This window comes from Hippopotamus amphibius, chromosome 10 (genome assembly GCF_030028045.1).
Source record: "Hippopotamus amphibius kiboko isolate mHipAmp2 chromosome 10, mHipAmp2.hap2, whole genome shotgun sequence".
Classification (NCBI taxonomy): Eukaryota; Metazoa; Chordata; class Mammalia; order Artiodactyla; family Hippopotamidae; genus Hippopotamus; species Hippopotamus amphibius.
Window position 1 is genome coordinate 95,832,163 of NC_080195.1, and position 288,358 is coordinate 96,120,520.

General features: G+C 33.4%; 1 protein-coding gene across 1 annotated transcript; it reads left to right on the plus strand.

The window, feature by feature from the left end:
* The first annotated feature begins 62,113 nt into the window (after positions 1-62,113).
* Positions 62,114-228,774, plus strand: LOC130829880 (sentrin-specific protease 5-like). The gene is given in 2 exon segments (XM_057696428.1): positions 62,114-63,656; positions 228,587-228,774. Coding segments are annotated over 2 exon segments (1,680 nt in total). The 5' UTR covers positions 62,114-62,164.
* Positions 228,775-288,358: the final 59,584 nt, after the last annotated feature.

Consider the following 288,358-nt stretch of genomic DNA (forward strand, 5'->3'; position numbering starts at 1 on the left):
AAGAGAATGAAATAATGCCATTTGCAGCAACATAGATGGACCTAGAGATTATCTTACTAAGTGAAATAAGTCAGACAAATACAAATATCATGATATCATTTATATGTGGAATCTTAAGGAAAAATGATACAAATAAACGTGTTTAGTTATGAAACAGAAAGAGACTCACAGACTCCAAAAACAAACTTATGGTTACCGAATGGGAAATGTGGGGGAGGGATAAATTAGGAGTTCGTGATTAACATATACACACTATTATACATAATATAGATAATCAACAAGGACTTACTGTATTGCACAGGGAGCTCTAATCAATACTCTGTAATTAACTATATGGGAAATGATCTGAAAATGATACATGTATACATATAACTGAATCATTTAGCTGTACACCTAAAACTAACACAACACTGTAAATCAACTATACTGCAATATAAAATAAAAATTAAATTGTAAAAATTTCAAATGTTAGAAAAAAACTAAAAAATAAACAAAATTTAAAAAAGAAAAAAAGACAGTGCCTGGGCCAGAAGAGGTCTTCAGCTCCACTCCTGGGGCTCAGGTAATCAGAAAACTTCTTTCCATTCTGTGAGATTCCCAAAAGGCAAAAACTATGTATTTTTGGTATAGGATATATTATTTCTATTTCTAATCTGTTATTTAAGCATTAATAATGATACTTCCTTGCCCTTTTAACCTCTAGTTTAGCATCAGTTGACTCCTGCATGAAGTAAGACACTGAAATTTTGATGGAAGTTACTCCCTTCCTTCCACCCCAAGTACTTTAAGTGTTATGCACTCTGTTTAAAAGCCTATTGTTCTTTTGCATGACTTTTTAGAATAAAAATATCATTTCATATTTTAATTCCTCATATCTATGAAAAATGTTGAAAGGCAGTAAAATCAATAGATTTTTAATTGTGCTGCCCGACTGTCCTCCAGAGGTGCTTTATTAACATTTCTCAAATAATTAAATGAGCAAATTTCACCAAGAAAATAATCTTTTATCACATTCAAAGGGCCTAGGAAAAATTTCCTCCTTAACTCCTTTTTAGGTAAATGGAAATAACTTCAGTATCATCTAGCTTATACTTTCAATTCTAAATCCCCTATCTAATTTATTCACAAATATTAATCTCTGAAGTATTTATTTTAAGCTCTAGTCCTATTTTTGGCAGAAAATTTCATTCCATATATTTTATGATGTGAACATTTAATGATTATGATATTGGTTACTTCAAATCGATTCACCATGACTTATTTCATTACATTATTTAATGTGGTAAGGGAAAAGTGGTCTTAAGCTGTGTTATTTAAGACTATATAACTATGAAACAGTGATACTGTTTTAAATGATACTATTTTCCTTATACAATTTTGAAATAATATTTATCAATGAAAAGAAAAACATGCTGACTATAATTTAAAAATTAATCACTTTCATACAGAATAATCATTTATATATCAAATATCAAGGATAGTGCTAAATAACTGTATATGATGATTCTGGTGCAGTTCTCTCAAATCAGTGAGTTTGGTTTTATAAACAGTAAATATATACACTAACAGAGCATTTGCTTATGTTCCATAAAATTTATTTAATGAATAAATCACCAAAATATGCAGCTTGATTCTTAACTAACTTTATATCATTGAAAACCATATGAAAGTAAATAAGGCAGTAGAGGACAGAGAGATATTGACATGCATCCCACCAACAGATCGGATTTTTTCTTCATATTTCTCTCCTTTTCTCCTCATTCAATAACCAAGTATTGATAGATGTCCCAACTAAGTAGTTCTCAAATTTTGTCCAATTCTTTATCCCCACTATCAATGTTCTAAATCAGGACTTTGCCATGTTTGCTCAATTGCACGTAACAATTCACCACAGCCAGCTCATTTCATTATTTACACCACTACCGTATTTATCATATTATTAAGAATTTATACTATTATGTATAAAATAAATAAGCTACAAGAACATATTGTGAAGCACACAGAATATAGCCAATACTTCAGGATAATTATAAATGGAGTATTATAACCTTTACAAATTGTGAATCACTAGGTTATACACCTGTAACTTACATAATAGTGTATATCAAATATATTTCAAAAATACAAGTGTGTGTATATGTGTGTGACTATATAATACATTCATAAATGCACATGAATATATAATATGTGTGTATATGCCATCCTTCAGTATTTCCACACAGCCTGTAGGTATAAAACAAAATATCTTTGTATGTTATACAAGACCCTTCATAATTCAACACAAATTTGTCATTGGCGATTCTCCAATAAAACCCATCTTTCTACTAATATCATTATATTTAGACAATAAGCATTTTATAAGCATTTATAATTCTGTACTTTATTTCCTTTTCCTTTCCGGAATATCCTCTACAAATCATAACATATCAGAAAATCTTGCACATAAGGTTTAAGCTCAAAAATTTCCATTTCTCTATCTCTTGTCCTTCTGCCTTTTCCCAAGCAAATTGGGTTATTTTTTCTCTCTGTTCCTAGAGCTCCATCTATATACTTGTCATATCAACTGACAATATCTTTAAGTATAAATACTGTATGTATATTTGTTTCTGTGTGTTTATTTTTATCTCTGTACATAGCTATAAGCTTCTGTTCTTCAGTTTAAATTTTGACTCTGTATTCCCAACCTCTTCATAATGAGAATATAAAAGAATAATTTCATGTGTTTACATGTTTAACAAAAAAACTCATTATGATATCCTCAAAAGATTCTGTAAAAATAAAAGAATGCATGTGAAGTTATAATATTAACTTTAAGAAATCATGTTAACAATTTATCTTCTCTATATATGTAAAACATATGGACAATAATTTCAAATTCACTTATTCTGCTACCCTATTAAATTGGTCTCAGAAGGAAGGCTTCATTGGTAGTAGAAAGAGAAAATATTTATTCAGGGCATACTGTTTAAGGATTAACTGCTTTGCATACAGGTGAGGTCAGAAGGTTCCCCCAAGAAAACCAGTCTGCTTTCTCATATTCATCACTGGGCTTATGTTATGAATGACATGTGCTATGGTAACAAGTTCTAGATTCTTATTTTATTCAACAGTAACACTCAGTGAGCATTCATTAGTAAAGCATCCTGTTGGAATTCTAAAGAGTGAAGTATGTAATTACATTGGCAAACATGGCTAAAAATCATACAATTAACTATTTAAAAAATAGATTGTTTTATTGCATCAGAGTTCTACTAAAGATGAGAAAATAAACAAAGGTGGGAACACCTATTTATAGGACTTACAAAACCACTTGAATTTTGTTGATGAGCATTTATTCCATTCAATAAATACTTGCTTTGTTACATAAACTCAGCCAAATTAGACTGCTGGAAATTCTAAAAAAAAAAATACAAAATCTGAAAAATAATTCATTTAATCAAGAAGCTACAGAAAATTTTGTGAATGAGTATTACATGCAACCAATTCTAATGCAGTGTGGCTTTGTTTCTCTAAATACATATACACACACATAAATTGACACACAGAAAGGCAACCTTGTTGGAGCATACAAATGGGAATAAAAAGCAAATAAACTCTTGTTTTACACTGGATACTAAACAAATACCATTATATAATGTGTAAAAGCCCATCACAAACTCCTCTTTGGGTTTTCAGTGATAACAGACTTAGCAAAATATGACATTGAAATTTTGCCCTAAAATGTTTGTGCATTCTCTCTCTCTCTGTCTCTCTAATCACAATTCAGAACCTACCAGTATACTAGTCTGACCTGTGTGACATTTAGGTTTCAGTTTGAATTTCTAATCCAGTGCAGTTTGTTTTGGCACTGCCTCCATTTCTAGTATGGCCCTCAGCAGAGAATATGAATATGTAATTTGCCAAATAAAACTTTAATAAGCATTCACAAGATTTTAAACATCTTCTCATCATAAATCAATTTTATATGTCTAAAGCATTAGATGCAGTCTTACTCTGCTCTACCATGTCCAAAGAAAATAATGAATTCTTCATTTGTTACTTTCTTCCTGAATACCTGTAGAGAAACTTTATTCAAATCCCTTACTGTTTTCAGCTATCAGGTTGTCTAAGAATACTCACAATTTCTTCACTTCTGATAATTAAAAAAATCCTGAAGCATTTCAAAGCTGCAAAAAGTTTAGGTTCATCTTGTGTTGAATTCACCCAATTTGGGGACTTCCTTTGGAAGATAGCAAAATGTATGTTTAATATGCTACAACAGTATTCCTTTGTCTTCCCCAGGTGACTAAGACAGAAACAGAACAACCTATAAAGACTGAGTGGTGTTTTTGTTGGTGGTGGTGGTGGTGGTTTTTCGTTTGTTTGTTTTGGCCGCACCTCACATCATGAGGGATCTTAAGTTCCCTGACCAGGGATCCAATCAGTGCCCCCTGCAGGGGAAGCATGTAGTCCTAACCATTGGACCCTCGTGGAATTCCCCAAGACACTGAGCATTTTTAAAAAGCATTGTAGACTTTTTTTTTTCTAGAGTCTACACACACACACACACACACACACCAGTCAGTGTCATTTAACTGATCTAACTCTAAAAAGGTCAGGTTACTCTATATTTTTTGGACATATCCAACCCCTTGTAATTTTGGAGGAATTATTTAAGCTTTTGCAAAGAGTTATATACCTCTATGAAGCTTTTCTCACAATAGAGATAGCCATTTTTTTTCTTCTGCAAAATTTTAGTATATTTGTTTGTGCATATGTTAAGTATAACATGTAGTGCATACCAATTTTTGGTAAATGTATAAGACTATAAACTTCTGGAAGATAGTATATTTTCTTATTTACCACTGTATACTTCTTTTCAGCACAATGCCTGGCACAAATCTGATAGGTATTCATAATACCTTTGTTGAAATGACAGATTTATAAGTTCCAGTTGTTTAGCTATTTGAACTGGTCTACTATGTATTTACTAAGCAGTGTACAAAATAATAAACACATATAATATCATCAAAGCCTACTGTGCTGCTAAGATGTAATCACTGAAGATGTCATCACACGTAAGATGAATCCATTGAGGTACAGAAATGTTACTTGTTGCTCCCTGTTCACGCAAGAAACACACACACACACACACACACACACACACACACACAGATATTGAAAGAATTCGTTACTTTCACTAAAAATGTAACATTAAGCAAAAACAGAACAACTACATTATTGAAACCTTGTAATTAATGAATAAGGTACTCATTCACTAAAGTTGGGTGATACTATTTGGAATTATTTTAATTGATTTATGTAAAAAGTATCATCTAAACACTGACCAAGATTCCTTATTTATCTGCAAGTTCAAATATGAATGTGTAAATATAACTTCAAAATATTACTTAATCTTATCCAATTAAAGATTATTTAATGAGAAAAGCACTAGAGACAGTTTGGGTTTGGGTAAGAAGTTGGGCTCAAAAACATTCACTGTAAGAAAAATGAAGTCACCCTGAATGTTCCAGATATGCTCTACAATTTAATATTATGACACTAAAAATGATGTCTAGAAGATTATATACTCTAAGGGGGACTTGTAACTGTTAACTTTATGTGTCAACTTGAGCCACAGTGTTCCAGTGCTAGGTCAAACATTTTTGGGGTGTTTCTGTGAAGGCATTTTTTGGATGAGATGAGAATTTCAGTCAATGGACTCTGAATAAAGTAATTTATCCTCCATAATATGGGTGGGCCTCCTCATCCAATCAGTTTAAAGAATTAACTTCCCAGACTAAGAAAGAATTCTGCCAGCAGACTACCTTCAGACAATAGCTCTTCAACAGATCTCTAGTCTTCTGGTCTACCCTGCAGGTTTTAGACTTACCAAACCATCACAATCATGAACCAATTATTTAAAATAAATCTACTGTCTATATACTCGTCATTTTGGTTCTATTTCTCTGGAAAACCTTCACTAGTACAGGGACTTAGGAGTAACCTGATTACATCTGTAAACTCAGCTGCCAGAAAATTATAGTACAACTGTGTTCCAAAAAAGAGACTACATCTGATATTACCTTAATGCTTGCTAACTTCTTAACTGGTATCATTGCCAGGTTTGTCATTATTTCATCAGGTCTTGGTGAAATTTGACCAAATACACTATAAAATATATTAGAGACATATAAAAGTATTTGGGTAAATATATAGAAGCATTTTAAACTCAAGTACACATAGAATTACACACAGAATCAAACCAGTATAGATTACTAACTGTTAAATTTATGGTCTTATTGCACATATGAGTTGATGCCTCCTATATTGATTAATAATAACTTATCATTAATATGCAAGATAATGTGTAGCTTTTATTGAGTATTAATTGTGTACCAGTCCTTAAGCTATGCATTTTACATTCACTTTTTTAGTACTGAAACTCTATGAGGTAAATACTATTGGTAACATACATGAGAGGAACAGGCTGAGACATGGAAAATAAGTATTTTAGACTTACAGTAAGTGACCAGACTGGGAAGTAAACCAAAGTCTGTCTTACTCCAGAAAACCAGAGCCAGAGGGCTCAACCCCTTGGCTAACAGCCTATCCTAAACTGATCATAGTAAATGGTTCCTTAATAATCATTCAGCATCATCAGTTCATGTAAATCCTCAGCTCAATTGAATTCATCTGGACATATTTAACTACCATTTTAATTTTCAATTATACTAGAATATTCATTATTCAAATTTACTACTACATATGTTCCTCAAACTTTGCCATGTTCTAGCACATGATATCAGAGTCTTTGATTTTCAAGGATTTAAAATTTTAGCTCATTCTTATAAAAAGCATAGACACAAAATCCTGTTTGATGCTTTATTTTGGATAAAACCTAATCTGTGTGTTTTACCAAATACATTTTACTATTGATTGATTTGAAAAATTGTACTGTGTGAAGGTTAAGGGCATGATTTTTGGAGTCAGAATATTTGGGAACAAATCTTAGTCCCTCCACTGTCTAGCTGTGTGAACTAAGTCAAATCACTCAAATTGCTGGCTCTCAGCTCCTCCAAGTGGAAAAATAGGATAGTAAAAGTGTTTGCCTTGAAGGGTTTTGTGGGGTTTGTATAGTTTATACTTGTAAAGCTCTTAAAATACTCATAGCATGGTACAAGGGTTTGGGAGTATTTTAAATAAACATATTATTTCAAATAACAGTTTAACACATATATAAAATAATCAAATGGAATTCTATATTCTAAGGTAAAAATATAAATAGCTTGTAATTTTAAGGTAACATTTCACTCATTACTGTTTTGGCTATTTTGTCTATGTTACAAACTATATCTTATCCTTGGTTCCATTCAGTTTACGATGCTTGCTTAGTCAGCCTTATAAACCAACTCTAATTCCAGGCAGAGATTCAGCCATCCATTATGTTAGCTCTGTTATTTGGGATCAGTGGTTAATGGATTTCTGATGTAGATGGAAGTTTTTGTGTAACTGAGATATCATTTTGACAGATGCAGTCACAATAGCTTTAACTGATGTTCTTTCAAGGCTGAGGTTCAGCTGAAGCATTTCAGAAGCAATGCACGGTACCTAGCAGTCTAGATTACTCTGTACGATACACATTTTTTGTTTTTTGAATTTTGTTTCAAGGCTTTTAACAAGCTTTAAAAATGATAAAAAACCAAAATTCTTGTTAACTAAACATAATGGTTTTAATGGACAGTTTGCAAGGACTAGACATCCTCAGTACAATGAAATGCTGTCTTTGATGTAATTTTCATTAGTTTGAATTCAAAGTTATTAAATTCAGTGTCTTTTTTAAAAATGAACCCCTGCTATTTCATTTATAGCATCATATGTTCTGAGTAAAATGTGCTAAAAAATATAATTTTATTTGAAATCTAATTTTTTTCTATTAAACTATTGCTATTATCACAGTAATATTAAGGTATCATGTAATTATGTTTAGGAAACAAGAACATTATATGTTTTCATCATTTTCTTCATTAATAAAAGAGTGAACAAAATTGTAAAATTCCCTTAAAAAATTTTATCCTACCTTAAGTAGTCAAAATGTCAACTTATAGTTCAAATTAGGTCAATCTAACATTTTTATTGTACATTGAAAAGAAGCAATATGAGTATGTGTGTGTTGATAATTAAGTAGCACAACATATTTTCAGATAAGTGAAATCAAAAGAAAAAGTTACATATAATATAATGTTATAGAAAGCAAATAAAATTAAAAATATAATGCTCTCAATAGAGTTCATACTTGTAAGTTCAAACATTTATAAATGAAGTAGAATGTTGTATGGATTTTGTATTTAAATGAATATATTTCTGCCAATAGCAGGAAATAAAATAATTCAGTGTTTCATTTCTGCTTTTTGTTTCCAGAGAGGGAAAATTGATGATTCTGGAAAGAGAGGGTCAAGTAGACACTGTCCTTACTCAGGAGTGAGGATAGTTCACCTGCTGTAAGAGGAAGAAAGTTAGAGAATATATGGGTAAAAACAAAGTAGATCACAAAATTTGGTAGAGGGAGCACATGAAAATTCTCTGTAATTGCTTCCATTTTTCAGTGAAATAAAAAGGCAGGTTTATTAGCTGAGAATAAGAAATGGAGAGCCGGTATTGGGAAACTAAGAAGAGAAAGTATAAAACAGTAAGTAGAGCAGAATATGAATTGACTGGGGTGGCAGAAAAATAATAATTCAGTTTTTTCTAAGTGTTCCCTTCCTCAAACTCACTTGAAATATTTGATGGAAATAGAGATTCTTCTGAAGACTTTGATTTCATGTGTAAGTTTGCCCAGGAATCTCTTTTGAAGGGATCACAGTCAATGGTAAGATTATCCAAAATTAGGAAACCATATTTAAATAATTATTAAGGATGTTTTATGCAAGTGGTACACTAGATAATACAAGAATTCAAAAAATAAAGAATAGTTTTTTTATGCTACATACAGAAAATATGACCCTTAAATATATATTAACAAATGTCATTTTGAATAAAAACTAACTGTAATCTGAAGCCTTCAGCTGTAACTGATGAATATGACATACTACTATGTAAAGAATTCAGAGGAGGAAACATGACACTATGGATAGATGAATAAGTGGTCACAGAAGGAAGGAATAAAGCCTCAATGCAGGCTTGAAGTTTTTCTGTTGTTTTTTAAATCAGAAAACTGATCAATTGAGAGGAAGGACAGGGATGCATTATATGTAGGGGATCACATCAATGATAGCAAGGAGGGAAGGATGCAAGGTATCTGTAGAGAATAATAGGTCTGCTGAAGCAGTTTTCTTATAATCAATAATAGGACATGAGAAAAAAGTTTTAGAGTACTTTTATACACTGGGTATACATTAATTGCTTATAATATGCAAAGCACAAAGAATAAAGAGGAGAAAATGAAAAATTTTAAATTCCATCCTCAAGGAACTCATAATTTTGCGTAGTAACAGGCAATTAAGCTATGGAGTGATTTGTGTTACAGGTAGGTAAAGCAAGGCATTCTATAGGAGAACATAAAGAATGATCATCTATATACAGAGATGAGGGCTAAGAGGGAGATTGGTGAGGCAGGGTTTAGGGAAGGCTTTCCTGATGTCTAAATTGGAAGAGGAGATGATAATCTACAATAGCATGTGGATGTGTGTGTGTGTGTGTGTTTGCATATATGTTCATGTGCACATCTGTGAGTACTGGATCAGATTGGGCTTTCTAAGTAAAGTAAGCTCAACTCAATCCAATGGTACTATAAGGACATGACCATATTTATGTTTCAAAACCTGTCAGTCTGACTGATATATTAAGTAATGAAATGAAAAAGTCAAATCTAGAAAGAAAACAAAAAATAAAGAAGCTAATAGAAACAGTAGAAAGAGTGTTGAAGTAATCCAAGAAAACATTTTCAACAATTGTTTGTTGAATAACAATTGCTTAAAGTATTTTTTTATGTACAGGAATAGAGACAACATAGTTGTTACCTTGATACCTGTTAAAGGGCAAATACTGAGACTAAAACATGGAAAAATAAGTTAACAAAATGTACAGATAGTAGCAATTATTATAAATGGGATGTACAATGACTGGAAATGAGTAACTTTAGTAACAAAGGCCCCTCAGTGGAGGTAGATGATAAGCTGATTAAGCAGAACAGGTCCACCATGAAAAGATCCAGAAGGGTTTCATCAGCAGTGGGGGAGAAAGTATTAAATCAGAACACGTCGGGTGTTTGAGTAACAACAATAAAAAGTCAGTATGTCTGAATATAAAGTAAGTAAAGGGAAGAGTGTGAGTTTAGAAAGTTAGACATCATGATTGTGATTATAAGTAATTATACCAGAAATGAGCAAAAATAGATCTATTAATCATTTAAAGAGGAGAATACATCAATCATATCTTGCAAATAATTTGGAGCCTTTGGAAGGTAATTAGGTTTAGATGAGGTCATGAGGTTGGAGTCTTCATGATGGTATTAGCATTCTTATAAAAGAATATTCTCTCTCCCTCCTCCTCTATCATGTGTGCAGAGACAAGCTCAAAGAAAGCTGGCCTTCTGCAGGCCCAAAAGCGTTGTCAACATAACCAGATCATACTGGCACCGAATCTCAGAATTCAAGCCTCCAGAACTATCAGAAACATATTTTTATTGTTCAAGCTATTCAATCTAGAGTATTTTGTTATAGCAGCCTGAGAAGGCAGAGACATGAATTATTTCAGCTTTCTGTGAGCTTTAAATCTCCCAATCCGCTCCTCTTTGTAATTTTTTGACAAATAGTTTGTTGTTAATCTTTTTGCTCTTCTATACCCAATATGTCATTTTTCTCTGTCTTTAATAGTATTTTTGTTAACATTTATTTTCTCCAATTTGATTTGATATTGCCTTAGCAGAGTTCTCTTTAGGTGTGTTCTGGTTTGGATTCATCGAGCTTTTAGACTTTTGAGTTAGTAACTTTTTATCAAATTGTAATACACACACACACACACTTGTAAATTTTTTTAGCCTCCCTCTCTTACTTCTCCCTCTTGAGACTCCCATTACTCATTTTTAAGGCTGCTTGGCAACGTATCACAGATCACTAATTTCTCCATTTCTGTCTTTCTGCCCTTAATTTTGGGTTGCTTTTATTACTATATCTTCAGGTTCACTGATATTTTTATCTACAGTGTCTAATCTCCTATCACTTGCATCAAGTGACATTTTGAATTTAGATACTGTACTTTTAATCACTTAGTGTTTTCTCTGAGTTTTAATTTTTGTATTACTCCTTTTCTGTTCATGTTTCCTCTTCTTGAACATAAGAAGTATTATATTTAGAATAGTTCCTCTAAAGTCCTTTTTTGTTAATTCTATCATCTTGATCATTTCTTAATCTGGCCTAGTTTTTTTTTTTTTTTTACATGTATGTGCGTCATAATTTTCTACTGTTTGAACTCCTGGCAACTCTAAATTGTTTATCAAATTTCATGTTGTCGGATGCTGGGTTTTGTGCTAGATTAATGTTTTATGTTTAATTATATGCAGTTAAATTACTTGGAAACAAGTGGGTCATTTTAAGTTGTAGATTTTTTTAATTAACAAACTATCTCTTAGAACAGTTTTAGGCTCACAAAATTTTATTGGATATACAATATAGATTAATAATTTGTAATAATTTCTCATTATTTTCTGCATACATTTTTAGAGAACAATAATCCCATTTAAAGGGATAATCAAAAGAAAAATTTCTTCTTACAAAAAAATCTAGTCAATCCTAAACAATTGAGTCCTCACTCTTCCATTCTCAAATACTACTAATGAAAATTCTTTTAAAGGTAAATAAAAGAGTATTAAGACAAATACTTTGGAACACCCAAAAGTTGTTGACATAGACTATAAACTTATCAATAATAGGTAAACAATATTAGATAGCAATCTAATTCTAAGTTAGCAGAATCTGGAGAAAACATTCCATACTTTCAAATTTTCCTTTAGAGTTACCAGGAAGCTTTAGAAATTATTTCTGTTGCTACTGTCTCCCAATATTTATTTAGTCCTTTTGAAAATGATCACTGTAATGTATAATGATAGACTAGTAAGTAAAGATACATGTTAAAAGTGTCTCCAATTTTCTTCCATTTCTCTTGACATTTATACTTTATTATCAACTAATTAGAAAAAAATGCTCTTAAAATAAAATTAAATCACCATTTTAAGCCTAATAAAGTTTCAGGACAAAAATCAAATATTTCTAAGATTAGATCATTAGATGACTTAACTTAGACCTGTGAATTTTATCTATATTTGATCATAATAAGAAAAAATATTTTACACTGAAACCATATATGTCATGCATGCCTACGATATAGATGTAGATATAATTTGAAAGAAAATATTTAAGAAACATTAGGTAGAAAAAGATCCAAAATCTCTGGGACACTACAAAAGTAGTTCTATGAGGAGAGTTTAGCAATACAGGCTTACCTCAGGAAACAAGAAAAATCTCAAATACACCACCTAATCTTGCACATAAAGAAACTAGAAAAAGAAGAAACAAAGTCCAAAGTTACAAGGGAATAAAATCATAAAGAACAGAAATAAATGAAACAGAGAATAAAGAGAATGGGAAAGATAAATTTAAGACTGGCTCTTTGAAAAGAAACAAAATTGAGAAAACTTTAGCTTCAAGAAAAAAAGGAGGGGACCCACATAAAAAAAATCAGAAACAAAGGATATGTTACAACTGACACCACAGAGATACAAAAGGTCATAAGAGATTTCTAGGAACCTGTATATGTCAATAAAACAGACAACTGAGAAGAAATAGACAAATTCCTAGAAATGTATATTCTCCCAAGACTGAATCAGGAAGAACGAGAAAATATAAAGAGTAATTACCGATAATGAAATTGAATCAGTAATTAAAAACAAAAAACAAACAAACAAAAACCTCCCAATAAACAAAGGTCCAGGGCCATATGGCTTCACAGGTAAATTCTACCAAATATTTAAAGACAAGTTAACATCTATTCTTCTCAAACGATCCCAAAAAATTTCAGAGGATGGAATGTTTCTGAACTCATTCTAAGGTGCCAGCATCACCGTGATAATAAAACCCAACAAAGAAACCGTAAAATAAGAAATGTATAGGCCAGTATCACTGATAAACCTAGATGTAAAAATCTTCAACAAAATATTACTAAACCAAATTCAACAAAACATTAAAAGGATTATACACCACAACCAAATAGGATTTATCCCAGGGATTTAAAAATGGTTTAATATCCACAAATCAATCAATGTGATACACCATACTAACAAATTGAAGAATAAAAACTATGATCATCTCAGTAGACCCAGAAAAACTTTTGAGACAATTCAACATTCATTTCTGATAAAAACTCTGAACAAAGTGGTCACAGAGGGAACATACCCCATCAAATAAAGCCCATATATGACAAGCCTACAGCTAACATCATACCAAAGGTGAAAAGCTGAAAAAATTTCTCTATGATCAGGAACAAGACAAGAATGTCCCCTCTTGCCACTTTTATTCAACATAGTATTGGTAGTCCTAGCCATAGCAACCAGAAAATAAAAATAAATAAAAGGAATCCCAACTGGAAAGGAAGAAGTAAAAATGCGATTGTTTGCAGACAACATAATACTGTATATAGAAGATACTAAAGATGCCACAAAAAAATGAAGCTAGTGATTTAATTCAGTACAATTTTGGAATACACAATTAATATAGAGAAATCTGTTGCATTTTTATACCCTAACAATGAATTATCAGAAAGAGAAATTAAGAATACAACCCATTTACAACTGCATCAAAAAGGATAAAATACCTAGGAATAAATCTAAGGAGATAAAAGATGTGTACTTAGAAAACTGTAAGATGTGGATGAAACAAACTGAAGAAGATACAAATAAATGGAAAGTTATCCTGTGCTCATAGACTGGAAGAATTAATATTATTAAAATAATCATGCATAAGGCAATCTACAGTTTCAATGCAATACCTATTAAGTTACCAATGGCATTTTTCACAGAACTAGAACAAATAATGCTATAATTTGTATGGAAACACAAAGACCCAGAATAGTCAAAACAATTAGGAAGAATTAAGCTGGAAATATTGTGCGCTCTGATTTCAAACTATATTTCAAAAGCTACAGTATCAAAACAGTATGGTACTGACACAAAAACAGATACACATAGGTCAATGGAACAGAACAGATAACCCATTAATAATCCCATGGTTACATGATCAATTAATCTATAACAAAGGAGGCAAGAATGTACGTGGGGAAAAGACAGCCTCTTCAGAGCCACAGATACAGAGAACAAATGGGTGGTTGCTACAGGGGAGGAGTATGGCGAGGGGGGTGGAAAGAAACAGGTGAAGGAGATAAAAAGGAGAAAATTTTCAGTTACAAAATAAATGATTCATGGATATAAAATATAAATTGTGGGAAATATGGTCAATAATATTGTAGTATCTTTGTGTGTTGACAGGTAGTAAAGACATTATGGTGATACTTTTTGTAATGTTTAGAAGTATCAACTCACTATATTGTGCACCAGGAACTAACATAGTGTTGTAGGTCAACTATACTTAAAAATAAACTCAGAGAGGAGATCAGATTTGTGGTTATGGGAGGTGGGAGGGGGAATTGGATGAAGGTGGTCACAAGGTACAAACTTCCAAGTTGTAAAATAAATATTATAAGTGTAAAATATGATAAATATAATTAACACTGTTGTATGTTGCATATGAAAGTTGAGAGTAAATCCTAAGTGTTCTCATCATGAGGAAAAATATTATTTGTCCTTTTTCTTTTCTTCTGCATCTATATGAGATGATGGATGTTCATTAAACTCATTGCGATAATCATTTCATAAAGTATGCAAGTCAATTTATGCTGTATACTTTAAACTTATACAGTGCTCTATGTAAATTATATATCAATAAAACTGGAGGAAAGAATAATCAATACCTACACTTTAAGCAACACACACTATTTTTTATTCTATTCAATTACAGTCTATTCTATTTTATATGTATTTTAAAAATAGAGATTGTAACTCATTAAATTGCCTTCATGATCCAATAATAGGTTATTACCTGCATTATGAAAATCATTATTTTATGCAGTCCTCTGAAACTGGATATACCAATGCAAAGCCACTTTGAGCCACCCTTATTGGTGAATGGATGTAATAATTACTAAATATTATATTACTCTTATTAAGTTTGAGGTATACTTCCATGCAAACTTCACATATAACTTCTCACAATAAATTCTAAAAAGAAGGCACTTTGTAGAGCTATGTTTGACTCTGGAGTTTTTAAATAGTCCATTTCCAGATTCAGGGACCTTCTCTTATTTACTGCCTTTCAGAGCTTTGTAATAATTTTTTTTAATGACAAATATTATTGATCTAAAAAAAGTGCATATAAAAACAGAGCAGAAAAGAAAATCAGATTTTCTTCATCAGCATGTCTGGCATATAGTTTGAGCATCAAGCAATGGATTGTTATAATTGAAAACTAACAATTCTCCAGGGAGTGATTGTATTTTATTTTGAACACAGGTGAACATAAAAATTATAGTTTTATAAAGTGATAACTTGCATAAATGATTTAAAGAAGGCATGGAAGATTGATTTCATGGGCATTTACCTGGCAAGCAGATGTCATGTAACCATATCAGAAATGCCTAAAATTATGGTCACATTGAATTATGTGAGCAGCCTTGTCAGCAATTAAATGGACATTATGAATAGATTAAAGGAATGTAGTGTTTCCAGAATTGGTACTGCAATTACATTCTTTACTCACCCAAGTAACTATATTTTGCCAAATAGAATGAGAAAGTCATTTTCACAGTTTGTCATGAGTTTTTAAATATAAGTAAAGGCATTTTACATATTTTTTCTTCACCTGGAATATGCTTTAGAGAACCTAGGATTGTCCGCTGAAGGACAGCTATTCCTCTGTTGCACTGTCACACTTTCCCAGGCATTCTGGGGACTACCTGGGACTACCTCTCTCATCTCACTTTAGCTTTACCTAGCCTCCCAAACCACACACCACTCTCAGTCAGGGTTCCTGCAAGACTAGAGCAAAGCATTCTCTAGAAAAGCAGTACAAAAACGATGTCTGTATTCTGTTTTAAAGTTACAGATGTCATCCAATTTAACCTTAAAAATAGTCCTGTGACTGAGGTGTTATCAACACTTTAGAGAAGTGGTGTGGGGAATCCTTTGACTGATGCTCCAATTTGTTGTACTATTTATTTTCTCTAGAAGAACTTAGGAGATTTTTAGGGTCACTTTTCCTGAAAAGCATTATAGTCCTCAAACACAACTGACAAAGAGGAAAGCTAATCAATTAAACCTGTAGTACAAACAATCAGAAATATATGGCTGAATTAATGCACTGGCTAGCTAAGATGAAAGCACAACATTCCCCTCAGTATTGCAAATAGTTTGAAAAGTTTTTCTATGTTGGACACCATCAACACTTGTTTCAGAAATCTAATTTGTAGTATCAACGCCTCACATTACATAAAGGAAACATAACATGTTTCCTTCCTTTACATTTTACATTTTAGTGTTTAAATGTAGCCTTAATCAGACACTTTTCTTTACTATGTTAGTGCTATTTAAATTATGAGGATATATGCTAAGAAACAAATGTAAGACTGTACAACGAAAACAAAACTTTGTGACAGGTCTGTTCTCACATCTTAACACAGGGGAGAACAGAATCTATTTTCTGCTTCAAAATTTGTTGCTTGCATACAGTCTTAAGATTATTTAAACATAAAATTTTTAAGAGAAAAGAGACATAATAAATGTTGTCAAATGCTCCCCAAAACACATTAAAATATCATTATATGTATATATTTTTCTCATATCAATAAACTCATATTCATTTCCTAGGATCTTATTACTGGAGTATTATTAAAAAATACAATTGTCTCCCTTCATAAATTTGAAATAATTTTACACTAAATTATAAGAAAAGATGAAATGCTAGCACACAGTAGAGTATATAGTATAGTATGTAGTTGATATAGTATATAGTTATACTGTAAAACAAAGTTTGTTTTTAGAAAAATAAGACTTAGAATCCCAATATATTAATTGTCAAATCTACTTTGTAATGGTTGATTGACATGTGAGATACACAAAGTTATAAAGGATATAAACATCATTCATTAAAACAAGTTTAACTGACATAAACAGAGTTCTTAAAATGTCTCTAATATCCTGATATATACTCACCACTCTTGCATTAAGTTAATTTTGCTTTCTGTTGTTGAATGCAGTTATGCTTTTTCTCACTAATTCTGAAACAAGTATGCCATAGATTTTTGTGTTTATATTTTGTTTTAAAAAAGGCTTATCATGGGAACTTTCTTTTCTTTCATGCCTACCCTTCAATATTGAGTCTATTTTCTAAATTCATAGATCTTGTTAGATTGACTTTAACTAATTTAAATGCATTTTTTAAGATCTTTAATTAGAAGAAACATAGTAAATTCTGATAAATTTTGTAAAGTGCCATGCTTTGAGGGCTCATAACTTTGTGGTTATAAGTTTTGGACATAATATATATTATATATTTTAATATCTTTCTTCAGGTTTAATAAAGCTCATGTAAACCAACTCATATTCAAGTTTATGACTAAGAAAGATTACTTGATAAGAGTACAACAGTTCCTAAGGTAGACTTTATAATCAATGTCAAAAGTATGAATGAACCTGAACAATTAAATTGAATGTTTCTGATTTAAATAATATTGCTTATTTTTTATCTAAATAAATCACATTGTATAGTTATCCATATGGTCTTAATGCTTTACTCAACATGTTATAAAATTTAATGTCTATTTTTTAAATTCATTGTGACAACCAGTTATTAACTTTTATTAATATATAGTCAGAATGTGATACCAGCAATATGATGAAATAGAAAGCTCTGGACTACCTTTCATTCCATGGACATGCCAATTCAACAATAATATGCAGATCAATTCACTTTGTGAGAAATTCAGAAACTGCTTGAGAGATTCCTGCATCCTAGGGAAGCACAAAGCCAGCCACATGGAAGCCAGTAGGAAAATGTGAATGCCATTTGCTGTAATCCCTTCCTCTGGCACCATGCCAAGTTTTTCCCTTGGGAGGGAAGGAGAAAATTGGATCATATGTCCAACATTCTGCTTTTTCTGGGAGTGATTTTCTATATGTGATTTCAGTTGTTATCAGTTTAAAGCAGACTGCTATAATTATATGATATTTTATATAAGCCCCATAGTAACCAAAAGAAAATACCCAAGGAAGATAACATAAAAGAAGATGAGAAAGGAGTCAAAGGATATCACTACAAAAACCAACAAAACAAAACAAAAAGCAAATGAAGACAGCAAGAGAATGAGGTAAAAAGAGCTACAACACAGAGAGAAAATGAACAAAATGGCAACATCAGTTCCTTCCCTATCAATAATTACTTTAAAAAGAAATGGATTAAACTCCTCAGTCAAAAGACAAGGTGACTGAATGGATTAAAAACAACCCTAAGGGACTTTCCTGGCAGTCCAGTAGTGCTTCCACTGCAGGGGCATGGATTTGATCCCTAGTTAGGGAACTAAGATCCCATGGCCAAAAAAAAATTAAAATAAGAACAACTCTATGATGTCTACAAGACATTCACTTTAGATTTAAAGACACCTATAGGCTGAAAGTGAAGGGACAGAAAAAAGATATTCCACACAAATGTTAACCAAAAGAGAGCAAGGGTGGATATACTTATAAGAGACAAAATAGACTTCAAGTCAAAAACTGTCAAAAGAGACAAATGTCTTTATATAATGATAGAAGAGTCCACACCAGGAGGAAATATTTATAAGCATATGCACCCAACATCACAGAGCTTAAATACATAAAGCAAACATTGCCAGAACTGAAGGGAGAAACAGACATTAACACAATAGTAGGAGATATTGATACCTGACTTTCAGTAATAGATAGAATGTTGAAACAGAAAATTTATAAGGACACAGTGGACTTGAACAATAACACATATTAAAAAAAACCTAACAGACATATACAGAACATTCCACCAAAATAGAATACACATTCCTCTCAAGTGAACATAAAACATTCTCCAGGAGAAATCACATTAGGTCATAAAATAATTACTTAAAAAATTAAGAAGATTGAAATCATATCAAGTATCTTTGCTGACCAGAACGGAATGAAACTAGAAATCAAATGCAGGGGAAAACTGGAAAATTCACATATGTGGAAATTAAATAGCAAACTCCTGAATAACAAATGGGTCAAAATGGAAATTAGAAAATATCTTGGGATAAATGAAAACAAAAACAAGACATAACAGAAACTGATGGGATGCAACAAACTGAACTAAGAAAGTAGTTTATTGTGACTAATGTCTTCATTAATTTTTTTAAATATATCTCAAACAATTTAATTTTACACTTTAAGGAGGTAGAAGAAAGAAGAAGAAATTAAGGGCAAACTTAGCAGAAGAAAGGATACAATAAAGATTAAAGCAGAAATAAAATAGAGAACAAAAATAGAAAAAAAAATCAATAGAACTAGTTTTTTTGTTTGTTTGTTTTGGAAAATAAAACTGACAGACCCTTAGCTAGAGTCATTAAGAAAAAAAAAAAGACAACTCAAAATCAGTAATGAAAGATGAGAAACTACAACTGATAACACAGAAATACCAAGCATCAAAAGAGAATACAATGATTATTCACCCCAAAAATGGAAAACCTGTAAGAAATGGATAAGTTCCTAGAAACATACACCCTACCAAGACTAAATTATGAAGAAATGGAAGATTTGAATAGACCTACAATAGTATGGAGATTGAATCAGTAATCAAAAACTCCCCCAACAAAGAAAAGTCCAGGAGGACTGGATGGTTTCACAGGGGAATTTTACCAGATATTTAAAGAACTAAGGCCAGTACTTCTCAATTCTTTCAAAAAAGAAGAAAGAATACTTCCAAAATCATTTTACAAGACCACCATTAACCAGTTACTAAAGCCAGGCAAGTACACTACAAGAAAACGTCAGGCTAATAACATGATAAATACAGATGCAAAAATCCCCAGCACAATACTAGCAAACTGAATTCAACATCACATTAAGAGTATCATGCACCATGGCCAAGTGGGATTTATCCTTGGGATGCTAAGCTGGTTTAGCATTTGCAAATTAACTGTTATATGTGGTACATATAACATACACTAAATTAACAGAATAAGGGATAAAAATCATATCCTCAAACATCTCAATAGATGCAGAAAAGTCATTTAACAAAATTCTACATCCTTTCATGAAAAAAAAAGAAAAAAACTTCAACTACTAGGTATATGATTGTACCTCAACAAAATAAATATCAAAAGCCCACAGCTAACATCATATCCAATGGCAAAAACCTTAAAGCTTTTCCTCTAAGATTAGAAACAAGACAAAGATGCCCATTTTCACCACCTCTATTCATTATAGTACGAGAAGTACTAGCAAGGGCTTTTAGGTAAAGAAAAATAAATAAAATTCATCCAAATTATAAAGGAAGAAGCTAAATTATCTGTTAGCAGATGACATTATTTTATATATAGAAAATTCAAAGAAGCTACAGATAAACATTTTAGAGCTTATCAACAAACTCAGTATCAGTTGCAGGATACAAAATCAGCATACAAAAATAAGAGGAATTTCTATACACTAACAATGAAACTATCTGAAAAGGAAATTAAGAAAGCTATCCCATTTATAATAGCATAAAAAGAACAAAATAATTAGGAATACACCCAATCAAGGATGTGAAAAATTTGTACACTGAAAACCACAAAATATGAATGAAAGAAATTATCAAAATATATCTGCACTCCCATGTTCATTGCAACATTATTCACAATAGCCAAGACACAGAAACAATCTAAGGATCAATGGATGAATGCAGAAAGAAATGTGGTACAGATACACAAGGGAATATTATTCAGCCATAAAAAGGAAGGAAACCCTGCCATTTGAGTCAATAATGTATAGACCTTGAATGTAAATGCCAAGTGAAATGAGTTATACAGAGAATAACAAACATGGTATGATTTCACCTACATGTGGAATCTAAAAGAGCTGAACTCATAGAAATAGTGCAGAATGACAGTTGCTAGGGGCTAGCTATTCAAGAGTATAAAGTTTCAATTATGCAGCATGATTAAGTTCTACAAATCCACTGTACAACATGGTGCCTATAATTAACAATACTGAAAATGTGCAATTAAATAACAGTTGAGGTAGATTCATGTTAAGTATTCTTACCATACACACAATAGATATAGTCAGAGACATTCAAATGCCTCCTCAATTTTCCCTACCTGCACAAATGAAAAATAAATGTTATTTTAAAATAATGCATTAGAATGTTATCATTAAATAATACCATTTAGATGAAATATAAGACTACTCTGGTTCAACCTATTTTAAAGATACACACAATACAAAGTGTTCACAGTAATTATTGAGACAAATAAATGATATTCATGCCATGGAATTATTAGATTACTAAAAGGGATCATGACTACACTGTGTTAAAGGTCAATTATAGCACCGGGGTGGTTGTACTAAATTTATGTCAAGCTGTAACAGGCAATCAGGAAGGTCAAACTTGATGAGGACTGGCACAGAGAGAGATTAGCAGTGACATTTCAAATGGGCTTGATTCCAACCTCTCTCTTTTCTAAGTTCAATGTTCTTAAGAACTTGCATAAACAAGTTAGGATAATAAATACAATTTGTATACTGTAAGAATATGCCTTAACAGCCATATATTCAATGTATCCCATCTTATTTTTATATTACAGCAAGCAGTATTTCTCAGATTTGATGAAGACTAAATTAGCTTGATAAACATTGAAATAAATTTATCCTTATGAAGAAAATAGGGTATTTTAATAGATAGAAAGAAATAATAAATTTAATGAGTCCTAAGCTGTATCCATCTCCCAAATATGATGATTTTCATTAAAAATATTTGAGATGATATGACTATTACACATTATACACTCTCACATATTACATCATAACAAATATTTTAAAATAAATTCTAAATCATGAACACATTTTCCCCACCATTTAAAATTCTTCAAGCCACTAAACTCTGGCAAGATCTATACACACTAGAATGATAATACCTAGGATATTAGATAGACAGCTGTACAAACCACTTATGACTGAAGTGTGGCCAGAGTATCAGTATGTTAAAAAGTTCACAAGTGATTTTCATATGTCACCAAATGTGAGAATCAGCACTCTGTAGCAATATAGAAATCATCATAAGGAACCCAGAATAAGCAGATACCAACTTTTCTTAAGAATTACTCTTCTAATCATTTATGCATTCAAAGTGAGATTGAGGGTTTAATACAAATATAAATGTGTGCAAAATCACTATGCATCTATCTCCACTTTCCACAATAAATGTGTTATAGTAAACTTATGTCATATTGAGAGGGAGTAGAATGATCCACAGAACATGAGGTCAGTCTGTGAAGATTTCTTGAGCTATACGAAAGTAACTCTTTTTTTCACAGACACAGGTTATATCTTGATAAAGAGAAAGTGAGAAGCAGATGTTGAAGAAGACTCACTGATATATTAAACGACTTGGTAGTTTAGCAACAATTTGTCAAATTGTCAGATCTCCCACTGTTACAGTTTACAACTAAAGGTTCCTAAAGTTCTAGAGAGGTCATGGTTTTGGGCACAGTGTGCGTCACTGCATGACATGAGTGCCAATTTCACAATTTCGAAAGGAGAAGCAAATGTGGGTAAAATAACTTTCTTCCCTCATTTCTTTCTCAAAATACTACTTTGGGTTTAATGTATGTATGCATGTATGGATGAATGTATTATTAACTCCATGATATTGGTTGGCTCCTATTAGCAAGGACATGCTAGAATTATAACAGAATATATAACTACCTATTCTATCATCCAACCAGCCTATGGTTTACACTGTTTTAAAAAGTATCAATACAATTGTTCTGTGGTCCTTTTTCTCCAACTCACTGTGACAAATTTCAAAAAGATTTAGAGTTACAGGTCCCAATGCTTGCATAATTAACCTTACTCTCATGCCAGAACAAAGATTATATTTAGTATGTATAGATCAAATATAGCACAATGAGTAGAGACCTAGAAAAAAATACTCTTCATGTATTTTCTTTTTTCCTTAAAAAAAAAGTCAACTGCTCTCTATATGTAGAATTTGCATAATGTTTCAGAGATACTTTTATTTTAATCAATAAAGATAGATTTGTTTTATTTTCATCTGTGTTCATTTATTAAATCAGCACTTATGATTTTTTTGTATTTTAATACTGTAACTACAAAATTTATGTTAATCATGAAGAAATAATGCAACATTTACCTCTTTGTTTATGAAGCACAGGATTCTACCAAGATGTGCATTGAAACGTATCACTAATTTTTTAAATTCTCTAACACTCGGGTATTTATATAATTAATGTTATATTTATAAACAGATGTTAAAACTGTAATTTCATTGTCATTCTACTTCTGTGTATGTATTCTGATTGTTGATTAGTATTCCATGAGTCCACTGGTGTTCTCTGATATGCATTATAATCTTCTCAGAAAGGGATCCTGTGTTTGTGTCTCTATCTGTACAGCAGCCAGACTCACAACAAGAGTACAGTGTCCTCACCACTCTCTTACTTTCTGTCATCTTTCCTTGCCCAGTTTGTTTTCTATTCTCTGTGTTAGACTCATATTTTCAATGGCTTAGTAATATTTCTACCTAAGGATTTTCCAGAGTGAGACTATTTCAGATGAGAGAGACAGAAAGGGCAAAAATGATAAGTTTTGGGGTTATAAATCTAGAAATTTTACAGCTGATTATATAGGGGTGGATATTCAGAGGAGTGCTCCAGAAATAATCACTTCCATGTTGGATCTATAAATAATTGTAAAGTTGGTGACACTATTGAGACAGGGAAAAGTCAAAAAAAAAAAAAAAAAGCATATTTACCAGGAAAAGACACACGTTCTGTTTAAAAATAATGGTGCATTAGTCTACCTCCTTACTTTACAAGTAAGTTGAACATACAAAGATCATTTTTTTTTCCTTTGCTATATAATAGAAAGTTTTGAACACTCTGTTCAATGACTATTATATCACTTTTTACAGGAACTGTATCATAAAATGTTTTCTATGAAAATATTTACTTTAAAACATTTATGTCTCAAAATTGTATATATTGGCATTAGGTTATTTTTCAAATTCGCTGTGACATGAATACTCAAACGTTTAATTTCACATTAATATACATTATTTTACATTGAATTGTGAACATTTTGAATAAATACTAAGCATGATAAATGAATTATTCAGAAAGTGGGGCATAGGAGAAGATGTGAATAACCAAATTATATTCCTTCTAACAACTATCATGTGGCATGCTTTAAATTAATTTTTGCCATAAGTCCAATTTATCCTGAGCAGATATCTAGACTTTGCGATGAAAATGCAATACTTTATTTAAAAAAATGTTGCTTTTGGAACACAGGTAAAATTTTTCTTGGTATTTGTTAAATGCATTCAAACCATTTATTTATATAATCCTTTTCAATTAATATGATTCTAGGTCAAACAGAAGGAGCAGATGTGTCAATTATCAATGTTAATATTTATTAGAATGCCCGTACTAGCTTAACTGACTTCCATGACAACTACGACTATGCCCATAATTAGCTATGTTTCATTTAAATTCTGTACTTTATGTGATGATGTCTATAATTGCTTATCTGAGGTTATCACATATTTGCCAACCCTGAGGGTAAATACCCTCAAAATACTGGTCTTTTGCAATGAAAAGAGATATTTGTAATATTTCAATGAATGATAAAGTTTTAAAATTAGACATTTAAGTAGTTAGCATAAAATATAAAGTATTTACATTTTAAACAATAAGAAGCATCCCTCATAAAAAGTTAGATAATATTTTATTATAAATGTTTAGGTATATATATGTGCATGTATACATATATATGTATGTAAGTCTATCTGTATATATGTGTGCATATGTATATATGTGCATATATGAGTGTTTGTGTGTATCGGTATACATATATGTAGGTGTATGTACATATACATACATATGCAGGGATTTTTTTTTCCTTTAAGTGACTTTTTCTGAAAATACAAGATACATTTATTTACATACTGGAATTCTGACATTCCAGGCTAGTCTTCATCAATATGTTAATCTTGCAATTTTTTCTCTCCTTTACCTCAATGAGAAGGTGGCAAAAAGTAAAAACAGGCCAAAGTTTTGAACAGATATTTTGCTAAGATAATAATACACAAGTGGCCAATAAGCAATAAAAAAGTATTTGTCATCAGTTATCTGGAAAATACAAAGAATAACAAAAAGATATAGATGTATGCCCAAATAAAAATGGCCAATATTAAAAATTCCTACAATAAGAATGTTATGATTACCAATATGTATTTCAACTGAAACTTCCATAAACTGTTGACAGGAGTCTAAAATGGTACAATCACTTTGGAAAACTCTATGGAAATGTTTTATAAAATTTAATGGATACTTTGCAGTCTATCCATATGATAGAATACTACACAGAAAACAAACAAACAGGTTTAAACTACTGATACCTACAACAGTTTTTATGACTATGAGAAAATAATGTGGTAAATGAAAAAAGTCAGAAGGGAGTGTATATGTAATTCTAGAATAGGAAACACAAATATTTACCAACAGAAAACAGTTTAGGGTTTGCCTGAGTCTGGATCAGTGTTTGTGATTAACTGCAAATAGGCATAAGGAGATATTTTGAAGTGTCCATGAAGTTGTATTCATTTGTCAACTAATTTACTGTATGCCTAAAATGTGTGCAGTTTTAATATAAAGTATTATCTCAACTAGTCATTTTTAAAAATACATAAGATATAGTTAGTTTATATTTACAATAGCCAAGGCATGGAAGCAACCTAAATGTTCATCAGCAGATGAATGGATAAAGAAGATGAGGTACATATATACAATGGAATATTACTCAATGATTAAAAAGAATGAAATAATGCCATTTGCAGCAATGTGGATGGACCTGGAGATTATCATACTAAGTGAAGTAAGTCAGACAGACAAAGGCAAATATATGATATCACTTCTATGCAGAATCTAAAAAAAAAAATGATACAAATGAACTTATTTACAAAACAGAAACAGACTCATAGACTTTGAGAATGAACTTATGGTTACCAGTGAGGAAGAGTAGGGAAAAGGGACAGATTGGGAGTTTGGGATTGACATGTACACACTGCTATATTTAAAACAGATAACCAATAAGGACCTACTCTCTAGCACAGGGAACTCTGCTCAATACTATGTAATAACCTGAATGGGAAAAGAATTTGGAAAAGAATTTGAAAAAGAATTGAAAAAGAATAGATACATGTATATATATAAATAAATCACTTTGCTGTACACCTGAAACTAACACAACATCGTTAATCAACTATGCTCCAATATAAGATAAAAGTTTAAAAAAATATATAGTTAGCTTAGCAAAAGAGTCATTGCAGTTATAATCAGTCCTGTTAATATAAGGATCATACTTGAGCAGGGTGAGCTCCTTTTCCAATGACTATTCTCCCTACAAATAGGAAGAGCACCATGTGAACTTGAAGATCACATCTACCAGCCAAAGAGAGAGGCCAGGAACAGATCCTCCCCTCATCACATTCAAAAGGAACTCATTCTGCCAGTACCTTAATTTCAGATTTATAGTCTCTAGAATTGTGAAATGAGGTATTTCTGTTAAGTTACTCAGTGTAAATTAGTGTAAATTACTTTGTTACAGCAGCTCCAGCAATCTAATACACTTACGTAACATAAAAAAAATATATGAAAAAAGAAAACACACTACATGCTTAATAGTGAGAGAATGAATGCTTCTTTGTTAAGACTCAGAACAAGACTAGGATGCCCTCCTCTGTCACCTATCACTGCTACTTTCAAAAAATTTTGAGAAGTGTAGTTAGGTCAGTAGCGAAAGAAAATTGATACTCTGACTTGAAAGGAAAGAAAAAACCTTAATTGTTCATAAACCACATGTCTACTTAGAAAAGTCCTATATCTACACAAGAACTGCTGGAACTATTAAGCAAGTTTAATAAGATCATAAGACACATGACCTATGTACAAAAAGGGGCTGCTTTCCTACATACCAACAATGAACAACTGAAATGGGAAATTAAGAACACAATACCACTTGTAATAGCACCAAAGAAAGTACTTAGGCGTAAATTGACAAAACATGTAGAATCTGCATACAGAAAACTAGAGAATACACATGAAATAAAGAAGGTTTAAATCATTGGAGATATTCTGTTTTCATTAAGGAAAGGACTCAGCATTAAGATTCCAATCATTCCCTATTTTATCTATTGATTCAATGCAATCTCAACCAAAACCCCAGGAAGTTTTCTGGAATACTGGCAAACTGTTTCTAAAATTTAGATGGAGGGGCAAAGGTGCTAGGATAGCTAAAGCAAAAGAAAAATAAGCTTTTAAAAAATCACCTAAAAAAGAAAATCAAAGTGAATGGGCTTACATAACCTGATTTCAATAAAGTTACAGTAATCAATAGACTGGTATTAGCAAAAGAAGAGACATAAATCAACACAAATAAGACAGCAAAAAATAGATCAACAAAAATAAAATGGATTGACTTTTGACCAAGGTACAAAAAAAATTCACTGTACAAAGACAGTCATTTTTATAAACAATACTAGAAAATTTTGATGTCCATATGTGAAAAAATAAGAAAAAATCTTAATATGTTCATCTTACACAAAAATTAACTCAAACTGGATTACAGTCCTAAAGGTAAATTCAAAACTATAAAATTTCTACAAAATTATAAGAGAAAATGTGTAATTTTGTGTCCAGTTATGAGTTTTTAGATATAACACCATATTTACAATCTGAAAAGAAAAAAGGTAATTGGAAACTAAAGCTTTTTGCTCTGTGAGAGAGACTGTTACAAAAATGAAAAGGCAAGTCACCAAATTAGTAGAAAATAACTGCAGATTATACAATAAAGGAATCACATGCAGGATAAACAAATAACACAATTTAACAAAAGAAAGCAAATAAATTTTAAAATGAGCTAAAAATTGAACTCACACAAGTAAGAGAAGACATACAGATGGCACATAAGCATATGAATAGATGCTCCACATCAACTGACTTGCAAATAAAATGCAAATTAAAACCATAAGGAGATACCACTTAATACTTATCAGAGTGGCTAAAATTCAAAGAACTGACAATTTCAAAGGCTAGCAAATATGCACACTATCAGCACATTTCTTCATTGCTAGGAGAATGCAAAATGGTGCAGCCACTTTAGAAAACTTTGGCAGTTTCTAACAATGTTAAACAGACTTATCATACAATCCATCAGCTGAGCTTCTAAGTATTTACCACATAATTAAAAAATGCTTGTGCACACAAAACCTGCCTATGAATAGTTACAGCATTTCTTTCGTGATTCCTAAAAATGGGAAGCAACTAACCGGTCCTGCAATAGATAAATGAATAAACAAACTGCACTTCATCCATATAATGAAAAACTATGCAGCAATAAAAAATGAATGAGCCATTAATTCAAAGAATAACATGGATGAAACTTAAGTGTATCTGATAAGTGAAAGAAGGCAGAGAGAAAAGGCTTCATACTTTATGAACCCATTTGTGTGTGACTTTAAATAGGTAAAATAATAGGAATGGAAAACAGATCAGTGGTTGCCATGGAAATGGCAAGAAGGTAATGTTTGACTAGGAGAAATAAAGGGGATATTTTAGGGTGGTGAAACTAATTTGCATTGTTCATGGATTTTGTATTTGCAAATTCATCTGGTTGCTAAAATTTATCTGCAACCCCAAAATGAACACTCAAAGCACTTTCAAGGTCACTGGCAGACATACAATGATAAAAAATTTGAGTCACCAACACACATATTCCCAGCTATCAAACAAGGCTCAGCTCTGCCTTTTTATTTCAGTACTCATACTATAAACAACTACCTTCTTTGTTGTCTATTTAATGCCATGTTCTTTATGTCGTGCTTTTTTGTGTGTGATTTCACTGTTTAACATGGCCGCCAAATGAGGGGCTGAAGTGCCGTCTAGCATTCCTAAGGAAAAAAGGCTGTGATGTACCTTACTGAGAAAAGAAAATATATGTATTAGAAAAGCTTCATCGAGGTATTACTTTACAGAGCCATTGGTTGTGAGTTCAATGTTAGTGAATCATATACTCTCTCTCTCTCTCTCTCTCTCTCTATATATATATATATATATATATAGTCTCTATGAATAGAAACACACACTTGAAAAGGTTATGTATTGATTGGTTGAGGAAAACTATTGTGACCAGAATAACATAGGAACATCACCCATTATTTCTCCTAGGAATAATGGTCCAGTATTCAAAAATACAATGTTCAAAGGGACTTTATAGAATGTAACTACTGTGAATAAAAAGAATGGGCTGTATATGAAACTGTAGTATGCACACATAATGCTAAGTATTTGTCAAAACCCATAAAACATTCAGCATATTTTAAAAATTGACTAGGATGTAAGAGGATCTCAGAATGGAATGCAGACTGTACAATATAATCTAACTGTCCTACAAATACATGACATAACTTCATTGAAGGAAATGGGGAAAAATGTGCTGACCTAACTTTGGAGTAACTTTGGGGAACACTCTTTGTTTTAATGGGACTAAAGACAAAAGGAACTGTACATATTATATACTAATTGGTAAAAAATCTTTTCTCATAGTAATAAGTTGAAGCAATTCTGAAAAGTCTGTGCATATATTTAGTAGGATTGAAAAAATATGTGAATGGTGGGAGCTAGTTTCATCAATTTGAGAGGTCAATTACAGGCAAGCAATGTGGGAAGGCTAGAACAATCCATGTGATACTGGATTAGATTCAATGACATCAGTATATTTCCTATCTTTATTTTTTGCCTTTGTAAAAAAAAATATAATTACTTAATATGTGCAAGTCACTTTCCTTTATGAAAATGGCAGGTGTACTCATTTTTATTTTGCTCAGTCTTGCTAGCATTTTATCACTTTTATTAGCATTTATAAAGAACCAAACAGGCTTTGCTGATTTGGTCTACTGTACATTTATCTCCTATTTCATTAATTTCAGTTCATATCTTTATTATGCAATAACTTCTAATTTCTTTGGTGTTAAATTGCTGTTCTTTTTAGTTTCTTAGGATGCATGTATACATGATTGATTATGGCCTTTATTCTTTTCTCACACATGCTTTTACGTGATAAATTTCTCTGAGCATGGTTTTAGCTTTATCCCATAAGTTTTTATACTGTAGTAAGATTTCCATTTTCATTATCTTTCATTCCAAAACACTTTCTAATTTCCAGTCTGATGTCTCTGACTCATGGATTACTTTGAACAGGGTTGCTAAACAGATAAAAAATTAGGGACTTTTTCAATATTTATGTGCATTGTGTTTTAAAAAAAATCAACTGTGGACACAACATATGTTTAATAATCTTTGCCATCAACTTGTATGTAAGGTCAGTTGTATGAGTAATTCTCAGTTAATCTGTGTTAAAAATTGATAAATTTTGTGTTTTTAGTGTATTAGCCCATGTTTCTTTATAAATTTCTGGATAAAGGAGTAAAACTTTTCTATGCAGTTGTATACAAACTGTTTTTGAGGCCTAGTAAGAAACAGAGATAAAAAGGAATATATCATATAATTTGCACTGATGTTTATACCACTCTGAAAATGTTATTTTTCAGGATCTTTAAAAATGTTCCTGGTTATATAGTAATCTTTCAAAAGTTAAACGCAACCCATAGTTTATGATGATTTACAAAAAAAAAAAAAAATTGGCTCTTTTAAGCAGATTTATTCTCCTATATTGCTAAACTCAGTTTTTTTTTTCCTTTGTGGATATCTTTTTCAATATGCTTATATTATTGCTATATTTTATTGAATATAAATCAGCAATAAATTCCATCTTGAATCTTTATTATTGATCTTCCTAGTAAATATCAAATCATCAAGGGTAAAAAAAAGTACATTATATGAAATATGCTAAGTTCAGTTTTCATAATATATTTTTTAAAGCAAACTTCACAATGTTGCATCATTGATGAAACCATTGTGAATGATGGTTAGATATGAATCAGAATTATTTTCCATAATACACTTATCTGTTAATTTAATATTGAATCATTTATAAATAGAATAACAATCACTGGTTATATAAAAGGGCAACAGAAAAATATAGAAGCTTATTTTCCAAATCAAATCTGCTAAATAACTTCAGATGATATAAAAGTTAATTTTACTGCCTTAATCTAATCCATTTAGTTAAATCTCTTAATTAAATAGGAACAGATTTTTAAAAATCTTTTTTTAATGTTCAGAGGTATTTTTACAATTTAAAATATCATGAAAAAGTTATAATAAAATTGTCAAGAAATAACTGAGTCATAAAATCAAATGGTGTTAAAGTAACTGTCTTTTAGTAAGCATTCAAAGATGCCATTGGACATGATGTGGTTGGAAAATATTAAAGACTTTTCATTAAAAATAGGTTAATTATCAATGACCCATACAACCTTTCACTCAAAAAAACTTAACACTCTAGAAAGGCCAAGCTATAAATCTGGTAGCTGGAAACAATGAGTTAAGAATCTCTCTTCACAGGTTCATGAAGTAGACCAGTGGGACTTCCAAATTTAGTGATCACTTGGAACAAATTATGAGTGATGTGTTTATTTGTATTGTTTTAATGGAAAAATTATTCATCCTCATTGTCAAATCCTTTAGAAGGGTACTAAGGGTGAATCCATTTGAAAACAGAGGTGTTTTCTATTCCATTAAACCAACTAAAGGTAACTGTTTTGCTACGTTGATGGAGTATCACTAGCTTCCTCTTAAAAAGTCAGGGAAAGGACTTAAAACGTAATCCATTTACATTAGAATACAGTAAGACTGATAGGTCCTATCCTGTTTGCTTTGACTGTATCAAAGTTGATTTAATATTATACTTAAATTTCTATTTCTGCTTTTTATCATCTAATATTACTTTATTCCCTCATTGTTACATTTATCTTTTTATTCTTGTAATGAATTACACATTTAACTTACTTCTCTTTAGTTTTTAATGCACCTCAAATCTGTAGGTAGTAGACAATATGTTTGCATTAATCCACAGCAAAATTCCTGACCCCTCCATCTTACATTTTCTCTGGAAAATGAGTCTTTGTCTGTGGAAAGAATGTGGAACTGGGCAGTAACCAAGTTTCTGGAATGATCATAGTTGATGTGAATATACTGGGATTGGGGACACTGTCTCTCTCTCTCTCTCTCTCTCTCTCAAAAATTGTATTCCCTATGTCTGTTAATTATAAAAGTGATTAAAATGGTAATGATGAGTAATAATGTAAACCATTGTTACTAAACTATAGTAATTTGAGAAAAGTCTTTAATTTTTGTGCTTCAGTTTTCCTGTCTCAACAGTGATAATTCTATGAAGTGGATCTTGTTATTAGATGGAATTGTGAGAGAAGCCCTTGCAAGTTTCTTGGAATAATGGAATCACCCAATTACCTTTTCATTCTTTTCCCTGCTTGTATTCTACTCCTGACCCCAAACTCCCTTGATGTCCATACTCTATACAGAAGCCAGGGTTATTGCTCTAAAAGTCAAGCAGTTTTTGTATCTTTCCTGTACAAACCCTGTAATTAGGACACATCTTACTCAGAGTGTAAGTACAAATTCTTACATTGGCCACAAGCTGTTAGACAATCTTGCCCCTGTTCATGCTGGGATCCATCAGCTACCACTTCCCACCTTACAACATCCCCCAGCCACACTATCTTCTGGCTGATATTCAAACCTTTTCTTTCCTTGGAATCCTTTGCTAACTATTCTCTAAACCTGCAACTGGTTTCCCCACACATCTTGTGTCAAGTCCCTTTCCAACTTTGTTCAAATGTCCCCTTCAAAAGATAAGGCTGACCCTGGTGATCCTTTTTAAAATGGAAATGAGCCTTCCAAACTCTTTATTCTCTGCTTTTTAAATACAAGCAGTCCTACCTATCATATTGTATAATTCACTTGTGTATTACAGTTAGACTTTTCTGTCCTTTTCTGTCCTCTAGAATATGAACACCATGAGGCAGACACATGTTTGACTATTTGGTTTGCTAATACACTTCATGATCCTAATGTGGCTCCATGATTAGAACAGACACTCTATCAGAACAGACATTCATTCTCTACATATAGAATGAATGAATGAATGAATGTCAATGCAGCTTAAGAGCAAGAAGATCAGGGTTCAGTAGTGCCACAGGAAACATCAGGTACATGCAGGTAAAGTTCTTTTGGGGCCACGTGTTTAACAAAAAGACATGTATGACTTCAAGAAAAAAACTGACTCAATGGAAAGGGGAAGCCTTAGCTCATTAAGCTGTATTTAATGTCTTTCAGAACTAATGAAACTGTTTTCATCTATGGCACTCGTATGACACAAATACAACTATGACCAGAATTTTAGACCATTTCTGAAAATCATTTGAAGTGAAACAGTAGTACATTCAAAAGCATGTGTATATGAGCCACAATCACTCTGTGAGCAAATATCCTGAGAAACTGACACAAAATATTTTAGCTTTATAACAAGATGAAACATTAAAAACAGAAAATAATTTAGAACACAAGCTATGTCTTATGATGAATATCAGTTGGGAATTTCAAATGCCCACCCTTTAACCTAGATGGCCATTTCACAAAGCATTAAGACTTCAGTGAGCTCTGCTCTAAACTATAAAGTACTGGCATCTCTTGTTTTATAAATAAATGATTTATTGCAGACTGAATACATTCATCACTGTTTGAAATTAGATATCTGTAAAATAAATTATATAATGCTAAAGGATTCATATTTAATTAAAAATACAAGGAAGGGTTAATTTCCAGTTTTTTTTTTCAATGTTTAACTTCTTATTTTTGGTTTCACTGCTAATGTTTCCTTATGCCATCATATTTTGTTTATCAAAGGAAGGTAAAGTTTCTGTAGACTCAACAGGTACTGACAAAGGATTTAATTACTGCTGCAATCAGGATTGATTTAATTTCATTAAAATGAGCATTGATTGTCATCAGTGTTATAATTAGGACAGTTCTCAAAATGGACTCAGACTCAAATATTTCCTTTGTTTATCTGCCCTATACTTATATATGTAAACTTATAAAATTAGACAAATTAAAATATAAAACAGTAAGTACTTATTTCCACAGAGATTTTTATAATCTTTATCCTACAGTAAATAGCAGATTGTTAAAAAAAAAATTCAAAGGAGTTATAAGATTTTCTTAAAAGAAGTTGACCAATAACTAATTTGCCTAAATGAGGTAAGAAACAACAGATTGCCACCTCTATGTAAACCAGGGAATCATTACATTAGCAGTAACAGTTTTTGTTGTTTTGAATTGGATAATAGTGATTGATAGAAGCTATAGGCCTGGGAATTAAGTTCAAAATTTCCTATCAGAAAAGCAAATTTCTATCAATCATGTCCTGACTGTACAATTTTATATATGATAGGACAAGAATAAGCTACGTTATAAAAGATCAAAAATACATCTAAACCAGCAGGATTAAGAGGTAGATAACTCAACTCCCTGTCTACTTCCCAGACTTTTTCTGCTCCTTAAATTAGCAGGAGATAAAGAAAAATTCTGTTTACTAGTAGGAAATATAAAAATATAAGAAATATAAATAAAAATACTGTATTTTGGCTCCATCTAACCCACTTCTCTATTCCTGACATTTTATCTGAGGGAGATTTGTTTTTAAATTTGGCAATACCTTTCCAGATACCATTATATCTGATTATAGGTATGGCTCCAATAAATCTAACTTTCTTTCAAGTATCAGTTATGAATTGTAACAGTTCCTGTGCTTTGTTGCCAAATATTTTCTTCCTTCCTACTCAATGTTATTTTACCATTTATTACTAGAGTGAGTCAAAAATTATCCACACTCCAGTTATATTAAAACTTCTGTTGGCCGCACTGTCTTATCAGCGCTTTCCATTCAAGGCTACTGTCTCCCCAGTCACTGCTGTGCAGCTGTGAATGTGTTACATCAGTTCATTTGTAACTGCGGTGTGAGCAAAAATGGATGCCCCATTTGTGATCTGCACAAAACAAGAGCAGCATGTAGTGATTCATTTTTTGTAGTCTGAGGGCATACCTGGTGCCGTTATTTATCGAAGACCTTGTACACAGTATGGAGAAAGGGTTTTGAAGAAGTCTGTATGAATAGATAGAGAAGTTCAAAGAAGGCTGAACAAGTGTTAGCCATCAAGAAAGAGCTGGATTCACTTCTGACGAAGAAGTAAAGACAGTGGTGTATTTGTGGCTCGCAGCATAGCCTAAAACATTTTTTAATGAGGGAATATGAAAGCTTGTTGACAGATGGACAAAGTGTATTGAAAAGCAAGGAGATTATGTTGAAAAATGATGTATTTGTCTTTTCTAAAAGTTAATTAAAATAAATGCTACAGCCAGAGTGCGGATCATTTTTGACTCACCCTTGTACTTTATACTTGCTTGGTCCATATGACTAGTTTAGGCTAATTAACTGTAAAAAGCAGTGGTGTGAGTCACTGCCAGACAGAATTTAGTTGCTAATAGAAAAGCCAAGTGAGATGTCTTTCCCTCTGCCACAGTGACGGAAAAATGTCAACTTACTGGCTCCTCAACAGCCTGGATTCCTAGAGTGAGGAGATGTGGATTGTAGCCCCTAGTTTGTCTGAAATGGATAATGTTAACACAAATGAGAAGTTAATCCTTGTTGTTTAAGGTCACTTTAGTTCTAGGATTATATTCTTACCTCTGTAACCAAATATGATACTTCAAATAATTTAAGTCTTTGAAGGGGACCACCTATCATTCTAAGCACAGTTAATACATTGGTGTACATGAACTTCATGCCACAGTGGTTAAGGCCATTAACACAAACAAGATACATCTAATTTCAATGATATATAAGCACTATGAAGTAATTAGAAAATGGTAATAATAAGGAAAAAGTAAAGGAGGTATCTGCAATAGTGACATTTGAACTAGAAGACAAAAAACAATATGAAAATATGGAGAAAGTGAATTTTAGATATAAGAAAACAATATGCTACAATGGAAATTATCATGGTAACTTGAGGAGAAAGAACAAAGTTCTATATGGCTGAGGATGCAAGAGAGAAGTATAAAGTTAGACTGAAGAGAAAGATGGAACCAGTTGGGTATAAGACCATGTACAATACGGGAAAATGTTTGCAACAGAAATTTATTGGAAAGTCGCAATGAGCAGGAAAGTGGCCTAATTTCACCTACATTTTGAGGAGATTAAATGCTGCATTGTAGAAAACTAACTTTGGTCAGGCATAAATGGAAGGAAGAAGAGTGTTAGGTCCCTCCAGCAAAGGGCAATGTGTAAGAGGCTGTTGACACTGAATAGCTTTGTATGATGAGAAGCAGTTAAAAAAAAAAAAAGCAGGAGCAGGGGGAAGAGTTTGAGCTCTGACCGGAGGGATAAGTGTTGTTAGACAGAAGAAGAATTAATCCTAGGGTACTGGCCTGAGCAAATGTGCACATGGTGAAATAATTTTGGAGAATAGGAAGTAAGGTGGGAATTTATTATTTTTATAATAAACATGATGAACATGTTCTTTATTCTAAAAATTATGTTCTTTAAACTTTAATAATAGAGATAGAAATTTTCAGAGCAAGAAAAATGGCATAACTTTTCTTCTTCAAAGAACACACCAGAGATATTACATAGCAGAATTTATAAAAAGTCTGTCTCAAGAACATCCATCCTTCCAGAACATGTCTTTAATATACTAAGGACTGACACAAAAGCAGCATCTAGGTGCATCAATATGATAAACATAAATGAATTCAAATATACACCATTAAGGTTAATGTTAAAATACAATAGCAATATTAACATTAAAGAATATGTTCAATATTACTAATAATTACTAATTAAATACTTGAAGCCAAGTTTTTCTGACTACTTTTATATGTATTCTCCTATCCATCTCAACTCCACTATTAGGCAGGGATAATTAGCTTCATATGGCAATTGAGAAAATGCCATCAGATATTTTTAAATGACTTGCTACGTAAGTTGGTGGCAGATATACTATAAAAATTCAGAAATGATGTCTAAACTAGTAAGTTTAGTTGCATAGCACATTGTAGTTTACTAAGGTTTCTTCCATGGAATATCACCACACATTGGAGAACAGGAGGCAAAGTCAAAAGAAAAGAAAGATGAGCCCTATTTATCACAAAAATATCCCATTTAATTTCTTATTTGTACACAAAATTGTACAGGTACCACTGTTCCAGAAAATAAATAGATATCAAAATCTCAGAGGAAAAAGAAAATGACCAGAAACATATCATGACAGATGAAGGTGTTTTTAGAGGATATTCAACAATGTTATACTTAACATTTCTATTCTAGTGAAATCAGACATGAAATAACCAAAAATAACTCTAAATTTTGATTTTTATTTGAGTGGCAATATGTTAGCAAGGGGAATGTGGACATAATAAATTATTTAAACTTACTTATATTTGGGTGGAGGAAGAAGAAGCCTTTGTATGATGGAAAACAAGAGGATGAAATTGTTTCCCATCTATTTCTAATTCCATTAGACAGAGGATTTGGAGACTTTCCCAATTCCAAATTCTTTAAAACTCTTTCTAAGTCTTGCTTTGCTGAATAACAGTTCAATATATCTGAAGCCCTTAATATACCATTATCCACGATAAGTATATTTGCAAGTAACAGCAATACTGTTCACAGTATTCAAGAAATCAGGTACCAGAAAAAAGCAATATCATGGCGCCAAAAGTCTATCCGACATCTAATATTTTTATTTTTGTAAGCAGACGATGTTTTTGTCAAGCTTAGTTAAAATTCAGTTATCAGTTACTACCAAAGAGTTCTAATTAAAATGAAATAAAACAGACAAGCATTTTTATTTCCAGTAAGGAAAAATATTTTGTCCAGGAAGTCAAGTGTGTTGTCACTAACTTCTAGAAGTTAACATTAAATATATAATAGTAAATAAATGTATTGAAATAAAAGTTCGACTGTGTAACCTTGCATTCTGATGAGCCAAAAGATCACGTGTTTAACCATGACGCACTGTGAATAATCTTTGTTAATGATGTGTTGGGTAGTCAAAGCTATTTATTTCTTTTCTGTGAGGATATCCCATTGTTCCAATCATTCCTGATTCAGAATATCAATCACTGTCCAACTAAACCGCAATGGCAGCACTACTAGAAATAAAGTGACAGTATGTGTGCCTAGTATGTTACTTGGGTCAATTTACCTTAAATTTCATTCAAGCCAATGATTCAAGTTTCAAAGTTTTCAATCTGGTAAAACTACCACATATGGTTCTTTAAATTGCCATTATAAGCCTTAAAATCAGATTGTAATTTAGGAAAAAAGGCCTTCTGATGATTTGAGATTTTATTGAATCTGCAGATCAATAAAATGAAAACTAAGGGCTTTCTAAAAAACTAATTAACTATCTTTTAATGCTTGAACATGGTATATTTCATTAGATTCTTTAATTTTCACAGAAAATTTTTTCCAATGTGCATTACATTTTCTTATTTGACACAGCAATTAAGTCCACCATGATCAGAGAATATGCTGTATGACAGCAATTTATTTGGTCATAGGCTGGGTATGAAAAATAATTTTAGTAAGTGAAGGAAGAGTTTTCTGCAGGTTTTCAATGCAGTGTTCAAAATATGTAAATTCATTAATAAAGACAGTTCATTAATCATGCATTCAAATACTAGATATCATTAATATATTTTTCTGCCTGATTTATCAGTCGCTGAAAAAGTTTGGTTAAAATTTTCAATTCTGTGTGTTGATTTTCAGATTTCCCTTTTTAATACTGCCAATTACCTTTGTTTTACAGAATCCAAACCTATATTATTTGGATTATATAAATTTAGGAGTGGGATTCTGTTGATTGAAACTTAAATCACCCCCCAAAATATATGTATTCTTAAGATTTATTTTGTTATTAATAGAGTGACAGAACCTTCCATTCATTATTATTTATAATACCGAACTTCACAAAACATTTTTGCTCCTTTTGATATACGTTCTTATAGGATTCCTTGTAACCAGTGTACAGCTAGTGAGTCTATGTTTGTCTCATTTGGAAATCTTTGACTTAAAACTATCTTTAGTTAAGTTTAGATACTCAAAAAAGATGGAAGTACAGTAAAGAGTTGCTGTTGGCTCTTACTGGTTCCCCTCATGCTAACATTGTGCATTCATTAAAGAAATGGCTGAAAATCCAGCTCACTGAGGAAAATCTCTTCCCTTAGTTCCTCTACATATTGTTTCTTCCACAGCCCACAATGTCTTAAAAAATATGACATATTTCAGTGTTTCTACTTATTTCTAGTTACCAAAGAAGGAACTGTAGCCTCATACCACCTACAACACCCTATTAGAAAACAAAATGTATTCACATTTAAACTGACTGAGGTTCAAAGACCCTTCCAATAATCTATTAGTTAATTTGCAGTTTAAGGGAAAACATCTTAGATTCTTGTGAACTGTTTCCCAAAGTAATATATAATAATTCAAATGACACATTATTTTATATGATTAAGTACTATTAACATTATTCTTCACAAAGACACCAACTGACTTTTTCTTAGTTGGTATATATTGAAGCATTGTTTCCAACTGTGTGAGTAGGTATACGTGTACTTATTTTCCCAGTCTTTACTAGGTTTGCCAAATAATCAATGCTTGGATATGAAACATGGATTAACAAGGAAAGAAGTGCTTTTGTAACTAATAAACCAACCAACCTCACATAGTTTCTATAGAAATCACAAGTAGGCTTCTTTGTAAGTAAATTATTGCTAATTTAACAAAACTTCTTGGGTTATGAATATCCTATACACACTTAATCCCTCCCACATCTTCTTCAGTTTCTTCCAGATGTTTGAAATTCCAAAGAAAAGGCTTGTTTATTTAGATTCAACATATTATAGTTTTAATGTGAGCATACCACATAAGATAGAAAACAAGCCATTATGGAAGAGATTTTGTTTGTGGGGACAAGATGAAAAACCTTGGTGTGCTGGTAAGACTAGACAAGAGGACAAAGAGGAAAAGTTTGAAAGCAATGAGAAAGGAGAATTTCTCCTTGTAGTAAGAGATTGGAGGCTCAAAAGCAGACCTTTCTCATTGTCCAAAGTGATAGCAACCAGGGTCTCATTGGCTAACTCATCTGTAACTAGCTAAATTTCCAACAGTTCTAAAAGACTTAAGATGCTTGAGATGATAGATGCAAGACATTAAAAAGAAATCCAAAGCACAGAGATAAGTGAAATCTTTCCTGCCAATGATTTTAGGATAAAGTGGAAATAGCTTTATTACAAGCACAAAAATATGGTGCAGAATCAAATTTGTTTAGTGTTACTGAGGTCTCTTGAAGTGTTGAAGTATGCTGCAGTGAGTGAATTTGCTGAATTCAGGTAGCATTAATCATGAAAAGGGGTGGAGGAATAAAGAGAAATTGGCAATGCAAAAGATCCCTAACCTAAAATTTTTGGTAACTCTTCTTGAGATCACCTTGTATTGTATTTCTCCTTTCTTAATTGGTGTACTGTTATCATTATTAACTATACTAAACCTTTTCTTTTTTTAATTTCAGAATTTGTAGTTTGTAAGGATTTTCACACGTGGAAACTTTCTACTCCAAATTATTATATTTCAAAAATTTAAATGGACCGTATGTCTCTATAAACAGATTTAGTAGCTAAATCACTGTCACTTTAAAGGATGACTTTTGATATTCCTTAATGCCAATTACCAAGTCATTTGCTTTCTCAGCTGGCTTTCGTTTTTCTGTTAAATCACAACTAGTTGTGCCACCCTGTGATCTCCTCATTAACACTTGAGACACATATAATTAGCACATTATTTATTGCTTTTATCTAATTGCCTATTCAAAAAGATTAACACTTTATATATTTTGTTGTAATAATCAAAGATTAAGCATGTCTCTTTAAACTTTCTTTAGGATATCAGCTTATCTGGGGGCAAGTAATATACCAAATGTGATTTGTGCCTGTAGGAAATTTACCAGGATCTGCTTCATACAAAAATATACTTGGTAAAATTTTGATATGTACATCTAGGTATATAATATACATAGATACACAAACAGATATATATATATATATGTATATCTATGTATATGTTAGTTATACATCTATCTCTCTACACAGATGTAGATAACCTCCTTTACAAAATTTTCTTCAATAACTTAGCTTCGTATGGCTTCATATTACAAAGAAAATTGCTAAGAAAAGGTAAAATTTGTAGAAGTTTGCATGTATCTAGCGCTCAAATATTTATAACTAATATTGTCAAATAATAGGGTCTATTTTCTATGCCCATTTGACAGAAGATGCTTTGTTTAGACATTAATACATATGGATAATCCTCTGAACTAGCTGTTCTGTCAAACACACTTTCATAAACACTTGAAAGTTTTTGTTAGGAGTTAAGCATACTTTCAATTTATATAAAATAAAAAGGGTGAGTCAAAAATTACCCTCACACCAGTTACATTAAAACTTCTATAAATTCTACAGCCAGAGTGTACTTAATTTTTGACTTATTCTCATATAACTGTCTCATTTTACACAAACTCAAGGTAATACATACAATAATGTTTTAATTATTACTATATGAACTTTTTATTTATCTAATATTGATACTAAGGCAGTATCCCTTCTGTATTATGGATATTTTCCCATTAAGAATTTGTTATTTTTTAATAGAAAAAGTCATTTAAAATTTGGCTTCTATAAGTTTTGCAAAGAACAGGTCTATATAAACATAGGAGCATAAGAAAAGACAATCTGCCAAATGATTAACAGGTGTTTCAATTTAGAGACAGATTTAAAAGAATGGACACGATATAGACAATTTTGTTTCAATGAAAAAGGGTGTTTTTATTTTCTTGGTTCTTTTCGCACTTTCTTGGAATAGCTGTTAAAATAGATTGACTTCAGTTCTCTTTCCAGCTACCCTCAATCCACAGGGTCAAGGGAACAAAAAAAGAAAGATTTTAAAAAAGAAGAAAAATAAGGAATTAGCAGGTCTGTATTTTTAAATAGTAAGAATTTTCTAAGAAAAAAAATTTTGCTTCCATCTAACTAAAACAGTGGACTTAGATATCTATTCTATTCAATAATAGCGCTCAAGGATCATGGCTATGAAGTACTCATCTTTGTTTCCAGCAGCAAATACATCATCTGGCATATTTAAATTCCATGAATTTTCATATGACATTACTTAGAGGCCAAATCCAAAAGCTTCGTGTGTGTGTGTGTGTGTGTGTGTGTGTGTGTGTGTGTGTGTGTGTGTGTTAGAGAGGGGAAGAGATGCAGAGAGATGGGGAGAGGGGAGGGGAGAGAGAGAGGACAGTTTTGTTTCCAGAAGTAGTGATATGAACCTCACTCACTGTGACATAATTACCTTCTATGTGCTCCTCACTAGCTGAAAGATTTTAGTATCCATAAACCCTCACACTGTATTTGACATATTAAGATACTATTAATTTTATTATATTTTAGACATTATCTTCCTTACATGACTTTGCATCTACTTTTTCAATTGATCCTGTCATTTTTAATGTCAACAATTATAATCTTAAGTTATTTTAGTCTGCCCTCCTCTGAAAATATATTTTACCTAGATTAATTGAATATAAATTAACATTAAACATAAATTGTACCTTATGTTTTGCAATGGAAACAAGAGTCTTTACCTTATCTACTGTCTCCTCTAAATCTTAAACTGGCTCATAGTAACATGTGCACCTAAACAACTTGTCAACTTACGTGTCTTCTGTGAAAAGATTGACAATATCAGTAGTGACAGGTTCTGAAGAACCCTTATAATATTCTAACAGCCATGTAAGACAGAAATCTAGTGAGCAGGTGGTAAGACACAACAACTGTTAAATGTGCATTTTAAACTCATTAAGAACATCAAGGATGGCGGGGGGAGTCAAGAGAAAACTTATAGATGCTAAACAAAAGTAAAAGACTATCAGGTATAACTCTTCTCAAAGGCCAAAACTATTTATTGTATTATAGAAATATTTTTGCTATACTCAAAGAGATCATGTTGTCAAGTCATTTTAAGATGTATTATTCATAAAATAATATTATCTAATTATCCCACTAAAATACATACAGTATAATTTAATATGTTCATTATAAGTGGCATCTGTAGCTTTCACAATTCATTTATTCAAAAACACTGAGGTTAGTCAATTCTCCATTTTATTTTAATTCAAAGCAGCCATTATTAAAATAATTGTGGCATTGATTACCTATACAATACCGGTAAGTCATACAATAGCATTGTCATTACAGGTTAATTCAAGTTGTTGAAATTTTTCATAAAGTGGTTTTTCACACAATAACGGTAATTACCACTAAGTATTAAGGTTAAAGTTGTTTAGGATAAAACTCACTAAGATTGTATGGAACAAGTTAATTCCATATTCTATATCATAATTCCCTTAAATGAGGATACTAATTTTTATGATATGATTCTTATGAGTATTAGATGGAAATGCATGCAGATAGCTTAGAATGAGTGGCAAAAAGTAAGAGTAAAAATATTGGTAAAAGAAACTAACGTGCTGGTTAGCTAAAGTACATATTTAAAGTCGTCCTCAGATTCTCTACCTGTAAATTAGCTAACTAGGTACTTAATGCACAAAATCTATTCTTGAATAATTGCATTTTACCTTAAATGTTCATTTGTCTTTATTTTTATATATGTGAATTTTGATTTTATTCAATACTTACAACACATGAATTCTTGCCTAACTTAAATACTGTGATGCTACTTCAAAAACTGAATTAAAGTCTGTTATTTGATACTATATGTGTCCTTGACATATTCTTATCGCCTCAAAAATTTTTTTTGGCCTGTGCTTTAGACATTATTATTCAAATTTTACTTTGAAACAATTTCATACTTACTAAAAAAATGTTACAAGAATAACAAAAAGAGCTCTCATATACCCCTAACTTTGAGAACCCACTCAAGTTCAAGTTGCCCCAGCAGTGTCTGCAGTAAAACGTACTGTATTCAGTTATGTTTTTTCAGCTCCTTTAATCGTGAACAGTTCTTCTGTCTTCGACCTCCATGACCACAGCATTTCTAACCACTGCAGACCTGCCACTGTAAAATATTCCTCAATTTGGATTTGTTTGATGTCTCCTGGTGACTTAGTCCAAGGCACACACTTCAGGCAGTTAGGTCACAGGAGTCATCCTGTTCCTCCCAATGTGTCACATTGTGTGGCACATAATGTTAACTAGTTCCATTTCTCATGTTGTTAAATTTAAGATTGATAATATTTTTCAGATTTCTCCATTGTCCAGTTATTTTTCCTCCCATTTTTTCCCACATTTTTAAGACTTTATTATTTTAGAGCAGTTTTAAGTTTACAAGAAAATTGAGAGGGAAGTACAGATATTTAAAATGTAAACCCTGCCCCCACAATGCATGGCCTCCTCCATTATCAACATCACTCACCATAAGGTTTTGCTTTGTTTTGCTTTGTTTTTAACCAAGGATGAACCTATATTAACACATCATATTCACCCAAAATATACAGTCTCCCTTAGGGCTCACTCTTGGTGTTATACATTCTACAAGTTTGGACAAATGTATAATGATATACATATGTATCATTAGAATATCATACACAGTATTTTCATGGCCCTAAAAAATTCTGTGCTCTACCTATTAATCTCTACCTCTCTTACCTCCCCTTCCCTCTCTGGCAACCACCAATCCATTTACCACCTCCATAGTACCTTTTCAGAATGACTTATAGTTGGAATTATGCAGAGTTCATCCTTTTCAGATTGACTTCTTTCACTTATGTCTTCTCACAGCTTGGTAGCTCATTTTTCAGTACTGAATTATTCCATTGTCTGAATGTACCACAGTTTATCTTTTCACCTACTGAAGTGAGTATTGGTGCTTCCAAGTTGTGGCGATTATGAACAAAACTATTGTAAATATTCATGGGCAGGTTAGTGTGTGGACAGAAATTTTTAAATCCTTTAGGTAATAATGAGGAGCCAGATTACAGGATCATATAATATCATGTTTAGTTTTATAAGAAACCACCAAACTGTCTTCCAGAGTGGCTGTACCAGTTTGCATTCCCACGAGCAATGAATGAGAGCTCCTGTTGGTCCACATCCTTCCCAACATTTGGTGTTGTCAGTGGTCTTGATTTGGGCCATTCTAATAGGTGTGTGGTAGTATCTCATCACTGTTTTAATTTGTGTTTCCCTGATGACTTATGATGTGGAGCATCTTTGGCCCATTTTTTAATTGAGCTGGTTTCTTACTCTTGACATTTACGATAACAGGCCTTTATCAGATGTGTCTTTTGCAAATATTTTCTCTCAGTCTGTGGCTGGTCTTCTAATGCTCTTGATATCTTCTTTTTCAGAAGAGAAGTTATGAACTTTAATGAGGTCCAGTTTCTCAATTTTTTATTTCATGGATCATGCCTTTGCTGGTATGTCTAAAAAGTCATCACCAAACACAAGGTCATGTAGATTTTCTCCTCTGTTATCTTCTAGGAATTTTATAGCTTTGCATTGTAAGGTTAAGTCTGTGATCAATTTTGACTTCATTTTTGTGAAGGGCATGAATTCTAGCCTAATAAAACTTGTGCTAATACATGTTAATTGCAGTCTATTCTAAAATTTGTTAGTGTCATTTTAATGGAGATAATTCAATATAAAATTAAATATTTATGATTATTCTTATAGAGAGAAAAATTCAAAAACTATAATACACCAATTAAAATAATATCTATGTAATGATTTTTACAGAATGATATAGAGCTATCAGTTATACTTTCTTCTAACACACAAAGGTATCCATGATGCATGGTCAGATGTATAATTATTTCATGAAACAGGTAGTGTAAAATCTTTTTTGTAAATGTATATACATGGGTAGCAAAGTAAAAGTTCGGAATGATGTGTATCTATGGATTTAAAGATATAGTTCTACATAATTCTGTAATCATAATTTTCTTGACACATTATTCGACTTTATTTAAAGTGAACACTGGTCTCCTGCAGCTAAAGATTCAGGGAATATCTATGGATTTTATAGATAATGCCAGCAGGGTTTTAGAGGAGAATTTCTTTCAGTTATTCCTAGACTGTAACACAACACATCTAGGAATGTCTCAGCTCTGGTGGGGTGTTTTAGAAAGTTGTCTCTTTCTACTGCAAATGCCTCTGACTTTTTCACTCACAGGAAACAAATGACTGAAAGTCTTGGAGGCTCAAGAGAAATGAAGTATGAAGTAACAAAAGAAAAAAAGTAGTAATACAGGTTTACTACAAAAAGTTTTGTACATAAACAAGGTATAATCTTTTTTTTTAAATAATGCATACCTGAAGATAGTTTAATTTCTGAAAGATGTTGATTACTGTATATGTCTTTGTTTTTACATTCCTCAGTTTAATGCAATTGTGCATACTATTATTTTTCAGACTAAGAAACTAATTTATCACACTATCACAAATAACTAACAATTCTTGAACACAGTGTTTAAAGTTTGCCAATACACACGGACAAATATATACGTGTATACAGGTATATATGTACACATATACACTTATACACACAAATAAAAGACTAGAGGAGTTAATTATTACTTACAAGTAACTGAAATTTCAACCTTTTGCTCAAATAATGGGGTTAATAAAAACAAATCATTTCCATGGAGGAAGAAAGAGATATTGAGGCATGATAAATAAGACAGGACAAGGATAGCTGCATAATCTGTGCCCAGTTATTCACATTTAGTACACCCCTTCACCATCTGTGTGGAGGCTAATACAGGGTGAGAAATCTTTTGGCTACTCTGTAAATAGTATCCTTAGGGAAATCTTTTAAGAGTAAAGAGATGTCAAGCTAAGAAAACAGCCATGATCTTTAAGATTTTTAAGAACATCCAAAACTTTCCTTGGAGAAAGCACATAGTCTAAGATGAAACAGATGGAAGAGACTGGCCTGTAGTAGTGGTAGTTGCTCCAGTTAATGTGTGCTTAAGTTGATTTAAGCAAAGGTGATAACATAAATCTATTTCCATGTCTAAAAATGCTCTGAGTTTCTTCACAGAATGTCAGACTGGGGTTAAACTTGAAGAAATACAGTTTTGTCTAATTCTTATTCTTTTACCCCTTGGGAGAATAAGGATCACAGATTTAAATTATAGTCTCTCTGTTTAGGGAAAGATAATTAAAATCTATAATTCCTAAGTCCAATTCAACACTCTTTTCAAAACACCTGTGTAAATGGTTTTGTCTTTCCAATTCTGCCCGAGTTAACTGCCTGACAAATTGTATGTTCAACATAGGGGAAGTGCATATAAGAAATCTATCTGAAGAGGTAACTTTCTCCTTTATCTATCCCATTTTAAAGAAAAACAACAACACAACAACTTCCCTGAAGAACGACTTCCCTTTTTAGCCTTTAAATCATTCGGGCTTAGTGAAATGGATTCAGTATTTTACTCCCAATATAAACTGCATAATCTTTTTCATCTCTGTTTTACTCCTCATTGCCCAAATGTAATTGATGAAAATAAAATTAGTTCAGCAGATTTTTATTCAGATTATTGAAGCTGCAAACATTGATTCCTGAACTAACAGTACTTGTTATAATAATGATACAGATAAAGATCAGCATCATTAGATTATGGAGTACAATTGCCCAAATATTCTTAGAAAAAAATAAATTGAAAGTGATTATTAAGACTGTCCTCACCACAGTTTCTTGAAAACACAGAATATCTATTGCAAACTTGGATACAAACCATTACTCTGATATTAAACAATTTTAGTCTAAATGTTTATAGTTTAATACAATTATTATCTCATTACACAGGATGTTTATTTTATGTAGTATACAGTTCAACTCCTTTTCTATTTCAAAAATGGAACATAAATTAGAACTTCAATAGACAAAATGTATACTAAATTAAAAGGAATTAAATCTTTCAATATGTGAAAGCTAATTTGATAAAGGTTTTTATGATGCTATCTGTTAAAATAACTAAAATAATCAAAATAACTAAAATAACTAGCCTCATCACAGATTCAAGTCAGTTCAGAAAGCACTGACTAGGAATGAAGCACTTTAAAATATCAGCATGTTTGCTGCAATCAGCAATGGATCCTTTGATGTATTAATTGTCTCTAAGAAAAAAAATCCTAATTTAGTTGAGGCACTAAATTATGAAGGTACTGAACAGAAATAAGAACATTGTATTATAGTATTCTTACACTCAGGGACATTGCTGTAATCTGTGGCATACTTAAAATGAATTTTTACAAGCAGTCAGTCATTAAGTTATTTTAATTTTCCATCTCAAATGAAAGAGCAAAAGCTCTGTAGCAGATGTATTGTGTGACTATCAAAAGTCTAAATCTTCAAAACTGCCTGAGGGATTTTTTTGCATAAATGGTCTTTGAAAATTAACACAAAAATGAAACTATTGCTTCGCGTACCTGTTTACACATTTTGTTGAATAGAAAGTGGTATCTTATTTCAAGTATGACTGGTGTTATGGATTAAATTGTGTCCCCCAAGAAAAGATATGTTGAAGTCCTAACCCCTAGTGTCACAGATGGTGACCTTATAGGATCACACAAGTGTCATCAGTTAAGTTCAGATGACGTCCTGTTGGAGTAGAGGGGGACTTTACCCCAATATGACCAATGTGTCCTTATAAGAAGATGGCAGGTGAAGAGACACACACGAGGAGGGTACTATATGACAACAAAGGCAGAGACTGGAGTTAGGCAGCTTCAAGTCAAGAAATGCCATAGATTTCCTGCAAAACTCCAGAAACCAGTGAGAGGCAGGGAATGATTCCACTTCAGGGCTCAGAGGGATCATGGCCATAATGACATCTTGATTCTGGACATCTAGCCTCCAAAACTGTAACACAATAAATGTTTACACATTTAATCCACCCACTTTGTAATGGGGCCCTAGGAAACTAATAAAACTGATATTTTAAAGCCCTCAAAGAGACTCTGAAATTTAAAAAAGAAAAATGATTCCAAACAATCATCAATAAAAAATATACAAAATGCACAAGAATAGAAATATTTACCTGGATGCTTTTATATGTGCATTTGTCAGCAATAAATACATTTGTTTGCTGTTTTCCTTGGGTAAGCATTCATACTAGGTATCTGCCCAATGAGTAGCCCATGCATTTAGACCCTTCAGTCCTACATAACTACTTATGTAAAACTGAAAGTGAAGTAAGCATATTGCTATAGAAGTGGTTTGCAATTCTTCTACAGAGATGCTTGTAATCAAGCTGGCATTGCTATTGTAGAGTATACCTAGCTTGTACGTATGCTGTTGCAATAACAGTTAACTTCAAAAGTCCCTTGTTTACATCACTACTCCAGATCTCTCTCCTAAAGACTTATAAAATCAGTTGTGTAACCAGTATCTTAAGTTGGATGTCTAGTAGATTCCTCAAAGTCTAATGAATCTCTCAAAGTCATGACCAAAACAAGATCTCCACACTTTCCTGACACCTCTTCACCATGCCAGAATAGATTATGGCATCTTTGCTCTTCCTCCTGCTCAGGTCATGAGAGCATAAAGGGGTTTTCCTTTACTTCTGCTACTTTCTAACTTCACATGTTCACATTACTTATCCTATTAAAAAATACTATTGGCTCACTTTGAAAATGTTATGCAAAATCCATTTGCTTCTGCAATTAGTACAATCCACCAATATTTATCCATGGAATACCATGATATTCTTGTAATTGGTCTCTCTACTTCTTCCTTAGCCCCATTTTTATTCTCAACATAACCACTACAGTGAGACTTTAAAATGTAAGGCACGGACTTCTGAGTCTAGGGAAGATTTCAGGGACACATTTCTGTTTGTCCCCATTAATTAAAAATATAAACCCTGGAAATAACACAAGAGAGAAGCAAAGAACTCTTCTGAAAGCTGGAGAAAAAAAGAAGAAGAGTTAGAATGCCCATCACCAAAAAGTCTACAAATAATAAATGCTAGAGAAGGTGTAGAGAAAAGGGAAGCCTCCAACACTGCTGAGTGGAATGTAAATTGGTGCAGCCACTATGAAGAACAGTATGGAGGTTCCTTAAAAAAATAAAAATTGAGTTACCATATGATCCAACAATCCCACTCCTGGGCATATACCAAGTGAAAATTAATTCAAAAAGACACATGCACCCTAGTGTTCATAGCAGCACTATTTATAATAGCCAAGACATGGGAACAACCTAGATGGCCATAAACAGCTGGGTAAAGAATATGTGGTGTACACACACACACACACACACACATACACACACACACACACACACACACACACACACACACACAATGGAATATTACTCAGCCATAAAAAAGAGTGAAATAATGCCATTTGCAGCAACATGGATGGACCTAGAGAGTATCATACTATGTGAAGCAAGTCAGACAGAGAAAGACAACTATCATATGATATCACTTATATGTGGAATCTTAAAAAGTGATACAAATGCATTTATTTACAAAACAAACTCACAGAGATAGAAAGCAAACTTATGGTTACCAAAGGGGGAAAGTGGGGGGAGGGATAAATTAGGAATTTGGGATTAACAGGTTCACACTACTATATATAAAATAAACAACAGGGTCCTACTCTATAGAACAGGGGACTATATTCAATCTCTCTCCTAATAACCTATAGTGGAAAAGAATCTGAAAAATAATACACACACACACACACCTCCCAGGAATGGAAGAAGGGTACCTTACAACCAGAGGCTCAGCATTTCCTGACTACCAACTTATCAACAGAAAGTGGCCTAGTTCATTTCTCTCTCAGAATGAAGGAGAGTCAAGTCTGCATAAGGAAAGGAAACCAATTAAAATGACGCCTACAAAATAAGTGGTCAAGTGAAGAACTCTCCTATTAACTAAGCTTAGAACTTCCCTCCTCAATCTAGAAGCACCAAATGATTGGGTGCACCTTCAGCACAAGTGCCCAGCCTGGGAGGCACTTCTCTGCAGGCTGAAGACTCCCTTCCTCTGGCACAGGCATTCAGACTGAGGAAGCTACATCTGTCTTCTGGGGCAGTGCCAGCAGAGACTAGTGAACAGTGGAAGCTCAGTAGCAGGAGATAAACAAGCAGACCAAAATGGTATCACACGTCTGTAAAAATAAGTGTCATTAGAACCAGGGCTCACAAAAGTAGGCTAGGACCTGCATGCTTAACCTAAATAGGTCTACTTCCCAGCAAACAGAACAGATAAACAGAGGGTCCTAACATGAGAGCCAAAATATCAAGAACACAAAAAGATTACCTGTTATACCAAGGACCAAGAAAGTAACAACTTAAATGAGAAAAGATAATCAGGTGAGCCTGGCACCAAGAAAAATTAAATACTGCAATTATATGACAAAGATTTTTAAAGCAACCATGATAGAGGTAAATCAACAAGGAATTACAAATTACCTTGAAACCAATGTGGGAAAAAGTCATCAAAAATACAAGTTATAGAAGAGAATCAAATGGAAATTATAGAAAAAAACTCATCAAAATTGATCGTATTCATGATCACAAAATAATCCTCAGCAAATTTAAAGCAAGTAAAATCATACAGAGAATGCGGAGTGATTCCCTTATGGTTAGAGAACATAAACTAGCAAACAATAAACAGGAAATCTCTATATACTTGGAAATTATGCAACCCATGTATAAATGAAGAAGTCTCAAAGGGAATTAAAGAAAAAATACCTAGAGTTAAATGAAACTATGTAGGATACAGCTAAACACTACTGATAACACTGGCTACATTAAAATAAGATCAGAAATGAACAATCTAGGATTTACAGCAAAAAAAATAAACGTAAAACCAGCAGAAAGAACACAAAATCAGGAATCAATAATATAGAAAGCAGTAAAACAATAGATAACAAGCAAAAATTTGCTTCTTCTAAAACAAACTCGAAACAAAATTGATGAAATTCTAAAAAGAATGGCAAGAACAAAGGGAGATGATACAAATAATATTACAGATGAAGCAGGAAACATCACTACAAATATTTCAGTGGTTACTATGATAATAAGGGCATGCTACTAATAATTTTACCCACATAATTCAACAATGATGAAGAAATAGACTGATTTTTCAAAAACCATGCAACTAAAACCTAACCATGATAAAATAGAAATAGTGCTATAATCACTTAAGAAATTGAATTTGTAATTTAAAAGTTTCCCCCAAAAGAAAACTCAAGGTCCATGTGATTTCACTGAAGAATTCTTCCAAACATTTAAATAATTAACACCAACTTTACACAATTACTCTTGAAGGAAAAAAACAAGGGATAATTTCCAGGTTATTTTATGAGGCCAGTGGTACCCTGATAGCAAGATCAGCCTAAAATAGTACTCAAAAGAAAACTGTACTCCATTATTTCTCATACACTAAGGCACAGAAATCCAACAAATCTTAAAAAACTGCATCCAACAAAGTATAAAAATAATTATATACCATAACTAATTAGGATTTACTGCAGATATGCAAGGATGGCCCAACTGTGAAAATAAATCAACGTAATCTACCATATCAAGAGCCTAAAGAAGAAAAATTGTATGACTGTACAAAATGACAGAACAGGAATTTGACAAAAACCAATATCCATTTCTACACAAACTCTCAGCAATCTAGGAATAGAGGGGAACCACATCAAACTGAGAAAGAATATATTTTTTAAAGTATATAATTAAATCTAACATTATACTTAATGGTGAAAAATTAAATGCTTTCCAGCTAAGATCGGGGAAAAAAGGCAAGCTTGTCTCATTTCCCCTTTCTTATTTAACATAGTGCTGGAATTTCCAGTCAATCAACTAAACAAGAAAATGAAATAAAAGCCATACAAATGGAAAAGGAGAAAATAATGCTATCCCTATTTGAAGATGCCATGATTGCATCGTGCCTCAAGGAGTCTACAAAACAATCTCCTAGAACTAATAAGTGAATTCAGCAATGTTGCAATATATATGATCAGCACAATTATGTCATTTTCATTTCTATATCATCACAATGATCGTGTGGAAATCATAATTAAGAGCACAATACCATCTACAACTGCTCTAATGAAAATGAAATCCTTAGGTATACACTTAACACATGTATAAGATTTATATTCTGTGGACTACAAAATGCTGATGAAAGAAATAAACATGAAAATAGATAGAGACATATCACATTAATGAATTGGAATATTTCACAAAGAAAAGATGTCAATCCTCCCAAAACTCACTAATAAGTTTAATGAACTCCTAACAAAATCCCAGCAAGTTTTTGCAGACATAGGCAAGTTCACTCTATGATTTATAAGAAAAGGCAAAAAAAACTATAGCTAAAACAATATTGAAAAAGAACAAAGAAGGAAGAATCAGTCTACCTGATATAAAGTATACTGTATAGCTATAATAATCAAGACAGTGCCATGTTGATAGGGGGACAGACACATAGATCACATGCATGAAACAGAAAAAAGGGCTCAGAAATAGACCTACACCCAACTGATTTTTGTCAAAGTTGCAAAGTGATTCCATGGGGGTAAGGACAAAGGACAGCCTTTGCAAGACTGTGCCAGAGCAACTGAACATCCAAAACTTTAAAAAAAAAAAAAAAACTGTGGCTTAAATCTCATGTCTTACATAAAAGTCAACTCAAAATATATCATGTCAAATAGACTTGAATGCAAAATTGTAGAAGTTTTAGAAAAAATATAGGAGAAAAATGTTTGAGATCAAGAGCTATGTAAAGCATTCCAGACATGATACCAGAGTGCTCTATATACAAAAGCAAAATATTGGTAAATTAGGCATGATTCAAATTAAAGAATGTTCACTCTGCCAAGGTCTCTGTGAAAAAAGATGAGAAGAAAAGCTAAGACTGGGATAAATTATTCACAAACCTCTATCTAACAAAGAACTGGTAACTAGATGGGACTTCCCAGGTGGTGCAGTGGGTAAGAATCTGCCTGCCAATGCAGGGGACATGGGTTTGATCCTGCCACCGGAAGATACCACATGCCATGGAGCAACAAAGCCCGTGCACCACAACTATTGAGCCTGCGCTCTAGAAATCGTGAGCCACAACTATTTAGTCCATGTGCCACAACTACTGAAGCCCACGTGCCTAGAGCCCATGCTCTGCAACAAGAGAAGCCACCATAATGAGAAGCCCGTGCACCACAATGAAGAGTAGCCCCCACTTGCCGCAACTACAGAAAGCCCGTGTGCAGCAACAAAGACCCAACACAGCCAATAAAATAAATAAATTAATAAATTAAAATAAAAAGAACTGGTAACTAGAATGGATAAAGAACTCTCTAAACTCAAGGAAACAAAGCAATTGTTAATGTGCCAAAGAAATGAACAGATATTTCACTGCAGAGGATATACAGATGGCAAATGAGGATAATAAACTATATCTAACATCACTAGTTTTAGGGGAATACAAATTAAAACCAAAAGGAGATGTCACTCTACAGGAATCATAATGACTAAAATTAAAAAATAGTGAGTAGACAGCAGCATCAATCAGTATCAGCAGTATTTCATCTTGTGGAACTGAAAACCAGTCACAGAAAGACAGAGAAAATGAAAAAGCAGAGGACTTTGTACCATATGAAGGGACAGGATAAAGCCCCAGAAAAACAACTACATGAAGAGGAGATAGGCACCCTTACAGAAAAATAATTCAGAATAATGATGGTGAAGATGATCCAGGACCTTGAAAAAAGACTGAATGCAAAGATCAAAAAGTTTACCAAACACCTAGAAGAAATAAAAAGCAAACAAACAGAGATATGCAACACAATAACTGACATGAAAAATACACTAGAAGGAACCAAGAGCAGATTAACTGAGGCAGAAGGGCGAATAAGTGACCTGGAAGACGGACTGGTGATAATCACTGATGCAGAAAATAATAAGGGAAAAAGAATGAAAAGAACTGAAGACAGACTAAGAGACCTCTGGGACAATGTTAAATGCACCAACATTCGCATTATAGGGGTCCCAGAAGGAGATGAGAGAGAGAAAGGACCTGAGAAGATATTGGAAGAGATTATAGTTGAAAACTTCCCTAACATGGGAAAGAAAATAGCTACCCAAGTCCAGGAAGTGCAGACAGTCCCAGGCAGGATAAACGCAAGGAGAAACATGCCAAGACATATGGTAGTCAAATTGACAGAAATTAAAGACAGAGAAATGTTATTAAAAGCAACAAGGGAAAAACGACAAATAACATACAAGGGAACCCCCATGGGGTTTACAGCTGATTTCTCAGCAGAAACTCTGCAAGCCAGAAGGGAGTGGCACGATATAGTTCAAGTGATGAAAGGGAAGAACCTACAACCAGGAATACTCTATCCAGCAAGGATCTCTTTCAGATTCGATGGACAAATCAAAAGCTTTACAGACAAGCAACAGCTAAGAGAATTCAGCACCAAATGAGACCTACAACAAATGCTAAAGGAAGTTCTCCAAGCAGGAAACATAAAAGAAGAAAAGGACCTACAAAAACAAAAACAAAACAGTTAAGAAAATGGTAATAGGAACTTACATATCAATAATTACCTTGAATGTAAATGGACTAAATGCACCAACCAAAAGACACAGACTGGCTGAATGGATACAAAAACAAGACCCTTATATATGCTGTCTACAAGAGACCCACTTCAGACCTAGGGACACATACAGACTGAAAGTGAGGGGATGGAAAAAGATATTCCATGCAAATGAAAATCAAAAGAAAGCTGGAGTAGCAACAGTCATATCAGATAAAATAGACTTTATGATAAAAAAATGTTACAAGAGACAAAAAAGGACATTACATAAAGATCGAGGGATCCATCCAAGAAGAGGAGATAACAATTATAAATATATATGCATCCAATATAGGAGCCCCTCAATACATAAGGCAAATGCTAACAACTATGAAAGAGGAAATGCAAGGCAGAAATAGAGACACAGATGGAGAGAACAAACACATGGACACCAAGTGGGGAAAGAGGGGAGGGTTGGGGGAGGATGAATTGGGAGATTGGGATACCAAATTGTACACTCTAAATATATGCTGTTTATTGTCTGTTAACTGTATCTCAATAAAAGTTCTTGAAAATAAAAAAAAATAAAAAAAAAAACAGTGAGACTACCAAATACTGGTGAGGTTGCGGAAAAATTGGGCCCATTTCATATTGCTGGTGGGCATATCAACTGTACAATCACTGCAGAAAATATTTTGGCAGTTTATTGTCAGCCTAAATATGCAGATACCATATGATTCAACAATTGTACACTTTGGCATTTATCCCAGAACAATAAAAACATATGTTCACATAAAAACCTGCACAAGATCATTCACAGAAGCTTTACTCATAATCGCTAAAAACTTGAATCAACACAGTTGTCCTTCAAAGGATTAATGGTTAAGTAAACTGTGGTGCTATAACTATTACTCAGCAATGAAAGGGAATAAACTATGGATACACACAACAAATTGGAGGAAATTATTCTGAGTGAAAAGTCAAACTCAAATATGTAATTACACATTGCCTCATTTCACTTATATAACATTCTTGAAATGACAGATTTTTAGGAATATTGAAGAGATTAGTACTTGCCATAGTTTAAGGACAAGGGCAGCACTAGAAATCCTTGTACATGCTCTGTATTTGACTATATAGAGTCAATATCCTAGTTGTGACATTGGAGTTTTGCAAGATTTCACCATAATGGAAAAGTGGGTAAAAGATACATGGTCTCTCACTGTATTATTTCTTACAACCTCGTGTGACTATACAGTTATCTCAAAAATTAATTAAAATATTAAAGGCAGAAAAAAATCATTCCTTGGCTTAAAGCTCCACAGTGAGTACCTATTTTAGAGAGAAGAAGCAAATGTTCTCACAATGGCCACAACACACTATGCTTTAACTCCATGTTACTTTATTGACAATTTTCCCAAAAGTCAGGTTTTGTATAAATTCCATTCAATTACTTAGGGAGATTTCAGCACTCCTAAAGGCCTATTTATAGCTAAACATAATATTTTTTTTCATTATTTATTTTAAAATATATTTATTTTACCGAATATTTAAAACATGCAGTGTTCCCAGGAACTATACAAAGTTTGCCTTATAGTATTTTCTTTTTCAGAAATGTATTGTTTGCAACAGATAAGAGTGACCTAGATTTTTTACACAGTATTATTTTCCTGTAAATATGTCAAAAATCTACAAATCAGTATTTTCAATATGCAACCATATTCAGAGTCTAGGAAAATATGTCAGAAAATTCTGGAAGTTTATTCTCCATGATTATAAGTTCATTTTGTTTGCTAAACAGAGGACCCATATTTTTTATTTTTTATTTATTTTTTATTTTTTTAAGCTCCTTGGAGCTTTTAGAATATACCTGCTTTACACTGTTGTCCCAGTTTTTGCTGTACAACAAAGTGAATCAGCTGTATTTATACATATATACCCATATCCCCTTCCTCCCACGACTCCTTCCCATCCTCCCTATCCCAGCCCTCTAAGTCATCACCCATCATCGAGTTGATCTCCCTGTGTTATGCAGCAACTTCCCACTAGCTATCTATTTAACATTTGGTAGTGTATATATGTCAATGCTACATATAATTTATCAAATGAATCCACATTTTTGAGTAAAGGAGCTGCTATGGTGTAACTCCGACATAAACTAGGTCTGCTGTAGTCAAACTGAATCATACCGTCATGCTCATTCTAAGGTTGTATGATTTGGTTTCTGTCTGACACTCCAGCTAATGTCATGCCATAGTCCCATTTACTTTCCAGGCACCAGGTACATTAGCTCTCTTTTAGTCTCTTGAATACATCAGATTTGTGCAGAGATTTTCTAGATCCTTATGCATCCCATTGCAACTTCCTGGCCACTCTGGAAGTTGAACTGTCCTTGCAACCTCAAATGATGGTACATGGCCCAGACTAAGTGCAAGGGATGCATTTCCAGGTTGTTCATAAAGCCATAGCAGACCATCAGTATTCATGGGGGATTCGTTCCAGGATCCCTGTGGTAATCCACAGACGCTTGAATCTCTTACATAAAACGGTGTAGTATTTACACATAGCCTATGCACATCCTCCCATATGCTTTAAGTCACCTCTAGATTACTTCTAAAACCTAATAAAATGCTATGTTAAATAGGTTCTGGAGCATGGGCAATTCAATTTTTGCTTTTTGGAACTTTCTGGATATTTTCTCCTGAATATTTGCGATCCCCGGTTGGCTGAATCCTCAGACGCAAAACCGACAGATACAGAGGGTCGACTGTACTTGTGTGATATCCTCCATAATCTCCATCTTTGCTCCTTTGTTCTTCAGATAGATAAATGCAGAATTCCCACAAATGACTCAGAGATCCTTTTTAAGCAAACATCACTCAAAAGAGCTAAGAAAGCACTTTGCCCATTTCAGGACCTCCTCCTTTGCCACGTTATTTTTTTTGAAAGTCTCTCAGCTGCTACTTGTCGACTACTTACTCCATTTTGGGTGTTGGCTCAAAAGTCACATGGGCAAGAAGGCCTTCCTTTACTCTTATAGAACATTGGTTATGTAGTCTTATCATACTTCAAATTTTCCTTCACAGGGCCTATCAAATATATTTATTTGTATAGTGAGTTTTTTTTTTCTTCCTTTCCTTCCATCCATGTAGACTATTTGAAATAACTGTAATTAAAAACTTTTTTAAAACAGTTTTAGTCTTTTAGGTCTAGGACACATTTAGCTATTCTTTCTTTTTTTTTCTTTTTTAGATTTCCCAGCATATTTATTTTCATATAATTTCAATTTTTTAACACGTTAATGTGTTATCTATTCTATTTTTTCTTAAACAGACAATAAACAGCATATATTTAGAGTGTACAATTTGGTATCTCAATCTCCCAATTCATCCTCCCCCAACCCTCCCCTCTTTCCCCACTTGGTGTCCATGTGTTTGTTCTCTCCATCTGTGTCTCTATTTCTGCCTTGCATTTCCTCTTTCATAGTTGTTAGCATTTGCCTTATGTATTGAGGGGCTCCTATATTGGATGCATATATATTTATAATTGTTATCTCCTCTTCTTGGATGGATCCCTCGATCTTTATGTAATGTCCTTTTTTGTCTCTTGTAACATTTTTTTATCATAAAGTCTATTTTATCTGATATGACTGTTGCTACTCCAGCTTTCTTTTGATTTTCATTTGCATGGAATATCTTTTTCCATCCCCTCACTTTCAGTCTGTATGTGTCCCTAGGTCTGAAGTGGGTCTCTTGTAGACAGCATATATAAGGGTCTTGTTTTTGTATCCATTCAGCCAGTCTGTGTCTTTTGGTTGGTGCATTTAGTCCATTTACATTCAAGGTAATTATTGATATGTAAGTTCCTATTACCATTTTCTTAACTGTTTTGTTTTTGTTTTTGTAGGTCCTTTTCTTCTTTTATGTTTCCTGCTTGGAGAACTTCCTTTAGCATTTGTTGTAGGTCTCATTTGGTGCTGAATTCTCTTAGCTGTTGCTTGTCTGTAAAGCTTTTGATTTGTCCATCGAATCTGAAAGAGATCCTTGCTGGATAGAGTATTCCTGGTTGTAGGTTCTTCCCTTTCATCACTTGAACTATATCGTGCCACTCCCTTCTGGCTTGCAGAGTTTCTGCTGAGAAATCAGCTGTAAACCCCATGGGGGTTCCCTTGTATGTTATTTGTCGTTTTTCCCTTGTTGCTTTTAATAACATTTCTCTGTCTTTAATTTCTGTCAATTTGACTACCATATGTCTTGGCATGTTTCTCCTTGCGTTTATCCTGCCTGGGACTGTCTGCACTTCCTGGACTTGGGTAGCTATTTTCTTTCCCATGTTAGGGAAGTTTTCAACTATAATCTCTTCCAATATCTTCTCAGGTCCTTTCTCTCTCTCATCTCCTTCTGGGACCCCTATAATGCGAATGTTGGTGCATTTAACATTGTCCCAGAGGTCTCTTAGTCTGTCTTCAGTTCTTTTCATTCTTTTTCCCTTATTATTTTCTGCATCAGTGATTATCACCAGTCCGTCTTCCAGGTCACTTATTCGCCCTTCTGCCTCAGTTAATCTGCTCTTGGTTCCTTCTAGTGTATTTTTCATGTCAGTTATTGTGTTGCATATCTCTGTTTGTTTGCTTTTTATTTCTTCTAGGTGTTTGGTAAACTTTTTGATCTTTGCATTCAGTCTTTTTTCAAGGTCCTGGATCATCTTCACCATCATTATTCTGAATTATTTTTCTGTAAGGGTGCCTATCTCCTCTTCATGTAGTTGTTTTTCTGGGGCTTTATCCTGTCCCTTCATATGGTACAAAGTCCTCTGCTTTTTCATTTTCTCTGTCTTTCTGTGACTGGTTTTCAGTTCCACAAGATGAAATACTGCTGATACTGCTTGATACTGCTGTCTGCCCTCTTGTGGAGGAAGCTATCTAGGAGGCTCCTGCCTGCTTCCTGATGGGAGGGACTGATGGTGGGTAGGGCTGGGTGGGTGGAGCTCAGTAAGACTTTAATCCAATATAGTGGACAGAGCTCAGTAAAACTTTAATCTGCTTGTCTGATAATGGGTGTGGCTGTGTTCCCACCTTGTTCTTTATTTGGCCAGAGGCTACCTAGCACTGGAGCTTACAAGCTCTTTGGTGTGGCTAATGGTGGACTCTGGGAGGGTTCATGACAATGAGCACTTCCCTGAACCCCTGCTGCCAGTGCCCCTGTCTCCTTGGTGAGCCACAGCTGCCCCCCACTTCTGCAGGCAACCCTCCAACACCAGCAGGTAGGTCTGGTTCAGTCTCCTATGGGGTCACTGCTCCTTCCCCCTGGGTCCTGGTGAGCACACTTTTTTGTGTGCCCTGTAAGAGTGGAGTCTCCATTTCCCCCAGTCCTGTGGAGGTCCTGCAATCCAATCCCGCTGGCTTCCAAAGTCAGATTCTCTGGGGATTCCTCCTCCTGTTGCTGGATCCCCAGGTTGGGAAGCCTGATGTGGGGCTCAGAACCCTCACTTTAGTGGGTTGACTTCTGCAGTATAACTGTTCTCCAGTTTGTGAGTCACCCACCCAGCATTTATGGGATTTGATTTTAACGCGATTGTGCCCCTCCTACCTTCTCATTTCATCTTCTCCTTTGTCTCTTGATGTGGGATGTCTTTTTTGATGAGTTCCAGGGTCTTTCTGTTGATGATTGTTCAGCAATTAGTTGTAATTCCAGTGGTCTTGCAAGAGGGAGTGAGCATATGTCCTCCTACTCCTCCATCTTAATCCTATCTCTATAGTGAGTTTTTAAAATATGTGTATGGTCACAAGAATGCACACCTCGGTGCACCCGTTGGAAGCGCAGGGGAGGCGGGCCACGCCCCCGGCGCCAGGCCCTCGCTCGCTCCCCGCCCCCTGCGCGCAGGCGGGGCAGGGCCGGAAGGGCAGAGGCGGTGACACCGTAAGGGAGCGCTGGCGCCTTGGCTCCAGGGGAAGCGCGCCGCCGGCCGTGGCCGCTGAGAGCAGGCCGGTTGTCTGTTGGCTGGCGGGCCTTTCCCTAACGCTGGCGGAGGCGGGGCCGCAGGGCGAGCTGCCGCAGGCTCTGGACCCACGGCGGGGCGGGTGCCGGCAGCGAGGGACGCGGGTGCCGGCAGCGAGGGACGCAGCTGCATTCAGATCTCATTATGCATCAGAAAAATGAAAAAGCAGAGGAAAATTCTATGGAGGAAAGGAATCCACTTAGCCTTTTCTGAGAAATGGAATACTGGATTTGGAGGCTTTAAGAAGTTCTACTTTCACCAACACTTGTGCATTCTGAAAGCCAAGTTAGGAAGACCAGGTACTTGGAGCAGGCATTTGAGGCATTTCCAGTGCAGAAAGAAGGCCCTTCAAATCCAGAAAACGTGGATCCAGGATGAACCCCTTTTTGCTAAGACGAAGTCCAGTGTGGCTGTTCAGAATCTTAGTACTTTGTCCTCTAAAGTGAGAAGAAAGGACATTTCCTCCTCAAGGACCTTCCTGAAACTCCAAGCAGAGAAATTGCTGTCATCAGCAAAGAACTCTGGTCATGAATACTCTGGAGAGAAAAGTCTCTTGAAGGCAGCCTCAGACTTACCAGAAAATAGTGTTTTAAGTCAGGCCAGTGGTCACAGACCTAGGACGGAGCCACAAGCTTCAGATCTTCCTATGAAGCTCCATGGGGAGAGTCCAGGTGAGAGTGGCACAGTTGTGGTCACCTTGAGCAACCATAAGAGAAAGCGCTTTTGTTATGGCTGCGGCCAAGGGCTGGAGCACCACAGGAGTGGGGGACCCCTGATTCCAGAAAAGTTCCACCTTAATCAACATAGAAGAATAAAAGTATCTCCTCATATGATGTATGAGAAACTATCCATGATTAGATTTCGGTACAGGATTCTCAGATCCCAGGACTTCAGAACAAAAAGCAAAGTTTGCAAGCTAAAATAAGGCCAGCGAAGCTGGGTGCAGGTCACTGGGGACCATCAAGAGACCCTTAGGGAGGACGGTGAGGGTGGCGGTTGCAGCCCCTTCCCTTCCCCAGAACCTAAAGACCCTTCTTGTCGGCATCAACCGTACCTTCCAGATGTGGAGAGCAGTGCTGTGCTGAAGGGAAGGAGGTCCCACATGCCTGATGGCCACACTAAGGGAAGCCCTCTCTTGGGCAAGGAGCGTAGTTTAGATGAAGCATTCCCTGACCGACAGAATGGCAGTGCCACACACACCTGGGACCAGTCACCCTGTTCCTCTCCTAAGTGGGCATGTACAGAGCTGATTCATGACATCCCCTTACCAGAACATCCTTCTAGTAACATGTGTATCTTGGAAACAGAGAGAGAAGTTATGGCTCTGGGTCGGGAGAATCGGACAAGCGCTGTCAGTGATGACAGAGTAGAACTGTCAGTGTCTGGGGCAGATCAGTCTGTGAGTAGTGTCGGTGGGCCTGTGTCCGAAGAGACTGTTCAGAGTGAGAGCTCATGCCAGATGGATAAGGATGGATCTTTCAAGCAGAACATTCTTAGTTCTAAGTTGCTGGACCACCCTTACTGTAAAAGTCCACTGGAGGCTCCTCTGACGTGCAGTGGACTCAAACTAGAAAATCAAGTGGGAGGTGGGAAGAACAGTCAAAAAGCCTCTCCAGTGGATGATGAGCAGCTGTCGATCTGCCTTTCTGGTATGCACTCTTCCTTTATTCTCCCCCAGTCTCCACACCTGCTGCCCATTATCTTTTCTAGGAGAGCCCTATTTTGTCTTTCCACACATGGATTTCCCTTTAAGCAATTAGACATTCTTCTTTTATATTGCTGTAGTATATAGATGTTCCATTGTTTATTTAGTTTTTGATTGATGGACACTTGTGTTGCTTCTAGTTGTTTTCATTTATAAATGATGGTGCAGTGGAATTACTTCTTTATAGTTTTATGGTTGTTTCTATAAGTTAAATTCCTAGTAGTAGAAATGATGGTGAAAGAATACTTACACTTAAAATTTTAAGAGAATTGTTAAATTGCCCTCTAAAAAGTTAAACCAGTTTGCACTTGTTAAAGTTTGCCAGTCTCATAGATCACATAAGAGTTCTTTGTTTTAATTTGCCTTTTAAAGTTTAAAGTTTGAACATCTTTTTCAAAAAAAAAAAAAAGAATGCACACCTCATAAAATATGATTAATTTTGCACTCGATATTTTCCCAATAGTATCAGATAGGTGGTGAGGTAGGCAATAGACATTGTCTCACCACCATTTTATATTTGATGTAGCAAACAGGGTCATCTGTACATGAGAAGTTTGAGTGTGAGAGATAAAGAGAAATATGATGATGCAGAACCACTAAAAAACAAAGCAAAGCAAAACCCACTTTTGTTGACTAAGGGGAAGTACAGACAATCCCACTAAGGAAAACCATTGATTTAAGTAACAATAAACAAGGTATTATATTTTTCTTAAGCAGTATTTAATGACAGATGAAAAACATATTTATGCAGGTGGTTTGGTTTATCAAAGATCAACAATCTGTATGCAGGAAATTTTTTTTAAAAAATTCAGAATTGTAGGAGACTAGTTCAAGCAACAGTCTGGATCTTCAGGTAACATTAGAGAAGTTAAATGTAGGCATACTCAGGAAATATTGTGAAATACAGTGAACATTTAAATAAAGTGAGTCACACCAATTTTTTCATTTCCTAGTGCACTTAAAAAACTACAATATCGTGTAAAAATAACTTGTGTGCAAAAGCATTATGTCTAAAAGTCAATGTACATACATTAATTACAAATAATGTTGTTGGAAAATGGTGCCAACAGACTTACTCAAGGAGGAGTTACCACAATCCTTCAATTTGTAAAAACCACAATAACTGCAAAGCACAATAAAGTGAAGCACAATAAAATGAGGTCTGCCTGGACCACAGATTAAAATGATTGGAGGTCTCAATATAGAAGTAGAGGGGATGTATCTAGGGAGGGATAAGGCTTAATATGGCTGTAGAAACTACAATAATTAAGTATAGCATTTCATAGTCAGTGGTTTTATTAAAATACATACATTCAAAGATATGTAGAACAGATTTGATTATAAAAAGAAGAGTGAATTGCTATACAGAAATTTAAAACAAAACCAATAACTGTTTTCACCAGAAATAGGAAAGCATTTGGTATGGTATAGAATTGATACTATTTTTTTCAAATGAGTATATATTGATAAGATTTCATATTTTTCAATATTCATAAAGCCATACACAAATTTCTGCTACTGTGATAATGAAAAAAGAGAAGCAGAAGGCTGGTATTCACAGAAATCAAATTGTTGAGAGTGTTAAAGCTCTAAGGGCTCCTACAGATTGTGAAGTCCGCCCTTCCCCATTATGTACACCTGGAAATGGAGGTTTAGTAAACTTGTGACCATCCTAGGTTGCAAAGCATTCTGTGCCAAGGCCAGTCTTCTTCAATTACATATTATCTACTTATTATCTAAGTAAACCAAATAACTTAGTGATTACATCTGGATTACCTTCAAAAATGCATGCTATTTAAGAAACATAAATAAAATCTAAGTGTATATTTAAATGCTTTCATACTCAATATTTATATATGTAAATAATGAAGTCAGATAAGTTTGATATAAAATATATTTAACATTATTTCATATAAAAATTAAATTTTATGAATAATACAAGTAGGAGATTATAACAAAAATATATCTAGGTATTGAAAAGGCATATGCTATTCCTGATGAATATGGCAATAATAATAATATGGATCTAATAAGAGGAAAAGTGAAACACAAATCCACTGGATCTTTCTCCTACCTGCAAGAATTAAAATGGAATTCAAACTTATGATCAGTATGTCTTTAGCTTCCTATCTGATATTTTGAAAACCATGAGTAATTATGATTCATATTCTGTCATACTTTATTTCTTTTTCATGCTAGTATATATTCAGTCACTTAGGTGATTATCATTAGGAAAAAAATGAGCCATTAATATTAAAGGAATATGAATTTGGGAAATGACAATTAACACTTTTACATTGACCTGTTTGTTATTCTTTTGCTTAGCAGAATGCATTAAAACACCAGAATTGTGCTTATTTACATAAATCTACAAGTCTAGTTGTAGCACTTTAAGTATCAATGGATTCATGATAAGTATCTTAGAAAATCCCATCTGTTATAAAATATGTGACCTTATTAATTCAGAAAATGTCAATTAGAAATAGTGTTATAAATAGAAATGTACTAGGAATCAGACATTTGATTTTCTCTGCAAAGAAAATCATTAACAGTACAGGCTTAATGGAATTTGTGAAGAAAGCTTACAACTTTGGTAATTATTAATACTGATTACATTAAAACGTATATGGGAAATATTGGGTAGTTTTATACATATAATCAATGAACTTCATCAGTCAAATTTACATTCAGTTGAAGACAAAAGTGCTCTGTAAGAATCATTATAAATTAGTACTTAACACTTAATTGAAATGAACACATTGAAACTCAAATTTCATTTTCAGAAAATAAGCTTAACTATCACGGATCACTTGGTTTGCTGTTCACTCTCCATTTTACTTCTAACACACTTCTGAAAACTTACTCTACAAGCAAAAACAGATCAGACTGTCACTCAGTTTTTCTGATTTAACACTCACCACCACCAATTAACCAATTGGCTTTAGTATTAAAAATTTGGTTTAGGAAAAATATGAACTCAAGGAACAATCACCCTTAAGTCTAATTCTCTTGTTTCTACAGTTTATACTTTCCTCACTCAAGGCTTATGGTCATCACTCAGTTTCCTTAAATAGGGTCTCTGCTGCTCATTTAGCATGCATAAGAATGTTCCTCCCAAAGTCTCCTAATCACAATCTGTGCTTACATTGGGGAGATCCTGCAAGAGGAGGTTTATCTGATAAAGCTTTTATGATAGACTTTTAGAAACAGAAGAAAGATTTATAGGACAGTAGAATACATTTCACCAGTTAGTGACATATCCATTTTCTATTCTACAGTAGCTACACTTACTTGCAACAATAAAGCTCAAGAGAGGATTAATTCACTCTAATGATAGGTATAATAATGGACACTGGAGTTCTTGTATTGTGGGCAGAGAGCTCAACATTATCACCCTCATGTACAGTGTCATCTCTACCAAGCCATACCTTCTTGGCTATACTTAGACCACGTATAAAATCTAGGGCCTCTGCAGTTACCAGAACTTCCCATTGTATAATTTCAGCTGATAAAGCAATGTTTATTTGTACAATTGGTGCTTGAATAAGCCATACATAGTACAACTACGGCTTCAATGATGGCAATAAAATTTGAGAGGCATCACCACAAAACCTGAAAATATTGGGAAAACACAGGAAGTGAAGAGGTTCAGCTTGCAGTCCGGACACAGAAACAAGGTTAGTATGAATCTTGCTCCTTCTACTTAGGTTTTCCGGGCCTTAGATTTTCCATCTGTACTATGAAGATATGTTTTTGATTATCTCCAAGACATTTTCAAATAAAAATCACACATTTTATGCTTTAGAGCAGTGACTTTTAGACACATTATTTATCATTTCACACAGTGGTATTTACCAGTGTAAGTGATTTAGCTATCCAATTGAAAGTTTCCAAATCAAAAACCAACTCTACTGATTGGAAGATATGGCAGAGAGTAAACTAGACATTTTTCATTAGATAATAAGTATTTTAGGCTTGATGATGTATTTCTTGTTTTAATACCTGTAATATTGGCCATAACATCTTTCAGAAAACCTCAGATGAACTTTTTTGGCCAACCCAATGTATGTACAGTATTTCCCACATTAGTTTAAGCACCTACAGGTGTTCTGCATTTTAATATTCTTCCAATCGGGATTACAAGTGATGTATCTTTTAGAGTTATACATCTTAAGTTTATTTCTCATTGAGTAACAAGTCAAATCACATTTTACAAACAGTGAGGTGAACACTGGAACAGTTTTTAGCTGGTTAATTGTAGCTCATACCTTGCACTGACATCTGAGAATGAGAAGAATAGGCTGCCTTACAAATAGGACTGCTTATTGATTTTGCAAAGGTTGGAACAGAAGAAGCTGTACTCTTTTCTGTTACTGTAACAAGCCGTACCTGCCTGTATTGATTACTTACTCTTCAGTGTTACAGTAAATTACTATTGTGCAAACATAATGATGCTGAACATTTGTAGCCCAGATGATAGGGTAATGTTTAAACACAGTGCAGCCTGTTCTTTGTAGATTTACTAATAACCTCTTTAATCATTTCTGTTCAAAATACCACGGATTCTGAAGCAAAAACCAGCCTAATGATACAACTAATATATGGAGCGTAACATTTAATCATTTACAAGTAAATCACATCAATTATTTTTCCATCCTTTATACAGTGGGCCAAATTTTTTTCCTAATACTGTTCCTAATAAACCTAAAATAAATTCATAGAAACTTTCATTCTATTCTGCTCTTTTGTTCTTAAACCAAAGTTGGCCAAGGTACTTGTTTCTATTTTATAATATGGATTATATGTTTGAAGAATATTTTCCTATCAAGAGTATCAATATTTCAAAAATAAGTACACTTAAAGATCCAGCAACCCATATATATTGCAACGAAGTGTCACCTGAAATAAGCTAAATATAAGGGATATGGGAAGATTATCATGAAAGTTATTATATTATTGTAACAAAATGTATTTTGTTTTCAAAATATTCCTCCTTCAAAAATACACCAGTATCTCATCTATTATATGAATTGAGTTAGTTCAAATAAAAGTTATTATTGAGTCATCCTATTATATTTTTCTTGTAGATATGAAATACAGCTGAGAAAGACTTGAGTAAAATAAAAAATATTTAATAAAACAGAGCCTGTAAACACTGAAAGCAAATTTTTAAAATGAAAAAAAAATGGTATAAAGTATTTTAAAAATTGAAATTCTTAGCAAAAGTATTCATTTCTATAAAAATAAACTCTAGCTCATTTTTTTCTAGAAGGTGTAGTCACTAGAATTAGGGCTGTTTTTCATTGTTTATTTTATGTTTGTATTCTATTGAATGAAATCATTTAGAACCAAAATAATGACTATTGTTTCAGTATCATCATCCCCTTGAAAACTAAAAAAATCAGGTTTAGTTATATTAACCTGGCACCACCACCAAGACCACCACCACCACCAACAAAAATTTTTGAATCAGATTCATTGTCGTCAGTCTTACATTCATTCTTTCAAAATATTAATATGTTGAAAACCCTTTAACAGAAATATTAAGGTAAGGATCTACAGGGACAAACAAAAATAATTAATAGGAATATATTTAATTAAGTTTGTCTGGAGAATTCAGACAAGACTTCCAAGATGAGGTGATACTTAAGTGAAAAAGCACAAGAAATATGAGCTTATCAGTGGTTTGATTTCTATATTAGTCTAAGTGTTTGATCCCTTCAAAGTCCATACAGAGTGATTTTTAAATGATGGCTTTTGTGCAAAGACTTCATAAGTCAATAGAAAGAGTTGCATGTATATAATCTGTTTTAATATTTCTTAATGTATGCTTGATATATTTAAAATTAATTTTGTATGAAATCTGTATAACACAATCATGAATACTGAACATACGACGTGCATAAAAGCATTCTTAACAATACATGTGAATTTGTTTTTTAAATTTTACACTTTGTGATATTTGTCTAAAACTTTTCTTCTGAAATATTAGTTTACATGATATTCAGCCATATGTCTAACATGGAAAATTATTGAACTTTGTTGTGTAAGTCCTTTAACAGTATTTCCACTTTACACTGACAATAAGAGCATGTTGATATTACCATATTCCATTGATTTTTTTAATTAAATCTTGTTTTTTAGAGCAGTTTTAGGTTCACAGCGTAACTGAGCATAAAGTTCAGAGTTCTCATAAACCCGTCTCCACACATACACAGCCTCCCCTACTAGCAATTGTTTTTATCACTTTATAAAATATTTAATGGCTTAAAAATTATTTTTTAACTGTATTTTCCTCAATGACTTGAGAAATATGTAATTAGAATTCTAACACTAAACAATGCCTATGCCCTATATATAAATAAAATTTGCAAAGTTGGGTGATTATTTATAGCCAAGGTAAAGGTACTTAATTCATTCGGATAGCTTTACCTAGATAAAATATCAAAATACATGAACCATTATTTTTCATTAAAGAAAATTTGCATATGTATTCATAATTTGATGGTTTTGTCATTTTTTTTTACTGTATGTATCTTTTCACACTTGCATCTTCTTGAGAAATTCAAATGTGTATAATCTGTAGCATTTTTATATTGCTAAGAACCAAATATAAAATTCATTTCCCAGAGGTTTTTATTTATCTGTTAAATGGTAAGTAAATTTAATATTTGTATGCAATTAGAAATTGTATGTAATTAGAATTCTAACACTAAACAAAGCCTATTAAAATTTAAACTAAAAACTATCTGCAAAGCATTCACTTTCTGTCAAATCTGCACTCTTTGCTTGACACCTATACAGTACCCTCCCTATATTAATTTTGGAATTAGGGATTTGTAGTAATCTGCAAATTTTTAAAGTATAATTCATCCCATTCTTAACAGTTAATCTTTATTTTGAACACTGTTTTAACTGATACCCTTCCCAACAACTTTTTAAAACACTCAGATTTCATCCTTCATAAAATAGTGAATGCTTTATTGTTACCTTCACATATCTGTGGTCATAACATTCACTACCTCAGTTCCCATTCACACCTCAACTCACTGCGATCTCATTCCACTTACCAGATTTCCAATCTTTATTTGAATTTTAAGCAGATGCTCCACAGTGAGCATACTTTTCATTTTCAAATTTTTGGTTTTCATGTTAATGAAAACAACTTTTGTTGATGGAGCTTTTTAGGGTTACAGTGTAACGTATATGAATCCAGTCTGACAAAATGTACATTTAATTGACCACATAATGTCTTACGACACCATAGAAGTAGGGTGGACTATACCTACTGCTTAACTTTAAGAAGAAAGCCTACATAAATGTTTGTTACATAAGCCATAGCCCATGGTTACTCTATATTTGTTTGACTTTCCAATTTAGCTCTTTCTGTGCATCAAGATAATGAACCAATAAGAGAGTCAGCAAGGCTTTTGTGTCTACATTTTAATGGTGTTGGCAGAGGGATAACAAAGTGTTCCTTCTCTGCATGAGCATTTTATTTTCAGTTAAATTTCCTAGCTTTGTTTCCCTAGAAACAGGTAAGGATGCTGTTTGTCAACTAAGTTACTAAGCAACACTGCTTATGTTAAAATGACTGCTTAATTGAAGGCTGACTTAAACAAGGGGACAATAAATACTTGATAGGGAGCCCTATTGTGAGGTTCCTCTGAGTGTGGAGACTCATAATTGGGCTTGTACCTTGTAGGGTCCATGAAAGGTCTATGGAGTTGGTACAAAAGCTTATGGCTCCTGTGGAATGTGAGGCTTTTAATCAAGGAAGGTTTTCACACCTGTAGATTGTATATTTTCTCTCCTTCCTAACTGAACTGTTACCTGGGTGAAAGAGTTCACCAGGGCTGTATGGGTTTACATGAACTGCTGCAAGACTCCTACTGAGAGGAACACCTACTGAGGTCCTACATCCTTTTGATTAGACTAGTACAACTGAAATATTGATTCAATTTCCAGATGCTCCAATATTTCCAGATTCTCAGCATCTATGTAATTTTCATCCAATAGTTTTCCCTATGTGTATATTTGTATGCCAAATTTTCAAGTTATGAAAAATATTAACTATAGCAGGGCTAACATATTTACACTCACATAGTAATAATGACAACTATTATGATATAGGGGATTTATTGAGAAGGCTCTAATATGACAACAATTTTTCATGCAAATTCTGAATTGAAGCCTAGACAAGGTAGGAGAGGAGATAGGAAATCTTATATCTTTCATCATATTATATGGATTAACAGCCTATACTATGATTTATATGTTTGACAGAAATGGAATCAAATTTTAATTTTCAAAGCATAAATGTTGAAAATATACTTAATAACTTGAAGATTTTATATAAAATACACATAATTTGCCATATGGTTATTTTCATATGTGCTTTACTAAGTATATGATTCATTCAGTAGTCATTTATTTTTCTCCCTTATTTTAAATTATAATTATAAATTATAATACATAATTATAATATGCATAACATATGCACAAAATCAAATATTTAGAACATGTTTGATAATGTCAGAGGTAACCAAAATCTCAGGCAATAAAATAGTCACACAATATTATAAACTGAGCATAAATTTGCCTACTTTTAAACATGGAGACAATCCAATGTTGCTCTAATTATAAATTAAACTTATTTTCAAAGTTTAAAATTATTGAAAATGCAAATGCCCTTTATAGCAATTTCAACTTCAATATTTAAGATATATTTTATTAAACCTTCTCCCACAATTTTTTCATTTTGTTTCTCTTATTTGCCTTCAGTCATTTTTGTAAATTTTCATTAACACTTGTTTACTCTAAGCTTATAGACTACATCTCTGAGAAATATCCATAAGTATGTCTATGTTTAATTTTGAGTATTTAACTCACGGTGAATTAAGATAAATACTTGACAAGCATCTGGGTTGCTTGAACAATTGTTTCTATCCTCTTAGTGAATGTTTATGTAATTACCTTTTTGATATTATCATAACTGTCTTATGTTACCTGCCCACGAGTTCTGAGATTTGTTTAATTCATTAATTACTTTGTGCAGAGAGAACATATCGGACTTCTGAAATGCAACCAAAGAAGTAGCAAGTATAGTAGATTTCAGGTACAATATTTTAGAATAGCCAATGGTTTCTCACTACCAGAACAATGTAATTCATTCCATCACAAAATGAGGATCTAAGAAAAGTTATCAATCATACTAGCTGGTAAACTTTTAGTGCAGAGAATAAAGAATTGGACTTAAATTCCTTAAAGTAATAAGCATAGATTTCACGATTTTTCTTAAGAGCAAACTTTTCAATCTAATATATGAAGACAAATGAGTAATAGAATTGGCAGAGAATATTCCTGGACAGGGAAGTTTGCAAATAAATATCTTCCAATCTGCCTGAATGTGAATTAAATGAATACATTCAAGAGCAACTTACATCGTTAGTGATAATTATAGTGGGCTGTAATGTATTTAATATATCATAACCTAGTTTGTATTTTGGCTTTCCCACACTTTTAGTATCAGTTTAAACACTCTTCAAAAAAATGTACTTTCTCCTTGAGCTATGTGTAGTGGTAATAACAGTAATAGGTCTAGATACATAAACAGAAAATTACTGAGAATTTAACCAGACATTCAAAATAATTGTTGCAAATAGCTTAAAAAAAAATGAGACTGAGATGATCATCAAAAGATGAATGCTCCAATAGTCTCTCATTCTGAACATTTTTTTCAAAGTATGATTATGAAGCTAAGTATTCAAGTTACCAGAATCAAGTCTTTAAAAAAAAACTTAGAAGTGTAAGCAGAAATCACCAGGAACTTTAATAAATGTGTTATGATCAAATGTACTGGTTAATTTTATGTGTCAACTTGACTGGGTATGCTTGTGAAAGTGTTTCTGGAAGAAATTAACATTTCAATTCTTAGACTAAGTAAAGAAGATCCACTCTTATCAATGTGAGCAGTCATCATATTGGTTGAGGGAGAGTAGAGAACAAAAAAGTGCAGAAAGGGGAAATTCTCTCTTTCTGGGACCCATTTCCTCCACGCTCAGCCTTACCCGGGCTCCCCTTCCCCCCATTCTTAGTTGTCAGGCCTTCAACCTTGGACTTCAGCCTTGGGAGTTCCAGCATCAACTCCTCACTGTCTCTGCAGCCATCTGACTCAAGCTGAATTACACCACCAGCTTTCTTGGGTCTCCAGCTTACAGATACTAGATTGTGGGACATCTCAGCCTCCATGAACCAGTTCCCTTAATAAATCCCTTCTCATTTATCTATATAAGGAGCCTACTGGTTCTGTTTCTCTCAAGTACTTTCAACTACATCAGTCATCCAGTGTTATTCTAATCTAGTTTCTAAATTGAAATGCAGAGACCAAAGAGTACTTCTGTATTTGTCTTTCGGCACATCTGAAGCTTCCTCTTTGTATCCTAAAGAACAAGATGATAAAACAAACTGGTTGATAGTACTGTAGAGCAGTATGATGTTTAGTTAAACAAGGCATACCGATTAATAATGAACTGAATGGAGACCTTCATTATGTGGTACAGGTTTCTATACTTGGTGATATAATTTTCTAAAATATTTTCTAAAATATTTTTAATATCATAATTTTTGTAAGTATCCTTTTTGATTGTTTTCAGAACAAAAGAGAAAATAGATGATTAGTTAAATCAATAGTTCTCAAAGTGTGGTCTTATTAGTCTTTCATGGCCCTAAGACTCTTCGGTGGGTCTAAAAGTTCAAAACTATATACATAATAAAACTGGGACATTCTTAACCTTTTTGCTCTCATTCATTAGTGTCAGTGAACATTTCCAGAGACTGAAATAATATGTGATGAAATGCAAATGCTTTTGCTAATCCAGATTTCTTATATTAAGCATTAAATAAAGGAGATTTGAAAAATGTAGAGAAACTACTATTCTCAATTCTTTTATTTTCAAAAATACAGCCATCTTCAGGGAGAAAAATGTTATCTATGTTGACAAGAAATAGGCTTATTATTTAAATCAATTAAAAATCAATACTTAATTATTAGTTTTAATTTCTAATTTAGTAAGTATTGCCAGAGAAAATCTACATAAACAAGACCCATCAGGATCCTCAATATTTAATTATTCTTGTTCTTGAGAAACCAACAGTTTATGCAAAGAAAATGTTTGAGAACAAATGACTTAAATCATGAGTTAAAATTTATAATTCAGTAATATCACTAAGAATAATAGCAAAATATCATAAACGCCTAAAGTCTCATACATATAGAAGATCAGAAGAAGTGACACTATACCCATGCCAGGTATGATTATAAGATTACATGTTTAGGGACTTCCCTGACCGTCCAGTGGTTAGGACTTTGCCTTTCAATGCAGGGGGTGTGGGTTCGATCCCTGGTCAGGGAGCTAAGATCCCATATGCCTCACAGTCAAGGAACCAAAACATTAAAACAGAAGCAATATTTCACAAATTAAATAAAGACTTTAGAAATGGTTCATGTCAAAAAAATCTTAAAAAAAAAAAAAAGATTACATGTTTAAACAGATAATTTCTGTCAAGATCCAAGGCATCCATGACTGGAATTTAAGTAAATAACAGTTTGCTTGAACTCCAAATATATCTGAAATATTACATACCATTAGAGTGTCATTTCTGAATTATTTTGGGCCTCACACATTTTAGGTAAGGTAATGCTTTAGAGAATTTGTATTAGTCATCTATGATTGCATTAACAAAATATCACAAAATTAGCATCTTATAAAAATACACATTTATGATGTCACAGCTTTATGAGTCAAGAATCTGGGCACAGCTTAGCTGCATCCTCTGCATTGGCCTCTCACAAGCTGCAATGAGTTTGTCATCCAGGGCTGGACTCCGAACTGAAAGTTTGGTCTGGGAAAAGATCCACTTCTTAAGTTTATATATCTGCTGACTGAATTCAGTTCTTAAAGACTACTGGACTGTTGGCCTCAGTTTCTGACTCTTGGCTGTGGACTACCCTTGTCAAGTGGGTCTCTCTGAATCAGCCACTTGCTTCATCAAACTGTGGTAGCCAAGAAAGCAACAGGGAGTCTTAGAAAGACATGTCATAATTTTCAGTCTAACGCTTTCCCGATTGAGCTATTTCAGCCACCTTACAAGTCACAGTCTTATGTAACTCAGTCACAGATATGAGATCTCACCCATCTTGCCATATTTTATGGCTTAGGAGCAAATCACCAGTATGGCCAACCCAGGTCACTGCAGCAGGAGGAGAGCACACAAGTGTGTGGATACCCAGAGACAGGGATCACTAAAGCCAATTTAAGTGAACCTAGTATTACCTGACTAAATTCCCAAGCACAGAAAAAAAAAAAAAAAGTCCATTTATTATTAAAAAAAAAAACATGTTTTCACTCATGCATGCATTTTCTGATCAATTTTGTGATAAGCTCAATTTATGGTGTGACTTAGAATGAAAAGAAAACCATGCAATTACCTTCTATTCTAAATAAATCTGAATTTCTTAGATGACAGATAATAAGCAAATATTATCCTTTAGCAATTCTAATAACTTGCTACTGGTACACTAAGCAATGGTAAATCAAGTTTACTAAGGTCATTGCTAAGGTGACACTAGAATTAAATCTTGGGAACATCAGTGAGATAAACAGGCTGCTTTGAGAAATAAAGACTGTCATGTAAAGGGACTAGCAGAAGCAGATTCACAGGATGAAATACCTTGAAACCTTCTGGAAAATGCATTAAGAGACGGGTTTTAAAAGTTAGAAAAGGGTCAGATCATGAAGAATGTGTCTGCTAATAGAAGTCATTTAATCTTTTCACCTGAAACTTATTGAAAAATATTTCTAATTATGATAAGTTGTACTTTCAAAATGTAATCCATCAATTAATGATAATATTTAGGGATATCATGCTGGAATTAATAGTGTGAAATGATTTGGGGAATTTAGATTATTATCAGCAGAAAATTAAGAGGTCTACTATAATTATCCAAGTGAGAAGTTTTGAAGATTTGAAGAAAGATACACTATCAGAAAACAGGAAAAGGATCACATAAGATAGGTATTCACAGAGTGGGCTCTGTTCATTGATAACTTTTTGAGGGGGTGACAGAACAGTGCAGACATTCCTCTTCCCTCAACCCCAGAGTTAATATAACTGCAATTTATGTGTGGATTTCATTAAAATCTGACTTTATAGGTCCAGAGTAGGTCTCCATTTCTAATAAGCTCCCAGGGGATCATTATGCCGCTGCTTCTTAAACCATATTTTAAGTAATACAAGACTAAGTTACTAAAGATTTTATGATTGGAAATGGCAGGAGAGATCAAGACAGAGCAAGTAGCATACATACCCACTTACCCGCACACCCTCATGGATCTAAAGAGAAGAATAAAAGTAGCTAAGGAGATGGACTAAATCACCATAACAAAAACCACGGCTGGTAGTGATTCATAAAATTAAGGTATGTGTATCTGGAGAGGAAGATTCTCAGAGTGGTCTTACCAGTCATAGAATGATTTTAAGGTAAATTTAGTGATGTGCAGTATATTTGACTACTTCTTTTGGTTCATGAAATTTAACTTCTCATTAATCTCCACAACTGAAAAGGACCAGCTTAATGTTGGGAGGGATATAGGAAGGAATGAAACAATGTATGTGACAAATGGCAATTACACTTTTGATGAATACTGTTCTAACTTGTTTCCTCATTTTCTAGAAAGCGGGATGCAAATAAAACTCCAAAAAGAACAGTGAAGATGGAAAAAATATAAAGGAAAGATTTAAACTTTATCCATTGAGGAGAATGGAAAAGAAAAGGTTGACTGAAAATAATAAAAAATGTTCCTAGAAAGAACTGACAAGTACTGTACATTTGAGCTGTGGATTCAACTTGTAGTAGCACCAGTTTACGCAGCTGTTTAAGCTTTTTCCCCTTTTAGAACAAATGCTTTTTCTCTTTTCTAACCCTATATTCCTTCTTTTCTTGAGGAGCAGTATTCTTTTCACTGTGGTAACTGTACTTTCTTCCTACTCCAAACATATTTCCTATATGATCTGCTAATTTCTGATTTAACTCTGTTTATTGGGGATAGTTGATTAGATGTGGGATACTTGACTGGGTGTGGAAGTCTTTTCCTGGAAACTTCTAAGCTGAAGCAGAGATTGCCTATTATTCTATGTTGGGACTTCTAATATGTAAAATTTGGAGCACTGAGTCCCATCATTTGACAAATTTGGCTGGAAATGAGAACATAGCCAATATACAAAGAAGAGCAAGCATACTAGATCATATATATATATATATATGATCTAATACATATATGGATTAGAGTGAATTTATATACAACTTAGAGATTCTTGTTCTAAATGACTCTGCCATTCTCTGGCTTTCCTAACCTCCAAGATTTTTGATCATCAGATGTTCCACAAGCACTGCAAGCACATAATCACACCTACCTCTTGGAGTCTATACCAGGACTGGTAAGAATTTTCTTTTGCAGTAAAAATGGTATGACAAATTTAATCCCAAAATAACATTATTCACAATAAAATGCAAAATAATATATCTTCCATTTCTTTCCTTTTCTGAATTTTGTCATAGGCACTACTCTATAAGGTTTAATAAAGTTCATTTTTATGTCAACCAAACTGTATTGATTCAGTTCAGCTTCATGGGTTGCATTGAAGTACTGCTCACCCTCAAAGAATGCTAATCAAGTAATTCCATGACATCTATATAACCTTGTGGTAAAAGCAACCAGTGTAAAGGTGGGTGAATTACAGTCTATTTGATGGTTGATTTACTCTACAGCTGTCTCCAGCAATGAAATATAGCAACTAGGAATTAAAGGTTGGGTGGTTTTCAAACAGATTAGAAGTTATACAGTGAAGAGGGTAGACCCCTGGGGGAACACTAAGAATAAATTGGGTTATTTAAAAACTTTTGATTTTGTCAGGATCTGGTTTACATTTGGATTTGCTTCTTGACTAAAATAAGAAGTTGGACATACACATTTGTCTTTCTTCGCTAACCTACTTAGAATCACTGAGAAGTATTTCATCAAAGCTATTGCAGAAAAGGTTAATAGTTAAAAATCTTTACTAATATAAAAGAAAAATAGGATATGCTTAACATCAGGTGAGAGCCAATGTCTACATGGACCACTCCCACCAAATAGCACCACTTAGGCATTGTTCATATACCCCTGGGTGTATATTTACTTTGAATATTTACTGAAGGGAATTTAGTTTCGTATTTTTGAAAGTGGATAATATTGCCATATTATTCTAAAAAGAGACAAGCTTCCTTTACCTGCTGGTCAAGTTTAGAAAATTCAACAGTGGTATAATTTTCTGACATGTTTCTACAGTGATACGTAACCATGAAAAAGGCACCATAATGATATCCAACCAATACTTTTAGACATATTGTTTTCCTTATGAACCTTCAGTAGCAATTTATACCTTTAGGAAATTGACAACTGCCTGCTTAATGTTCATGCTGATCATAAACACTTTTTTATGATAAAGATATTTAAACATTATTCAATTTAAAATCTGATATTTCCAATTCTTATGAATCAAAATATTGGTTTGGAATATCTCTTAAAATGTAATATGGAATTAAATAATTCAACCATATATAGAACAATGAGGTCATGTATAGTTGTTTTATTATGCAAAGAAAAAGGGAATTTAATAGTAATTAATCTAAAAATAGTTTTCTTCTCAAAGGTCACTTTAAAATCACTATTAATATTGTTTCTATAAAGGTCATCATTATATACATGGAGTAACTAAGAATTTATTGACAATTTTGATGAAACATATACAAAAGGCAAGTTTAAACAATTTACATGATTTAAAAATTGAGGAAAATTCAACTTTTAATAACTTTGCAATTCTATCAAGTATCTAAAAACATAATATTATGTATAAAGCACATATCGGTAGCAGGACTTCTCTCCTGGTGCAGTGGTTAAGGATCTGCCTGTCAATGCAGGGGACACAGGTTCCAGCCCTGGTCTGGGAAGATCCCACATACTGCGGAGCAATGGAGTCCGTGCACCACAACTACTGAGCCTGCGTTCTAGAGCCCATGAGCCACAACTACTGAGCCCATGCACCGGAACTAGCATGTCTCTAGAGCCTGTGCTCCACAAGAGAAGTCACCACACTGAGAAGCCCGCGCAGCGCGAAGAAGAGTAGCCTCTGCGCACCGCAACTACAGAAAGCCCACACACAGTAACAAAGACCCAACGCAGCCAAAAATAAAAATCAATCTTAAAAATTAAAAAAAAAAAAATATGCGTAGTGATATAGCCTTGTTTCATTCTTCAACAAGAAAATTATATATGGAAAAGGAGATGATATATTTAATATTAGCATAAGACAACCTGGTAAATCATTTAGAGATAAAGAAATAAAGGATATTTTGAATTTTAATTGCACTGTAACTTACAACAGTTTGATATTAGACATGTGTCACTCAGCCTGCCATGTCCTCTCTCTTCCTTGGGTCACATCACCTCTCTCTTTATAGAAAACCACCTAAAATTATTTTCCTTTTCCTTTTCCTATTCTTTACAAAGAAGTGGCTCACAAATGCTTTTATTAACTTATGAAAACTAATTTCCCTCCCTCAGACATCACTGGAATTTATTGTTATACACAATTAGTGATAGTATTTCATGATTGTTCAAATTAGTTTAATGATCCAAAGGTAATTTTTTTGCCAGTAGGTTATCTTTGCCTTTCCATTCAAATTTCAGATTTCAGAATCTCTATTGGCCAATTTGGTTGTGTAAATAAGTGTTTTATTAATAATGCTCCTGATGCAAGATTATGTGCAACTACTTTCTAATTAAAATATAATCTGCATAAATTAAAAATACTCTGACACTGTATAGCACAGGGAACTCTGCCCAATATTATGTAACAACCTAAATGGGAAGAGAATTTGGAAAAGAATAGATGTATTTGCATAACTGAATCACTTTGCTGTACACCTGAAACTAACAAAACATTGTTAATCAACTATACCCCCATAGAAAATAAGAAAAATAAAAGAAAAAAAGTAAAATAAAAATACTCCAACAAAATAATTCTTTTTACCTAATAGTTAAGAACAGATACCTGGCAATATTAATTTGTGTAAACATTTCAGAATCAACGTGTTGATGTGAAACTTTGGTTAATTCAAACAAAAATCCACATTGACAACTTGTGTTGTTTAATTGTTTGGATTAATAAAATAAGAGAATGTGGATACTCATAAAGAACAATTTTATATTCAGCTAAGTTATTTAGGATTATCTCGAAAATGCCACCATAAACAAATTGTGGTTTATCCATGAGAGGATATCCCTCAGAAATTAAAAATGATTAAAATATTGATAAACACAACCATATGATGAATCTCAAAATTCTTATGTGCAGTAAAAAAAATCTATGCAAAAAGAGTACAGGTTGTACTAAAATTCAAACTGACCGATAGTGGCAGAAATCATAGCAGTCATTACCTGAATTACAAGGGGACATGAGGATTTTTGTAGGTGATTGACTATGTCCACTTTGTTGACATTTTGATGCTAGTGATGGTTGTACATGTGTATAGGTATCTAAAAACATATCAAATTTTAAATATATGCAGTATATTGTATTCAAGTGTACACCAATAAAACTAAAAATAACTTACAAAAAAGGGAATGCTATTTAAGAGCAAGCAAAATTTCAGGAAAACAGGAAAACAGGCACAATTCCTTGGGTAGGAAATAACATTTATAGGGATTTATGCGGATTGGTGTGAATGTTCTATTACACAAATAAATTGAGAGATCAAGCTATTTCCATCTACACTTACCCTGGAAATTGTGACAATTATTTTGCAATAACTATCAAAATCTATTTGAAATTAATTTTGACCAATTTGCTTAAAAATCTGTATTTTTACTAGTATAGGTTCATATATTAATTTTTGCATTTCTGATATAACATCCAGTGCATGTAAACCCAATCAAACTGTTATTTCTTTAAAAGTCACATGCATTTTAATTAAAAAACAGGCCATTTATTAACGATTTAAAATTATTTTTTTTTCTTTTTTTCCCCAAGTATTTAACTTTCATGGTTTTTTCCTGTCCGGTAATTTGGTTTGAAAATTGAGCACAGTGTATACTAGTATGCAGCAGCTCTGGATTCTGTCTTTAACTTTTGCTAATCTGCCTAGCTCCCTAGAGGTTTTCTGTGCTTTTATAGTGTTTACCCTTAGCCTGTGATTATATATAGTGCCTTGAACCACTGGGACTACAGGCCACTGCCCCTTCAACTGAGAATGAGTGAGGAGCATATTCAAGGTTGTGTCAAGTTCACAAGTACCCTCAGGCCTTCTATTTTTCACTGGGCTCTGAGCTTTCCCATGAACATGCAAAGTCTGTCAGTAGTCAGAGATTATTTCAACCTCTCTATGGCTCTCACAATTCCAAAATCTACTCTTTCAATGTTCAGCTGTTCTCCAACACCTGAATCTGGCTGGTAAATTTTCACACAAACTGGGGGAGGAGATGGGACAAAGGTGACAAATTTGCCATAATTATCAGAAACAGTAGCAGTTTTTCATGAGTAAATTCTCTACTATTATCCAGTGTACTAAAATAATTGTTTTAAATAATGCACTCCAGTTTTATACCCTTTTTTATAGAGGGTATTATAGATTACCTAATATCATGCCTACATAACCAAAAAACAGAGCCCCATGCAGCTTCATGTATTATAAATATTCCTTTAACTCACTATCAATGTTTAAAATACTCTGCAAAACTGTCAAAATTATACTTGTTCTTTTCAAAAGATCGATCTGCCCAACTATCTCTAACATAGTTTATTATACTTTTTAAATTAATCTGCATCTGGCCCCTGAAGGAAGAAGTGTAATACATTCTGGAAGGACCAATACACAAAGTATCAGAAATATTCAGTCTTTCTGGTGATTGCATGGCTAGAAGGTAATTAGAGACTGGATTCCATCCAAGGTCCTCTGTTGGACATCCTTCAAAGGTTTGCCTTGCTACCATTAAAGCCATGATAATACAGAACAGACAGTGACAAAGGCTTAAATGTCTCCAAATGATTATTTTAAAAGTATTAGCTTGGCAGATAAATTCTATAAACCAAAACACTTCCACAGATATAAAAACTTCAGGTGTTTCTATGGAAGATGACAAAGTGTTTACATTTTTAACAGAATGACTGTGTTGTGAATGAATATATCCTAAAAGAAAGATAAAATGGGAAAAGACATATCTAAGGAAAGTGAACCTATTTTGGTAGTGACAGTGACTTTGTAGTTGAGAAACAATGTCAGAAGAAAACTGTATGTTAATAGTTTATGTGATTTTACTTTCACAATTAAGGTAGATTTCAGAAATAGTTACTGAAAATATATTACTCAATGATTTTGTTTTCAGTAGTAGTTTCACTTGTACTTAATAATTTTATTTTATTTGGATTTACTTTATAAGAAAATAGCTACAGATTTCTACTCTCATCCTAGACTAAGTCATTTCAGTATATATGGTATCTCAAAATGGGCTTAACAAAATGCAAGTTAGTAGTAACAGCACCCACAATCTTTTGCAGATAGACATTTCATAATATTTTATTGTAATATTCTTAAAAAGTATTCATATCTAATGTTAATAACTTAGAAGAGGTAGACAGATATCTAGACCTTGTCTCAAAGCATTCTCCAAGTCCAACTCTTGGCAGATATTCTATTCATATTTTAAAGATGCATTACCATTAATTTTTTAAATGTTTAACTTTTTATATCATTGTATATATTATAATTCAGATAATTATAAATCAATCTGCTTTCTGACTCTTCCACTCACCTTTTCTCTCACTCTTTCCATCTATCTGTCCAGTCATGTCATGTTCTCCTTCTAACAGTGGAATTTTTTTTTTCAAACCAAGTCCATGAAAAAATAAATAATATCCCAACCTTTAGCGACAGTTACAATAATAGAACTGTCCCTATAATAGAAGAATACTAACTAAAATCAGCCCATTAGGACTTTGAGAGAAAGAGTAAATAGTGCTGATTGCCTTATTGTTTCACAATTTAAAAAAAAAAGATTAAAACTGTCAAACAAACTATCATCTTCACTTTTACTAGCAACCTTTGTGGTATTGATTTTGACTAAAGGCCTTTCAAACTGAGAACAGTTAGATTTAGTTGCCCACTTACCCTCTGGAATCCAGGTGTTCTCCCATTACAAATGTTCAGAGAAGTTATTTTAAAAACTAGTTGCTATGTGAAATTATTTTCAAGTGGACATCAACTTCTAGACTTAGGAGGAAGTTCAGATGCCTTAGTGTTGGCCTTGTATTCTCCAAATCTAAAACATTCCTGGCAGATATTCTGTTCATGCTATTAATTCTTTAAAATTGGCAGTGCACAGACTTTCTAATATCCTCTTGTACTGAATAATCATGACAATCACAAATTCCTATCAATATTCATTTCCTGTTTAAAATGCAATTCCTTTGGACTTTTTACATGGCATATGGACACTATGATTCTAATAGTTTCCTTAAAAATGAGAAATCACACTTTAGTTTTCTTTCTTTTAAACTGATTTATAATCTTTACCATTTTTATACACATACATATTTTATAGAAATATCACATAAAATCAAGATGCAATTGTTCCCCGTTTCTTTACCATTTCACGTAGTTTAGTTGCTCCCTAATTTTAAAATACATGGCAAGACTGTACTGAGAAAAATTTTTCACTATCTTTTTAAAAATATTTTTAGGAGATATTATTATCAAGAAGAGTGAAGAGATGGAAATTGATAAAGAGTTGGAAGAAAAAAATGTAAAAGTAATAAAAAAACATTTATCAGGGAAAAAAGTACCTATTCTTTCAAAGTTTTGGTGTTATACAAAAAATAATTGACAATTTTATTCTACCTTTTCCCTATCATAATTTATTATTAGGCAGGAAAATTGGTCAAAAGCAAATTATGAAATTGCTGAGACATCACAGCACAATGGATAATTCAAGACTTTTGAATAAAAATCCATTAGAATTTCTAAAATAGGAAAAATTAATCTACAATGTGTATTACAAAGAAATCATGCATATATAGAGTGAGCTTGTTATTTCTGTAATTTGGGGATACTTTGCTTCATATTCTACATTTCCATACATAAACAGATTTGTTTAAAAAATTTTTTCATTTAGTTTTAATTGTTTTATTTTGTAATTTGACTGAAATCAATAGTGTCAGGGAAAAGGAGAGAGTAAAGCAAACAACACTAAGAAGGTGATGAGGTAGTTTAACCTATAATTTCTTGCTGAAATACCAATGAAAAAGGAATTATCAAAGATTACATATTTACCTCCTACAATTCCACACTCAAGTGATTTTTCTCCCTAAGTGGTGAATTTTTAATCTTAATTTGAATATATGTTATTTTTGGCTACATTTTTTTAAATTATAAATGGTGACATCCAATTTGCAGACAATTAGAAAGTGAATAACTAATTACATTAATGAGTCTAAGCATTATTTGAAATTTTAATTTTAATTTCAATAAAATTATTCTTCAAAATTCTTAAAAATTATACTTCCAATATCTGCTGATATATTCTATTCCATTGCTTTGTACCATAAATAAAATGGAGAGAACAAAAATAAATACAAATCTGTTTTCACCTCCAACTTCCAAATACTAACAGAAGTTTATTCACATTGAAGATTAAAATGTCTCTTAAAAAAAAAAAAAGATGTGGACTACACATTTTACAATGAATTTATTTTAAATGTGAACTTGATAACATACATTTTGCTACCTTTATTTGCCTTTCATTGTTTTTGGAAAGGGAGTAAGTACACTCTATTTAACAACTCAGTGGACTCTTATTAAAGAGACTTCTAAAAATTACATCAAATTAAATCTAACATTCTTTTGTCTCCTTTGAAAAACTGAACTATTGCATTAACCACAAAGTAGAAACTATGTTTTGTTTCTTTTCTTTTGCTTAGAACAGTTTCTCAGATTTCCATAACCAAAACAAACTAATTTCATAAATTCACAGCCAATCAAGGAGTCAATTCAGGTCAGATAGCACTGACTATTAAAGAAGATAAATTAATTCTTCAAGATATTTCAAAGTATTCTAGCTTAAAAGCACTATCCTAAGAGAGGCAAGGGAAAACAGAACTTGGGCTCCCACCAAGGAAGAATATTAATTTCCTCTTAATGATTAATGAATATTCTAATTTTATTGATATTTCATATGTTGTAGATCATGATAAATGTAAGTAGTGTTCTAAATGGGAGAAAGTGATGGAAAAACTGAAACCTGGATCTCTCCACTGGTGCTATGTGTCTAAGATAATGATGATGAAATATACAGATAAGAGCAGAGATAGAAACTAGAATGGCCCTTCGTGGGTTTTTTTCTGTAATTTTATGTTATTCACACTAATCTTAATTTTATTTTTTCTTTTAAATTTTTGAAAATAATTCCAGCAATATTTAGTTAATTACCTGAAAAACTTACTAATGTAAATAGACAACTGCGGTTGGTTTATTCTTTTATTTTTTTATGGTTATATAAAAAACATACATGAGATTTCAAAAAAGTACTGGAAATTCTCAATTGCCAAAAATGAAGTGTTTATATGAATCCAAAGTCGGTGCTAAAGCCAGAGGTGACCATAGGACAACTACCAGGCATAGTGTCACAATGGGAAAATTTTTCATGGTTGTGCTGGAAACAAAATATGAGGCCTAAGTCCAAATTAAAAAGCAGTGGATCCACGCAGACAAAACTTAGGGAAAGACTGGACTGTCTACCAGGAAAAAAAAAAAATCAATAAAGGAAAGAAAAGTGACAGATGCAAAGGAACAGAAAAGTGACACTTGTCACCAGGTTACAGGTGAATTAGAAGGTTTTCTCTGAGAATCCTTAAACAGGAGTGGGCACTCATACGAGTTTAGGGTTAAAGTTCACACTATAGGCACATGCAAGGACCCCAATATGATACATGTGTTTAAAGTGTCCTAGATGGCCCACAACCTATTCAAAAAGCAAACAAAAATTCTCTCTGAAATAGCAGTCCTCAAACACATTTGTTAGATTTTCCCCAGATGAAGTTCAAATAAGCATGTTTAAAAACAAACAAAAAAATCATACCATGAAACATTCAACATTAATACAAGAAATATTATTTGAGCACTAATTATAAGTTCTTCATATACCCAGCTCAAAAGGTTATAAAATTTAACTCCTCCACACATGTAAGAAATTATTCCAATTTAAACTTGTCTAACTTTTGAAAAGGGGAACTCCCAATTTTATATTATTATACTTAGAGTCCAATACAGAACCCCAAAAGTACAAGAAATGAGAAGGACTGGCCAATTTTACTCACTGGCAAAATATTAATATCTAGAATCCAACACTGTACAAAAAAAGTAAAGCATTGCGACCAAGGATTGTTCACTCAAAAATGGAATAATTGTTACTGTAAGATCTCTATTTTTATAATAAAGCCTATTCACAAATTTAAAAGAAATGTACGATTTAAGTAGATACAGAAAAAGTTTCTTGACATTTAATTCCAAGTCATTAAAAAATTTAGCAAACTAGAAATAGAAGAATTTGTATTCACTTGAAGAATCTAGCAATAATCTACAGTACATATCAGGTATACTGTTGAAGTACAGAAGCATTTCCTTAGGCATAAGAAACATTTAAAATGGTAGTTGCTATTCTATTTAACCTTGTACTAGAAGCCTTGAAGAGTTTAGTAATATAACAAAATTATCCATTATTATGCAGAAAAGAATAAGATTAGAAATACTCTTAACACAAAATCAATATTTCATGATACTTCATAGTTTAGAAAATCTAAATTAGTCTGGAAAATGGAATAGCATAGACAAAAAAGGACATTATATAAAGTTCAAGGGACCAATTCAACAATAAAATACAATAATTGCAAATATATATGCACCCAACATAGAAGCACCTAATACATAAAGCAAATATTAAAAAACATAAAAGGAGAAACAGATAGTAACACAGTAATAGTGGGGGATTTGAACATACCACTTATATCAATTTACAGATCATCCAGAAAGAAAAATTAACCTTAAACAATACATTATAACCAGTGTGTGTGTTTGTGTTTGTGTGTACATTCCACCCCAAAGCAACAGAATATCATTCTTTTCAAATGCAAAAGGAATAGTCTCCAGGATAGGTCACATGCTAGTCCACAAAATAAGTCTCAGTTAATTTAATAAAAGTAAAATATTGAGCTTCTTTTCTGACAAGAACCCTGAGCTCAACTTCTCTCATGGGCACACCAAAATTACAGCTATTTACAGAACACCCACTGATGAAAAAGACCTGAATCCACAAGAAAAAATCTTCTACAACTAAAAGTATAAAGAAGGAGCAATATGGACTTCCTAGGTGGCGTAGCGGTAAAGAATCCTCCTGCCAATGCAGGGGACACGGGTTCGAGACCTGCCCTGGGAAGATTCCACATGCCACGGAGCAACTAAGCCCGTGCGCCTAAAAAAAAAAAGGAGCAATAATGAGACACATAGGATGGGTGGAATCATGATATAGTCAAGTCCAATAACTCCAAGTGGGAGACCTACAAACAGGAGAATAATTGCAATTGCAGAGGTTCTCCCCAAGGAGTGAGGGGTCTGAGCCTCACATCAGGCTCCACAGCCTGAGGGTCCTGCATCGGGAAGACAAATCCCAAAAAAATATAGCTTGAAAGGCCAGCAGGGCTTACTTCCAAGAATCCCAATAGGCTGGGGTAATAGACACTCCACTCTTAAAGGGTGCATACAAAATCTCACATATCCTGGGAACCAGAGCAGAAGTAATAATTTGAAAGGAGCCTGGCTCAGACCTATCTGCTGATCCTGGAGAGTCTCCCAGAGAGGCAGAAAGCAGCTGCAGTTCACCCTGGAGACATAGACACTGGTAGTAGCCATTTGGGGGAACCTGTTCTACTGTGTGAACATTGGTGCTGGCGAGCAACATTCCGAAATCTATCTTCTGCTTGTTAGCCTCAGGACACAACCCTGCCCCAACACCCCATAGGCACCAGTGCTGGGACACCTCAGGCCAAGCAATTAACTGTGCAAGCCACACAGCCCCACTCACCAGACAGGCTTTAAGATCCCATGAGTCCACAGCTATCCTTGGACATAGGCCTTCCTGCCAAAGGACCCAGGACCTGACACCACATACCATGAATGCACTTGACATGGGAATCCCAGAGCCCTGCAGCCAGAGAACCTGGAATCCAGCTCCACCCCCAGTAGGCAGGCACCATCACCAGAATCCATGACCTCACCCAACAGGGAGCCTGCTCTAGCCTTGGGACCGGCCTCACTCACCAGCAGGCAAACAACAGCTGCAAGACAACCACAGCCTTGCAGCCTACAGACACACCCAGAAACCAGCAATCTGGCACCCACTAGCAGGCCAACACAAGCTTTAGGAACCCCCAGACATGCAGCCAGCTGTGTCAAGAACCAGCCCCACCCACCTGAGGTCTGAAACCTGCTCCAGGACTTTTGGGCCCTGCCATCAGACCCTAGAACCTGACTGCACCCACCAGTAGGTGAGCATCTGCCCAAGTCTCCTGGACTCTGATTCTACCCATCAGTGAGCCAGCACTAACTCCAGGATCCCCCAGGGTTCCACAGCCAGCTGCCTTGTGACCCAGCCCCAACCATCCAGTGGCTAGTAGCCTCTGCACAAGTCAGGGACTGGCAACTAACTAGACTGGGAGCCAACCATGCCTACCAGACCACCCACAGTAGTCAACCCACCACAACAGAAGGAAACACAGCCCAAATAGGAGACACCCGCTAGAGCATATAGCTCTGGTGACAAGAGGGATGCACTACTGGGATGCATAAGATGTCTCCTACAAAAGGCCTCTTCCTCAGGTTGGGAAATGTAACCAACCTACCACGTACATAGAAATAAAAACAGCAAGTTACACAAAATGAGGCAATAGAGAACACGTTCCAAACAAAGGAACAAGATAAATCCACAGAAGAAGAACCAAATGAGGGATAGACAATCTACTTAAGAGTTCATGGTAATGATCATAAAGGAGATCAAATAAATCAGGAAAAGAATAGATGCACATAGCAAAAAGCTGTAAGTTTTTAAACAAAGACTTAGAAATATAGAGGACAACCAAAAAGAAATGAAAAATTTAAGAACTGAAATGAAAAATATAGTAGATGGAATCAACAGGAGACTAAATGATACAGAGTATTGGATCAGCACACCGGATGATAATAATGGAGATCACTAATGCTGAACCGAAAAAAGAAAAGAAATGAGGATAGTCTAAGAGACCTCTTGGACAACATCAAGTGCACTAATATTTGCATTATTCAGGTCACAGAAAGAGAAGAGAAAAAAAGTTCCAGGAACATATTTGAAGACATATTAGCTGAAAATTTCCCTAACCTTGGAAAGAAAAGTGACATCCAGGTTGAGGAAGCATGAAGAGTCCAAAACAGGATCAACCCAAAAAAGAACATCAAAATGACAAAAAAAAAATAAAAAAATAAAAATAAAGATGAAGAGAGAATATTGAAAACAGCTAGAGAAAAGCAACAAGTTATGTACAAGGGGACTCCCATAAGGCTATCAGCTGTCTTTTCAGAAGAACTTCTGTAAGCCAGAAGGGAGTGGCATGATATATTTGGAGAGATGGAAGGGAAAAACCCATAACCAAGAATACTCTACCTGGCAAGGCTCTCATTCAGATTTGAGGAAGAGATCAAAAGTTTTCCAGACAAGTAAAAGCTAAAAGAGTTCAGCACCACCAAGCCAGCTTCACAAGAAATATTAAAGGAACTTCTAAGCAAAAAAGAAGAGGACACAAGTAGAAATATGAAAATTATAAAAGGAAAAAGTTCATTGGTAAAAGCAAATATACAGTATAGGTAGTAAGCCATCCACACACAAATATAGCAAGAAAGTAAAAAGACATAAGTAGTAAAATTAATCTATATCCATAATAAGCAGTTAAGAGATACACAATTAGATGTAAAATATGATATGAAGGACTGTAATTGTGAGGGGAGGAGAGTACAAATATAGAGTTGCTAAAATGCATTTGAAATTAAGATATCAGCAACTTAAAACAATCATATATATATATATATATGAGAGAGAGAGAGAGACTCTGTATATAAATCTAGGGTAACCACATAACAAAAGTCTATACTAGATACACACACACATAAAAAGAAAAAGGAATCCAAACTTAACACTAAAGAAAATCATTAATCACAAGAGAACAAGATAAGTACAAATCAAATGATCAAAACTAGAATAAGAACATACATATCAATAATTAGTTTAAATCTTAATGGATTAAATATTCCAATCAGAAAATAGTGTGGTTGAATGGATACAAGACAACCCATATACATGCTTCCTACAAGATACTTAACTGCAGATCTAAAAACAGACTGAAAGTGAAGGGATGAAAAAGTATTTCATGTTTAAGTGGAAATTTTTAAAACTCAAGGTAGCAATACTTGTATCAGACAAAATAGACTTAAAAAAAAAAAACTGTTACAAAGAAGGACATTACATAATGATTAAGGGATCAATCCAAGCAGAAGATATAACAACCATAAACATACATGCACCCTATCTATGGACACCTAAATACATAAAGCAAATACTAACAGACATAAAGAAAAAAATCATAGTAACACTTTAATAGTTGAAGTCTTTAACACTCCTCTTAAATCAGTGGACAGATCATCAAAATAGAAAATCAGTAAGGAATCCCTGGCTTTAAATGACACATTAGACAAGTTAGCCTTAATACATATAATTAAAACATTCCATCCAAAAGCAACAGAATACACAGTCTTTTCAAGTGCACAGCATGGAACATTCTCCAGAATAGATCACATGCAAGGCCACAAAATAAGCCTCGGAAAAAGTAAGAAAATATAAATCATTTCAAACACCTTTTCCAACCACAATGCTATGAGACTAGAAATCAACTATAAGGAAAAAAACTGCAAATACCACAAATTCATGGAGGCTAAACATATGCTACTAAATATCCAATGAATCAATGAAGAAACTAAAGAGGAAATCAAAAAATATCCAGAGACAAGTGAAAACAGAAACACACTATTCAAAATCTATGGGATGCAGAAAAAAAAAAAAGGGAAGTTTACCATAACACAAGTTTACCTCAATAATTAAGATAAAAGGTCATATAACCAATCTAACCCTACACCTAAAGGAATTAGAAAACCAATAAACAAATCCCAAAGTTAGTAGAAGGAAATAAAATCAAAGATCAGAACAGGAATAAATAAAATAGAGAATTAAAAAATAGAAAACTACCAATGAAACTTACAGGTAGTTTTCTGAAAAGATAAATGAAATTATCCAAAGAAAAAAAACACTGATTCAAGAAGATATACATATATAGCCACAATCATTGCAGCATTAATTGTAATATCCAATATATGGAAGCAACCTCTGTGTCCATAGATAGATGAATAGATAATGAAGCAGTGGTATATATGCACGTGCACACACACACACACACACATACCTACAATGGAATACTATGCAGTCATAAAAGAATGAAATCTTACCATTTATGGCAGTATGGATGGTTCCAGACTCTTATATTAGGCAAAATAAGTCAGAAAGACAGATACTGTATGATTTCACTTATATGTGGAATCTAAAAACAAATTTAACAAAACAAAAACAGTCATAGATACAGAGAGCAAAGAGGTGTCTGCCAGAGGGGAGAGGGTAGGGAGGTGGGGGCATAAGAGAAATAGGTGAGGGAGATTAAGATGTACAAATGTCACCAGTTATAAAATAATTAAGTCTCGGGTATGAAATAAAAATAGTTGGAGTAGTTGAAGCCTTGTAAAATATTACTTATAATTTGATTATTCCTCCTAAGTATTAGCCTTTCAATTGAATTTTATAAAGTTCCAATCAATTTCTATTTGTGACTATAACTGATTTTATATGCTCCAATTTCTTAGTTGTAATAGGCAAACATTTATATATTTTATCAATGGGAAAAAAGTTCATTTGAAAAATAGGTTTCCTTACAGAAACTCAACATTATAACATGAAAGTATGCATTAATCTATTCAGTGAATACAATTGTGGATTATTATAAAATGCTACTCCATTTTAAAATTTATTTTTAAGAATTTTAATTTATTCTAGGCAACTCAGTATCTTGCACAGGAAAGAAGTGAAAGCTAGATAACCCATATGTGAGTAGGTACGGCTGTGGCTGTACATGAGATGTTCAAACACAAAGTTTTTCTTTATCGATTACAGGAAACATAATATTGACATTATGATATTCAGAGACTATTCATGATTATCACATTAAGAATAACAGATTTTGTATCACCTCATTTTCTTCTCTTCTCAAACTTGCACCAAGAGTGTAGTACAGCCTTAACAATTTTTGTATATTTCCAATGTTCTTCCTTAGAAAACAATATTAGCAAGTACTATCCTATATGTGATGCTATGTATTAAATATTTTACAATGAAGTTATGACTCAATTATTTCTTACAACTTTTACTATATTTTACATCACTTGAGAAAATTTAGTTTTACTAAGTTAATTGTAATAAGGATATATTATTTTATATCAGTTATATTTTCATTTTCTTAGTAACATTATCTTTTCCTGGCACTCTGTCTCCAGAGCTTGCTCATTCCCGTGATCAGGAAACACTGTGTCAACTTTCTCCAGCCAAGTTCAGATCTATATACATTCTAAGTTTTATCTATCTATATCATCATTTTTTTCTCTCTTGAAGAAAGTTATACTATAATCCATTTGAAATGAAGACTTTAAATGGTACATGGTAAGCCATTTATCTTAAGTATGTTTCTAACGTTTATCATCTTCATTTCCCTATGCTTTAGAAATCTGAAGTATTTTTGGACATTATTAAGATTTTTCAAATGTGAATGTATTATACTTTAAACTGATATTATTTCCTCTTGTTTCACATTCAAAAGAAAGTTGCACAATTTTACCTTGCTATTACATTTATATTCTATCTGATGTGTTATGCTGGTTTTTAAAGGACCCTTCGCAAAAATTTTTAAAGTAATTTTAAACATCAGTAAGCATTTAATAGGATATGAAAATAATTATTCACTATACCAACTGCAGAAACATTAAAAAATGTAGAAAAGCAAAAATAAGCATAAATGTTAACCTATTTTTTGCAATCCAACATACAATGTAAAATAATGGAAAAATTTAAGGAACAGTATTGGAAGAATAAAATATATTTTTGTCTAGGATAGTAAAAGAAATAGTACTACTACACAATGTTTCAAAGTTCTTAGTGAGGTAACCAATCAGGTGTTGAATGGAGGAATAGGAAGCATTTCTAGAAAAGGAGAAAAAACACACACAAGCATGGAGAAAACTCATCTGTGTGGAATGACGTGGAAGATATTCTGTTTGCCTCCCCAGATCTTTTATTCTCTTACAGTTCTGAGTCTTTGGAGCCTACAGTGGTAACCCTACTTCTAAATTCTAAAGAGAGTTCTAACAAAGGATCACCTAGGAGGAGCTCATTTGTGGGTCTTAATAAAGGAAAAGGCTATGGCTCTGTCTGCTTCTAGCTTATAGTTCCAAAACCCACCCCTCTCCTTTGTCATTTCAAGCCCAGTGGTCATAATGCTCTGCTCCCTCCCGTGGTTGCAAAGCTGTAGCATGTTTCCTATAGTTTCCTCTCAAGCCTGCTCACACTGTTGTCAATAATTCCTGTAGGAAAATCTCCATTACTTTATTTTAATGAACTATTTGCTTCTACCAGGCTCCTGATGATAAAAGACTATCATTCTACATTTCTGGGATGTAAACTGTTAATAGAATTGGAAAAAGACAAAAGGAATAATTACACAGGGCTCATAGAAGTGAGAATTTCATTTGTCACAACAAAGGGAATTATGAAACCTCTAAAATACTTTGAAACTTGGTCTGATATGGCCCTATTAGCATTTCCCAGGAACACTGAACAACAGGTTCACTACTGTCTCCTGGATGCAAGGAGATCAATATGAAAACAATACCCAGATTTCATGAGGACATGAATTAAAATTATGGCCATGATTGTGGAAAAAGAAATAAGTATAGCATCTATTTCTTAATAAAATTAATCATGTTACATTCAGTTTAACAGTGAGAGTTTTGGAAAAGACCATTGCTACATTATCCGTAGCAGAAGCACTATGAGTATTACTACCAAAGATCAATGAATCTTATTCACAAAATGTATTTTAGGAGATATATTTATCAACACATAAAGCAATAGTGTAATATGCTGTTGAATAACACACAACATGGAATTTGTGATAATCAAACAGATAATGCCTTTTGCTAGTAAGTATTCTTGTAAAATCCCACATGTAGATAAAACACCAGAAAAGTAAATCAAATTCCAATCTCAAACCCACCATTTAATAGTCTTATTATTATTAAAGTCAAGCATTAGCCTCCATGAAAAAACATTCTAAATGTTTTCTTTCAAAAGTATTTCTAGGTAGAAAAATTTCAAAACCTAAAGTGGAATAGACTATCCTTCTCCCATATGAATCTTACAAATATATACAATTTCAAAGTAAAATATATAATATAAAAATTTAAACAAACAATAAATACTCGAGGTCCACTGGCTTATAACCTCTAATAGATCTTAATACTAGACCTTTAATACCAGAATTTCAAGTTTCACCTTCCCCAGATAACTATAAATATTTAGCATGAAGAGGGAGGAATGGGGAAATGAGCCAAGGCAGGTGGGTAACTTCTAGAAGCTGGAAAAGGCAATGAAATGGATTCGTAGGACTCCCAGAAAGGAAAGCAATCCTGCCAATACCTTGATTTTAACCTGATGAGATACATTTCAGACTTTCAACATAAAGGTAATATATTTGTGTGGATTTTGTTTGTTTTATATGTTTTATATTTTAATAGTAGTTTTCAGCTCACAGCAAAGTTAGGAGGAAGGAACGGACTTCCCATATATTCCTTGCCACTATAGCTGCATGGCCTCCCCAGTTGTCAACATTCTCACCAAAGTGGTACCTTTGTTATAGTTAATGAACCTACACTGACACATCACTATTACTCAGTCCATAGTTTACATTACAGTTCACTCTTGGTGCTAAACACTCTAAGCTTTTGGAAAGATGTATAATGACATGTAGCCATTATAGTATTGTACAGATTATTTTCACTGCCCTAAAAACCCACTGTACTCTGCCTATGTATTCCTTCCTACATTTGCCTTATTTAATCCATTATTTGTGGTAATTTGTTACAGTAGAATAGAAAATTAATATGAAATGGAAAAGATGATGATTGTGATCATGATGAGGTGATATTAATGTATGTGATATATTCTAATTGAAATCAGAGTAGACTATGATTTTCTTTAATAACTTCAGATATTTTTCATGTCATGACTTTTTGTCCGACCCTTCATTAAAAAAAAAAACAGCAAAAACATCAATTTTCAATATTATATCTATGTCGTATCTACCAGAATATCCTCAAATATGTTTAGTGTGTGGATGATACCTTGCTACAGATTTTTAGTGATGTAGTTTTTGTTATTGTTCATTTTAAAGATTATCCAGAAAGAGAGAAGTAAATGACTATCCATCTTCACAGATATTAAGGTTATTAATGCATTATAACTTAAAATTTTCTAAAGTACAACACAGGAAATTTATACCAATTTACATTTCCAGCAGCAGTGTACTACTGCCAGATGTTTCATACTTAAGTCAATTAATATATTCATTAACATAATTCTTTTCTGAACTTTGCCAGTTGGGCAAAAAAAAAAAAAAACTTCAAGTACCATTCTTTCATCCCGATTGATGCTGCCCATTTATAACTGCTTATTATTTGAAGACACTTTTTAACTGTTGTCTAAACAATTCAACCCAAGTGAAAAGACTGTAAACACTATATTCAATGCAATTTCTGTTTGAAACATGCAAACTGTAATAGAAAGATATGAAGCACATAAATGACAAAATATTTAATGACTCATTACATGTTTATATTACTTTATTAATGAGAGAAAATACGAAACAAGAAAAATAAAGCAAAATGAGAAAGGTGTTTATATATATGAAAATATATGTGAAAATATATACTTTTGGAGAAACTATAAACTTTCCCCACTTAATGTTAACAAGAGAAGGCCCTTTGTGGGGGTGACAGGATATTCAGAAGTTTATATGAAACATTTAATGTTAATATATTGAAAGTAATGGGGAAAATATTCAACTTACTATTGTCATTATGAATGTAACTCAAACAATTAGTAAATGTTTATAATTATATCAATAATCAGTTCAATAATTTATAAATGCATAAATTTTAAATTTTCAAAAAAGCACCAATATGGGTTTTTAAGTTTGCCATAAAATACATTGAAAATAAAAATTATGGAGTTTATAGATGAAACTCAGCATTAATTTAAGAGTTTATGCCTGGAGAAACCTGACAAACACCACCTCAGCCAATGACAAAGTTCAACATTAAGGATAACTGATGTCATGCTGATAATAAGTACCCTTGACAGAATGTGATAAAATGGCATTTTTGTCTTTATGGTCTTATTCCCCAAAACCCATAACCTCAAACTAAACATGACAAGACATCATGCAAATCTCAATAGAGGGATATTTTATAAAGGGCCTGAACAATACTTCTCAAAACTGTTAATGTTGTGAAAATCAAGGAAAGTATGAGAAATGGTCACAGCTAAGGGGAGTCTAGGAAGACATAATGACTCCATGTAATGCAGTATCCTGGGTGAGATCCTGAGACAGAAAAAGACACTGGATAAAAACTAAAGAAATCTGAATAAAATATGGACTTTGGTTAATGACAAAAAAGAAAAGTTTATGCCTATATCTACATCAATAAAGAGCAAATATCCTTGTATTTCAAGTTGTGTTCTCTAAAATGGCAATATTTGTTTATGATAAATTCAAGTTTTAGCCAAATCTAAGAAAGAAAAATAGTTGATTTTAATCATTAAAAAACATTTATGACAGCAATATAGAATTAACATATTGACAAACTGTAGTACCTCATCTCATATTTATTTTTAGTAAACTACTTAGCAGGCCATGGTATTCTACTGGTCACATATTTTTTTCTACACTAATTCGCTCAATACAAACATGGAAATATTGTTTCATTTAACATTCTTTTCATAAAGTACTATGAAAAATCACAATTATAGAAACCTTTTTCACATGGTTACACAGGATCCATAGAAATCTATAAAAATAAAGCAATTGAGATACAGTCATTAATACTGTAATGATAAACTCTAATTCTCTTAACCTGAAGATTTGTTTTACATTGTGGCTGACAAACAACATATAATGATTATAGTTACTGTTTTCATCCAGGGAGAGATTATTTAATTATGCTACAGTCTACATTTTCACATAAATGAATTAAGAAAGATGTTATGGCCAAATGCACACCATTTCCTATAAGCTGCATAGATAAGTAAATAAATCAAACAATTATTTCCTAATCACACTAGCAACCATGAATAGCTCAAGAAAAGCCAAGCAGAGGTAATCACCACCTTAGGCTAGATATTTAATTTATCATGGTGGCAGTATGAAATGGAAGTCTCTGCAAAGACTCAGTGAAATAGCATATAAAGCATGGCCAGTAATAGTCTAATATGAGTAGAATAATGCAATAAGAAAAATTTAAATGGCACAGTTGAAATATTCAAGAAGAGCTATTGGTGATTATGCATGTATAATATAGTAGTGCAGTGAGTTATTTCTGATACTTTAAATAGAATTATCTGTGCTCACAATAAACATAGCTAGTATGTATGCTTGATGTAACAATACAATTTGATTAAAATTAACTCTACCCTTCAGGCATTGTGCTTTCTTCAAAATCACTTTGGTAAGAATATTGAACAGAATTTAGTTGGGCAAGTTAACAGATAACCAGTACACTCTCCCCATCACATAATATTCCTTATATGAAAAATTGAAAATAAAAATCTGGAAAAATTGGCAAGCATGCTGGAAAAGTTTTATGAGACTTAGTAATATTGCATCATGAGGAAATTTTATTCTAAACAATGGGGGAGGAACTGTATTTAAATATAATGTACAAGCTCACTCATCAAAAAAGTAGAAGATGATATTGAGGATATTTGAGATAATTTTTACCACAAATTTTTGAAGATCCCATGCAAGACAGATTATGAGGATTTGGGTGAATTAAGCTAACTCACATATTTAAGTTTAAGTTTACTAGTAAGGCTGTGATGTAAAAGTAAGTACTCTGCTGCAGTATTCAAACTAAGCCAGAAGAAAAAGTGTGTTATACAGATAAATATAAATAAAATTTTCCTTAAGAGATATACAGAAATTGTGATACTCTCAAGTAATAGCTGTACTTGAGTTCTGACTTATTTCACATCTAATTTAAATGAATACAGACCCACTGTGAAGGCATAGAATGCCTCAAAAATAGTTAAGAAAATAGAAAAAGTATATTCAATTTTTTATATTCCATTAAATGTGAAAATCAGAGACAATTCACTGTGAAATTAACTGTAACAACAACAAAAAAATTGTTCTGAAAAGTTGAGTCATATATTCAATAGGATTCAGGGAGATTTTGTACACGTGAAGCCAGAGCATTTATTTAAAAAGTGACCAAATGAGGAATGATTACACAGAAACACATAAAACCATCTTCTGCTTTCAAATTATAATGGAGATAATGAATAGAAAGTTATCACTGCAACTGATACCACATAAATGCAAAAAAAAAAAAAAATCACAAGAGGTTACTACAGTTATATGCCAACAAAATGGACAATGTAGAAGGACACATTTCTAGAAACATACAGCCTGCCAAGACTAAACCAAGAAGAATCAGACAATTTGAACAGATCAGTAGAAGAGAAATCAAATCTATAATTAAAAAGCCTCCCTACAAATAAAGTCCAGGACCAGATGGCTTCACTGCAGAATTCTACCAAAGATATAAGTAAGTACTTATACCTATTCTTCACAAACTATTCCAAAAAACTCAAGAGGAGGGTACACTTCCAAATTCATTCTATGAAGTCACCATTACCTTGTTATCAGAAGCAGACAAAGACATTACCAAGAAAAATTGCAGGCCAATATCTTTGATTAATATAGATGCAAAAATCCTCAACAAGCAAGCAAGCCAAATTCCAGGGTCACAAACATGCTTCAGAAAGCACATATCAATTTGATACACCACATTAACAAAAGGAAAGACAAAAACCACATGATCATCTCAACACATGCAGAAAAAGCATTTGACAAAATTCAACACCCATTCATGGTAAAAACTCTCATCAAAGTGTGTACTAAGGGAACATCTCTCAACACAGTAAAGGCCATTTACAATAAACCCACAGCCAACATCATACTCCGTGAAAACTTCAGACTTTCCACCTAAGCTCAAGAACAAGACAAGGATACCCACTCTCACTGCTTCTAACATATTATTGGAAGTCCTAGCTGCAGCAATCAGACAAGAAACACAGGTATCTAATTGGAAGGGAAGAAGTAAAACTGTCACTGTTTGCAGATAACAAGATCCAATATATAGACAATTCTAAAGTCTTCACCAAAAAACTATTAGAATAAACAATTTTAGCAATTTTGTAGTGTACAAGATTAACATACAGAAAACTGTAGTGTTTCTATACGTTAATAATAAAATATGAGAAAAAAATCCCGTTTAAAATCATGTCAAAAAAAAAAAAAATACCTGGGCAGAAACTTAACAAAGGAGGTAAAAGACTTATACTCTGAAAACCATAAAATATTAATAAAGGAAACTGAATATGATTCAAAGAAATGGAAATATATCCCATGCTCTTGGGTTGGAAGAATTAATATTTGTAAAATCACCACACTATCCAATTCAATCCACAGATTTACTGCAATTCCTATCAAAACACCCAGGACAATTTTCACAGAACTAGAACAATCCCAAAATTCATATGGAACCACAAGAGACCTCAAATTACCAAAGCAATTCTGAGATTAAAAAAAAAAAAAAAAACAAAAGCAAAAAAAACAAACTAGAGGTATACCGCGCCCCCCCCCCCCCAGACTTCAGACTATTTTACAAAGCTGTGATAATCAACACAGCCTGGTATTGGTACAAAAACAGACACATAGATAAATGGAACAGAATAGAGAGCCCAGAAGTAAATCCACACAGCTACAGTCAATTAATCTAAGAAAAAGGAGGCAAGAAAATACAATGGAGAAGACAGTCTCTTCAACAAGTGGTACTAGGAAAACTAGAAAGCCACATGCAAAACAATGAAATTAAAACATTCCCTCACACCACATACAAAAACAAGCTCAACATGGTTTAAAGACCTAAATGTAAGACATGAAACCATAAAACTCATAGAAGGAAACCTAGGTAAAACACTCCTTGACATAAATCTTAGCAATATTTTCTTGGATCAGTCTCCTAAGGCAAAAGTAACAAAAGGAAAGATAAACTAATGGGATCTAATTAAACTTAAAAGCTTCCACACAGCAAAAGAAACCATCAACAAAATGAAGAGACAACCAATGAAATGGGAAAAATTATTTACAAATGAAGCAACCAACAAGGGGTAAATATCCAAAATATACACAGATCATGCAACTCAATATTTAAAAATCTAATCAAGAAATGGGCAGAAGTCTTAAATAGACATTTTCCAAAGAAGACATACAGATGGCTAAAAGACATATGAAAATTTGCTCAATATGGCTAATTTTTAGAGAAATGCAAATCAAAACCACAATGAGATATCACCTCACACTGATCAGAATGGCTAACATAAAAAAGTCTACAAATAAATGTTGAACAGGATGTGGAGAAAAGGGAACCCTCACACACTATTGGGGGGAATATAAATTGGTGCTGCAGACACTTTGAAAACAGTGTGGGGTTTCCTTAAACTGAATATAGAACTACCATATGATCCTAGAGCACCATTCCTGGGTATATATCCAGAAAAACATAAAAACACTCAGTTGATAAACTACATGCCTCCCAATTTCACATCACTATTTACAGTAGCAAAGATGTGGAAGCAACCCAAGTGTCCATCAACAGACAACTGGATTCAGATGATGTGGTGTACATGCACACACACAATGGAATATTACTCAGCCATAAAAAATTATTGCCACTTGTAGCAACATGGATGGACCTAGAGAATATTATACTTAGTGAAATATGTCAGGCAATGAAAGACATATACTATATGATAGCATTTATATGTGTAATCTAAAACATAATACAAATGAATGTATATATAAAAACTCAAATATAAAAAAACTGGTGATTACCAAAGGGGAGAGGGACGAGGAAGGGAAAAATTGGTGGTATGGAATTAACAAACTACTATATATAAAATAAGCAACAAGGATATACGATATAGCTAGGGAACTATATCCAATATCTTATAATAACCTATAACAGAATATAATCTACAAAAATACTGAATCACTATGCCATACACCTGAAACTAACACAGTATTGTCAAACAACTATACTTCAATTTAAAAAGAATAGTATCTGTGAGATAATGTAAACTTGAAAAATGGAAATTAATTTTTTTATCAATTTTGTGTAAAAAGTATATGATATCCTTAAGTTATGTATAAAATAATTCCTAATTCATTCCTCATATTAATTAATTGGAACAAATTTTTCCCACAGTCTTTCCTCAAGTTTTGCAATATGGAACTTAAAAGATCATCTTTTGCTCTTTTCTTAATAACTGCTTATTTATTTTGCATTTTTGTAATTATGAATTCATTATTCTAAAAGGGGTCTCCAAGTTACTCTGTAGACATCTCATTTTCTTTCTGTTTTCATTTTTTATTTTTGACAGAATGCAACATTCTAAAGTTCTTAATGCCTTTTAGTTGTTTTCTTTGTTTTTACCCCAAGGTCTTAATCAGAACACAGGATCCTCCTGCCTTTGATGATTTTATTCATTTTAGTTATATTTTAAAAGCCTGAAACTGTTTCTTAATAAGATATATTATTGTCAATATAACCAATGCATTAATAGTAGAAGGTATTTTAAAACCTTATCACAAGTCAGACAGACTAAATTAAGAAGCTGGACCAAACCAGTTGATCCAATGTATAAATAAGATTATATAAAAGGAATATAAATAAAACATTTAAAATGATTCAACTTTGCCCTTTTAAAAATTGAATGCTTGTAATATATTACAGACAAAAGCAATATAATGAAAAAAGTACAAAAAACAGTGTCTACACACAACCAAGACATTCAAAAAGAACATTGGATTAGAATCATTACTAGATAGAAGGAAATGTAGCAACATTTACAGAGATGTGAAAAAGTGGTTTAGGTCCTATATATAGGAAAATATATGACAAAACTAGGTAAACTTTCCAAATAAATGACTTGAAGGCCTGTTTCAAAAGGATGAACTATATCCAGAGAAAAGTTTTGAAAAGTACTTTTTAAAAAGATGACAATCATTATAAAATGTGACTGAATTTTCTAAACAGTTCTGAATGCAACAGAATTTTCTAAACAATTCTTTAGAATGTGGTTAACATGAAGTGGTACAAGAATCTGGGCAGTGGACAGATTGGTAGAAGTTTGTATTACTTAATACATGGGTTTGCGAAATTGAAAATCAAACATATTTCAAATAGAAAAAAAACAGAAAATCATATCAAGTTGTATTTTCAGAATATAAACTAGGGTATAATTTTTTAAACCCCATTTTTACTTTGCAGCAAAGAGCAAATTAAAACAATGTGAGATAGCATGTTATATTAAAATCTGGAGGGTATCACGCTAAGTCAGATAGAGAAAAATAAATACCCCATGATCTCTCTTATGTGGAAACTAAATACATACACACATACACACAGGAATACATAAAAGCTCATGGATATAGAGAACAGATTGATGATAACTAGAGGCACAGGGTGGGGACTGAGTTAAATGGGCAAATTATTTTACTTTAAATAAGTTGAAGAAAACAGATGAAAAATAGTTAAAATATTTGCAGAAAATATTGCAAAAGTTCCGGCACTGATGCTAAGAGCATGAAATGATACAGCCATTTTGGAGAGCAGTTTGTCATTATTTAGTAAAGCTTAACTCCACAAATCTTCTCCTGGGAATATACTTCATAAAATTCTAGCATAGTCATGAGAAAGGGCATGTGTGAGAACATTCTTTACAATATTATGTGTGATATTGAATATTTATGTTCTTGCAAGTCTTCTTCTTAAAAAATAGATAAAAAGTGGAATATGCACACCGCATTGTATTATAACTTTCAAAATTAAATTGATTAGTTTTTCTCAGAGCAATTTTGAATGCTCTAAAAAAAAATTAACTAAATGAGAAGCTGAATAACTCAGCACAATTTACCTATATCTATATCTATATTTATATATATCAATCCAGCCTATACACACAAAACCAAAATATAACAATACATATTTATAAAGCTATCACTAGATAAATATGTTTGTGGCAAACCGTATAAAAGCATAAAATAATTATATGAACATGATTGCTATTGGGAAGAAGGTATATTTAGGTTGAAATATATGCATATTGATAGCTACTGATTATAATGCTAAAAACTAATTTTTGTCTGCAGTAATTTTTTAAATAAAATGGCATCATAACTTTTCCTCATTGCAAACTGAGTTTCATCTTGATCTTTTGGGAAAATTCTTTTGGAGGAGAAGGGCAGAATACTTCCAAGTGGGAAAGCCAAAAAAGTTCACATAATGTCTGAACATGGCATCGTATTACTGATGCCTTGTGTGAAGTGGATGTGAATTTCAAAGCTTAAAGGAACATGAAGAAAATAAGTTATTCAAATCCTTGCAGATGAATGCAAAATAAAGATATTTGAAAATTTTAGCAGCTATGAAAAGTGATTGCTGTTGTGAAGCCTGCTGTCTTCTCTTATAACACAGCAATAATGTGTAAATCAAATTGCAACAGAAAATGTATATTATAGTATGTTATCCTAGTTGCTTTTCATGCCAGGTAGATAGGTGGAAAATATATGATAATTACACAGCAAAAGATAAGGTATTTAATCTGCTACAACTATTTATACTGAGCCACTTGCAGAATAAAGACAAATTAATTTTAAAAAACAAGTTAAAAAGAATTGCTTTCAAGATAATAGGCATTCAAGAGATATATTGCCTAAGATATAAATTTGGATAAAATTAACAGATGTGTTATTATTCATTAATAAATATGTTTCTCACATTAGAAAGAAAAGAGATTAGAATAGTCAATTTGGTACTTTAAGCTTAATAGGCTATAAGTGAATATATGGTAAAGTAGTTTCTCCTCACAAGATGGATGTTGCAGGAATGTATTTTGTGTAAAATATGCTAAGATAATGATTATTTTTTCTTTGAAATACATTATAATTTGACAACCAAACTGTTTCAAAACTATTCCAAAAATTGTTTCTTGACAGAAAATAATTTTGATCACATAAACTGTTAGTCTTTAATGCTGATACTACTGAACAACTGTTTGGCATTATGGTCTCAATTTTCGGGTAGCAGATTGATGATTAAAGTAATTACAAAAGTTGGCCATAGCCATTGAGAAAGTTAAAAGATATAAAGTTATATGAGATCAAAATATAATCACAAAAGCAAATTTTCCCTGGGAATAATATAGAATGTCCATTAAGTTGTTCTTGTCAGGTCAGAAATGAAAAATATATCACGCCTTTGATTGACGCCTGCTTAAGCACTTGTGTACTCCCTCACAGCAGCAGATCCCTAGAAAACCTTGACACCTGTTATGACACCTGTTACTATAGGTGCTCGCTCAACCTAAGCTTTCCACTGTGTTCAAGATGCTGATTTTGAACCCAGCTTCCAAAGAAGGAAGGGACAGATTGTTCTCTATGCCCTATAGTTAAGTCTTCACTACCATACTTAACCTGAGGAATTCTAATTTAGCTTGACAGGTTCTCCCTTTGATCCACTTAGGGCATTTTATAGCTGCTTTGGGATACTGGTGCAAAAGGCAAGCCTTCCAAATAAACAGTTCAAGGTCTGACAAAATGCTGTTTGTGAGACTAGGGTTAAGCAAATCATGGGACTGGGAGAGAAGGAAAAATGTAGTGACTATCCTTAGATATCTCAATTGGGAGGGTTCTATGAGACCAAAACTATCTCATACTATGGCTAAGATGTCATTTGTATTATTTGCCTTTATCTCCATGTTGGCATTTGGTTTGATGAAGCAAAAGCAATGGGTGGAGGAGGGGGTGCAAAACTGCCGGTGCCCAAAGTAAGGCAATCACAACAAGTCATGACCTTCAATATTAGATACAGGAAAAAAGAAAATTAAAAAGCCAGTTTCAGTAACAAATGACCTTGACAAAGCAGTAAATATTAATTTTCTTAAGTCAATGCTTTTCAATATTCCATGTGATGAAATGAAAAAATACAAGTGACACACTTCTGCTTCCTACAAATGTACAATAGTTGCATCAAGGAAAAGCACTTTTGGAAAAATAAATGATTATTCAGATTGGGTATTTGGTAGCCATTTTCAAAATCAATGAAGTGAGCCTGCCATTTCAAGGAAAGAAACAAATTTGTTGCCAATAATAACATGTGAGGTTTCAAGTACAGATTAGCATTTTGGAAAACTTGCATCTGCCATCTTAACCTTGACATCGTCTCAACACTTAAAGAATTTTCTGATGACACTGGTTGTGATTAATGAATGTGATCTTGATGTTGTTTAATGAAATATGTCAGCATTTGGAAGAACTGTAGAACCATTAAATAATGTTTTTAATTACAAATGCATAATATTACACAACCATGTATACACAAAATAAGAATTTCACAGAGTGAGATGAATCAATAGTTTTTAAGGAAAGTACAAAATGTTCTGATGTGGCTTTAGGCTCCACATTGCAATTAACACTTAAGAAACTACAACTAGTCAAGTACCGTTATATTAAAATGGAATACTCACAATTAGCTTAACTTCAATTTTTAATAATCCTTCTTTCTCAAGATCATAATTGAGCACATGCTTCAAACAAGTAGCATATTGCAACATTTTGAATGCAGAAGCAGATTATGAAAATCCAGCTGGTTTCTATTATGCTAGCCATTGTATGGTATTACAAATACGTTTAACAGTGCTACTCCACAATAAATTTTCACTGTACAAAATATACCTTCCTAAAACTATGTTGATGAGGTTAATTTTTAAATATTTTTTAATTTCTCAGTTTTCATTTTTAATATGACATGTATTAATAGACATGATTCACATTAAAAGGCACTTTGGAGCCCCAATAATTTTTTTTTGGCTCTTTATTGGAATATAATTGCTTTACACTCTTGTACCAGCTTTTGAGGTACACCAAAGTGAATCAGCTGTATTTAGACATATATCCCCATATCCCCTCCCTCCCACGACTCCCACCCTCCCTGTCCTGGCCCTCTAAGGCATCACCCATCATTGAGTTATCTCCCTTTGTTATACAGCAACTTCCCACTGGCTATTTTACAGTTGTTAGTGTATATATGTCTACGCTACTCTCTCACTTCGTCCCAGCTTCCCCTTCGCCGCCCCACCCCCAACCCTGTGTCCTCCAGTCCATTCTCTGCATCTGTGTCCTTGTTCTTGTGCTGTCACTGGGTTCATTAGTACCATTATTTTAGCTTCTGTATACATGAGTTAGCATATGGTATTTGTTTTTCTCTTTCTGGCTTACTTCACTCTATGACAGATTCTAGGTCTATCCACCTCATTACATATAGCTCCATTTCATTCCTTTCTATGGCTGAGTAATATTCCATTGTATATATGTGCCACATCTTTATCTATTTATCTGTCAATGGGCATTTAGGTTGCTTCCATGTCCTGGCTATTGTAAATAGTGCTGCAGTGAACATTATGGTACATGTTTCTTTTTGGATTATGGTTTTCTCTGGATACATGCCCAGTAGTGGGATTACTGGATCATATGGTAGTTCTATTTTTAGTTTTTTAAGGAACCTCCAAACTGTTTCCCATAGTGGCTGTACAAGCCCCAATAATTTTAAGAGACTAAAGGGTGTTGAGTCAAAAAGCTTGAGAATTGATCTCTTACTACCAGAGTGGTTACAAACCTTTGAGAAAACTGCTTACTATAGGTTTCTAGGTTGATTTGATGCACCAGGCATATTTTCACATTTTAGTGAGTAAAGCTGACTACCTAGTGGGCCTTGCCTTTGCATGCAGATCTTTACCCCTTTATAGTGAGGCCAATTTGTACTGCATTAATAAAATAGGAAATAAATATTAAAAGGTAAGTTTGAGGAGAAATAACATTTTACGGTATTAAACCTTCCCAGACTCCAGTATGTTTCCATATTTCACCCACTAATTTTTGTAATATTCTTCAGTAAGTTTTGTTTTATTAATGTGGATTTTTGTCTTATATACAAGATTGCAGTTATTTTTGCTTACTGAAAATGTTAAAATGCTTCTATTATGGTATGTGGGTGCATGTTATCAGAAAAGAAAATGTTACTTTTGAATAGTTATCTTTAACCATGTCATCAAGATTCTTTATTAATTTTAGTATTTTAGTATTACTGTAATTTTTTTCAATATTCTTCCAGTGTTAGAAGTATTTTGTTGAATTTTCTTATGGTCATTTCAATTTTATTAACTTTATTCCAGTGATTGCATTATCTTGATAATACTCATAAATGATTGCAACAGCAGGTGTCCTTTTCTAATTCCTGATTTTCATAGGCAATTTTTAATGTTTTACAGTTTAGGTTAATAATTACTCAAATATTGTTAAAAGATCTTCCTAACATTTAGTCATTCATTTTATTCCTATCTTATTAAGAACTTATCCAAGAAATATCTGCATTTCTAATGAAACAGGTTGAAATTCTTTAAAATTGGAATGTTCCGGTCTTAAAAGGTAAAAGGATATTATCATCAAATCTCTCCTATGTTTACTCTAACTTTATTCTGACCATTTGTATTTTGATATAATCACCCCTTTCTGAGCCAAAAGCAATTTGAAATAATGTTGGTTACTTTTACTACTGAGTCATTCTTTCATTATAATTTAAATGCTGGTTGTTTGGTATCTATATGTCTTGCTTATTTTTTTCACTATATATTTTTTCACTGTGAAAGGTGTCTATAGATTGTTCAGTCTTTTTTTCTAAAATTTCACCTTGTGTGATAAAAGAAAATATTTTTCTTTTTCTTTCAATTGACTTAATATCCTTTTGCTCATGATTTTACAGGAATGCTTCATCAATTTAAGTCTACATTTTAAATATATAATAGACCTGAGATTCGGTTTTTAATCCAGTTGAAAAACTATTTTAATTTAGATTGTAATTGTGGAGCATTTCATATAATGATGGGTATGTTTTGATGTCCTGATTAATTATTTTAAGATATATAAAGAGTAATTGAGCAAGCAAAATGGAACAAAATACATTTCAGATATAAATTTGAATGTCTGAATTATTTTACCTAGAAGAACAGAAGTGTCAAAAGAAGGCTAAAGTGTAGAGTAGGGTTTTAAGTTGGTAGCTAAGTTGACTTGGAGAAAAATATCACTAGACACCAAGAGCTCAAGAAACTAAGGATTCAAGATAATGGTTTGTTTATCTACATGGACATTAAAGTCTTCCAGGGACAATGAAACAGTGAGTATAGAAACAAAAACTAACAAGTGCCACAAAATAAAGGGGGAATATAGGTGATGGATTTTGAACAGTTAGTGTGGTGAAAGTGACTGTTTAAACATAGAAGTTATTACTGTTTTTTGGATACACTTTTATTGCTATCATGTTGTATTTACAGTCTTTGAAATGTTTTTCACTTCCAATGATTTTACTTCCTATGATTTCACTTCCAATGAATTAGATGGGTTCAATTTATAGTCCCAGAACATAACTACACATTTAATAGAAAAGTTATTTATTGCTTATAGTAATAATTGTCCACACTTTATCCTATTTTGGCCTGAAAATTGCTCTATTTTGTAATCCTTAGTATGCCAAAACGCTACATAACTTGTGGGGTTAATCCAAGTGAAAATGTGAAAACCCCTTGATCCAAAATAAGAATTTCTGACAGTGATAACAGAGCATTAAACCAAGTGTGGCATCCTTTTGATCACAGTGCTCTATACAATGACACAAGTCATGTGCTAGGAAGCCAGCCTGGTTTCAAGACAAATATTTAAGATAATCTACATTGAGTTTTGTTATTTTGATGCTTCAGTTAGTTGTTTGTTTTAAGATACTAATGTTTATGTCCCTAGCACATGCATCTAACCATCACTTCTGCTTAGGGAAAAAGTCACCATGGCAGAAGGATAGAAACAGAAGAAAAGGGAAGAATCTGGGAATTTTACCACTAAACATATGCCATGACTTGAGTTATCACATCTTCTAGTTGTCCAAAATCAGATGAAAACAAAAACAAAAGCACATAAAAAGATGCTTAACATCATTAATTATTAGAGAAATGCAAATAAAAACTACAATGTGGTATCACCTCACACTGGTCAGAATGATCACCATCAAAAAATCTACAAACAATAAATGCTGCAGAGTGTGGAGAAAAGGGAACCCTCCCACACTGTTGGTGGGAATGTAAATTGGTATAGCAACTATGGAAAACAGTATGGAGTTTCCTTAAACTAAAAACAGTGCTACCATATGGCCCATCAATCCCACTCCTGAACATATACCCAGAAAAAAACCATAATTTGAAAGTTTGCATGCCCCCAATGTTCATCGCAACACTATTTACAATAGCCAGGACATGGAAGCAACTTAAATGTCCATTGACAGAGGAATGGATAAAGAAGATGTACCTATATACAATGGAATATTACTCAACCACAAAAAGCAACAATATAGTGCCACTTGCAGAGATGTGGATGGACCCAGAGACTGTCATACAGAGTGAAGTGAAAGAGAAAAATACCGTATAATATTGCTTATATATAGAATCTAGAAAAATGGTACAGATGAACTTATTGGCAAAGAAGAAAAAGAGTCACAGATGTGGAAAACAAACTTATGGTTACCAAGAGGGGAAAAGGGGGGTGGGGCGAGTTGGGAGATTGGGATTGACATATATACACCACTATGTATAAAACAGGTAACTGATCAGAACCTACTGTTTAGTACAGGGAACTCTACTCAATGATCTGTCATGATGTAAATGGGAAGGAAATCTAAAAAAGAGTGGATATCTGTATATGTATAACTGATTCACTTTACAGCAGAAACTAAGACAACATTGTAGAGTAACTAAACGTCAATAAAAAATATAAAAAACAAAAGCAAAACATACTCCAGTGCTAAAAGGGTAAGTGAAAATTGGAGGGGAAAGGAGAGAAAAAGGTTGCCACTGGTGAGTGTCTTTCAGCAGAAAACCTTCTCCCTGATTACTTCAAGTTAGCTTCAAGGGGAATGGCATAAATACAGCAGACAGATTTGGGGAAATAAGCATATAAAAGACCACTGTCACAGCTGCCCTCTGAGGGGCCACACTGTAGCATGAGATTTCTAGACCACAGGGCTGACAAAGTGGTAGAGTCCCCTTTGAGGAATGGAAGAAGTGGAGTGATCCCCAAATTCTTCCATAAGCCTAAGGTAAAACCAAGCAAGAGTGAAGCTTTCCATGCCCATTAATTGGCCTGAGAACTGGATAAGTGAGTATACTGCCTGAAGAAGTCTTGCTTTTCAAAGATGGAAAGCTTCCACTGGCATTGTTTTAACCACTTATTCAGACATCCATTCTTGAAGTAGGGCCTTTAATAGTTATCAGCATGGTGATACCTGAGAAAGACAGAGGGTCTCTAATATCCTACTAGCAGCCACTTCAGGACATATCAAGACATAGGAATAAGTACCTCCTCTCTGATGATGCCACTGACTTGATAAGCCTTAGTGTTTAGAACTAATCCTAGGAAAGAGGTAGGAAAAATGCTTAAAATGGCTGAGTTTTCTGGAGATTTTATAAATACATTTTCTTCCTCCTCGTGTAATTGATGTTCATTAAAGTGTAATAAACTTCCTTTTCCATGTATACTTGAGGTTTTATTTAATAATTTTATTCAGTAAACTAGCATTTGCATTTTTTGTCCACAAAAACCTGTGCTTTAGAAGTAAATTATTATTTATGTCAGTAACAGGAATATATTAATATTTTAAAGACATTTTCAACACCATTCATAAAAAGATTATTTTATTTTTATAAAACTTAATTACTGAATACATTTTAAATTGCTGAGTGTAAATGGTTTATTATGACAAATTGGTAGAGTTATTACTTTGATAAAGTGATTCTATTTTTGAACAATCCAACATGACATATTAGGCAAACATTTTTAACCTCAGGGCAACAAGTTTTCATATTACTTTTTTCATGTTTCACTCTGTTTTGATTCTCTTATGCCAAGGGCAAATAGAACATTTGCTATTTTTATTTGTTTTCTGTTTATCATCTCTATTTTGAAATGCCTCAAAGTTTTAATGTATTGAATTATTGTGTTCTATAATGAATCCAAATTATTAAAATGTTGTGAAGGAAAAATGATTCTATGTAATATATGTTCAAATCATCAAGGTACACTGATTTTCTGATTTGTGCCATAAATTCAGTAGAAGCAGTATATGTCTGTCATGGAATCCATTCGTAATTTTGCATTTGACTATTATGGTTAAAGAATTTATTCCAATCATCCATATTTAATATAGCTATATTACCCATTAATATGTCCATTTATTAATTACAATTATTAATAGTACCTGTATTAGTTTTCTAGAGCTGTCCAAAAAATTGACAATTCGTGGGGCTTAAACAACAGAAATCATCATCTCATAGTTCTAGAGGCTAGAAGTCTGAGATCAATGTGTCTATAGGCTTGGCTTCTTCTGATGACTCTAAGGGAGAATCTGTTTCATGCTTCCCCCTAGCTACTGATGATTTGCTAGAAATTTTTGGTGTTCCTGGGCTTGCAGTAGCCTCATTTAAATCTTCACAAGTCATTCTTGTGTATCTGCCTCTACGGCCGAATTTCCCCTTTTTATAAGGACACTAGTCACACTGGATTGTGGTCTATACTAATGATCTCATCTTAACTGGATTGTTTGCAAAGACACTATTTCCAAACAAGATCACATACACAGGTACCGGGGATTCCAACTTCAGCATACTTTGGGGGGATACCACTCAACCCTTATCAGTTCCTTCAAATACAGTGTGCTTCAGCTATTTAGTTAATAACAGATTTCCAAAAGCTGATCCACTCTAACTTCTCCTCTTTCTGTACAGTTACTGGTTTAACATTATGATTGGAGGTAAAGAAAGAGGTTTTCTTGATTCTTCAACCTAAGCCAGTATCCAAGCCTCGTTTTCAGCATGTATTGCTTTGAGAATTTCAGCATGAGTCTGGTAGTTGTCTTTATTTCCACATTTACTATTTTTGAAGCCCCATAAGAAAGCAGGTGTGATTAATATGTAATTACATTATTTCTGGGGCCCAGCAAAAACATGGTCTAATAATATCTGATTCTTCATCATGGCATTTAACAAGACATTTCTCTTTGAAATTCTTCATCACAGCCCATTAACTTGAAATAACTTCCAAGGTCTGCTGGTTAACTACAGAATTATTCCCATTTCTGACATCAAGAAATCAAATGTCAAGACGTATTTCCTGTGTCAAGTTTAGAGGCAAAGGGCATTACAAATAACATCATCTGTCTTGTTCAGAGACATGGTTCCCAAGGAAAGTATGAGGAACCTGGTTGAAATCAATTAAGACTTAGGTACCTGACATTTCATCAGAGGACTCACACACCTTTCAAGCTGCAGCAATAAGCCTCGAACACACCTGTGAAATGTAGAGTGATGAGTGGGGAGAAAATGGATGAGAAAGCTAAATCATTCTTTCTTTTATCTCTACCTCCTTTTGAATAGAATTTTATTTTAAAAGCCCAGGTCTCAAGAATGGTTAACTGGCATAAACCATATGTTGAAATAAGGAGGCTTGGAATAAACTATCCATAATGATGGACTTGTCAGGACTCTTTCACATTTTAACTTTAATTTAATCCTTTATTTGATTTTATGGGTAGGGCCAAACACTGAGCTTAACAGAAAGGAAACTGCCACTGAGGAGGCCTAGTGAACTTAACCATTTCAGCTTTAATTCTTAATTGGTTCCTGAACTTAGAAAAAAAGTATGAAATGTTCCCCATGCCTGGCAGCTATTCTCCATGAAACAGTCTATATGATCTTGATTTTGACCAAAACTGTGTTCTGCATAAGGTTGTTAGATGCTAAGTTAATCTGTTTAAAAAAAAAACAAAAAAAACTAGCATCTGACAAGGCCTTCTTAGGTAAGGAAAGCTTTTGAAAATAAGTTATGTTAAAGCTATCACCTGAAGGATGAGATGGTGTGACCCAAAGATGGTGGAGAAGTGAAATGCTGCATGCATTGGAATGCAGTCAAGGAGCACGTGATATGTTCAGGAAACCAAGAGTAGCTGAATAACATGAAGGCAAAAGAGAGTGGAGGTTTGGGGCTGCAGAAGAAATTAGTGATTAGGTAATGTTTTGCCTTGATTATGTGTGTTTTAAGCACCGAAGTAGGTAGCAGCTTACTAAAATATATAGGTAAGAAGAGAATCAATTATGAGATGATTGAAGAATTAGAGGGAAAAAAAACATGATTCTGGTATAAACTATAGAAGTGAGAGAGAAGTAGAAAACATGATGATATTCAATAGCTATCTAAGAGACAAGATAACATAGTGGTTAGGACTAGATGCTCTGGAGTTTGACAGTCTTAGGTCTAAACACCATCATCATTGGTTCCTTGCTTCCTTCCTGTTCTCCTTCCAGCAAGTCCAAATAATTTAAAAAGATTGGAATCATACAAAGTAGGTCCTTTAATACAAAGGAATTAAACTGGAAATCAATAACAAGGAAATAAGAAAAAATAGACAAGGTTATTCTTAATATCCAACAGGCCAAAGAGAAATCACAAGCAGGTCAGAAAATACTTTGAAAACAAAACAGTTTTTGGAAACAAAAACATAAACTAAATACTGTGAGATGAAGCTAAAGCACTGCTTAGAGAGAAATGTATAGCTATAAATGACTTTTTAAAAGGAGGAGGGAAGGAGGTGGAGATAGAGATCTCAATTCAACAAACTGAGCTTATAACCTAAGACACAGGGGGAAAACCCTCAGGAAAATACTAGCCAACTGAGTCTAGCAGCATATTCATACATATGTTATACACCGTGACCAGCTGGACTAAGTCACAAGAAAGCAACATTGATTAAACATACAAAAATCAATTGAATGCATCGTATAAATAGCATAAAGGACAAAAAAAAATATTTAATGCAGGAAAAAAAATGTAAAATATCCAACACCTTTCTATAATAAAAACCCCCACAAACAAGGAAAAGAGAGAACTTAGCCTCAAGGGCATTTATAAACACTCATAGCCAACATCATACTTAATGAAGTAAAATTGAGAAATCTTCCCCCTACGATCAGGAACAAATTAAGGATGTTGCTTTTACCTCTTCTATTCAACATCGAGCAGCAGGTTCTAGCCTGAGTAATTAGAAAAGAATGAAAAGACATTTAGATTACAAAAAAAAAAGAAGCAAAACTATACCTATTCGCAGATGGCATGATCTTTTATATTGAGATTCTAAGAATTCTACAAAAAAACTTCTAGAACTGGATGAATGCTGGATTTATAGAACAAAGTAATAAATTGAAAGTCTAGAAATAAATTCTGACATATATGGTCAATTAATGTCATTAAGGCTATCATGACAATTCACTGGTTTTTCCATGTGGAAAAATACTATTTTTTTCTCCATATTGTTGCAGCACAACTGTCTCAACACAACTGGCAACTGAAGTGGTTAAATAATGTTCCTTAGTCTGTCACTATTCAATGGCAGAACTTGTATTCCAGATTCTGTGTCCTTAACTATGGCCTACTGTTTATAGCCTTCCAAAAACCATTGAAGTAAAAAATATTGACATAAAAGCCACCCATTGCCTGAAAGCTGGCAAAGCACATAATCAAATATAATTATTTTAAAATAAAATAACAATATCATCTAGGGTCTATTTCAATAACAATTCAGTCATTTTTCAAGCATTTTTACTCACATTAACTTCACCAAAACATATGTGAATGCCTAATATTTAAAAGTAATACTCATCTAATTTTTTGAAGCTAAAGTGAGAATCCAGAGGCTCTTAGACTTTCCTCTTTCCTATTCTGGTATCTTTGGAATTCATGTAATGTAATATTAAAATAACTGAGAGAAATGACCTCTCAAGGAAAATTGCTTACCCATGATTCATTTAGTTAGATAATTAACTTCAAAATATACTTTATTCCAAGTAAGTATTTGGGATTTGAAGTTTAAATATATCTTGATTAATTACCAAAACAGAACCTAATCAATGTTAAAGCTATCAGATTAGAAGCCATCACATAACTTTCTAATTTCTAGTTGGAGTTTAGTACATTTATAGTATAGAATAGTGTCTGCTCCAAATAAATATACTAACTTCTTTATATTCTTTTATATTAGCTCAGAGCCTAAAATAATTAGTCTCTCCAAAAAATGATCTTGTATTAATTGGTTACCTGATATTTTAGGTAGTATTTAAACAAAGCAAATTTGAAGTGTTCCAAAAACCAAAATTCAATGGAATCATTCTCCTGAGCTCTAATATTAACACCCATATATAAACAGTTACAGGCTATACAAGAAAATGCCGGTCACACAAGAGCATACTATTGTAGTCGATATGATCTTACAGGCCAAGAGAGTTGAAATTGAAAACAATTACAGCCATATAGATAAAAATGTTCACAAGGCATTAAATAAAGAATACGCTATTACTGTATACCATTCTTTACAGCCTCCACAGAGTGTGGAGACCAAGATAAAAAAATACCGACTGTCCCTGCAGGCCTACTGTGCTTTGGGCACTTTTTTTCTTTTCTTTTTTGTGAATTAGTTCATGCAATATCAATCCTGTGAATATATCATTTTCATCTTATATGTAAGACTCTGAGATACACAGAAAACAGCAACATGTACAAGACTATAAAACTGGCCTATTTCATAGCTTAGGTGTGAACCAAGAATTCCAGTTCCAAAGGGGGAAATTTTAATCATTACGCCCCGTTAGGAAACAATGGTACATTAGGAGGCACTGTAAAAGGCAGACGCATCTCATAATACAACGCAGTCCCAATTTTTACGTAATAATAACACAAGTAATTTTATTTTTTTCTTATATATCTCATATATTTCCCATAAGTGAGAGACTGTATATTTCGTTTCTTTTGGTAAGTGAGGCAGGCAGAAGTAAATTCATGTATGCCCCACAGTTACTTTGTGAAAGTAGAAGTGAAAAATTAATGTTTTCATTGTGAATTCAATGTTATTGAACCACATTACCTTAAAGCTCATACCAATTGCTGTTTGGCTCTAAGCACAAGCATGCCATTAAAGAAAGAATATGAGGTGAAAGATTTTATACTTTGTCTTTCCTATTTACATATAACATCTATAAACTCGAACTCTAATTCCAAAGTTCTCTCTCAAATCTTGATTTCGTTTACAACAAAACTTAGATACCAGTGTGTTTTAGGGCTACAGATTTACGGTTACACTGAGGTAAAACCTCAACTCCATGATTAATTATAATTACAAAAATTGTCAGGGAATCTTGTTTTTAAAATAACAGGCATCAGAGTTTGCAACCATCTTTGATCTTTGCAGCAATTTACTAATGAAATCAATAAACTAGAAGAACCTGGATTTTTCCCAAAAAAGTTGTGAATAATTTTAATTGAATTCATTATACTAGCAATACTTCACATTGTTTTCTTTGATGTGTAATTAGCACGTTATTTGTTTACAGATGTCAGGTTAAATGTTAATAAAGCCCGAAGTTTAATGTAACTGTCTTTGTTACTGATTTCAGATAGCTTTAACTCTGATACGAAGACAGATAAAACAGTCTTGAGATGAGGACAAAAAAAAAATGTTAGGGAAAAATAGGCAATAAAAACCACAACAAAAAAGATCTGAGCACAGATTTGTGATAGAATCAAACATTATGGCAATTAAAGTATGAAGTTTCTTTCTATTTCTTAAATAGGGAATTTATTTTCACTTTGTTTGAATTATTTTATCTTAAAGTCAGCCAAGTAGAGAAGTTTTGTGATTTGTATACCTCCCCTTTACTTGGTAATGTTTTAGAAATGTATCTATATTTCCTCAAATTTGAGACACATTTTTTAAATCTATGTGATTTAAATAATCACATAGGGACTTCCCTGGTGGCACAGTGATTAAGAATCCACCTGCTAATGCAGGGGACATGGGTTCGAGCCCTGGTCCGGGAAGATCTCATATGCCGCGGAGCAACAAAGCCTGTGCACCACAGCTACTGAGACTGCACTCTAGTGCCAGCAAGCCACAACTACTGAAGCCCGAGCACCTAGAGCCTATGCTCCACAACAAAAGAACCCACTGCACTGAGAAGCCTGTGTACCGCAATGAAGTGTAGCCCCCTGCTCGCCACAACTAAAGAAAGCCCATGCACAGCAACAAAGACCCAGTGCAGCCACCAATAATAATAATAATCACATAAATTGATTGTGTAAATTCTATTTTTGTAAATTTGGTAGTTTGGTTTTTATATTTTATAAAAATGTATCAACAATATATTCAGTATTCAGTCAAGTTAAATAAAGTAAAAATACTAATTTTCAGTAATAATTTTCTAACTCTTCTCAGCTAGTGTCACTTATCTAAAAACAGCAACATATTTTTGCAAGTCAGATTTTACAACCGAGTTCTCCTAAGTACTTTTCACACTTACTTACAAAGCTTGGGAAGACCACACTCTCCATTTAAGTTAATGCCTTCTGTGAAAAGTTTATTCTATATCAGGGAAAAAAACCCTGCTTCTTCAATCTAGAGGTTTATGCCAATCATAAATGAAAAATTAACTTCTATTAAATTGGTTCTAGACAGGATAAGTTAACTGCAACAGAGTTCAATACATGCAGAAAATGTTAGAAGGAAACCGAAGCTTGAAAATTTTTCTTAATTAAAAAAGGCTCATTAATTTTGAATTGTCAGCACAATAACCTAAATACATCCACCAAATAATGAAGTCATTATCATAAAACTACCTCTAGATCTGGAAATAAATATCATATCAGTAAAACACAAGTCTCCTTCAGTTACTTTTTCCTTCCTGCCCCCAACCATGAATTGAGAATTTCTCTTTCACCTCTATCAAGAATTAAGAAAAACATAGGAATTTCTTAGTTTATTGTTTGTAAAGACAGAGATAAGAGAAATATGCAAGTTAAGAACGTTTGACAGGTATAACAACTAGCACCAGAAGGAACCATGCTAAAGATATTGGTATGTAAAATTACATTAGGGTTAATTCACCATTTTGAGCTAGGAATTATCTTCTATCAGGAATAGATAGCCATTAGAATATGTTTAATTATTAATTTATGTACATGTGTTTCTAGGTGATTTATGGAAAGAAGGGGTCAAAAGATGAGCTATTAAAGATGGTATTAAGAGGGAGAATACTACAACAGCAAAAAAAAAACAACCCAATTATAAATTTGGCAGAAGAACTGAACAGAAATTTTTCTAAAGACATCCATTAATTACCATGGAAATGCAAATCAAAACCACAATGAGGTATCACTTCACAGCTTTAAGAATGGCTATCATCAGAAATACAAGAGATAACTAGTGTAGCCAAGGATGCAGAGCAAAGGACACCCCTGTTCACTGCTTGTGGGAATGTAAATTGGTGCCATCAATATGGGAAACAGCATGGAGGTTCCTCCAAAAATTAAAAGTAGAACTAGAATATGATCCAGCAATCCAACTTCTGGGTCTATACCAAAGGGAAATAAAAACAGACTATCAAAGAGATATCTGCATGCCCAAGTTCATTGCAGCATTATTCACAATAGCCAAGATATGGAAACAGATGTTTGTCAACAGATGAACAGATAAATTGTTAAATACACAATGGAATATTATTAAGCCACAAGAAAAAAAGGAAATCTTGCCATTTGAGACAATATGGATGGTTCTTGAGGTCATTATGCTAAGTGAAATAAGCCAGAAAAAGATAAACACTGCATGGTATCAGTTATAACTGGAATCTTAAAAAAGGTCAGACTCATAAAAACAGTAGAAAGGTGGTTGCTAAGGGCTGGGGGAATAAGGAGAAGTTGGTTAGAGGGTATTAACTTTCAGTTCTAAGATGAATAAGGTGTGAGAATCTAATGTAAAACATAGTGACTGTAGTTGATACTGTATGATTGTAGTTTGCTAAGTGAGTAGAACTTAAATATTCTCAACAACAAAATAGATAAATATGTGAGGTGATAGATGTATTAAAAAGATGAGTGAATCCTTTAACAATTAAAATAGATTTAAGGATGAGAATAAAGCAGTTCAATTTCTAGGAAAACAGAAATTAGCAAATGGAAATTTGGTGAAGAAACAAATATAGAGTGTTCTAAGTTCAATTTAACTGGCAAATACACTGTTATAAATGTCCAATTGTTATCCAATATTCCCCCAAAATTCTTTTAAGGAGAAAGCTTTTCTACACATTTGACCCCTGAACAATGCAGGGGTTAGGGATAGTAGCATTTGAGCAGAAAAATAATTTCCTATATATTAATACTATAATTCAAGTGGTGGTACCATGTTTTTTTGTCAATGGAGATAATGACATGACCAGTCAGGACACTTAAACCTCTTGGACTGCTTTTCAAACTGTGACAGAGGCTAAGCCAAGAGTTGTCAGAGTCATCAATTCCTACCCACTCTGCCAATATGACTCGGAAAAAAATCAGTCTGGATGATGTGTTTCAGGCTCCTAGACGTCTAGGACAGAAGATAAATGCCTTGAGGCCAGTTGTCATATTTGTATTTTCAGTTCTAGTTTAAATTTCTTCCTCTTGAAGAGCTAAGAGATCATGAGAGAGAAAACAATAGATGAAGAACATGACATACATTTCTGGAATAAGTTCCTTAACATTTTTTTTTAATCTCTTATGAAATCTTGGGAGAATGTGTTTCATGGTGAAGACTTACTGGAGAAAGGGAGAAGATAAAGAAGAGGAGCAATGGGTTTGGCAAAAGGAGAATGTCTGCACTGGGAATGAGGTTAGATTAGATGATATGTAAGAGATTCTTCCTTCAAGAGTCAATTTTTTTTTCTGTAAATTTCACACATTTTCAGAACTCAAGGGCAGAAGGGTGAGCAGACAGAGGACCCCTGTTCACTTAGCCCTCTGTGGACAGGAGAGCTAGGCCCTGTTTACTGCTGGTAAGGGCATGGGTTTATGTTCCCGAAGTCCCTTCCCCACTATGGTTCTACCTTCTTAAAATACAAAGGTGTGAATGTCATTGGGTGTCAACTATTGTGAGCTTGGTTGCTCAACTGTCTGCACTTGAAATTTATCTGTTTAGACTGTTGGAAATACCTGGAAATCTTGGCAAGAGCTGAGATCAACTGCAGCCCTGATGTTGGTCACCGTATACCTATGTTAGATGCAAGCTGACCCTTGATTGTATACCTCTTAAAATTATACATATGCACATAATGCATGTGTATTTATGGAACTAATATATTTAAACACTTGAAGTTGAATAAAATTTCTAAAATCTAAGCATATGTCAAAAAAACAAAAAAAAACCTGGATAGTAGTTAAAGTAGTAAAAGCAAATTTTATTTCAGACTACTGCAGTGCAGGAAAAGAGATCTCAGTATAGAACCGGGCTCAATTCTGAATATGACATTAGCAAGTCAAAATTTATAGCAAGAGAACAAGGTGGGGAGGTCACCGGATGGAAAATTATTAAGAGGAAATATCAGGGATATGGGGCATTCTGGCTACACCAATCTGACAGGACTATTTGCTGAAGACAGGCCAGGGTGATGAGGCATGGTAGAGGGCTAGGAACAGAATTAGGTATCTAGGGTGATCAGCTATCAAGGGTAGAGGTAAAAGTGAGGAGGTGGAGATTAAAATTCACTTGCTAAAAGTGAGTTTTACAACAGAGTGCATAAATGGGTCTAGGAGAAGGTTCAGAAGCCTGACTAAAGTTTGGTCAGGTAAAGAAGCTCTATCACATGTTAAAATGAAGCATTTCAAAATGTCTACAGATAAGTTATGAAACAATTTTGTCTAATAATTTCAAGCTCTGATTGTTCTATTTTCAAAATAATTTGAAGAAAATAGTAACCTAACTATAAAATACACATTTAATTATATATTAGTATTATTAAATTTAAAGAAAAATATTAAATTTCTAAGAATTGCAGCAATACTGAAAAAAAGGAGTGTGGATTTATATTTAGAGCTTCATGATTAGGGGTTTAATCATGCATAGAATTAACAGGAATGAAATTTGTTACAAAGTAGTAAGTCCTTTGGCCAATTCCTTCTCCCATAGCATCCATCCACTTGCCAAATTGTGGCTGAGAAATATTACATTAGTCCTTCCATGATGGGTAAGTATTTTAGACAATACTCTTTGCAAGAAAAACAGAAAAACAACCCAAAGCAGCTTAGTGATAGGATACTTTACAGAAATGTTAGATGTGTAGCCAAAGGAAACAAAGGATTTAAATACCAAGTCATATGATGTGAACAAAAAGAGCTGGACGTCAAAGAAGTATTGGCTTCAGTGGTCTCGTTTTCCATCTCTTATCTCTTTTGTATATATCTGACTTTCTTTCCTGCTGCATATGTACATCCTCAATATCTTGGGGAAAATACGAAAGAACAGGTGCCATATTAAATCATTTAATTTCTACCATGACAGAAGGATTTGTTGATATTGTTATTCACAATAAAAATATCCCAATGGGGGAAAAAATCTGTAGGCTTGTTTAATTTAAAACCCACCCAAGGCCTCTAAATTGTGGTAAGCTCTGTAAGCAAATGCTAGCAAAATTTAGGTCCATGTCTGTAGTTTGGAAACTGGTACATCCCATTTACCCTACTTGTTTGGAGCAAAGTGAAGGGCAGTTCTGAGAAGAGAAGTGCTCTAGTCAAAAGGCAACATGAATATCCTCCATAATGGCTCACAGACAGTGTTAAAGCCAACTCATTTCATTTCTGAACAGTTACAAACTTTATAAGAATTAAGTACATTTCATTTGAAGCAAAACCTACCAATTAGTCTTTGTTCTCCATCTGGAGCTATGCCAGGCAATTGTCCATTACAAGGATTACGTCTTCAAACACGTGAAGATATCTTCTACATTATGCACCTTATTTTTTCCTCACCATATTTACACCCCAATATCTTGCTTATTTTCCTCCTCAGTGCACTTTGCCTTAATATTGTAGCCATTAAAATTAACAAAATTAGAACTGAATGAAATCCTCTAGCTATGGAAAGTAAATATGAATTAGAAGAGTGAATCTACTATCTCTGAAATGACACCATTTCTTTTTGCAGCATGAATTCACAATCACCTCTGTAGTCATATCCACTTCCATTCTTAAAGTTGTGTTAAATGAGCACATATCTTCATGCTAAAATATATTCTTTAAATTTCTTATGTGAAATACTATCAAGCCCAGTCTTTATGGCTAATTGGATATATTTTTTCTCAAATGAAGAATTTCATACTTATTGATTTTAATTGTTTGAATCCATTACTCAAATCTTTGAGATTTTTTTATACATTTAGTTTTTAATTTTGTCTTTTTGCCATTTAATCTTTTCCTCTTATCTTTTATTTTCAAATATATGAATAAGAATCATGTGAAGGCACATCTGTGAGTGTGGCTAAGATTTATACTTCAAGTTTACTTTCTGCAATGTAATATTTAAGTGTTACTAGCTTTATTACAATAAATCAAGTGCAACTTTAACTTGATCATATCTGCTATAGCATATTAATCATTTTGAAGTAACCTGTGTAATTAAGATACATTTGTATGTATGTTAACATGCCTCTACATAATTTTTACAAGTGTAACTATTTTGCAATAGTATCTGGTAAAGCTTCACGTATACTTTAATCAATCTTTGCTGGATCTTAGCAATCACTTCGAAGTATATCGTTAACTAATGTATTTCATCATAGACAGATATACATCATACTGAGCTATAATTTATAGAATTTGCTGTGTTCTTCCCTCTGTGGAATGTTTTCCTCTATATTTTAAATAGTTAAGCAATACTCCTTAATATACTACAAAGAGGCATTCTGCAAGCACATATGCATTATTTGATATGCCGGAAGTAGGGTTGATTTTAATTTGGAAACATCACTTAATAGTGAAGTAATCTCTTACTAAATTGAATATTTCCTAAAATCTTAGTTATGATTTTTATGTCATATTCTTCAGATTTCAAATACTTCCGCTTTGTAGGGTAAATGGCATTAACAGTAGTTGAGAATTTTTGTAGTAATATGGCTCTTGTGGATACAGCACATTCTTCTCAGACATTATACTAACAAATTATTTTGTCAAAGCCACTGGCTATCTTTATTTCAGGAATTAATTAAACCTAAATATTTTGTTGTACATAGTATAATCCTAGAAAACTAAAAAAGAATGGCAAGAAAATAAACAATCACTATGAACCATATCAAATAATTTTGATACATGCAATAATTCCTCTTTTAAACTTCTGAGTTCCTGAGCCACTTGCTTTTGCCATGATAAACTTTAGAATTTCTGAATCTTTAAAAGAACTAGGATATCCTAAATTTAATCCTTAGGTGAATGGTCACATTTTTGTGACAATCAGGTTTCATATTTCTACTACCCCTGCTGTCTCAAATTTGGTCCTATATTACATCAACATATAGTTATCGGATGGTTAAAGAGGAAAAAAGGGAGATCAAAAAAATGTAATTGCAAACATACACAAGTCGCATGCACAGACTACTGCATCAAACAAATAAGGTGACAAATAAGGTGACAAATAAGGTACAAATGTCATATTTTTTAAGAAAAATAATGTTATTAGCATCTCGGGAAAATTTTAGAACTTTCTTGGCTGTTCAAAAAATGTCATGGAACCTTTAAAACACTGAAAAGGAAGCACAGTAATGTGGATTACTTCCCCCTTTGTACTGTTTTTTCTTATCTTCCAAAACTTTTTCTCAGTCTTTTTCAAGTTCTTTTGATCACTAATGAGGTTCAGACACTGCTGTAGAACATTTTTACTTGCTAAATTGATTCAGTTTTTAAGTCATCTTTAGAATTCAAATAAAATTTTGCTATTCTGATGAGTCTGGATATATGTTACTCTCTATCAGTAAAACGCATTTATAAATTATGTAAAAGAAAGTACCTGCACTTTATACAACTGCTAAAAGCGCCATTATTAGTAATTTTTTATGCTCATTTTTGTTTCCTTATCTTAAGAAGGGTGTGTTATAATTTTAAATATGCTAGGTTGGTATATATTTAAAAATTTTATGGAGCCAAACATGACCATTTAAGTAAAATCTAGTGATTCTTAAGAAATGGCTCTATTCAAGGTAGGAAAATAATGCATCTCTGCTGAGATGTTATATCTTGTCATAGAATGCCATTGTCATTTACATATTCTGCACACTAAAAATTTGTAACAGATATAGTATAGGAAGATACACAGGCTTTTCAGTCTGAGAGATGTGTCTTCAAATCTTTCTCTGTCATTGATTTCCTCTGGTATAGTTAACAATTTACTTAATTGTAAAATGAAATTGCATCTTGCTCATTAGATTATGAGAATTGAATGAGATGTGTATTAAAAGCTCGGTATTTAGTATGCTTTCAATTTCATGTTTCTTAATATTTCCTAGACAAACCTTTCCCTCTATCTCTCACAGAAGTGGAAATGCATTTTCCTTTCTGTATTAGTTTTCTAGGGTTGCCATAACAAAGCACTAGAAAGTAGGTAGTTTCAAACAACTGAAATTTTTTTCTCTCAAAGTTCTGGAGGCTAGAAGTCTGAAATTAGGTATTGACGGGTCATGCTCCCTCCAAAACCTCTAGGGGAGAATCTGTTTCATGCCCTTCTCTTGGCTTCTGTGTTACTGGCAATCCTTGGCTTTCTTTGGCTTACAGCCATGTTACTCCAACCTTTGTCTCGACATTCACATGGCTATTTTCCCTCTGTGTCTCTGTTTACGTATGTATTCCTTCTTATAATGGCACCAGTCATATTGGATTAAGGTTCATACTAATGACTTCATCTTAACGTGATTACATCTGCAAAGACCATATTTTTAAATAAGGTTACATTCACAGGTACCAAGGATTAGGACAAGATATGTTTAGGAGGCACAGTTCAACCTGTAACACTTTCTACTTCAAGAAACGTAATACCATTCCAGCCAATACTGTAATCTTTCCTTTCCTCAATTTATATATCCTCTGACCTTTGATTTAAAAATCAGGAAAGGCTGCAAACAATTATAGAAATGCTACATTTACCACTGTACTGTCATTTAGAACATTTTTCTGCTTTGTTCATTTCTGAAGTATATGATGTAATCACTATAGACAGAAAAAATCTTTAAAACATGATCTCCATGTAATTAGTATATTAAGCTTCAAAGTATATAAGAGATATTAAACATTATAGAAATGAAAACTCTGGCCCTTTCCATCAGTTGTTGATGGGAAAAATGACAAAAACATTCTTCCTGCTTTTATATACTGTGTCCTTTGAAGCAACAGTGAAGTGAACCATTAAAAAGTAAATCACTCCATTGAACTGAGAAACAGACTCTGATTGGGAAAACTAATGCCTTAGGAAAAAGCAGGTTTTGTAATCTCTGCATTCATGTCTCCTTGTGTCTTTGATGGGTGATGAAAAAAGCTAAATTCTAAACAAAAATGTTTCAGTGACTGCAATATTATTACTTTTTGTTTTGCATATCAAGTTTTAACACCCTACCCCCGATGCCTACTAAATGGAAAGTGACAGGACAATGAGAAAATTAGCCCCATCAAATTTGCCATTTTATAGTTCATTTCCTGATGACAAATGAGATATCTATTTCACAGGCCTTCAATTTACTTGACAAAATAAAAGGGGAAAGATTTGCTCTTGGATCACTCATAAGTTGATTGTTTTCCAAGTGTTCAAACATAAAATTAACCTTACAATAATTCATATTTAATATACTTATCCATTTTGGCTATTTGGTTTGTGTCATGTCACTAATAGAAGTTGCTGTAAGATTCATAGAGGAAAAGGTATCTTTCTGAGGGTTATTTATTAATAAAGCAAAAGAGTCTTCTTGAAATGTGTTGGCTGGGAAAAGTAGACTCATAGCCAAACTTAATTTGAAAGGCAGATAGTGAAGAGGAAAATTAGAAGTTTGCACTCAGCTAGAAATAACTTCATGCTTGCTCTGCTTTTGTAAAATCTGCTTGCTGTGCCAAGATAAGAAAAAGATGACCTTGCAGTCAACTGTAACCTTAAGATGTTTTGATAAGTATGAAATGTTCTGCTCCTGCAAGTTTCTTTTTCAAAACCCCCTGCACGTAACCCATAGCAACTCCTGCGCTCTGTAACTGCCCATAACCTATAGTAACGAGGTAACCAATCAACCAATGCTAACTGTAATCATGCGCACTGACACTTATAAAAGTAAAGCTCACCCTGAGCTTGGGGCCCCAGAACCTTAGAGTGTTAGCTCATCTGGGACCACCAGCTTAATAAACCTGAGTTCTCCAACCCTCTGAGTGTGGTGCTTGGTTTCTCGACAGACCGATTCGATTTCCACAACAATATTACTAGCACATATATTCATGACCAAAGTGTGCAACTTACTTAACCATGGAATCAATAAAATAACTAGAGCAGGTAAAGGGGATTTAGAAGTTCCAAATAGGGCAGGAGCAGGTGAGAATATTAAGGAGGGTAAATAAGATAGATCTGACTGAAGATAAAATCTGAGCAAAGGTATACAGAAGGCTAGGCAGTTGGCCAAAGATCCAAGGCAAGAGCTTTTTGGACAGAATAACCATCTAGAGTTAATGTCCTAGAGCAGGAGTGCCTGCTCCACATGAATGAGAGCAAAGAGACCACAGGAGGAAAAGGAAGGAGGAGAGAAGTAGAGGAGAGTAACAGAAATATCAGGCACAAGGTATGGCAAAGCTTCATGGACCTTTGGCTATTACTTTGCAAAGCCACTGCAGGGTATTGTGTGGGAAAGGACAGCACATAATATTTTCCCTTGCTTAAAGTAGATCATTCTGGTTACTATGATGGGACTAGATTATAGGAAGCAAGGACAAAAAATTAAAAAAAAACAAACAAACCAGAAACTACCAGATGCAATTTAAGTCATCCTTGAAAGTAATGATGGCTGATTGCACTACCAGAGTAGGTGATGAGAAGCAGAAAATTTCTGCTTATATTTAAGACAGGATTGGATGATTTTGTGAGATTAGATGTGGAACCAGAGAGAAAAAAACTGTGTGTGGTGTGGGAGGAGGGAGGGAAAGGAAAAGGGAGCGTCAATAATAATTTTATTCTAGATTTCCAACCTCATCAACTAGAAAAATGGAATTATCAATGGAGAGGGATATGTGTGCATGAGAGCATGTATGTGATTTGGGAGAGGGGTATCTGGACTTCAGTTTGGTGTCAATTAAGTTGAAGATACCTATTTGTCATCCATTTAGAAGCACTAAATGATGTCAGAATGCACTCCTCTTCTCTAACAATATCCTGACCATAGGAGACTCAGACAGGGAAGCACAGGTATAGAAGTATAAGGTGGGACAAGATTAGAAGGCAGAATCAATCTTCATTTCCTACTGCAGGTTGCAAGTCAGTCATTAGTCCAATTTCATGTTGAAAAGAGATACAAAGCTTAAATTGGATAAGAGATGAAAGCTTTGAATTGAAGTGGATTAAGCAGAGGGATCGAGAAGGCAGAGTAGAACATGGAGCTCAACTTCTTGCACAATACATCAAAAATACATCATACATATAAATATGAACCAATCAAAAATAGACAATTCAATTGCTGAGATAAAAGGCAATCTAGAAGCAATGAATAGCTGACTAAATGACACAGAAGAATGAATAAGTTATCCGAAAGATAGAATACTGGAAGTCACCCAATCCGAACAGCAGACAGTAAGACAGATGAAAAATATAATAAAAAACTTATGAAATCTATGGGATAATACACAATGTGACAACCTACACATCACAGAAGTTCCAGAATGAGAATAGATAAGGGCATCAAAAATGTATTTGAAGACATTACGGCTGAAAACTGCCCAAACCTAAAGAAGGAAACATATCCAGGTACAGGAAGCACAGAAGGTCCCAAACAAGATGAACACAAATGGACCCACACTGAGACATATGGTAATTAAAATGGCAAAAGTGAAAAAAAAAAAAAAAAAAAAAGAGAGAAGAGTCTAAAAACAAGAGAAAGAGGTTACAAGGGAAACCCCCATAAGGTTATCAGCTAATTTCTCTATGGGAACCCTGCAAACAGAAGGTAGTAGCATGATATATTCTAAACCTTGAAAGGAAAAAACCCTTCAACCTAGGATACTCTACCAAGCAAGATTATCATTTAGAATAGAAGGAGAGAAAGAATTTCTCAGACAAGCAAAAACTAAAAGAACTCAGCAATACTAAACTTACCCTAGAAGAAATATTGAATGTCTTCTCTACATACAAAAGCAGCAAGAACCTATAGAAAAGGGAAAAATTACAATAGGAAAGGCAAACATATAAAAGGATTGAAGATAATTTATATAAACCAATACATACATTAAAATTAAAAAAAAATGTAAAAGTGATAACTACAAACAGTAAAAAGATAAGCATGAATATGTAAAATAGAACAAAAATCACAAAATGTAGGGCTGTATAAAAACATAGATATTTTAGAATGTGTTTGAACTTGAATGACTATCAGTTTAAAGTAAGTAAATATAGTTATGTGTCAACATGCATGAACTCCATGGTAGTCACAAATCAAAAGCATGCAATACATTCACAAAAACTACAAAGAACAGAAATCAAGCATACTACAAAATAAAATCAAAAAACAAATGGAAAAACAAAAAGAAATGAACAAAGAAGAAGAAAACTGGAAAACAAGGATTTAAATAGCAATAAGTACATACCTATCAATAATTACTTTAAATGTCAACAGACTAAATGCCCAGATCAAAAGACAGACATTGATGAGTTTAGTAAAGTAGCAGGATACAAAATTAATGCACAGAAATCTCTTGCATTCCTATACACTAACAACGGAAGAGCAGAAAGAGAAATTAAGGAAACTCTCCCATTCACCATTGCAACAAAAAGAATAAAATACCTAGGAATAAACCTGCCTAAGGAGGCAAAAGATCTGTATGCAGAAAACTTTAAGACATTGATGAAAGAAATCAAAGATGACATAAACAGATGGAGGGATATACCATGTTCCTGGATTGGAAGAATCAACATCGTGAAAATGACTGTACTACCCAAAGCAATTTACAGATTTAATGCAATCCCGATCAGATTACCAATGGCATTTTTCACAGAACTAGAGCAAGAAATCTTACGATTTGTATGGAAACGCAAAAGACCCCGAATAGCCAAAGCAATCTTGAGAAGGAAAAATGGAGTTGGTGGAATCAGGCTTCCTGACTTCAAACTATACTACAAGGCCATAGTGATCAAGACAGTATGGTACTGGCACAAAAATAGAAAGGAAGATCAATGGAACAGAATAGAGAACTCAGAAGTAAGCCCAAACACATATGGGCACCTTCTCTTTGACAAAGGAGGCACGAGTATACAATGGAAAAAAGACAGCCTCTTCAATAAGTGGTGCTGGGAAAATTGGACAGCAACATGTCAAAGAATGAAATTAGAACACTTCCTAACACCATACACAAAAATAAACTCCAAATGGATTAAAGACCTACATATAAGGCCAGACACTATCAAACTCCTAGAGGAAAACATAGGCAGAACACTCTTTGACATACATCAAAGCAACATCCTTTTTGACCCACCTCCTAGAATCATGGAAATAAAATCAAGAATAAACGAATGGGACCTCATGAAACTTAAAAGCTTTTGCACAGCAAAAGAAACCATAAACAAGACTAAAAGGCAACCCTCAGAATGGGAAAAAATAATTGCCTATGAAACAAGGGACAAAGGATTAACCTCCAAAATATACAAGCAGCTCATGCAGCTTCATACCAAAAAAGCAAATAACCCAATCCACAAATGGGCAGAAGACCTAAATAGACATTTCTCCAAAGAAGACATACAGATGGCCAACAAACACATGAAAAGATGCTCAACATCACTCATCATCAGAGAAATGCAAGTCAAAGCCACAATGAGGTATCACCTCACACCAATCAGAATGGCCATCATCACAAAGTCTGGAAACAACAAATGTTGGAGAGGGTGTGGAGAAAAGGGAACTCTCCTGCACTGTTGGTGGGACTGTAAGTTGGTACAGCCACTATGGAAAACAATTTGGAGGTTCCTTAAAAAACTACAAATAGAACTACCATATGATCCAGTCATCCCACTCCTGGGCATATACCCAAAGAAAACCATAATCCCAAAAGAAACTTGTACCATAATGTTTATTGCAGCACTCTTTACAATAGCCAGGACATGGAAGCAACCTAAATGCCCATCAACAAATGAATGGATACAGAAGATGTGGCATATATATACAATGGAATATTACTCAGCTATAAAAAGGGATGAGATGGAGCTATATGTAATGAGGTGGATAGAACTACAATCTGTCATACAGAGTGAAGTAAGTCAGAAAGAGAAAGACAAATATTGTATGCTAACTCACATATACGGAATCTAAAAATGGTACTGATGAACTCAGTGACAAGAACAGGGAAGCAGATACAGGGAATGGACTGGAGAACTCGAGGTATGGGAGGGGGCGGGGGGGTGAAGGGGAAACTGAGAAGAAGCGGGAGAGTAGTACAGACATATATATACTACCAACTGTAAAATATTCAGTGGGAAGTTGTTGTATAACAAAGGGAGTCCAACTCGAGGATGGAAGATGCCTTAGAGGACTGGGGCAGGGAGGGTGGGAGGGACTCGAGGGGGGGGCGTCAAGGAAGGGAGGGAATATGGGGATATGTGTATAAAAACAGTTGATTGAACCTGGTGTACCCCCCAAAAAAATAAAATAAAATAATAATAATAAAAAAAAAAAAAAGACAGTGGTTGATTGTATAATGAAACAATAATCTGCAATATGCTACCTACAAAAGACTCATTTCAGGGTGAAAGACACAAAGATCCATAGTGAGGGGACAGAAAAAGTTATTTCATGCAATTTGAAATGACAAAATAAACTTTAAAACAAAGGCCATAAAGAAAGACAAAGAAGGGCATTATATAACAAAGAGATCAATATAAGAAGAGGATATTGCACTCACTGACACATGTATCCAATGTAGAAGCACCAAAATATAAAAAGTAAATACTGACAAAGGGAGAAATTGACAATGATACAATAATAGTAGAAGATTTTAACACCACACTCACACCAATGGAGAGATCATCCAGACAGAAAATAAGGCAATGAAGTTTCTAAATAACACAATAAACCAGTTGGACTTAATTGATATCTCCAGGACACTACATCCAAATAAAGTGCAGAATGTACATTCTTTTCAATTGCACATGGAATATTCTCTAGGATAGACCACATACTAAGTCATAAAACAAGCCCCGACAAATTTAAGAGGATAGAAATTTAAATCAAGCATCTTTTCTGACCACAACAGTATGAAACTAGAAATCAACTAGAGAAAGAAAAACTGGAAAAGAATGCAAACATGGAGACTAAACAACATGCTACTAAAAAACCAATAGGTCAATGATGAAATCAAAGAAGATATCAGAAAATACCTTGAGACAATTGAAAGTGAAAACACAACACTACAAAATCTATGGGATGCAGCAAATCAGTTCTAAGAGGGAATTTCATAGTGATACAGGCCTTCCTCAAGAATCAAAAAAAAATCTAAAAAAAAAAACCTAACCTAACACCTAAATGAATTTAAAAAAGAACAAACCCCAAAGTCAGTAGAAAGAAATAAAGATCAGATAGGAAAGAAACAGAGATCAAAAATACAAAATAAAAGATCAATAAAACCAAGAGCTGGTTTTCTGAAAAGATGAAAGAAAATTGACAAACTTCTAGCCAGACTCACCAAGAAAAGGATCCAAATAAAGTAGGAAATCAAAGAAAAGAAATAGAAACCAATACCATAGAAATACAAAAAAAAATCATAAGATAATACCAGTAACAGTTATATGCTAATAAATCATACAACCTATAAAAAAAGGACAAGTTTCTAGAAACATATAGCATGCCAAGACCGAGTCAAAAAGAAACAGGAATTTTGACTAGTTTGATCACTAGAAGTGAAATCGAATGTAATAAAAGAACTCCCTTCAAACCAAAGTTCAGGACAGGGCAGTTTCACTGGAGAATTCTACCTTACACATAAAGAACTTATACCTATCCTATTCAAATCATTCCAAGAAACTGAAGAGAAGGGTATAATCCCAAATCCATTCTATGAGGCCACCATCACCTTGATACCAAAATCAGACAAAGACACTCCAAAAAAAGAAAATTACAGGCCAGTATCTTTGATGAAGATAGATGCCAAAATTCTCAACAAAATATTAGCAATCTGAATCCAGCAATATATAAAAAGGACCATACACCATGATCAAATTGGACTTATTTCAGGGTTACAAGGATGGTTCAACATATGCAAAGCAATGTGATACACCACATTAACAAAATAAAAGACAAAAACCACTTGAACATCTCAATAGATGCAGAAAACCCATTTCACAAAATAATACTTAACATCCATGAATGATAAAAACTATCAAAGTGGGTATAGAGGGGACATATCTCAACATAAAAAAGGCCATTTATTACAAACCCATAGCTAACATAATACTCAGTGGTTAAAAGATGAAAGCCTTCCTGCTACATTCTGGAATAAAGCAAGGACCCCCACTCTCACAGCTTCTATTCAACATAGTATTGGCAGTCCAAGTCACAGGAATAAGCCAAAAAAAGTAGAAATAAAAGGTACTCAAATTAGAAGGGAAGCAGTAAAACTCACTGTATGCAGATTACATGAAACTTTGTACAGAGAACACTAAAGTCTTCCCACAAAAATTATTAGGATAAATGAATTCAGCAAGGTAGCAAGATACAAGTATACTATATCAGAAATCTGTTGCATTTCTATATGTGAACAGTGAAATATCAAAAAGAAAGTAAAACAAAAACAATCCCATTTAAACTTGCATCAAAAAAATAAATAAGTAAACATCTAGGTATAAAATTAATCAAGGAGGTGAAAGCCCTATATGCTGCAAACTATAAAACACTGATAAAAGAAACTATGATTCAAGAAATGGAAAGATACTTTTTTTTAGTTTATATAATATATATACACACATATGAATAAATACAAAAAGAGACAAATAAAGAGATCCACAAATCTCTTTAGAACATATACCTAAAATCTTTTAAGAGCTCTGAGACCTGAGTAAGAGTAGTGCTATTATTGGGTTTGTAACTAGGATTTTAGTCTTTTCTCTTGTCAAGTTTCCTGACATTGGGGAATATATACCTGCTTAGGTTAAGGGTGATCTGTCTGCAGACTAGATTATCTGTCTTGCAATTTCTAGTTTCACTTTAGATTTTAGGGGTATTTTTATTATACCTTTAAGGTATTTTGAGCTTCATGGAAAAATATGATAAAAGGTATGATGTTACTCCTGGCCAAAGAGTCTCTTTAACAGGGATAATACAGGTGCACACCTGCTGAGAATGTTGAAACTAGACCATGTAATGAAGGAAGCTCATCTGATGATAAAGTGTGTGGTTTGCTAAGCTTTCACCCACAGTTTTAATATCAACACACATAGCAATTCTTCCCACCAGACATTTCTTCAATTCAAAATGTCTGGAGAGTATAGAGGAATTCAGATTATTTCATAAAGTTCAACTTAAGTTTGAACTGGCAGAGGCTGGGCTGTGATGACACTGTTCAGGCTAATTGTGAATTTTCCTATTCCCTTTCTACGTGTCAGTCTTTACACAGGGTTCAAGAGGAAAGCATACTGAGGATTAGCCACAGTAACAACCTAAATCCTGCAGAACATTGTCTTTCTGTGATTTTAATTTCAAGAGATGGAATTTCTTTTGAGGAGAGCTGACAGGGCTGGCCCCTGGGATCCTATTAGAAGACTTAGGAGACTATTGCAGTTCACAAACAACTTCAGTCTATATGGAGAAAACAGTTAAAAGGACCGAAGTCAATTAGTGTTTTTTCCATAGAGACTGAAGATAATCAGTAAATTAGGAGAAGAGAAATTATTCTCATTTCAGATAGTGAATGAGTACAGCACCTTGCATGACCTAAGGAGAAAAAACAAAAGGCATGGTCTGCTTAGGGGTCCTTTTAACTTTTCCTAGATACTCTACAATGCTATGTTACCTTGTAGTAGGAAAAGTGAATTTAAAATGAATTAAGGCTAGCAAAAATCAGGTTTAAGATATTTTATGTTTCTTTGTCCAGAAATAGGTGGCAAGATACTAAGACACCAAGTTGTGGAGAAAACTGATTTGCTTTGAACCTTCACTTTATCACCAGCAGGGGGAGACAATGGGGATTAAAGTGTGTAAAAACTGGAGGGAAATTTCAGAAATCACAGATATGTACAAAATGTTAGGCCCAAAAATATTCTAGGTTATGTGCTTTTAAAAACAAAGGCATGAAATTCAAAAAAACTTGATGTCTATCATGGAGGATAAGACTGTAAAAAGTAACATTCTTTCTGATAATCACATAATATTCATGTAATTCTTTAAAATATAGCTCATAAATTTCTAGAGTTTATAGGTCAGATGTTTTCATTATGAACATATAAATACTTAATTTTTTTCTTAAATAAGCAGAGTCAGACTTACATTTTCCTCAGATCTTTGCTTCAGCATGTTTTGGTAGCTAATAAATCTGCAAATATTTGTTTGTTTGCTTTTAGGTCATTGTGTCACAAATAATCATCTACTTTCCATCTATAAATAAGGGCATAATTGCTCAGTATCTGAATAAATAAATCACATTTAGTCCAGGGAATACTGGAAAAGTTGATTTAAGCATCCCAGGTCAGAATGGCCAATAGAATTGTAGAAGGAGGTGTAAGCTGTTTGACTCCAAAACACGATAAAATCTTTTGTGGGATTTGGAGTAAAACTTGTCTCAATTATTTTGGGTTTCGGATATATACTTACAATTTCAAAAGTGACTATTAATGTAATCATAACCTCTAGTGGAATTAAAAACATTACAAACACCTTTCAAACCAATGGCAATTGGTTAATTTTCATTAATTGGACAAGATACAGATCATTTCATTTAGTAAGCCATAAATGAAAAAGTTAATGGGGAAAAAAAAGTATAAACCAGTGAATATGTACTATAAATGAGGAATTATTTCAGTTATATAAACATAAAAATAGTATATTAGACTCTCCCACCCTGATTAAAGAATTTGTTTCAGTACTTGACAGGAAATGCACTATTCAGCTACAGGCATTCCTTATTTTGCACAGAACTATATTAACTGGAGTTTGAACATATTGGGGATATCTGTTCCAAGTTTCAGTTGACATAGTTCTATGCAAAGTAGTACTACTTCTGTATTTTTTATATATAAGCCACTGAAATAAAAAAAAAAAGACATCAATTCTAAAACTAAATGTTTACAAATACATACCTTGCAAATACTTAAACAGTTTTAAAAATGAAAACACAAGTAACAGTACTAATACCATCTAAAATAGTATTTTGACCAAAAGTCACAAGCAGATGGTTTAGAGCCAGACCATTTATAGCATTTATTTGGTAAACACTATAACAGCTAAATAAGCATTCCCTAACATAAGCAAGAAATAATTGACAGATACAGTACCATTTGGTGTTTGTAACATAATGTAAATTAAGTAATCAGTAATTATATACAGAAATTGAGTGAAATTACCAATAAGTTTAAGTTCTATTAGTCAAAATCTACAAAATAGGTACTTTCACCTAACAAAAATTTCAACTGAATTGTCACGTGAAAGACTCATCATCACCTTAAAAATCAAGAAAATTAAACCATACAGGAGTTGAATAATCAAGGTACAATATTATGAAAGGGAAAACAAGTTGATAAAGTTTTAAGTAACAGGGAAAATGTGAATAAATGTGAAATAAGACAAAACAAGATCAGTCCACAATTGTTAAAGAAGAAGACAATTCTTCAAAACCTCTGCAAGTTCTAAGCTTCCTCTCTGCTCAGAACTAAAAATCGTGGAGTTAAATGCATTGAATATTTTAAAATCTAAGAAAATCTTAAAGTAGATATTGTAACTAGTTAAAAATAAGTTATAGAATTCACTAAAATAGAGAGGAGTTTGGTATCAAATTGACAGATAGAAAAGATTAATGCATTACAAAACAACTATACTTTGTATAACAGTAAATCCAATAATGGATTCTTAAATTTAGAAAAAGTCTCTGGAAATATAATTTTTTTCTGATAAATACAATTTATATGTGATCATTACATCAGTTGGGGGACTAAAGGAATGTTCTAAATTTCAAACAGTTAAAGCTTTTTAAATCCCTTTTATTTTGAAGCACTGTTCCTATAAAATGTATTAGACTTCTGATCAATTCTAGTTAGTTCCATGTACCTCTAGCTACACACAAAGTTATCCCTAACCATAGGTCTCAATTCATTTTTATTCCTTTGTTCCCCCTGCTATAGACTGAATGTTTGTGCCCCCTCCTCAGATAATTCATGTGCTGAAACCTAAAAACCTGACCCCCACTGTAATGGTGTGTGGAGGCACAGCCTTTGGGAAGTGATTAGGTCATGATGATGGAGCCCTCATGAATGAAATCAGTGTCCTTAATGAAAGGGACCCCAGAGAGAGCTCATTCATTACATGAGGACACAGAAGAAAGACAACTGGCTGTCTAGAACTAGGAAGCAGGTCCTTCCCACACTGAATGTGCAGGTGCCTTGACGGACTTTCCAGCCTCCAGAATGATGAGAAATAATTTTTTGCTGTTTCTAAGCCGCCCAGTCTCTGGCATTTTGCCACAGCTGTCTGAATGGACTAAAACATGCCCTCCCTCCCCAGTCTAATGATGGCAATCTTGAAGCATCGAGATGAAATAGGAAGGCTACAATCTTGAACTTACCTTTGTGGCAGTGCTGAATATAAATGGCGCTCCGACGTTCAGAAGATTTTAAAATGGCACTTCTACTACTTGAAGTCAGAAAGAAGTAAGCTTTACAAATGCTTTTCATCAAAATTTTTGACACTGTCATTTTTTTATTATTATCAACAGCCAATTTTTTCCTACTCTTTGGATTCTGAAAACAACAGATACTCTCCATATTTTTCAGACTTCAAGTATCTTGACATGCTCTATTGTCTGTCCCTTCAGTTTGCAAATAAACCAATTCTTATTGTCTGAGCTCATCTCTTTCTACTTTAGTTAAAAGCAGTCAGTAATAATCAATCCACATTTCTAATATTGTTTTGCAACCCCATTTTCAAATCAGCAAACTCAATAAAACCTTAGCTGAATACCAAAAGGGATACTTTTACCAAGTACTTTGCTACTGCATAGGATGTAGCTATTAAGATTTATATATTCATATTCTGACAGGAAACAGATCTCTGGATCAGAAAACAGACCGTTTACAGAGCATCATGTGTTGGTTTCCCATGCACGTTTCTCCACAGGGTGACGTGTACCTACATATGCAGTAGTGTTGCACAATAGAAGAAGAACCCCCAAATGATGAGTCAGTTCTCATATACAGTTGCTAGCACAATTGCCCATCTTCCCTTCTGGAAACAGAGACCTTATCTTTTGCTCTGAAAAGGAAGCAAAAATTCTCTAGGAGAGAGAAAAAAAAAATGGCATCACTGGATTTATTATTCTGGGATGTGAGCACATGTTTACAGGGGTGAAGGTTGAGAACAGGGTAAAGATGGTATAGATATGCTCTTTATTGAGGTTTGTCTATTTTCTTTGCTCAGAAGGCCCAGACAACACATAAACATTGAGAAAAACAGGGAGAATTGTCTCCCATGGGACTCTTCATCTTCCCAATATCATCTATCATCCTTCTCAATGACCACTATTCTGACCTCTAAACCGAAGCCTTGAATTTCAGGTTTTATTTATGGCAACAGTCGACTTCAATATATCACTTTCTATTAGTTAAGGGAATAACAGCTGTTCTAACAAAGAAAGTGAGAAAAATCCACAGCTCAACTAAACAGATATTTCTTGTTCATAAAAACTCAAAATACATAGGAATGGGGTAGTACCTCAATTCCATGAAGTATTCAGGCATCCAATAAGATGACAAAGTCTGTCATCTTCACCCCAAGGATTCTAAGGTTTTCATGGATATCAACATAGCAAGGTGTTGGGGGAAAACAAAGAATTGTTTACGGGAGAATATTTGGTGTGGGCATGGAAATAATACACAAGATACCCATACACTAAACAGAAGTCACATCATCATACCTAACCAAAAGACAACTTGGAAAATATTTGAGAATAAGAGGTGGGTTTGCTTAACAACCAGCCAGTCTATGCTGTATTTCTATCTCTGCTTCTACATTGGCCTTATTCTAAGTGATTGTCAACATTATTTCTCACCAAAAATATAAGACCAAACTTCCTAGTGGGTGATTTCTAAGACCCAAGATCTATTTGTTTTTAATTTCAAATTGAGCTAGTTTCATCAAATAGTAAAGCTTTTGACAGATGACGATAATTTTTTTCTACAAAATTAGCCATTCCAATGGAGTGTTTTTGTAGTCTCTCAATTTTTCTAGTTTCTTAATATAATTACCCTCTCAGCAACCTCTAGCTTTCCCTGGAAGCCTAATTTTAAAATATTTTAATGTTTATGTATAAGATTAGTACTACTTTGTATAGTTCTATATCTTTTTTTTCTCTTTCAGTGATATTTTAACATGACTATAAAATGTTTAAATGTACAAAAATAAAATTTTTAAAATCCAGGTACACATATATAGTTAAGAACATAGAAAATGGCTACAAATATAGATATCCCTAGTTTCTCAGTTATTGAACAACCTATACTGAACAGAGAATCAACATATTTTTGTCATTCCCAATACTGTAATTGGAAGACATGATATTATTCAGATGATTAACCCTTAGATTGTTTGAAGAAACGAATTAAGGAGAGAATGGAAGGCAGCTTGGTGACTGTACAGGAAGCTTATCTAAGTTGGTGGCATAGGGACTTTCCTGATGGTCCAATGGTTTAGACTCTGCACTTCCACTTTGGAAGGGCACAGGTTTGGTTCCTGATCTGGGAACTAGGATCCTGCATGCCGCGTGGTGCAGGGGAAAAAAAATTAAGTTGGTGGCATAGATATCCTGTGTTGGGGTGGAAAGTATAGAAAAGTGGTTTGTTCTATCTAGGGATGCTGTCCAGTCCAGCCTAGATGTGCAATCTAGGCAGACACAAGCAGCCCCATCACTCCTGCACCAGCTTCTCTACCCTGCTTTCTAAGGGTCCAAAACAATTTAGTGGAAAATATAAAAGAATAACTGTTAAAAGCTACTAAATATTTTTCTGAATTACAAAACAGCATGTTGGTTCTTATAGTGGAAGTATATACATGCTTATTTGAATTGATGAAAAGTAATACACATTACACCTAAATAAAATGTGGTATTCTGGATAGGATCCTGAAATGGAGGACATTAGACAAAAACTAATGAATTCTGAATAAAATGTATTTCAGTAAATAACTCATGAATATTGGTTTATGATTTGTAACAAGTGTACCATGCTAATATGTGAGTAATAGGGGAAACTGAAGGTAGGATGTATGGAGACTTTGTTATCTTCTCAGTTTCAGTAAATTTAAATCTGTTCTAAAAAATAGTCTTTTTTAAAAATTATACACAAACTATTATACACAGTTGACAAACACCTGCCCATGAATCTCACCCTTGGCCAAAGGTAACATAGCATAATTTTAATATATTATGACCATGACTGATAGTGACAATACTTAGGGTCATCGTCCCCATTGCCACGATAGAAGAAAGTACAACTACCGGTAGGTCACAACTGAGGGCTCCAGCAAGAGTGAAAATACTATCAATACTGACTGGCTAGTGATTCTTTCTACAGATTCTTCCAGTCAAAGAATTTGACTATATCGCCCTGATACTTCGACTGAGAATTACTTGCTGTTTCAAATAGAGTTCTGGGGGATAAAATCAAATTTCAGTATGAGGGAGGAAAACCAGCAAAACTCTAGTGAAAAAAAAAACAAGTTCAGTACGGGAAGCCACATGACTTCACATTTCCCCCCCCTCATCTTTAAGAAGAACAGCTAGTTAAAGCTAGGAGCAAACATCGGAGGCATGTGCAGAAAAACACTGAGGAACTCCCATTAGCACTACCTATCTCACTGCCTGCCTTGATTCCTATGAATAAGCTGTTACAAACACATGTAGCAGAGAGAGCAGGTGTGGGATGGCTGAGTAGGAATACAGTTACAAATATGGGTGTTCAACAGGAAGATATTCTAGGAAAGAAAACTGCACGTTTTTACCAGGGAATGCCTGGTTTCCCTGTTTAAGGTGTCTTTTCTTTGTTCACCCCCAAGTCTGAGCAGTTTGCTTGTTGTGTAACTGCTTAGGCAAAACACATCTATAAAATAATGCTTAACAAGGACTTTATTCTAAAATATATAGTACAAGAAAATTACAGTGGCAGTGGTCATTTTTAGGAACTGTTCAGGTTTATACTTAATCCTCTGGCATCATACTCTGTAGATGCTTCATCCATGACCTATTAGCTTATCCAAGTTCACCAGAAGTTTCTGTTACTATTTATCATTCATGCAAAGGACTTCTACCTTAAGCACTTAGGTCTCTTCCTGAAGATGTCTTTGGTCTAGAGGGACAGACCGGAATTTCAAGGGGAAAATTTAACACCCTCCGTAGTCACCTTAAAAATGAGAGGGGATAAATATTCCAGCAATACTGAGCCTCAATTGCCCATGGCAATTTGCCAGATAGGTTAATGAGTAACCTACCCATTAACTAAAACTTTGTTCCTTTCCTGTCTACCTCTCTCTCATTAGTGCTTACTAAGATTACTAACTAAATAAACACATTGAACCATAATCCTTGCTTCTGGGTCTATATCTTAGATATGTCTGTACTTCTTTAATGGGATAAGAAGCTTTAGACTTTTAAAAATCATTGTGATGTATGCTATAATTCTGAATATAACATTTTATATAGAATTGACTTAAGAATTATATATCGGGAAAAAGAAATCAATACAAAAACTAGGATGACATTGGCAAAGACCTACGAATATTAACTCTATTTTCAAAGGGAGTATCTAGTCCATCTTTAACATATACTAATTCTCCAAATCTAGTATCTTATGTATGACTCTTTGTTTAAACAATTATTCAAGACATATGAAGACAAAAAAGGTTTTAATAAGGATATTTCAAGTTTCTCCACCTTTGAACAGAGGGAAAAACCCGTAAAAATAGTAAATTCAAATGTTATTGGGGTTCTTGTTATATACCTATAGGAAAGCATAGTTTATGGAAACAAATATATTTCTATTGATATCTTATTTGAAGGGTTATACAAAAAACTGAACTAAAGGTAAGGTTATATTAATAGTCAATATTATATTCTTCTATCTTTCTCTATCATCATCAATGATAAGGATTACCCCCTCTATAAAATACTTTTATACTTACCCCACATTTTCAGTTTATATATAGATTTGATATTTGTAACATGAGAAAAATAATCACAGGGAAACTTACAGTGGACGGTATGAAATTAGGTTACAAACAAAAGGAGTAGTAACTTCCATTAAGGATGGGCATTTTCACAAAATCTCTGGAAAACGACACATTTAGGAAGAGATATATACTCATATTCAACAGATTTCACATTGCTGTGTCCAAAGGAAAAAATAAGAACCCAAACATCAAGTAGGTGAAGCAGAGCTGGGGCACAGACTGAACTACCTGGAAGCTGCCTGTAGAGAGTCATTCCTTATACCAATGACAACATAGGAGATGGTTTCTAAGTATCAGCTGAGCAAGAACTGGTTTAATATTATCTGTGTCAGGAAGATGTCAGGAGATATTCATAGGAGAAATTAGGACAAAGAAATGGTAACCTCTTAACTCACCGAATTTTGTGGTGGTTCAAAACAAATAAAACAAAACATCTGAAACTGTTTGCTTCTCGTGTTCTGACTGGTGTAATTAATAAATTGAAGAAGTCAATAACTCAGCTTATTCACTGCTTATGGATGAATGCTAGTTATCAGAAGCAGCAAGAGCTTTCCGGAAAATGGAAATACTGAGAAAAGAACATGCAATATAGGGTTGAGATTGCTGACTATTTTCTCTAGTATTATTCCCCTTTCCCATTGCTGTCTTATACTTTGGAATATTATGAGTTCTGGGACATAAGGACCAAACAGTAATACTGTAAATCAATTCCTCTTATTTCCAGTGATTCCTGGAAAAAAAGAAACAACTCCAAACAAATCTAGTCAACATGCTCAGAAGCAGATAACCTCGTGGACACACAAACAAGTTTATAGCATGAAGTAGAGAGTTCTTATCTATGACACGCTAGTTGGAAGACTAGATAGATTCTATCTAGGTTGCTTATTGTAATTAAACTTGGAATTGAGTTGAAATTCTTGCCTGGATAGAGGATGGGGTCAGTCTCATATGTTGACATGATGAGATAAGATAAAATTATTCCATTACCAAATGGCTTACCCTGTGAAGCAATGTCAGCACATACCTTATTCCAAACTTAAACGTCACAGGTTAAGTCTGAAACCAGGAAGCATCCTAATGCCATAGAGGAAGGAACTTTAAAGCAGAGCTGCACAGGAAGCTCTCAGATTTCGCCAAGCAAAATTTTCACCTGTTGCTTATATCATCATTAAATTTGGCACTGGTTTCAATAAGATCTATAATTCATGTGAGCCTTATTTGACAATTTTTCGTGTGATCTCTAGTTTTAGCAGTTTTTGTTCTGTGAGGATAGGACACTTGGGACTTTATAATTCTTGGTCTAAATGGACATCTTTTAAATATTTGCTGAGAGAAAGATCTGGGTGCTGAAAAATATCTAGGTATTCTTCCAGAAAAATTTTAAATATGATGTTATAAATTAAATAACTAAGATAATATGTAAAGTAAAGCTGTGTTAGAGTAATGAGAGAATAGGACGTGGTGGACTGGTTAAGAAAGGACTCTCTAAAATAGTTATTTGGCTGAAATTCTAAGTTGCATAATTAAGCAATGCATCTTTCTAGCAATAGAGTACTAGGCAGAGAAGAGAGAACTCGTCAGCTGAGGTGGAAATGAGTTTGTTGTGAGTGTTAGAGGCATAAAAATTGCTTGTGTCTTAGATTGAGTTTCCTCAAAAGCAAATGCTAAGACAAAGGCTTGAATTTAATAAGTTTAATTTCAGAAGTGATCCATTGGTCAAGAGTGGAGGCCGGGAAGAGTGAAACAGGCAAGCAGAGAAAGCTAATTCAAGGATGCTAAAGATGATCACTGCTGGGAAAAAATATGGTTCAATCATACTAGGGAGCCTCTCATGAACATGCAAAATGGATCTCAGAAATTTCCACAAAGGAACTCAGAAGAGGCCATTTAATCCAGCAGCACCCATATCTCACTGATCAAGATTCACTCCTATGGATTAACTCCTTCATATTTCTGGGTCTGCAGGTTCTCAGAATGGCCAAGAATTTCCACATGGAAACAGAAGAGAAGCCTGTACGATTTACATGTAGCAACTATTAGGCATGTATTCCAGTTGTACCTGGGTACAGATGGTTGTTGAAGCATGAGTACAAAGGCAGGCTGGGGAAGGATTGGGATAGGATGTAAGAAGTGTTCTACACACTCTATCCTTTCTATTCATCAGCTTAAGTACATGGCTGCGTTAAGTTTGCTACATTCCAGAGCCTTCAAGATAGTGGCTGGCTTCATTATCTGTGAAATACTCAATGTCCACGGTTGAGTGAAACTAGCTTGTTAAAATTGAGTTCAGGGACTTCCCTGGCAGTCCAGTGGTTGAGGCTTCACCTTCCAGTGAAGCGGGTGTGAGTTCCATCCCTGGTCAGGAAGCTAAGATCCCACATGCCTTGAGGGCAAAAAAATAAAACGGGAGCAATATTGTAACAAATTCAATAAAGACTTTAAAAATGGTCCATATAAAAAAATCTTAAAGAAAAAAAAAAACAGGATTCGAAGATCATACTTAATATTCACCTCTCTTCCACCACCCATGTTGGAGTTTTATTACATTTTTCCAGCACTTCAGCATGTCTATATTTCTGGCAAAGTGGGGTGGTTCTGACCTTTTTAATCAAGGAGTTGGCATATTCAATTGCTTTAAACTTATCACCCATCTTGAAGCACCCATGAACACCCCTGGGGGTGCCTGGGAACTGACACATACTTCTTCCTGCCACCATTGTACAGGAACCATCTCAGTATCTTGTGATGATGGTTAAGGCTCTATTTTAACGGTAGAATTTTCTGACTTCCATCTTGAAACAAGGTGATAGATCTCAATTTGCACTATGGCAGCTGTGTTAGATATATGCTCAGCAGCTCTCAATTTTTTGTTCTAGAAGTCAAGTAATACTCTAGTTAGCTCAACATCTATCTCCACATTAGGAATATAATGATCTATTAGTCATGACTATAGATCTTTATGGATAAAGGCACCTGGTTAAATATCTCATTTTGATGTTCTTCAGTCAGTTCCATTGAAATGATCCCCAATGATAATGACCTCTTGACCTCTTCAATTTCAGAATCCATCCCCAGTGGTACTAGGAAGCCCAGTCCCATGGCAAATCTGCTAATGTCAACCTTGACCTAAAGAAGAAAGCCTCAATGAGCTGTTCAGAGATGTCAGTGTCTCCCTTAGCAGTTTATTTTTTACTGTTAGTGAAATAAATAGTCTGAGATTTCTCATGAAACATACTTCAATAGTAGATGACCTGATCTCATATTGGATTCCTTCTGCAGTACTCACCTGAGTCTTTTCACACTGTTCTAAATACTTTATTTCATTCACCATAGATTATCATTTCCAACACTTAAAAAGCAATCCTAAACAGACTTCAGGTGTCCCTGCCAGAACATTTAAACACTGAGTCACAATAGAGTACTCTCATGTCAGTAGTAAGCCATAGTTTCTAGTCCTCATCCAAACCCAACTTCCCAAATACACCCCCCAACATGTACTCCCCAATATTTTTTTAGTGCTTGTGAGATATTTTAGTTGTGTGTATTTGTCTCTCCTCCTGGATAAATTACTGTATTATTTTGCCTTTGCTTGGTTTCACCTGTCCCTACTTACAGATGAGGACACAGTGAGAGAAAAATGCACTCAAATACTGAACAATCCAGCATCAACTTGCAAGACACCCAAACCAGATGAGGCCTCCACTGGAGCTCTAAGTGAGGGAAGGATTTCGTATGGAAGAGGGAGCTGCTTCTTCCAAAGAAGATATTGAAGATAAACATAGAAATTCAAAATCATCAGGCTTCCTCACCCAATTGCCCACACCCTGGGTCTCTGGGTCTTTCTTTTCTTCAAATTTGGTCCCATCTTTGGCACAGGGAGGCCCACGGAGGCTGTTCACTCAATATCCTTTGTAATGCAAAGGATTACAATTTAAAGCCTGTAATTTAAATCCTGGGGCTGATTTTCATCAATGTCTTCTCTGTTCTATATTGATAAAGTGTGCTATATCGTACAAGCCAATGCATCACATTCTATCTGTATCAAGTTCCAATCCACGTTTTACAAAAAACACTTAGTAATTTTAAGGCTACAGTTAGAACCTAATTAGAGAATTATAGAATATCACTCACCTAAACAAAAGGGGCTACTACTATTACTGTTTTAGTGTTACCCTGAAAGAAGAGTCCTGATCAAAGGATTAGGATGCAGGTGGAGCAGGAGTGAGAGGCAAGGAAAGGTGTGATAGCTGTGCAGGGAAGGAGGGAAAACCAACTCAAGGATGAATAAGTAATTTTGTTCTTCACAATGGGGCAACTGAGGCATAACCCCTCTAGGATCCTCTCAGGAGTAATATAAAATATGCTTTAGGGTGGTCCAATAAGGGCTAGAAGAAAGGAATACTTAATTGTAAACATCAGTTCCCACTGGTCACAGGTTATAGCGTAAGTCTAGGATGTGTATGTTATCCCTTTATCATTTATGTAATGCCTGACTTTATCCCTGAAAACTTTCCTTGCTTTGAAATTTGTGCTGTCAGAAATGACTATAGCTACTCCTTTCTTTTGATTGGTGTTAGCATAGTATATTTTTCTCCTTCCAGTTACTTTAAGTCTGTATGTGACTTTAAAGTTGGTTTCTTGTAGGCAACAGAGTTCAGTCTTATTTTCTTAAAAATTCTGAAAAATCTGTCTTAACTGGTATATTTAAACCATTGATGTTTGAAGTAACTACTGACATTGTTGGATTAATATCTACCATATTTGTTACTGTTTCTATTTGTTGCCCTTGTTCTTTGTTCCTTTTTTGTCTTCCACTATTTTCAGCCTTTATAGTTTTAGTTGAGCATTTTATATGATTTGATTTTCTCCCCTTTATTAGCATATCAGTTATACTCTATTTTTAGAGGTTGACCAAGAGTTTGCAATACACATTTCTAGCTAATCCAAGTCTACTTTTGAACATTATACCACATCATAGTAAGTACCTTATATCACAATAATTCTCATTTTTCCTCTTGTCCCTTGTATCACTGCTATCATTTGTTTCATTTACATATAATAGGTATATATTGATATAAACACAGATAAGGTACATACACACATACACATAATTGAATACTGTTGCCATTATTTTGAGCTGTTATCTATTTATATCCATAAAGAAAAATAAGGTGTTTTTTTATCTTCCCTATTCCTCCTTCACTGAACATGATGTACTAAGTAAAAGAAACTGCTCTAAATAGCCCTTTAGCAATGTAATAGTAAGGTGAAGGAAGAGAAAAAGTTCTCTAGTCCTATAATTAGGATTCAGTCTTTGAATAAGACTATGACTGTGAACAGTGAACTTTGTTTCCATTTTTCTCCTTCCTGAGGTGTAACAAGATTGCTGGAGTAGGATAAAGTTGACTATTTCCCTTTCCCCAGGTCAGTCTGTAATAAAACCCCTTTATGTTAATCTCTGGTTAGCTAGTTTCTCCTGAGGGCAAGTCTAGTTAAGAATAGAGGGTTCTGGCATATTTTAACAGTTTTTTCCTATCCTGCTGCTGCATGCAAGAGGGGATTCTCTGCTCATTGCCACAATATTTATTCTGAGAACCCGGTAAACTCCTAGAGATACAATTCACAAAACTGTGTATGCCCCTATGATTGGGTCCCCCTAGAGTTTGTAACTCTTGGTTGTCTGCACCAAGCCCTCAGGAACTCACCAATTAGATTTCTGGTTTTCTATGCCAGCGCTTGTCCCCACAGCTGTTTCTACTCATAACTCTGCTCTGTATTTACCCTGATCTCTTGAATCTTGGTAACATCGGTTTGTCTTCAATCTTTTCCTCTTATGGATTCAGGAAGAGTTTGATTTTTCTCAATGCATTCAGCATTATACTTGTTCTTAGGATGGAATGGTGACTTCCAAGCTTGTTGCATGTGGATCCAGAAATTAGAATTCCAAATGGACTTTAGATTTTATTTGATGTTTTTTTGGGGAAGGCATTTTTGGGGTGACATCAAGGAAAATGATGTAATTTATATTCTTAAAATATGACTCCAGCTGGAGAATAACAAGTGGCAATAAGGAGACCAACAGAAGGAACGTAAGTCATCCAAACAAGAGACTGGCCAGTGGCAGTAGTGGAGGTAGTGAAGATCCACTTCCAGCGTGATGTGAATTTTGGAAGTAGGGCCAACATATGGTGTGGAGAGAAAGTAAGTTCAAAATAGTGACCCTGAGGTTTTTTTTTTCCTCCCTCAATTAACCAAATGGTTTTTGGAGTGATTTACTAGGATGTAGAAGACTGGCAGGCATATGGAAATGCTGAATTTAAATTTTCTTTTTAGGCCTGTGAAGGATGCTTAATTCACTGACATTCAAGTGCAAATGTTAGGTGAAAAGTTGTATACAAAAGTAAAGCTCCAGGAGAAATTGGAGTTTGCTACATGAATTCAAGAAAAGTCAGTAAATAGACCTTCCTTGACATTATCAGAGTTTGATATCACTAGAAAGTAGTGAGTACAGGGAGTAAAGAAAATTTCTGAGAATCTATTCTTGAAGAATCTTAGTATTTATGGATTGGAAAGAAATACTAATAGAAGAATGATAGGAGTCAGTGTATGTGATGGAAAAGCAGAAGACTTCCCTATCTCAGAAATCAAGTAAAGAAAGTGCTTAATGAGGAGGTACCAATCAACTTTTTTGAATATTGTTGAAAGGCACCAAATTTACTGTTAGGATTTTTAAATGACAACATTCACAAGAGTGATTTCAGTAGTTTGGCCTTGATGAATGTTTAATGTTTAATGTAGAGGTTGAGAGAGAATGAGAGAAGAGTCAATAGAGATGGTGAATACACATGTGTGTGTGTCTATGTCTTGCTCACAATACTCCTTTAGTAAATAAGGACAAGTAAATGAGCATTCGCATTATTTTAAATTTTATTAATATGTCATCAAGTTAAGTAGCGATAGAAATGAACCAATGAAGAATTTAAATGTGTTATGGCAGGAGGAATAGGAGATAACTACCAAGACATGGATTAGGCATGATGATATGAGATCCAGGGAACAAACAGGGGAAGTGACTTTACATGTAAGAAAGAGCAATGCCTCCATTGTAACAGAAGGCAAAGAAGGGATGTGTCTACGGATTTGGGTAAACTGGCAAGATCAGGAATTCACTTTTCCTTGTTTCTATAGTCTCAGTAAGATCATGTGAGCTTTGAGTGAGGGGGGAGGTGAGGAAATTTGAGAAGTTCTGATTGGCTATAAGAATTATTCAGGAAATGTAATAATCTTCCAAAACAATCCTGAAGGTTCTTGTCTGTGTTCACAAATTCAAAGTGAGACAAGTCCCAATGAATGTGGCTAATATATGCATGTGTGTGCACTAGTCCCATTCAAATGCAGCCACATAGTTACCAGTTTATAGAGAAATGCATTTATGCAGGTTTGGAGTTTGCTCAGATGAAGGAAAGAAGGCTGAGGTTATCTCAGAGATAGTAATCATATTAATATACCACCAAATCAAGGCTGGGTAATAAGCAGGAGGGGATGGTGAACAGTGGAAAGAAGTGATAGAGTTAATGCAACCAAGTTCAAGAAGAGGCCAAGTTTTGTTCTATTTTTCACAAGTGGGTGAATTAAAATAAATAAGGTGAAAATACAGAAATTGTAATTCATAGAAGATCATGAATCTAAACTTCTGGAGGACTGCAATAACTAGCAATGATAAACACTCAAGTATGACAACACTAGAGTATGGAGTGTAGAAGAAAATTGTATGATTGATGAGGAAAACAAGGAATTGAAAAGCCAGCGTTGATATGGCAGATATGTGAAAGAGCCTTGATGTATTGTAATTCCCATCTTCTTAGTGGCTAAGAAGTGCTCATAGAAAAAAAATAAAAGTATTCATGTTAATACGAACAAGAAGAGATACTGCTTTCTTTAATCTTTGATGTTAGATTTGAAGAGTGAGTATAATTTCATTCTTTAAGAAGTGGAGTCTCTTTTTCCAATGTTTAATGTGATGGTTATGTGATTTTTTTTTTTTTTTTGGCCAATGGGACTCCATCAAATATGATAAAAACAGACTCGGAAGGTGCTTGAGCATTGAAGTTGACTCTATCTTATAGTATTTTTAACTTTTCAACTACCATGTAAAGAAGCCCTGGCTGTCCTCCCAGATGAGAAGGGACACCTGGCCCAGCCCCCTCCAATTTGCCAAGAGCCTGTCAAGTACCAGTCATGTAAATAGTTCATCACAAATCACTGAACTATTAGGTGACCCTGACAGCTGCATAAGCTGCCAGCAGAGAATAGCCAGGTTGGCCCAGTCAAGAAAGACTTCCCAGCCAACCCACAGAACTAGCTAAATACAGGATGACTATTTTAAGCCACTGACATTTTGGATGTAGTTTGTTATACAGCAATATATAATTAATAGAAATATTGCACTTATAATTGTCATTGACCTGGGGAATGAGAGGTGGTGATGGCTGGAAAAAAAGAGTGAAGAAACTATTAAGTGAGACTGGGAAAATGGTGAATCATCTGTTCATGGAGGCTACAGAAAAAAATCAATAAGGAAATTATAGCAAGTTGGAAAAAGGATGACCCATATTATTTTGTAGTAAAACATCTTGCAAAACCATCACCCACTCTAATTGGAAGGTTGAAGCTTATGTGTAATACACACATTGAGCACATCCTTATTTATAAATATGTATGTATACATATATACACACACACACTGTCTGTCTGTGGGGGAAGGATGCAAGTAACTTGTGTCTCTAACACAATAGAAACACATCCAAGACTGCCTTTTAAATATGATTTTTAGATCAAGAGTTTGTACTTCAACCCTAAGGGCAGTATTTTATGAGACTTTTTAGGTCTCTGGGATAAGACTGAGCATGTTTTCCATGTGAGAGAAACAGGAATAAATTACAGCCAGAGGATGGTTGTCATTGACTATCAAATACCCACAGAGTCCTTCCTTTCTATTGATATGAGTAGCAAGAAGAGGTGGGGTGTATTGCTCCAACTCTTGCACCTGGAGTAGCCATATGACTTTCTATGGCAAATTTATTATACTTTAGTAAATGTGATATAAGCAAAGTCTTAACAAGGACTTGTACGCTGAGGATGTCTTCTCTCACAGCGTTTGTAACCAATCACTTTTTGAAGAAACCCAAACTAGCTTGCTGGATTAAAAGAGAAAGTCAGGTGCCTCTGTCACCGCACTCAACAGCCTACAAAAGCCATAGTGTGAATAAGGGCACCCTTGATCATCCAGACATAAACCGCCCCATCATTTGACAATAGCTATACGGGCAAGTCCAGCAGCTTTCAGCTGAGCTCTGACAGAATGATCCAGCAGATTTGCAACTAGGCGCTGATTAACTGGCTAATGTTTACTAAATTTTGGGATGCTTCCATAAGCAGCAAGAGAGAACTAAAATACCTTTTATCTCTAGGAAGCTCTCTGCTGCCAGTCAGCTTTAAAACCACCACCGTATTTAATCCAACAATAATCACAGAAGACTATTCTGATAAAGACTTTTTAATTTGCCACAATCGTACATTTAAAAAAATATAAGATGTAATTATATAAATGTGCAGGTAAGCTTATGAGAAATAAGCTTTCTTTGTAGTATAAGAGAACTTTTTTTTTTAGGAAATTGTTTTAAGTATAGGCTTCTATGATCTGATTATTCACATAATTACAGTTTCATCTGTAGATATTCTTACTACATTCTTATCTCCTTAGTAAAGATAGTTCTTATCCAAGGAAATCATCAATACATTTAAGATTTGTAGCAGCACTAGGTGTCATAATTACAAGGGCTTAAAACCATTTGAAATGATTTAAATGATTATATTCATGACTAATTATCAATATGCATAAGAAAAACATTCATTTGTTGCAAAATATCTACTTAACAGAACAAATGATAATGGAAACAGTACAGACATGTTGCTTCATCATCCAGAGGTTTAAAAATTTAACAGATTCACTAGAACTTACTGATTTAAACACCTAACAATTTGACTTTGAATGGTCAGGGATAATTTATTTCTTCTCCCTTTTTTCAGCACTAATCACAGGATATGTTATCAATTTTCTGTCACTTTCTCTCCCTGGAGGAACTAACATTATTTTGATTTTATATTGAAAATAAAATACTGGAAAATAAAAAATAAATTTTGACTTTCTCTCTAGAAGAATTCAAACATTAGCAACATAATCTTAAACAGAAAAAATTCCCTGTAGAAGACTAAAGCTTAAAGTTGGTCCAGAATCTGTAAACTCTAGAGATGTAGGGGGAAAAAAAAATAAGACTCCAAAATATGCCTTTGTTAAACCATGCATGCAATGCATATTGATTTTTCCTGATTTTAACTAACCACATTATAAATAAGATCTATAAGACAAGTTGTTAAGAGAGACTCTTCCACTACCCTGTCAATTCTACTAAAACTAATCAACCAATTTTATTTACTTATACCTTTAATAAATTAGAGCCCATGCTTTATAAACTTGGCTCAAAATGAAAACTGGGGGAAGAAAAAAAACATTGTTCATATTTTTATCTTCAAACTCTATATACATATTCATCCTGCATAGTATTCTGAGCAATGGAGACAAATTTGACTTTCATAATTGGCCAAGTAAAAAGAGTGAGGAAACTCATAGTGGAAGATGATGATGGGATTTAGTATTGATCAAGGAGTGTTCGTATTGAATAGGAGAGAGGCAAGGCATTCATCTTAGCTAATTGAAATAGAAGTTGAATTAGTAAATAGAAAAGGCCAGGGTAACCCAGACCTTGCCAAAGAAAGGAGACTAAGTAAGAAACCTAGCGTAAGTTAGGAATGATTTATATTCTTTTAATCACAGAAATCAATGACAGTCAAAAGCACCTTATTATTCCTGCTAGTTGGAGATCACTGCCTCAGTCAAAGTTGTAACTGTACATATTCCCATTCCAGTTTCCCTGGTGATAGGAACTTCAAATTATAGTTAGTACAGAATGCATGTGAAATTCAACATTTGGATGTGCAACTCAAATGAATCAGTTATCACCACCTTGGAAGAAGGTGTGTAGAGTGTCCTTGTAGTCCTTTGCCACACAAAACATGAAGCCTGGAAGGGATGGATATGACTAGATACACAGCAGGTGACTGAAGTCTCAATATACAAGAGCTATGTTTTCTGGGTACAGCCAATCTTTCTCATCTCCAGCAAACTTTAATCAGAATCAGTACTGAGTAATAACCATATAGTCTATATTTAACATCTATCACTGAAATCTACTTCCAAATTTCCTGTGGATGGCCTCCAGAAACTAGGGCTGAGAAAGGAGGCACACACTTCAAATCATTTCTTCAAGGATCTACTGAAGCAGGGAGTCAGTTGCTGGATTTGTTCTCTACCTCTGCCATTATCCCAAAGTTGTAAGCCCAGCTGCTAATCAAATTTGAGGAGCAGGCTAGGAGTCCAGTTTCTAAACTCCAAGGCAATTTGCAGTCGATGTGAGCTCTAATTCATATACATTTAAGGCCAAAGATTTCAACTTACAAATTTTAGATCATTTGTTCCCACATATAAATATATGGCAATAGACAGTAATATGTATTGACCTTCCCTTTTAAATGGGAACCCTATTCTCAGCTCCTGCTTAAGTATCCAACCAGTGTTTTCCAAATTGCTGGGGCTTCTCTGTACCACTTAAGCTGGAGCAGCTTTCTGAGACTAGGCAAGTAAAAACAGTTGAAACAGGAATAAATACTCGAATAAAACACCAGAAGTATGTTTTCATTAATCTTCTATTCCTCTTCTAAAACAAGAAATGTGTGTGTGATTCTCCCACTGGACATTGTAACCTAATCTTCCCTATGACCATTCATGATTCCTTGATCTCAGACCTCCTTTCTACAGTCTCCTTTTAAATTATGACACAACCGCATTCACAGGAGTGCAAAATACGGAGGTCAGAAGCCACTTTTAAAGGCACTGCAGAAAGCATGTATGTGATAGTATGGAAAATAGTTGTAACAAAACACACTTAAGTGTCTTACATAACTAAAAAAAAAGACAAGCCTTAATAGATCCCAAGGTAACAAAAATAATTTCTTTAGAAAGCTATAAATTTTAATACAAAGTATGAGAATATCCAAGCCTTAGTGGAAAAAAAAATCTCATACTACAGAAGGACATAACTGTAGGTGGTTTACAGGATCTGTTTTGCAAAACTTTCAGTAATAGTGACAACTTCATGATATTCAACAGCATGGTTCAGCATAAAAGCCAATAATATGATCAATCCATTAACCATAAGAAAAATATCATATGCTGTTTTTAACAGATATAAAAACATTTTGATAAAATATAACAATTTATAATAAAACTCATTCTTTTAAAGGGTATTGAATTAGTAAATGTTTCATTAGTAAACATATTAGTTAAGGTAAAAATTTTTAGGGACTGTCCATTAAACCCAAGAATTCATCCTATCAACATTTTCCTGGAGGTAAAAGCTATTAAATAAGGCACAATAAAGGTCCTCAAAATAGAGGGGAAAAACCAGAATATTTTAAAAATATGATTACCATCATAGTAGATAAAATATATTTAAGAGAGGAACAAGATAAATTTTCTAACATGTAAGGATATTGTCAACTTGGACAAATTAGTGGCATATGCTCACTAGTGATGTAACAATAGAGAAGACTGCCATTCATGATAAAAGGAAACCCTACAAAATATAAAACTTTAAAAAGATCGAGTCTTACAGCAAATAAAACCAAAGTCTATTGCAGTACATAAAGTAACAGTCAGAAATAGAATATATGATGTTTCTGAGTGGGAAGGCCAATAAAGATAAATTATCTAATATCTATAAATTGACCTGTAATTCCAGTTTAACTCCAATAAATCTGACTTCACAATCTAATCATAAAATATATTCTGAAGACTAAGTCTCCTGTAATACCCAAGATAACTTGTTAAAAGAGAATGAAGTACTATTCTCCTATGGGTTATCTAGATTTTTCAATTCTAAAGCAATTGCAAACACTGTGGCATTAACACACAGAGAAATATATAGATGAATAGGTCAGCAAAGAGGACCCAGAAATAAAATGGTGGTGATACAACAATTTGGTATAGCATAAAAGTGGCATTAGATATTGGGTTGAAGATGTAATACACAGAAACTAGTAGTGAGAATAACTTCCTATATAGAAAATTATAATACTTGTATCATACAAAACATCATATGTAGTTAAAGGCTACCAAAAGAATCAAACACAGATACACACAAACTATTAGAAGAGGGTTTGCCTTTCATGAGGTTTTAAAAAGTTGAGAATTCTCACCTATCTTAGTAGCAAATAAATCTCCAGACATACCCTAATAGACATAACCCCCTTTTTTTGAGCCATTGAAGATCTGTGGTCACACATGAAGCTTTAAGAAATATCTAACCTACAGAATAATCTTTTGTAGGTGAGCAAAGGATGTCCATGTTTATATACCCAGTACCAGTTGCTAAGGTTCAAGGTTAAAGAGATGGAGGAGCAAGTGCACCAAACGTGAAGCCTTTTGGTACAAAGAGAAGTCAGATGAACACTTGGCAAACAATGACATGGTGGATCACATTTGATACCACATTCAGTCCAAAATGTGACACACACACACCCCCAACAGGCACCAAGACAGGCACTCACACACACAGGCATGCTGATGGGCACACTGACTGGCACAGTCACCCACACAGGCACCAAGACAGGCACGCACTTGCACACACAGAAACAGACACAATTTTCTCACTGCAATATTTCCCTCATGTGGGAATATTATTAAAGAACTGAGTAAGAGCTGAAAATCATAAAAGATCTCAGTTTCACAATCTCATGATCTTCCAAATTTACAGTTTTGAATTTTTACAGAAGCAAAATATACATTCTTGATTTATATTTGACTTCTCCTTCCAAGAAAGCCCTGGTATCAGACTCCATGAGACTGCTCCTCCTTGTAACTTGAAGACCGTGAACTGCTAGACCTAGAGACTGCTGACTCGTTAAGCCTATGAGATCAGAAGACTTCATGACTGCAAGACAGTGAGTCCTGGAGAATGTGAGCTGTCAGATTTGGAGTCTATGAAGTCATGAGACAATACACCAAGAATGTACAAGTTCATTTATCAACCATTAGGGGGAAATACAACATCTGCCAAATTCTATACTTTAGAGATTCATGCACAAATACAATTGTGCATGTCTGTCAGTTTTTACAGTGGTACAACATCTTATGGTAAATAGCCTCAGAAAGAAAATACAGTAACAAGTCTCCAAATGTAATTGTAAATATTGTGAATGTAAATACAAATCAAATATGTACTTTTCCCTGCTTCAATTATTTTCATCTTGTGACTACACATGTAAATTCTATATCCTTCTCCTTCCCTGAAAATGCCTCATGTGTATGACCCAAAGAGGAGTATCTGAGAACAAAGAACAGATGGAGAAGTAGCTAAGTACCCTCCCTGGAGTGCTCTAATTTTTGTGTGCCAACTCGTATATACTATTTACTTGGTAAAAATTAAATACGATGAGAGGTAGATTTTCTAGGGGTGGAAATGGGAAACACAGTTTTACATTTCATCTAAAACTCTGAATCTGATTCAAGAATACTCTAGTAATTATACCAGAGAAAACTCAACAAGGGGTGGGTGTGGGTGTGTGGGTGTGTGTGTGTGTGTGTATCAGTAGTTATATGGGCACTTACCATTTTTCTTCTTCTGTAACAGTTAGCAACTTAGCCTGCTGTATACACCTTAATAAAGAGCCCCCAAAACCACAGTGGCTTAGGAGCTAGAAATTTTTTCATCATTCAGTATTACAGAAGTGAGCAGTCTAAGGTCAGACCCTACTATCCTCAACTCTTACTTTCCTAGGTGAAAGGAGGTGCAATAGTCAAGACAAGCTTCTTTACAGAATCAACACAGAAGTTGCTCCTATCACTTATCCCTATCCAATAATAATCATGGGCAGAATTTATTGGTATGGCCACCCAAAACTATTTAAGATACTGAAATGTAATTTCTAGTGGCATGGCCTCATGTTCCAAGACATGGAAGCAATGTCCATGGACAGATGAATAAAAAGAATGTGGGGGGGTGTGTATACATATACATACATATATATATATACACACATACAATGGAATATTAGTCAGCCATAAAAAAGGAAATAACGCCATTTGCAGCAAAATGGACAGATCTAGAGATTATCATATTAAGTGAAGTAAGTCAAAGAAAGACAAATATTATATGGTATCATTTATATGTGGAATCATTAAAAAATGATACAAATGAATTTACAAAACAGAAATAGACACACAGACATACAAAACAAACTTATGATTGGTTACCAAAGGGGATGGGGGGCAGGGAAAGAGATGATCAGGATTCTGGGATTAACATATAACACTACTATACATAAAACAGATAAACAGGGACCTACTGCAAAGCACAGGGAACTATACTCACTATTTTGTAATAACCTAAACTGGAAAAGAATCTGAAAAAAATTATACAAACATATGTATAACTGAATAACTTAGCTGCATACTTGAAACTAACACAACATTACCAATTAACTATACCTCAAAATATGACTTGATTCTTAATAAAAATAAAAAAAAGGATTCTGGGTTGAAAGTGTTCTTTTACTAAAATAAAAAGATACTGAAGGACTGTTAGCACTCTCTGATGGAATAAGTTTTATTTATACTTATTTCTATTTTATTTCTGCCCAGATTTATAATATTGAATTCTACCTATTTTTTTCTCCTTCATTTATTGTTTTCTCCTCAGGAAACTTTATGTACGTACTCAATCATCATCAAAAGAACTGCCAGCCTTTGCCAGCAATTAGCTAAGCACACTTAAGTCACCAAAAATTTCTTCAATACCCTTATATAAAAATTCACTTACAAAATATCTTTCCTACATTCACCAAATATCAGCCTGTCATCATACATTGTCGATCTGACCACATTCTAAGCTCTGATTAAGTATCTGTAATATATACATAACTGAGAAGAAATGATATAAGTAAACATTTCTTTTAAAAGTTTTAGTCCAAAATTAGACTTCATTTAATAATATTTTGGAAATTAAAGAATCACATTAAGTCTAATCAAAATAAGCTTTTCTGACTTAATGTGCATCTAAAATATTAGAAATTTTCAGAAATTATTTATCATGTCAAATAAATTTGATGGTGACATGAATTATTAAAGAATGCCAGTTGGGAATCACAGCCTCCTAAATGTTCCATATGTGTGTGTTTACCTCTGTGTCTATGATTTTATTCAAATAAATGAATTTTATATTTATTAGTGAATTGCCTTTTTCAGGAGACCTAAGAGCAAATATTTACAAAATATTTGGTTAAGACAATATTTTATTAAGAAAATTAGATGACTATTTCCAGTTATTTTCATTTTTCAATGGCAGATATCTCCAGGCAAACTAGGGTTACTTTCAATCAATATACTTCTCTATACACAAAAAAAGGAATCGTGAAGAACTGTCACCTCATGATAAGGGTATGGCTATCTAATACTGATATGAAAAACATGCAACTCAACTAAACTTTGTACAATTTAATAACCCCATTCTTTCATATGCTTTTTCTCAATTTAAATATCTATTTTCACACAACACATAAAATCCTCATTGTTTATACACTTAAGTATAATTCTATTTATTATTCAGCTTCAAAAAGATTCTGCCATTTGTGACTACATGAACGAAGCTGAAGGGCATTATGCTAAGTGAAATAAGACAAAGAGAAATGCTGCATGATCTCACTCATATGTGAGTTCTAGCAAATGTCAAATACATAGAAGCAGAGAGTTACCAAGGGCGGGAGGGAGCTGGGGGAGATGGAGAGTTGTGGGTCAAAGGGTACAAAATCGCAGTTATGTAGGATGAATAAATTTAGAGATCTAATGTACAGCATGGTGACTATAGTTAATGATGCTGAATTGTACACTGGGAAATTTGCTAAGAGATCAGATTTCAGGTGCTTTCACCACACACACAAATAATGTGAAGAGATGGATATGTTAATCAGATTGACTGAAGTAATCATCTATGTGTATATATACATGTATCAAAATATTCTGTATACCTTAAACATGTTTAACAAGTTAACGATTTTTTCTCAAAAAGGAATTGTTCAACTAATTAAAAAATGTGAAAAGTTTTTTGATTTTTTTATATTTTATAAATAGTAAGGTATATATAACAGAAGTATTGGTTTGCATAGATTTCTTATTAACTTATTACAGATTCCTTCCCTTTCATTTCTTTTTCCATGGATGTCTGTTTGCTGATCTACTATTAAATTATATCGACCACCGGAAAAAAAAAATTCCCACCACCCACGATGCCCAGAAACCCTTTATCCTCTCTTTGATTTTCAATCTTTATTTCCATTATCACTGTATTACTTCTTCATTTGTAACTCACAATAATATAAAATTCAGAGTTTGATCTATTATGTTTTGTTTAAGCGGAGGATATGTAATATGTACTCAAATATTGAGGGAATGCATAAGTGAACTTGGAGGAAACACCCAAAGTAATCTCAGAACTCTCATTACTAAAAGATGCCTAGATAAACACAGTTCTTCATGGACTGACCATGAAATATTGGTGACTGAAGTGCTGTAACAACAAAACCTGCATAGTACCTAGTTAACTTTATTGTTTGGAAAGAAACAAGTGGTCAACAATAAAATCTTTAATAGAAAGAAAACTGACTTAAATTTATGATGTCAGTCAGAAAAGTGACCTTGGCAATTCTAATAGGTCTGTGCAACCTTTGATAATTTGACATATTCTAAAGCTCTAAAGATAGGAGGGCAACAAACATCTCAAACTATTTTCTATCTCAGTATGGAAAGTTATGTAAACAACTTCCTCCTCAAAGATAATGAAAGTAATAAAGTCAAGATAAAGTTGAAAACATTGAAGGTGAATAAACTGAGGTTATTTAACATAATGTAAATTTGAAGTATCACTCTATCACATATATAAAATATATCCTTTGACATCGTTCATTGTCATCAATAATATTGAGTTGTTTCAGGAATATGTGACTAATTCCTGGTTTGAAGAAATCTACTTTGCCACCCTCATTTTACAGAGGTGAAATGATGATAAGACTTATTAAGGCTTGGAAAAGACACTGTACAATATTAATCAGCATAGCCAAGATATCACTGACAAGTCTATGCCTTAAAATTTTCCTAATTTAAAGAGGATACCCCCAAGCAGTTATGTTCTCTCTACTAGAGGATTTAACAAAACTGCTATCTAGAAGATCATCCAAACCCTGATATACTACTTTGTGGCTGAGGGGTTAAGGGTGGCTGTCCTTCTTTCCCACTTGCTGTCAATGGCTTTGTAAGTTTTCTCTTTGCTCAGTGATTCCCATTCCTCTACCATGTGTGAAAGAGTGAAATTCATTCTGTTGAAAATAAGGGAGCAGTCCCCAAGGAAAATCCCAACAAAAAACAGTAAGGTTTAGTTTAGCAACCCAAGAACACTAAACCATAAACAAGCTAAATACTCATTTTAAATGATTCTTATGAGGCAAAGATAAATACAAAATACTTGAAAAGCATAAATAAAATCATCTAAGGAAAAAAAAAACTAAGTAGATTTGGAAATAACATACAGACTACTTGTGAAAAAATGAACGGGTATTGTAAGTATAATACTAGATACAGCTGAAAAGTTTATTCATGAACCAGGAGTTACATATCTCATTCTTATCAAAAATTAAATACAAATCAGTAACAGTGTATACTCTGATTCTACGTAAGATGTAGTATGCAACAGAACGACATCCTTGTTGAAATTAGAGTATTTTATTTTAAGTATTTAAAAATATAAAGGGATTTCAAGAAGCATTTGGAGCTAGAGAGGCTAAAATTACACAGAAGTTACTAAAGAGAAAGTGATGCGTCCAGGAGGAACATAACATTCACCAAAATTTATATTTTTTTAAATAAATATTATACTTCACTTAATAAATATTCTGAGTAAACTGATTTCAAGACAAGAAACAAGAATTTAAGACCAAAAGCCAAGAAGAAAACTTTAAAAATCATAAGTGATCCAGAGGAAAACAAAAGCAGAATACTCTGATATCAATCACAGCAGTATATTTTTCAATCCATCTCCCAAAGTAATGGAGATAAAAACAAAAACAAACAAATGGGACCTAATTAAATGCAAAAACTTTTGCACAGCAAAGGAAAACCATAAACAAAATGAAAAGACAACTCACTGATTGGGAGAAAATATTTGCAAACGATGTGACCGACAAGGGGTTAGTCTACAAAATTTACAAACAGCTCATGCAGCTTAATATCACCAAAACCATCCAATCAAAAAATGGGCACAAGACCTAAACAGACATTTCTCCAAAGACATATAGAAGGCCAAGAAGCACATGAAAAGATGTTCAACATTGCTAATTATTAGAAAAATGCAAATCAAAACCACGAGATATCTCACACCAGTCAAAATGGCTATCATCAAAAAATCCACAAACAATAAATGCTAGAGAGGGTGTGGAGAGAAGGGAACCCTCCTACACTGTTGATGGGAATGTAATTTGGTACAGCCACTATGGAGAACAGTATGGAGGGTCCTTAAAAAACTAAAAATAGAGCTACCATATGATCCTGCAATCCCACTCTTGGGTGTATATCTTGAGAAAATAATGGTCCAAAAGAACACATGCACCCTAATGTTCATTGCAGCAGTGTTTACAGTAGATATTCAGGTTGCTTCCATATCTTGGCTATCGACAGAGGAATGGATAAAGAAGATGTAAGTACATATATATATATATATATATATATATATATATATATATATATATATATACTGGAATATCACTCAGCCAGTAAAAAGAAAGAAATAATGCCATTTGAAGCAACGTGGATAGACCTAGAGATTATCTCTGACTGAGTGAAGTAAGTCATAGAGAGAAAGAGAAATATCATATGATATTGTTTATGCAATACTTAAAAAGAAATGATACAAATAAACTTATTTACAAAACAGAAACAGACTCACAGAGAACAAACTTATGGTTACTGGGGGCAGCGGGGGCAAGGGGGCGGGTGGAAGTCAGGAGCAAGGTATAGTTAGGGAGCTTGGGATTGACTTGTACACACTGCTCTATTTAAAGAGGATAACAAACAAGGTCCTACTGTATAGCACAGGGAACTCTGCTCAATATTATGTAACAACCTAAATGGGAAAAGAATTTGAAAAAGAATAGATACATGTATATGTATAACTGAATCACCTTGCTGTACATCTGAAACCATCACAACATTATTAATCAAATATACTCCAATATAAATAAAAAAGTGATCCAACTATTGGAATAAGTCTACACATATACACACAACTTCAAAAATTAAAATGGATACATTAAATAAAACAAAGCAGTGGTTCTTAATAGAGGGTGAATTTTTTCCCTTGGGAATATTTGGTAATCGTTATTTTTGATTGTCCTAATTGGGGAAGAGGCATCTATATCATCCACTGATTGGAGGTTACAAATTCTGCTAAATATGTTACAGTGCACAGGAAAACTCTCTCACAACAAAGAATCACTCATCCCCAAATATCATTAATCCTGAAATTGAGAAACCCTGAAATAAAGGAAAAAGGAACAAGAGGAAAGATTGAGAGTTTCATGGTACAATAAAATGAGGCACATGGAAATGGTAAAATTGAAAATAACTTACTTGAAATTAAGAATTTGAGAGCTGAGTTGTCTCAGATGCACTGGAAGAATTAGTGAACTGGAAAAGAGGCCAATAAAATATCCAAATAAGGCAGAGAGATATTTAAGTTTTGACATAAATTAAGGATCATGTTGTCAATTAAAAAAATCCATAAAAGTTTGGGGATTACTTTAACCTATACAGCACTTTTGGAATACTCAAAATTTAACATCATCTAACCCATAAACACTGTATGCCATTCCATTTCATAAAGTCTTCTTTAAGTTTTTCTCATCAGTATTTTCTATTTTTCATTGAAGTCTTACATCTATTATCAAGTCTATTTCTAAACTGTGCTTTTTATGCTATTACAAGAGGATATTTTTAAGTTACATTTTCTAATTGATGTTATTGTATAGGAATGAAATTGATTTTCTGTTAATCTTATTTTGTGAACATTGTATGTTTACTTATTAAATTTACTAGGTTTTTTTTTGTAGATTTCTTAGAGTTTTACTCTTAAATCATGTTATCTGTAAGTAGAGATAGTTTTATTTCACCCACTCTAGTCTTTATGGCTTTTTAAAAAGTCTTGCTTGTGTGTGCTGGCAAGTACTTCTTTGGAAATGATCATCTTTACAAAGGAATAACAGTCTTCTTACACAGGTAAAATATATCAGTGAAGCCATATAGGACTGGAAGTATTTACATACGAAGATTTTTTTAGTGAAGGCTAGTATCTCATTAATAGGTATAAGATTATATAATGTTTGGCTTTGTTATGTTAGAAATGTGTCTTTCCTCTAAATTGTTGAATGTATCAGCTTAATTTTTTATATTTTAAATGTTTTAATGTTTATAGATTTTCTTGATTTTTCATTTTTTACTTCTGAAATTGATAGCTTATATTTCATGTTTCTGGACTAAAATTATATGCACCTGGAAAAACAAATATTCTCCCCCTCATATGATTCTGAATATAAGGAAAATTTTGAGTTCTTGAATATATTAAAAATAATTGTCTGATATGTCTCCTAAATACAACCTCTTGGTCATTCTGTGGTTGGTTTATTCTTCCCATGGGTAACATTTTCATATATTTTGTATGCCTAGTAAATTTTGCTTATGTACTAGATGTTATGTGTAATACACTGAAGATTGTCTAATTGGTATCTTCCTTTAAATAATGTTTATTCTAATGGGCAATTAATTCACATGTCAAACTGATTCCTGAAGGTGGCAACGCCAGAAACTTTTCAGTTCCTTAATCTTCCCAGCTGTTGTTATTAGCTGAGACCTTGGATTCTTTTTCGAAGATACATAATGTGGGGTCTGACCAGCAATTTGAAGGGAGTTTATGAATACATTTTGGAGCTCTCCCTGTATCAATCCTTCTTTCGTGGGATCTCACTTTTAATTTTATCATTCCTCCTTTTGCTCCAAAATTTACCATTTGACTCCTCAAGCAAGTAAGACTGACTTTGATCCTACATACTAAAAGCCATGTGTGAGTTTTACCCAGTGTGTCTCCCTTCTTTCAATATTAACTTCTAGGTTATGAAATATTAATACTGTTCTTAAAATATCTTAATATCTTATCCAGGTTTTATTAATGTTTATTGCAGAAAATTAGTCAAGTAAAAGTTGCTCTCTCATTGCAAGATGAAAAATATCATCTGACTTTTATTTTATACTTTTATTATTTTATAAACATCTGAGAGATATAAGCTTTAAAATTTTCCATCACCTAGGATACGTGTATGTGTATGAATAGCAATGCAGTAAAGGAAATATATAGTGATACTAAGATTACAAGATTATTTTTCTTTTAAAAGACGGTTATATGACACTTTTGAGGGAAAAAAGTAGGAAACAGAGCATCCCTGTGTTATTAAAGATTGTTTTCTGAAATCACAAAATCTGAGTTCAAATATGATTTCTTCATTTTCTGGTATATCACCTGAAGCAAGTCATTGAACTTCTGACTCCAATTTTCATCTCTATAAATGAGGATAATAAATATTTGTCATATTTGACTCATAAGCCATTATGAAGGTCAAATGACATAAGTACAATAAAAGAACTATGTGCATGTAACAATATATTAAAATAAATCTATTGCAATTTTAGTTTTGGCAGTGCTCCCAAATCAATGTGTCAACTCCTCCAAGATTCCAAATTCACCATGACACCACCACACTTGACCTGCAACAAGGTGAATGAAAGTGAGTCTTCTATTACTCTTAACCAGAGAATGTATGAAAGGTCCTCATAAATAGCAGATGCAAGAATTTTACTATGAGTGGACCATGTATGCCCTGCACTCTCTATTAAGGGTGGCTATTGATGGAATGGTTTATCTTCATCTCAAGAAACTGAATCAGACTTTAAGGAGATGAGGTGGAGAATTGTTTGCATCTCTTAAAGACTGGGGGAGGGGGGCGGTAGGAAGGGCACCAAAAATTTCAGCTCATTCTTAATGCTAAATCCAAACACTGTAGATAGAAAAATTATGCCTATGGGAGAATATAAACTGATAGTTCTGTTCCCAAAGTAACTTAACACCCAAGAAATGATCCAAAGCTCTTCTCCCCGCCCCACCCCGCTGCCAAGTACCATGCCTAGGTTTTATGAGAGTTTTGTGAGACAGAGTCTCCATGGGGTTGATTCAGCTACAGCTACTTTGGCCTCCATAACTTCAACAGCAATAGCTCAGAGTGTTCCACTTAAACTGTTACTCCTCAAACTTCCTGTCTTCCTGAGCAAGATTCAAGAAGAAACCACACATCTGAGTGTTCCCAGTGAAATGCATCCCTTGGCCTCCACCTCCAACACTGTAGATGTTAGGGACACCTATGTTCCCCACTGTTTTCAAGGATACTTCCCATAACCAAAAACCCTGTCCATCCCTGTCCAACTTAAAAATATCAAAATCATTTTCTGGATGCCTGTCCCTTGAGTGTATATACATCTTAGGAAACAGCTTCATTCTTCCAGTTGCACGGGCCACAAAACTTAGTCATCCTTGACTCCTTTCTTGTACTCATACCTCATATTTAGTATTCCAGAATATCCTATCAGGCCTACAGTTAGAACATATCTTCTCTCCACTTCTCAATACCATCTTGATTCAACACAACATCTTTATGTAGAATTTTGCCACAGCCACTTAACTGGTTTCACTGTTCTGTCCCCGATCCCCTACCGCCTTTCGTCAAAAACAGTTACAGGAAGGAAACTAAAAAATAATTTAGTTGAGATCACGTGAATACTCTACTTTTCTCAGAGTGAAAATAGCTGACAGCATCCTTTAACAATGGTACTCATATTTGGCTGTACAGTAAGCTAACTGGAGGGTTTAAACCTTTTCAAATGCAAAGCTCCCTCCCTAAAAATATATATATATCAGAATCTTTGGCAGATGTGACCAGTCACTCTTTCTTCCTATGCATCTTGTATGCAATCTGACCCTGGTTACCTCTCTACATCATTTCGCTCAACTGACTCTGCTCCAAGAACACTGGCTTCCTCGATGGGTCTGCAACTCATAGGAACCCATTTTTTTAAGCTCTTTATTGAAGTATAATTGCTTTACACTGTTGTACCAGTTTCTGTTGTACAACAAAGTGAGGTGGATGGACCTAGAGTCTGTCATTGGCCCATTTTAGACTTATATTTTGTTCTCTGTTCCTCTCTTTTCTTTTAATGCAGTATCTCTAGACTCTACAATAGTTTTTTCCTGTCTTCTTAGCTCCCTACTCTCCCATTCTCCAGCTAAGGCAGTCAAAAGTTGGAGCCAGAGAAGGTGTGTTTGGGTGGGGAGGTCCAGACAAGTTAAAGATGAAAGATAACACCCACTTTCAACAGTCTATTTGAACAGACATTTTTTTTATGGGGTTAAGAGGAAAAAATCAAAACCTGAAGTTCATAATTCTGATATTACCCTAAGGTGGACATAATAATTACTAGACTGTTTCTTGGAATGAAGAGGCTGAAGAAAGTTTTATTATCTTTAAATGACAATAAATCTCACAGGGCCTACTATAGATTTCAACCAATGGGTCAGAATTAGATTGCAGGAATGGTTAGAATAGTTGTTTTCTGATCCAAACTACAAGCCCCATTTTAGAAGTAGAATATTTAATAGTTAATATTATAGATGAAGTTATATTTGAACCTCGGGTTAAAAAGAAATAAGCAGACATGATTTCTTTAATTAGCATGTTATAAAAATTTTCACAAAGCTAGTTGTTACCATTTCTTTATAGTGTGCATAAGTATTTACATACTTCTAACATCAACCCAGCTATAACCTAAAGGAGAGAAATTATGTGATTGTGATATAACTATTATCAGACATTTATGAAAAGGGAGGAGAATTTTGAGAAGAGTTGTTTTATTTTTGTTTCCCAAGTAACTTTTTCCTATTTCTGTTTTTTTCTTCTTACCCCCAATTTTTAATTCTCCCTCACAAAATGGTTTCTCAACTTTAATACTGCAAAAGCAGTTCCTGGTGTAAAAGTGATTTCATGGCTAAAGTTCTCAACTGCTAGTAGTTTCTCCTTTCCTGAAGAATGAATTCTATTTCCCCATTTAGCACTTTTCTAGGAAGCAACAGACTGACTTTTTATATCTTAACTGCTGCATGCATAAAGTAATCAAAAGGTTTTTCTGACTGAATGGGAACATTATGCACTTAGTCTCTTTTCCTTACTTCAATGGGATTTTTTAAAATTTCAGTTATACAACAGCCAGGCAACATGACTACTTTTATACTAAGAAAGAATACAGAACAACCCTTCCTACTGTGGCACATAATAATCCCACAAAATATTGATTTAGTAAACTGAGTCATGTATAACTGCGGGAAAAAGCAAGTCAGGACAGTTCTTCCTGTATCTGATTCAGAGAGAAGAATTTGTTTTGACCACTGTGTGTGTGTGTGTGTGTGTGTGTGTGTGTGTGCACGTGCGTGTATGTATAACATGCCCAATGAGCTTTATACCTTTCTCAATTAGCTATTAAGTATGAATTAAAATTGACATTAATGTGCCTCCTGAAGAGCTTTGATAAATTTTAGTTGCCTATGGGCTTTCAGCTCAGCCTGTCTATGACTTTTAAGATAAATGTTCATTATGCTACAGAACCTCACCTCACAGGTCTAGGAAAACACATTACACAGCTGCCAACATGATACTGAGGACACGCTACCCCAACTCCTACTAGTACAGAGAGATACGATGCCCTGCACAGCCTCGTGGCACTTAATGGATCTGAATCTTGTTTCACAGTGGAATCACCATTTCTATCTATATTTAGAGAAGATTAGGGGAAATTTTGGATACATTCTAAATTCTCATATAAAAGTGAGCTAAAGTTTCTTCTTGGCATTGGTCATGATTATTAGAATAGATGATGTTTCCATCATCAACGGACTTCAGGATACAAAGCTGTGATCTCAGCCAATTATATATACATAGAACAGGCCTGGAGCTTGAGATTTCTAGCTGCCTGGGCAGGTTTACACATTTGCATTGCTTCCAGTTTCCATCCTACTGGCAGGTGCATTCCTCCTCGGTTATGCCATTTGGCAGGCAATCATGAATTTATAAATTTAACAGATGTCTCTAATCAAAGCATAAACATTGTATAGTCAAAGATAAGTCTGGGCAAGCTGATCAAGACATGGGGAATATCGAATTTTGCTTTGTCCAAAAAGTATAAATTTTAGTTTTTCCTGTGAGAATTTTGCTTTTCATACTCAGGTAAAAAACTCAAGTGAAATAAATAGAAGATTTATGTATACAGTCATTCAACTGAGAAGTCTATTTCAAAAATTTGAGTGTTCACACTTATAGCCTTCTAGTTTATTTATATTTTTATCAGTGAAATTAATATCTAAAAGTCATTTTACAACCTCATTCCTAATATACTCTGAGGTAGCCACTCTGGAATTAGCTTATTATATCTTTATTCTTACTGTACTTCAGAAAGTTCATGAAGCTAGATTACCACTAGGAAGTGGCTAATTGGAGTGATTAGTTATATTTTTAAAAAGTTATTTTTGTCTAAATTAGGTGAGAATTCTATGTTGATTGGTAATTTAAACACTAATGCCCACATTGAGGCAACTGATCCATGAGCCGAGTGTGGACTGGCTGTTGTGGGAATACTCTCAGTAGTGCTGTCTCCAAATCACTCATACCTGTGCACCCCAACATCTGTCCTTTGATTTATACAATTTTAGATTGTCCATCTGCTGCCTATGCTTAGTCCCCAGCTGGACTGCACTGACATTTCTCTGTGATGAATACTTCAAAATCCCCACTTTGTCACTTCACTTTATTCTTGTGCTATACTTTATTACCTTGTTACTCATTCTATCCCTGCATGAAAATTTAATTCATACATATACCTGCCTCACACATACACACTTCTGCATATCATACAGAAATAGCATACACAAGTATTCAGATAGTTACATATGAACAGATGAATTATATAGTCTATACCAGTTTTAACAGTTTGTTTTAGTTTTATTTAATTCACTTTTGTACCTACCCTTACTGAATCTTAATTCTCAGACATCCCCAACACACACAGAAACGAACACATACAGAGCCCAAAACAAAAAACAGCAAAAGAAACAAATGCCATGTTAACAACCTGCTTGTATTCTATCACAATAATTCCCTGCTGATATCTTATATATATATGTTATTAAAAATATATAATCAGGGCTTCCTAGGTAGCATAGTGGTTAAGAATCCACCTGCCAGTGCAGGGGACATGGGTTAGATCCCTGCTCCAGGAAGATCCCACATGCCACGGAGCAACTAAGCCCTTGCGCCACAACTACTGAGCCCATGTGCTGCAACTACTGAAGCCCACGCACCTAGAGCCTGTGCTCTGCAACAAGAGAAGCCACGATGACGAGGAGCCCGTGTACCAGAATGAAGAGTAGCCCCCACTCACCGCAACGAAAAGAAAGCCTGCACACAGCAAAAAAAAATGACCCAACACAGCCAATAAAATTAATTAGTTAATTTAAACTATATAATACAATCATAAGATCATATATGTTTGACCATGTTAGCATGTAGGATAAGTGGACCTTAGCACTACCATTTTATTGTATAATTTTATTTTTCTGTATTTTTCTATTCTTACCATCAAAAAATACTAACTGAGCACTTGCAATATGGTGAATATCACTCTAGGCATTGTGGACATAAGTAAAAGAGACCCATATAGCTTAAATTAATCAAAAGCTCTGCTCTCTAAATCATAGAAAAATATTCTTTTATTATAAATTTCTTCCTAAACTGTTCCTCTTAGATCAAGAGGAAAACACTTCTTCAGGTAGATTTGCTTCCAAAATATAGCATCTATTTCCAGTTTTGCTTCTCTGAAAGTATAATTTTCAGCTGTTCATACATCTGGCTGGAGACAAAATGAGCAGGTAGAGCTCACTAAATCCTAAAGTATATAGTTATTGCTGCCAGTATTATACTATCATTAGCATATTAATTGCAGGATGGTGGCAAAGGAAATTCAAATGGTTTGGTTTGGCATTAGTCCCAAGAGATTAGATGGTTTGTATTATTTCCTAAGATCTACGTTTCTATATTTTATTCTTATTTTTGTCTCAGTTCCTTAACTCAACTACCAAGAAACTTTATCAAGAAATATTTTTGTCATTCAAAAGAGTATAAAAATCCCTTGTGATATTTGGAGTTCAACTTTAGACTCAAATCCTTGTATATTTAAGTTTCAGACTTTATTGTTGTGCATTCTGTTTTACTACGCCAGATCTTTTCTCTAAAGTCACTGTCAAATGTATACATTAAATAAATAAAAAAAAAATCTAACTTTTTCTTGAAAATCATGGAGCTCTGCTTGAAAATTCAAACATCTTCAGAGCTTCTTTTATGCTATTACAGACTTTTTCCACTACTTTGAGAAGTAAGTTAAATACGGGTCCCTAAAACCACCCTCCTTTTTGAGTGCCCTTCAGTCACTTTGCAATTAATTAAATGAAATAAAAAGGGACCCACCAGTCTAAAAGGAGAAGTGTAGAGCTTAATATAGGGAAAATAAAATAGCTGGAATGATAAACGGGGCTTTGCAGTGGGAAAGAAGAGTTAAATGTTCCTGAAATCAGAGATCAACTTAAACTTCAGAGCTAAAAGGAAATAACTATCATCTCTTGAATACCTACTACATAGCAGACTTGCTAGTTGTTTATACTTAAAGTGTGTGCCTAATTGGTTTTAATATTACCAAAAACCATGGGCTTTAATATATAAATTGTCCACAGGAAGAAAGCTAGATCTTGGACAGCTAGAATCTGAAATTACTTTAAAGCTCAAAAACTGACAAAGTATTACATTCTCCACAACAGTAACTTTACATAGACTTTATAGATTTTATCTAATAAGTGGTAACCTTATACCTAAAGGAATTAGAACAGACAAGACAGAAATCATAAAAACCAGAGCATAAATTATCAAAATAAAGACAAAAAGGGCAAAGACCATTGAAATTAAAAGCTGGTTATTTAAAAAGATAACAAGATTTATAAACCTTTAGTCAGACTCATGAAGAAAATAAGAGGTCCCAAATCAATAAAATCAGAAATGAAAAAGAAGTTACATCTAGTACCACAGAAATACAAACAGTCATAGGAGATTACTATAAACAAGGATATACCAATAGAATGCCAGACCTAGAAGAAATGGACAAATCCCTGGAAATGTATACACTCTCGACTGAACCAGGAAGAAACAGAAAATATGAACAGACCAATTACCAGCAATGGCTTTGAATCAGTAATTTAAAAAACTGCCAACAAACAAAAGTCCAGGTCCAGATGGTTTCACAGAAGAATTATACCAAATATTTAGAGAAGAACTAACCCCTATTCTTTTCAAACTATTCCAAAAAGATGCAGAGGAAGGAGTGCTTCTGAACTCACTCTATGAAATCAGCATTATGGGCCAATAACACTGATGAACATATATGTAAAAATACTCAACGAAATAGCAAACCAAATCTAGCAATACTTTAAAAAGATCATATATCAAGGTCAAGTGAGATATATCCTAGGGATTCAAAATAGTTCAATATCCACAAAAATCAATGTGATACCACATTAACAACTTGAAGAATAAAAATCATATCTCAAATGCAGAAAGAGCTTTTGATAAAATTCAACATTAATTTTTGGTAAAACCTCTCGACAAACTGGGTATAGAGAAAAGATACCTCAACATAATAAAGGCCATATATGATAATCCCACAGCTAACGTCACACTGGATGGTGAAAAGCTGAAAACATTTCCTCTAAGATCAGGAACAAGACAAGGATGCTTGCTCTTGCCATTTTTATTCAACATAACATTGGAAATCCTAGCCTCAGCAATCAGACAAGAAAAATTAAAAATCCAATTGGAAAGTAAAACCATTGTGTTTACTGATGACATGATAGTGTACACAGAAAATCCTTAAGACACCACCAAAAAAGTACTACAGCTCAATGAATAAGGAATAAGTTGCAGGATACAAAGTTAATAAAAAGAAATCTGTTGCATTTCTATACACTAACAATGAACTATTAGATTTTAAAATTAATTACATTTATCATTTCATCAAAAAGAATGCCTAGGAATAAATCTAACTGGGGGTAAAAGATCTGTACTTGGAAAACTGTAAGACACTGATGAAAGAAACTGAAGGTGATGCTAACAGTTGGAAAGATATGTTGTGTTCATAGATTAAAGAAAATTGTTAATTGTTAATTGGCCATACTACCCAAGGCAATTACAGATTTAATGTAATCTGTATCAAAATACCTGTGGCACTTCTCACAAAGTTAGAATAACTCTAAAGTATGTATGCAAACACAAAAGACCATGAATAGTCAAATAAATCTTCAGAAAAAAAATAACAGAGGTGGAGGTATCATGCTCCCTGACTTCAGACTATACTACAAAGCTACAGTAATCAAACCAGTATGGTATCAGCACAAAAACTAACACATAGATCAATTGAACAGGATATAGAGCCCAGAAATAAAGCCATGTACTTATGGTCACAAAAATATTTGATAAAGGAGGCAAGAATACACAATGTGGAGACAACAGTCTCTTCAATGAGTGATGCTAGGAAAAACTAGACAATTCTATGTAAATAAATATAGAACATTTTCTCACACCAAATACAAAAAATAAACTCAAAATGGAATAAAGACCTAAAAGTAAGGCCATAAATCATAAAACTCCTCAAAGAAAACATAGGCAGAGCATTCTTCGACATAAATCATAGCAATATTTTTTCAAACCTATCTCCTAAAGTAAACAAGACAAGAGCCAAAATAAACAAATGGAGCCTAATTAAACTTGAAAGCTTTTGCACAAAGATAACCACAACAAAATAAAAAGACAACCTACTGAATGGGAGAAACTATTTAGAAATGTTATGACTTATAAGGGGTTAATATCCAAAGTATACAAACAACACATATAACTCAATATCAAAAAAAAAATTTTTAGTGGGTAAAAGACACAAATGGACATTCTTCCAAAGAGGACTTGCAGACACCCAACAGGCACATGAAAAGATACTCATGAATCAGAGAAATGTAAATCAAACCCACAATAAGTTATCACCTTATACCTGTCAGAACGGCTATTATCAAGAGTACCACAAATAACAAATGTTGGCAAAGATATGGAGAAAAGGGCACCCTAGTATACTGTTAGTGGGAATGGATATTGGTGCAGCCATACAGGAGACAGTACAGAGGTTCCTCCAAAAGCTAAAAATAGAACTGCCATATGACCCAGTAATTCCATACCAGAGTAAATATTCAAAGAAAACAAAAAAAGTAATTCAAAAAGATACAGGCACCCCAATGTTCACAACAGAAATATTTACAGTGCCCAAGTTATGAAGCAACCTAAGTATTCACCAACAGATGAATTTATAAAGAAGATTTGGTGTATGTATACACATCCATACCCACACCCAGGAATACTACTCAGCCATAAAAAAAGAGTAAAACTTTGCCATTTGCAGCAAGATGGATGGGCCTGGAAGGTATTAATGCTTGGTGAAATAAGTTAGACAGAGAAAGACAAATACTGTATGTTATTAGTTAGATGTGGAATCTAAAAAGTAAAATGAATGAGTATAAGAAAACAGAAACAGACTCAAAGATATAAAGACCAAGTGGTTTCAAGTGGGGAAATGAAAGAGAGGAAAGGCAATGTAGGGGTAGGGGATTAAGAGTTACAAATTATTGTATATAAAATATACATGCTAAAAGCATTTATTGTACAGCATAGCGAATATAGCCAAAGTTTTATAACTTTAAATCAAGTATAATCTACAAAAATTTCAAATCATTGAGTTGTACACTTGACAATATTGTAAAAACAACACTTCAATAATAATAAATATTAAAAACTAAGGAGACTACTTAAAAATAATAGTAACTGGGTATTTGTTGAAAGTAATGTATTATTTCATTATCACCAAAACTCAGCTACATAATTTTAATTGATTTGACTTACAGATAAATCCTCTGAAGAAATACAGCAATAGACATGAAAGTCTGATGGGGACTGAGGTGATTTTAAGACAGCAGATTCAAATAAGAATATGATACTAAAAAATTGCCTATTTCTGTATGATATGAAAATGCTATACTTTTCTGTTGGCATTGTAGTGATAGCTATCAACTACCATTTATACATACATATAAATTCTTATTTTTGCAGTTCTTTTATTGATAGTCAAAATAATTGAACAAACTGAGACAATCAAAAAACTAGTAACCAAAAATGTATACATATTTCCTTTCATTTTCTCAAGTAAAGAGAACCACACTGACTTTCAAAACTCTGTGTAACACAGGGAGATCAACTCGATGATGGGTAATGACTTAGAGGGCCGAGATAGGGAGGATGGGAAGGAGTCATGGGAGGGAGGGGATATCGGGATATATGTATAAATACAGCTGATGCACTTTGGTGTACAGCAAAAACTGGCACAATTGTGTAAAGCAATTATATTCCAATAAAGAGCTTAAAAGAAATCTCACTGATAGAAAACCTCTTACATTAGGTTAATAGATACCTTGCGAAACTGACACATATTTACCATTCAAAGATATAAATATACAAAATTACACAAGACTAAAAGAATGGTGATGTTTTATATTTATCTGAATGTCTATAACCATAACTCTGTTACATTGGTCTTTTTTCTTCTTTTACTATGACCACTATTTTTTCCAAGTCTACCCATCATCCTCATAATTCACATATAAAGTAAGAACTATATTAAGCAAATCTAGGAATCAGTGGATAAAGTTTGGATTTGCACTGTATTTATATGAAGGGATTTAGAATGCAAATAATTATACATATAAAGAGCCATGTTTAGTAGGGCAGACACTAACTTTGTAGCATGCTTTGAAAATTAAGATTATCGGAAGACAGCACAAAAGTTAGACAACATCCCACCTCAATCTATCAGATAATCCCAGCGAACTGATACTAGATCCTATATATTAGACACATAATTTTATAGATCAGTCTGAAATTTCCAGTGGTTGCTCTGGGTATAAACAAATGATAAAGATCAAAACCATCCATTATAAATATGTCTCTAATGATCTGACATGGATCATTGCAATTAGTTCTAAAATATAAACACTGTGAGGAAAAAAAAATGCTATGAGAAATATATTCTTTTATACATAAAGACATTAAGCCAAAGAGAATTTCAGTAACACAATGAAGGTCAAATAGTGTTTGTTGGAGCTTAGTAACAAACCACAAAAAACAATATATAAATAAATTTATATATTAGAAACAGATCTTTAATAAAGTTAGATTATTTATAGAGTAGAAGACCTATAAGAAAAAAAATATAGTGGCTGAAAATTTTCCAAATAAAATAAATAAGATAAACCACATATCAAGTATTCCCCAAATTCCTCAAACAGAAACTTCTCCTTACTCTATCCTGTTTGACATAAACCAAGATACAAAAATTAAAGGTGAAAACCCTGAAAGCAGTATCTTTTATAAAACATACTAAATGGGTATGTACCTAGCAACAGACCTTCAAAATGTATTAAGTGATAATTTAGCAATAATCATTCAAAAACCAGAAGAGAGTTTTAGGTATTTCAAGTCTCTTAGTAATTTAAACAGCAAGTAGGCATAAAAATCAATAAGGTGAGAAAAGACTTGTACAAAACTATCAATAAATTGGTGTTACTGCAATTCATAGAGCATTCCCCTCTTCAACAACAAAGTGTCAATTATTTTCTTAATGAATGATTGCAAGGATTCACAGTACTTCATACCACAGCACTACTGCACTTGAACTTTCTCTGCATTTTCTGTGCGCAAAATAAAATAGCAGAACATGCAAAGATATTAGTGCCTTAAGTAAAAACTTCATTCTTAAAAGGCTAAAAACAGAAAGGAAGAAAGGAAGGGAGGAAGGGGAAAACAAACGAAAGGCTCAAATTTAAAGAGTTAAGAATCCACCCTAAGTGATTGGAAAAATGTAGCAGAACAAATGCAAACAGAATAAGAAATTATAAAAGCAAAAATTATTGAAATTAAATGCTAAAATAGGAATAACATTGAACATTAAAACTTCAAGATGAATATTACATTTCTAAAATTAGGAATAAAATATATATGAATAGGAAATAATATATTCATCTACTGGCATTGTAATGGTTAAATAACACAAGGACTTTAAAATTATAACAGAAATTGAGAATTTTAGAGTCATGGAAAGCTGTTATGCTAGCAAAACTTATCTCAAAATACTGGGAAAACAAAAACAGACTTATTAAAAATTTTCAGTCAATAAAATCTTTTAATAATTTTTCACAAAGAAAACTCTCATCCAGGCCAGTTTCTGTTAATGTACTATCACACATTCACAAAATAATGTCAATTTATTTTAAATTTTTCTAGGGAATATAAAAAGATAACTCTAGACTAATGTATGAACATTAATATTTCATATCAATTTATACTCTAATATAATTTTCTTAGTTTTTCTAAGAAAGTTAAGGTCCAACTGTACACATTGATGTATTTTAAATGATTCTAAATAAATTACAAAAATGAATTCAGCATTTTACAAAAGTAAAAATGTATCAAGACCAAACTGATTTATCCTTTGAATACAGGGCTGTTTTTTAATATTAGAAATCTATATGTAATTTATCACATTAAGAAACAATGATAAAGCATAGTTATCTAAATAGATACTATAAATTTGTTTGATATTGTCTAATATATACTAATAAAAAAAACCTTTGTATACTATGGATGAAAGGAAACATGAAAGGTTTCTAAAAAGCTATTATATGTGTTACTTCATTGTGAAATATTCAAATGACTGCCTTTGTATGTCAAGGAAAAGATAGTGTTCTTAGTTATTCTACTTTGTACTAAAAATTTATATATACTTAGGGGAATTAAAAATGATTTTCCAGGTATAAAGTCATACTTCCCTGCTCCCCACTATCAATAATGGAACAGAATTTGAGATAATGTAGCAGTAAGCTGCATAAAACACATTCACACATATACACACACCACATACTTTATATGGAAAGGCAATTTTCTTTACGTTGGTAACAGGGTGTTAGAAGATGTAGTCCACTAAAATTTAAGCTGGCAATTAAAAATACATAAAAGGAAGAAATCTACAAAATAAATGGGATTCTTGACTGGAGAAAATGAAAATATACTATGTTCTTTGATAAAACAAATCAATATTGTAAAGATATTAAATACTTTCAAGTTTTATCTACAGATGCCTGTCAAAATTCTTACACAATTTTGAGTTAACTTAAAAAGCTAATTCTTCTTAAGAGAACACTGTAATTGTCCATAAAGAAATATTCTGAGGGCCTTCTCTTATCAGCTAAAAAAATAAATAGTATTGAAAATTTAGAGAAATAGAAACAAAGAAAAAACTGAGAAATAGGTCCATATGTACCAAGACATGTATTCAAGCTGACACTGCAGATCGGAGAAAAATAGTGCTTTGATAGTTACACACTTCCAAAAGGATAGGGATCCCTACCTCACTCTGTACGTGAATTAAATGTAGGTTAATTACAGACTGGCATGTGGTATAAATTAAGTTAGTTCTTATTTAACATCCTCATGTTTCACAATCAAATAATTGTATGTTATTTAATTGCTTAGAACTCTGTATCTGGCTGTGTAACTTCTGATTTCTTCCTAGAAGGAGAATTTTTTTCTTTACGTTTATATGAGTGCCTGTATTCTCTTACTTGATCTTGCAAAATTTCAACTTAAAGTTCTCTACTCTTTATGTAATATATCATATTTCCAATTTAAGGAGCTCTTCTGTGTAAATTAGAGAGTAAATATCAAGGATGAATTTCAATCAGTGTAACTTGCTCTTTTGGAGCCAGAAATACATTACCTCACCCTCATGGGTATAAAAGTGGAGGAAAACGTTCACTTCTACCAGCTGAGATCTTCCCTGGGGTCGGACTGATGCCTCTAGAGCAGAGACTTCAGAAACAGCAGGAATTACACCTGGCTGCAGAAGAAAACAGGCAGCCAGCCATGACAACCTCACTCTCCAGTGTGGCTATATCTCAATGCCCACTGAGGAACATAACAGCCACTGAGCATATGGCTACATCAACACTGTCTCCTCTCAGGCTATCATTTTCTCAACCATCCATGATGAGTTCCTTATATTTTTCTCACCTAAACAATGTACAAATATGAAGATCTTGGTAAATAGTGTGTTCAAGAAAGCAAGAAATTATTTCATTTTGCTTAAATGCATCATTTGGTCCAAAACTTTAGGCGTTAAAAGTACAAAACAAATATAGCAGGTTGATAAAAACTTCACATACATAGCTTGATTTTAAATTATTTTGTGAATAATGGTTAGTTATATGATACAAATTGAAGACTTCTGTTGCAAAGTATCCCTTGTCTTTTAGAAATTAAAGTAGCAGTGTATTTGTCTCTGATGATTAGAAAAATACTAGTTTACTGTATCAGTAGGTAAATGATTATATGCATTATTGGTTAGGGTGAGAAAATAGCAGGGTCACAATTTATACACTTTATTCCTGGATTTATGAATCTCTAAAGATGTGTCTTTGGCAGAACTGAATTTGTCATCCACAAAGCTAATACATAGATATTAACTACAATTCTTTTACATATCAAAACTATTGCTAATTATACTTGGCAATGTAAGGTTACTGGAAATGCCAAAAATTAAAACTGGTTTGAAGCTTAATTTTTGAAATTCAGAGTTTGAAACTGATATATTTTCCTAACACCATTTTGATAAAATCAGATTCTAATTGGCCAGCATTCAAATTAGTTATTACTCTATTATCACAGATAACCAGTATTGAATTATTTATTCTATTTTAATTCACATTGCAAGTGAAACACTTTTCAGCTAAAAATGTTTATGAGTTAAAATCTTCAAATAGTAAAGATCACCTCCATTGACCACTATTCCAGTATTAACTAAATAGGCTGTGCATTTTTTCTTCCTAATCTTGTGTGCATATATCAAGTTTAGGGGTAGGTTAATTATTTATTAATTTTGGTGGAAAAACCATCTCCATTGGTTTTACAGTTATGTTTTCTCTAAAAAAGAAATAAATACTATTGCATGAGAAGAATATTTTAGGACATCAGAATGAAACTGAGAACAACTGTTTTCCTCTGATATCTAAAATTATGAGCAAACTAAAAATGAAGCAGTGATAAAATATCACCAATTAAACAAATGAAAGGACATAATCTTATACAGTCAATGCTGTAATAGAATGGGTTTGAACTGCAGGAGTTCACTTAAAGGTTTTTTTTTTTCTCCCCCCATAGTAAATATGACAATATTACACAATACACAATTGGCTGAATCAGCGGATATGGAACCGTGGATGTGGAGAACTGTGCATATGAAGGGCCTACTCTAAGTTATACTTGGATTTTTAACTGCATATAGAGTTGGCACCCTAACCTCAAGTTGTTCTAGGATCAACTGTATAACATCCTTCAAAAATTCAAACAAATGAACAGTTAGTGGGTGATTCAAAGACAAGGAGCACAGAATAGAAAGGCCTCATGCCCCACCACTGCTTAACCCCCAGAAGCTGGACAGGCAGGTCAGCAAGATCCTGAGAATTATTGGTAATGTCCCCAGAATTTGTAACAGTAAAACAGGCTGATTTATCATTTTCTCTCTCAGATCAATAAATAATGGTAATAGCTTTTACAGAGAAACCAGTGAACTGAAGAAATGAACAATACATCTGACTCCAAAGTACATATGGAAAGGATCCATGACCATTCAAGGAATTAAAAAAAAAAAAAAAGTGTAGGTTTCTGGCTGTCACCTTATTAGTTTATTTCAAGAACATTTGGTCAAATTTCAGAAAGAGAACAAAGCCTGAGTTTTCTCATATACCACATTGCCTTCAGTCTTCTTCCTTCATTTATCAATGTTTCAGCTCAATCAACAACAACAACAAAAATAGCAAAAAAAAAAAAAAAAGAATTCTTCAGTTGTCAAATATTTACTACAAAAAGAAGCAAATCAACATCAGATAAAATGCCAAGAAAAACCATCTCATATGAGCAAAATAAAAGAAAAATAACAAATGTTTTTTAAAAGTCAAGTATAGAAGAAAACTCAAGGAAGGAAATTTTCTTGGGGGGGGTGGTTCTTAACTCTTAAAAAAGAAAATAAAAGCATGAATATGGTAAAACAAAACCATAAAGGTGAATATACAAAATAATGAGATGGAAGTAAAACTATAAACTGAAGGAAATGTTTTTAAATGAAACAACATATTTAGAGAAGTAATTAATGTAAAGCCACAATACGAAGAAAAACTACTACTGAATATCAAAACACAGATCTATAGAAAAGGATGGTGAGAATCACAGTAAAAGCAAAAAGAATTTCAAGGACTTCAAAGCAGCTAATTTTAGCAAACAGAAAAAAATCAAATTAATCCAATGCAAAACAGTGAACTATTAGAAACACATGCTTTCAGTTACCTGATGTGAGAATTTTCTTAAAATTAAGTAAAGGAAAATTATTCAAATCAAAGGACATCCTGCTTTGAGACAAAAAAAATTGCAGAACAAAAACTGTATGCAATCACTGAATACTCTTCAGCTTTGCTTTCTTCAGATATTGGATTATCATTTTAAAGTTATTTTAAAATAAGGTAATTAAACACATTTTAAATTTAAAATAGCACCTATACAAGCAGTTAATTTATAAGTAATTAAAAAAAATTAAATGTTTACAACCTTAATGACAATTTCATAACAAGAAACAAAACCTGATAGAATTGCACAGAGAAACAAAGTCCACAAAAAACAGTTGGAGATTTCATTACTTACCTTCAATAAATAATAGCACAAATAGATTAAAATCAGCAAGGATATAGAAAATGTGACTACAAATATCAACCAGCTGGACCTAATTAACACTTTTATAGAACATGCAACTAACAACAGCTCACTACAGATTTATTTCAAATATATACAGAACATTTGCCAAGATAGACTATATTCTGGGTCATAAAACAAGTCCCATGAATATAACATTACTCAAGTCATGCAATTAAACTAAAGATCAGAACAAGAAAGAAATATCTGTGCTCAAATACCTTAAAAGGAAAAGAAGAGTATTTTGTATGAATAAAAATATCCACAAAATAATTGATATTTATGCAGTGCCACTAAAGCAGTAATTGTGGGAATTCATAGCAATAAATAGCCATATTAGAAAGAGGAAGGGTTGCAAATAAATGACTTCAGCTTCTATCTAATAAAATGTAGGAAAAAGGGAAACCAAGAAGTCTGGCTCTTTGTTAAAAAACAATATATGATTTTTTCAGGCCCAACCACAGAAAATTACAAAAGTCTTACCTGACAGTCCTCACTCCTGGGGAAAAGCTACTCATCGCACAGCAGTCTTGGTGCATGCACAACCAGCACGTTGCAGCTTCCGAAAGGCATTGCTTTCAAAGACCCAGGCCGCACTGGTAGGCTGTGTGCTTATATAGAGCTGAATTCCTAGCTCAGGTGTCTCTATTTAGAGGCCTCTTTATCTGGAGTTTTCTGCTGAGGTTGTGCTCAGGAAGCTCTAAGGGAGACCTCTTTACGTGAGGAGAGGGGAAACTTGGAAGATATGTTTCTGTATTCTGACTTGTTACTTATAACTTTTCCACTCCTAGTAACTCCCCCTTCTTCCCCCCCCCACCCCTAATTCCATAAAACTGCAGCAACCTTTTGTTTGGGGCTCTTCAGCAGTGAGATGATCTCCACCTGTGTGCCAATCCACCCATCCCACCTCCAGGGGCTGGGCTGCAAATGGAGGAAGAAGGAACAGGTGTGGAGCAGGGCTTTCTGCAGTTTAGCCTCTCACTTGTACTCCAGAAGTAAGTGAATACATGCCTGACTGTAGCACGCATTTTGGCGTGTTTTAATTAACTACCCTGAAGCTTTGCAGCTGAGTACTCCCCAACTCACTGCTCCTAGCAAAAACAGCATGTTAAACTCCAGGTAGGTAAAAGAAAGTAATAAAAATCAAGGTGGAAATCAAGATAATAGAAACTAGAAAAACAACAGACAACATAAGTGTAACCAAAAGCTGATTCTTTGAAAAGATCACTTAAGTTAATAAACCTCTAAGTAGATTGATAGGAGGAAAGAAAAAAAGAAAAAGGGGAGAGACAGCAAAAATGACCCATGTCTGCAATGAGAGAGGTGCTTTCATTACAGATTATACAGATAACAAAACAATAACAAAGGAAATATTATAAACAACTTTTTTTGCCAATAAATTTGACACCTCATATGACAGGAACAGATTCCTTGAAAAACACAAACTATAAAAGTGACCTCAGAAGAAATATATAACATGACTAGCAGTATGTTTATGAAATGTATTAAATTTGTAGTTAAAATCCTTCTTACAAGGAAACCTCGAGGCCCAGAAGTTCTCACTAGTGCAAGTAGTGAATTTTATCAAACATCAAAAGTAGATATGGCACCAATTCTATACTAACTCCTCCAGAAAATTAAAAAGATAAACATTTCCCAACTCACCCTATGAAGTAGTTATTAACCTGATATTAACCTGAAAGGAATAAAGCTAGGTAAGATTACAGAAAGCAAAAATTTTAAAAAGTTACAGAATAATATTCCTTATGAAAATAGATGCAGAAATTCTGAACATTTTAGCAAATTGACTTCAACAACATAAAAATGACAATGCATCATGATCAAGTGAGGTTTATCCAAGGAATGCAAGGTTGATTACAAAATCAATCCATGTAATTTATGAAATTAACAAAAGAAAAAGTGATCATTTGAAAACTCAAAGCATTTGGCAAAATCCAACATCTATTTCTTATAAAATGTTTTTGCAATTATGAATAGAAAGAACTTCCTCAACATGGTAGACCACTTATCATGGCTCAATAGCTAACACACTCTCAATAGTTAACGGTGATCAAATGAAGGGTTTGTTGAAGGAGGTCAGGGAGAGGACTTGACATCGGATGACCCAAGAACTGGACATGGGCAATCTGAGACTCCTCACCCCTCCCCTGTCCTAGAACGTGTGTTGTGCCCACCTTTCCCACAACAGCAGCCATTTGAAGGACACAACCTTGAGAGGGCAACATGTTGCTGAGACCATTGGGAAGGCTATATGTGAATGAATCCAGTTATGGCCTCTATATAAACTTTTAAGATTCTGGTGGGCAGGGGCAGAGATCTCCTTGTCTTGCAGCTGCCCAAGACAAGCCTCATATGTAAGTTCTCTTGCTTATTAAAGCTGACACTTACCAATCTGGAGTGGTCTGCCTCTTTCTTTGGTCCTTCCTTGCCTTCTGTATACAAGAGCCAATTTCGGCTTTCACCAGGGAACTCCAGAAAATTTTGAACCAACAGTGTTATTGGTAAGTTCAGGAGCAATGATGGTCACTCGCACCACTTCTCTTCAACACTGCACTGGTGATTCTAGCCAGGAAAAAAGGTGGAGGTGGGGAAAGGCAACCGAATTGGAAAGGAAAAGGTAAAACTTTCTTTAAATGTGCACACAAATGTTTTTAAAATATCAGGATTGACAATCTTCAAACATTTTTAAATTTAGTTTTTAATTAGAGATGTCATTATTTAAATATAAAGGCCACTTACATGGTATCAATTATCAATTGATAATTCTAAATCAAATTCATAGGAAAATATTTATAACAAAAGATTACCTTTCAATCTGAGGTTAAAAGGAATAAAGATATGTTTCATTCCAAATATATTTTTAGTATCTACCAAGCACGAATTCTGCATGTGTAAAAGATGAAAAACTTGTTCTAATTTTTTCATATATTTTAAATATTTATATTTTCAATCTAAGGTCAAAAATACTAGTATATAATGTATTAAAATAAAATAATTCCAAATATCCAATGATCTGTACTTTTTTCTATAGTAATATTCTTTACCTACAGCTTTTATTGTAAAGCAGAGTCAGTTTTGAAGCCTATCTGCAACTGAGCAGGACCCTATGGGGCATTCCCAGGACAGACCCTTCCCCCGCATCCTCTGTTGTAGCTTCTCTCTCAAGTACCCAGATAATAGTATCTCATGCATATCTCCTGAGCTTTTCAAATGTGAAAAACCACCACCAAACTTAAGAAATTAACTACTTGATGATCATGAGCACTTAGCCCCCAACCTACCAAAGCCTAATGATTGATAATGTGACACCCTGTGACACCACCCTGTTGACGTCAACCAATCTGAGAATTATGCACAAACTGAGCACGTGCCCTATGACCCTCCCTCCCTCCCTTACTCACCTGGCCTTTAAAAATGCTCTGCTGAAACCCTTTGGGGAGTTTGGGGTTTTTTGGGCATGAGCCACCCATCTCCTTGCATAGCCCTGCAATAAAACTTTCTCTGCTCCAACCTCCAACCTTTCAGTAGCGTTTGGCCTCACTGTGTATCAGGCACACAAACTTGCATTTGGTAGCAGATCAAAGAGGATTATATTTAATATAAGGAATAATATTTTATAATAATACATAACCTTTACATATATTTTCAAATATTATGACCACAGCATGTGATTTGTGTATCATTCTTCAAGGAACAAAAGAGAAAATCTTAAGCTACCTGTTCACTTAACATCCTTGATGTGGATAAACAGCTTTCTTTAAGTTGAATCAAGATATTGACCCAGATATTTATAGTACTGAATGAACCCTGTAGTAAGCAATGCACGGAATTAACTTGGGAATATAATTACTGTTTGACTGAATATCATAAAAGAAGGCATTTTTTAAAATTTGGCTTAAGAACAAGATTATGTTTTCCATGCCGATTGCCTTATTATGAGACTATTCAGAATAATGGCCAGAAATACATACGAAACAATTAATAAAAATAAATAGGGATAAAACCAGCAATATTTTGATATTAATAACTATATAGAAAGCTAATTTCTTTATGTTTGTTCCAATTTCAACTCATTTAGAGATACAGCCTCTACTTGAATAGATTTTGAAGGTTAATGGGTCCATTTTCATACTGGCATTATCTGGTTCTTTCTGATGCCTGGTAACACGCCATCACAACAATGCCAGCTTTTTTTTCCAATAATCATCACCTAATTGCATTGACCAATTTCAACATTTCATTTTTCTTTTCAGACGCATTATAATCTCTGAGCATCTAAGGTTTTTATTTTAGAAGAGTATACCAAAATATAGTAACCCTCATTTGCTGACTTAAAAGACTTCTGATTTTGTGTATATGCCATTTTGTCTGAGGTGAGTAGGAAAAAAAAATGCAGCATCTATTAAGTAAATCATTCTTCATCTGTCTTAAAATTAGCCCATAAATTTGAAAATTTTCTGGCCATTTTATCTTCTTTTCTCATTATAAACTTTGCATAAGTAAAAATGTTGCCTCATATATAATATTAATTAAATATGGACACTTCAGAATAATTCTAATTTTAAGTATTTGGAGAAGATGCAGTCCAGATATATTTAGCTCAACCTTGGGAGTCTCTTTCAAATATTTTCTACATACACAAATGTACTCCTCTCTCTCTCTCTCAGCCTAAGTGCATCTTTGGCCACAGGCAACTTCTTTGGTCCTTATACTGGGTGGACTGAAAGTGCCAGAGAGGAAATTACCCCAGAGATATATACATTAGGGAGGGGAAATAGCTGGTGAATCTATACCCCTGCATCCTCTGCCCAGGAGCCATAATTTTAAGATATATTTTCTTAGTATTCAGCAAGTTCTCACAAATTAAGCCTTATATCCCTAGAAGGGATGTACTCATATGTATATCCTCTGTCAGCTTCCTTCTCCCCCCATCTCACTTCTCTACTTCCCTATCAGACCTATGTTTACTGGGAGATCCTGTAAATATATCACTTGTCTCAAGGTCTGACTTCAGGGAAATCTAAACTAAGTCTGAACTATGTAAAACAATGAATATTCTAGAATGGCATAACTATTATAAATTCATGATACTATTATATTTGAATCTGATTTTAAAATACAAAGTACACATTTTTGAAGCATTTTGTGACCATTCACTTATTCATCTATTCACACAAATTTGTATATAATACACAACACAAAGGAGCATATTAAAAACCCAGTTTGTATATAAAAAAAAAACCTAAACAATCAGGAAGAATAAATCATAAACCACACACATGGCAATATTTCAGACAATTTTTAAAAAAAAACTCTCTTGATCCAGTCTTATTTGTTATTAACTTAGGGTAGGTACTTTTAGAAAGAATTTTTTTTGAGCAATGTGTGTTAAAAAGAGTTGAGATAGTTAAGATTTAATTTCATTGCATAAAAGTAAGACCAATGTCAGCACTGAGTGCAGTGCATGTTGACAAAGGCCCTCCCTTTGACCAAACCTTAGTCAAGCTCCTCTGAGCCTATTCTCTACTAGGCGTCAATGTTGGCCTATAAAAACTATAGACTTCCAGCATTAGGGCTCCACCCTCGTGACCTAATTGCCTCCCAGAGTCTCCACATGCAAATGCTATTACAGTAGGGCTTCAACATATGAATTTTCGAAGGACACACTCAGACCATATAATGCACAATAGCACACTGCTGACCTGAGTTGTAGAACAGATGGGCAAGGACAAAATATATCTTTGAATACATTTGCTTGCACTTGGTAGATAGAAATTGTATGCCAAGTAAAATTGTTACGTGTGTGACGGGGTCTTGATATTCCTCCTAGTGTGCAATAAAGATGAAACCAGGTTGTAAAAAGTTGAAACACTTCAGTACTGTTGGCAAATAATTGTTTCATCAGTCTTCCCTCAAATCCTCTGTTAACCCAGATGCTAAGTCTCTCTTCCAAGACCTCTTGAATTAAAGTTACTAAAGGGTTAAAAATCTTGCAATGCAGAGATTCCAGAAGTCTGCTGTAGCTTTGTATCTGGGATCATACATCTTTTCAGAGCAGTGTGACTGTCCTATACTTACTGTTAAGTAGTTTTCTGTTTTCCCTGAATGAAGCTTTCTTTGTTCTTTTATTTCCTAACTCCTGGAATAACTGTCCATTGAAGACTTTATTTAAATATTTCTTGCAATGAGCAAAGATTTCCTGATAAGTCCATAAAATACTAATTTCCTCCAGATGTCACTAGCCTGTTTCCTGAATCCTATGTTGAGTTGTTAATGGAATCCAGCCCAACATGAAACGTCAGCATATCATGCAGTTTGTTTTCTCGGTTAGAAAACTGTAAATAACAGGAAACCCGATGTTAAAACTCTAGGGTCAAATTTTAATTTGATGAAAAGTTAAGATAAGAAAGAGGAAAGTAGTTAAAGCTGATTTTGGAGATCTTTGATTCCCACTTCCCTCTCTTTTATCTACTTTCAAAGTTTTCTAAACCTCTTGTCCTTATAAGCTATTTGAAAAGACATCAACTTCAGGTAATTTTCTTTCTTTTTTTTTTTCTAAATGTCTCTCATGAGTTGTCTGGTAGCAGCTTACTACTATAGGTTTCCAAGTAATATCTTCATTTTAATAGTTAGTTGTGGAGATGAGAAAGTCCTTTGAACCAACATAAAGTATTAAATATGGAATTCCATGGTCTGAGAGGAAACAATGAAAAAAATGCTTAAAAACTAATTCTTCAATTCTTACACTTAGAAATAAAAAAAGAAAAAGGAATTCCACACAATTCCATGCACAGGCAAAGCATTAAAAATGTCTTCTAAAAGATAATGCCCAGGCTGTGAGGTTTATAGCATCTGATGAATAAGCACAGACCTACAATAAGCCAGCGGATTAAAGTTTCCTGAAGCTTATATACATATAAGATTAGCTAATGGTACTTAAAATGTTGTATTTATTTTATCAATATCTCCTTACATTTTTATGTGGTTTTTCTGTTCTTGTTTTCACAATTTTTAATTATCACAGAAGTTATATTTGGTGGGTTTGGTTTCCTGAATGGCTAGGCAGCAATTTCCTTTTGCTATTATTAGATATTTAATATGTCAATACTTTGCATGAGAAGAAATTACTCAAAAAGATATTTAAAAGCCACCATAAATTACTTCAACATTTTTGATGTTTTCAGTTAAATCTAATTGTGACTTTCAAATTGTAAAGAAAATTCCCCTGAAGTTTTTTAAAATTTGAAATTAAACTCATACAACCCAGCATATTTAGACATTTGTTGATTTCTTAAAATGAAGTGTCCTTTCAAAGTGTAAAGTCAGCAGTGTTTGAAGTTTCAGACATTTTTGTAGTCATTTCAAACATATTGTCGGCCATGTAAAAGGTTATGCTTTGCCCTCAGTCCACGCACACAGATTCTGATTGATGTCAATGGGAACTAAGTGAGAAGTTCGCGGGCACTAAGGTTCGAAACTTTCTGGTTTTTTCAGAATATCTTTGAAGTCTAGTTTCTGTGGAAAAATATAAAGTTTAAAGATTAGGTCTTCGGGGCTTATCCTTATCCAATGAGAACATGTTTAGATTGCCTGTTTTAAATGTACAGTGAGGCTGGAATTCCATAAATGTAATACGCTTATGAAGTACCTGATTACAGGGATAATTTCCATTGAGTTCAATTTCTAGACTTGGAGGTAACAGTGGCAACTTTATCCTGGTAACCTATGTTTTTATATACATTGACTGTGGGTTTGTTTCTGCTGCAGTAGTGAAAGTTATATGTTGCTGTTTGTGTTAATGCTAAAACTAAATTTATTCTTATCGTTAATTTTTATCTGTAAGCATCTTCAACAAAATGAGTGGAATAACCTTTTACAAACCCACTAGAGACGCTGATATTTACTCTACGGCTAAGAACAGATATTACTTTGTAAGAACTCTCTGTTATTAACTGGAGTTTATTTTTACAAATATGGTCAAAAATATTTTAGGCTAAGTTAAGGAAGAATAACTTAAACCCATTTTCCTAAAAATTGGAACTTTGTTGGGCTACAGACTGTGGAGTAAAATTCATATTATTTAGAAATAAGCACAGTTTTATCAAAAAAGAAATTGTTAATGTTACAAAAATTATCTATTTTCCCGTTTCAAAATACAACTTTCACTTTACAAAATCAAATGCTCTAAATTGTGTTTCTTACATAACTATGGTTTTCATTTATAATTAATTTGAGCCTAAAATTCCTGAATCTGTGAGTCTTTTTCTGGAGCAATCTTTGTAATTTTGATATTTGAGACTTATTTGCACAATACAGGCTCAATATTCTTGACAGCTCAGCTAATATGAGCCTGATAATCTATCTTACTGTAACTGCAGGAAAGTGCTGAAGCAGCACTCAAGAATTGTGATTCTTTTTAAAGAAAAGAAAGCAGAGGCAATTCTTCCACTAGGAAATAAAACTTCCTTGCGGTGGGGATTTTAGACTGCCTAGAGTTCAGTATTAAAACAGCTGAACACCAGAGAACAGGAAAAAGGTTAAACAAGGAAAGATATTTTATGCACCACAGAACATCAACTTCTCTGCTCTCTTATACCTTCAACTGGTTAATGATAACTGAGGAACATAATTAGCACATAGACTGCATATCTGAGTTTTTTATTTGATTCTCTACGTGTATTACAAGCTCTGCATCAGTACCATTTTTTGAGGACAGCAGGGAGGGGAGGGGGGAGCTGGGAGGAAGTGAGAGAGTGGCATTCACATACATACACTACCACATGTAAAATAGATAGCTAGTGGGAAGCTACTGCATAACACAGGGAGATCAACTCAATGCTTGGTGATGACCTAGAGGGATGGGATAGGGAGGGTGTAAGGGAGGTTCACGAGGGAGGGGATATATGTATAAATACAGGTGATTTACTTTCGTGTACAGCAGAAACTGGCACAACAGTGTAAAGCAATTACACTCCAATAAAGATCTGAAAAAAAAAAAAAAGAAAGAATTTAAGAAACATAAAAAAAGAATAAAACTTCCCTGTCTTCTGGTTAAAAAAAAAAAAAAAAAAACTCTATAAATTCATATTGTCTGCTACAGATTTGCAGATGACCAGTCTCTCTTCTTTCCCATGCTCCAGTCTCCTCTACCAGACACAGCTCTGGAATACATAACCAGTTTTAACTGACTGAGGAAACTTTGAGTATATCAGCTCCTAAGACCATGAGAATCTATTTTATCACTGTCACAACTCATACAGGCATTCTTCTTTTTCATCTCCGTGTCTAGGCACCAATTGAAACATCTTCAAATTTATATACTTTTCTTCAACCAGATCCATTGACTTCAAACTGTCTTTTGCTTTCTGTTCCACGAACTTTCCCTCAATCAAAGAAATACAATATTCTGGCTATAGTCTTACAATTTAAGGATCACGAGAGGAAACAGAGAGGATGACAAAAAATTTCATCTCAAATAATCCACCCACATGCAAGAAAAGTAATTGACCAACCTCAGACAGAGAGGAAAGACTAACCTCCCAAATTAGTGAGCCAACTTCCAGTCCCATGTTTTGTTACTAACTAGAGTTAAGCTGGGAAGGGAAAATAAATACAAGGAAATTTAAAAAGAATACACAATGAAATTAGGTATCACAAGGAAAAGTAATGAGCACCTCTTGTGATTTGCTACTATTTCATTGTGTTTTTAATTGTCTAAATATAAATTCAATGACACCCCCCACATCAACCCTGTTCCATTTCTATAAAACACACAACCACACATACCAGAGACTATCTTAACAAATGCGGTCTGGCATGGGTTGTCACATAGAGTGAGAATAGTATAAACTGTAACATAATCTGGACCAACATTATTCAAAGCAAGTCAAGTTAGGTTCAAAATATTATAGGATTATGGAAATAAACAAAGACCACAAAAATAAGAACAATCAAAGAGCTTGGCAAAGAATTGAGTCACTTCTATTTTGGCAGAGACTCAAAGGCAGACAGAGTTGTAAAAAACAAAAGAGGTAAGCTTCAGGTATACCCTTATCGGAGGTTTCGGCACAGAGAAGGTTTAGGCAAACTAATTAGAAGAGGGGTATCCTGTGTGATTGGTTAGAGGTACATATTTGGCTTTCTGTCACTGGTCCTAAGTTGGAAACACAGACAAAAATTAGGGAAGCTGTCAGTTATTAATCAAGTCTTGGCCATTTTGTCTTGAACACTGCAGAGGTTACCTGCGCTGGTAACTGGAGACAGCAATATGACTTCCTACAAGTCTGATTTATAGACAACCAGCTCAACCAACTTAATTTCTGGGCTAGTCACTATAGATAACTGGTTAGTTTCTTGGGTTTGTTGCTGCAGATCAAACTTCTAATTTTATACATGGCCTGGCCATTGTCTCTTTGTATATTCAGTCTCTCACTGTATCTGACATTAACGCTTCAAGTCCTATGCATTCCTGATCCTGTAATATTTTTAAGAAATTATTGTCTTTTGAAAAAGAAAGAAGGCTTGTATGGCCAGTCATTCTGCTACTAAATTTGAGATCAGAATTTTTTTATATATAAAAATCTAGCTTTCAGTTTAAAATATTACTAGCAAAAGATGGGCAACCTAGCCTAATGATTAAGCATATGCTCTGGCTCCTGATTGCGACTTGTGATGTGATCTTGGGAAAATCATGTAACATCTATTCCCACAGGTTCTTCATTGGCTAAATGAGGGTGATCAGTACCTAGTTTACAATGTTGCTGTAAAAGGAAAATAAATTAACACATCTAAGCATTCAGAATAATGTATGGCACACTAGAAGTGATATTATTTATAAAGAGAGAGTTTATGACTTAGAGAAATGGACCATAGAAAAGGAGTTAAGAAATTTTTGTTGTAGTGCAGTTGCTAACAATAATTTTATCCCCTGGAAAACAATCACATAAAACTCTCAGTATTGGTTCCACCATACATAAAATAAAAACTCTGAAGTTTCTTATAACCCTAATATTTTAAAGGTCTGAGTTTTTCTTCTTGTGTCTTATTTTGCTTTCAGAGTGCTAGAACAACAAAAAAGAATTGAATCTTAATCACTGATAAAGAGATAGATGTAGCTATAGATAGAGAATATAAATCTTCTTGAAGATCGAGCAAGAACAATTTCTAGGCAGAGCAGAACAAGTCTTAGATATATTTACAAGTGATACACTCACCATATTATCTGATTTCATTTGCCCTAATAATGACAGATAGGCCAGCCGCTCAGATGTGATCTTATCTGAGACACAAACTTAAAAATAAATTTGGTAGCTGAAATTCTCTTTGAGTTTTTGGTAGTTCTTGGCTTTAGCAGTTTTTTAATTAGTCATAAGATAAAAAAGGAAATGAAGAAGCGGTAACTCTAGAGAAATTTGCTTATAAATGGGGCATCACCTGGATAGGAGACAACAGGAATTCTCTAATTTACAAGATAGTCTACAAATCCTTGAAATAAAAGGGACAAGTATAATTATATCTACCATATTTCCACATTAAACAAAACAAATAAAGACAAAAGTAGACCAAGCTGTCTGATGACCTGCCTTCACATGATGGGGGACATTAGTGTATTGCTCTCAAATGCCTCCACTTCTATTTATACGACCATTTTTCACTATCACATTGTGAAAAAGACCTAAAACAACCAGGCTTTAATAAAACATTGGAAGACTTTTTAAGTATAGAAAATGATTTTAATTTTCCCAATAATAATTACATTGACACTTTTAATGTTGCTCTATAAGGGAAAACAAAGGAATTAGATACTGTATTGGAGAAAAATAATATACATTCTAGAAAATAAGGTAAATCCTTCTGCTTTGTACTCTTCAGGTATTTTGAGAGAAACCAGACTTTGGCCACTCTTTGTTCTTAAATATTGATACATTATAACAGCCATTTTCAGAAACATTAAGGATATTTTAGTTGTATTTTAATTGGTTCATTTACAGAAAACATTTATTCTCCAAATATTTAATGTTCACCATAGTACACAGAACTTGCTACATATTTATTTCTTTTTCTAATATAGTTGTTTGCATGCCATTTGTAATTTTTCTCACATTGTTATTGTTCTTTCCTGATTTTGTAGCTTTCAGGCAATCAGACTTCTTAAAAAATGCGACCTAATGAAAATTTGAATATTTGTTTGACAATATTTTTGTTTGCATGTAAATATCTGCTTTTTGGTAACATATGAGGAGTGAAACACATTTTGATTTTATTTGATTTCTTTTTAATTTGCCCATACCTTTGGTTTTGGATGAGTGGTTCCAACTGACACATTTCTCTACAAGTCTTAACTGAATGTGAGAGTAAATAAGAACTTAGTAACCACAAACATAACTTCATTCACTCAAAAATATCTATCTTAAATAGAGCAATGACTTCTATTGTTTCTCTTGACACTGGATACTATACCTCATCTATTTATGCATTACTTCTCTAGAGGCAAATAGGTTTTAAACCATCTCTACTTTCTCAAGGGAAGAAGAATGCAAACTGGCACTTTAGCAGCCTACTTGCTTTTTGTTTTAGTAGTATTTTCTCTTTCTTATTAAAACTTTTTTATCCATCTCTTCTTTTGGTACTTCCTGCCCAATTCTGTAAAATTTCTTATAAATTTCCAAATTTAATAATTAGTAAAATTTAAGAATATACAATAAAATTAAGGGTTAAATTCTTATAAATATATCATAGTTGGGTGTAATTTAGAGAAAAAACTTATGAAATGTCTTTAATAACAACTGCCAAAGTTTTAACTAAACTTCATCAAAAGCTTCTCTTTCATGCATGCAAAGTGACTCAGTTGTTCTGGAGACATCATTTCGTGTTTTCTCTATTACTTGGGCTGACTTTTGCTTTATCAGTAACCTTGATTTGTATTCTTACTTAAGTAAGAAGTGAAAGCTTGGCTTAAAGTTTCACTGGGTAAATCAATGCACCCAGCCATGTGTGTGTATACATATATACAAGTATATATAATATTCAGTTGTGACTTCATTAGCCTATATATCTGTCATCCCATAGGTCATTTAAATTGTTATAGATATTTGTATTATCCTCATGTATCTTTAAACAATTCATATGCTTTTATCCACTGCCTTTAAATGACATCTCAGATGGCAAGAATGTCTCTTCATTAACTTGTATAAGTTTCAATATTCAATAAGTCAACATTTTGGACTAAGCACCTGTAGTATTGATTCATCTATACTCACCCTTATTCTATAGCATTATTAATTTAAAAAATAAGTAAACTGGAACTTACACTTGAAAATACCTCAGCAGAAGGCAAAGGTATCACACATTAAAAATAGGGATGGATATAGCTTGGTTAAATATTTCTATCTAACATTTTAACTTATGTTTTAACTTTTAGTCACAATAGGGAGGCAGATGACCTTTTAAGCTTTGCAATATCATCTAAAAAACAGTGATTTCAAATAAGTTTCATCTGTGATCCTGCCCAGCACAACAATATGGGTAATTTAAAAATTACATCCCATGATAAATCTCCCAGGAATTTTCTCTATTACATTCACTGACATTTCCACAGTGCACAGATGCATTTATAAGAGAACTCTGTACAATAAAATGAATTAGATTAATGGAAGAAAAGAGGAGTCCTAATTCCATACAGGCATATTTTGTTGAATCTATTTCTGTGCAAGTTCTTTTCGACAGAAGAAATTCTTCTTTAAATGTCATGTTAAAAACTATAAAAAACAGACTTTTCCTAATTCTAGTTATGCTCATAAGAATGCTTTCCTCATCTGATCTTTAAAAGCATTTAATGATCAATTGTAGTGCATTAAATGCTATTTGTGGGATATCAAATTTAAGATAAAAATGAGAAAATCACACCAAATCAAAATCTATTTTATTTGTTTTGTACACTACAATGAACACATTCCTCTTTTACTAATAAATACTTTTGTCCAAAGCCATACTTTTTTAGACAGGATATGTAATTATTAAAGAAACAGTTTTCATAGATTCCAAAACTTTTAGATGGGGGAAAACTGAAAATCTCTTATGTAACTTGCCTGTGTTACACAGCTAGTTATGGCAAGATTAATAATAAATTTTATTTAAATTTTTATGTCATTTTATTTTACAGTATTTCCTATGCTTATGAAAAAATAACTTTTTTGCTGATAATTCAATTGCATTTTAAACCTTGTATCCTTTATGACTTAAACTGTTACCCTAAATGGTTTACTCATTTGTTTAATAAAATGTTTTTTCAGTTTTATACAAAAAACAAAAACTGATATAGATATAAACAAATACACACATATAAAATGAGGAACAGTTTCTCACCTTCCAAATCATTAAAATTAGGACATTAATAATACATATGTAATCATGTTGCTTATGACCTATGTGAGCTACTATAATATTCAAAAAACTGACCAATTCATAATAAACAGTCAAGAAATGTTAGCTCTAGGCTTCTTTTTGTTGTTATTGTTCTTGCTGTTGTTTTTTATTACTATTTAATCATTGCAGCTGCTGTTATAGAAAGAGCATTAATTTAGAAATAAGATGACCTTGATCTTAGACATAGCTTAACTGACACTTAATTCTCTGATGTACAAAAACTGCTAAAACTTCTGTAGGAATCAATTTCTCTCACCTATAATATGAAGAAAGTGGATTAGATGACTTTGAACAATGTCTCCTATGATAAGTACTTTTATTTACCATAAGTCATTATTTAAACAATTTTTCTCAGTATTATTTTGAAAGTAGAGACCACCCCATTAGGTACAGTTAAGTTCAATTTCAAAGACATACAAACAACTACAATTTTTTTTTAAATACAAACACTAGATAAATACACTCATAAGTATGTACTATTAAAATCAGAGGCACATTTCATCATGAATATTTTCAGTTGTTTCAAAATTAAAGCAAATAATTTGATAGGCATGTTGAACATAAAAGCAATAGCCCATTTTAAATTATTCTTACGAAATTTGTATCAATAAGACCTCCTGTTTTATATTTAAAAACAAAAGACAAAAACATTCCTAGGAAATAATGTTATATTGTAATTCCCTGGAGCATAATTTGTGTTTAAGTCTGTGTATCTAAAATATGACACATAAAACAACAAGGGAAAAACTATAAATAACATACACGGGAACTCCCATAAAGTTATCAACTGATTTCTCAGCAGAACTCTGCAGGCCAGAAGGGAGTGGCATGATATATTTAAAGTGATGAAAGGAAAGAACCTACAACCAAGAATACTCTACCCAGCAAGGCTCTCATTCAGATTCAATGGAGAAATCAAAATCTTTACTGACAAGCAAAAGTTAAGAGAATTGAGTACCACCAGAGCAGCTTTGCAACAAATGCTAAAGGAACTTCTCTAAGTGGAAAAGAAAAGGTCACAACTAGAAACAAGAAGATTACAAATGGAAAAGCTCACCAGTAAAGGCAAACACATGGTAAGGTAGGAAATCATCCACACACAGATATAATATCAAAATCAGCAATTGTGAGAAGAGGAGAACACAAATTCAGGATATTGAAGATGCATTTGAAATTAAAAGCCCAGCAACTTAAAACAATCCTGTTTATATACAGACTGCTATATGAAAACCTCATAATAACCACAAACAGAAAATTTACAATAGATACATACACAAAAGAGAAAAAGGTACTGAAACACAACACTAAAGTCACTCATCAAATCACAAGAGAAAAGAACAAAAGAGGAAGGGAAGAAAAAAGACCTACAAAACCAAATCCAAAAAAATTAACAAAATAGCAATAAAAACATAAGCATTGATAATTATCTTAAACATAAACAGATTAAATGCTCCAACCAAAAAGCACAGACTGGCTGAATGGATACAAAAACAAGACTCTTAGATATGCTGTCTACAATAGAACTACTTCAGACCTAGCGACACATACAGACTGAAACTGAGGGGATGGGAAAAGGTATTCGGTGCAAATGGAAAGCAAAAGAAAGCTGGAGTAGTATTCATATTAGACAAACTAGACTATAAAATAAAGACTGTTACAAGAAACAAAGAAGGACATTACAAAATGATCAAGGGATCAATCCAAGAAGAAGGTAACAACTGTAAATATATATGCACCCAACATAAGAGCACTTCAATCTATACAGCAAATGCTAACAGCCATAAAGGAAGAAATCAATAATAACACTATAATAGTGGGGGAATTTAACACCCTACGTTCATCAATGGACAGATAATCCAGACAAATAATCAGTAAGGAAACACAGGCCTTCAATGACACTTTACACCAGACAAAGTTAATACACCAGACAGACTTAACTGATATTTATAGAGCATTCCATCAAAAAGAAGCAGAATACACATTCTTCTTATGTGCACATGGAACACTCTCCAGGACTGACCACATGCGGGGCCACAAAGCAAGTCCCAGGAAATTTAAGAAAACTGAAATCAAACCAAGCATCTTTTCAGCCACAATGCTATGAGACTAGAAATCAACTACACGAGAAAAAGAAAAAGAAAAAGAAAAGAAAAAAACAACAACAAAACTTTACAAAACACAAACATATGGAGGCTAAACAATATGCTACTAAAGAATCAACGGATCAATGAAGAAATCAAAAAAAATTTGGAGACAAATGAAATCAAGAGCAGGATCCAAAACTTATGGGATGCAGGAAAAGTAGCTGTAAGAGGGAAGTTTATAGCAATACAATCTTATCTCAGGAAACAAAAACCTCAAATAAACAATCTAACTTTACACCCAAAGCAACTAGAGAAAGAGGAACAGACAAAACCCAAACACTAGATAAATACACTCATAAGTATTAGCAGAAGGAAAGAACTCATAATGATCAAAGAAGAAATAAATGAATTAGAAGTGATGAAAAAAATAGAAAAGATCAATGAAAATAAAAGCTTATTCTTTGAAAAGGTAAATAAAATTGATTAACCTTCAGCCAGACTCATCAAGAAAAAAGGGAGAGGACACAAATCAATAAAACTTGAAAGGAAAAAGCAGAAGTTATATGAATGAATCAAAAGACACTACTATAAGCAACTATATACCAATAAAATGGACAATCTGGAAGAAATGAACAAAATCTTACAAAGGCACAATCTCCCAAGACTGAACCAGGAAGAAATACAAAATAAGAACAGACCAATCACAAGTACGGAAATTGAAAGTGTGATTAAAAAACTCTTAACAAACAAAAGTCCAGGACTAGATTGCTTCAGAAGTGAATTCTGTCAAACATTTAGAGAAGAATTAACATCTATCCTTCAGAAAGTATTCCAAAAATTTTCAAAGGCAGAGATATTCCCACATTCATTCTATGAGGCCACCATCACCCTGATACCAAAACCAGACAAAGATGTAATAAAAAAAAAAAGTAAAGGCCAATATCACTAATGAATATAGATGCAAAAGTCCTCAACAAAATACTAGCTAACAGAATCCAATAGCACAATAAAAAGCCAAGTGGTGTTTATCCTGGAATGCAAGGATTCTTCAATATATGCAAATCAATCAATATGATACATCATATCAAAAAGTTGAAGGATAAAAACCATATGATAATCTCAACAGATGCAGAAAATCTCTTCATAAAATTAAACATCCATCTATGAAAAAGCTCTCCAGAAAATGAGCATTGAAGGAAATTACCTCAACATAATAAAAGCCATATATGAGAAACCAAAAGCCAACACCATTCTAATTGGTGAAAAACTGAAAGCATTCCTTCTAGAACAGGAACAAGATAAGGATGCCCACTCTCGCTACCACTTTTATTCAACATAGTTTTTGAAGTCCTAGCCACGGCAATCAAAGAAAAAAAGGAAATAAAAAGAATACAAATTGGAAAAGAAGAAATAAAACCGTCACTGTTGGCAGATGACATGATACTATACATAAAAAATCCTAAAGATGCTACCAGAAAACTACTAGAGCACAATGAATTTGGTAAAATGACAGTATACAAAATTAATACACAGAAATCTGTTGCATTTCTGTACACTAACAACAAAAGACCCAAAAGAGAATTTAAGGAAACAATTCCACTTACTATCACATCAAAAAGAATAACATACCTAGGAATAAACTACCTAAGGAAACAAACGAACTGTACTCCAAAAACTCTAAGACACTGAGGAAAGAAACTGAAGACAACACAAGCAGATGGAAAGATAGACAATGTTCTCAGATTGGCAGAATCAATACTGTCAAAATGACTATACTACCCAAGGCAATCTACAGATTCAATGAAATCCCTATCAACTTACCAATGGCATTTTTCACAGAACTAGAACAAAAAATATTAAAATTTTTATGAAGATACAAAAGACCCCAAATAGCCAAAGGAATCTTGAAAAAGAAAAACAGAGCTGGAGGAATCAGGGTCCCTGTCTTCAGACTATACTACAAAGTTACAGTCATCAAAACAGTATGGTACTAGCACAAAAACAGAAATATAGATCAATGGAACAGGATAGAAAGCCCCAAAATGAAGCCAGGCACCTACAGTCAATTAATATACGACAAAGGAGGCAAGACTATGCTATGGAGAAAAGACAGTCTCTTTAATAAATGGTGCTAGGAAAACTGAACAGTTACATGTAAAAAAAATGAAATTAGAACACTGTTTACCATTACACACAAAAATACTCTCAAAATGGATTACAGACCTAAATGTAAGACCAGATACTACAAAACTCTTAGAGGAAAACATAGGCAGAAGACTCTCTCACAGAAACATCTGCAATAACCTTTTCAATCCATCACCCAGAGTAATGCAAATAAAAACAAAAATAAACAAATGGGACCTAATTAAACTCAAAAGCTTTTGCACAGCAAAGGAAAACATAAACAAAATAAAAAGATAACCCACAGAATGGGAGAAAATATTTGCAAATGATGCAACTGGCAAAGGATTAGTCTTCAAAATTTACAAATGGCTTATGCAGCTCAATACCATAAAAATACATAACCCAATCAAAAAATGGGCAGAACACCTAAATAAACATTTCTCCAAAGAAGACATTCAGTTGGCCAAGTGGCATATGAAAAGAAGTTCAATATCGCTAATCATTAGAGAAATGCAAATCAAAACTATGAGATATCACCTCACACCAGTCAGAATGGCCATCATCAAAAAATCTACAAAACAATAAATGCTAAAGAGGGTGTGGAGAAAAGGGAACTCTCTTACACTTTTAGTGGGAATGTAAATTGGTACAGCCACTATGGAGAACAGTACGGATAGTCCCTAAAAAAAAAAAAAAAAAAAATAGAGCTACCATGTGATTGAGCAATCCCACTTCTGGGCCTATATCTGGAGAAAACTTGGTTTGAAAGTTTACATGTACCCCAATGTTCATTACAGCAGTGTTTACAATAGCCAAGACATGGAAGCAACCTAAATGTCCATTCACAGAGGAATGGATAAAGAAGATATGGTACATATAAACAATGGAATATTACTCAGCCATCAAAAAGAATAAAATAATGTCATTTGCAGCAACATGGATGGACCTTGAGATTATTAAACTAAGAGAAGTCAGACAAAGATAAATATGTGTATTGCTTATATGCGGAAGCTAAAAAAAAATGATACAAATGAACTTACTTACAAAACAAAAACAGACTCACAGACTTAAAGAACAAACTAATCTTACCAGTGGGGAAGGGTGGGGAGGAGGGATAGACTGGGAGTTTGGGATTGACGTGTACATACTACTATATTTAAAATAGATAATCAACAAGGACTTACTGTATAGCACAGGGAACTCTGCTCAATATTCTGTAATAACCTAAATGGGAAAGAATTTGAAAAAGAATAGATACATGTATATATGAGTCAATATGCTGTACACCTGAAACTAATAAACATTGTTAGTCAACTATACTCCAATATAAAATAAAAATTTAAAAATAAATAAATAGAACCAGTATGGACAGTACAGGAAAAAAATAAATTAAAAAAAAAAAGCAGGACACATAGAACAACTCAAGTCATGTTATTATTTTCAAATATATCTTTCTTCATTCATATTCACTATTTGAATATTTCTAAGTATTTGGAAAGAAAAAAGTCATAAACTTAACATAATAAATCACAACACAATATTTTTGGTAAGTAGAGATACATAGAAGATTTTAAAAAATAAAGTCTACCCCCAGCAGTTTACACATAGTATATGGTGGAAAGCTCTATAGACTGCCTTTGTATAAAATGCTTCAAATTGTAAAAGAGAAAATAATGTCCCTTTACTGCATCTATAGAGAATGTTATATTGCTAGATAGTCCTGTATTTACTTTTCCACAGATACTAAAACATGTGTAATCAAAAATCAAAAATGCTTTGCTTATATCCTACAGGGAATTTTATTCCACCTCACCTATTAAAATTACTCTTGGCCACATTATTGTGTTGATTGGTTCCTACACACTAATAACATTTATAAATTTCTATTGTGTTCACATACTTATTAATATTGAATTATGATAGGGAAATTTCTCTTTCCCCTATTCAGCAGTACAATATAAACTCTTTGGAATTGTTTTTATCTTTTTTTTGCTGTACTCCATGCATGGTCTACATTTTCCCTCTTCACATCAGATAATCTCTTTTCTATTTCTGTCTTATAAACATACATAATGTAATAATGCTTTTTTATCTCTGTCCAATACTTCGACCAAAAACTCAACATTAAATACATAGTCTGGATATTAAAATATGGTTAACGTACCCTGGAAGTTTTAGAAACCCACATTATCAGACAATAATTTTAATGGATTCACAAAGAGATACAATCATATACACAGAAAATCAAATGGAATTTTTTTTTAATTATTGGGTTTTACGCAGTTGTCTATATTCTGAAATTGACCCACACAATTCTAGATTAGGAGTAAAATCAACAAAGAGAAGAATTTTGGGATTAGTTTTTTTGTTCTTTTTTCTTTATTATGAATTAACACAACTGCAGTGCATACCAAAGCATCCCTCAAAAAATCTTGTCTTTCAAGTCAAGATTTCTGGTTGTTTTTCATATGATAATACTTTCTTCCTCAGGAAAAAATATTTCACTATCAAACAGGGAACAGCAAGTCTTGAGCCAAGATGTAATTTATCTAAACATCAATATAGTGGGGAACAAATACATGAGATGTTATCTTTCTTCTTTATACCCTCTATATCAAGATAATTTCCCACTGTTTTGCAATTAGAGAAGCAAAATGTAATTACTGTCATCACTGTCAATCTTGATCAGATTGTATCAATAAAGCTTGAACCTGAAGAGCTGAAAAGTTTTTCCTTGATCTCCAATATTAAGTTTCAGAAAGCAAAATACCAATAGACCTCTTCATCCTTCAACAGTAACTCAAAAAAAGGGATCTTTTAAGTTGTTTTGAAAGAGATTTGAAACTGATATGGATAACATAATATTAATATTCACTACTAGATAGAGAAAAAAGTTAAAGGAAGCATTGAATAAACATTTTCTGCCTCTTACATTTCTGAGGATTACAGTCTTTTCCTTAAAAAATGAAATCAAGAAATAAATTAAGATCTTAGCAAACAGTTAGGATTCTCCCCTGATGCTTAGCCAAATCTAAAATAATCTACTAAATAACTACTACAATATTTTGATTACATTCTATTACATTTCAAGGTTAATTACAACCATGGAAATAATGTTTCCAATAGAAAATTACTCAGAGAAATAGAGACATTAGCTAAATAAGTTGGTCATATTGCTTAATTTTTTCAAATGTTAAAGCCATGCACCTATGTTTCTATAGCACAAGGACTAAAATTTTTAAAATAATAAAAATTTTTTACATAGATAATTAATTCTTACTTTAGCTAGTTCACTAAATTAAGTGCAACACATGGCACTTTATAGTAGTATATTTATATGATAACAAGTACATTTCAAGGTATATGTTTTGTTCCTAGAGCAAGAAATGTAATAATTTAAAGGCTGTGGATATTAAATTTTAGATATTTATTTTTATTCATCCAATACAAAAGTATAATTACTATGCTCATTATATTTATGATTTATTTCAGGGTTATTTCTGAATGAGAAATAAAAGTTTACCCATGTAATTTTCCTTAGATATACAAGTAATATATCAGGAAACAACTGATTATCTTTCAAAATGGTACAGGTCACAGTGATACTGTGAGATCCTAATTGGTGACATGTTAATGCTGTCATGTTCTTTACACCAATAACATCATTTTTCAGTTTTTAAAGTTACCAGGCAAATGAAGAAAAAAAAGAGAAATTTTTTAGGTTACATGACAGCTGTATCCTTCCCTTCCATATTGGAAAAAAAATTTTCTTTTCACATTGAGAGTTACATGTACATCTGTATAGCAATCGTGCACACACTTAGTTGTATACACCAATCTATACAGTATACAATTATCCATAAAGATAGTTTGTTTTTATATTCGTTATTTGATATTCTATGACTTGCCCAGTGGCCTAATAAGACATAGTTTTCATATCACATTTAAACTGTGATTCTGATCAGAAGTAGGTAATTAAGACAATTGAGTAGTCTTAAATGGATGCAAATAACAGATTAATTCCTCTGGTAGCCTTTCTTTATTGTAGGAATATACTTTATGTACCTTTATGTAAGTGTAGACTGTTGTATCTTTTATTTTTCCTTCTAAACCTCTTAATTAAATGCGTTCCTTGGGCTATATTCTTAGTCTTATAGAAAATTCTCTGCAAGTTATCACATTGAACAAATGAGGTTGGAGTATATGCAGTCACGAGACTGTGAAGTTGTAATCAGAAGAAAATTCTACCTTCATATTTAAAACACTTCTCACGCATTTCTGACAAAATTTCAAAACATTATCTGCAGGCCAATTAGTGATTAGGGATGTGTAATATCCATTAAATTTGTAATGTCCATTAAAATATCCCTGGGTATATCACTTAGCTTATATTTTATTTTCTTTAAATTGGAAATATTCAATACTATCATAATCTGTGTATAATCTGTTTAAGATTATATACTATTTGAAAAATGTATCTAATTAACTTGTTTACATGCAACCTAGAAATCTGTGGGTGTCTAATTAACATATTTGCAGCCATAACCTTGTCTGTATTGGCTACAATCTGACAATCTCACTTTGGGCTGTCAATATAAGTCCAGAAAAATAACTGAAAATCATAGACACTGTTAAAAACATATTCTTTATATTCTACTTTGTTTTTGAGTAAATGTGAAACTAAAATAAAGGTATATCAATGATTACAAATTACATTTTGTTGTAAACACATAATTAATTACATTTAACTCTGAAATAAAAAGTTCCTAACAGAAAAAAAAAATGATTGCTATTTATTTCATCTCTATCAGTTTATTTCTCTCTGATATTTTGGTATACCCTCTCAAAACTTTAAATGTGTTTTACAATAATAAAAAAAATAGAGAAAAGGAAAGGAGAAGCATAAAGCACACTCATTCCAAGAAGCTGCTATCCATTATCTAAGTAATTTCTTTTTCCCAGAAAGCTCTTTAAGCTAGGTACCTTTAAATGCCAGTGTTCAGTACTTTTATTTGCTAAAATCAGAGACTGATAGCTAAAATAGAATAAAAGAACTGTAAAAATAGTCGCACTAAGAAAATTGTTTAATTAAGGTAATTTACTTTGGAAATACAATTGAGGTGATGATTGCATTTCCAGTTATTACTTAGCTCTATGTGATTTGAAAGATACAGTTAGATTTATTTTCTTACACTATAAATACAAATTTATACTTACTGAGACTAGCTAACTAGGAAGAACTATAAGACTCATGGCATTCAAATATACATAATAAATTCTGCCAAACATATTAGAAAATACTGACATTGCAAAATACTTTGTACTTTAGTTTAGTGTACACTTACATAACCCAAAAGAAATAAGGTAGGACATAATGAGTTTGTCTGTAGTGTAGGTGCTGGAAGAATTTTTATCTGATGCTGCTGGCACTATCATCAGAAAACAACTTCTGCATATGTCATCTCCTGAAGTTTACATAAAAGAACAGGAATTTAGAAATACGTAAATACCACTGTACACAGAAGAGGATTCTTTCAACTTAGAATTTTTACTAGAAAAATATTGGTACACTATGTAAATAAAAAGTAAAGGGAAAGACTATATGTATTTACGCATGTTCAAGTTATTTAAAATTTAAATTATTAAATGGTGTACTCTAGATATAAACCAGTGTTTATATCAGGAGATTTTGGGTGAAGGTAGATACTCAGTAATTAAGACTTTCTAGGTGTGCCTTTAATTTTGACTATTAAAAATGATGTAGTTAAAAAAACCAAATAATACTGACACACAAATGACAGCTGTATAATTAACAACAGTATTGTGCATGCAGCAGTAAAATGGCCTAAACACTTTTTGATTTCTTCCTTATTTTTTCATGTATTTACTTTTTTTTCTAATTTTTTTCCCAAGAATAGAACAGATAAGAAGTGAACAAAGGTGTCTAAAACACAAGAATATGAAAGGGAATACTGGCCAGAATACCCGAGATGTGTTCATCTCAGTCCTGTCAGTTGAAAAATGGAAACCAATCTAACCCGGGAGGAGAAAGGCAACAGAATAACAATCACTAAACAGTGGAGTATCAATCCCAAATCCTATTTTAATCACACTTAATAATCCAGCATTTACTTGCTCTCACAAGAGCAATATAGGATGACATCAAAAACAACAAATATTTTACTGTATTTATATAACCTTATTTTCACTTATTTCACCTTCACACACATTCAACTGTAGAGACTAGAAAAAAAAGTAATAAAAAGTACACACTGAAGAAATAACATAAATAGTGTGACAAGATTAGTGATAATCAGGATGGAATGGTAAAAGAGCCATTTGAGGACAAATGGCTGAACATATTACATGATATGCAAAGACATCTGCATTTTTGTGCTGAAGAGCAGCACCTCTAGGGCACTGGGTTTCAGTACAGGGATGAGAGTGGTGTTGAAGAAGTAGAGTCTTAGATAAATGACACATAGAAAAGCCTATTAACAAAATTATGAATTAATAAGTGGACACAACATGGTCTAATGGTAAGAAGCTTGTGGGTCGGGCTGATGAATACAGTGGAGAATCATAAGACCCAAAGAGGGGCAAAACGAAAGTTAAAACAATATTAGTGGAGAAAAAGATGGCGGAGAAGTAGAGGGATGTGGAATGCATCCTTCTCCACAGATGCATTGGGAATGCACGGAAGGACGCAGTAATTCCCACAGAGAACCAGCTGAACACCAGCAGACGGTCTCGGACACCAGAAAGGACTGCAAGGAGCCCAACATAACTGGTAGGGAGGCATCTATGACACCTCAAAGAGGGTGAAGGGGCGGAGCTGTGGCAGATGGGAGGGAGTGAGAAACATACGGAGGGTCCGCAGCGCAGCTTAGCGTTCCCGGACCGAGACGTCGATCCACAGCTGAACAGAGGGTCTGGAAGTGGGAGCGAGGGAACTGGAGAGCTGGTTCAGGGTGAGAAACATTGTTGCCAGTAAGGTGACGAACCAAGAGGACAGGAGGGAAGATGTCCGCGGCGAGAAGTGCCCGTCCCTGAGAGCTGCCCGGCCATGATGGCGGCTGAATGCTGCAGGCTCACAGGCAGGGGGAAGGAGCCACACACATAGCCTCTCTCTCTCTTTGGGAACCTCTGCAACAGGCAGTGGAGAGATGCCCTGTGGGCCACCTAAGGCCCTCAGGGATAACAAGGACCCTCAGGCAATCAGGCAGGGCTAGATTAAAACCCCTTGGAACGCTGGCAGCAGGGAGGCTACAGAGAAGAAAAAAAAAAACAAAAAAAAAAACCAAGAGAGGCCCAACTCTGAGACTTTCTGTTTACACCTGAGCCACCAGACACCTGCATCCCTCTGCAACAGGCACCTCCAAGCACGACTGAAACAACAGTGCGCCACTGCTCACTCACTCCCAGGGGAAGAAGCCACTATTGTACCCTCTCCCTCCCCACATACCGATGCTTAAAGACGAACAATAAAGGAACCTCTGCTGGTCACAGAATAATGCAAAAAAACCCAAGGCGAGGAGAAGGACACTAACAGCTGAGACTCAAAGGAAACAGAAATAGTAGTATCAATCCTATTGAACTGGTCCATTCTGGGATCAGTTCTGGATATTCTTTTTTTCTTCTTTCTTTTTTTTTTCCTTTATTAATTACGATCTTAGTCCTAAGGGATCTACAAGTTTTGTAACATAATTTTTTAATGATATTTTTTATTCTGTTTTTATTTTTTTGCCTTTTTATAAACTTCTATATCTAGCTAAGTTTTTGGTATTATGGACAAAATATCTCTCATACTTTCCTTTCATCCCTATCTTTTATACATTTCTATTCCTTTCTTTTTATTTGCATATTTCCAATCACACTACGCTCTTCTGTTCCCCTTTCTTCCAGCCATTTTTAGTTTATTTTATCTTAACATACTTATAAGCAACACTATGGATCTGCTCAGACTCCCTGCTCTACTCTCCAGGTGACGCACCACCTTGGTATTTAATACTAGGTTTTTGTCTTTATCTTAGTTCTTAGTACAATTGTCTAATTACATTCTGAGAATCTCCATTCTGTCTGGTGGTACTCTAGCTCTTTTCAATATTTGATCCTAGCTTACAAAATCTCCCTGGATTAGTGTTTGTATGTGTAATGTGATATTTGTTTGCTGTTTGCTTTTGCTTTTGTCTCTGATTTGTTCTGTTTCAGTTGTCAATTTCTGGTGGGTTTCTCTTTGAATATCTGATAGCACACTGGGGTTCTGTCAGGTCTTTCCAGAGCCTTATGTCCTAATGGATTCAGTAATTGTGTGTCTTATACACATATGTGTTTCCTAGACTTAATATTTGTTTAACCCAACACTTGGACATTAGTCTGAGGCTTGGACAGTCTTCTGTAAACACCTCTATTGCCAGGACAAGCAACCCCAAAAGTTTGCACAGCCATGAGGAAACAAAGAAACACCATGCAGGCAAAGGAGCAGGAAAAAAACCCACAAGACCAAATAAATGAGGAGGAAATAGGAAAAATGCCTGAAAAAGAATTCAGAGTAATGAGAGTAAAAATGATACAAAATCTCGATAACAAAATAGAGAAAGTACAAGAAACAGTTCATAAGAACTCAGAAAAACAAACAGCAATGGATAACAAAATAACTGGAATTAAAAATACTCTAGATGCTATAACCAGCAGAATGACTGAGGCAGAAGAACGAATAAGTGAGTTGCAAGACCGAATGGGGGAAATAAACACCACAGAGCAGGAAAAAGAAAAAAGAATAAAAAGAATAGAAGACAGCCTCAGAGACCTCAGGGATAACATTAAGCATACCAACATTCGAATTATAGGCATCCCAGAAGAAGAAAAAAAGAAAGGGTCTGAGAAAATATTTGAAGAGGTTATAGTGGAAAACTTCCCCAACATGGGAAAGGAAATAATTAACCAAGTCCAAAAACCACAGAGAGTCCAATACAGAATAAACCCAAGGAGAAATACACCAAGGCACATATTAATCAAACTAATGAAAATTAAACACAAAGGAAAAATATTAAAAGCAGCAAGAGAAAAGCAACAAACAACATATAAGGGAAAACCCATAAGGATAACAGCTGACCTTTCTACAGAAACTCTGCAGGCCAGAGGGAATGGCAGGATATACTGAAAGTCCTGAAAGACAGAAACCTACAGCCAAGAATACTCTACCCAGCAAGAATCTCATTCAGATTTGAGGGAGAAATCAAAAGCTTTCCAGACAAGCAAAAGTGAAGAGAATTCAGCACCACCAAACCAGCCTTACAACAAGTGCTAAAGGAACTTCTCTAAGTAGGAAACACAAGAGAAGGAAAACACCTATAAATACAAACCCAAAACAATTAAGAAAATGGTCATTGGAACACATATGTCAATAATCACCTTAAATGTAAATGGATTAAATGTTCCAACGAAAAGACACAGACTGGCTGAATGGATACAAAAACAAGACCCTTCTATATGCTGCCTACAAGAAACCCACTTCAGACCAAGGGATACATATAGACTGAAAGTAAAGGGATGGAAAAAGATATTCCATGCAAATGGAAGTCAAAAGAAAGCTGGAGTAGCAATACTCATATCAGACAAATTAGACTTGAAAGTAAAGACTATTAAAAGAGACAAGGAGGGACACTACATAATGATCAAGGGATCCATTCAAGAAGAATATATCACAATGGTAAATATCTATGCCCCCAACATAGGAGCACCTCAATACATGAGGCAAATGCTAACAGCTATAAAAGGGGACATCGACAGTAACACAATAACAGTGGGAGACTTGAACACCCCACTTACATCAATGGACAGATCACCCAAACAGAAAATAAATAAAGACACACAAGCTTTAAATGATGCATTAGACCATCTCGACTTCATTGATATTTATAGGACAGTCCATCCAAAAACAACAGACTACACTTTCTTCTCAAGTGCACACGGAACATTTTCCAGGATAGAGCACATCTTGGGTCACAAATCAAACTCCAGCAAATTCAAGAAAATTGAAATCATATCAAGCATCTTCTCAGACCACAACGCCATGAGACTAGATATCAATTACAGGAAAAAAACTGCAAAAAATACAAACACATGGAGGCTAAACAATTCACTATTAAACAACCAAGAAATCACTAAAGAAATCAAAGAGGAAATCAAAAAATATCTAGAAACAAATGACAGTGAAAACACAACAACCCAAAACCTATGGGATGCAGCAAAAGCAGTTCTAAGAGGGAAGTTTATAGCAATACAGTCCTACCTTAAGAAACAAGAACAATATCGAATAAACAACCTAACCTTACACCTAAAACAACTAGAGAAAGAAGAACAAAGAAACCCCAAAGTGAGCAGAAGGAAAGAAATCATAAAGATCAGAGCAGAAATAAATGAAAAAGAAAGGAAGGAAGCAATAGCAAAAATTAATAAAACTAAAAGCTGGTTCTTTGAGAAGATTAACAAAATTGATAAACCATTAGCCAGACTCATCAAGAAAAAAAGGGAGAAGATGCAAATCAACAGAATTAGAAATGAAAAAGCAGAAGTAACAACGGACACCTCAGAAATACAAAAGATCATGAGAGACTACTAAAAGCAACTATATGCCAATCAATTGGATAACCTGGAAGAAATGGATACATTCTTAGAAAAATACAATCTTCCAAGACTGAACCAGGAAGAAATAGAAACCATGAACAGACCAATCACAAGTACAGAAATTGAGGCAGTGATTAAAAATCTCCCAACACACAAAAGTCCAGGGCCAGATGGATTCATGGGCGAATTCTATCAAACATTTATAGAAGAGCTAACACCTATCCTTCTCAAACTCTTCCAAAATATTGCAGAAGGCGGAACATTCCCAAACTCATTCTACGAGGCCACCATCACCTTGATTCCAAAACCAGGAAAAGATGTCACAAAAAAAGAAAACTACAGACCAATATCACTGATGAATATAGATGCAAAAATCCTCAACAAAATACTAGCTAACAGACTGCAACAGCACATTAAAAAAATCATACACCATGATCAAGTGGGGTTTATCCCTGGGATGCAAGGATTCTTCAATATACACAAATCAATCAACATGATACATCATATCAATAAATTGAAGGATAAAAACCATATGATTATCTCTATAGATGTAGAAAAAGCTTTTGACAAAGTTCAACATCTATTTATGATAAAAGCTCTCCAGAAAATGGGCATAGAAGGAAATTACCTCAACATAATCAAAGCCATATATGAGAAACCAAAAGCCAACATCATTCTCAATGGGGAAAAACTGAAAGAATTCCTTCTAAGAACAGGAACAAGACAAGGGTGTCCACTCTCACCATTATTATTCAATATAGTTTTGGAAGTTTTAGCCACAGCAATCAGAGAAGAAAAAGAAATCAAAGGAATCCAAATTGGAAAAGAAGAAGTAAAATTGTCACTCTTTGAAGATGACATGATATTATATATAGAAAACCCTAAAGACTCTACCAGAAAACTGCTAGCACTAATTGATGAGTTTAGTAAAGTAGCAGGATACAAAATGAATGCACAGAAATCTCTTGCATTCCTATACACTAACAACAGAAGAGCAGAAAGAGAAATTAAGGAACCTCTCCCATTCACCATTGCAACAAAAAGAATAAAATACCTAGGAATAAACCTACCTAAGAAGGCAAAAGATCTGCATGCAGAAAACTTTAAGACATTGATGAAAGAAATCAAAGATGACACAAACAGATGGAGGGACATACCATGTTCCTGGATTGGAAGACTCAACATCGTGAAAATGTCTGTACTACCCAAAGCAATTTACAGATTCAATGCAATCCCGATCAAATTACCAATGGCATTTTTCACAGAACTAGAGCAAGAAATCTTACGATTTGTATGGAAATGCAAAAGACCCCGAATAGCCAAAGCAATCTTGAGAAGGAAAAATGGAGTTGATGGAATCAGGCTTCCTGACTTCAAACAATATTACAAGGCCACAGTGATCAAGACAGTATAGTACTGGCACAACAACAGAAAGGAAGATCAATGGAATAGAATAGAGAACTCAGAAGTAAGCCCAAACACATACGGGCACCTTATCTTTGACAAAGGAGGCACGAATATACAATGGAAAAAAGACAGCCTCTTCAATAAGTGGTGCTGGGAAAATTGGACAGCAACATGTAACAGAATGAAATTAGAACACTTCCTAACACCATACACAAAAATAAACTCCAAATGGATTCAAGACCTACATGTAAGGCCAGACACTATAAAACTCATAGAGGAAAACATAGGCAGAACACTCTATGACATACATCAAAGCAAGACCCTTTTTGACCCACCTCCTAGAAGCATGGAAATAAAATGAAGAATAAACAAATGGGACCTCATGGAACTCAAAAGCTTTTGCACAGTGAAAGAAACCATAAACAAGACTAGAAGGCAACCCTCAGAATGGGAAAAAATAGTTGCCTATGAAACAATGGACAAAGGATTAACCTCCAAAATATACGAGCAGCTCATGCAGATTAATACCAAAAAAGCAAATAACCCAATCCACAAATGGGCAGAAGACCTAAATAGACATTTCTCCAAACAAGACATACAGTTGGCCAACAAACACATGAAAAGATGCTCAACATCACTCATCATCAGAGAAATGCAAGTCAAAGCCACAATGAGGTATCACCTCACACCGATCAGAATGGCCATCATCACCAAATCTGGAAATCACAAATGTTGGAGAGGGTGTGGAGAAAAGGGAACTCTCCTGCACTGTTGGTTGGAATGTAAGTTGGTACAGCCACTACGGAAAACAATTTGGAGGTTCCTTAAAAAACTACAAATAGAACTACCATATGATCCAGTAATCCCACTCCTGGGCATATACCCAAAGAAAACCATAATCCCAAAAGAAACTTGTACCATAATGTTTATTGCAGCACTATTTACAATAGCCAGGACATGGAAGCAACCGAAATGCCCATCAACAAATGAATGGATAAAGAAGATGTGGCATATATATACAATGGAATATTACTCAGCTATAAAAAGGGATGAGATGGAGCTATATGTAATGAGGTGGATAGACCTAGAGTCTGTCATACAGAGTGAAGTTAGTCAGAAAGAGAAAGACAAGTATTGTATGCTAACTCACATATGCAGAATCTAAAAATGGTACTGATGAACTCAGTGGCAAGAACAAGGATGCAGATGCAGAGGATGGACTGGAGAACTTGAGGTTTGGGAGGGGGCTGGGGTGAAGGGGAAGCTGAGATGAAGCGAGAGAGTAGCACAGACATGTATATAGTACCAACTGTTAAATAGGTAGCCAGTGGGAAGTAGTTGTATAACAAAGGGAGTCCAACTCGAGCATGGAAGATGCCTTAGAGGACTGGGATGGGGAGGGTGGGGGGAACTCGAGGGAGGTTGGGGGGGGAGTAGAGGGAGGAAGGGAATATGGGGATATGTGTATTAAACAGATGATTGAACTTGGTGTACTGCCCCCCCCCAAAAAAAAATATTAGTTACTGATTAATTAGACATGGTAGATGAGGAAGAGAACGAGTCAAATTAGAGCCATATATTTTACAGCCTAGGAGACCTGGAGAAACATATTATCATGATGAAAATTAAGGAGATCGTGATGAGACTCTAGTTTAAAGCACAATGTGATGAGGTCAGTTTCATCCATATTAAACTCAAGTTAATACTGGATAATAAGCATAAAAACAGTCAAAGGAAATTTGAAAAATTGAAGACAGAGCACAGAAAGGAGGTCTGGGGTAGATAAGGAAAATCTTAAGAAGTATATTCAGAAGATAAATGCTGACAAAATCTTGGAAAACATCTGCTTGTGAGAACAGGACCTGAGGGGTATAGAAAAGTAATGGAAATACAGAAAAAAATAAACAAATATACGAAAAGAACAGGTTCCTTAGTATACCTGCACATAGAAGAGCAGAGAATTTCAGAAAGATAATATTTCATTGCTCCAAATCCTCCTGACATGAATGGAAGGGAATAAAAACTCATCAATCCAAAATGTGAATTATACATAATAATACACTGTATGCTAGAAAGAGAGAACAAAGGAAAGTTATATTTACTGTTATGCTAAAATATTCATTTTTAAATTAGCACCGACTGCTTTAAAAAATGCCAACTCCATGTGAAATGTGACATAATATAAACTATTAATAATTCCCTTGAAGAAACCTGAGAAAAGATTCTGTATCATATTTACATTGCATGTCTAAGAAATTGGTGCTCATTCTATTCTTAGCGTCAAATTTCTTTGATTTTTTTTCATGTAAACCACATACACACAGAGTAACTGTTGGTTATTTGTTTGTAAAATACTTCAAATAAAACTTACATTCAAGTAGGTTGATTTGCCTTTAAGTTGTTTTTAATATGTCAATTTCTCCTCTAGTTCTTTATTTTACCTGGAAAATTATTTGCTGAAGAACATTCGTGTGTAGGAAAAATTTAACTTAGCAGGCCTGGTTTGCTCAAACCCTGCACATTCCCCTGAAAGGCCTGTCTTTGCTACTGGCCCTTGCCTGACTTCTGAGAGATGAGCTCTAAGCCCTTGAAATATTTTGCCTGATAACTGTGTTTATTTTTGTCATCTTTGGCCTTTGGGCACAGGGCACCAATTTGACCAGACAGTTTATGCCAATAACTTTATCTATGGTGAAGATGGTGAATGCCTTTCTTTTTTTGCTCTGAGGGCTAGAGTCTAACCATCTGAGGCCAAGCATGCGTAAGTGATTAACTCCTAACAAATACTTTGGACACCCAGACTCAGATCAGGTTTCCTGGTTAAGGACACTTTACACCTGTCACCACATATCATTCCTGGGAGAAATAAGTACATCTGAGCAGTTCCACTGGGAATGGACAATTGGAAGTTTGTGTCTGATTTCCCGCAAACTTTGCCCCATGTGCCTTTTCCCTTTGTTTCTGCATAGTTTAACTGTACTAATACTGTATTTATACCATGAGTATAATAGCTTCTCTGAGTCCTGTGAGTTCTTGTAATAAATCATTGATCCTGAGGGTGCTCTTGGGAAGTCCAAAATGTATCATTTATGCTTTAACTTCCTAGCCTGTCCAGGCTACATGACTAGAGAGGCATAAAGGCTGCCACAGGGAGCATCTGCCTCCCCGAATTGTCCTGAAGCCAAACTCATCACAAGGAGGTTGTCTGTTCAGTTTCAAGATTCAAGTCCTCATGAGAATTAGAAGATCCTGGAGGGGTTGTGCCTACAAGTCCCTTGGACCTCCCCAAATTTGCCTGAACTCTCCTCATGTTGTATTGCCTGATTTGCCTTTGTTAAATCCTTATGTGAGTATGCTCTGAGGAGCACTGTGAATTATTTCAAGTATATGAACCTGAGTAACTTTTATACCTATATTATAAAATGAATGATTAAACCTAATAATAAAGCACTTAAAATAATGGGACTAAGCATTTATGACCTAATATCCATCACATCAACAACTTCATCAAATGAACTTCTCAGAGATCTGATCAGATACAGAAAATCAATATACAATCAATTCTCTTATTAAAATGTTTTCATTTTTAAAGAGGAAAAATTCTAATTAACCTGTGTCTATAATCATTGGCATCAGGAATGGACCAGGATACCTAAGAAATGTCACAGCAATTAAACCCACTGGAAGAAATTCAAAATTTCATTATCATAGCCTTAAACCACATGCATAAAAATAAAACCTTAAAAATCATAAAAGTAAAAAGAACTTGATACAAATTCTTGAATAATTTCATTATCACTAGTGTTTTTCTGACCCAAATTTTCAGCAGTGGTTAAAGAGCACAAGTAGAATCTAGTTATTTATTTATTTTTAAGTTTCTTAATTAGAATTTATTTTTCTAAGATTACCCAAAGCAGCTCTATGTGAAATAGAAAGTAATTAAGGGATTTCTTACTACTGCTGCCCACAGGAGATGAAAGCATCAAAAAATTAATTGAATAATAAATATCACAACAGGGAAACAACATTATTTGAATATCACCATCCTCCTGGCTGGAGTCCCAGAAGCAAGTGAGTTCATGGTTGTCAAAGACTGGAAAGTAAGTCATAGGTTTTCTTTTAATTCTGCATGTAAAGAAAAAAATATATATATATATATATGTATATATATTCTAAAATACCAGTGCTAAGATTTAGCGTATTTTGAAGTCTTATAAATAAGGTGAAAGCAAAACAGCATGATTTGTATTTGTACAGCATTGCTTACATAAAAATTCTGTGTGATATTTTGGAATAATGGCTAAGAGGCCAATTATAACACATATTGCACATATTTTCATAAAACCACGTTATGGCATTTGTTTTCATTGCTTTGCCAGCCCGTCACTATTGTTATTTCTTTAACTGGTCCAAAAAGGATGAGAATGTTTCATAGATCTTATGAAAGGCATACTGTTGTTCAATACTTTCATCAATAAAATAGATGATGTGATAGCATACTAACTTAGTTTGCAGATCCCACTTCTTTTTGAAAACAGAAACTTGAAATATCTGCTTGTAGTTGAGGGTTAGAAATCAATTAGAGATGAACAGACAAGTACTGAGACCAAGACATCAGAGTTAAGTTAGTAGAAATCAATATTGGGGGCACAATCACAGGACCTAGGGAAGATATAGTGAGCTTCCTGCTTCAGGAAAGAAGCACCTTTAGGTATTTGAGAAGAGAAACCACTGCAGATCGAGCTCATCAGAATCTATGGGATCTGAGTCCTGTTCATCTCTGTAAGTATAGCTTTAGCAATTCTTTGTCATCTCACAACCTCCTCAACAAAGCTCACTGTTCAGCCACAAGGGATGACTCCATTCTTGCAAAGGGCTATCATGATCATTCTTTTCCTCACTGCCCTATCATTTTCACTCAGCCTCAGTCACTGCATAAAGTATTGCCAACCGCCCAGATTCATGCTCGTCCTGACACGATCTTTATGTTATAGCCTAGTCTTAGTATTTCAAAAATGTGTTTAGTGACCATCCTTTCACCTTCTCCCATTTGTTCAGATGTCCTTATTCAGTGCTCTTATAATACACGCTAATGCTTGCAATCACAGCATGCACTAAATATTTTTGTATTTGCTTTGCTATAAGTCACTATCTTCAGATTGAAACCTTCCCAAGTGAAGTGGGTGTATTAATTTTATAAACTTTTCTAAAACTAATGTCTAGCACAATGGCTGGTATTAAACAAGTACCCAGTAAGTGTTTATTTTTGAAAATTTTAAATATTTCCACTTTGCTTTATTCGGCCACTTATAGGATTCATTTTACTTTTTCAGAATTTTCTTCCCAAATTATATAATATACAATATACATATTAGTTATTTATGTAATATGTAGTATTACATATGTAATTTATAATAGTATTTCTACATGTCAGATATAGATTTAATAATTTATGAAATATTTATTCTAATTTCCAATTACCCAATATAGCATTAAAATACTATTCTTACAAATTTTCAGATACTGAAATGATTGTAGACTCCTCCAAAATAAAAACAATAAATTATTAGGTTAGTTATATTTTTAGCTACATATTGTCTCCCTTTCCACCTGCTTCATATTTTTTCTACAAGATTTTATACATGATAAATCATTAAAGAGCAACCCACAAAATTTGTAAAAGTGGGAAAACTTTAACAAAACCCTATAAATAACAAATAAATGGTTTCATTAATAATTTTTACCATTTTTTATTTCCTCAGTGACCTAGAGATGCCCAACTAGCGTTTTAAACGTAGAATCTTGAAAATGATCTGTGGGTACAAAGATCACTTTAGAACGAAATCTGAGTCACATAAATCAGCAGATCATCTTGCCAAAATACTGAACCTAAGGAAATTCTTTCCTTTCCCCTAAGGCCCAACCAAAGCAAAAAGAACACTAACTACTAGAAGCAAATAATACAATCTGGGTAAGAATATTCCCCTGTTGATATCTATGCTTGTTTCCTCTTTTAATATTGGATTTCCCTGAGAATTGGTATACTACTATGAGTTTAAAATGCTGACAGCCAAATACTTCTGAAGGATTCCCAAAGTGCTGCTACTCAAGTACAAGTGATCTCTACATTTTAATTCCAAAAACACTCCACGCCGGCACAAAAGAATTTTGTTCAGCCAACTCCTATGGCCCAATGAGGCCCAACACACACATTGGTTAGAAAGCCTCATGATCCTCCCTGAAGCACATTTCTCAAAGAAATTTTAATTGACTAGCAAATGAAATTACTAACTCCGGGATTATTTTGCACAATAGAAATATTACAATTTGATATCAATGAAGCATCAAACAGCTAACCAAGATAGAAACCCCTAAATGAATACATTCTTCTGTTTTATAGCTGTGTGACCATAGCTGTCTACCAGTCAGTGATACAATCTCATGAAATCTGTGGTTGTGCAAATTCATAAGTGTGTCAGGCAAAGATCACTGTCAAGATGTTGATCAACACTGTATGCAGTTATTTTTGTTAAGACTGATACAAAATGCAATATTCAGCAACAAGTATGTGTGCAAACTGCATAACATGGGGTGTATAAAGACATCTTTTTGCTCAAGTTGAAACATGGAGCTGTAAAAGGCATTCTAAAAATCATACTAGAATACACCTAAAAGTCAGAAACGATTAAATAATGAATACCTAGAACCTGAAAGATTGTTGTGAAATGTAGCACATATTTTAGCTTAGGATAATTATCAAGGGTTTTTCTTTAATTAACCATCATTTCAATTTATATTAAAAATACTATACTATCTATGGTTGTTTTGGGAAAAAAAGACAAGGTGCAAGATTTTGAATTTTTCTGACAAAAGGTAAATTCAAAAGAAGTATTCACAGTGTACTTAAACGTTAACTGAACAATCCAGTACTTAGGGAAACCAATCACAGCTTCCTAGATTTAAAGGAACATCAGAGGGCATTCAGTACATATATTTAGTGTAATAAGAATTGCCCGTGCTACATAATTGAAGGCATTTTCTCACAAGATGACCCACCTCAATTGGTGATTTTTCTCGTTACTGCAAAACTGTTCCAACCTTCAGCAGAAAACTGCTTCCACAACTTGTCCCCTTGGTCCTAGTCGTGCTCCGAGAACCGTAGCTCCTTCCTTCTCTTGGGTCAATTCTTTAAATACATGCAGATCTCTGATGGAGGAGGTCATGGAGAGGATGTGATTGCCGGTTGACCCCAGAGCTGGATCGTTTCCGAAGTCCTTAGAACGTTCCCTCTGTCTTCCCTTCCCATACCAGCAGCCAGTTCCAAAGCTGTAGCCTTGAGACACTAAGGTGTTGTTGAAAACCATCTGAATATAGAGCCCAGTTAAGAATTCTGTATAAACTCTTAAGATTCTGACGGACCGGTGCAGAGATCTACTTCAAGGTGCCCCTACCGGAAAAAGCCTTGTATGTAAATTTCCTTGCTTATTAAAACAGCCACTGGCTAATCTGGAGTGGTCTGCCTCTTTCTTCAGTTTCTGCTTGCCCTCCCTGGGGCCAGTTTCAGATTTCATCTGGGGGAATTCCCGAGGTTATGACCCAACAATCTCATTTAATGATTGTAGTTTTCAGGGTTCCCCCGCCCCCGCAACGCTGCAGGTTGTTTCATTCCTCTATATCCAATACAAAGGGTTTTAGGTTTCTAATCTCCTTCATACCTTTATCTGACAACATCCAATTTTTCAAGTTAGCTTCAAAAACAGACACATAGTCAAGATATGATTCCAGAAGTAGAGCTTCAGCAGTTACGAATCCCAGAGTTCTACTACCCACCCGAGACTACCTTGACTTTATGACGGCCACTATATTTGTGAAATGATGCATATTGCAGTGAACTAAAACCCTCGGTAGGCAGTCCTGTACAAGTCATTTGTTTTTGACTGACATATGATACGTAATCTTGATCCATACTAGATTTTAATTGCATTTCTTAGCACCATATCTTTGCCATCAAAACTTTTTAAATCATGGTTCTGACTTTTATTTTATAGAATATCTTTTAGCACACACAACTCCTACGTTTTATTCCATCATTAAAACACATACACACAAAAACAGGTGAATTAAGCATTGCCTGTCAGAAAACTCCTAACTATATTTACACTCAAAGAAAAATCTTTAAAAAGAAAAAAGAAATAACAGAATCAGCCACCTTAAGTTTTTGAACTTTTATTTACCTTTATTTTTTATTAGAACTTATCTTAAGCAATTTCTGAATTAGTAAATTTGCCATGCATTGTTCCCATTTGCATTTTTGAGATTTTCTTGTAAGAGTGTGTGTTACCATCCTGATAACAACTCAGTACATTATTTTAATACTTTAGCTTAATAAATTTATCGACTGAAAACTGGTCAAACAACATACTACAAACTAGGAAGATAAAAACCAGCAAACCAACAAACAAAAACCTTTCTCATTTTCCATCCAATTATTTCCTTGGATGCTTTTTCTATAATAGATGCTTAAGAAATGTTTTCTGAGTGTTTACTTGTTTGTTTAGTGTATTGTTCACTTAGAGTTCATCTACTTGGTATTTGAAAATGGGTTGCAGAAGGCATGATGATGCACAGTTCGGACTTGGTGAAATTCCAATAGTATCTGGTGGATAATTAAATACACTGCCTATAATTAAGCTGAAACTAATATATCCAATGAGTAATTAAAATTTCCCTAACATCACACACAAATGCAATCTTAAGGAAGATATCCGCTCAGTTGTGCTATTTTTACAGGGCTTTTTGTTGTCGTTTTTTTTTTTAGGTATATGGCTTGCACTATTACAAAGAAAATCTGTTACTTTGTGTTTTTAAACCTTGTCACATAAAAATATCAGCAGAGACTATCTCTATTTGCTTTTGAGACCATTTGTATTACTGATAAAAAGGAATACATATTTGGAGAAATTCACTTAGGTGGGATTTAGTTTTTTGAATTAAAATAGCAACAAGATCACGTTATTACAAAATAGGATTGGGGGGATGGAGTTATATTTTAGGATAAAAGTACTTCTGTATGTTTTGAGCAAACAAAGGACAGACACTAGGACTGATTCTTTGAATAGCCTTTTCTTTAGTCATACTCTCTCTTAAAATAGGTTGTTCTTACAAATGAGGCGCATGTCGGTTATTTGTCATGTAAACAGAGGGTCAAAATGTGCTGACATTAATTGGAAAAAAATATGCATGCCTTCTTCCCAGAGATAAATTTATATGTTGTCATTTTCCCAGAATAGCGACCTTAATCATCACCTACAGAAAATATTCTCCTGCTAATTTCAAAAGATATTCAACTTAAGCAGTAACTTATAGTGCTATTTTTAAAACAGACTGTCATTTTTAGACATATTAATCACATTTATTGATTGTAAGAATTCAAGGTGCACTAGGGCAATCTAATGCACCTTGTTAAAATAGGACAAATTAGGATATGGCCTACACATGCCAGACTCTGTGGACATTAGACCGCAGCAATGGATCAGGGCATGGCCTTGACAAAATGGGGCCATGCTGAAAGGCAAAAAGTTAAATATTTAGAGTCAGAATCTGGGAAATGATTTATTAATTGTGTTTAAGCTTAGTAAATATGAAATGTATGTGGTTGTCTGCATACAAGTATATATCATCGAGTTTATAAATTCAACATAAAATTTTCTACTACCAACTTAAATTGACAAAGTTAGAAACATTTGTTATATGATACTTAGTCTATACAACTAATATATATGCATATATTAGTTCTAGGGAATATATAGCTAGACTGGGCCAGCTGTAGACAATAGAATCAAAAAGAGATAGAAAGTTTGTTATCATGTTTATGATGGGACTATGCATAAAGAAAAGCTTAGGCAAAATTACCTGTTTTAAAATTTCTGTAATGATAAGATTTACGATAAAAAGTAATAGTATGCAAACTTATACCCTGACAGTTGTTTTGGTGGCAAGTTAATATAACTGTACTTGTTTTGATCTATATTAATAATGCATAGATTTCTGAATTATTAAAATGTGCAAAGTAAATGTAGTCTTATCTACTTTGAAATTACTGCCTTATGTACCCTTTTCTCTCTATTTGTGAAAAGAACATCATAAGAATATCGAGGCACATGTACATATGGCTAAATTATGTATATTGATCAAATGTATTAACTTTTTCTTGTTTGCTAAATTTAAATGTCATTTACATAAAAAAAACTTCATTCATTATTCCACTGGCCTAATGCTTTCTATCATTACTCACATATATATATGGACTTTTAGATAAATAGTTATATATTTTCACTGTTTTAATTTCAAATTCCTAATTTTAATGCAAAATAATTATATAATATTCTTCTCAGATAAAATACAATACAACACACCACTGAATCCATTATCTAGGGCCATGTACACTGAATTATTTTAAATTTTATTTTTAGAATTTTTTTTGTTGAGGTATTGATATAATTGACACACAATACATTAGTTTTAGTTGTGTGACAGTAATTAGATATTGTAAATGTTGCAAAACGATCACCACAGTCAATCTAGTTAACATCCATCACCATACATAATTACAAATTTTATTTTCTTGTGCTGAGAGCTTTTAAAATTTATTCTCCTGGCAATTTTCAAATATGTAATGCAGTACTGTTAATTATAGTTGCCAAGTTGTACATTATATCCAAATGACATATTTATTTTATAACTGGAAGTTTGTAACTTTGACTCCCTTCACCCATTTTGCCCAGCCCCCCCCCCAACCCCTGCCTCTGGCAACCACCAATAATCTTGAACTATTTTAAGTTATGTATAAAACAATTATTTTGTGAATGTTGTTTTTCTTATTTTTTTCATTTATGTTCTATAAATATGTGAGGATGAGATGCCCAAATCTTCTCATATGGTAGCAATTTTGGCCCCAAATTATCTTACCATTTTGCTTTCTGTGGTATCCAAGGTTGACAATAAAACAGTACTAAACTTTTTACTGAGATGATTAAATACTCCGCTGCTGTACGGAGAAAAGGGAACCCTCCTGCACTGCTGGTAGGAATGTAAATTGGTACAGCCACTATGGAAAACAGTATGGAGGTTCCTTAAAAAACTAAAAATGGAACTACCATATCACCCAGCAATCCCACTACTGGGTATATACCCAGAGAAAACCATAATCCGAAAATAAACATGTACCACAATGTTCATTACAGCACTATTTACAATAGCCAGGACAGGGAAGCAACCTAAATGCCCATCAACAGATGAATGGATATAGAAGATGTGGCACATATATACAATGGAATATTACTCAGCCATAAAAAGGAATGAAATTGAGTTATTTGTAATGAGGTGGATGGACCTTGAGACTGTCATAAAGAGCAAAGTAAGCCAGAAAGAGAAAAACAAATACCGCATGCTAACTCATATATATGGAATTAAAAAAAAAAATGGTTCTGATGAACCCAGTGACAGAGCAAGAATAAAGATGGAGATGTAGAGATAGGACTTGAGGACACAGGGTGGGCAGGAGGGTGAAGGGGAAGCTGGGACAAAGTGAGAGAGTAGCATTGACATATATACACTATTAAATGTAAAATAGCTAGTGGGAAGTTGCCACATAACATAGGGAGATCAACTCTATGATGGGTGATGACTTAGAGGGCTGAGATAGGGAGGGTGGGAGGGAGTAGCGGGAGGGAGGGCATATGGGGATATATATATATAAATACAGCTGATTCATTTTGGTGTACAGAAAAAAACTGGCACAACAGTGTAAAGCAATTATATTCCAATAAAGAGTTTAAAAAAAATTCCACTGCTAGTTGCTGTTTTATTCATTAAATATTTTTATTTCTATTTCCATTTATTTTTACAATTTATTTTTCTTCTGTTACTGACAATAAATATTTTGATTATTTATGTTTGGTTAACAACCAAATTCAACCAAATTTATTGAATTTCAATAAGTCTCTATATAAAATATTTCCAAATTTTTATCATATCTAGTGATATAACAGTATTTTCCAACTCTTCTAACTTTAATTTTGGTTTGTTTTTATTGAATAGGAATTTTAAGTAGGTTTATACCTATAACGGCCAATATTTTTCTGAGAATTTTATTGCTTTAAAAGACTGTAAATATATGACAAAATAAAGAACTTGTTAGTAAATTTCTGACCAGAAATTTCTGTGCTATTAAATCTCAGATATGGATGTGATACTGAGTAATGATTATATATCACATATCTTTCTTTATCACAAATATTGCTATATATTGCTTATTTATATATTGTTTATTGTTAAATTACTTACTGATTGGAATTGTTTTTCCTTCATTTTATAGGCAGATTCCTCTTACAATTTATATATTAATATTACCATGTATAAACTATGTATATTTTATTTTAAAATGTATCAATTAACTGTGAGTAGTTTTCTATAAATTATTATTAAAAATAGAATTCTCATCTCTAGTATAGCAAACTGGTAAAGAGTTTGGGCTCTTTAATTACATTGCCTATGTTTGTAAATGAGCTCTAAAATTTCATAATATGTGACTTTATGAAAGTTACTAAACACCTCATTACTCAAATTTTATCCTACTAAAATGAAAAGTACAAGATAACTATTTCATGAGATCATGTAATATTTAAATATGTTAATATATACTAAGCACTTACCCTAACACCTGGCATGTAGTAAAGATAATTTAAAACATGTATCACATGTATCACTTAGGTCTCATCCTATAGCAGTAATATTATAGTAAACCATACATTTGAATAGAATTTTTAATCTTAGATAGAAACTTAAATAGTAAATATTATATTTTATTGTTGGTTATTTTAGTGAACTGTACTTTCCTCTATGACAGTTTTATTAATAAAATATATCTGAAGGTACATCTCTGATCTCATATAATGTATATTTACCTTAAAATCTGGTTACAGGATAAATATAGACCAAAATATTACAGATATAGTTATCTATCAGGAGTTTACCAAATAATCTCAACTAAACAAATTGATAAGCAAAGGTTAAGCTGACTAAAATTTAGCATCTAAAACACAAGAGTATCAATAGTAAACATAGCCAACTGAAAACAAAATCTTAATTATACCAGTTTGCTTGTATATTAGGATATTTTCAACATTGTGAAGTTGACACTCTTTTTACTATACTAATAATATAGAATTTATGTCTTTAATGAAAGATTTAATTATAATAACTTACTAAGAAGTTAAGTAGTATATAATCCTTACTCTTGAATGAAAATATGTCGATAGAATTGTAAACTATTGGGTGGTTTAAGTGTTAATTTCTATTTTGGACCATCCTGTATCTAATCCTGGTGAGATTCAAGGATCACATGCAATCATTATTGCCCCTTTTTTTCTGTTCCATGAAGTTTGGAAGCTCTGCTTCCAAATGGCATGAGGGGAGATTTATAAGGAAATGGGTACCCAAGTTTTGTCATAAGGATTCTGAAACAATAGTTGTGTAATGGTACTTAAGAAATTAAGATAAAAAAATACTAACAATCTAAGTAGTTATGAAGTATTAGTCCATGAGTCATAGTTTGAGAAAAACAAAACATAAAATATAGAGGATGAGTAATAACGATCATTTAGGTTTGTGATTTGGTGAATTTTAAAACGGTAAAACATGTCTATAATACTAACCAAAATATCATAATCATGCATGCTAATTTCTTCATTTTGGCCCAATTTGCATTCATAAATTGATTTACTTGAATCAACTAGCCATTTCTATTCAAGTATTTTGGAACATGATCACATTTCAATCCCCAAACTGGTAAAACAATATGCAAAATTTTGGATAGAACAAGTCTGCTTTCTTGCTTTTTGCCCTTTAGTTTTCATTAATGTCATTTGAGAAAATGAATTACATTTTCAAAACAAGTACATAATAAATACTGTATCAGAAAAAACAGTGTTTATGTATTTCATGTATTGGCTCTGTAAGAAACTCTTTTACCTATCATCCATCTTTTCTCCTTCTTTGTTTTGTCCTTTAGTTACTAGTCTCCTCCCCTGCAAAAAACATTATTCTACACATAGTCGCTTATGCCTATTATTTACAGGTCAATTCAATTTTTTCAATGAATTGAGTTTTATTAATTGATATCATTAGATATTTAGCTCTAATTTTTAATTTTTATTTAGCAGATATTGCATTAGAAGACATAGAGTTTCTTCCTAGTTCCACTATTAGACATCTCTCAAATTGTATAGACTTTAATTTCCACATTTATAAATTTTAAAGACTGAGTCCTATAATTTCCAGGTTTCTTTCTATCTCTCAAATTGTCTATAAGTCTCCATTTTTCTTCTACCTCAAGGTCTCTGCATGTAAGAGAGAATGACTTTTAGATCTGTAGAATGATTTCAGTTACTGGCCCCAACACTTACTGTGGGATTTTATATATAAAAAAATTAACTCACAACTCATTCATCTATAAAACTGGAGTAATATGATTTATTACTGTGGATATGACTATAACAATAGGGTTATCTAATCAGTAGCCTGATTAAAGTCTGGCAGTATCTATGCTAGATAGATATGGGCATACCTCCTTTTACTGCAATTTACTTTATTTTGCTTCAAAGATATTGCATTTTTTACAAATTAAAGATTTGTGGCAACTCTGTGTCAAGCAAGTCTATCAGTACCATTTTTCCAATAGCATTTACTCACTTCATGTATCTGTGTCACATTTTAGAAATTCTTGCAATGTTTTAAATTTTTTAATGATTATCATATTTGTTATGTTGATCTGTGATCAGTGACCTTTGACAATTAATGAAATGTGGCTACACTAAACAACAGATTTTCAATCTAAATGAAACCAGCTTCTATTGGAAGAAGATGCCACCTAGGACCTTCATAGCTAGAGAGGAAAAGTCAATGTCTGGCTTCAAAGCTTCAAAGGACAGGCTTTCTCTCTTGTTAGAGGCTAGTATGACTGGTGAATTTAAGTTAAAGCCAATGTTCACTTACCAATTAAAAAAACCTAGGGCCCTAAGAATTATGCTAGATCAACTCTTCTTGTGTTCTCTAAGTGGAACAACAAAGCCTGAATGACAGCACATCAGTTTATAACATGGTTTCCTGTCTATTTTAAGCTCACTGTTGAGACCTACTGCTCAGAAAAAAAAAAAAAAAAAAAAAAAAAAATCCTTTCCAAATAGTATTGTTTATTTACAATGCACCTGGTCACCCAAGAGTTCTGATAGAGATGTACAAGGAGATTAATGTTGTTTTCATGCCTACTAATGCAACAGTCATTCTGCAGCCCATGGGTCAAGGGGTAACTTCCATTTTCAAGTTTTATTATTTGAGAAATATCGTTTGTAAGATTATAACCTCTATCGATACTGATTCCTCTGATGTACCTGGGCAATGTCAATTGAAAACCTCCTGGAAATGCTTCATCATTCTAGGTGCCATTAAGAATGCTCATAATTCATGGGAAGAAGTCAAAAATATTAAGATTCACAGAGTTTGGAAGAATCCGATTCCAACACTCATGGATGACTTTAAGAAGTTCAAGATCTTGGTGAAGGAAGGAACTACAGATGTGGTGGAAATAGCAAGAGAACTGGAAGGAGAAGTGGACCTGAATATGTAACTGAATTGCTGCAATCTCAGGACAACACTTTCATGGTTGAGGAGTTGCTTCTTATGGGTAAGCAAAGAAGGTGGTTTCTTGAGATGGAATCTACTCCTCTTGAAGATACTATGATAAAGCAGCAGCAGGGTTTGACTCCAATTTTGAAAGAAGTTCTACTGAAGGTAAAATGCTGTCAAACAGCATCACATGCCACAGAGAAATTGTTGTGAAAGGAAGAGTCAATTGATGTGGCAAAATTTATTGTTGTCTTATTTTAAGAAATTACCACAGCCACCCAGCCTTCAGCAATTATCACCCTGATCAGTCATCAACATCAGTCAGCAGCCACCAACATCTAGGCAAGACTCTCCACCAGCAAAAGAAGATTATGATTCACTGAAGGTTCAGATGATGTTAAGCATTTTTTTAGCAATAAAGTATTTTAATTGTTTTCTTAGACATATGCTCTTGTATCATTAGTAGACTACAGTGTAAATATAACTTTTGTATGCAAGGAGAAACCAAAAAAGATTTGTGTGACTGGCATTGTTGCAATATTTGCTTTATTGTGGTGTTTTGGAACTGAACCTGCAATATCTCTGAGATACGTTTGTCGTATCTGGATTGTATTGTATCTGGATTATATTTCTATAATGTTTCTCTGCTTACATGACTGAAAGACTCCTCTTAATGTGTAGAATTTGTCTCGCAACATTTAAACTTCACATAAGGAAGAAGTAGACAGAAAAATGTATATTTGTAATAAAAAATCAGAGTTAGAAACCAGGATATCTTCAGGTCATATGATTATTTTAATATCTTACTAACATCTTGTGACTTGGTAACCCGACTGAGAATTAGATAGATTTGGTTAGGACTGAAAAGAATTTGGATTATATCATATGTTGACTTCAGATTATTTATGTTTTAATTATTCCACATTTCTTCATCAAGAATTTCTCCAGCCATAAAACTTGTTTGAGTTTTTCTTTACTATATTTTAGTTTTGCTAAAGAAATCAGAGCAATGTCATCCACTTGGTGGATTCTGCTACCTCCCAATAGTGCTCTGATGTTCACAAAGTTCTACATCAAGATTTTCTCCACAATAACTCCATATTCTCTTGATAAGTTTTTTCTTCTCCCATTTTTATGTGTTTTTTAATGTTTTTATATCAAAACACTTAATCCTAACATAGACTAACAAGGATAATTTTTTAAAAATCAACATATTGCCATTTGTTCTGTAGAATGGTACCTTTAGGATTGAACATTTGCTTCCACCTTGAGTTGATTTTACAGTTTAACTCTCTGATGGCAATCTTTTCAAATCTTTGGAGAAAAAGCTTACTGTCCTTTGAACAGACAAGAAACACTGCATATAATTGTTGTGAGACAAATAAAATGAGATAACACAAGTGCCAATGTTTTATAGGCCACAAAGTTGAAAATAAAGACTATAACTATATCCATAATAAAATAAGGTTCTGAATTTGCATAATGTATGTCAAGCAAGTTAAAACCAATTACTATCCTCACTGTTGGATTAGTGTGATTGCCACTGCAAAATGATAACAAAAATCATGGTATCCTAATTCAGATTCTATAGTTTCTTTGTATTTAAACAAAGTGGATATAAACTATATGTAATAAAAGTACAAATTATCTGACACAACAAAATCAAAACTTTCTAAAGTTAAAATTTTAAATATCAATTAGCAATGGTTTCCTTGCAATGATAATTTTGATATAATATAGTGGAACTTTTATACTTTAGCCTTGCATCCACACAATTTGACCAACTAAATATTTTTACTTTGTTATTTTTAATAAAAAGATAACCACTGAACTGTGCATTCAGAAAATGAAATAAGAGTTAGGGAAAATAAGAAGGAAGGAATACTTAGATCCATCAGTTAGGATGAAGCAAGCTATTACCTTCCTAATGATCCTTCAGTAAGCTGTGACAATTATCACAAGAATGTAACACAATGTTTTAAATTTCAAAATGTTAAAAAACCCAAAAGGTCAATTCTCTATTCTCTGACATGTAATAATTATAGAAATTACTTATATTGTGTTGCTTATAAAATGATAAGCAATGAAGACACACACAAATACACACACATATATATTTTTAATCCTGTTAGAAACTTCCTAAGGTAAATTCTACTAGTATATCTATTTTACATATAGGAAAACTAAAGTACAGATAGGTAAAGTAATTTGTATTAAACATAGGCAACATTTGAATCTAGGAAATTTGGCTGTACTGTTCATAAACCTTAAATCCCATATTAAATGATTTGCAAACCATTCATAACAACACCATTTACAACCATTGTTTTCAAACTCTCTATCATAAAAACTGTTTGAACTGCACTGGCTTCTTCTTGCTTTTAAGGTCTTTGAAAACAAGGAAGAGATTATTGTTTAAATCTTCATATTCCAGTTACCTAAAGTTATCTACTGGCACATCATTGATTCTAAGACTTAGAGGGCTGGGATAGGGAGGGTGGGAGGGAGTCACGGGAGGGAGGGGATATGGGGATATATGTATAAACATAGCTGATTCAATTTGTTGTACCGCAAAAACTAGCACAACAGTGTAAAGCAATTATATTCCAATAAAGAACTTAAAAAAAAGAATGAATTCTTTTTCCAAATTGGTATGTCTTTATTATATTCCTAACCCCATCTTAATATGTCTTTCTCTTGTTCATCAAAGGCTTGGTTAAGTTTTCTTTCCAGACTCATCATTACTCAAAACTTTATCAGGTCTCATACTGTGTTTCTCACATCCTCCCCAATATTCTCCAGGATTCTGAATGTATTTCTACAATAGTATTTTTATATTGTATTGTCTTTTATATCTGTGCATCCATATCCCCACCAGGGTGCTTCAGTGTAGGTTTATCACTTAGCTATTGTTGTAGCCCCACTGCCTATTAAAGTGCTTAATAGTTGTAACTACCTAAAGAGTTCTGTGACTTATTTGTCCTCAATGTTAAGAGAGAGAATCTAATATTGATGTGGCTGAGACTCTATACAATAATGAAGTTCATTTTAAGGTATATAATTATTTCTAATTTGTACAAAATATATAAAAGGAACAAAAGTGAATCTCGTAATTCAGTAAAGAAAACAGAAGCCAAAATGATCTTGGCAGGGTGTCATTGGGTAGTGAGAAGAATAGATTTTAAAATTGTAGCTTCAATAGGACATCACCCTGCCACTTGCAAATTATGCCCTTGGTCAAGGCACCATATTGCTTAGACTTCGTTTTGCATTTTGCAGATAATGATACATATTTACAAGGTTGTTTTAAGGGTGGACTGAAATATATGTGAAAGAGTTTTGTAAAATGTCAGTATATAAGTTCATCCAAAAGTAAGTAAAGTATAAGACCCCAAGCTGTCATAGCCTCAACACATGCATTATAACCACGGCTTTAAGCGTTTTTGACTCTGTACTATGTTTTGTATGTGTATTATAATTTTATATTTTAATAATATAATAAGTGTATATTTTGGACTGATACATATGTAAAATATATATATATATAACTTCACAAAATAATACTTTTTTTTGACTACCACAAACTCTGATCTATTCTATTCTATGCTATTATTTTATTCAATGATATTCAATCATTCAGTTTAAAATGCCCTTTAAGAAACAAATAACTGATTTTTCTACACAGAAATGAGTCAAGTACCAGAGTTGGAAAACTTTGTAGAAAGTAGCTGGTGATATCATGCAAAAAATATATTTCAATGAATTATGAAAATTAGTTGGTAGTCATTAGGAAAATTCACAAGTATTCTTTTTTTCCCTTTTTTTCTTTACACAATCATTAAAATTGAACTTACCCACTCTATTAGTAGGTAGTCAAGGTCATGAGTCATACTTTGGCTAAAAATCATAGGAAGAAGTGACATGTTTTACTTCTAGATAGAGGCATTAAGAAGCTGTTAAATTTACTATTTTTCTTTTATTGCATGATGCTTTGGTCTCAGAGTGAGGACATGGGCACAATGTCAGATGGTTCCTGTAGGACATGTAGCATGAGTAAGAAATAAACTTATCTTATTCTGACTGATAAAGAAATTGAGGGCCATATTGTGTTGATGTAGCAAACCCAGAGTTGCTTAGTTTGGCATGCTATTCACATGGAGACAAACTCTGATTGGATGTTGAAGTAACAGAGACCTATATAACATAGTGGTATATATATATTTATACATTCAAGAAATTTATGTAGAGAGAAGCTACAAGAAACAAACAATGGTTCTACCTGGTACAATAGAAGGAGATAGAGAAAGAACCAAATTCCAATTAAAAATTGGTCCAGTGGTTAAGATGCCACACTCCCAATGCAGGGGGCCCAGGTTCAATCCCTGGTCAGGGAACTAGATCCCACATACCACAACTAAGAGCCCACATGCCACAACTAAGACCAGGTGCAGCCAAATAAATAAATAAATAAATATTTTAAAAAATAGTCTTTTGTTTCTCCTATTCATATAATCCCATCTAGGAGCTGTGACATTCTGACAGTAGGGAGGAAAAATTAAAGGGGAAGAAAAATAAGCGTGACAGGAATAACTATAGCATATGGGTAACTATAAAGTTTTGGGGTAATCAGAAATTTTATTCTTTTATTACCTTGTAGAAATGTACTGACAATAAGAGTTTTAAAGTTTCCTAGTTTAAAAACATGTTCTGTATCAACACACAATGCAAGAGTATTCCCAATTTAGCATGACATGATCTTTGCAGAATGTGGGAGAGTTACATGAAGATTCTGTCAATCATGTCTTTGTCATTAATTATGTATGAGATTGTGAAAATATATTTAATTTTTATGTGTCTGACATAACAGATCTATAAAAGTAGGAAATGAGATTATTCATACTCTCTGCTTCTGTTTTATATATAAATTGTTTATTATTTTCGTTGCCGGACAGTATTCTACTTGTCACTATATCATTATTTTTTTATCCATTTATCTATCTCCTGCTCATGAACTTTTGGGTGCTTTCCAAATTTTTATTTTATATACATATATTTTAAATATAAAATATATATAAAAATTTATCACACTTCAATGAGAGAATTCTGCACTGACAGTTATAGCACTGCCTCAAAATGGAAAATATAAAAAAATATTAAAATTTTTTTAGGGCCTGGGATGGTTGATTTTGATTTTGCAAAGTGGAAAACTGAAAGAGATTATGCAAAGTTTGTGACATAATAGCTTTGGAATCACAGGCAGAGTGAAAAGGAAGTCTTAAAGCAAGTCTTGGGCAAAGCTTATCAAGGGACATCTAGGTGTGTTGACTATTTATTCCCCAAAAACCATTAGGACAGTATGTTGATCAAACAAAGTGTAGTTTATTTAGCTGACAATAGTAACATGGGATATCAAATCAACTATCTTAGCAGGGTCTCAAAATGGAAAATTAGGGCAGCATGTTTTTATAAAGTTTTAGATCTTGGCCTAGGTCATTTTTGAGATGTTTGGAGTCTTGCAAAATAGAGAAATGATTATAATTGAGTAGCATTTTGTAACATCATAGCTTTAGGTTTGTGCATGCAGCAAGGAGAGGTCCTGGCTAGCAAACTGTTATTCTTGATAAGTAAGTTGTTTGGTGGATTGATGTGGGTTTGTTGTATCCCCCCAAAAGTTATATTAAAGTCCTAACATCCAGTACCTTTTAAAGTGAGCTTATTTGAAAACAGTCTTTAAAGATGTACTTAGTTTAAAAAAAAGTCATACTGGATTAAAGTGGGTCCTAATGCAATGACTGGTGCTTTTACAGGAAGAAAGAACAGATACACAGACACACAAAGAGAACACCATGTGACAAATAAAGGCAGAAATTGGAATGATGTATCCACCAAGAATTGCCTGCATCCATGGGAAGGATGAGTGAAGGAAGGCTCCTCCCCTGGAACCTTCAGAGGGAGCATGTTCCTATTTGATTTCAGATTTCTGGCCTCCAATATTTTGAGAAAATAGATTTCTAAGGTTTGAGGTCACCCAGTTTGTGGCAGTTTGTAATGGCATCCCCGGGAGGCTAACAAATGAATTCACAGTCTTTTTTTCTAGGAGGAGGTAGGTCTTGGAGAAAGCAGCTAATTTAATTGTTCTGAGTCCTAGCACTTTTTAGTACAGGGATGGGGAAGAATGTTAACACCCAGCATTGTTTAACATAGAGGAGAGTTAACTATGTTAGTTTCAATTCTCAATTACTCTACTTTTTCTTCACTATCAAAATGTAATTTACTTTCTGACAAAGTAGTATGTTCATAAATCAAGCACTTAAGGGCACATTTACAGCAACATATTTATATGTATATATATACATATGCATATACATATATGTATTTATATTACATACTATGTGTATGTTAGCTAGATAGATCTATCTAGATAAAGTTCATTCAAAAAACCTCAATGTTTCTACTTGAAATATCCATAATATTAAGAGTAGGCCAGGTAAATAATATTTGACTGATTCCTCTAAATAGATCTATTTTACTTCTATAAAGACATATAATAACTTATTAAAGGAAAAAAATAAACATATATCACTAGAAAGGAAGGCATAATTTTTAACATATATCCATCTCCTGAAACAGTCAGACAGAACTGCATATTCACTAACTGATAAATATTATACCTTAGGTTTTCTGTTATAATAACAAACTATCACTCAGATATAGAACTGAACTAGGGATTGGTGCCTGACCCATAGTCAGCCATTGAGAACCTTGATAGTTCTGAAAATAAGGTCTATTTTCAACATTCTCTCTAACTGGGACCCTTTCTGGTATACATAGATAAGAGCAAGCACAAATAGTAAATAACGTAGATTCCAATGAAATACGGGGAAAATCAGAATGAAGAAACGATGATGTATATGGAAGAAGAGTAAATCTATTTTTTGATGCCCTGAGAAGGAAATGTACAGATGATAAATCACCAATTTGCTCTTAGAGAGGATTACCAGAGTAGGGAAATGAATTAGTGTGTGTCCTTAGTGAGGCAAAGCAACGCTACATCTGAAATGTATTATTCCAGTTTCTATATTACTGACTTAATCTGCGTGGCATAAGAATTGGTTGTTTTCTGTTCTCTCTCTCCAGAACTCCCTGTCTCTCTCTATCTCTTTGTCTCTCACTCTTTCTCCATTATATAATGATTCAGTTACTCAGCAAATGTGATCATGTTTCTTACACTTTTGCCAGGAATAAGGAAATTTCATCTTTCTTTTCTGAGTTTGCTGCCTGGTCTAATAATTAAATTGACATGACAGATTAAGAGGAGAAAAAAATACAACTCATAGGTGTGGAAGCCTTACAGAAATGGAACCTAAGAGGTGACCAAGGAAGGCAGCTTTCACAACTTTTAGACAAAAGAAAAAAAAAATGTTAGCAATTAATTGAACAAAGAACATTAGGCGTTAGTGCTTACTTAGTCAAGAATTCAAGCAGAGCTTGGGCTTGGAGTAGCAATTAGTAAAGAAGTAACAAGATTTATTTATAAGGCTTCTTGGCCCTGAATTCCCTATTTCTGGTGATGAGTATGTCTCTCTGTAAAAGGGAGAGGACATTTACATGTGCCATTTATTTCCTGCTTTCAGAGGGGACAGAGAGGAGGAGAATCAGTGTTCTTTTTACATTGTCCATTTCTCAAGTAACCTTAATGCAAAATAGTCAGCATGCCACTGTGGAATATTTTGGAGTGGCTTGCTTGGAGCCGCAACATTTGATAATGGAGGAGCCTAGCAAGAATACAGTTGTATGCAGCTGTCAGAATTTTGGGAAGTGGGGAAATTTTAGATCACATGAAAATAGTAAATATAAATCCACGGACATGCAGTGAATTTCAGTGAATCAGATAATGTTTTATCAAAATCCCGAAGGTTTGATTGACTAATTAGAATTGAAGACTGATTCTAAAAAAAAGAAAAACATGGTTACATACTGGAAATAAAGGAAATACTGGTATTACAGTGGAATTTATATTTCATATCTATATTTTCTAGAATAAAACACAACAGAACAAACAAATTAAAAAGGGGATGTCAGATGATGATAATATGTGAGAGGGTTGATTGACACTAATTTTGGTAATTGAGAATAAATGAAACATGGTAGCCTTGGCTTGAATAAGGTCCAAATTAAATCCCAATACTCTTGACATTTTAAAATGACCCATTAACTGACCCATGGGTCTGTCCTGGCTTCTCTGTCCTCCCGACCCTGATCCACTTTCCCTCCTTCTTCTTCATCCTTCATTGTGTTCTGAAGGCTGATCTGTATGAGCTTTGTCAATAGGATTTCTTCTCTTCTGGCTTTGTGTTGATTTAGGCCAATAGAAAGCCCTGGCCAGAAATCACAAGAGAAGAGTGTGAGCGTGCTCCATTTTTTTCTTAATTTTCTTTCCTATGTTACCACCTGGAGCTGAATGTGTCACCACCCTGTAAGGAGAATCTTTCCACACACTCATTTCTCAAGTTCATGAACCACTCCTGTCTTTGATTCTCCAGACTTAAGGATGGTAATGGATTTGTGCTATAACTAGCCCTAGAGTATTGTACCATCTGTTTCAGTTCTCCTACATTCTATCCACGTTTGTAAATAGGCCGATTCTTAATTTTTCTCAGATTTATTTTTTCCCAACTTTATTGAGTAATAAATGAAAAATGTAATTATATAAAGTTGAAGTACACAACCTGATGATATGATATACATATATATTATGGAATGATTTCCAAGATCAAGATAACGATCACACCCTTCATCACTCATATTTGACTCTGCGTGTGTGTGTGTGTGTGTGTGTGTGTGTGTGTGTGTGTGTGGTTAAAATGTTTAAGATCTATTCAATAACTTTCAAGTACACAATATTGTATTATTAACTAGAGCAACCATGTTGTACATTAGATCCTCTGAAATACTTCTTAATTATCTGCTTTTTGTTGGACCCTGAGCTGCACAGGGTCTTGAGCCACTTGGTTATAATTTCTTAGAAATTTTGGAGTTTTCCCTTAAGGGAATAATAAAGAAATTGAAAGGCACTAATGTTTTTAAGATTGGACTCTAAAAAATACAAGAAAACTGGAGACTTCCATGAAACCTTTTTGTTGTAATTTTAATTTGTAAAAAGTGCTATTCCAAATATAAAGATATCTCTGAAATGCACTTTTTGTTTAGAAAGCAAACATTATCTTCTCTTTCTAAGAATCCTAGATTAGTTGACTGAAAGCCTATTCACAAATATTTATTTTCCTTCCCAATTCACCTTTCTCTTCTTACCACCTACATTTTTTATCCATTGCCATATGCACTCAATAGATAATTCTAAAACCAACCATGAGGGTCCACACATACTTATTGTTTACTTACTTAGATTTACCTCTACATATATAGAAAATAACACAAGTATTATGATTCCCATTCAGGAAATTATAATGAGTTCATGATATAAACTACATAATCTGTTCTAAAATCAGGTACATTTACTTATACATAAAATAGCAAACAGATAGACGCTAGGTAGATAGATGACTGATATATGATTGATAGATAGATAGATAGATAGATAGATAGATAGATAGATGATAGATAGATATAGATAAAGTGATTGTAAACTGGAAAAAAGAGACAAAATAAAGATCTCTGAGAACAAGAAATGAAACAGGAACATTAAACATCAGTTCCATCCTCCTGCCTGCTGAGCAATGGCTTTAAAAGGGGTCAGTGGGTCCAGTAATTTGACCTTAGTGGGTTAATAAGAACCAAAATCATCACAAATGAGATAGGTGACTAGAATAAGAATCACTGCAAAGTTGTGTGGTTTACTATTGCTTCACAAACTCATATTTTGATATCTGAACTAAAGAACCAACTGAGAGCTAACAGCTAGATCATTTCAGTATTATTTAGGCACCAAAGGAAATGATTAAGAAATATGATGGAGCTGAACAATCGATGCAAAATTTTCCTTTACATTAATTTTCCAACATTCTTTGTTTAATGAATTTAAGATATGATTACTTAGATCATATAGTTACAAAATTTCAGAACTAAAAAGGCTATGAGCAATTATTATGTTAAATATCTTTTCAAGAGCTCATAAGTAATTAATAAAGAAGACATGACTGCAATCATTTTGCTTCAGCTCTCCCACCTTTTGCATAGATCATCTTGTGCTTTCCTTAATTAACTCTATAAGCATAGATACTTACATGAGGCTTTTCTCACTTCCACAGCAGAGCTGTCTTCATTCACTAACACTTTAATTGTGACAGAAAATTTGCCAGACCTAAGTCCTAAATTAATGATAGATTAAAGTATCAGTGGAATAAATATTTCAAAAGTTTAACCAATCAAGATTCTTTTGAGAGTGTAGCAACTAAAAATGGGTCAGCAGAAAAATAACTCATTACAATTATTTACTTGTCCATTTCTCATTTACTTATTAAAAAAGGTGTCAAGTAGTTATTATGCGCCTAATACAGATTTAGATGCTATTAACACAAATATTGAAGAGGGAAATTTAAAAATAAGATAATTTCAGATAGTCATAAGTGAAGTAAAGAAATTAAAATGTTAATGAGCCTCAGCAAAACCAAAGTCAAGGAATGCTAGTTCCTCAGGTAAAGCATCTCTTATTACATGATAATTGAGCAGAGACATAATTGCTGAGACCAAGTCAAAAGATTAAAATAATAGCAAAGTCCCTATAGTGAGTAAAAAGAATAGTAAGAACAAAACAAGTGTAAGAACAAAAACTTGATATAAGCTGAGAACAGAAGTAAAGACAGTGTGGGTGCAGCAAAATTGAGAAAAAAATTCATTTTGCATAGGAATATTTAGGCCATGTTAAGGTTATATGGGTATTATTCAAAGTTAAAGTGGTAAACCTTTGGAGTTTTATGTTTTACTACTTTTTGAAAAATATCAATGTGGAAGAATACATGATTTGGGAGTTTAAAGTTTACTCTCTAGCTCTAGTCTTGAAAAAAAGTTTTCAGATGGTAGAAAACAATTCTCTAAAAACTCAAATATTCTGATGTATACAAATGGTTGAGGAACGTATGAAAAACTGTTGTATTAGTCATCAAGAAGATGCAAATTGTGGGGAATACATGACCTGTATTCAGAAACATGACATGTGTGAGTGTTAATCAGTACACTCAGTTTGCAAAATTAGTAGTATCCATTAAAACTGCACATATGCATAATCTACACCTTTGCAAAATAATTCCAGGTTATACTCAATAGGAACAAGCACATACACACACACCAGTGGACATATTCAAGAAAGTTCAAAACAGCCCTGTTCATAATATTTGTAATAGCCCTCACCTGGAAACTACTTCAGTGTCCATAAATAGAAAACAGATACCTACATTATGCTGTAATAATGAAAATGGAGAAACTATCAGTATGCCTAGCACATGTGGATGACTCACAAATATAAGGTTGAGTGAAAGAAGGCACACAAAATGGCACTGTTGTTCTCATTTACATAGAGGTCAAAAAGAGGCAAAATGAACTTATGCTGACAGATGTGGAGTTATCTTTTAGTCATCAGGTATTGACTATTTCTGAGGTGTTGCTATATCCTATTTACTGATATGGGAGATGGCTATACGGGTATGTACAGTTTGAGAAGTTTCATCAATTTATGCTCCCATTTTTTGTGTTTCCTTTTCATCATAATAAAATGATGGAAAAGAAATAATATTCATAGGGTTTCTATGTGGTAAAAGATTGTATGTGGAGTGAAAAGAAGATATTACTATAATTAGGAATAATGATGGTGGCTTGCACTAGTTTTAGGAGGGGGTGAGATGGTTGGATTCACCATATATTTTGGAGGGATAAACTTTATATAACATATTAGGTTAAATATAATTATTTGTAAAACTGAATTCAGGTCTTATTTCTTGATATGTATAAAAGATGTCTCAGCAATAAAAGACAAGCATAGAAATTAAAGTCACAGCATTTTATTTATGATCTGTTATCAAAACATATCTGAATTTTATGAAAAAGAATCCCATCATGTTAATTATTTTAAGGTTTTAGAAAAAATAACTCATTGCAATTTCTAATTTAGTCCATAATTTCATAAAGAGTGGTTTCTTTTGCATAGTAGCTAGTTTAAGATTTTCATTGTGTATTCTCTCTTCCTTCTTCAGTATGATATTTTAACTGTTCTTAGTATCTCCTCTATGAATTGTCCTCCATATAGGGCAACTTAATATAGCTTAATTGTCCAGACTTTCCACTTTTGGAACAAAGGAGTCAGGAACAATAGTTTAGGTAATAATCTAATGCCTAGGTTAATAGTACAAAAACACTGGAAAGTGTCATGTTGAAGAAATGCCTAAAAAACTGTCATGAGATGTTAACAAAGAGAAATCTGGCAGTTTCCTTTCCCTTCACTCGTTTCTGTCCTCATCTACCCCATGACCATCAGCCCTTTAGTGTGTCTAAATCAGTTTCTATTGCTGCAATAAAAAAAAATATATTACCAGGAGCTTAGTGCCTTCAAAAAATATAAATTCATTAACACAAAGTGGGCAAGATGTCTAGGTATGATGTAGCTGATCCTCTAAAGACTGCAATGAAGGTATCACTTAGGGCTGAGTTATCTCAAGGCTCTATTGGAGAGAAATCTATTTCCAAGCTTACATGTTTTTTGGCAGCATTTTATGACCTAAGGCTTTGGAAATGAGAGCTTTAGTTCTTGCTGACCATAAGGTAGAGGCTACTCAGTTCCTTGTCTGGACCTTCCAAGAAGGCTGTTTGCTTCATCAAGGCAAGCAAGAGAGTGAGAGACTCAAGAAAAATGGGTCTTAAAATCTCATGTAAGTTAATCATATGATCCTTTGTGACATCCTTTCACTTTTGACATATTCTGTTAGTTAGAAGCAAGTCACAGATCGTGCTTGTACTCAAATAGAAGGGATCACACAAGGGCTTGGACACAAGGGAACTATCATGAGGGCCACCCTAGAAGATTGTCTATCCCAATCCACCCTTTAGTCTCCAATGATTCACATCTGTCCCACATGTAAATTACTTGTACCTTCCTTCTCTCAAATGCTCACCAAGAATTTTAGTCCCGTACAGTGTATGCTCAAAGTCCAGACCTCATCATTGAGACTGGAGGAAAGAGGTGTTTTCAGCCTGCTTACTAGCAATTGAATTTGGGGTACTTCTAGTTCTTACATCCCTTCCAGCCCTAACTGTCAGCATTTCTACTGAAATAATTTTCTCAAAAACTCTGTTTATTTCCCATGGAATTAACTGAGGCTCGTTCTTTACACAAAATCTATGTTAAGGGATCATTTTGACGTAAGCCCTTCTCTATCTTGAGCTCTGGCTGAGCTGGCTGAGGGACATTCCTCTTGTTTCCTAGAGATATTATGGTTTGATTGGGAGATTTTAGGAGACACACCCTTAATCTCTTAAAAGGAAACTTTGCATGATTAAATATTCTTACATTTTAACCTTTCTGACTATTTTAAAGTCACACTATCACACTCTCAGCTATTTCTCTAGGCATTCTTTCCTGACAGTGCTCAGAAGCCATTTCTAAATGTTAGCATCCTTTCCCATTGGGAGAGGCTGAGAATGTCCCAAATCATTACATCCTAGTTTTAGTTTTTCTTGTTTAACAGAACTTTCTGAAATTTATCTCATTTCTCTTGAATTTTGCTATAAGCACAAAAAAGAAACCAGGAAACATGTTCTCCACTCTGCTTGGACATCTCCTTAGATAGGTCATCAAATTCGTTAGGCTCATAATTTACTTTCCAAATCGTTATAGACAATAGAGTTGCTAAGGTTCTGCAACCGTGTAATAAGGATCCTCATTCCTTTCTGTTCCAATAGCATGTTGTTTCCTTTGTAGCATGATCTAAGTTCAGATTTGTACAGTCAGTGAGCCTTCACAGTCTGAATCTTTAAAGAACATATTTCTAATGATCTGTCCAATATGATTTAGGTTTTGTCTATCAGAGTCTTTAAAATTTTTGTAACCTCCATCCACTGCCAATTTTCAAAGTCATTCCCACATTCATAGGTATTTGTTATGGCACTACTCCACTTCCATGTACCAGAATCTATATTAGATTTATTTTGCTCAGTAACAAACTACTACATACTGAGGCACTTAAAACAACACAATTTTACTTATAGTTCCTGAAGGTCATGTGTCCAGATATGGCATATCTGAGTTCTCTGCAAAGAAGCAACCAAAATATTGGCTAGGGATAGGTTTTCAAATGAAAGCTCAAATGAGGAGGAATCTGCTTACAAACCTGCATTTTTATTACCAGTATTACTTTCTGGCTGTCTTCTGGAGGCCACCCTTAGTTCCTAGAGGCGACCTTCAGTTCTTTGCCACGTCGACCTCCCTTATGCCTGTTTTCTACTTGAAAGACTGCAGGGAAATGAGAGATTCCATCAAGATGGATGCTACACTTATATAATATAACTATGTAATATAGTATGTATAATCACCTATATTCTGTCAACTTTATCATATTCCACTGGTTAGAAGCAAATAATAGGTCCAAAAAACACTCAAGGAGAAGAAATCATGCACATAAGTAAATACCAGAAGGTGGTAATCATGGGGTCCACCCTAAGAATGAATCCACCACAAGGTCTACCCTTAAATTCTCTTCTGAACCCTGGTCTTGATATTTTCTTTGGGACATTTTACATATATTATTTACTTAAGTTCTAATAACAGTGTCTAATTAGATGTTACTATTATTCTTATTTCACATGTGAGAAAATAGAGGTGATTAACTTGCCAATGGTAATACAAGGAGTAGGTGATCATATCTAATTTTTCATTTAGCAGAACTTTTTTGGTAAGACTTTAAATTTGTAATGTGTCTAAATTATAAAATGAGGAAAGATATAGCTAGACTTATTTGGAGAGCTCAATATACTTTGCTTGAATTGTATAGTTATACTATTCATGGAAAATAAATGCTACACTATCTAATTCAACTGATAATTGGTGCCTGGAATGAGATCCCCACCCCCCACCTTTTTTCTCAGATCTGATGCTTGCATTTGTATCCTTATGTGGTTGCTGAAAGGTCAAAACATAAGCTGAAAATGTTATACTTTTAAACAATAAAGTACTCCCCCCAGCACTCCTTTTTGTCATGCCTTTACAATTTCCAGGTAACTTCCATATCTTTCCAACTAAGATAATGTATGGTCTTCAATACAGTCTGATTCTTAGTACTATGACAAGAATCAGATCCTGAATATAAGAATGCAGTGCTCAAAACCTTCCCACAGCTTTTATCTCCCAAATAGCAGCATTTCATTGATAAAACAGCAAAATTCAGAAACAGCAAGCAAGCATGATTTCTTTTGAGATAAATAGAGCCTACCAGAACAGCTGATCCCAAAGATCATGTCTTTGGCAGGTGCTTTCTGTATTCTTTCGTTGATGGCAGTCACTTAAGATTTTAGAAAAGTTCACTACTATAACTACTATAAATAGTAGTCCACTACTGTAAATAGTCTGATTGCTTGCCAAAGTATAATAAATTATTTTGAGTTCTTACTGACACCATTGTCTAGGTATATTCTTTAGCTTTTTACCAAAGATAGAAAACTCATCAAAAAACTATTCTTCCTCATTGTATCTCACTCCTTTATTTGTTTTAAAAATAAATTTAAAAACTACCTGTATAATTAGAAGTAAAAGTTTTGTGAAGTGTATCTACAACTCAGAAAGTTTGATCTTTTACACCATGTGTATTACCTCTGTCCTCCACTTTCCCTCCATACCCTCACAGAATAGACTTCTGATTGAAGGGAAAAACAATTGCTACATAATGAGTTCTACAGAATTACAAAAATGCCTCTTAAGGACAAAACTGAAAAAATCATAATTATACCCATATTTTCTGTGAAATGTTTTCTCAGAACAATGTGCTTGCAGCAAATCAACGCATTGCTCCTTAAACAATATTCTAATTTTCTTCTTCAGTAATAGAATCTCTAGTTTTTTTATTTATTTGTTTTAGCATCTTTACTGACATATAATTCACAAACATAAAATTCACCCACTTAAAGTGTACAATTTGATGTTTTTTTTTACTATATTCACAAAGTTTTGCAACCATCACCAGCAACTAACTTTAGAGCACTTTAAATATCTCAAAAGGAAACTACTATCTTTTATCAGTCACTCCCTATTCCTATCATCCTAAATACTAGGAAGCCACTAATCTATTTTCTGTCTCTATAGATTTGTCTATTCTGTATATTTCCTAAAAGTGGAACAATGCAATGTGTGATCTTTTCTCATTAGCCTCTTTCAATTAGTATAATGTTCCCTAAACTTATCCATATTGTATCATGTATCAGTAACTCATTCCTTTTTATTGTTGAATAATATTCCATTATAAGAATAAACCACATTTTGTTTACCCAGATATCAGTTGATGGGCATTTGGGTTATTTCCACTTTTTAAATACAATAGGCAAAGAATTTTGCTATGAAGATTTATGTAGAAAGTTTTGTGTTAACTTATTGTTTTCACTTCTCTTGGACATATACTACTACAGACTGAATGTTATATTCCTCCAAATTCATGTGTTAAATGCCCAATGTGATGCTATTAGGGGGCAGGGCTTTTGGGGGGTGATTAGGTCATGAAGGTGGAGCCCTAATGCATAGGATTAATGCCCTTATAAAAGAGGTTCCAGAGAACTCCCTTATAGTTTCTACTATGTTAGGACACAGTGAAAAGATGGCCATTTATGAACCAGGAAGTAAGTTCTCATTAGACACTGAATCCCCCTGTGTTTTGACCTTGGACATTCCCACCTCCAGAACTGTAAATAATAAATGTCTGTTGCTTATGAGATATCTCATCTATGATACTTTTAATAGTAGCCTGAATAAACTAATACAGAAATTGGTACCAAGATTGGGGTGATAAGCTATCCCTGGTGTCAGGTTGCTTACACTGAACTGCACCCATTGGAAGGCAAGGCATTTTGTCCTTGCTGAAACAGACACATGCTCTGGATATGGACTTGCCACCCTTGCACACAATGCTTCTTTCAAAACTATCATTTGTAAATTTATAGAATACTTTATCCATTGTCATGGTATTCCATACAGCATCGCTTCAAATCAAGGTACTCATTTTACAGTAACAAAAAAATCATGGAAATGATCCCATGACCATGGAATTTACTGGTCTCACTATGTTCCTCCAAAATATAATGAACTTCCAGAGACAGGAATGCTTCCAAAAGAAAACATAACAATAATTCCATTGCACTGGAAGTTAAGACTTCCCTCTTAGCCACTTTGGGCTCCTTACGCCTATGAATCAGCAAATATGGGGTTATAGTGTTGGCTGGGGTAACTGATTTTGAATACCAAGAGGAAATTGGAATACTACCCACATTGAAAATAAGGGAAAGTATGTCTGGAATATAGGAGATTCCCTAAGGATGCCTCTTAGTATTAGCATACCCTGAGGTTAAGGTCAAGGGAATACTATAAATACCCAGTCCAGCAGGATTAGTAATAAACAGTATGAGTTCTTACTACGGGATTCATAAATTGCTATTGAATTTTAACTATTAAAAAAAAAAGGTTTTTACTAGTCAATGAAGTTGGATTGGTTTTAACACTACATTACAAATGAAGACATTCAGATAGAGAAAACTTAAGTGAATTTTCTGGGGTTACAAATCTAGAAAATATTGAAGTCAAGTCTCAAAATCAGTGGCCAAGTCCAGAGTTATTTTATTTTTTAAATTTTCCTTTGTAAACCCATTAGTTTTGTTAATATGTAAGTAACACTAATCATAATTTGTTTATATATTGGCATGGCTGCTCCTTAAAATAAAAGAATTGCTACAATATGAGGGGAAGACTGGGTTTAGAGCTACAATTACATTAGAAATAATGTCTTTATTGGGTTTCCAAGAAAAATAACAAAGGAAATTAGGAAATATTGGAAGAAGAAGAAATGGAAAATTTTATGTATCCAAATAGTGCTCAGCTGATTTTTCAGTAGTGGTACATTTTGAGAATCACACAGGGAATCTAAAGTCCATGACTGTATTTTAGTGTGCACCTAATGAGCCCCTTTTTAATCAATTCACAGTGCCTGGTGGGTTTTCAGTGCTAGCAACTATAAAATATAGGTGTTAGACAGTAAAATATAAGGATTATAGTGGTGTCAAATTTTTTGAAGCATAAGTTCCTCTACAAATAGACTTCTATGTGAAACTACAAGTAATACAAAATATAGAAAATAAAACCAAAGGGACTTTAATTGAAGGCGAACCGGAGAGAGAATTGTCTGTCTGGAGGACCTGTCTGTTTGGCTTCTGGATCACCAATGACTTGGACCTGAAGTTTTGTTCATGGACTCCAAGAGTAACTGAGACATAATTTTGAAAATAGTCTGGGTAAAATAATCCTAAATTCAGTAAATTTTTTCTCTTAATTTTCTTAATTCTATGAATCCCATAGTGAGCTAGCTCTATCTAAATACTAGCTGTCAATAACCATTATGTGTACATGTTGAAGAGACCCTGCATATACTGGGTTAAATTTTTAAGTGGTTACTTTAGTCAAGGTATAGATTAGTCAGATAATTGTTATATTTACTAAACATGTAATTTTAAAATATTATAATAGGTTTCAAAGGAATGTTTGATTTCTATATTTCACAGAATTCATGTTTCAACAAATAGTGTATTAGTAACAATAACATTATCAAAGGCAATTGAAGGACAACTTAGCAGATAAGGTGAATATTACCTTTGAAAATTGAATTGCTTTTGAAATGTATCATTTTATTACTATTTTAATCACATATGGCATTTATGCATATCATACCTTACCAAACTATTAAATGCCTTAACATAAATATTAATGTATATATAATAAAGTTTGATTAATGTTATGTTAAAATAATTAACAATTATTTCAACTTATTTTTATGTGGGGATACAAAACTTTTTAAATGTCAGAAAAGTTTGTGTTTTCAATGAATGTATTATGACAGGACTATTTGCAGATAACATGTATATTAATTCAGGAAAATTATAACACTGAATAAAGGGAATTGGGTAATGGGGAATGTACATGGCAGCCATGCAATGATCAGACAGGAATTAAACGTACATTGTAATGGCTTCAGTTATGAATGTGACTCATCTTTGGTGATAGGGTCTTTAAACAGGTAATCAAGTTACAATGAGGTCAGTAAGGTAGGCTCTAATCCAGTATGACTGTTGCCGCTTTAAAATGAAGAAATTTGAACAAAGAGACATGCACAGAGAGAAGATGATGTGAATAAAAGGCTGCAATCTACAAGTCAGGAGAAGATAATACATGCAAACACAATATTTATCCATATATAAAAATGAACATAAAGCTTAAATACTTAGAAAAATATTTCAATTGTATGCAAACCAAAATAAGCATGGAGATTAATGAATTCAAAAATTAAGGAACCTTTTTTCAGATATTAAATAAATTATGACTACATTTCTCATATAACTTTCAAATTTGATTTTTTAATTATATGAATGTTGACAACTTTTCATTTCATAAGTTCCAAAGATGCATTTACAAAGATGTCAGAAGTTTTCTGTATTAAAAATTAAACATGTGAAGGCATCTATGAGTAGATTCTGAGATTCACATGCAAATTATGCATGTTCTCATCTAGGTTGCCATTAGTATGCTTTCTTTAGTTTTGTACTCTCTGAACAAATATGAAGAATAAAATAGATTTTGAAAATCACAGGGGGAAGAAAATATAAATATGTTCAATTTGTTGTTTAAGAAGATGCCAAGAAATATTTGATGTTTAGATGCTGGTTTATATTATTAAATCTGAAATATTTGCATTGCTATGTAATCTTTTCCTTTTCTACAGTAGTGGAAATGAATAAAAATAGATTTTGCCTGTATTAAGTCACAATTATTGTCCATTAGTGCTGCCTATGTATACATTTTCAATACATGGTATATCTTGAAAAAATTATTGTACATATCTTAAATAAATTGCAAAAATAAGACTCACTCTATGCCTTATTTTTTATGATTGTAAATGGGACAGATGGCAGCTTATTTGTACTGCATTATGTTAGAAATAGTACTTAGAATCATTTAATTTGTAGTTCAATATTCATATTTAAGATAGGAAAAGTTAAATTATGATATAAATTGCTTATTTTTGACTTTGACATAATAATTATTATAAATCCACTATTTGAAATATAAACTTGATATTAGAAAAGTCAAGTATAACCAAATAATGTCCAAGATACTTTATAAGTAAGTTCTACATTCATGACCCATCATTTTAGTTAGGTGAAAGTATAAGGACCCTCAGGATATTAGATTTTGCCAACTAAACCTATATAAATGTTGCATAAAGAATGAGTCCTATGAGCAAATTTGTTCCAGGGTGCAATTCAAATAATCTAACGAAAAGCTAAACATTTCTAACAGTGTGCTCATTTACGAACATGAATCAACCTACAAACTATGGTTCATGTTATTTATCTACTGAGTTGACCTTTCCTTAGAGATTGACAAAGGTAAATTTTAAACAAGGTAGCTGATGACTTGACAAATAGTAATTTATCAAAAATTGTGATAAACTGTGTTACTTAAAGGGGATTCAAATAGGGAATTGTCTAGCCTAAAAGTTGGCATGATTAACATATTTATTCAATAGTAGGCAGAAGAAATTGTTGGGCATCCTTCACGTACCATCCACCATGATTCCTTGTGTTGTTCCAAGGTATAAATGCCTCTAAAATTAAGTGCTACATCAGATCCTTCTTACTATGACCAAGGGATGGGATTATTTTAATTATACACCAACATTCAAATACTCTTCACCATACCTTTTGCTACCATTCTTGTATCAGCCTCCAAAGTATTTTACCTAGTTAACTGTATGTCAAATCTATGAAACATAAGATAAAGACAAATAGTGAACTTAAATCACATTTAGTGACCCAAAGATTTAAAAGCATAATAAAGCTATGTTTATTAAAGGATGTTTGAAATTTTGTATGTATAAATTATACTTGTTTCTTATTTAGAAATATAGGTGTAAAATTTACTATTAATTATCTCATGTCTTAAAGATAACCAAAGATATAGATTACAATGTGTTGACAAGATACATTCATATAAATTGTAGCATTATAATACTATACAATAGTAAAAGCCCTTTTAAATTCTTTTCACTAAAATATTTTATGTAATTAAATGTGATTTTTTGTAATTTTAGATAATTTGTTGAAACAAGGGTTGCTTACTTGATATTTAAAAGCTATATATGTAACTTAAAAAGTTTAATCATGAGAAATTAAACCCATATTTTTTAAACCCATGTTTTACATAGTAAAATATTGCTGTCATATTACATTTACACAGTGATCATATTAGAAAAAAGACAAAAAGCTGTCTTTTACCTTTAAAAAGTGTTAAGACTCTAATTTGTTCAAAGTATAATCTATTAAATAAAAACATGACAATAACTATTTTCTAGCACAGTATATAATCTTTGTATTATTTTTAAGTGTACAGAGACCCTTTATGTAATGTGTAGTAGCCCTGTATTTTGCAATCCAATAACAAAAATAATTTCTTCTTGATTTCCAATCTAGCAAGCAAAGTCATTATTAAATACATAGCTGAACTTTTTTCCTTTGAGTTACAATCTGGGCAAGAATTTTCAAAACCCAGACTGTTTAATTCAAAACATTTTGATTTGGTTTACTGTCTTTTGAAAATTATTGAGTCTATTTGGTTAGATGATTCTAGAATATATAATAATAGAAAAAATCAAACTATTAAATATTTAATTTTATTCAAGAGAAGGGATAAAGTGGCAGTGAGGAAGAAAAAAAAGAAGTGAGAAAGAACTGGCCACCAATAGATAGGAAACAATTGCTGTCAAAAGTTGACCATTTTTCCTATAAGAAGTGGAGTAAGGCTGATGTAGGAAAATCCATCTTAATAAACAAAAGTCACGTCACTACAACCTGTATTAAAAAAAAAAAATGTAGTCCCTTGACAATTCCATCAAGGTTGCATGGTTAAAAATCTTCCATGGTATCCCAATGGTAAACAAAATATTCTCCCTTCGTATAAACAAGACACAGAGTTTCCACAAGAGGGTGATTTTTTTCTTTTTCCTCTCTTTACTCTGAGTTCTGGGAAGTCTATGGAGGCAATTTACAAGTTTAACTGTATTTGAATACAGCATACAATAAAATATGCTGGTCCTTGGATATTTGAGATTGTGTTTCCTTTTTGCTCTAAGATAGATTTGTAGTGAAAATTTTTGTTTGTTTATTCATATGTAAATTCCCCTAATACTGCAATTCCAAAATGTTGTTTAAGAAAATCAGTTACAAAGATATATATACTCATTAAAATTATACTATGAAGACAGGAAAGACACATGTAATGGCCCCAGAGGGAATGCAGACTTAGAGACGGTCACTTTGAGATGAAGTAACTATAAATCATAGTTCTTAGAGACAAAACATTAGAAGAGACAGAGTGCTTATAAGAAATTGAAAAGTAATCTTAAACTTTTTTTTTTTAATTTTTGTCTCAAGTGTGTTGCTCTTAGGACAAACGCAAAGATGGAATCACTAAGCCAATGCTCATTTCTTCCCCATAGACTTCCTTCTGAAGGATGAGAATTAATGACATTGAGCACATTGGCACCCAAAATGCAAATAAATAGAAAATCCATGTTAGAAAGCTAGAAGCCATATTTTACCTAGGAATAATACAACCATAAGAATCCAAAGTCCTAGGAGCTAAAGATAAACCTAGCAGTGATGGCTCTATGGAACAATCAGAACCCAGATTCAGCAAAAAATCTACCTTTTTCAGGGTCAGCTACATAATTTATAAGGCTCAAGGCAAAATAAAATGCAGTGACGCTTTGTTGAAAAAGCAGGAAAACAGTGCTCTTTAAGGCATTGAATTAAATCAGTTTCTCTCTAGGCTTCTTATGGTGCCTATTTACTTGCTCCTTAAAGTCATTCAAATTAAATAAAAATTAAAACTTTAAACTATAAGCAGGAATTTTAACTTTCAACTTTACATTGTGCAAAGCCAGTTTTAGATGCTAATGTAGCAGCATTTTTCTTGCATACAAAATCAACCAAATCACACAATTCATATTTATAGCTAGTAGATGCATATGTTCTTGACAAAATAGTGGAGATGTAGCATAAAATTCAACCACATGTTCTTTATTTCATTTCATGATATTTGACATTCTACCAACACTCTCTGCCTTTGGCTTACCAGTGAGTTAGGTAGTATTAAAAGGAAAAGGAACTAAGGTTGCACTATCTTTCCCTTTTCTTCCATATTATAATTTTTTGCATAAATGGTTGAAAAATAAACAGAAGTAACACTTTAAAGAAAGCATATCAGAGAATTCCTTACCTATTCATGTTTCTTAGAATGCCATTGTCTCCTTTCTGTGTTCAAAGAAAATTCTGATTCAAGAGGAAAATGTGACCCCTTTGAGTTATCAACACCTCCACTTAGTCTTCAAGGCAACAGATGAAAAAGGCAGTTTTTCTAATTTTTGCACTCTGACTTTCCTTTTCCTAAAGGGTTTACTTTAAAAAATTTATAATTGTAAATTCTTACTCTGGCCCTTTGAGATGTAAATTTTTAAAAAGCCTTTGCCCACTTATTTATTTTCAATTTTTTTGCTTGTGCTTTTATGTCATATCCAAGAAATAAATCATTCATGAAATCATTGCCAAGACAAATGTCATGAAGCTTTTCAATCATTTTTTTTTTTTCTAGAAGTGTAACAGTTTTAGGTCTTATACTTGTCTTTAATTCATTTTGTTTATTTTTGTGTGTGGTGTAAGATGGAGTATAATTTCATTCCTTTATATGTGAATAATCAGTTGCCCCAACATCATTTGTTGAAGAGACTCTCCTTTCCCCATTGTTTGTTATCAGCACCCTTCAAAGATAAGTTGACCATATATGTATTAATTTGGGGGCTCTCTATTTTGTTCCACTGGTCTATATGTCTGTCCTTATGCCAGTGCCATACTGTTTTAATTTACTGTAGCTTTGCAGTATAATTAGAAATCACAAAGTGTAATACCTCCAGCTTTGCTCTTTTCCAAGACTGCTTTGGTTATTTTGGTATTTTCATTTTCTATACTAAAATTAGGATTGTTTTTTCTGTTTCTATAAAAAATACCACTAGGATTTTGGTGGGGATAGCATTGAATTTGTAGATTGCTTTGGGTAGTATGGACATTTAAACAATATTAAGTCTTCCAATCCATGAACTCAGGATATCTTTCCATTTATTTGGGTCTGCTTTAACTTCTTCAATGAGTGTTTTGAACTTTTTAATGTACACCTCCTTCTTTCACCTCCTTGGTGGAGTTTATTCCTAAGTATTTTATTTCTTAGATGTTATTATAAATAGAATCATTTTCTTAATTTTATTTTTGAATAGTTTGTTGTTAATGTATAAGAATGCATCTTATTTTGTATATTTATTTTATCTCCTGTAAATTTAATGAATTTGTTTATTAGTTCTAACAGTTTTTTGTGAAGTCCTTAGGATTCTATATATATAATATCATATCATCTTCAAAGATAATGTTACTTCTACCTTTCTGATTTGAATGTCTTTTACATCTGTTGTCTCCCTAATTGTTCAGACTAGGACTTTGAATACTATGTTGAATAGAAATGGTGAAAGGAGTCATCCTTGTCTTGTTCCTGGTCTCAGAAAAAAATTTTTCAAACATTCCTTATTGAGTCAATGTTAGTAGTAGACTTTTCATATTTGGAATTTATTAAGTTGAGGTAACTCCTAGCTTGTAGAGTTTTTATCACAAAACAGTGTGAAATTTTCTCAAATGATTTGTCTCCATCTATTGAGATGAATATGTGATTTTTATCCTTCATTCTGTTAATGTGGCATATCATATAGATTTGAATGTGTTGAACCATTCTTATATCTTAGGGATACATCCCACTTGGTCTTGGTGTATGATCCTTTCAATGTGTGGTTGAATTCAGTTTGCTAGTATTTTGTTGAGGATTTTTGCACATATGTTCATCAGGGATATTGGACTAGAGTTCTTGTTTCTTGTAGTATCGTTATATGGCTTTGATATCAAGGTTATGCTATCCCCATAAAATGAGTTTGGAAGCTTTTTTTTAATTTTCTTCTTTCTTTCTTCTTTCTTTCTTTCCTTCTTTTTCTTTCTTTCTTCTTCCTTCCTTCCTCTCTCTCTCTCTCTTTCTTTCCTTCTTTCTTTCTTTCTTTCCTTCCTCCCAGAAGAAAGAAAGACGTTTTATAGATATGCACGGGGGAATCTAAGTACACTACTGGGGATATTAGGTCGGAGATTGCAGTTGCATGAACTTTCAATAGGAATTATTTGTAAAAGAATTGCAACTATGTGATTAAACATTCCCATAAAATAGAAATTTCAAAATTATTTCCTTCAACATTTGAATAATGTCTCAGATACATAGAAAACATACCATGGGATAATGATTATGGTCAACTTTTGACTGAATTAGGCATTCAAAACTTTAAATTTTTATAAGAATTTCCAAGGAATGGATTATGAGAATTAATTTGGTTATCATAATCTATCTATTCTTTAACTCTTGAGATAATTGGTAATCTATACAATGAACTTATAAATTTCCTTAGTAAAGTAAATGAACAGAAAATAGTATATAACACATACATTAAACAATCAATAGCTAGACTTCACCTAGTAACTGATTATTTCTAGATTACTATTGCAATCTAAATGACCAATCACTTATGTTTTATTAATTTTTTGAGTTAAATATGAATTTTTTAAGCATTCTTGTTCAAGTAAAGAGTAATTATTTTGGTACCACATTATTTTACCTATACCAGTTATACTCAGAACTTATGAGTAGCAGAGATGCTGCTTTTTCTTAACTGGTAAAAGGAGATCAAACAATGTTATCAGAATCAATAATTACAATAACGGAACCAGAATTATAACAATCTAACTACATGGACTTAAGAATCTGACTCATTAAACTTGTTAAAAATAAGAAAGGAAGCTGATTGAAAAAACAAGCATTATTTGGCTTTACTATAAAATGTGTGAAAGGGAAAAATGTATGTGAGAGTAAAGTGAATTTTACCACTATGCTTTTGATGAGGTGACATACTTGTGAAAATTATTTTAAATAGAGGAAAGTATTATTCCAAAGATGCTGTATACGCATCTGATATGATATTTTTAACATTTGAAATTAGCATAATCAACCAAAGTAGTTGGTAATATATGTTCTAACATAATTATTAAACCATTTTCAAAATAAAATGCTGGTACTTTGTAGACACTACGAGAATGCTTTGATTTTCATTGGGGAAAAATCACCCACATTCAAAAGTATCCTAGTCTCAAAATTCTGTTTTACAATATATTCTTACTCTGTATGCTTACTTCACATACTTTCTGCCTGAAACATGTATAAGTGTAGTTCTGAGACTTTGTTTACATCAAAGAAGTATATCAAGTTCTGGTACAATTTCCATGGTATAGGTGAGGCCAATCCTGAAAATTGTAGGTTTAATGTAATGACAGCCACACAACTTGAATTTATGATATATCTCAAGAATCTTATATGTCATCTCAATTATGAACATAATTTAAGTATAAGAAAAGTGATTCTGGTGATCTTGAGACCAGGTATGGATCAGTTGAGAAAAGATAGCTTCAGGAAGAAAGGAGACTCTGAGTGTGGGTTTGTGAAAAAGGGGACAAACTCAAATTAATTAAGATATAGAAACTAAAGTATTTGATGATTAATTGCTATGGGTAGAAATGAAGAATTCTATGATGGCTTAAAGTTTTCTGACTTGAATAATTGGTTGAAAGGGAATTCCATTTACCAAGACAGACAACACAAAAAGAAATTAGATCTGAATTTGGGAAAAAGAATAAAAATGAGTTCAAGAAATAGGCATTAAAATGAGTTATACATTACACAGAAAATATTAATTTAATGGTTACTATGATTCACATGCTGTTTTGAGGTCTGGGGATAAGGTACAGAACAAAACAGATATAGCTCCTCATTTTATGGAATTTACACCTTAGTGGAAGAATGAAACTCAGCAGCCCCCCTCCCAAACAAATATATATGAAGTGGTGTCTGATAGTAATTGTCCAGGAAAGGACAAAGGGTTGTAAAAGGTGGGAAGGGATGGGTGTGTTCAATATTGCAAATACATCTGACTGATCAAGTAAATATTGTTCTTACAAAAACATGAATACATTTGGTAATCACAAAGTCATTAAGGACCTCTGAGAAAAAAAGATTAGGGTTAAGGATTAAAGAAAAGATCTAGTGGGTTGCAATAGAAGAAATTCTTTCCTGAGGTGGAAAGAAATGTCAATATAGTATATTCTTTAAGAGCAGTGCAGACCATAGCTTGGTGGAGCTTCAGGAAAACTTTGAACATAAACAAAGACCCAAATAAGCACAAAGACAAGCTGTTTACTCAGAGATTGCTAAAACAAGGGAATCAGCCACCACCACTTGTGTTTGCCAAACACTGCAAGGCAGGCAGGATGTGGAGACATTTAATAGAAAGAGGGAATGTTTCAGGTATGCTATGTTTGGAATTTTTGGCAGATGTGGAAATAAAGACCACTCAAATGAGAATAAAGAGAGCCTATAGGTTCAGAAATTGCTGTAAGAACTTTTCCTTGTTAGAGACTCAAAGTCAGGCAGTGATGTGGAGAATATTTACGGAAAAGAGAAAGAGAAAGCTCCAAGTATGCTCTCCTTGGAGCTCATTAGCATAAGGAAGCTGGAGGTGGGCTAATCAGAAGCAGGTACTTCATATGGTTTAGGGAGCTTATGTGGCTTTCTCTTGTTGGTCCAAAGTTGGAGGTGAGAATAAAAAAATAAACAGGAAGCTGGCAGTCATTAATGAAGCCTTGACTCTTCCTGGCCAATAGCTGCAGATGTGTTGGCTTGGCTTTGTGGGCTTGTGGCTGCAGAGATTGTAGACTGGAGTATCGTGGTCATCTGTGGTCTTGCCCATTCTTCCTTTGTACATTCAGTTTCTCACTTGTGCTGTGTTACAACACCCAAATCCCCCTGCAAAGCTGAAGAAACTATTCTCTGAGTTTTTGTATTTGCCCACTACCATGCCCAAATCCATGTCTTCTTCCTTAAAACATCCTACATTCAATTATTGTTTGACATACAGTTATAAAAGCCCAAACCACTTTCTTCAACTCAGGGAGATGCTGAAGGGATGTTCCAGCTTCAGAGCATCCCAGGAGTTACGTGAAGGTCATGTTATGACTGAAATGCAGCTCTGATTTTCTCATGATCCAATCCTGCTTCTTTCATTCTCTCTGCTTTTGATCACAAGACCATTCTGGATAAACTTCCTTCAAGCTTAAATATTCCCAGGACATCAGACCTCCCACATCAAATAATAATATCTATACCTGGGAAGGATGAGAGTTACCACAATTCTCACCTAGAGATAAAATGGTCTTTTTGGTCACATCTGGGTAAAAACTTGAAATTACCATTAACAGGGTTATTTTGAAATATGAGTGTTTACAGTTTTAATTAAAATTATTAAATAATATGATATACTTATGCCTATATATATATATATATATGTATATTTTTCAATCTAGAGAAAAATATCTTTGTGGCTTGGAAGATTTTGCATTCTGTTTAGCAAGTATTTCAATTTCTCTCCCCTATTATATTCTAAAATTCCATGACTTTTTTTTTAACTAATTCTTACTTTTTTCTCTATCAATCATGCTCTTTATTTTCAAACTCTAATACAAGAGCTTTGTTAATTTATCAGTTTCTATCTCACTTCATATCTCTCAATTGTGATGTATTGATACCTGCTCACATTTTTTCTTTTCTTTTCATGAAGTACAAAGTATTTGGTTGTGCTATACTGCGAACTCTATGCAGTCTCTCCTATTCTAATTTAATTTTTATTATGACCAGTAATTCTCATACACTGAAAGAAGTAGGTAGTAAATATTTATCGAATTATAAAAGCATCAACATAGGCCTAAAATCTGTTTGCAAATGTTCTCCTAAAATATTCACAGAATTAATGTTTATATCGCTACAACTGTCATTCAACAAGAATGGGATAACAGACCCACAGAAATACAAAATTTTCTTAAAAGTCGTAGAGCTCTTTGGAGATGATCAGGAATAATGGTGGTGTTAGAATCTATAAATAATTGCTAAAGAATGACTCATCATCTGATTCATTTCTTCACGAATTTGGCATGAATTATTTGATTGTCTTGGAATAAGAATAATGACAATTGAAAAGAAATAAAACAGCTTAAAATGGACTTATTCTTCATTTAATCCAATCATGTTTCCTACCATTTATAGGCATAACATACCATTTGCCAAACATTCAACAAACAATACCTTGTTTATATCCACTACATCCAATGGCAGGCAAATACTAATCTGTACTTTTGCAAATTCAGTAACTGAGAAACAGAGGTTTACCTACCTATAATGCAGTATACCTGGTGATTAAAACCAGCTTATCTCCATTGACAAGAACTATCCTTTTTATCACTTCCACCATATTGCTTATTAATATAGTATTGGTCATTTTCACATATAAGTTACATTTTTGTCCTATTCTTGTACTTCTTAAGTAAAAATCTGGAAACAAATAACATTTGTTAAGGATGCATTATTTTTAACTATACAAAAGAGTGAGTCTCTAAGATTTTCACAATCATTTCTCATGCAATTCACTGATGCCAAGCAATGAATTTCACTTGAGTTCCCTTGAATTGGTTTCAAAATGCAGTAGCTTTTAAATAATCTCTTCTTTGCCAGTTTTTCTCTACTTTAGAATCCCCATTAACTTTAAATAATGTGTCCCAGGCCATCAACTTTTATGCTTTTGTTTTGTTTAAGAGTTTGAATAAATTTAATTACAGGATGGTTTCCCAGGGTTCTACAGCTTTGGTAGATAATTTTTTTCCTTCTTTTTTCTTTATTCACAGATCATATTGAAGACTGCAATTTCTAGGGTATTAGCCATATTTTTATGTTTCCCTCCATGGGATGTGTAAAAACAGATGTCAGTCTTCTCATCTCCTAGATGCTGTGTATACATGAAAATATTAACATGCCAAGCATTCACAACAACAGACACTTTTATTCATTTTGTTTATTGATAAGCTTATTTATATGCATATGTTCTTCTAATCTTCCAATTCACCAAAAATGATTAAAGCTTCTTTTTTTTCTTTAATATTAAATACATATTTTTCATTATTTTTAAAAAATACATAAGAAATGAGAGATAAAGAGAAAAAGGACACAAGGAGACCAGTAGATTGACTGTTATTCACCACAGTAATTCTCAATTGTGCACAAAGTCCCAAATCTTAACCAAACATACCACTTTTCAAAAGAGGTTGCTACAAGAAAAGGTTTTATAAATCAGGAGCTTGGGATTAACATACACACACTACTATACATAAGACAGGTAATCAGCAATGACCTACTGTGTAGCACAGAGAATGCTACCCAATATTCTGTGATAACCCATAAAAGAATCTGAAAAAAATGAATATATGTATTACTGAATCACTTTGCTGTATACCTGAAACTAAAACAACATTGTAAGTCAACTATACACCAATAAATTAAAAAAAAAAAAAAAAAACTTTTAATTTGCACACTCTCATGAAAGTTTGCCCTCCCGAAAATTCATGCCTTTGAAATAGAAATTAAATAGGAGTGAAATAAAAGTTCACTAGCATTCTGAACACCTAGAAATATCTCCTCTTGTTGGACCAAGGAAAAGAGAAAAAGATGTCCCTTATGAATGCACATGTACTTGTGAGGACATAGTGGGCTTCTTTTAGTCTTCTGTGTCCTTTCACTGATGCTTTATTTTGCCAGCTACAAAGGTGCCTTTTGAGAACAGCAGTGCAACAGAATAGAGGGAAACTGAATTTGTCACACAATGGCACGACCATGTCCTTCCAGCGCTGCTGAATATTAGATTGCTATGAAATAGAGAAACACATTTCTAACTTATTTACTTTATCATTATGCTTTGATTATTTGGTACTGTAGCCAAGCCTGTCTCCTAACAAGCACAATGCTTCTTTACAGGTAAAACCCTTGGAAACCCGGAAGCAGCAAACAAAAGTGATTCCCATAGGACAGCAGAAAAACGAAAAGCAGCTGAAGACAAACTTCCAATAAAATTATAAAATAAGAGGAAATGTACGGTGGGGAAGTCATGTTCTCAGCAGCCTATGGAATTAGTTTGTTCTTTTTTGAGAGAATATTTCCTAATTTGTTTGCAGTGGTTATACGCAGTGAGTATAACATCTTTCTGGCAATCGCAAAGCAAAACAGTCACTGTGTTTGAGGACTAGCTGAACTTTGATGATAACTAGTTTGACAGGTAATATGATAAAATTCTGATTTTTAGAGATTAAAAATCAACATTATTATTTTTCAGAAAGTTAGATGATCTATATTCACAGAGATGGTAAGGACTATTGTACCATACAAGGAGAATATGTATATAAAAAATCTTCTTAAAAATAGCATCAAATATAGGTGTAGACTAATAAGTTAAGTAGAATAGCAAAAAATTCAATGTATATATTTTGATTACTTTCCACCTCTGGGAAGTAAGACAACTTCCATCAGAACTATTTGTTTTTGTACACATTTTGGTTATGAGACAGTCACTTTATCCTCCAAGGTCAGAGCAAAGCTTTGCCAGATGCCTTATCAGCACTTCTGAAACAAGCTGAAACTCCATTAATGGTGGCCTTATTGTCTAATCTTCTTGTTAAGGTGAGTCACCAATTTACTTCTTGCTTAAAGGTGAGTTCTGAGGAACAGAAGAAAGATTCTTTAGAGATCAAAAAGACTACCTTTGTAAAGGATCTGGAAATTAAAATAGTAGAGCAGAAAAAAAAGAAGAAAGAAAAGAAACCTAAGAATGGAAAAAAATAATCCATCAACCACAGCAGATCATTTATTTAAAAAGTTTAAGGTGCAGACTTTCACTTACAAAGATTTAGCTAGTTTAAATCACAGCTTACTGAGTTTTCTGCTCTTCTCTACTTTTACTTCCTCAAAAGGCTAGAGAGCGCCTGTTACTGCCTCAGGTTTAATTAATTATGTATTACCAATTAATGGTACTGTTTATCCATTTGCATACTTCAAGTGCCAGCAAAAGCACTTCCTGTGGAAACAGTGAGTTTGGAATATTTTTCATACATTTAATAAATTTGTTGTACTGTCTTGAGCCCCTTAAATCCCCCAGCACCCTGTCTCCCTTATTGACATGTAGTGATAATGTGCATATCCTACAAAGCAGGAGCTGTAAATCGCTTAAAACAGAATCAAGATCAAGTAAAAAATTTAATAGATGAATGTGTTTCCTAAATTTTCAGTGATTGTTTCTGATCTAAAAATTATCTCATCTAAGTTTCAAATGAAGAATTGTTTTGCCCGTGAGAAGGCTCACATTCAATCTGATTTACTCTATCTGATGGTTTTTAAAAATCCTGCTAATTAGGCTTAGTGGGGAAGAAATGGCTCTCTGCAGAGATGGATAAAGCTACAAGAATGAGGGAGAATTCCAGGAGCACAGCAATACAGGAAAGTGAGTTTCTGAAACTGCACTCTGGTCAATTTTTTGATACTATAACAGAATCCAAGGTGGCAGCAAAAAAGAGGGCAGATGGCAGGAAACAAAGGTGCTAAATAAGAATGCTAGTAAATTTCAGAGTTACCTCTTGTAATGGGCTGAATTGCGTCCATCCAAAATTCATGTTAAAGCCCTGCTCCTCAGTACCTCAGAATGTGACTTATTTGGAGATAGGGTCTTTAAAGAGGTAATTAATTTAAAATGGAGTCATTAGGGTGGGACTTAACTCAATACATCTCATGGTCTTATAAAAAACAATCAGAACACAGACAGAGACACCAGACACGTGTAGGAAGAGAGATAACCATATAAACACACACAGAAGGCAGTCATCTACAAGTCAGGGAGAGAGACCTCAGAAGACACCAAACCTGCTATCCTTGTGACCTCGAACATCTAGCTTCTAGAACTGTAAAAATATAAATTTCTGTTGTTTAAATCACCCAATCTGGGGCATTTTGTTATAGAAGCCCTACATAAGTCATAGACCCCAAGATTTCCATAAAGAATATAGTAATTTAGGAATCCACACACCCTGCCTAGAACAGGAGACTAGCAGAACAGTAGGCAGTGGGTTGGGCCAAGGAAGTAGTCTGAGCAACTCTCTCCTAGACAGAGAACAAACAAAAAGATAAACATCTTCCTTCCCTCTACAGTCTAACATCTGGCCCCTGAGGCTGGCCTTGATTTCATTCTGTTCAAGGGATTTCTAAATTTCTTTTTATACCACCTAGTAATTATCAACTCATGTTTGCTTTTATTACAAGTAAAAATAATAACACTTAAGGAATTTCAGGTATGGCAGCATTGATTGTGAGTCTAGGAGTGCTAAGAATCATTTCCACATCCATAAAAGCTTCAAAGACTCTGATCAAAACTCTAACAGTCAGCTAACAAATATGGGCAAGGATCAGGTTTGTCATTACAGGGGTTTTCTTGCTGAACCACAGAATTAATGTCAATATGTCTCAAAATTCAGGTTCAGGAGGCTCCATCACCATGACTTCAATGATCACTCAGGTAAAAAGAGCTTATATGAAGCTTTCTAGGTTTGCCCTCTTCTGCTTTCACTTTTCTCATGTGTGATGACTGTTCATTATAGATGAAGGCCACTCATTCTTTAGATTAATGACTCAATAATTGTTAGTAAACTGATTTAAAATACATAAAGTATTAAAAATCTTATCTTGAATTTTCAAAGTCTGTCTTGTACAAATCTTCATATGATCAACTCTAAAGTACTTAAAACTTATTCTCAAGAAATTATATTGAGAAGATAATCTATTTCCTAAAAAACATTATGGAGAAACTAGGGGAAGTAAATACTAAGCAATAAAAATAAAATACTCTACCTATCTGCAAAGAAAAGTATTAGCACACATAACATAATTTGAAAATGTTAGATTGAGGAGATTTTTGGAAAAGCAAAGATAAATGAACTGCTCACCCAATGGAATAAGATATTGGGAAGGAGATTTTTTTAAGAGTGAATTGTACTTTATAATAGATGAAATTGCTATACAAGGGCTTGTTTAATTTTAGTTGCATAAAAAACACATATGTATATAAACATTTAATATCATGGATCTATTAAACCAAGTTATTGTAAGAAAATAATAATTTTAATTATTTTTAGGTAATAATAAAATATATATGAGAAAATATAGTGTCAGAACAAATACATGTGAAATATATTATTCCCCCATGGCACTATGTCCTGATTATTGTATTAATAGTTTTATACTATGTCTTGAATTCAGGTAGTTCCATTCCTCTCACTTTGTTCCTCTCCAGTATTATGTTGACTATCTTGATTCTTTTGCTTTTCCATATAAGCAAGAATCAGTTGGTTGAAATCCACAAAATAACTTGCTGAGGTTTTTATAGGGATTGTGTTGAATCCATACATCAAGTTGAGAATGCTAACATCTTGACAATATTGAATCTTTCTCTCCATGAAGATGAAATACTCTTCCATTTATTTAGATCTTCTTTGCTTCTTTTGCTATCAGACTTATAGTTTTCCTCATATAAATCGTATCTATTTTGTTAGATTTATACCTATCTCATTTTTTTGCTGCTAATGTAGACAACATTTTGTTTTGAATTCTGAACTCCAATTGTTCATTGCTGTTATATGGGAAAACAATTGACTTCTGTATATTACTCTTTTATCCTGCAACCTTATTATAATCACTTATTAATTCCAGAGTGTATTTGGTTGATTCTTCAGGATGTTCTGTGTAGAAAAACATGTCATCTGTGAACAAAGATATTTTCTTTCCTCACAATCTGTACAAATCTTATTTACTTTCTTATTTTGTTGTGTTATCTAGGATTTTCAGTACAATGTTGAAAAGGAGTGGCAAGAAGAGATATCCATGTCTTGTATCTGATCTTAGTGGAAAGTATTGATACTCATCATTAGTATGTAAGCTCTAAGTTTTTTGTAGATGTTCTTTATCAAGTTGAGGATGATTTATCCTCGACAAAATTTTACTAAATTTTTAATATAGGACTATCATGCTAATGAGTGCAGAACTTATATCTCCTCACAATGGAGACAGGTTCAATGGAATAATTTTTGTTCCTATTGTTTTGTTGTTGTTATTTGCCTTGGTTTTGTTTTGTTTTGTTTTTTAGCAGCAATTGGAATCAAATTATCCGAGGTAATTATGTATAGTGATGCATATTCAAGAAAGATAAGGAGACATTGATTTTACCCACAGCTCTAATGGACATTGGTCATTTGTCCATAAATTAAGATCTCTTTACTGTATTTGGATATTTTCCCACTTAGGGGGTCTTGGTCAGTGAAAGAGACCACTCCCACTGTAGAAATTGAAAAAGTCCACTTACTTTCTTGTGTTGTCTTGGACCTAGAATGTTGGAACTAGATTAAGGCTAAAACAGCCAATGTAAACACTTTATACTTCTAGTTTTGGGCTGTTATAACAAAGTAGCATGAATAATGGAAAATTTACCCAAATGGTGAATAGTAGCAACAGTAATTGCAGTAACAACACCCAATCTATAAAAGCAGCAGTGGTTGTGATATGTGTTGCTATTCCATATCCAGTGCCAGTAGCATGCCCACTGATTGATTTTTTAAAAACCTTAGAGTGTTTCTTCAGTTTCCTCCAGACTGTAGCTGCATAATGCATGTTTACTGTTAGAACTCAACATCTACCTACCTGTTAGTGCAGTTTTATTGTCTGGTGTTCAGACACATTTTTTAAGATACCTTTTAACTTCAGCTCTTTTTCTCTTTTTTGTGTATTCCTTCCTCTTTCGTAAGCTTCAGCTTCAAGCTACCCACTGAAGTATTAAGGCATCCAATGTTCTTTTAATAAAATTACTTGTGTACTTTAATAAGATAGAATCATATTCTACCGCTTGAAACTGAGAATCCTATATAATACACTAGCATTGATAATCTGCTATGGGCAAGATATTAAGACGATTGCTTTTGGATTGTGAGGAGTTATAATGATACACAATTCTTGTTCTTGATAACTTTGTGATTTAGATGTGGAAATCAAACAAAATGTCATGGACATCTAATTAAAATCTTACCAAAATACAACTGTAAAAGGCATGTTACATGATTCACTCCTAATATAAGGAGAGTATAGACTGTACATGTGGTGAACTCAGAAGAGATATCTTTCAGTTGTGATGATATTTGAGTGTCTTATAAGAGATGAAGCTAAGTCATTGGGAAATTTAGTTTTAGGTAAGGATGTGAGGAGGTATAGTTCTGTGAGAGGAGTGCTAGTGTCTTATTCACCTTTCTGTGATCAAGATGTGGTATATGGTATACATGTATTTAGTAGATATTTGATGGATGGTAAATGAATGGATGGATGAGTGGATGGATGGGCCAATTTAACAATAATTAAAATATGAAACTATTAAAATGAAAGTCATTATTTCAATAGAAAATAGACTAGTCTGTTTGGATTTAAAAGGTTAGGTAGGTGAAAGTTGAATATTATTATTAAAAAAGTAAGATGTAGCCACAGTTTGGAGAAAACAGAAAGAATGCCCTAGGAGTCTGGGTTTTAGCAAATGAACTTCAGGGAGTAACTGAAGGTGTTTAATCTGCTTTCAGATATTAAAATCCAAACTTGAATGTGCAGGTAAGGAAAGAAAATTGAGGGATTTTTGCAATACCTGTTTATGGCATATTCCAAATGAGCAATTCTCTTGTTTACAAACACATGATTTCAAAGCTTCTGAATGATGTGGTTCTGACATATTCATAGAGTCCAGATAATTTTCCCAGAGAAATTACTCTTTTCAAAATTGTTTTAAAAGTCTTCAATATAAAGTTATACAAAGAATTTCCAAAATTCAGCAGCTAACTTTCAAAAGGCATTAACTGTTAATAATTCACACTAAATCTACAAACAGATCTAAAATGACTGATTGACTGCTGTTCCCCACCTCTGCCTGCCTTAAGTTAAATGCACCCATATAAATATAGATACTAGATACATTGTTGTGATACAGAGACATAACACAGTAATCATAGAATTAACCACACAGGAAGCACACACACATTTTTTTTCTCTTTCTTCTGTGGATTTGTATCTTTATAATTTGTTCTTTATCTTTTTTTCTTTATTTTCCTTAAAACGTATGCTATATAACCAAAGCCTATTACTATGACTTCTCTGTATAGATGTTATCTCTTTATATCAGTCATATCTTTGACACTTAATATTCTTCATATCCAATTATAAATCATTAGAAAATATTGATCATTAATGATTGCATATTTAGTATAATTTACCACATAAATTGTGTTTATTTATGTACTTAAAATGTTGTTTTCAAAATGTAGAAATCCTCTATAGTTGCACATTAAAACAATATAAATTGACTTTAGGGCTTGAAATTATGTGGTCCTCAATATTGTATAAACTTTATTCTCATCATCATGTGAATTACCCCACTTATTTTGAGATTTATGTTTTCATGTTTGGCTGGTCCACTCCCCTCCATACACAAATATTGAATAAGGGTGCTAACAAGAAACAGAAATAAACGTATGAAAATTATAACTTTAACGACACATGTTCTACCCCAGTAGGTATGAAAACTCATGAAATATCTAATGACAAGTACACTAACATGAGCTACCTTTCAATGAGAAGGAGTTAACTTTCCCTTCTGAAGAAGAGAGAAAACTGATGATTGTTTTGACCCCTGGTTTCAAAGTAAACAAACTGAATAAAAGGCTGAAGGTATTAAAATACACATATCTAGCATTTTCTTTTTTCTTTTTCCATCTGTACAGGAGAACTTGGGCCACAATTTGTGTCTGCAGGACAGTAACACAGTTTAACAGAGATTTTTCACTCCAAATAATACAAGTGATGATAATATTCAAAGAACTATCTATTTCTCTTTCCCAGAATAGTATTTGCATTTGGTGTCCATTCAAAATTTGTTGTAATTAAAAGCCATGTATTGGGGAGAATAAGATTCCTTAGGGGAACACTGAGACACTGCCATTGATTTTAACAGACACCAGCATCAAATGCAGGTATAGAGGGTCACCCTCAGATTTTTGACTAGAAGGAAAAGGATAACAGATAAATGTTAGGATTTTTTTTTTTTGTCTTCTAAATTTAGGTCAAGATCTTTTGTTGGGATGCTGTTTAAAGTATCACAGGATTCCTTCTGCCCTGGTTAGTCCCTTTCCTATCACCAGGACTGATATTTACTTTTTGATATAGTAATATCATTACTAATTTAAAAGTATAGAAAACACAATAGTAAATTTTCCCAAGGTAACTTGACTGATTTACCCAGACACTTACGTCACTTCAAATTGTTAAATTACAACCAGACTGCCACTGCACATAGCTGGATTCAATTAAAGTGAAATTTACAAAAAGAGATTACCATGCTTATTTCAGTAAATTTGATATATTTCTTAGATAAGTATAAATAGAAGATTTGAACAAATCTGTTTATGATATGGTAAATATAAAAGTATCTATGAACCCACTTAATAAATTTGTCCCATAATAGTACCCATGTGGCATATTAACTAGACAAAATTACATTTATATATATTAATGATTTTAAAGCCATTAACCCTATACTTCAAAAACTGCAAATAAAAATGAGCAGTTATATTTTGCAGGTAGTTTTCTAAACATTGATAAACATTTTTAAAGGGAAGCTTATAAAGGGCATACTTTAACACATGCATAATATGTATGTTGAAATAATTTTCTAAGAGATAAATTTTCCATCTAAAGCATGGATGACTTCTGTGGCCTTAATGTCAATATCTTTAAACACTGAGATTATCTACATTATTAACACAGATCCATTCTCACACATATATAATCCCCATACAAAATTTGTAGAACACCTTGCTTCAAAACACTTTTGTTGCCTTTGCTATCAAAATGAATGATGAACTGAAAATTTCATTGAAGAGTATGGTAGCAGAAAAGTCACCATATTTGGATATGCAGTATTTATTATGAGATACTTTAAAATCATAAATGTGGACAGATTTAAATGTATAAACACTAATTCTAAAATTGGGAAGATGATTTAAATTATGAAAAGACAACTTATAACTGAAGTGTATGAAGGACATAAGATACATTATGTTAGAGTTTAACATGATAAAGCCCTATCTTTGCATTGATTTACTAATTCACCACATAAATTTGGAAAACTTTACAATGTACTATGTACATGATAAGTATTTAGTATATATGGCATGAATAAAAGATAAATAAATTAATTAATAAATGCCAGAAAAGGAAAATTAATCGAGGTAACATATTGCCATCAGTTCTAAATCCACACACATTGACTGTTAAATTTTAAACAAATTACTTGTTAAATTATGAAACAAATAATTTATTGAATTTCTTAGCATTTGATTTTGCTTTTTTTAATTTACCCTATCCATTCAACATTTTACTTCCTGAAACAAAGCTAAAAATGTTAAATTCATCACATTGAGTAACAGAATTGTCTGGTTCAATTTGTACTGCCAGTTACGTGTGTGCTTAGTTGGTTGTATGAAATTGTAGCTCTCTGAGATGAAGAGATGAAAATATCTCACATAACATTTTAAGATTACTTGGATTAATATGGTTACAAAGTACTATACTGTGAGATAAAGGATTTTTTTGAGAGACTAGTAATTGATATCCAGTAGGAATGAATGTAGATGGAATGGGGAATCTGGAATTCAAGAATGTCATTTATCTTTTTCCTAAAAAAATGCTTCCTGGGCACTCACCATATGCTAAACAGTGGTTTGGTTACTATGAAGAGACTAAAAGAGTAAACTTTCTGTTCTTGTGGAACTTAAAAGAGAGAACTAAGTATTTCAGGACACATTTGCATGTTGAAAGGTCCATACTACAGAGCAATAAATAAATAAATAAATAATTGTTATAGAATTTTGAAAGTAGTGCTAGATTGCTTGAAAATAATAATCTAATATTTAAGACACAAGTGTGGTTAACAAAAGAAAAAAGAAAAGAAAAAAGGAAAAAGAGACAGAGCGTTTATTGTCCAGATTCATATAAAAACATTTTTTAAAATTTAAGCATATTTTTTAGTTTCCATTCTGTTGAAAGGTAATTTACATATCAATCTATCAGACCAATTTGAAAAACAAATTAAATGGAGCATTTTATTTTTCTATCATACTAAATTAGAAAAATGGCTCTATAGCTTTATTTCTAATATACTTGATTAAACATACCCTTATTTAGACATGAAATGTACGAGATAAAATAGTGTGCAATAAAATATTCCCAACAATTATACTCAAATGATCAAAATAGTTCAAAGGTGTACATGCTTCAGAAAGTTTCCGTATAGCTGAAAGAACTGTTCACTATTCTCTCTACAGAGGTTTTATTGTAAAATGCACATTTCTGCTTTTTAAAAAGATAATTCTCTTCTTAAAAGAGAATCATGTATTCATTGAAAAAATGTTTCAGATTCTAATTCTGAATCAGTTGGTGTAGCTTGCAGGAGATCAATAAGAACTAGAAAACCCAGATAAAAGTATAAAAATAGTCTGTTTAAAGAAAAAAAAAAAAAGGATAGATGACTACATAAGCAGGGACTGAGGGGCCAAGCTGCTGAAGTACAGGGATCTTCAGAGCAGTGAGTTGACATTCTGTTGGCTCACCTTTACCTTGGATCATTTTCAAACTTGGTGGGCAAAACACTGAAAATTTACAGAAAAGATAGCAAGTCAGAAGCAAACAACAACCACCACCACCAAGAGAAAAGACCTAAAAAACAAAAAACAAGTGCAGCTTTTAACAATATTGCAGAGTTAGGAAGATAAACTTCAATATCAGAACACATAAAGCAATCAGGACTGAAGCAAACAAGATAATGGGAAGAAGCAAGAAACTGATAATTTACAACAGAATGGAATGATCAAGCAGGAAGAGAAGACTAGCTTCTTTAATGCCAATGCAAAATTAGAACAGAAGGAACTGACAAAAATCAATATCTGGAACCAATAATTTTAAATAAAAAAGATATCCATTCCAGGATATAAAATTAAAAGTATCAACACTGCTTTGTCAAATTTTGATTAAATATTTCAGCAATTACATATGCATTTTAAATCCTATATATAAATTCAGCAACTAGAAAGCAGTTATGGCTTAGTTTTGAGCTAGATACAACGTGTGTGTGTGTGTGTGTAATAATATAATTGTATGTTTTTAGACTGATTTTGCTGCTTGAAATTATTTTGAAAAACTTAAAAAATATCATTATAACTTGAAAAAACTTTTCTCTTTATTATTATTATTTACTATTTTATAAGTAAGTATACATGGTCCTTCAGACATTGCTGAGCATTTGTTTTCCAGTTCCTGGCTTAGAACTCAGATCAGGAGAAGACATTTGAAATGTACTACCACATAAAGTGAAAAAGTACACGTGAGAGCCCCTTTTATATGGGGTGATCATATAATTTATCATCCAAAATGGAATGAGAGTGAAAGGGTGGCCATTTATCATCATGACAGGGAGTCAGGCATATACAGGATTGTCACAGGAAACCCAGATGTATGATAACCCAGTGCATAAACCTCTGTGACTAAACAGAGCAGGGATATCATGACTTATTGGCCCATAAATATTGACTAAAGCTGATTCTAAAAGGAATAAAAAAAACTGAAGGGGAATTAGAGTTTCAGCTTGAAATTGAAGAAAAATCAGATTTTTTAAGGATCTATAGGAATATTATCTCCTACACACTGCTTCTATGGTGAAATTATAACTAACATGATTTTAATGGAATAATTGACACTAGATGATTTGAAGAAATAGACACAAACACAAACTGTTAGTGGGTTTTAAATGCAAATTCTTTCTCATTACTTATCATCAATGACACGTGGACCAGAATTGTTTTCCATAGTGAGTACCCAGATTATAATGGAGAGCTCACAGTGTGGTCATTATGCATATTAGACAACATCGTCAGTACTGTGTAAATACTTCAAACTGACTGGAAAATTCATTAAAAACAGACAAAATTCTAAAAGCTCCTTTGAGTAAATCACGGTCAATTAAAATATGGGTCCACTTTGCACATCTGAGAGGCCTGAACTACAGTGCGTTGGGCAAATCTTGTTAGTTTCTGCCTGCCACAAACTCCGCTCTGCCTAGCTGAAGGTATAAGAAGTCTGATAACTGTATACTCAGCTGTCAGTCTCTACTGAGTTAATGGATGTACCACTTGGCAAGGGCGGCAGCAACACTGTCTGAAAGTCAGCTATCACTTTCATTCTGATTTGTCTGGTGGAATTGTAAAATAAAGTGCTATGATAGATATGAAATTTCACAGCTCGTATCAACCCCTTAAGTGTGGATTGGCAATGTTAGCTTTTAAAGCACTAAAAAAATCAGTTTAAAATTAAGTTGGATGTAATTTCTGACTGGTTATAAATTGTTTAACACTCCATTTTGGCTGAAAAGCACATAGCATACCATTACTGTATAGACATCAAAAACTGCATATTGTATAATGATGATCAACATCTCTTTATGTTAAAAATCATAATTATTTTAACTGAGTGTGCTATGAGGTAGGCTATTTCCATTCCATGCAAGCATCATATCCCATCTTACAGTTTGGGATCTGCATACATTTTAATCAAAGAATATTCTAGACTTATTGAAGGGAACCCTAATTACTCCTCAGCCTGTTAAATTTGCATAGATCATTTCATAAACTTTCCAATTGCTGAAATAAAGATTGAGAATTAAAGAGGAACTGATGAATTTCAGCACCAATTTCAGGAAATTTCCTCTTTACCTTGTACTCAGGAATGTGTTGTTAAATATTTACTAATTAGTTCTCTAGGAGATGAAGGGGAAACCCTGACTTTTAGGATTTGTTGAATCCCATGATGTAAATACTCCTATTATAGCTGATTATAAGCTACCTGAAAATTTAACAATCAGTTCCCATGAGCCAACATGAACTGACTTTAGCACAGTACTGCTTGTACTCTTCCTTTAGAGGGAAGAGATTACATTAATTAATACTTATTAATTTGCATATTCCTCTAATGCATATATACAACTTCAGAAATGTTCACATTTCCTTCTTCTGCTGCTCATTCCCCCAAAATGTTCTGATTGTCAATGCTAAGTTGTTTTCTATGTACTTATTTTTTATGCAAAATGGGATGTTTGTTCCTCAAAGGAAATGACCTTGACATTTTTTGCACTTTTCCAGTATTAATACCAGACATACAGAAATTTGCAACATCACAAATGCTGTTGGTGATGATGATCACATAAGGGTAAAGTTCTGTTCATTCAAGATTGAAAATCTACAGACTGAAATTCCATTAAATGAGCTGACCTGCAAGGCTTCATAGAGACTGACCACAACAATAAATTTCAGGTCACAACCAGGATTAGGCATCAATGCATCGATTATTCTAGGAGAGGAGCTGATGCTTTCTCAATCACAGATGTCAAACTGGGAAAAGAAAGTCATTGTGTAGCTTCTACCACATTATAGTGATGTTATAAACGAGACACTACTTGCAGGAAGAAAGAGACCACTGCTTCATTAATAATTCAGCTTAAATGTCTCACAGACTTATGGTCATGATCTTTCTTCCTGATTCAGAGATCCTGCCTTGCCATATCACTGTATACTGTCTCCTAGTGTGATGAAGCAAAAGGGATCCTGAACACGTGCTGGTGATTCTTTCTAAATGAGTTTCCCCTATAGGTGCTGCAGAAGGCTTGGCGTGTGCATTGTTGGGACATTTATAAGATCCTATATTAGAGTGCTGATGAGGAGTACTACCTATCACTTTGTGCAATATATCAGAGAAATCAGAACGTAGGTTATCTCAAGGCTCTAATTTGAAAAAAATATATTTAAGCTCATTAAATTTTATTAAAATGCTAAGTAGAAATATTTCTAGGGAATCCAGATTAGCACATGCATTTGGTTTAAATTACAAATTTTTAAAAAATCAAATGTATTTTAATAATTGACCATAACCTTAGGAATTAACACAGAACTAAAGAGGTTTGGAAAGCAAGAGGTTTAATTGTCCATTTAGCCTGCCACCTGAACATTAACTTTGCAGAAGTAGCTTACTTAATTGCCAGACAGTATAGTGTAGTGCTCCAGAAAATGAGAAACTCTTCTACTTCACTACATTGTTTCTGAAATTTATTCTCATCAAGGATGCTTGAGGAGTTCATTACTACCTCTCAAAGAAATTAAAGGAACTAGGCAACAATTTGTGTAAATTATTTGTTCATAAAAAAGCATTTTTAGAATGGAGCATTATAAGATTTTTCCATGTTACATAATCAGCCTGCCTAACTTACCTTTAATTTTACACTTGACTTTGAAATATGGTTAAAAAGTTGTTATTCAAATAAGCACATTATCCTTGATTTTGTCCTGACAGCAACCAAGTTCTTTAAAATGTGTACTGCTATTTAACCTAAAGGCATATTTTCTTAATTGTACCATTTCTATTATACCTATTTATGTTTCTTTGGTCCACAGGATATATTTACATGTCCTGAATTACTGCAATTACTCAGCCAGTACCCAGCTTATCTTTTTGCATGCACCCATGCACCTGGATAGTTTATTTGCATATTAGGGACATCTTTCCCTCCCCTGCTGCTGTAAATTGGGACAAATAGAACTTGTTATCACAGGAGAGAAGAATCATCCTTTCTTTATCCCATTAAATCCTACTCTGTTAAACACTTCATCAGACCCCTTGTCTCTACAGAAATGGTATTTTTTCACAATAATTTGAAGAAAGTTCTATGGTTGGCACCATAATTTGCTTGTGGCCTTTGTCCAACCAAACAAGAGACAGAGAGAAAGAGAGGAAGGAGAAATATGTTTAATCCCAATGCATATGTATAGATGTCCATCATAAATATTTTAACATGAAGATGAGATTTAAAAAGATTTATTTTGCTAGGTTGAATTTTGATTTTGGGGAGAGAAGTGTATTTCAAATATATTGCTTTGAATAGGTTCACCTGATACTTTGTCTTCAAAATAATTTGTAAACATTTCCATTTATCTATTTTCCAGTAGTTGAGAAAGTTGTAGAGATACAATTTAATTAAGCAAAAAGTTATGACATTTTTATTATCTCAAGTAAATGCTGGCTCCTTTTCTTTTGAGCTGAAATTTACTTTAGAAATATCTTTTTTTCTTTATTACAGATGAATGAGGTAAACACAATGAGAAGCTGTTTGTTCTTTTCTCTTTTTAGAATTCTCTCTACATTCTAAACTAAAGAAATCATGTTCAGACTTGAAAAATTCTGTCCTAATCATACTTTCTCCATAAAATTATATGTCATAATCGCAGACTACTTTAGCCTTTCCCTCGGTATTCCATAACACATCAGGCCTCTGGTGGCTTAACATTTCTCACGGTTCTCTGTTTATATACCTAACTATAAAGGAATCAGTAAGAAACAATAACTAAGGACTTTGGAAGCAGGAGACTTTGATTTTGAACTCTGCATTTGAACTCTGTCTTTGACATTCACTAGCCACATGGCCTTACTCACAATTACATCATGTCTCTGCATTTGAACTTCCTCATTCAACAATAATAACATTCAACACAAAACAAATTTGTTGAATACCAAATAATATTGTGGATATAAAAATAAGACACAGACTCCAACTTTAAAGACAAAATAGGATGGCATACTGTCTTTAGACCTAGGCAAGATTGTTCTTCTCCAGCAATAACCACTGCCATGGCTGGGAGCCTGTTGGGCCAATGGGATGTGTCCTGCCAGCATCTCTCCCTCTAAACCTTTCTTTGGGTACCAGAACGTTTTGCCCGACATACTGGAGGCCACATGCAGGGCATGCATAATCCTCTGCTTGTGTCAATTTTCTTAAGAACAAATGTACTATTAATGTGTACCCACAAGCCTGGGAAATGGCCAAGAGAATACTATTTACAAAGGGTATAGATAGAGTTGGATTTTCAGGCTGGCTGTTCAACTATGTATATGAACTCTTGTCCCATGTTAATCTCTAAACCCCAATTGAACTCTTACAAGTACTAAATAACGGTCTGATTAGAAAGAATAATTAACTGTGCTAGTTTCTGCTGTACAACAAAGTGAATCAGCTGCATTTGTCCACATATCCCCATGCCCCCTCCCTCTTGAGTCTCCCTCCCACCCTCCCTATCCCACCCCTCTAGGTCATACAACAGTGCAAAGCAATTATACTCTGGTAAAGATCTGGGAAAAAAAATTGGGGGCCTTTGTAAAAAAAAAATAATGATAATATCTAACTGTAATTAACCTGAAGTGGTCAGAGAAGTCACTTGGTTTTGGGTAGAAAGCATGGTTAATCTTAATTTTGATGGATAAATATAAAATACATAGTCAAAGTGTAGAAGCTAGGTCAGTCTAAAAAGATGTTGTGTTAGTATAATGCTCCCCAAGAGTCACGTTGACATGAGAAGCAGTTCAACAAAGCTATATTGTAAGTTTTAAAGAGAAGTTGGCATTTCTATTTATTGGACCAAAGTTTTAAAAAAATACTAGGAAACATTATTTGCTATGGTGTTTATTTCCTTTTGTTTGGCTTCACAGCTTTCCTTTTTGCCCTTCAAAGAGGAGAAAGAAGAAAACCAGCAGTGTTGCAAGCATATATTGCTGAATTTTAATCATTGTATAATTCTTTCTGGCAAGATTATCTAAAGCTCACATATCCCTTCAAGTAACACTTTTAAAGCTCTATCAAATCATGAGGCCAAAGGGCTATACAAACAAATACTTTATTAATTCAATTTTTCAATATGGTTAAAATGTGATCTCATGATTTCTGTGCAAGCAGATTAAAGTCATAAATCTGAGTTTATCACACCACCTTGGAATTAAACAAGAGAGCAAGAAGTCCCTTTTCAATATGAGGACAAGAAATGGGAAAGTTAAATATGTCAGAGTCCAGATAAAGATTTCGAAGAGCAAATTTTCAATCCGTGAATCTATGCAATAGTGTGGAAAGAAGAAATGGAACCTGGCTAAATATTCTCCAACTTAAGAGGTCATGTAAAAGATGCGTACTTTAGCCAGGCTACTTGACCACACACTGAAACACATTGAATTCCACAATCTGAAACAGAGGTCACATAGATGAAGATGTGAAAGAGAAAGTACATTTTTAGTACTACAAGTTTACTGTAAACAATATTTGGGCATGTGTAACATATAAGTTTTTAGTTCTATTCTACTTTGATTTTCTCAGGTAATCATCCATTCCCATCTCTACACTCATGAGTATTTCAGTTACTTTGAATTGAATATTGCTTAAAATATTAGACTAACTCTACTCTTAGCACTTTGTTTAAAATTTAGCACAAAGTTAGTGTTCAAAATCAAGGGAACAAGCAAAACAAATGTTCCCACTCAATCCTTCAAAATAGAGGGTAGAAAGAATAAAACCTGCAATCTTTAGCTTGGTTTTTACCTTGCTGATAAGGAATTTTCTTTCAAATTCCAATTAGAATTCTGAACTTCAAATCTTTCTGCAAGGAGTTCCAGAACTTTGTTGTTTCCTTCAGCATGTTCTTTTTCATTATATCAATTTTAGTTACATTTATATAAACCCTTACTTTAAAGTCACCCCATACTTAATCATGAGTCTGCAATATACACAGTCTGGAACAAACATAAATGACAGAAGCAAGGAAAGTTTCACCACAAAAGCTAGGACCGTATTTAACTTTAGGGAGGAGAGAACTGTGATCAGGAAGAGGCATATGGCAGCCCTCTGGGATTCTGGAAATACTTTTTTGCCTTCATTACATGACTGTTACATGTTTGCTTTATAATGACTACATAAAGTGTACATTCATTTTACTCATTTTTATTGATATATACTTCATTTCATTATAAAAAGGATAAAACAATCTATTTTGTCTACTAAATTATGGAGTTTTTGCAATCGGATTGTATTGACTGTATAATACAGATTGCATACAGATATGTTAAACTACTTCTTAAATTCAAGTAAAATTTGAAGATGATTTATTTTCTCTCTGCATGGAGTTCCTAAGGATGTTTATTCTACCAAGGCTAACAGCAAATCAGCTCAAGTTTAAAAATAAGAACTGCTATACAACATCTGAGAAATCTTTCAGAAATCATTTAGCCTCAGTATACAAATGGATCATGTTTAAGTACCATGTGAAAATATATTCTGATTATGAAAACAGAATACAGTATATTAACAGAACAAAAACTATAATTAAAATTTAAACTTTTAATAAGAATAAAATATTCCATAAATATTTCATTATAATATATAAAATATATTGCATTATATATATTATTTATACATTATATAATAATATATATTAGTATATGGAATATATTGATTATAATGTCTATCTTGTATATATTATATAATTATACTCATTATATTTCATTATAATCTCATCGCTACAATTAATCTGAGTTTATTTTGGTATATATTTAGATGTTCATATTGCCGATTTGACGGATACTGTACTTAAAAAAAAAATTGTTTTAAATGCTGACTCAGCTGTCTCCGAGGATTAATTTTGTAGTGCAAGGTCAATAAACAGTTAACCTATTGTTTGATTAAATTCAAAGAAATTTATTTTGTCTCAAAATAAGTTGGTGTATTCAAAGGAATAAAATGATTCTCTGTGCAACATCTTCCAGGACAGTGTCAACATCAGTTTCTCTAAGTGTATTTGTGGCAGAAACTATGCGTGCATTTGTTGAGCAGACAAAGTAGTAGACTATAGAATTAATCAGAAATATCTGTTCAAAGAAACTCTAAATACCTATACTGTTAGGGTGGAGTCTTTCAACCATATGTGTTAAATGAAAATATATATCTACTCTCCTCATCTAGTAACTTAACCTATAGGCATGTGCCTGAGGCTTGGGCAATGGACACTTCACGTGATGATTGTTGAGAACGAAACACAAAGATGCAGAGGCAGTTGGAGGTTAACAGTTAATAGGTTTATTGGTTGACTTGAGAGTTTAGAAGCAGAAGGAGGAAGTGCCCAGTGTAACAAGGAATGTCCAGTGACAAAAGTGGTGATAACAACAATAACATCTCAATCAGAGAGATCTTGCTGTTTGAGAATTGTTGTATTCTAGATCTTAGTTCTTGGACATTTTGCAAGTATTAATCATATTCTTCAGATAATTCTGCTTATGTTTAAGTTACATAGATTGTCTTTCTTTTTGGTTTCAACCAAAGACTAACTTGTAAAGGGAAAAAGCATTCTTCAGCATTGTATTTTACAATGTTGTGATATATTGTATCACATACATCATATGTGATCATATAATACCTGATGTATTTTTTATTGCTAAAAGTACTACTTCCTTTGTCTTACACAATGGTAATAGTCACTTCCTTTTGCATTGTTACCCCTTTTTAGAGAGCTTATGGATTTTTAAGTGTGTTCATCTTTCAAGAAAGACTTGCATTTACTAGGTAAATGACATGTCATTCTTTTGACCTTGCATAATTTAAGTAATCAAAATTGAGGAAAGCTCTTGAGCCAAGAGAACATGAGAAAGCCCTTACAAGAGTTTCTTTTAGACACCCACAAGTGGAGAAACCTGAAAAGTGCAGATTTCACTGGCCTTTCATCCACAAGGATGCGAGACATATCATTTGCCTCCTTTGCAGCACATAAAATAATAATCATGCTTTTTGCAGAATAGAACTAAAGCAGAACAAATTAGAATGGAATTGGATAATAACCAAATAATTACCAAGCAACCTGAAAATAACGTAATGGAGTAATTGAAAATATTTTCTATAGAAACATGATTTGCCAGATATTTTTTGAGGTAGCCCTTGCATTTTCAACAGTTTCTTCTCCTGAATTCCATGATTATCTGCATAGACATTAAATTGAAAAACTTGTTTACTGTATTCATTTTCTCAGAGAACTATTAAAAGAATATCACAGATCTGAGTGAAGACCCACTATGAATCCACACTAATTCTGAGATTGGACTACCCATGTTCCTGATGGTATTCATGGCTATGTTCACGTATGCTGCAAGATCCTTAACTCAGAGCATAATTACAGATGGAAACAGAGAGAGAGGAATAAAATACTTCTCTTTTTGAACAAAATGAACCTAAAAATTCTATATTATTTTAGGTGTTTTCTAGAACTATTAAAGCAGATTGTGCAAACTCCAAGAGGTTTTATACATTCAGTGGGGAAGGTGAACTTTGGCTAATAAATGTCTATCTTGAACTTTGTCAGTGGGAAATTTAGTGCTGTAATAATGCTATTATCTAGATGAGATATTTTAAAGTTGCTTTTTAAATTGCTGCAAAGTAATAGGTCTAATAAATAAGAGGTAGTTTTGAGCCATTCACACGAAAGAGAATCAGATAACATCTTCAGCCACTGTAATTAGTGTTAGCTGATACTATAGCCATTTAAGCACACCTATTAAAACAGAGGAAAAATTAATGATGAGAAAAGCAAGTAGTAATATTTTAGGTATTTTATTCTCAGTTTATTTCTAATACAATATGATTTTCTCAAATAAAGTTGAGTGTGATCAGTCAGGCATAATTATGATTGAAATTAATTCTTATGGTGAAAAATGGACTTGTTTCTGAGATTGCTAACCACATATATAATTTCAGTAAGAATGCATTCAGGGTGTTGCAGTTGCCTTAACTTATTAAAATTGCCATTGTGCAATTATGTCACTAATTGTGATTTATATATATATTCCATGATTCCGTTCTTTCATATATGTATGCAACAGTGCGCATGTGATTGACTTATTTTGAAACATTTTGTTTCTGTCATTATTTTGCATTGCTCATTCCTCTGGTTAAAAAAGTGTTTTTTATATGACAAAAGTGGATCCAGACTTTCTAACAGTTCTGTGAAAAATATGGTATGTTTCAAATGTACATACTACAGAACTTTAAATCGCTAATGGTATTGATTTTTACTTCATAAATTCTTATTGATCTGCAGTGAATTAAATATGTAACTTGCAATTCTCTGAATACATTCAATGTTTTACATTCTAAGAAAATATGTAGAACTTTGAATTTTATATATGAATTGCCACAAAACATGGCATATGGTCATGTGGAAGATTTTAAATTGTTCTCATATGCATTAAAAAATTGTTATAACCAGTTTTACAATATAAAAATATTAAGCTTGCAAAAGAGTAAAATTGTCCCAGTCTTCCAATAAGGGGGTTCAGTGTAGTCACGCAAGTTGCTAGGATTCATGCCCTATCTTTGCTTATGCTATAGTAGTGAGTCTTGTGACTTTTCAAAAAGGAAAAGTTATGTGATGGTGTTGTTGTGCTTTTCCTTCTGTCACAACAATTCCCATTAATTATATGCTAATCGATAATGTATAAAAACTACATCAGTTACAGAGTATAGCAAATTTAAAATACTATATGACACAAACGATTTAGATATATTTCCTGATATTTCTTTGCAAATATTTTTTTCTTTTCACATTTGTTGATACCTCCTCTACATTCAGCTTTTAACATTTTTTAGTTATTTATAAAATATTAATTAGCATTTCTTTATTGTTTATATATATACTTTTAAGTATATACTAACTAAAACTCATTTTTCAACTAATATTTTTTCTATTCCAAGATTCTACCCAGAATGCTATATTACATTTAGCGGTCATGTCCATCTGGACTCCTCCTCCACTTAGTCATGACAATTTCACAGACTTTCTTTGCTTTTGATGACCTGATGGTTGTAAGTCATACTAGTTAACATATTTTTTAAAATGTCTCTCAAAGGAATTTTATTGACAATTTTTTTCATAATTAGACTTTATGTGTTTTGAGAAGGAGGATCTCAGAAGAAAAGTGTCATTTTCATCACATCATGAGGTTATGTACTGTCAGCATGATTTATCCCTGATGATATTTACCTTGTTGACTTCAGTAAGGTAGTGTTTGTCAGGTTTCTCACTGTAAACTTACTCCTTTTCCTTCATTTGAATACTACATTATTTGGTGGGAACACACTGTGCATGTTTCCTTTTAGATGCATAGATAGATAGGTAGATAGATATACAAATCTATCAATACCTATATATGGCAAGATTTGTCAATATCTTACACATCCATCTATTATCTCTCTCTATCTTATTACGTATATTGATTTACATCCACATTAAGATAAACATGGGATCATACCGATGTCTCTAAATCTATGCCATTATCATATGAATCATTCTAGGTTTTCCCCCTTCTTTATCTGTAACTTCCTACTTCAGCAGTGAAGAATCCTAGATCCCTCTATTTACCTTCCACTTACTTAATATTTAATCCCGGCATATGCCTATACTGTCATCAGAATTGTTATACTGTACTACTATGGAAATTTTATCCATTAGAGTACAGTGCTATGTAGAGTTCCTTTTGACATTACTTTTCCAGACTCAACTTATTTCCAAAGTTACCTAGGCTAGTAACTTTTCCACTAACATCCTCTAGTCAGTTTCTTTAATATATCAGTGATATAGTTAGATTCTTTTGTCAGAGTCTGCATTCCTTACTGGGACCTCTTAAATAAATAAATAAATAAATAAACAAATAAATAAATTTAATACATTGATTCACTCTTTGTACTGTACATTTCTATAGTGTCAACACATACATAGCATCATGTGTCCACAACTACAGTATCATACAGAAAATCTCATCAACTTACAAAATACCTTATAGGTTGACCTATTCAACTTCCCCTCTCCCCAGACCCCTAGGAACTACATATCTTTTAAGGAATGAAAGCTCTTGTTGCTCCACATCCATCCTAACAATGGGTATTGTAAGATTTGCTTTTTTTTTTTTTTTTTTTTTACTATTTAAAGAAGTATGTAGTGTCCTTTGAATTTGAAATTTCTTAATGACAAATGATGTTGAGCATCATTTCACGTGTGTATTTGCCATCTATAGCCTTTTGGCACAATTTTGGTAAATTTTAAAGAAAATAAAATTAAAGAAAAATCACAGCTAAATTTAGTTAGCTACAATGCCATAAATGAGCTGTGAAGTTATCATAAACAAAGGATCTTAATCAGGCATTAATTGTATTAAAAATAGCAACATGTAAATTAGTAGTTTCAACTACATGAGATAACTAAAAATAGTAAATGATAAATTTGAGCCACACTGTTGAATATATTCAGAATACTTTAATGTGAATAAGTCTCGCAGCCTTTGTAAGACATTTTTTAAATTTTTTTTTTTTTATTTATTGGCTGCATTGGGTCTTTGTTGCTGCGCACGGGCTTTCTCTAGTTGTGGTGAGTGGGGGCTACTCTTTGTTGTGGTGTGCAGGCTTCTCATTGAAGTGGCTTTTCTTGCTGTAGAGCATGGGCTCTAGGCATGTGGGCTTCAATATTTGTGGCATGTGGGCTCAATAGTTGTGGCTCACAGGCTCTAGAGCACAGGCTCAGTAGTTGTGGTGCATGGGCTTAGTTTCTCCTCGGCATGTGGGATCTTCCTGGCTCAGGGATCGAACCCATGTCCCCTGTATTGGCAGGTGGATTCTTAACCACTGAGCCACCAGGGAAGCCCCTATAAGACATATTTTATAGTACTGTAACTATAGCTATTTTTAAGGTCAAATTATCATTAAGTTACTTTCCTGAGAGATGTCATCTACTACTATTATAAAGGACTTATTTCAGTTTGAGCATAGCCTTTGTCTGGGTTACTGATCTCTTTTTAACAAGAACTATTAAAAACTACTTGGCCTATATTAAGTTAAATACATATTTATAGAAGGCTGATGGCAAGGAGAAAGATATTAAAAAAAAGTCAAACTCACATAAAACATTTGAAGAAAGATCTCTTTATGGTTTTAAGTTGCTCATTCATTCATATTTTATTCAACAAAACTATTTTAAGTTTCCCTTTGGTTTCAGACACATTTAAAATTCATTTTTTCTCATGATCAGGTTACCCAGTTCAGATGTTCTATTTTTATTTCTTAAATAATAGTGTCATTCAATTCATTATGTATTTAAATATGCATATTTAACAACACATTGAATGATTACTGTGTATCTGGTCCTGTTCTAGGTGCTAGAAATTGTCAGTAAAGAGGCCAAAATTTCCACCCTTGGAGGTTTATATTTTAGTGGAAGAGTCAGAAAATAAATATGATTAATGCCTAAAATATATATTATGCTACATGGTAATATCTGAGTGTGGGGTTTTTATGTGAGATTTTTATCATGTAAATATTTAAATTTTTACATGGTGTTATGGGAAGCATTAATCCAAAAGGCAAATTTTCAGTAAAGACCTAAGGGTAATAATATGCTGTCCCTGCAAATATTTGGAGGCAGAGTAAATGCAAATGCCCTGAGACAGCAGTGTTTCTGGTCAAACAACAGTGCTGAGGCCAGTGTAATTAAAGTGGTCCTTTATGAGAGGAGATCAGTAGATAATCTCAAAGGGATATAAACCTTATTGTTTCCAAAGTGATATGAGAATATGTTAGAGATTTTTATCAGATGCATGTCAGATATATGTTTATATAATGATCATGCAGCCTGCTTTGCTGAGAACAGATTGAAGGATGCAAAGGAAGACTCTGAGAGACCAGACATACGTTAAATAATTTAATAACAGGGAAAAAAAATTGAAATGGCCCCTGCCTGTGGGGTGAAGCTAAGGAGAAGTACCCAAATGCTAGATATCTTCTAATGGCCAATTTGATAGAATTTTCAAACAGACATATTGTGAGATCTGAGAAAGAGAGATTTAATAAAATCACCAAGAATTTTGGCCTGAATAATTAAAAGAATGAATAGGCCTTTAGTGGAGATGAGGTAAAATGCAGAAGGCTTGGGAGAAGATCACCTTTGACCATATTAAATTTAAGATGCCTATGTGTTACACTATTGGAAATGTTAAATAAGATACATACATCTGCAGCACAGGGAAACTGAGCTTGAAACATAATTTTTGAAGAGTCCATATATTTTAAAATCAAATGACTGTATAAATATATATATAACAATGAATATAAAATAATGTTTCAGCTTCTGGAGATACCATTTCAATACCAGGAACTCTTATCTTTCATTCCATAATGTACAGATATTTAGACTTCCACAGTATTTTTTAACAGATCCTCTATATTTCTCTCACCAGTATACATTTAATGCTTAGGTAATAGATGTTTTCTGAGCCAAAGTTACTAGTGAAGGAGTGATTCATGTGGGAAAAATACACTCCAGCAGTGCTACCAATTTAAGTCTCTGATTCCTTCCTTTATATAACTGCAAGGGGTTTTAGCAATTATATTTCATTGAATCTAAGCCACCATTATATTTAGGCTTTAATTAGCCAACTGAAGTTAAGTTTATCCATATCAATAATTATGACATTGCATACATTTTTTTAAAAAATTGCAATCTTTTGGGGTGTAAAATTGGTGAAAGGAGAGGCAATAATGCGGGATTAAAAGAGGAAAGAAAAGAGGGAAACAAAACGCCCGCTTCTAACAACTGTGGATACTCCATATGTGACCTGTAGCTGTCAAAGAATATATGATAATTTTATGTAAATGCAACACAAATCCATACAGATAGCCCGTAGCTGTCATATGTTCTTTGGTTCCCAGAAGGGCAGGCATCCAAACACAGAAACTGACAACTAAGATGAGAATATGATAAGTGTAGAATTTTTTAAATTCCTTGATCTTAAAGTTGATTGTTTTCACAATTCTCAAAATAATCATAAAGTCATTTTCAAAGTATAAAGTGGTAGGTAGGATGAGTTATCTATTTTCTTAACTTGTCTATGGAACACAGACTATTTTTGTTTCCTATCTAGTAAAGACTTGTTAAAAATGGGGATATGTAGAAAATAAACATGATGCAAGCACAACATGATGTTCCCACTTACATTCCACAAGTTCTGAAGCTGGAATGAGAAATGTCCACAATTATTGTATATGAGGAACTTGGTGGAATCGAGAAAATAATTTCCACTCTTCTACTCAAGCTCCTTCCTTTCATCCTTATTTTATGAAAAAATTAAGGTGGGGGTGTGCTATAATATATAAGGTATCCTTGATTCCAAGATTAAGAATATGTGATTTCTTGCAACCAATATGGAGTAACAGAAACCAGATTTACTTATTCACTTGAATAATAAAAAAGGACAAGGTATATGAATAAATAGCTCTCTGTCATTATATATTAGGCAGTAAAGGACATTGAACCATGAGAGAAAGGAAACAGAAAAGGTATGCTTAATGATTGTCTCAATTTATTGCCTAGAGAAAGTTTATAGGCCAAGGTACAGAAAGGTGGAACCCAGATGTCTCTGGAAGTCTACAAAAGGGGAGAAGACCAATTTGGAAGACCAGGGAAGCCACTGCGGTGAGAGTTTACGAGGGAAAGTACAGGAAGGAAAAAGTTGCAAAGAAAGAAAACTCCAGAGATCTCTAAAGGCTCCACCCAGAGTATTCAGTTGAATATAAATCAAAACATGTGTGAAGAAGCTACCTAAATCCAGGAAAGAACCACCTGGAAATATTGAATGGAACAAAGCCTGAGATTTACACAAGACCAGGAACATGCCAGCTCCCAACAGCCAGAGAAATTCTCTCAGGTCTTTCACAATTGAGAATCTCTGTCTCTTAATGACAAGTTAACTGAGCATAATATACTCAGATCTCCCTTTGGTTTAGGCAGCATTTCATTGTCTTTTGTTGTTGAATGTAGCTGTGGAGAGTTAGAAAGAATGGCATTCTCTAGTCTGTGAATAGAGCATTTTCTACGTGACGTATGCTAACTCTGTTTACCAATTACTTTCTGTAACTTCTTCAGGATATATATTAAATTTGAAAGTTCTATTTCAGTTCTTTTATGCTATGTGATATATTCTTGATTTGTTTTTCATTTTAGATGGTTTCCCTCTACTATATAAAAATAATTGTATTTTCTGTCGTTTATTACATTGGATACTGTTGGTTTCTCCTCCATATCACTTTCATTTTTCCAATTTCTTAGTCTTTTTCTAATTTTTCCTCCATATTAACTGCAGTAATGTACATATCCCCCTCCATGTCTTTGATTAGATACCAGTGACTTCTGCGTTTCTTGTGGTTTCTAATTGCACTGAAATCTCTATTTTCATCTCATCAGATCTTTGACATCTTGAGCTCCTGTTAGCATACATTTCTAATTTTATCATAAGAAGCACTTCAGGGAATTTTTCTGTCACTTGACCCTTCAAAAATATATTCTTAGTCCTTCTTTTGCAAATTAATATATTTTTATAGTAAACATCTATATTTGCCATATTATTTATTTCCAGCCTATTCATGTCTAATCCAGAAATATTAATAGAATATGCCCAGATATACTATTTAATATAGCATTGGTGTACTAACATTTCCAATGTATAACTATTTTATTTACCCACATTCAGAGCTACACATTTTAGGGAATAACATTGGTTTTTAATTTTTCTGTTTCTTAGGGGTGGGAATGAGATTGGGAAGAACTCATTGGGAAGTATCTGCAGATGTTATTTACAAATAGGGTTCTATTTTCTCTTTTAAAAAATCTTATTAAATCTCCTGTAACAGAGTGACTTTCACAACTCAGCACAGTGCTCTCTGAGGTAAAGGAGTCACTTTATACCATTAGAAGGTATAAAGGCCTTTCTGCTTTTGTTGACATTACATATAGATTTAGTTTATATATAAAAAAAGGAAAAAGTCTCAACACTTAAATTTATAACAATATAAATACTTATTATCTCTAACATTTAGCAATATGGAGAAGGATAAAATATTTGAAGCCAAATAATGTAATACAGATTGGAAACACCTGACTCAAGGAAAATCTTAGTAAAAACAAACAACTACAAACAATGGTTTGAACATGAAAATGTAAAGGAATGAATGGTATATCTTTCATTATAAGAAACCCATGAAATATAATTAAGCACTTATTTAGACCTGAGTGTCAATGCATTTGTATCTTCCCTTTGGGTTTTAATAGGGAGCTGATGCTGTGAACCATATGTACATATTTATAAATAGCAAACATTAACTTACTTGCTTTGCAGAAAGTATCACCATAATGTTAAGTATAATTTTTATTAGTTCAGGCTCATTATCTTAACAATTTCTCAGAGAACAATATTCTCCATGAGATGCTATGAGCCCACATCCTATTAAAATCAAAACCTTGAAGATTTTAACATACTGGCTGAGTAGCACCGCTCCAGATATTTATGTTTATCTTTCCTGTTGATAATCATACCCTCAGAAATTACATATATAATGGAACAGTGTTGAGGGTTTAGCTAAGCTACTCCATGGTACTGCTGCCTTGGCAACCATTTTATTTGACCAAGCAGGCTGCAGGACCTTAAGCTCACATGAGCCCCCTTGTGCAAGCACATGCCCTAGCTAATAGCCTGCAGAGTCAGAAACAAATTCCTTTTGTGACTTTCTCAACAGCCTTTGTAATCAACAGTCTCCTCTACCTCCCAGTGCCTTCCCCCATGCTCTCCTTAGATAAGACCCCTGTGGGACCTACCAAAACACCATTTTGGTTTGAATTGACAACCAGGCCGTACTAGGACCCCAGACCTACCCAAGAACCCCAATAAAGGCATGTGTTTCAGGTCCTGCCCCTTTCTCTGTCTGCACTTTGCCTTGACCTCCCCATGTGGCCCCTCAAGGCACATGGGTACTTCCCAAGAACTTGTGAATGATAAACATCTCTATTTCAACTTTACTTCTGACCTTTAGTTGAACAGTGCCTCACCATCCTGTACTCTATTGCTCCACTTAACAAGCGTTAATTTGACAGATTTATAACAAACATATAGTAGTCAAATAAAAAAGTTTTTTTAATTCTCTAACTTTACTAAGAAATGTAGTTTGTGAGATATATGAACATGTACATTTCTGATTACCAAGATAAATTTTGTCAAAATATGTATATTGCCAAAGGGCAGTGTCCCTTCTTTTTGAAGCTATCTGCAATCTGTTTGAGATCAGCATTCATTTAAAAAGCATTCATTAAGAGTAACACACACACTGCATATAAAACACTGCATTTTGGAAGACTAAAATAAAGACATGATGATTTACTAACTT